Raw genomic sequence first — 288358 nt, 5'->3', positions numbered from 1 at the left:
TGGTATAGTTCTGCTGAGTGAAATATGGATATAAAGCCAATCAGCCCACCAAAAGTGAGCTAAGGACTTTTACACTGAACATTGTTTTAGTCATGCAATCCAGTTTGGAAGATGATGATGTGAGACTAAGTAGGAGACCATATATTCTGTTTCTCCAGGAGGTAAAGTAAAATAGGAGTGCAATGAAATCTCTTCACCTGAGATCCAGAGTCTACTAACTTTGGGTGGGGGCAGCCAAGAAATGGTGTGGCAAATGAGGTGAGAGAGAGAGTCTTCTGAAAACCATGAGGGGTTTCGTCAGAGTCAGTGATGTACTCATGACGATCAGACTCAGGTGATATTAAAGAGCAGTCTTCATTATCTCAGAGATCGATCAGGCAGCTGTTACAGGATCTCCTTAGTAAAGTTGGATAAAATGAATTGGTCTTGATAAAGGGGGATCCACATTCTTATATTATGATGTTCAGAGCAGGATATGAGGATTGCCTGAGTTCACAAGTTGCGGTGACAGGAATAACAAAAGAAAAATCTAGACTTTTGTCTTTCAAATGGCCAACACATTGTTCACAAAGAGGGACAGTCACAAGATCACCAACAAGAGCATGCAACTCATGTACACTTCCGTCTAATAAGAAAAGAAAACTGGTGTCAAATCAGTGACTGAAAATTCATCTTCACTAAAACAGGCAGCTTCCCCTAAAATAAACCCCCTAATGGACATAATCAGCAGCAAGCAGTGGCAAAGAAGGCTTTAAGACCAACAGAGACTATACTGAAATTCTGGAAGTTGACAGGAGCAAAAGCACCAGACTTCAAGGAAATACTCAGAGCTGTAGTGCCCCATGATGAAGAGGAAGCAGGCCAAATTGAAGAATGGCAGTGTCTCAAAAGAGCATGTGTGAAGATGATAGATATGGAACAATGGTGCATAAGGAAAGCTTGTGGTGATAGAATGTAGAACTCCAGAAGGCCAGAAAAAGCAATAAGGAGTGCAGGAAGTAGTAGGAGATGTAAAATGCCAAGAAGAAAAACTAGTTGGCTAACAAAAAGGCTAATGGAGCATTTGCAGTGGGAAAGAAGAATGAGTTACAGAAACTGTACCTGCTTCTAGAATTTCCCCAGCACATGCTACAAAAAAGCTTTATTAGGTTGCAAATCAACAACAAAAAGATGAAGACATTCAGTAGTTGCCATTCTTTATAGATACCACCAGCAATCTGCTAATCAGTCCACAGCATGTCAAAGGTGGCTGGAAAGAGTATTTCAAGAAGGTTCTGAATGAAGAAAACCTTGCAGAAGTTCTACTGTTACTTGCACAACCTACACTGACAGGAAGGAGAGCTCTTCCAAGAAGTAAGAAGTGCACCAAAGAAGAAGTCGGGGGAGAGGTAGGCTCAGATGAGGTCACTGTAGATATGATCAAGATGTTGAGTGCATTAGGGAAGAAACAACTCCTGAGGGCACTTATCATGGTATGGAGGGAGAGAGGTGTATCCCAAATGTCTGGAGAATAAGCGGTGTAGTGCATGTATACAGGAACAAAGGGAATATTCATAACTGTGGGCACTGCAGAGGAATCAAACTTCTGTCACACTGCCTGTGGGCAGTACATCAGTATCAAATTCTTCTCACACTGCCTGTGGAGATTGCAGTGGTATCAAACTCTTCATACTGCCAGTGGATAGTGCAAAGGTATCAAACTTCTCTCACACTGCCAGTGGTTAGTGCAGAGGTATCAAACTTCTCTCATACTGCCTGTGGTCAGAGTAGAAGTATCAAACATCTGTCACACTGAATGTCGGCATTGCAGAGGTATCAAATTTCAGACACACTGCCTGTGGTTAGTGCAAAGGTGTAAAACTTCTCTCACACTCCCTGTGGGTGGCGCAGAGGTAACAGACTCCTCTCATACTGCCTGTGGGCAGTACAGTGGCATCAAACTTCAATCACACTGCATGTGGGCAGTGCAGTTGTATCAAACATCTCTCACACTGCCTGTGGTCATTGCAGGTTCATAGGTGTGTACTAGGCTAATGGCCCTGCAGCCTTTACAAGCCTAGCCCACAGAAGTGTCCTGACATTAGTTCCCAGTGCCTCTATCAAGTAGAGCCACTGGAGTGATTCCCGGGTTGAACTTTCTAGTTCCCATCCACTCATCAAGATTTCTCTTGAGGAGGGCCAATGAGGTGCTCTGCTTGACATGTTTGGGAAGTCTATTACAGAGCATGGGCAGTCTATGGGTTACGAACCTGCCCCTCCAGCATGTTCTTTTGATTGTGGTAATAAGGATGAGGTCTCTGAAGCATGTGGTGTGGAGAGATTGTGATTTCTTTAGATGTAGCATTTCTAACAGAACTGGGTCAGACATGGCTTTGTAAGTCAAACAGAGATCGCCTCTTAGTAGACGATATGAGAAAGAGAATAGCCAGAGATTTTTGAGTCTGTCTGTATAGGACATGTGTTTAAGGCCTAGTATCCTCTTTGTGAGGCACTTTTGTGGCCTTTCCAGCTGTTGCGTGTGTCTAGTAAGGTACATGCCAAATGGGGCATTATACTCGATGACTGGCCTAATGAGGGAAGGGTAGAGAGAGATGATGGCCTCTTTCTTCCTGCATGCAAAACCTTTCATAATGAGATGTGCCACAAAGAAAGATTTTCTGACGACAATGGCAATGTGGTGGTCGAAGAAGAGGTTGCTGTCAACCTGTGTCCCCAGATCTCTTATAACGCCTTCAGTGTTCAGTGGAGAAGTGCAGAAGTTTCAAACATCTCTCACACTGCCAATGGTCAGTGCAGAGGTATCAAATGTCTCTCTCACTGCCTGTGGACAGTACAGTGATAACAAACTCCTCTCATACTGTCTGTGGTCAGTGCAGAGGTATTAAACTCCTCTCAGACTGCCTGTGGTCAGTGCAGAGGTATTATACTCCTCTCAGACTGCCTGTGGTCAGTGCAGAGGTATCAAAATCCTCTCTTACTGCCTGTGGTCAGTGCTGAGGTATCACACTCCTCTCACACCGCCTGTGGTCAGTAAAGCTGTATCAAACATCTTTCATACTGCCTGTGGTCAGAGCAGAGGTATCAAACTCCTCTTATGCTGCCTGTGGGGGCAGTACAGCAATATCAAACTTCTCTCATACTGCCTGTGGGCAGTACAGCTGTATCAAATTCCTCTCACACTATGGTCAGAGCAGGGGTATCAAAGTCCTCTCATACTGCCTGTGAGTAGTGCAATGGTATCAGACTTCAATTACACTGCCTGTGATCAGTGCAGATGTATCAAACATCGCTCACACTGCCTGTGTTCAATGCAGAGGTATCAAACTTTTCTCACACAGCCTGTGGGCTGTACAGTGATTTCAAACTCCTCTCACACTTCCTGTGGTCAGTGCAGAGGTATCAACTCCTCTCACACTGCATGTGGTCAGTGCAGAGGTATCAAACATCTCTCTCACTGCCTGTGGTCAGTGCAGAGATATTAAACTCCTCACACACTGCCTGTGGTCATTGCAGAGATATCAAACTCCTCACACACTGCCTGTTGTCATTGCAGAGATATCAAACTCCTCACACACTGCCTGTTGTCATTGCAGAGATATCAGACTCCTCACACACTGCCTGTGGTCACTGCAGAGATATCAAACTCCTCTCACATTGCCTGTGGTCATTGCAGAGGTATCAATCATCTCTCATACTGCCTGTGGTGAGTGCAGAGGTATTAAACTCCTCTCACACTGCCTGTGGTGAGTGCAGAGGTATCAAACTTCTCTCACACTACCTGTGGTCAGAGCAGAAGTATCAAATTCCTTTCATACTGCCTGCGGGCAGTACCGTGGTATCAAATTTCAGTCACACTGCCTGTGGTCAGTGCAGATGTATCAAACATCTCTCACACTGCCCATGGTAAGTGCAGAGGTATCAAACTTCTCTCAAACTCCCTGTGGTCAGTGCAGGGGTATCACCTCCTCTCTGACTGCCTGTGGTCATTGCAGAGGTATTAAACTCTTCTCACACTATCTGTGGTCAGAGCAGAGGTAGCAGACTCCTGTCATACTGCATGAGGAAGTACAGTGGTATCAAACTTCAGTCACACTGTCTCTGGTCATTGCGGATGTATCAAACATCTCTCACACTGCCCATGGTAAGTGCAGAGGTATCAAACTTCTCTCAAACTCCCTGTGGTCAGTGCAGGGGTATCACCTCCTCTCTGACTGCCTGTGGTCATTGCAGAGGTATTAAACTCTTCTCACACTATCTGTGGTCAGAGCAGAGGTATCAGACTCCTGTCATACTGCATGAGGAAGTACAGTGGTATCAAACTTCAGTCACACTGTCTCTGGTCATTGCGGATGTATCAAACATCTCTCACACTGGCTGTGGTCAGTGCAGAGGTATAAGACGTCTCTAACACTCCCTGTGTGGAGTGCAAATGTATCAAATAGCTCCCACACTCCCTGCAGTCAGTGCAGAGGTATCAGACTTCTCTTACAATACATGAAAATGCAGGTGAGGGTGATTGATAAATGAATACAGAGAGTAGTTGAAGATTAAAATGCGAGAAGAGAAGCTCTGATTCTGATCTCGTTGTAGTTCAACTGAGCTGATATTTCCAGTGAGATAGATAGTAGGGTTTAAGAGCAGAAGCTGGTGATGAGGAAAGAGTCTAAATGGGCATTCCTAGACTTTGGAAAGCATAGGTTCAGGTCCCAAGAAAGCCATTTTGGGCATTTCTGTGATGATGCAAAGTATTAGAAACTTGGTAGAATTTGTGCAGACTATGTACATACATTGAGCCAAACTGACAAATGTGTTCTTTGCAGGAGGGAGTGTTCATTATAGCTCAGCTTTAAGATCTCTCCTGTCCATACTGGTGATATACTACATCAGAAATCAGGTTGGAGGGAAGAGATGCACAAACCTGCTGTATGCAGATGACTCTAAATAGTAACTTCAGCAAATAAGCTAGAACTGGAGCTGCTGCAACCAACTGGCAAAAAGAAATTAGAGATAGTGAGTGACAGAACGGTGCCAAAGAGGCTAAAAAGTAACATGTACAAAAGAGTGGTAGGAACAGTGTTTTGTATAAAACAGAAAACTGGGCAGTTAAGTCAGAGTAGCTGAGAAAGCTTGTGGTGACAGAGATGGAAATGCTTGAGATTTGTAGTAGGTCGCACACTGTATGACAGATGAAGAAATGAGGACATCAGAGCAGATTACAAGGAAAACAGAAGATAATTTGGTAAAGCATATTTTGAGAGAAACAGGAAGAAGGAAAAAGGAGAGAAGGACTTGCAGATGAGATGAATAAATTGCATCTGAGAATACCTGAGACAGGTAGGCATGACTTCTGAATAAAGTAGGAGTGGCATAAGTCAAGAGAAGGTGCGGCAATTGGGGTGACACCTGGCTCATGGAAAAATGGAAAAAAGGGATTGATGGTGGTGATGATGATGATGATGACAGACACCATACTGTCAAAGAGTGACAAAACAAATCTTTGTCTTTTTATATGTACAGTTCCATTACTGACTATCAAGACTGAACTGCTCTAAACACAAATGTTTTGCAACAGCTAAACATGTACTGAAGCATATAGGATTTTTGCTTGAGCCCTACTGTATTGTCTAAGAAAGTTATACAGAGTGATACATTGTTCAAGTGCAGAATAAGAAAGTCATTCTGGGTCTTCACATTGAGAAGCTCATTAGCATGCCATAGCCTGCATCCTTTGCATTTAACTGCTAGATGCATACTCTGCTGTCTTAAATGTTGTTTATACCAGGTGTCTAGATTTATTTTGCACATAAATGTTTTAAAGGAAAAGTTCCAAGTGTTCTAGTTACAGCTTAAACTAAGGTAACTTTGGGCTTGTACAATCTAGGTGTTGTTCCAGAGCTTGATCTCTTATTTGTATTTCACACGTGTACTGTAAAAAAGTGTCATTTATTATACTTCAGGTTATGGCTGAAAGTGGTTGGTACACTTATCCACTTTATACTGCTATATATGAAATGAAGTAAATTGTTTGACTTTCTATTACAGTGTTTTGAATTCTCTGAATTCAGAGAAGAATAACTTTGCTATAATGATCATACACAAAGACCTAGCTGCAACAGGTTTGATATCATGATACTTTTATGCACTAATTTCACAGTAGTACATTGAGCTCTGTGATTAGGTCCCATAATTGGAAAAAAGATAAACAGTTGTTACACACCACCTAAGTGCTGTGATGGTCGGATATAAGGGAAGGGAAGTTCCTTCGGTCCTTGAATATCTTTCCTCCTATGCCCACAGACGTTTATAGATATTAGTCTATAAGTAATCCAAAAACTCTATGCGAGTCCAACAGAGTGTAACCAAGAAACAAACAGTAAAAGTGCACACTGAGCTATGTGAACCCAGCTAGATAAGCTTATTGCATTAGTATCAGTTAAATATTTTTATTCCAAAGAACTTCATCAGAATCTGTCATTCCATTCCATTATAAAAATTAAACCTTAAAATCCAATCATGTGATGAGTTACAACTAATCATGTACAATGAGCGACATCAAATGTCTATCATTGCCCTATAAACCATGACTCAAAAAGCTGAACTTTTTTTATCTAGCTTATCATTATCAATGGACTTGAAAAATGTTTATGACCCAACCTGTCAGTACCTTTATGTTCCACATTGTAGTATTCTTTATCTTTGAATCTTCATCTAGTTCTAATTTTAGACTTGTCTTTATTAACATCTGGATAGCTTCAGCACTTGACGTGTGCTTTGTTGTTTTCCTGCAATGTGCAAATCTTCATAAGTGATAATGGTGATGTAACTCAAAGCTGCACAGCCGCAACAGACAATGCATTTTTTTGATCTTCACTGTCCTGATACAAACATCAAGACTATTGCACTGAAAGATTCATGGCTTTTGGATTCCAAAGAGCATTATGTGTGTTGGCTGGCTTTGCATTTGAAAATGGGTAAAGGGAGTTTATCAGTGATTCCTCATCAGAAAGTGGCCAGTGATGACCCAAAGATGCAAAACCTTAGATTCCCATAGCTTAACAATGCTTTTAAAATATACTATCTGCACCCATTTCTTTTACTTGTAAAATGTGCCTACTGCACTGCCTGTCTTTCACAAGACTGGATTTTATGGCTTAAATATCTTTTAATGGAATGCAATGGCAGATTCTGAAGAAGTTCTTTGGAGCAAAAGTGCTTAATTTATTTTATTTATTTTATTTTATTTTACATTTGTTGAACGGGCTAGTCTAGCTGGATATATGTCCATTTTCAGTAGAGGCCCGGGGAGATAAGCTCCAACATTCAAAATGAGATTACATTAAAAAAAACATGTGAATACATTAAAAAAAACATGTGAAAAAACTTTACAGCAGTACATGAACATAGGCAAATAAAGATAACATTTTAACTGGTGACAAAGTTATAAAGTACAAATTTCAGAAAGTAGAACATTTAGATAAGAATATTATTACAAAATATTGCTTAAAGTGGTATTTATGGTGAATACTAGCATAATGTATAGTAATAGAGGATACAGGATAGTATGAAGAAACCTGGCAGATATGTTAGTATATCATGTGGTATAAGAAGTGGAAAGAATACATATATATAGAAATAACTATATATGTATATATATATATATATATATATATATATATATATATATATATACATATATATATATATATATATATATATATATATATATATATATATACACATATATAATACATATATATATACATATATATATATATATATATATATATATATATACATACACACACACACATATAAATCCCCATATGTAGATAGTGAGAAGGAGAGATAGAATCAGTGGATGTAAATATGAGGTAGATACAGTGGTCTAAAAGATGTAGAATGTAGTCAGGTGTCGGGGGCTAAAGTTAGTCAGGATTACTACAGGGGCACAGCCATTGTGATTTAAGGTAGAGTTTAAGTTTCTTTTTAAAGAGAGATTTTGAGGGAATAGAAGAAAGTTCATAGGGGAGGAGGTTCCAGTGTTTTCCAACAGTGTTAGAAAAGAGGGAGTCTCCAGCTTTGTTGTTTGCTTTGTCAATATTTACAATACATTTGTGTGCTGATCTTAGGGAGTTTAGGTTGTGGTAGGGGTGAATAAGAGTAGATAGTATAGGTGTTTTGTTAGGTTGATATAGAAGTTGATGGGTTATGGTTAGTTGATTAATTTTTAGTTGTTGCTGAAATTCTAGCCAACCTAGTTGTTTTAGATTAGTACAGTGGTGGGTTCTAAAAGGGTTGCATGTGGCAAATCTGGCTATGCTGTGGTAGGAGTTTTCTAGCTTAAACAGATTATTTTTTGATAAGTTAGTATAAGTGGGTGAGGCATAGAGAAGGGGTGAGATAAGATGTGAGTGGGCAATAGTTATTCTAGAATCTGGAGTGAGGAAAGGTTTGATTTTGTAAAGAGAGCCTATTTTTTTATTAATATTTTTCAAAGTGTTGCTTATGTGGGTATTGAAGTTAAGGTTGTTGTCAATGGCAATGCCTAGTAGTTTTGTAGTATAATCTTGTGATATAGGTGTGGCATTTTTAGATGTTATTGTAAAGTCTATGTGGGGAGATTTACTGGAAGGTGTGAAGAGGAGGAGTTTGTTTTTTTTTGGGTTTAGTAGGAGACAGCATTGAGAAAACCATTCTTCTACAGAATTAAAAATGTGTTGAGTAAGGGAGTGAAGTTCAGAGACAGATTTTGCTGAGCAAAACATTACATTAATCAATGTTCATGCAATAAACTTACCTCGTAGATGTTATATATTTCAGCGTGCCTATTTACTCTTGGTCTTTAAGTAACTTATTTTCATTTAGGCAGTACTTAAAAACTATCCCTGACTCTTAACAACTTGCTAAGTTTTTTACTGGCTTTCAAAGCCAGTAAAACACATTGCTTTTTTTGTTTTTGTAACTTATAGTACATGGAGTAGATAATACACCATGCATAACAAAGAGTTATGATTGGTCCCACTGATCATAACCCATTATTAAGTGTTGTTGACATGGATGCCAAGAGTAATCATCATGAGCTTTGCATCCATGTCCCGAAAACATAATAATATGGTTAGATCTGATCATAATCCTGAATGATGTAACTAAGTAAACCTTGTACTACAACACAGCCAGCAAGCACCTCAGAAGTGCACAGGAAACCAGCTAATACTTTTAGATGCTTTCAAAGAAAAAGCAGCCAGAACTGAAGTACACCTCCAGGATTCAATAAACCCTGCACTAAGTGTATACTAAATGTATACTTTCCTGAGTGAACAGACAACACAGGCATAACTCACACCTTCCTCCTCCTAATTTTAGTTTTCCTACTGATATTCTTGCAGCTTTAAATATTGACATGGATATATAAAGGTTAGGTTACCTCAAAGTGTAGACTACATGTACACTTAGTGTAGTCTTTCTGAGTGACTAGAAAGCACAAAAAATGTGATAAGAATTTTCCTGAATACATATCATGTACATTTAGTGTAGGCTTTATTGAATATGGCCCCACCTGTAATTAATCAAAAGCTTTAACAGATGCAAGACATTTTTGCTTCCACACTTTTCCTTATTAATAATACATTAATTCAGCTAATGTTCTCCTAATATTCCTTTTTATTACAAAGAATTATGATTGGGTCTGCAGTCATAACCTTTTGTTATGTGTTCCCAGAAGGAATTCAAGAATTTGATTTCTCAGACATAACAGGTATGTTATACCTCTGTATTCTGTACCAGGATTGTAATAACGTAAATATAATAGGATTATACTTACTAATAGCTTCCCAGATACTGATTTGGAAAATGTGACCTGTGGGAATATAGTTACATTGGCTTCTGTCCTTCTACCTGTCTGTGTAACCCAGGAGTGGTATATATAGGGGGTAATGACTGAAATACAAGGACAGCCCCTTTGTTTGTAGATTTATATTTAATGCAGTTATCTCTGACTCCACAGCCTATGAGAAGGTTCCGAAACATTAGCCGGGCTGGCATTTTACAGACAGTAAAAGTAATTTAGCCTCAAGACAGTCTTCTGATGAATTGCATATCTTCTGTCATCTCACAGACCATGTGTGATCTACACTTGAGTATCAGAGTATTTTGAAAATGCTATTGTTTGTTCCATACTGGTGTTACCACATGCATTTTCTGAAGCATTCTCTTGACAATGCTCATTTTCAGTTTATTATTCGCATATTGGTTCTTCGGTTTTGACCTCAAAGAACATGTTTTGAATGTAAATTCCTTTAAGGAAGCATTAAAGGATTGTTTACACCCCAGTCTGCTCTGAAATCTATCACAGGTCATGTTCATAAGTGGCATGCATTTACATGTGTAATTTGTAGTGCCATGTTCAAAAACGTTTTACAGTAAAATATAGATAAATTTGTTCTAAGTTTCAGGATATTAAAAAGTGTGTGTTACCAACACTGGACGAATCCAGTGATGACTGGTTTTCAGATATTTTGCAGATGATACGAGTCCAAATAAGTCTCAGTCGGACTGTCAGTTTAGATTTATTGTAGGTCACAGATCATCTTTGGCATTGCTGAAATATGTGAACTCTAAATGATCATTTCTTGAAACAAAGCTGTATTATTTTAGCCAGACAAAAGTTTCCATTCTTCACTTTTGTACAGTTTGTAACATTATAATGATTACATACATATCGTTACAAATGTTAACTTCACTGCTGTTAAAATAATTTTCAGTCAACTCAAGTGATTAAAATCCAGTGTTTTGAGACTCTGTAGCTGTCATTAATGATATATATCAGGGGTTCATGTTTTGTCTCCTAATTACTGTAGCCTTACGACATTAAGTAATGTAGTCCATTGTACGTATTTCCTAATGATAAAGGAATTCCTGTATAACATGCCAGAGTTGATTTTTTATGTAAAGTAACAGATTTTCATATTTATAACAGTGTCAAATTATACCATAAGGTAGTTTTATGGGCAGGTATCCAGATATCAAACAAGATGATATTAACATGTTCTGAAGCTTCACAGATGGAGACACCTATCTAAATGCTGTGACATTTCATAAATGCATGAAGCTTTTCAGAGGGTAACACAAATATTACATATTCTAAAACTCTAGTGAGTTCATGAAAGACATTTAACACATTCAGAAATGTCACAGAGTTTATATTAGGTATTTACATGGTTTTACTTGCCCAGAGGGGAACACAAAACTATGTATGTGGTCTGTTATTCCTTGCAGGACAGCAGTGAGAAGCAAACTTACTCGCTGCTTTAACTAGAGATGTGGGTATTATCTCTTGGTAGATATTCATTTCACTGAAAGCTGGTAGTAGTGAAACACAAAAGATTGACCCCAAAAGGTCAAAATACAGAACAAGCAGGATACGTGCTACCTGCTTTTTTAGCAACAATAAAAAGACATAGCATGTTGCATGAGATTGTGGTACAGAGGGGGCTGCTGTTTTCCCCATTCCCCACCGTAGTGTAATCTTGGAGTTAGTATAGGTTATTAGCAGGGGAGTGTAGAGGAGCCCCCCACCAAGATGCTGGTTTGAATGCTTTTGTTGTTCTGTATTTCAACTTTCCAGTCTTTTGTTTTTTACTATTGTCAGCTTTCTATGTAACGAATGCATTTCATTATCTCTTATATCCTTGCTAGGTGTGTTTAGGTCCTAGTAGGATGTCTATTATTGATCCGTTTATGGACCACAGCTCAGTGAATGGAATATAATAATAAAATTGTCTAGAAACAAAAGCAAATAACTGTATTTTCTAGTTTAAATCATTGTGTAAAGTAATCATTGTGAGCATGGGGGTCAAAAAGGATGTGACAGTTTTACGTAAACGGAAGTGCTCATTACGCCATGAAATTGTTTCTTAAATTGCCACGGTGATGTTTTTTTCATAAGAGAAATATTTACCTGCATGTTACTCTTGCCTGTAGAGGTTGTAAGCAATAATCCACATTTGAAGTAGCGTTACTCTTTTTTTAGTATCACTGATGGAAAAGATGCATTTTCAGAGGAGAAATGCAGGGTTTAAGATGATAGAATTTTCAAAAGGTTTCATACATCTGTATATAGTGCTTACATATTTTCCATATAGAGAATAATATAGGAGTAAATAAAACAAGTCTTTCATTGCTAGTGTCACTGGATTCTTCCCTGTAGCAAGTGTCATTTCTGCTTTGGTGAAGCCCCCCTTTGCTGCTTTATATTTCCCATTATTATCCTTACATATTTTCCTGCATCTGCTTAAATATAACACATTACCTAATACGCTCTGTCACTTAATCCTTTCACATTTTCTTATCTGCTGTTCAGTCTGGCATGAACAATGACTAAACATTTTTCAGTTGTTTCTTTGAACTGACTTTACTCATCATTGCAGATCTATTAGAAGATGGAAAGACGGAGTGAACCTCCTTTTTAGCGAGTGGCCTGCCTATTTTCACAGGCATCCCAGGTAATGCTGAAAATGTATTCATGTTCAGCCTTTCATGCCGAATCCTAATACTAGGGTACTTGTGATCCAGAATGGACATAAATAACCTCTACTTGTAACTGCCATTGAACCACACAATGGAAAAGATATTGCTGAGAGCATGTGAAATTTAAGTTTATGTTGTTGATGGTGAGAATCATGGGTATTTTCCATCTTAAGTATTAAAAGTCCAAGTGGTTCCCAACCGTGGATACAGTTAAATAAATGGAAGTATCACACGTTGAGGAGGCAAGTTAAGAAAGAAAAAACTTCCTGGGACATAAAGAGTAAGGAGTGATTTAGCTGGTTAAAGCCTGCCCTGATAAGAGTGTGTGGTTCTGTTAATTGCATCTTCTCATGAAATGATTTGGCATATATGTTCCAAATCATAACTTACATGTTTTCTTTTCTTTGCTATGTCCTGCTTGTAAAGTGCCTTAGCCTCATTCCAGCTGTCATCCAAGTACCTCTTTGAGACACGCCAGTAGAGAGATGTTTAGTCTGTCATGCCAACCTAAGTTTTTGTATTGTGTACAATTGCCCAGAAGTCTGCCTGCCCTTGCTTATGCTAAAATGTGAAAGAAAACCTGTATGCTGCCACTCATTGTTAGTACAATATCTTCAGTGATTTTGCTCACAACAAGGCTTTTAGGATAATTCTAGTGTCACAGTATAGCCCAGCATGGTTCTATGGCTACCAAACAAAATGTTGAAAAATCAAAACATGAATGATAATGTCAGTATATCTGTCAAAACCATGAATACCTAAAATGCTGAAAAACAAGAGCTTGCAAAATTAAAACAGTTTCCATTTGTGATGTGTCTAAAATTAGGTAGGGTTAACATAATTTGTCTGAATAGTGGTAGAGTAATAGAACGAGATTTTTCTAAGGTAAGGTACATTGCCAAGCATTAGCAAGGTAAGTGGGGGGGGGGGTTCTACTCTCCCTAATAAGTACTAGTAATAATACTAATAATACAATCATAATTAATAGCACTGTTTGCATAAATTTGGCTTGTAGCCTGTGGAGATGAGACTAGTTCACCTTATAGTTTTCTGAAAGACTTGCATGACCCATAATAAACTGCAGTTCAGAAAGTAATTTTGAATAATATGATACAAAATGGTATGCTTTTCAGGTGTTTTGCATGGGCTTAACCACTGCTGCTTTTCAGGTGTTTTGCATGGGCTTAACCACTGTACTGCCTGATATGTGCTCTTTACATCCTCTACTTGTGTGCGTGTGTGTGTATGGATATATCTATATACATACAAATATATATATATATATATATATATATATATATATATATATATATGGGTCTACTTCACATAATCGAACATCCAAATGCTCGACTTTCATATGGTCAAGACCATATGATCGAACATTTGAATGTTCGAAAATGTGAAAAAAAATTAAATATACCAATTCCGAGATCGCACTACATTGTGGTAAAGGGAAATCTTCCTGTTGGAGATCCCCTTTCAGACCAGTCGAGCTTTTAAAAGTTCGACCACTTGAAGTGGACCCATATATATATATATATATATATATATATATATATATACACATATACATACACATCCTATGTCAGATGATTGAGTTTTCAGAAACTCGAAATTCATACTGTCGAGACCATATGATCAAGTTTCCGAAAACTCAAACATCAAAAAAAAAAAAAACCCCACAAAAAACATAAAAATCTAACTTTTTTTCTATTTTTGCAGGGGGCAATCCACACCCCGCACCCCCTGCAAATTATATATACCAATTCCAAGATCGCTCTACAGTGAAGAAAAGGGTAATTTAAAATTCGATCAGCTGATAGCGACCTATATATATATATATATATATATATATATATATATATATATAAGATGTGAATGTGGTTGAAACTATGGTCGACATCTGTTTAGTCAACTAAGCAGGTGGTCGAGTGATATGCATGATCACATGATTCTTGGGATTAGGGAATATACCCTTTCTTTTATATTGTGCAGTCTCAAAGTTAGTATATATAATTAGCATGTTGTATGGACGTGCAGGATGGCTTGTACCCCTGCAGAAAAACAATGCATTTTTGCATGTGCCAAAGTATTTCTTCAGCACATGCATTATAGTATGTCAACATTTTGTGGTCGACGTTTGGGTCAGTTAAATTCAGTAGACATATATCCATCCATTCACAAGCCCTTTTCCCATTTTTCACATGGAGTTGGGGTGTCATTTCAACTCTGACAGTCAACTAGAGCCAAGGTTCACACCACCAGGTGTCTTGCCATGCTACAGCTGTTCTTCCATACCACGCACTTGCATGTACGCTCATACCTGTGGCCAATTTAGAGTATCCAGTCCACCAGATCTATATCATTTGGTCAAAGGACCAAATTGTCCGCCATATGGTCCTGACCATATAGGTTTCAACAATTTCATTTGTTGAACCATTCTGAGATTGTGGTACAGTTGTGATCTGAGAATTTGCCCTTTTCCTCACTGTAGTGTGATCTTGGAGTTAGTCTAAATAATTAGCAGGGTGTGGGGGGGGGGGTGCAGGTGGTCTTGTCCCCCTGCAACAATGTTGTTTGTGTTGTTGGCGGTTGTTGTGTAGATTTGTCAGTATTTTTTTATTAACTGCATTGTTGACCGTATGGTGCCAACCATATAGGTTTTGACAGTGTGTTTTTTTTTCAATAAATTGACATAGATCCCTAATCCACCTACTATATATCTATGGTATGCGGGAGACACCAGAGCACCTGGAGGAAACCCATGTGAACACAGGGAGGGACATGCAGATTTGCATCCCAGCTGAGAATTAATCCGGAGAACCTCTTTCTGTGATGCAACAACCATATCCACTGCACCACTGGGCTACCCATAGATAGACAGATAGATTGATAGATAGACAGATAGAAGGTAGATTGATACAGGTATAGGTATAGCTAAATAGATAGACACACGGAGATGTCTGTATATTAAAGAAAAGGGAATACTCAGTTATGGCACAGTTTCAGAATTATAATATCGTCATCATCAACTCCACTTTTTTCCCATTTTCTACATGGTGTTGGAATATTGTTTCAGTTGTCACCATCTCTCTCAATTCAGTGCCACTCTCCTACCATATTCAATAGTCATGCCTGACTGTTGCAGGTCTTCTCTCTCAAAATCTATCCACCTCTTTGCTAGATGCATTCGTTTCCTCTTGCTGTCTTCCTGTCTGTCCCATATTTTCTTCACCAGATTGTCTTCGGCTTTTCTACATATGGGCCCAAGCTACCTTAATCTGTTCTATTTGACCTTCTCTGCAATTTGAATTACTTTGGCTTCTGCTCTGATGTCCTCTTTTCTCTGTCTGTGCCACAGTGTGCATCCCACCACCCATCTCAGGCAATTCATCTCTAGAAACTGCTCTGCCTTTACTGCCCGTGTTTCTGTACCATATAGTAATACAGGTCTGTTTGTACACTTTACTTTTCAGATTCATACACTACCCCTGATGCTATGAGCCAGTTGGCCGTAGCCACTCAGATTCTAGCTTTGAACTCTCTTTCAGACTTTCCTTCTCCTCAAGCACCTCCTCCCACATACTTGAAGCTGTTACATGTTCCACTATTTTTCCTTCTATATCAATTCTCAGTCTCTTCCGATTTCCCCCAATTTGCTGCCAGTACTACTGTCTTAACTATATTCATTGTTATTCTATGTGCCTTTAGTTTTGCATTCCATTCCAGTACACTTTGTTGAAGATCTTGCTCCAGACTCTACCTGTAATGCCACATCTTCTGCATACAGTAACCTTATTTATTTGTTTATTTATTTTATTATATTTTATTTTATCTTTGTTTACCAGGAAAGACTGACAGGGCATTGACCATTGAAAGCAGTGGCCAGGGGAGAAAAGCACTGTATGTTTACAATACCTTATTCTTAGTTTTAGTTAAGCACAGAGTATTTATTTCTACTCACATTTGTACACATACAGTAGTTGTAGTTACATTTCTGTTTACATTTATATGCATACAGTGTTGATCTGACCCCTGTAACCTCACTGTTAATGTAGTCTGCCAGCTAATATGAACAAAAGTGGCTTCAGAACTGTTCCTTGATTCATACCTACTGGAAACCCCTCTGAGTCGGAATACTGTTAGTGCTGAAGTTATTGGGCCCTTGTACATAGTCTGTACTAATTCTACCAATGTGGGCTTTGAACCTTTGCAGGACTGCCAAAATCAGCTTTGTTGGGACCTTGCCATATGTTTTCTCCAAGTCTAGAAATGTCCAGTTAGACTCTTTCCTCATCTCTAGCTTCTCTACTGACCGTCTTCTATGTGATCTTATGGCTGTTTCTCTTGGTGAGCCATGTGTTTGCCAACATGAATCCATTTGCTAGAAAGAAATCTAAAATGACAATGCCCCCCCTCCTTTGTCCCTTTTGCCTAACCCATCTGATCTCAGTCAGTTGTGTCCTTTTTTGTATGTCCAGATATGAGCACTTAGGTCACCCATTATCAGCACCAACTCATTTTGTCTTGCTTTATATAGGATGTTGTGCAGCTGCTACCCAAGTGCCCACTTTTCCACACCATTGCTGACCTGCATTTGGGTATGGGCCAAGGTTATGAAGACTGTCCTGTCCTTGCAACAGAGTCTGATTTAGCAGTCCACCATGTCATTACCTGACAATAACAGACAAAAGACCATACAAATAGTTGTGGAGCAGTAGTAGCTTGGTTCAGGAGCTCTGATGGAACTTGACTTCAGTTCCCTCCTTGGTTTTCAAGTTATTCTCTTCTGCCATTCTGTTGCTAAGCTCTTATTCAAGTAAAGCTGTAATAAACTGGGTCTGCTATCACTTTGGCCAGTGTTCATCTTGTCTTAAGTAAGAACAACAGTTGTATACACTCAAGTTTATGTGATTCAAGCAACTGCATGCAAGTCTCCATGACTTGCACATAAACTTTCCCATCATTATTTTGCATTGTACAGTACCTGTCTGCATAATCTGCGTAATCTTTAAGATCACATAAAGGCAATACATGGTAAAGATGAACACTTGTGAGAATAAAAGTGGATCCATTATTTTACATGGGCGCTTCAGATGATGTCACACTTTCATGAGTGAATATCTTCTCCCATGGAAAAAGGAGCTTTTTTTTTTTTTTTTAAAAATCTGGAACATACTCTTGGATGTTTTATTATGTTTCACTTTATCTCTGCAGGACATTGTTTAGAGGATTGACTGCATGCTGGTTTAGGTTTAAACTGCATTATTTTTGGAAATTACTTTCATGATGAAATACAGTTCTCACCACCATGATCCATTTACCATAACATTTCATCTGTGGTAAAAATCCATATAAATAATCTTTGTCTATCTAAATTCAGTCATATAGTAAAACTGCATTGTAATTTTAGAAGCGTATCTAATTTGAGGAAAAATGTACATGGCTTTTATCTCCCAAATTACTTAATTTTTATGATCTTAATCTGCAGATTTACCAAGTTAATTTTCCCAAATTATGCTTAATTCGGTTGTCAGTGTTTATTATCCTTCAAAATATCTCTCTTATTTTTTTTTTATTAAATGTATTCCTATGATATGCAGTCATCATATATAATAACATAATCTCTATTCATAAAATCTGTTGGATATACTCTACTAGTAAGATTGCATTGATTGCTGTATTTCAGTTTTACTGCAGATATTTTCTGACGAGTTTTGTTGAATTTGGTATCTGTATACATGAACTGATTTTGACTGGCTTATCTATAGTTTAATAATATGTTTTATGTTTGATATCCTTCCTTATATTAGTGTTGCAGTATTCTAAACTGTTGGGTTATCTCGACAAATAACCTGGATGTTTGGCTGGGGTACTAAATCCAGAACCTTCCAAAGAGCCATACATTCAATGCATCACCTAAGCCTAAGAGCATAAGGGTACACAAGTGTTATATGAGGGCAAATCCCAAGACTGTCTTGTCACCAGTCCAAATGCAGGTCTTTCACTTGTTAGTCTATTCTATGCATAGTTGTTAGTACTGTTGACCTTCACTGGTTCAGATAAATGCTCCATTGGGAAACCTTCCTTATTTTGTCTCACTTGTATTGTTGTTTGTTGCTCTATTAGATGTCAGCTAGGAGAAGAAAGTGAAATTACAGTAGGCAGACAAGGATCTCCACTCCAAGTGCCTTTTCTGCTTGGCTACAGAACACTGCAATAAAAATTGTACAATCTCTCAGTCCTTTGTCCCAAAGATAAGCACTAAGGAGCTTCCAGTACCATGAGACCAAGAATCGAAATGAAATGCACCAATGTCCCAAGCCACACAACCCCACTCTCAAGAATTCCATAAGTTAGTGAAATAAGTAAAGAACTTTATTATAAAGTTAAGGATTAATACATAGAGAACTTTATCCCAAAGACTTTAAGAATACAACCTTCGTCTTTCAACTCCTGCTTGGAAACTCAGCACCTTAAGTGCCTCACCCAGGTGAAGGTGGCAGACCCTTTTATCTTTGACATTCCTCCCATTCAAAAGAAAAAGTTTAAGATGCAAAAGCCTGACTTTATGACTGCCCAGTCAGACAGAGACGTACTCAAAGCGGCTTTGAAACCAGTAGTATGTCCAGTGCCTTCTCGGATGCCTAGTATCATGACCCCACTAAAATTCAGTATGAAGTCTGATGTTCAAACATAGAAAATGGTGGGGAGAAGGGGAACCCCGCTTAATAAATTCCAAAGGCCACAAAGGCATACTGAAAGTCCTTGCTAGACTAATAAGGGTGCTTTAGTGGGGCAGATTATGTTAAGAGTATTAAGTTCTACTACCTTTAATGTTTACAGAATTCCAGGGTCACTTGTTAAAGTTCATCAGAGGTTGGAGCCTCTGTGTTTAGTCAAAGTGAATGTTGAACCTAGAAAAAAGAAATAAAAAGCTAAACATGTTTCTTTCTCTCAAACATCCAAGAAAAAGGAGTAGATGGATTTTCACATGGACAGTTTAAGGCCATAATATCAGTCAGGCCACTATCTTTTGCAGGGGCCTGCTCCTCCTGCAGTTTCTCCTACCGCTCCTCAAAAGAAACTGTGTGGGAATGCCTTTAGTGTTTTCCATGACTATAGACCATCCCTCTAAGTTACTTCCTGCTACTAATGCTCTTCCATCAGATAAAGACAGCAGGGCAACAGACATATTTGAGATAAAGGTGTATAGCTTCATTGTGTATACTAGGCTAACAACCACTAGGGTCCTTATAAGCCTACTTGTGCAACCCAGCTCTGACCCACAAATTTGATATATATTGCAGGTGATTTACTCACTGCCTGCATCCGTCAGAGACATAAGAGCCAGATCAGGAGTTAATTTCTGATTGCCCATCCATTGGTTCAAGTTGAGCTTAAACAGGGATATAGATCGGGAGGAACTCTGCTTCTCATGGCTCGAGAGCCTGTTCCAGAGAATGGGAATTCTCTGAGAAGCATATCTGTCTCTCCAACATGTCCTATTTATGTTGCAAGCAAAATGTAAGTCTTTTAATCTAGTAGTAGTTCTGATGCTGTTTGTTTTGAGGATGTACAAAAGGTTCATCCAAACAGGGTTCAGGAATGCTTCATATGCCAGACAAAGATCACCTCTCAGAAGTCTGGAAAATACCGAGTAATGAGATAGGGCATTGAGGGAATCAACATCGGACATTGTCTTTACTCTCTGTATTCTTTTTGTAAGTAACCTTTGTGGATTTTCTAGCTGATGGATGTGTTTGGTCAGGTACATACTGAAGGGAGTATCATATCCTATGATGGGTATGATAAGGGCCAAGTACAGTGGTATGATGCCCCTTGCTTATAAGATCATAGGTTCTTCGGCCCTGGGGCCTTTACAAGCCAAGCCATAGGATTACTCTGGCATTGTGCCACCCGACATTAGTTCCCAGTTCCTCTGTCGAGTAGAGCCACTGGCATGATCCCTGGGGTGAATTTTCTATTTCCCATCCACTCATCAAGATTTCTCTTGAAGAGGGCCAGTGAGGTGCTCTGCTTGATATGTATGGGAAGTCTATTCCATAGCATGGGCAGTCTCTGGGTTATGAACCTGTCCCTCCAGTACGTTCTGTTGATTGCGGTAATGAGGTTGAGGTCTCTGGAGGGTGTGGTGTGGAGGGATTGGGATTTCTTTAGATACAGCATTTCTAACAGAGCTGGGTCAGACATGGCTTTGTAAGTCAAGCAGAGATTGCCTCTAAGTAGGCAATACGAGACAGAATAGTTGGAGTTTTTTTAGTCTGTCCATATAGGACAAGTGTTTAAGATCTAGGATCCTTTTTGTGAGGTACTTTTGCAGCCTGTCCAGTTGCTGCAGGTGTCTAGTGAGGTACATGCCAAATGGGGCAAATGAGGGAAGAGTAGAGGGAGACAATGACCTCTTTCTTCCTGGATGCAAAATCCTTAATAATGAGAAGTGTCACATAGAAGGCTTTCTGACCAGAGTGGCAATGTGGTGATCAAAAGAGAGGTTGCTGTCAACCTGTGTTCCCAGATCTCTTAGAACACCTTCTGTGTTCAGTGGACTACCATCATTGTGGTAATTCATGGGAACTGGGTTTTTCCCAAAGGGGGTGATGACACATTTTTTGTCATTGAGCTTAGGACCATGTTTCTGACACCAGTCGTTGGTCTCAGCGAGGCCATTCTGTAGGATATCAACATCACTGGGGGAGTTAATAGCTCCCAACTTGCAATTGTCTGCGAACGTTGTCAGTCAGAGTCCCTTCATGTTGGCCTGGACTTCAGAGAAGTAGATACCAAACAGGAAAGGACCCAGGACCGAAACCTGTGGGATTCCATGCGTGACTAGTCAGCAGTCTGACTTGGAGTCAGCTACTTTCACACCATGGGTTCTATCTGTGAGCCAGTTTGCAACCTACCTAGTGATATAGGGGTTGATGCCTTGCTTTGTGAGTTTTTCTATGATTCCTGAGTGGGAAATGATATCAATGGCCTTGGCCAGATCAAGGTTGGCTGTATGAACTGAACCAGCTTGCCTTCATCCACAGCTCTGGTTACTGACTCAAAGAATTCGACCAAGTTGAGCAGGCATGATCTACCCTTCACAAAACTAAACTGTGCGAGATCCAGAGTTTGGAGATTCCCTATATCCTTGTTTATTAGGTCCATGATGATGTGTTCCATAGCTTAGCATATCAGACTTGTCAGGCTAATGGGGCGATAGTTCACAGGGTCTGTAGTCACTCCTCCTTTGTGGAGAAGGATGACTGTAGCAATGTGCCATTTGGTAGGGACAAACCATAATGTGGGACTGTGATTGAACAGGACACACAGATGAGGTGCCAGTTTACTCCGTAATTCATGTAGAACACAGCCAGGGATATTGTCAAATCCCATAGAAGCTGTATTCTTGGCCTTGGACAGTGCTGTTCTACCCTGTACAGCAGTAATACTGGGTGCCTGGCATTATACTGTTATTGTGATTGGTCCTTTGGGGGGAGGGGTAATGTTGGCACTGAATCTGTCAGCCCGTATATTGGCAATATCTGTTGGCTTGGTCTAGGAGGTACCATTGTGCAGTAGCTCAGAGCAAATCTAGGTATTGCCATGGAGATTATTTACATAACTATAGAAGGGCTTGTGGTTGTCTTTACTATCTGCTGCAATTCTGTTTTCATAGCTAACTTTGGAGGATTTGATGAGGAATCTCAACTTGTTGTTGAGGCTGATGAGAGAGTTTTTCCTGTCTTGGGACTTCACCTTATTCCGCATCAGTTTCCTCCTTCTGTTGTAGTCTGATTATGGCAGGGGACCACCAAATTGGCTTCCTTTTTTGGAAGAGTGTGTCTTGGTTCTGTTGGGTATGGCGAGATCCTTGCATTTGCGTACGTGTTTGTACAGTGCATTGGTGTATGATTCGGCAGTCATGCAGCAATTCTCCATTTGCATGGATACTGTGAAGTTAGCCACCTCTGTTTTTAGGAGCTCAAAGTTAGTTTTGGAGAAGTTTTTCATGGTGATTACCTTTGTGGGGGGGGGGGGGATTTGACTTTCCAAGGTGATTAGTTTGTGGTCAGATCTAATCAGGGAGAAGTTGAGTACTGATGTAGACCAACAGTCACCTATGTTAGTAATGACCAGGTAAAGGATGTTGCTACCTCTAGTGGGTGTAAGAATGAGCTGGTCCAGGGCATTGGAATTAATGAATTCTAGGAAACATTGGGCAAGTGTATTAGTACATGAGTAGTTTTCCCAGTTAATGGAGGGGTAGTTGAAGTCTCCTAGTATGATAGTGATAGTTTGGAACCTAATATTCTCCTGGGTGCTTAGGAATGTGGAGTGTGAGTCCTGGAACATGGTCAGGGACCTATAGCAGGCTACGACCTGAATCACTGTCTTACCCAAGGTTAGCTACACCTGAAGTATCTCTGATGCATTATGCTGGGCTACTAGTCTGGAGGTGTGTGCATCCTTTATGATTATGGAAACACCAAGTTGAGCAACATAAAAAGATTTTCTTATTACCTTGGACACATATTGGTCAAAGGCTAGGTTACCATGTACATCGGTTCCCAGATCTCTTACTAGTGAATCAACTTTTAAAGGTGTTTTATTAATGACGTAGTTACCTGACGTGGCAGACTTTCCAAAAGGTGCTGTAATCCATTTCTTGGTATTGAGTTTTAAGCCATGGCTTTGACAGCAAGCATTTTTCTGTATTAGACTTTCCTGAAGGGTGTTATTTTCTTAGGGGATTCAATGACTGCTCCCAGTTTGCAATTGTTTGTGAACTTGGTTAGCCAGTGGCCTTTGACATTGGCTTTGACATCTGAGAAATAGATGCCAAAGAGAAGTGGGCCTATCACAGAGCCTTGGGAGACTCCACTAGTGATAGGCCTCTTTGTGGAGGTGGTCTTACTGATTCTAACCTACTGGGTACTGTCAATGAGTCAGCTAGCTATCCATCATGTTATAAAGGGGTTTATACCTAGTTCTGTAAGTTGTTTGCAATACCTGAGTGGAGTATTGTATTAAATGCTTTAGCCAGATCTAGGTGGACAGTATGCACCATTTTCCCCTCATCCATTGCCTTAGTGACCTTTTCAAGGAAGTCCACCAGACCTTGGCATGACCTTGCTTTGACAAAGCCAAACTGAGATGGATCCAGTGTCGTGAGAGGATTCCTTTGTTCTTGTTTATAATTTCCATGATAATTCGTCTCATGGCTTTGCTAATAAGGCAAGTGAGACTAATGGGTATGTCGTTTCCAGGATCTGATGAAGGTTGAAGGTCCTTCATTATGAATGGGGATGATTGCCACAGCCCTCCATTCTTGTGGCACAAATCCTGTTTTAACACTGTAGTTAAATAATGACTCCAGGGGTTCTGATAACTCATATTTTAGACAATTCAGGAGGCATACTGGGAATTTACTGGGGTCCATTGAGGCTGTATTCTTGTCTTTACTAGGTGCCGTAAGTACATACTCCCTAGTTAAAGTTGGAGGGCTTATATTTGAGGGTATTTTGGGGGGATGGTTGGAGGTGAATGGGGGAGTAATGTTGGAAATGAATTTGTTAACAAGTTTGTTATATCACAATATCTCCAGGCTTGGTGAATATGGCACCATCAACCACCAGTTCAGCACATTGCTGTGTACTGACTTTGAGGTTTCTGGCATAGCTGCAGAAGACCTTCTGGTTATCTTTCACCTGGGAAGCTATCTTAACCTTAATGTTGTCTTTGCTTGTCCTAATTAGCAGTCTTAGTTGCCTATTTACTTTGATGAGAGAGTTTATTTTTATGGGAATTACCCTTCCTGATTTTTGCCATATTGTTTCTCCTTTTATTGTATATCCTGTTTAATTTGGGGTGCCACCATGGTAGTTCATTTCCTGGGGCTAGTCCTAGTCTTACTTCTATTAGTTACAGCAGCCTCTATGCAGCCACTGACATGGTTGTACAGAGTTTCTGAGAGCAATTTAACATAGGCTGCTGTGTTCTAAGGGTTTGGAGGGGTTTTGAATTTTGACAAACCATCAGTTAATAAAAGGTTATTTGCCTTGGAATAGTTCCTATCTGTTACTGGTTTTAATGGGATTACAGGTTGATTTTGACCTTACCAGAGAGATCAGGATATTGGGGGGAGGGGTGCAGCATTCCCCCATATTTGTGAGCATGAGGTCCAGTATATTGAAGCCTCTGGTGGGCATATGCACTGTCTGGTCATGGGTGCGTGTATTCACAATGTCCAAAAATCTCTGTGCATGTAGATCTCAGGTCATTTAGGATTCTTGGTCTATAGAGGGCTATTTAAGGTCTCCCATAAGTAGTGTGTTAGATTGGAAGGTAAGTGTCTCTAGTAGGTCCAAGTATGCATTGTGAGCTTCTTGGGACATGGAGGGTGACCTGTAGCTGGTTAGGATATGGTACCTATGGTGATTTGCACGTGGAGAAACTCTAGCATATCATCCTGTCGGACCATCTTAGAGGTATGCTTGTTAGTGATGTATATTGAAACACCTCCACCTTTTAGCCTTTGCCTGTGCAGCTACTGGTCTAAAAGTGTGGTAGACACTGAAACCATGCACGTCCGGGGTACTCTCTGCTGCTTTAAGCCATGTCTCAGTAACTGCACAGATGTCTATATTCTCGAATGTGAGGAAAACTTGGAAGGAGTGTAGTTTTTTATTTAGGCTTCTGGCATTGAGCAGTAACAACTTGAGGTTCAGTAGAATTGATTTTGCTATGTCAATAGGTTTGTCAGTTTGGTATTGCCTGAAAAAAGCATTTTGGGGGTAGATAAAGTTTTAGCCAGTATTTGAAAGTCTAGAGGAGAAAGGTGTAGACCATCCTTGGTGAAGCAGTATGGCCTGTTAACCATGTAAAGGTGTAGACCATCCTTGGTGAAGCAGTATGGTCTGTTAACCATGTAAAGGTGTAGACCATCCTTGGTGAAGCAGTATGGTCTGTTAACCATGTAAAGGTGTAGACCATCCTTGGTGAAGCAGTATGGTCTGTTAACCATGTAAAGGTGTAGACCATCCTTGGTGAAGCAGTGTGGTCTGTTAACCATGTAAAGGTGTAGACCATCCTTGGTGAAGCAGTGTGGTCTGTTAACCATGTAAAGGTGTAGACCATCCTTGGTGAAGCAGTGTGGTCTGTTAACCATGTAAAGGTGTAGACCATCCTTGGTGAAGCAGTGTGGTCTGTTAACCATGTAAAGGTGTAGACCATCCTTGGTGAAGCAGTGTGGTCTGTTAACCATGTAAAGGTGTAGACCATCCTTGGTAAAGCAGTATGGTCTGTTAACCATGTAAAGGTGCAGACCATCCTTGGTGAAGCAGTATGGTCTGTTAACCATGTAAAGGTGTAGACCATCCTTGGTGAAGCAGTGTGGTCTGTTAACCATGTAAAGGTGTAGACCATCCTTGGTGAAGCAGTGTGGTCTGTTAACCATGTAAAGGTGTAGACCATCCTTGGTGAAGCAGTGTGGTCTGTTAACCATGTAAAGGTGTAGACCATCCTTGGTGAAGCAGTATGGTCTGTTAACCATGTAAAGGTGTAGACCATCCTTGGTGAAGCAGTGTGGTCTGTTAACCATGTAAAGGTGTAGACCATCCTTGGTGAAGCAGTGTGGTCTGTTAACCATGTAAAGGTGTAGACCATCCTTGGTGAAGCAGTATGGTCTGTTAACCATGTAAAGGTGTAGACCATCCTTGGTGAAGCAGTATGGTCTGTTAACCATGTAAAGGTGTAGACCATCCTTGGTGAAGCAGTGTGGTCTGTTAACCATGTAAAGGTGTAGACCATCCTTGGTGAAGCAGTATGGTCTGTTAACCATGTAAAGGTGTAGACCATCCTTGGTGAAGCAGTGTGGTCTGTTAACCATGTAAAGGTGTAGACCATCCTTGGTGAAGCAGTATGGTCTGTTAACCATGTAAAGGTGTAGACCATCCTTGGTGAAGCAGTATGGTCTGTTAACCATGTAAAGGTGTAGACCATCCTTGGTGAAGCAGTGTGGTCTATTAACCATGTAAAGGTGTAGACCATCCTTGGTGAAGCAGTGTGGTCTGTTAACCATGTAAAGGTGTAGACCATCCTTGGTGAAGCAGTATGGTCTGTTAACCATGTAAAGGTGTAGACCATCCTTGGTGAAGCAGTATGGTCTGTTAACCATGTAAAGGTGTAGACCATCCTTGGTGAAGCAGTGTGGTCTGTTAACCATGTAAAGGTGTAGACCATCCTTGGTGAAGCAGTGTGGTCTGTTAACCATGTAAAGGTGTAGACCATCCTTGGTGAAGCAGTGTGGTCTGTTAACCATGTAAAGGTGTAGACCATCCTTGGTGAAGCAGTATGGTCTGTTAACCATGTAAAGGTGTAGACCATCCTTGGTGAAGCAGTATGGTCTGTTAACCATGTAAAGGTGTAGACCATCCTTGGTGAAGCAGTATGGTCTGTTAACCATGTAAAGGTGTAGACCATCCTTGGTGAAGCAGTGTGGTCTGTTAACCATGTAAAGGTGTAGACCATCTTTGGTGAAGCAGTATGGTCTGTTAACCATGTAAAGGTGTAGACCATCCTTGGTGAAGCAGTATGGTCTGTTAACCATGTAAAGGTGTAGACCATCCTTGGTGAAGCAGTATGGTCTGTTAACCATGTAAAGGTGTAGACCATCCTTGGTGAAGCAGTATGGTCTGTTAACCATGTAAAGGTGTAGACCATCCTTGGTGAAGCAGTATGGTCTGTTAACCATGTAAAGGTGTAGACCATCCTTGGTGAAGCAGTATGGTCTGTTAACCATGTCCTCCCAAGCTGACAAATATCGGATCTCCTTAGAGTGACACCAGAAAGACAGACAGTTATTCAAATCAATCCTTTTTGGCTCATATTGTGGCATTGGTGATGCTAATATCCTCGTTAATGCTAGGCTCATACCAGCCTGAGAGACAGAGTCTGAAATCTCCATAATATCTGTCTCCATTTAGTACAGGGAGTTACATCTCACATCACTTACACCTACATGGACTATGATGGAATCGTACTGGTACCTGTGGCATAATGACTTGAGTGCATGTGTGATTTGTCAGATCCTGGCTCCAGATAAGCAACTAGCAGTTATTTTCTCCTTGTTCAGCCTGGTTACAGGAGCATCACCATATCTTACAATGGAGTCCCCTATGATGAGAGTCCTGGAAAGTTTGTTTGCTTGCCTTTGGGGCTCCACTGAGAGTGACAGTATGTTTGGTGGGGTCTACTTCAAATGATCAAAGTTGCAGAACATCAAACCACACATCATCGAGGATGAGATGATCGATGTTCTACAAAATCGAACATTAGAGCAGAACAAATTAAAAAAGATAAAAGGTCTTCTTGTAAGTTTTTGCAGGGGGAAAGCCCCCCTGCACCCCCTCACACCCCTTGCTACTTAAATATGCCAACTCTGAAATTGCACTAGAGTGAAGAGAATGGCAAAACTCCTGTTCCATGCTGTACGGTACCGTTCTGTTCACTGTAGTGTGATCTTTGTGTTGGTATATTTAAGTATCGGGAGGTGTGAGGGGTGCACGGGTGCTTGCCCCCCCCCCTGCAAAAAACATAAAATAAGAAGTTTTCACATTTTATTTATTTTATTTATTTTTTTTTAATTCAATATTGCAGAACTTCGATCATCTGGTCCTCGATCAGAGGTTCGATGTTGTGCAGTTTTGATACTCCCGAGGGGACCCATTTGGTGATAGGTGGTGTTTTTTTCTGAGTGGCTTTGGACTTGCTGAATCATAGCTTTGAGAATGGGTGATACAAGTGATATTTGTTGTTTAGGAAGATTGCTGTTAAGTGCCTCAGCATATGTTAGTCTATGTGTGTGTTGTGCTCTTTATGAGCTGGTTGTTCCGTGGTTTCTATAGCTTGATGTGCATGTGTATGTCAGAGTTTATCCTCCAGAGCCATTGTATAAGTACTCCTCTTGCTGTGTCAGCTTCTTTAAGGATTAAGGGGTTGCCAGTAAACATGAGACAATTGATACATTGTTTCAAGATGCCAATATCCACCACAATGGCAACAGAGAAGTTAGGAAATTACTTATCTATACTGTCCAGTCATTTGATTTGTGAGCTACAAGAGGGGTAGTGTTTTGTGGTTAGAATGCTATTAAGGGTGATTTGTTGGTGCAGATTAATAAGGGTACTTTACTGGGGCAGATTATGTTAAAAGTACTAAATTCTACTATATTTAATGTTTACACAATAATTAATTCTGCTAGATCTGTAGATATTGTCATGCAATGCCAGACTATCTGCTCCAAGCTTCTCTGCAGGCAAGGTATTTGCGCTATATTGCTGCTTTACGGAGCAGAGTTTTCTGGAGTGTTCTACAGTGAAAAATTTTCTTTCTAGGTGTTTGCCACTTTACAGGACACTGCTAACCCACACAAATGTGCAACATTTATAACAGCAGAGAAAAAACAGAAAACTAATTAATGAGCCCTCTGGCCAGTAAAATGACTATACTATGAGTTATTTTATGTATTTCCCAACCTAGATAGACCAGGCAAACGCCTCTTTCCACAAGATGAATAAACCCAGCCATTCTAATGTAAAAACACAGTAGAAGAGAGACACAAGTGCAATGCGGCCACTTAAATAACTAGCTGAAAATCCCTTGCTGAAGGCAATTTCAAGACAGTCTTAAAACAGTGAGAGGAAAACATTTTTTACAATGCCTTCTACGTGGCATCATCTTATAACCAACGGTTTTGCATCCAGGAAGAAAGAGGTCATCATCCCTCTCTACTCATTCCTCATTAGACTAATCATCGAATATAATGCCCCATTTGGCATGCACCTGACCAGAAACCTACAACAGCTGGAGAGGCCACAAAAGTACCTCACAAAAAGAATCCTAGGCCTTAAACACATGTCTTACATGGACAGACTCAAGAAACTTCAGCTTTTCTCAGTCTCTTATCACCTACTTAGAGGTGATTTCTGCTTGAATTAGAAAGCCATGTCCGACCCAGCCCTACTTGAAATGATACACCAAAAGAAATCGCAATCCTCCCACGCCACATTCTCCAGAGATCACAACCTCATTACTGCAATTAACAGACCATGCTGGAGGAACAGGTTAATCTCCCAAAGACTGCCCATACTCTGGAATAAGATTCCCATTCATGTCAAGCAGAACACCTCACTGGCCCTCTTCAACAGAAATCTTGACGAGTGGATGAGTAACAGAAAGTTCACTGTAGGGATCATTCCAGTTGCACTACTAGATATGGGCACTGTGAACTAACATCAGGTGGCATGGTGCCTGGGCAATTTATTTTGGGCTAGGCTTGTAAAGGCTCCAGGGTATTAGCCTAGTACACACCTATGAACCTATGAATATTTTAGTTAAATGCACACACACAAAAACAGGAAACAGTAGCAATCATAATAACATATGTGCAATTTACCAATCAATGGTACTTAACTTTGCCTGGATGCACTGGATACAAGTAAAATACTTCTGGAATGAGGACTAGGAGTCCAAGCTCTGCTGAGCTCCAGGAAAATGAGCAGGAAACAATATGAAGTAACGGAGGTTTACTCAAGAACAACACTGGTTTGTTAGGTGGGCACTCAGTATCATGGATCTATGGAGAACAATGAGTGAGAAGAGTTACATAAATAGCTTATACAACAGTCTATAGTAATGAAAGAGGGGAGGGAGGGACTTTGCAGAACAGATTATTATAATAGGTCTTCCAGTCTGGTTTTCTGAGCTCTGGATTATCATACACAAATGACTAAATACATATTGCCTATTCTGAGGAATTTAAATAAAACATTGTCTTTCCCAGATGACCCAGGCAGTAAACAGTAGGCCTTACCTATAGTGGCTTTTGCTTCCCAAATGTTTAGGCACAGTATAAAACATAGCCATGATGTAGTAAAAGCTTCCTCCAGGGCAGCTGCTACAGGTTGTGTGATCAGTAGGTTTGCAAGGTTATATTATCAGCCAGAGGATATTAAGGCAAACCTTTTAGACTATTCTTTAAACAAAGACAAATTTATGAAGAGCTGCAGACAGATCTTCATCATGTCTGTGCCCAGATACCAAAGGAAAACACACTTCCTTCACTCGTAGGGAGTCTAGTTCTTCTCATAAAACCAAATACTGCCTTGGAAAAGAATACAAAACAAATCAGACAGGGAATCTAGATCTGGGAGGCCTCCATACTCAGACCAGTGTGCATGACTACCCTCTGTCACCTTTCCACCATCTTGGACCATCCCTATGCTTATCCCTATCCCTATTCAAAAGGCTAACCTCATCCCTGAAAAACTGGCTCTGCATCTCTTTAGGCAAATGGTTCTTTCCATCATTCAGAAAAGATCCAGAATAACTTGGAAAGAATTTCCTTTATTCAGTGGCATCCCTCCTCCTCCACCGGAAAATCAAATACAGTTGCTGTCTCCCATGATACAAGCCTTACTTGAACAAGGAACAATACATGTGATACCTCCACCATATGTGGAAAAGGGTTCTATTCCAGACTTTTCCTTTTTTCTAGCAGACTGTAGACTGATACTGGACCTCTCCATCCTCAACACTTTTCAGTGTGTTCCAGATTTCAAGATGTTGTCCCTTCCAACTCTGCAACCATTCATTCTCCCTCAAGCCTTTCTGCTGTCTCTGGCCCTAAAGGATGCCTGTCTCCACATTCCTATTTACTCTGCTTACAGCACATTTCTGAGGTTTTTCTACTTACTTATCACACTTTCAGTTTTTTGCTTTGTCTTTTGGACTTTCTACAGCTCCCATAGTCTTCACAAAGTGTCTTACCCCAGTCTGCAAGACTCAGAGAATCACAATATTCCCTTATTTTGATGACCTGTTAATATCGGCATCTTCCCACCAGATACTTCTGAATCATCTCAGCTTCACATTGTACCCTAATATAGGGCCTTGGGTTTACAATCAACCTACAAAACTCTGCATTGAAACCAACCCAAGGGCTAGTTTTCTTGGGGTACAGACTAGACACTAGACTCATGTAGACTTACCTACCACCACACAAAGTGCAAAGCCTTACCAGTTACGTCCTTTCTGTTCTTCCTGTTCAGTCCTGTACTGCAGGGGAAATCCTCAGGGCACTGGGGTTCATAGAAGCAACCATCCCCATGGTCCCCTCTGCCAGACTTCATATGAGGAAGATCCAGGGGCACCTGAATTCAACCTGGTCCCAATATTTTCTTCCCCTAGACCAGATTCCTCTCCTGTCTTGTTTAAAGAAGAAAATATTGTTGTGGATATCACAGATAAAGCTCAACCCAGGTGTACCTTTCAAACTGCAGACACAGCAACAGAATATGCACACAGATGCATCAGACCATGCATGGAGAGCATGGATTGGCAAGCAGAGAGTTCATAACAATGTCCAACAAATCTAAGATCAGATCACATCAACCTAAAGGAGATGAGGGCATTAATACAGGTCATGAAGATCTTTTCACACTCTTGGAAACTAGGTCCCTTAAGATTTTTCATAAACAACACAACAGTCATGTGGTACTCAAGCAGGGGGCACCATATCATACCAACAGTACAGACTGGCTCTTTTGGCATGGCAGTAAGACACAAAAGCAAACTGGCAAATTTTCTAATCAGATCGAAGGAAGACCCCCACAAATGGATACTGAACAAGGAGATCTTCCTATTGTCCACAAATGGGGGGTGCCACATATAGATCTGTTTGCCTCCATCCACAACAAACAACTGCCACTCCTTTGTACCAGGACCTAGTGTCCTCAAGCATGGAAAATAGATGCAATGTCCCTTGGAAGGGAGGCCCTTGTATGCCTTCGCTCCACTTCCTCCTTTCCCTATGGTCTTAAAAAAGATCTAAAGAGAATACTGAAAGATCTTACTGGTGTCTCCCTATTAACCAAGGCAGTATTTTCTCCCTCTTCTCTTCCATCTAGCCAAGGGCCATAACTAGAAGCTGCCCTACACAGTGGACTCACTAACACAACAGCAGAGCTCATTACTTCATCCCCACCTGACATTGTGGATGATAAGATTCTGAACCCTTTTAGACACCAGTTTTACTGGAAACTTACTACCAGGAAATCTTACTTGGCAAATTGGAAAAATTTTACTATTATGACATCTGGCTAAAAAAATCAGGACCCAATACAGGCTTATACACCAATGGTCCTCTTACTGGTATGAGCTGTTGAAATCTGGTGTAGCATATTCGTCTATTAAAACATACATTTCAGCCATATCTGCATGTCTTCTGGCCAAATTAGAGGTAAAATAGTTTTTAAAAGGTGTAATCCACCTAAAAGGAAAACTATAACACCTGCTTGGGACATTAACTGTGTGCTGAAAATACTCACTCTCCCTCCTTTCAAGCCAGCAACATTAGCAGTATCAGCATTCTTCTGATAGCTCTCACATCAGCCAGATAAATCTAAGCTACTGACCCATATGGCAACCCCTTCCTTCTTTGTTTTTCTCAAGGATATAGTGTCTTTGAGGACACTCCCTCTTTATACCTATAGTTCTAAATGAACTCTCTCTTAATCAGGCCATAAGTCTGTTCACCTTCTTCCATAAGCCACCTAACAAGTGACAAATGATTCTGCATTCTTTTGATGTGCATAGACAACTCAGATTCTACCTGGATAAGATTAAAGATATCTGCAAGTCAGACCAACTGTTGTCTTTTATCAGAATTCACAGTTAAGGAATCCAGTTTCTACTCAAACCATTGCGAAATGTATTTCTAAATCCATTACCTTTTGCTGCACTCAGCATAGCAAATCCTTAACATCTCCAGCAAAGGCATATTCTGCTTGAGCAGAACCCTCATCTGGAGTATTCTACAAGGGGAGTGACCTCAGGACAATTGTAAAGCAGGTGCTTGGTCTTCCGTGCATACCTTTGCCAAACAGAATGGAATGGATACTTTTTCTAAATCCAGAGCCTCCTTTGCCAGGTCAGTCCTCTCTGGGGTCCTGGACAGTCCTACTATTTCTCATCACCCACCCCTCACCTAGCAGTTCGGAATGCTGCAAAAGTGATCTAAGGAAGGACATAGTCTTTTGTCTTTTCCCGGTTAGGGGTCACCACAGCGGAACTCCAGTCCGCTAATGATTGGCAGTAGATTTTTACATGCTGAGTTGCCAGCCCTGATGCACAACCTTCAACGAAGGTATGCCCATTCACGCATGTCTCCACACAGAAGACGCTCTAGCTGAGAATCGAACAGGACAATGTCTTACTGTGAGGTGACAACGCTACTGCAGCACCACCACCGCATAAATGCCGACTATAACACATGTCCTACTGATCGCTGTTGCAGTATTCTTTCTCGTGCCATCTTCCCCTTCTTTGTTTCTTTCTTTTCCTCATACACCAGAGGGGGTATACTGTATTTTTGCTTCTTTCCTCTTAGCTGAACATTTTATTTTTTTCTCAGTCTTTTACAGGCTTACTGGCTTGGAGATAATCTGAGGATTTACACTCACATGTTCACCTATTTATGCATACACCCAAGGACTGAGGTCATACATCAGATGTGTGGCCCTATGGAAGGTTTTTGTCCATGTTATTTGGTGAGATAGCCCAGCAGTTTGGAACACTGCAAGTAGTCAGTAGGATATCAACTGTTATGGTTAATTCTTGGACAACTGTACTTTCCTAACCAGGCTGGTATGGAAGTCCATTAGTGCTCTATTCTTTAAAGCAAACTTAAATAAAAAGTGTGCATGTATAAGTAAGTGTGTTTGCATGTATATATATATATATATATATATATATCTGTAAGTATACATGCCTATATCTATATCTATGCCATGTCCATGTCGCATAATCGATCCACATTTTGCCGAAACTCTTTTCATAGAGATGAAAAGAACAAATGGTCAAATTTGGGAAAAATACCATAGGGAAAGGAAACAGTTGAACACCTTATGAAAGAAGCACACACCGCAGTATGTCAAACCCAACCAGGTTGGGGGGGCTGTGCCCCCCACATGCCCCTAACTGTATATACCAACTCAAATATCACACTACAGTGGGGAAAATGGAAGTTTCCTAACATTGGCCAACTGCTTCCTTTCCCTGTGGAATTTTTGCTGATGTGAACATTCACTTTATTGAACATTTGCTCTTTTTGTCTCTATGAAAAGAGTTTTGGCAAAGTGTGATTTGATTATATAAAGTAGATCAATGTATTCCTACTTTGGACAAGTAACTCAGATGTCAACCGTTCAAACGTCTACCACAAAAGGACTGCAGAGAGAGAATGCCGATATGCTACTACACATGAGTTGAGAAAGAACCTTGGTGTATTCAATTTTTTACAGTAAAAAAAGAAAACCTATTTTTTGCAGGAGGATAAGCACCCCTGCCCCCCACACATTCTGTTACTTAGATATATGAAGTCCAAGATTGCACAATATTGGGAAATAAGCGTATTCTTAACTCCCCGAGAACTGTACAATTTCACGCACCTGTCAACCATCTGTTCAGCTGAACAACTCAGACTGACTAAACACATATCAAATAAAGATTGCTTAGACCAAGTGGCCCCACACACACAAACAGACACACAAGTGTACATATATATATATATATATATATATATATATATATATATGGGGTCCAGACACATGCTCGACTAGCATATGTCCGAATCACAAACCATCGAACACACATACTCGAAAGCGCTTAACAGCGACAAGTGCTTCTGAGTATGTGTGCCTGTTTCGTAGATCGGACTACAGTGCAAGTAAGGGAAAATTTCCTTTTCCCCAATGTAGTGCGATCTCGGAGTGAGAATAATAAAGTAGGGGGGGTGTAGATTTTTTTTTTTTGAACTACACATACATGGAAGCGCTTTTTGATGTTAAGCGCTTTTGTGTATGTGTGTTCGATGTGTCCTAGACCCATATATATATATATATATATATATATATATATATATATATATATATATAGATAGATAGATACCATGAAAGGTAGATATCTCAAAAGGAAGAATAACAAATGGTAGAACAAAAAAGACAAAACAACAAATGACTTATAAAAGCAAATCATAAAACATTGATTACTTTTCTTTCACTAAAAAAAAGCCTGTATTAGTAAATGTCAGCAGCAAAATCAAGATCAGGTGTCATCTTGGTAGTGGTATTATTAGTTTTTAGTAATATAATGTGTAGAGGTAGGGTAGAGTTACAGTTAAGGTCAGAGTTAACACACTTGACTAAGGTCGTGCAACCACCTTTCTCATTTGGGCTAACCCTAACCATAATCCTTTCCCAACCCCTGCTTTTCCCCCTGTTATTATGCTACTAATAACCCTTTTCCTAACAGTGCCAGCACGCAGAACATGCACAACACTGAATGTATCTCTTTACTAACCCTAACCTGTAAGCAACTGCACAATGCACATACAAACAAGCTGCTACAACATAATCTTGCACATCTTCACAACCACCAATTTCTCAATCAAACATTAATGTTCTGTGCACTCCTACTTAGCTATACTATATACAACTAAATTCAACCATGTATGATTCACACAAATGATCATTTACTCATTTGTGCATTCTCTTTTTTACACCCACAAAAACTTTTTAACAAAGTATCATATGTATATATATATATATATATATATAAAATATGTGTGTGTGTGTGTGTGTGTGTGTGTGTGTGTGTGTGTGTAGCCAGATAGATATAATTACAACCCCAAACCCACACACACATGATATTTGATTGAATGTGCAGTACATAGAATGTGAAATAATGGATGGACTTTCATTGAATCTATATGTAGAGGTTATCAGTGAGGAGGCGTTGCCCCTCAACGATGACTACATATTAGACTTTTTTTGTGCTGGGTGATGTGAAGCGCATCAGAATTACTTGGCATGACATGTAGCTATATAGATTGTTGCATTTCCAATCTTTTTGATTTAATGACATTTTTGTGTATACGTTTCTGCGGTAGCGTTGTTGCCTCACAGTAAGACGTTGTACTGTTCGATTCTCAGCTAGAGTGTCTTTTGTGTGGAGACATGCATGAATGGGCATACCTTCGTTGAAGGTTGTGCGTCAGGGCTGGCAACTCGGCATGTAAAAATCTACTGCCAATCATTATCGGACTGGAGTTCTGCTGTGGCAATCCCTAACTGGGAAAAGCCGAAAGACACAACAACAACCTTTCATGGAAATGTACTATTAATGAAAAAATTTCAAGTAATAGTAGTTGAATTAATTCTTCACTCAATTAAAATAAACAAATCCACATGTGTATGTGAGTGCATATGGGTCCCTTGCAAAAGGTCGAGTGTGCATTTGGTGAACAGCTCTTTAGTTGGCCGTTTATGATCATCTGAATACCTGGTAGACAGGTATACAAGACTGCACAATTGCTAGGATTGGGGAATATGCCCTTACCCTCTGTTTGTGCGATGTGGGAGTTAGCATATATAATTAGCAAGGTACAGGTAGGTTTGCGCCATCGAAAAACTATGTTTTTATTTGTTTTTTTTTAATTTTAAGTTTTGCATGCGCCAAGGTTGTTTTTGGTGCATGTGTGTGGTGGAGTCTCGGCATTGTTGGTGATTTTACCTCAAAATGTTCCATGTCAACATTGGGCTTATTTGATCTGTAGTACTACACCCATATATATTTTTTCTCATATATATACATACTGAGGTAATGCTAAACACTTATGTGGCCATATGTCATATAAAGAAATAAATATAATTCTATTATCTGCATAGCAAATGTACTACATAAACAGTGTGCCTGTAGGTATCAAGGTTTCCATGATGTATATGACTGTCTATGTACTGTACCCCTTAAGGATATACATATTCTGTTTTGTTTTAACATATGACTGTTTTATAATCTAAATAATGTCATCGCTCAAAATGTTAAGAGCATTAGGATATTTCCTGAATAACTGTAATTACCTCTAAATACAAAACAAGTTGGATAGGACCTTGAGTTTTGGCACGTAAACCATATGTATTTCATTAAGATCCATGTACTCTTTTGTAGCTTACAGCATGTCTTTGTTAGGCCAAGAATTTGCAGACCTCTGATAGATCTAATTTCTTTAATCAAGGATCATGATTACTTCCACATGAATTCCGTATCCCAATTCACTTGTATGTTATCAACAAAAGGTAAAGTATTTTTGATACCTGCATTGTTTTTTCTATGTTTTAATTAGTGAAGTCATTAAGGAGAATAATAAGCATATGTGTGAGAATACATGTGCGTGTGTGTGTGCATAAATATATTTTATAAAAGTGTACTATGGATAAGGTTTGTAACAAGCACCGTACACCAAGGGCAGCAGTCATAGATGTCAGTTGTACAGATTTTCGCAGAATGTCCAGATTTTTGCCTCATATTTTTGGCCCATTTTTCATAGTATTGTAGTTTTCTGGTAAATCATTGGCAACTCATTAAAGGCTGAAGACAGTTGAGTTTCAGACATCAAACCCTTCAGAAATTTCATGCTAAAGCAAAACATGTTATTCTATCAACTTTCTATGTTTGTAAGGTCAATATTTAAAAATTGTCCCTATTTTTGGGCCTTTGTACCCCAATTATTTATGGCTTTGTCCAGATTTCTTGTTCTAAGAGGTTGAGAGGTATGGTAACAGCCAAAAAAAATGCTATAAATTCTCCTCTTTGGTATGCACTGATGAAGTATGCAGAAATAAATGTACTGTGTGATGCATATATGATTATCTGTTTCCTTCTTGAGTCTGGCACTGAATTTGGTCAGAGAAATTTCTAATCTGGTGGTGTTATACATTATTTAACATAAACTATGGACACACAAACACTGTAGGATTGTAAAAGCAGTATGTTGTTAAAGAAAATAATTAAAATACATGCATGTTTGAGAAGCTTATTAAACCTTTTATTTTGTATTTCTCATCCTGCCTGTTATACCAATGCTGTGTTGTCTGATTTGCATGCCCTTAGTTTGCCTGTTGTTTTACTTTTAGGCCTTAGTTTCATTAGCTGTACCACTCTGGTTTAAGATTGTGAGTCTGGGACAAATGTGAAATTACTAAAGGCCAGCGGCATACATTATAGAGAGTCTGGAACATAAATAAAACTCGCACAAAGACAGAGAGTATATGCAGATCCCACACTGAAGTAATCTCAGCTAAACATTCAACCAGCAAACCAAGTGCTTTTAGATGGCAACAGTTCTCAGTGCAGTACTCTGACAGTGATCAGCTGCATTCATACACATCCTGCACAGACTGGCGCAGACAGCCACATACTGAGTACAGTGCTGATATCTGACTGTGATAGAAGTGAAAAGAAAAACATATGGTCAACATGCTACTCTTACATACAAAGGAATTTATTTTCTCAGCTTAATGCTGTCAAAGTACAGTGTGCACCTCCCACCACATACACACATGCATTTCAACCTCTTATCCCAAACCTCAAGTAAAAAGATAAAAATAATGGTGGGAAAAGGAACAAACGCAGGGGCAACTATTACCTTTATATACTTAAAAACTTACTAGAATAACAGGCTTTGCTTAAGCATGTTTTGAAGGCTATTATGTTAGAAACTCATATCACTGCCATCATTATTTACTGCTTGCAGTCCTCATTGATTTACCAAAAAAAAATCCAAACCATAAACTTTATGAGTAACAGACTAAAATATGCCAAAAATCATAGACATTCTGCAAAATTGGGGATAGCTGAGAACATCTGCATCCCCCACACACATACAGCCTTTCACTCTCACTTTCACCCAGAGATGCGCGCACACACACACACACACACACACACACACACACACACACACACACACACACACACACACACACACACACATATCATGCTCTCTTAAAATAAGTACTCACCTTTTTACATGATGCTTGGAATATCAGACAGAGTGCCTGTAAAAAAGAAAATAAATAAAAATAAAATTAAAAAAAACACCTTGGTCCTGTGATTTGCCTTTTTGACTCTGTACTCATACATTAACCCTTTTCTTTACATTCATTTAGGCTATCTCAGTCACCTGAGACAGTCTGACCCAGTAGAAAACAACTTCTCTGGTTCATATAGCAGACTGATGAGATGCTCATTGAGTGACATTTCTGATAGGTTCATAGGTTCATAGGTTCGTACTAGGCTATCTGCCCTAGGGCATTTATAAGCCTAGCCAGAGTCTGTGTGGCTTTCACCACCCCTTAGGATGAGAATACTACGCCCATTTAGGGTTTAGTTTACTGTGCCTCTGTCTAGTAGTGACACAGAGAATGACCCCCGTGGTAAACCTACGATCTCCCATCCACTCATCAAGATTTCTCTTGAATAGAGTTAGTGAGGGGCTCTGCCTAACATGGATTGGGATTCTGTTCCATTGTGTAGGGAGCCTCTGGGTTATGAATCTGTCCCTCCAGCACATCCTATTTATTTCTGTGTTGAGGTTTAAGTCTCTTGCTCTCGTGGCTCTGATGGATTTGGATTTTCTGAGGTGGAGCATGTCCATTAATTCTGGATTGGACATGGCATTGTATGTCAGGCACAGATCACCTCTGTGTAGGCGGTATGCGACTGAATAGAGCTGGAGTTTTTTCAGTCGGGCAGCATATGACATATGTTTAAGACCCTTTATCCTCTTGGTGAGGAACTTTTGGGGTCTTTCCAACTGCTGCAGCTGTCGGGTAAGATACATCCCAAATGGGGCATTGTACTCAATCATTGGCCTGATAAGAGAAGAGTATAGGGGCACAATGACCTCTCTTGATCTAGATGTGAAACCCTTCATGATAAGGTGGGCAATATAGAAGGTCTTCCTAACCACTTTGGCAATGTGAGTGTCAAATGAGAGGTTACTGTCAACCTGGGTTCCTAGGTCCCTGATTACCTCTTCCATACTTAATGGATTACCACCTATGTGGTAATTTGTGGGTACCTTGTTTTTCCCAAAGGGTATGACTATACATTTTTTGGCGTTCAGCTTAAGGCCATGGCTGTGGCACCAATTATCAGTTTCTATGAGACCTCTCTGAAGGATGTTTGTGTCCGCTGGAGTATCAATTATGGCGCCCAGTTTGCAGTCATCTGCGAACTTTGTCAGCCACAATCCTCCTGTGTTTGCCTGTACCTCGGAAAAATAAATGCCGAACAAGGGGGATCCCAGGACTGAGCCCTGTGGGACACCGCTTGTGACCGGCTTAGAGTCTGACATAGCTCCAGCAACTCTGACCCTGTGGGTTCTGTCCTTGAGCCAGTTTGCAACCCATCTTGTGACATATGGGTTTACATTTAGGCTGGTGAGTTTGTCTATGATGCCCGAGTGGGGTATTGTGTCAAAGGCTTTTGCAAGGTCAAGGTAGGCTGTGTGAACTGCCTTACCCTCATCAATGGCCTTAGTGACTGTTTCAAAAAAGTCAACCAAGTTCAAAAGGCAGGATCTGCCCTTGACAAAGCCAAATTGGGTAGGATCCAATGTCTGTAGGTCCCCAATGTCTTTGTTTATGAGTTCCATAATGATCCTCTCCATAGCTTTGCAGACCAGGCTCATCAAGCTTATGGGGCAGTAATTTCCAGGGTCTGTAGAAGCACCGCCTTTGTGAAGTGGGACCACTGTTGCTGTACGCCACTCTTTGGGTATGTATCCTGTAGTAAGGCTAAGATTAAACAGCAGCCTTATGTGTGGGTTTAGTTCCTCTTGGAGTTCATGTAGCACACAGCCCAGGACACTGTCCGGTCCCATTGATGCTGTGTTTTTAGCTTTAGAGAGGGCGGCTCTCACCTGGGCATCTGAGATGTTTGGGAGGCTGCACTCTGCTGGGATAGTTATTTCTCCTTTTGGGGGGGAGGGGGAGGAGAAATTTGCACTGAACCTGTCTGCCAGAATGTTGGCAATGTCAGTGGGTTCAGTGTATTTTGTGTCATTTTGGACTAACTCTGAGCATATCTGGGAGTTTCCACCCAGGTTTCTAACATAGCTAAAGAAGGCCTTGTGATTGTCTTTTGCATCTTTTGCGATTTTTCCTCTCAAAGTTGACCTTGGATGATTTTATGAGTGATCGTAGTTTTTTGCTAGTACTGATCAGAGATGCCTTCCCTTTTAGGGATTTTGCTCTGTCATGTAGTAGCTTCCTCCTCCTGTTGTAAAGTTTGTTTATGGCTGGGGTCCACCAGACCGGGCGCCTGCCTTTGGGGGAATGGGTCTTGGTTTTATTTGGGATTGCATGATCCATGCATTCTTGAAGGTGCCCGTAGAAGGCATTTGTAAAGGATTCAGCAGTGTGGGTTGTGGTTTCACCTGGCCCAGGGGCCTTGAAGGATACCACTTCAGTCTTAAGAAGTGTGAAGTTGGCTTTTGAGAAGTTCTTCACTGTGGTCTTTTGTGCAGGGGGTGGGGGCGGGATGTGGATTTCCAGTGAGATTAATTTATGGTCTGATCTTACCAATGAGGGATATACTTCCAGTGTGGAGCATTTTGTCCCCATGTTTGTGATGATCAGGTCTAGTATATTGTCTCCTCTTGTGGGAATGGTGACTAGTTGTTCCATCGCATTTGAGTTTATGAATTCTAGGAACCTTTGGGCTAGGGTGTTGGGGCTTGAGTAATGTTCCCAATCTCTGTTTGGGTAGTTGAAGTCTCCCAATATGATGGTATTTGGAGAGACATTCATACTCTCCAGTGTCTTCAGGAAGGCTGTGTGGGGTTCCTGAGTTTGAGAGGGTGGTCTGTAGCATGCTACAAACTGTAAGGCAGTTTTGCCTATGGTTAGTTGCACCTGGATGGTCTCCGATGCTTCGTGCGTTGCCACTAACCTGGAGGTGTGGGTATCTTTGATGAATATGGATACTCCCCCTCCTTTTGTGGTTCGGTCCAAGTTTTGGGGCCGGAAAGCATGATATGAGGTAAAACCTGATAGTGTTGGGGTGCTCTCAGGAGCCTTGAACCAGGTTTCAGTCACTGCACAGACATCGATGTTCTCCATACTGAGGAGGGCTTCGAGAGCGTGCATCTTGAGGTTTAGACTTCTGGCATTGAGCAGCATTACCCTTAGTTTTTTTCCACTTGTGCTTTCTAGGGAGGTAGGTTTGTCATTTGAGCCTTGCCTAAAAAAGGCACTATGGGGGTGGCAAGAGCCTTGGCCAATATCCGGAAGCCCAGGGGTAACAGGTGTAAGATGTCCTCAAGAGGTCTGCTAATCAATGAAGTCAGCCTAATGCTGGGTTGTTTTGAAATAGGGTTACCACCTGTCCCTCTTTGTGAGGAACAGTCACACTTTGAGCAGTTGTGTCCTGTGAATAAAACTAAAAAATGGTAAATGTCCTGAGATTTTAAGACAAAATATATTTCTTAAGTATTCTTTAACAGTTGCATAAAAGAGTTATTTTGTATCTGGAACGTATACATGTTTTATGAAATAACATAAGCAACTCAAATGCTACAAAAGTAGACTTTTATTTTGATAAAAAGAGAAGTTTTGTCCTTTGCAGTGGCTGTGGGTATGTTTTGTCCTGCAAAATCTCACATTTCTACAATAAATGTCCCACTTTGGACATTTGAAAAGGTGGCAACTCTAGTTTTGAAATCAGCAGGGTATTGTATCCTTTGTGTCTCATCTCCTTCATGGAGATCCAAGCATATGAAAAAAAAAGCTAGAAAGTTTGACAGCTGACTGCTATTTTTAATTTAAAAATAGCAGACAACTTTCTGAATTTAAAACAGTTTGTTTCATTTTAATGGTGGTTACTGTAGCTTAACAACCAGTAGCATAAGCTATCCTTGCTTTCTGCCATTCTACTGGTAGCCTCTTTAATAATTAAGCATAAAAGGACTACAGAAATAATATGTACGTAACTTTTCCAAACACTGAGTATAACAGGAGTACTTTTATTTTACTGCTGTAGATAATTGAAGCCCAGCTACTGATACAGTGTTTCTTGCAGGAAAGGAAGCAGGTGTAATCAGTGCCAAGCACATGGCATTCAAAAAGATGCTAAATCAAGCGTAAAGCCACATGTTTTTACTGTTTATGGGTACCAGAACCACATGCATCAGCTAAATGTTGCATATGAAATGCATAAACTGTGGTTTTTAATGAGTTACTTGGCTCGTACTATAGCTAGTATTGCCTTTTAAGCAGTAGCCATTTTGATATGCGATTAAGCTGAATGTATTCTCATGAGATGTTTGATGTTTATTTGTATTTTTAGTAATGTAAAGAAAACGAACGCTAGCTGATGAAACTGGATACAAAATTTAATTAGCGCTTTCGTCTGTTGTTACACTTGACTTCTTCAGATTAAAACAGGAATTATTCATACATCACTTACTTGTATAGCCAGGCTAAGTCACATGTCATTAAAGCAAAATGCACCTAAACATCACTGTTGTTTTTGTTGTAGTTATACATAGCTAAATTTCACCTTATAAAATGCATTAAAACCATACTTATTAATTAACATATAGCCCATCGGCCCCCATCTCAAAATTAAAATAAAGTGCAATCCAAAATACATTTCCATGAAAATAAATCATGTACTTAAAATAAGCAATTGTTACTGTGTTGTCACAGGAATATACATGTGTGCCCCCCCCCCCCAAAAAAAAATAAATAAAGTTCTGCTTTTAATTTTAAATAGCTGGAGAGAGAAACTACATCATTCAGTCCGGGCAGGTTAGTGGCATCCACTCCAAGTTGCCACATGAATTCTTTGAATTCTAGAAACAATTCCTTCGGTCCCCCCTACTGTCAGGTACTACTTGATCAATGGCTACAAATTTAAACTTGTGATATGGGTTCAAAATAGCTGAACTTTATTTTTAGGGGAGGGAATTCCTGTGGCAACATAGTTTGATTTTTTTGTTTAGTTGATTTTGTATTGTCAACAAAATGCAGTTTCAGGAAAAAGGGGTCTCCTATATATGTTTCATTGAAATGTAATTTTGTTGGGTTGACATAGACCCACATATATATATATATATATATATATATATATATATATATATATATATATATGGGTCTACTTCATTTGTATGAAGTATCAGTACTTCGAAACCTACTTGGTCGAGACCAGTTGTTCGAAGTACCAAAACTTCAAAAACGAAGTACGGAGATCACAATACAGCGTGGAATGGGAATATCCCCTTTTCCTCACTGTAGTGTGATCTTGGAGTTGGTACATTTAAGTAGGGGGGTGTGGGGGGGGCACATGTTTTCTGTGGATTAGGCTTCAGCAAAAGTGCACTTTTGTTGAAATACGCTTTTGCTGAAGTGGGCATCTACTTTGTTCAATGTAAGGTATTTTCGAGCAAAGTAGATCCATATATATATATATATATATATATATATATATATATATATATATATATATATATATTTTTTTTTTTTTTCTTTGCATTTAATTTTGTATGTGGTTTACATTCAGTATTTAATACTTTTTATTTGGCTTTACACTCGACATTTTTTATTTTTTGTTTCTTTTTGCTTTGGCTTGAATGTCCTCAGGCAGTACTTTCTTATACAGAAGGATCAAACCCTCAAAGAGACCACTATTCAAATAGCATCCAGCATTAGAGGAGGCATGTGTTAATGCTGGTGAAAGATCAGACATAGTGTGCCACCTCTGTGTAAGCTATAAGAAGATGCAAATGTGCACTGACAGATTTAGAAATGTCAGACATCTGGCCACACACAACTTTCATGGGTACATTAGGTTTTGCTTGGTTTTGCAGAAACCACATTTAAGACCTATTTAAGCCAAGTGGTTTCTGTGAAACTCAGGTGCCCAAGCTTAGGCTGCATTTTATGTTATATTCGTAGAACATGGTGGCCACATTTGCCATTGTTATTTCTGGCAGAATTTAAGTTGCTGCACTGGAAACATAAAACAGGGTCTATATGCTTCTGCCTTCTATGAAGAACATTGGCTAATTTACTCAGAACTGAGAATGTATTCACTTTCTGCACTTTCTGTGCTAGTTAGTAGAGAACATTTATAAAGTGCAGTGCAGTTCTGATGCCTGGGCAATGAGCTGCCATTCGCTGTCTTTTACTGGTGCACACAACATGTAGTGAACATATTTTTGTCCCTGCAGGTACATATAAAATGGACATCATTTCTTTGAAGAGTAGTATATCTGTTTTGAACAAAATGTCTTGTCCAGTTTATGCACTGCCATATATTAACAGGCAGATAAGAGTAATGCACTGGAGTAAGAGTGTGTGTGTGTGTGTGTGTGTGTGTGTGTGTGTGTGTGTGTGTGTGTGTGTGTGTGTGTGTGTGTGTGTGTGTGTGTGTGTGTGTGTGTGTGTGTGTGTGTGTGTGTGTGTGTGTGTGTGTGTGTGATTTCAAACCCCACCAAACACAGGAACAGCAGCAACTCACTTAAAAACAAGTTCTCTGTTATACAATTAAACAAGAATCTAAGAGGTCTAATTAAGGCCATCTATCAGGGCAGGATAGCCTCATAGGCTAATTACAATCTCAAGGCCTTCTTCAGTTATGTCCAGAACTTTAAGGGCAACACACAGTACCATGCTTAACTGGTGGAGAATGATGCTACCTTCACCGATCAAGGTGATATTGCAAACCTACTAGCTGATAAAATTAGCTCAGATTTGACCCTCACCACCCCCACCCCAGCTCCAGCAGGTGAAATCCCCTTCAGCATACTTCCCCCCAACTATTAGCAGGGGCCAGGTGGTGGTGGCACTTGTTAAAGTCAAGAACACTGCCTCCACGAGTCCTGATAACATCCTGGTTGTCTCCTGAACAGTTAAAACATGACCCATCAGGACCACTTCAGGTACTCTGCAGCCTTGAAACAGGCTATGTCGCAAGTGAATGGAGGACCAGAACAGTTATTCCTCTTCATTCATCTTCATAAGGGAGGATCCTCAAACAGTCCAAGGAACTACAGATCTTTCCTGGAAATGATAAATAAGGACATTAGCAAGCTGCAGACACCGGACTCCACCCTCTTTGGCTTTGTTAAAGTCATGCTTACTTAACTTCTTTCAGATTGTCTCCAAGGCAATGGATGAGGTTAAAACAGTGGAAATGGCTTATCTTGACATGGCCAAGGCATACAATACCCCACTCAAGCATTGTTGACAAGCTCTCTGATCTAGGCTCAAGTCTTTATATAACTTGCCAGATTGCTGCTGCTTCACAGACAGAACCTAAGAAGTCAGGATCAGTGAGTCCACCTCTACCAAGAGACATGTCACCAATGGATACCTCAAGGCTCCATGCTGGGCCTGCTCCTTTTGGCAGCTACTGCTCAGAAGTTAAGGCTAACATTTAAAGCCTCTGGCTCACCTGACTGCAAACTCTGAGCTGTTATAGATTCCCTCTAATACACTAATATCTTCCAAGAGGGTTTAACACTGACAAGTGACTGGTGCCAAAGCCATGGCCAAAAGGTCAATGCTAAAATGTATTATAATGTCCTTTGGAAAACTGTCAACCCAAGTTAATTACTCCATCGATAATACACCCCTAAGAGTCAACGCAGTAGTAAGGGATCTGGGAACATATGTAGACAGCAATTTGGCCTTTGATCAGCATGTAGCTAAGATAATCAGAAAGTCATTCTATTTCACCCAACCTGTAGATAAGGGTATGGCATCCAGGTCAAAGGACGTTATATTACAGCTCGACTTAGCCCTTATTAGACCAATTGTTGAATAAAGTGCCCCCTTTCACATGTATCTAAACAGACACCTGCAACATTTAGAGCTCCCACAAAGATTTCTCAGCAGGAGAATTCAGGGCATGAATACCCAGTCCTACAATGATCACCTGAAGGCTGTGTCACTGTATTCAGTCTTCTACAACCTGCTGAGATGGGATCTTTGCTTGGATTACAGGGCTTCCTTAGACTGATGGATCTGTTGCAAATGCGCAAAGCAAACAGTACCAGAAACACTAGATCCAGGGATTGAACTTTGCTTGTGACACAATCAAAACATGCTTTAGGGACAGATATGTGTCTCAAAGGATCCTCCAGACTATAGAACAGATTCCCTAGCTGTGTAAAACAGAGTTCATCTTTGACCCTATGTAAATGAAACCTTGACAACTGGATGGGAAATTTTAATTTATTCCTGGTCTATCTCCCATGTCCCTTATGGGCAGAGACCATCAATAAGAAAAGGTTTATCCTAACTATCACCCCCTGAAACTCCTTATTTACCTACCTACTAACATGCTGCCCCTGGATAGATGCCTATGATACTTGGGGAACCAAATGATTTAGGGTGTACAGCTAGGCTTGTAAGGACCCTAGTGGTCGTTAGCCTAGTTAACAATCCATGAACCTATATATGTCTTCAGCTGTTCCTGTATGAGATTGTGTGTGGGCGCACACACTCATGTACATGTCTTTGAATGTATACAACTGTGCATGTGTGTATATGAAAGAATGTGTACAGGTATAAAAGCATGTGTGTGTGTGTTTGTGTTTGTGCAAGCACAAGTACATCTGTGATTGCATGTGTGTGTGTGTGTGTGTGTGTGTGTGTGTGTGTGTGTGTGTGTGTGTGTGTGTGTCAGTGCCAGAGTGTGCGTGCACTGTCATGTACATGTGTGTAAATGTGTATGCATATTTATACGTATGTGTGCAGCTGTCAATGTGCGTGTATGTGTGTGCACACATTCACACTCATGTAAATGTGTGTGTGATTGCAAATGAGTGTGTGCATACATATGTGTGTAATCACAAGTTAGTGCTTGCATGTGTATGTGTGGAAATGTGTATGCATGTCTACATGTATGTGTGCCACTGTGTGTATGTGTTTGTGAGGCGCAGATGAGTGCGTACATGTACGTGTGGTTGCTTGTGTCTGTTACTTAATAATGGAAAACAGAAAGCTCTCCACCTTCCTCAAAAATTGTGCAATTCAACAGCAAATCTTTCATCCTATGGAGGTGACTCATGGTGAGATTAGCACTGCTTACAGCAGAGAATGTCACCCTGATTCTCAGTACTTAACAGTGTTCATGAACCTACACCAGCCCAGGGACCTTTTTGTAATCTATTCCCTCAGATTACAGAGATAGCAGCTGCAGAGCTGTACTTTAATAATATACCATTATTCTTGTTTAGACATTTGGTTCCCTGATATTATGTCTATTAAACACTCAGAAGTCAGGCTTTTTGAGAAGGACCATGCTGTTGCTGCAAACATGATATCCTAGGATAATATTTTCAGCAGAACACAGGCGCTGCAAATCCTGGAGACAGCAAGAAAATGTAGTAAATTAAAGCAGATGGTGTTAATCTGTCCCAAAAGGAACCGTGTTTCTTTCACACAGTCAGTCTAGCATACATGTGAGATAGTAAACAGCTGTATGAACTACAACAGTCATACTGCTGTTAACCAAAAAAAAATGCCTATTCTTGTAATTTTGCTTGCATAGGGTAGTGTAAGAAATCATAGTTATGTTGTCACAAGTTGCTTAAGAATAGTTTATTGTAGTGAGTCGCATATAATAACAAATATGTTGCAGCAGCATAATTAAACAGTATACAGTAGCATAATATATCAACTAACTGAAAGCATGAAAGTAGTATAAGAATTACATCTGAACAAATCTTGTATCTGACTTCCTGAACAAACACATTATATTACTTCAGTCCAGTGATTATAGGTTCATTGGTTCATAGGTGTGTACTAGGCTAATGGCCCTGGAGCCTTTACAAGCCTAGCCAATAGGATTACCCTGGCATCGTGCCACCCGATCTTAGTTCCTAGTACTTCTGTCGCGTAGAGCCACTGGAGTGATCCCTGGGGTGAATTTTCTATTTCCCATCCACTCATCAAGATTTCTGTTGAAGAGGGCTAGTGAGGTGCTCTGTTTAACATGTATGGGAAGTCTATTCTTTAGCATGAGCAGTCTCTGGGTTATGAACCTGTCCTCCAGCATGTTCTGTTCACCGAGGTCTCTGGAGTGTGTGGTGTGGAGGATTTGGGATTTCTTTAGATGTAGCATTTCTAACAGAGCTGGGTCAGACATGGCTTTGTAAGTCAAGCAGAGATCGACTCTAAGTAGGCGATTTGAGACAGAGAATAGTTGGAGTTTTTTGAGTCTGTCCATATAGGACAAGTGTTTATTTATTTGTTTTATTTTACATTTGTTGTTTAAGAACTAGGATCCTCGTGAGGTACTTTTGCGGACTCTCCAGTTGTTGCAGGTGTCTAGTGAGGTACATGCCAAATGGGGCATTGTACTCGATGATTGGCCTAATGAGGGAAGAGTAGAGCGAGACAATGACTTCTTTCTTCCAGGATGCAAAACCCTTAGTAATGAGATGTGCCATATAGAAGAACTTTCTGACCACAGTGGCAATGTGGTGGTCAGAAGAGAGGTTACTCTCAACCTGTGTTCCTAGATCTCTTATAACGCCTTCTGTGTTCAGTGGACTACCATTGATGTGGTAATTCAAGGGAACCATTTTTTCCCAAAGGGGATGACGACACATATTTTGGCATTGAGCTTAAGGCCATGGTTCTGATACCAGTCATTGGTCTCAATGAGGCCTTTCTGTAGGATGTCAACATCACTTGGGGAGTTAATAATAGCTCCCAACTTGCAATCTTCTGCGAACTTTGTCAGCAAGAGTCCCTTCATGTTGGCCTGGACTTCAGAGAAGTTGATACCAAACAGGAGGGGACTGAGGACTGAATCCTGTGGGACTCCACTCATGACTGGTCAAAAGTCTGACTTGGAGTCAGCTACTTTCACACTGTGAGTTCTATCTGTGAGCCAGTTTGCAACCCACCTAGTGATATAGGGGTTTATGGCTAGCTTAGTGAGTTTTTCTATGATTCCTGAGTGGGGAATGGTATCAAAGGCCTTGGCCAGATCAAGGTAGGCAGTATGAACCACCATGCCTTCATCCACAGCTCTGGTGACTGACTCAAAGAAGTCAACTAAGTTGAGCAGTCATGATCTACCCTTCACAAAACCAAACTGTGTAGGATCCAGAGTTTGGAGATTCCCTATATCCTTGTTTATTAGGTCCATGTCGATGCATTCCATAGCTTTGCATATCAGATTCATCAGGCTAATGGGGCAATAGTTCCTGGGGTTTGTAGTCACTCCTCCCTTGTGGAGAGGGATGACTGTAGCAGTGTGCCATTTGGTAGGGACAAAGCCTGAGGTAAGGCTGTGATTGAACAGGCTACACAGGTGAGGTGCCAGTTCACTCTGTAGTTCATGTAGAACACAGCTGGGGATATTGTCAGGTCCCATCGAAGCTGTATTCTTGGCTTTGGACAATACTGTTTTAACCTGTGCAGCAGTAATACTGGGTGCCTGGCAAACTACTGGCATTGTGACTGATCCTTCAGGGGGGGGGGGGGGGGTAAAGTTGGCATTGAATCTGTTGGCCAGAGTATTGGCAATATCTGTTGTCTCGGTTTAGGAGGTACCATTGTGCAGTAGCTCAGAGCAAATCTGGGTATTGCCGTGACGATTGTTTACTTAACTGTAGAAGGCCTTGTGGTTGTCTGTACTGTCTGCTGCAATTCTGTTTTTAACCTTTTGTTGAGGATGTTAAGGGAGTTTTTGCAGTCTTGGGACTTCACCTTATTCTGCATTAGTTTCCTCCTTATGTTGTAGATTTTGTTTATGGCAGGGGGCCACCATATTGGCTTCCTTTTTTTGAGGAGAGCATCTTGGTTCTGTTGGGTATGGAGAGATCCATGCATTTGTGTACGTGTTCATACAGTGCATTGGTGTATGATTCGGCAGTCATGCAACTATTCTGCATGTGCATGGGTGCCATTAAGTTAGCCACCTCTGTTTTTAGGAGCCCAAAGTTAGCTTTGGAGAAGTTTTTCATGGTGGTTACCTTTGTGGGGGTGGGAGGGATGTGGATTTCCAAGGTGATTATTTTGTGGTCGGATCTAACCACAGAGGAGTTGACTATTGGTGTAGAGCAACAGTTGCCAATTTTAGTAATGACCAGGTCAAGGATGTTACTACCTCTAGAGGGGGTAAGAACGAGCTGGTCCAGGGCACTGGAATTAATGAATTCCAGAAAGCATTGGGCAAGTGTACTGGTACATGAGTAGTTATTCCAGTTAATGGAGGGGTAGTTGAAGTCGCCCAGTATGAGAGTGTTAGGTTGGACCCTAATATTCTCCAGGGTGCTTAGGAACATGGAGTGTGAGTCTTGGGACATGCTTGGGGACCTATAGCAGGCTATAACCTGAATCACTGTCTTACCAAATGTTAGCTGCACCTGAAATATCTCTGATGCGTAATGTTGGGATACCAGTCTGGAGGTGTGCACATCCTTTATGAATATGGAAACACCACCGCCTTTGGAGCTTCGGTCCAAGTTCTGGGACCGAAAGGTGTGGAATGAGTTATAGTCTGGTACTGCAGGGATGCTTTCTGCTGCTTTGAACAAGGTCTCTGTTACACCACAAATGTCAATGTTCTCCATTTTAAGGAGTGGTTTGAGCAAGTGCATTTTGAGATTTAGACTTCTAGCGTTGAGCAGCATGACCCTCAGATTGCATTTGTTTGTAGCTGTTATGGTGGTAATTTGATCTTTGGAACACCACCTAAAAAGGCACTATAGGGGTGGCAAGAGCCTTGGCCAGTATCCAGAAGCCCAAGGGGAGACAGATGCAGGCCATCTCTGGCAAAGCATCAAGGTCTGTCAGTCATGTCATCCCAGGCAGACAGATAATGGACTCCCTTAGAATAACACCAGAAACTTAGCCAATTGTTGAAATCAGTCATTTTCTGCTTGTACTGTGGTATAATTCTGGGTGATGGTAGGATGCTGCTCTGGGCTAGGGTCATACCCGCCTGGGCTACATAATCTGAGAGCCTCTTTTCATGTAGATCAGGGCGGTACGTCTTAGGTCATTCACACCCACATATACAATGACAGTGTCATATTTGTACCTGTTATTGAGGGACCTGAGTGTGTGCGTTATGTGGTGGATCCTGGCGCCTGACAGGCAGCTGAATATTACTTTCTCCTTATTCAGCCTAGTGAGTGGGACATCAGTGTGCCTTACTATTGAGTCACCTATAACTAGTGTTTTGGGCATGCTGTTTTGCCTTACGGGCTTCTGTTGAGTGACCACTGTTTAGGAGAGTTATATGTCTCATGATAAGTGTTGTGTTGTGGTGGTCGAGTGCATTTCTGCCTTGGAGGTCTTTGCTGTTTGGGTAGATTTTATTGAGCTCCTCAGTGAAGGTGGGTGTGTGGTTTGTGTTTTTATGTGAAGACAGTGCTGGTGTGTGTTCTGGAGGGCTATTTGTTCCATGGGGTGTGGTGCAAGTGTTGACCTTGTCTGCTTGACCAGCTATTCTGGTCTTGGCTGGAGAGTGCGTGGCTTCCAATTTGGATATATAACTGCATCTCTCGCAAGTCTGAGTGTTGGGAGGTAAGAGGAGAGGATTGTCAGTGTACATGAGGCAGTTGCTACATTGCCTCAGGATGCCCAAGTTCACCAGGTTAATAGGAGAAAGCACAGGGAACTGACCTTTAGACATGTCTGGAGGGGGGGGGCATTAATAATAAGTACTGGAGCTGTTTTCTTGTAGAATGTTTAATGCTGGTAGCACTTTTGTGTGCTACAATAATTGCTACAGGATGTCTGGTAGAGTGCTAAACTAATAATCTAGTAAAAGTGCAGGAGAGGAAAGAACTAGCAGATCTAAGGGAAAAATTGAAGAGCAGACTTTGGCACTTCTCAGAAGCTTACAAACAGTCCTGGATATAGTAAGTTTGTATCAGGACTAGACTAGTTACAGGAAAGATGGAAAAAGTTCAAACGCGGGCTTTTAAACCAGAAAGTTGAAAGAGATGGAAAAACTACCCAAAAGGACAATAAACTACAATTTCTGGGCCAGAAACCACTTCTATTGTGGTAGATTCGCTACCTAATGCTTACCACTGCCACTGACAAGCTAGAAGGCTTCCCTCCAACACAGAAAGGCTTGGGGGGCTCAGAAGCTTACAAATTTCTCTGGAAACTGTATCCACACCCCCTAACCATTAGTTCTCAGGCCTTGTCTTGTTCTGAGTTCTGTCCGGTGTCTAGCATGGTCTAACTGTCTCATTGTCTAGCATTCCATTGCAAGTACACATATCTTTCCCTTGAAACCCCTAATTATACCAAATTACAAACAATTATTCAATCAAACCTTAGAAGGGAAAACAACAAGAATACCTTCTAAAACCAATTAAAATAAAATTAAATTAAATTACAGTGAAAACAATACAAACAAATGTGAAACATAAAATAAACATTTCACATTTTTGCTGCCCTCGTTTTTAACACTGAATTAACTGAAATATGGTCATTAATACCCGTTTTTAGTGTAGCATCTAATCTAAGTTGCCAGGGAGTTCCTTGTATTCTAGTCTGTTTTCCCAGGCACCTCCTTTGGCATCTTGCAGGACTATTTCTAATGTACCAAAAACAAACATTTTAAGGGTTGGCCTTTTTCACATCATACAAATGCTCATAAATCCTATTGGCAAGTTTTGTCTCTGTCTTCCCCACATAAAAAAGAAAAAGACACTGGTTACAGAGGGCCAAGTAAACCAATCCCCCTGAATTACATTCACTTTTCTTGAATGTAATTTTTGTTCGACTAACATAATCTAAAGTTAGCCCCTTCTTGTCAACTATATATTGACAATAATTACACCTACCACATTTAGTAGTGCCTATTCTAAAGACTTGTCTGCCCTTCTCCAACCTTTCCTTGATATTATTATGTACTTTGTAAGTGAAAGTAGGTTTTTCACACAAGTGCTGATAAAGTTCCTCATCAGTTTTTAAACTAGCCCAATTTTGACTAATCTGTTTTACCTTTATATTTAGACTATTATAACTGATGGTCATCCCATGATGAAAAATTTCCAATCTTGGTTGTTTGGTTAAACCTATAACTTGTGTCAGGTTGGGTGTTCCTAAGATACACTGAAATTTCAACTCTCTATTCTGCACCACTTTTGTCATCAATGACCTTAAAAGATCTAAGGGATATCCCCTAAGCAAGAACATGGAAGTCATCTTGTCTAATTCTTTCTCAAAAAGATCCTTGTTGATGGATGTTATTGCACTTTTCAATAAGCTTGGTATTTCTACTTTGATTGCTGTGAATCTGGGACAACATGGACTTTTTTTTGTTTTCAGTTTGCTTCTGGTCGCATGTTTTACGCACTTGACTTTTTGAGTTACTGGTTTTATTTGGTGTGTTTGTCCACATTCTTGGCATGTTACAATTTGCATTTACTTATAAAACTTTCTTTGTATTTGGATCATCGTTATGTAAGAAGACCAAGTTGGTTTCTTCCAGCATTATAAAATTCTGCTCCTTTACATGTCTGGTTTTATTGTATACTGTCCGGGAGCTGTGAATTATTTTATTCAACAGATTGGTGACTTCTTTTATCGATTCATAGGTAGGCTATTGGCCCAAGGGCTTAAAGTAAGCCTAGCCAACAAGGTTCCCTGGCTTACTCCACCCAAGAAAGTCATTTTCCTGTGCCCCTGTCAAGCAGAGCCACTAAAGTGATCCTCATGGTGTATTTCCTATTTTCCATCCACTTATCAAGATTTTTTCTTGAAGAGTGCTAATGAGAAACTTTGCTTGACATAGATGGGTAGCTTGTTTCAGAGTATGGGAAGTCTCTGGGACAGGGATCTATCCCTCCAGCATGTCCTGTTTATTGTGGTGACAAGGTTTAGGTCCCTACAGTGTGTAGCTCAGAGGGATTGGGATTTCTTTAGGTGTAGCATGTCCAGCAGCTCTGGGTTTGACATAGCTTTATATGTTTAGGCAGAGATCACCTCGGAGAAGGCGATATGCTATAGAGTAAAGCTGGAGTTTTTTGAGACGGTCAGTGTAGGGCATCTGTTTGAGGCCAGTAATCCTCTTTGTGAGGTACTTCTGTGGCCTTTCCAGCTGCTGCAGATGTCTTGTGATGTACATTCCAAAAGGGGCATTGTACTCTATAATGGGTCTAATGAGTGTCGAGTAGAGGGGAACAATTACCTCTTTTTTCCCTAGATGAGAACCCTTTTGTGATGAGGTGTGCCACATAGAAGGATTTCCCGACTACTGTGGTGATGTGATTATCAAAGGAGAGACTACTGTCCACCTGGATCCTCAGGTCTCTTATCACACATTCGGTGTTAAGTAAACTGCCGCCTATGTGGTAGTTCATGGGTGCAGAGTTTTTACCAAAGGGGATGACAATGCACTTTTTGGCATTGAGCTTGAGGCCATGGCTCTGACACCAGGTATCTGTCTCAGTGAGGCCCTTCTGTAGGATGTCCACATCATTTGGGACTTGACTCTGGCTCCTAGTTTGCAGTCATCTGTGAACTTCATTAGCCAAAGGCTTTATGTGTTAGCCTGTACTTCAGAGAAGTAGATACCAAACAGGAGAGGTCTTAGGACTGAACCCTGTGGTTCTCCACTTGTCACTGGTTTGAAGTCAGATTTGGAGTCTGCAACTTTTACAGTGTGGGTTCTGTCAGTGAGCCAATTAGCAACCCATCTTGTGACATAGGGATTTATACCTAGTTTATTGAGTTTACCTATAATTCCAGAATGGGGGATGGTGTCGAAAGCCTTGGCAAGGTCAAGATAGGCTGTGTGAACCTCCCTACCCTCGTCTACAGTTTTGGTGACTGCCTCAAAGAAGTCGATCAGGTTCAGGAGGCATGATCAGCCTTTCACAAACCCAAACTGGGTGGGGTCCAGAGTTTGGAGGTTACCAATGACTTTGTTTATGAGTTCCATGATGATACATTCCATGGCCTTACAGACCAGGCTCATCAGGCTAATAGGGCGATAGTTCCTGGGATCAGTGGTGGCCCCCCCTTTGTGGAGTGGGATAACTGTTGCTGTGCGCCATTCAGTGGGCACAAAGCCTGATGTGAGACTATGATTGAACATGGTGCTTAGGTGGGGAGCCAGTTCATTTTTTTCTGCTTTCTACTATTGTGAGTTACCAGATTTTCATTACTAGATACAATTTGCTATTACTTGCTTACAGAAATTCAGGAGGCATTTCTTGGGCCTCACTGTTGTGTTGGTTGGGTCTCCTGTTTGAGTTTTTTGGCTTTCAGCATTTTCTGTTTTGCCTGTGAGCCAGTATTGAATGCACAGTTAGTTATTCAGTTTAGCTTGTTTCTCCTACTATAGCTATTTTTTTGTGCCGATAACTGTTTTTGTTCTTGTCTGGTTGATGGTTTATACCATTCCTAGAAGTTATAGTTATTGTTAATATATAGTTGACAAAAGAGAGGTCACTTCAGTTAATGTTAGTCAAACAAAAAAATACATTAAGAAAGGTGATTATAATTCAGGGAGGTTAGTTTACTTGGCCCTCTGTAACCAGTGTCTTTCTTTTTATGTGGAGAAGACAGAGACAAAATTTGCCAAAAGGATTTATGAGCATTTGTATGATGTGAAAAAGGGCAACCCTAACAATGCTTTATTTAGACACTCAGTAACATGTGTTGGATTTAAAACGTTTGTTTTTGGTATATTAGAAATAGTCCCACAAGATGCCAAAAGAGGTTCCTGGGAAAACAGACTAGAATACAAGGAACTCCCCTGTCAGGTTAATTAGATGCTACACTGAAACCTGGTCTAAATTACCATATTTCAATTAATTCAGTTTAAGAATGAGGACGGCAAAACTGTGAAATGTTTATTTTATGCTTCACATTTGTTTGTATTGTTTTCACTGTATTTTAATTTTATATGATTGTTAATTGGTTTTCAGATGTTGCTCTTGTCATTTTCCCTTTTAAGGTTTGATTGAATATTTTTTGTAATTTGGTTTTAATTGGGAGCTATTTATAAGGAGTGCTTTTTTACACAAACTTTAGTTCTGATGAAGTCCTGATGGAAGGTCGAAAGCGTTTAATGTTTGGATGTTATTGCACTTTTCAATAAACTTGGTATTTCTTCTTTGATCGCTGTGAGCCTGGGACAATGTGGACTTTTTTTGGTTTTCAGTTTGCTTCTGGTTGCACGTTTTACACACCAAATTTTGTGTCAGTAAAAGAACATTCCTAACATTTTATCTTTGTCCATTTTTATAGTCTGCAGCTGCCTTTAATTCCCTCCCCCATGGCACTACCTTTGATAATTTACCAACTAAGTTGTTTACTTGTATTTCTAATAATGTGTTCTGAGCTATCTTTCTGTTTCAGTATGAAAATTATCTTGAGGTATGTCACAAGCTTCCAGATACCAATAATGTTCTTGTGTTTGGTCATAACTATTCCCCAAAATATATACACGCATGAAACTTAACTTCAATTTTAACTTCAGTTTTGTTATGGTACTTTTAACCAAAGCAACAGTAACAAATAAAAAGCACAGACCACATACAGTATGACGCAGTAAAACAATAGGATGAATAAATATAAAATACATAATAATAATAAATAACTAATAAATAAACAACACTAAATAATAGCTCTGCAGAAAGTCAAACTTTAGATCCAGGGCCATTAAAAGAAATTCTGAGGCTGATTACCGAATGCAAACTCAAATCTCAAATAAAAGTTCCTTAATGGATTAATGGATCCAAGGAAGTTTAAACATTTTTGATCAGACATATCACTGTAGCATACCACCAGCTGCTGTTTTGTTTCAGCTTCTACATAAGCCAGTAACGTACTTTGCTAAAATCTAGTTGTTACGCTATTCTTCTTGGTGGTGGGTACACTGCCATGTACATAAAAGAAGTGTTCAAAATGTACTTGAGAGATATGGTAATAATACAAAATTAAAAAAAGAGGGATGGACATCATCATCAATGGAAGTATCACAGTCTGGCAGATTGTGAAAGAAATCTGTGGTGGTTTCATAGAGGCTGAGAGGCGATATGATATGGAAGGGAACAGACCTCTCAATAGTCCTTATTTCGGAAGAACATCTCTATTTTCAGGCCTGATTTTTCCTGTTCATGATGTAGCTATTTTGGGAGGTATGTCCCTATTTTCAGGCTTGAATTACCCCTTTACATAATGTTCTGAACCCACCTCCCACACCACATTTGATTTTTGAAGCTGTCTAGTAAACAGAAAACCTCATTACATGACCAACATACTAGTGGTGCCAATTATGCAAAGAAAGAGGACATACATCTGACAACACTTTCTGTCAGAAGCAAAAATAAAGGACTTTGAATTGTAGAATTTTGCAAGACAGTTCATTAAAACATATAGATTGTACAGTGTCACTTTGATAAAGTGCTTACATTTTTCCATCATTTTTCTGTTTTTAAACATGTTTCTGAATAGTATCCCAAATTCCTACTGCACGCGGGAAGAGCTACGTGCAATTTGGTATTCAGATTTTATGTTAATTAGATGTCCAGACTTTTTTTGCTGGATGTACCTACTTTTCAAGGGCTTTTCTGACTATTTTCAGCATCTACAGGTTGAGAGGTATGACAAAAAAACAGTTGTATAAAAAGTGCAGGGGACAATGGAGAAGTAAAAGGAATCTGACATTTAGGAGCAGAGCTGAAATTGTCTTTCAGCATGGCAGCAGTAGGCATTACAGAGAAACATCTCTGAAAAAAGGAGGAGGGTATCATAAAACAGTTAGTTGTATCTTGTATTCTTTTGAGTCCGATAAGAGTTAGGCAGATTAAATATCTAAGCCTGCAAATAATGATAACATTTAGCCTCAGCATATCTGCTCGCTGTAAGGGCTGCCACGGTGGTGCAGTGGTTAGCATTGCCACCTCACAGCAAGAGGTTCCCTGGTTTGGGCTGCCTTCTGTGCGGAGTCTGCATGTCCACCCTGTGGTCGCATGGGTTTCCTCTGGGTGCTCCGGTTTCTTCCCACATCCCAAAGACATGATGTAGGTGGATTGGACACTCTAAATTGGCCCTAGGTGTGAGTGCATGTGTGTGTGTGTGTGTGTGTGTGTGTGTGTGTGTGTGTGTGTGTGTGTGTGTGTGTGTGTGTGTGTGTGTGTGTGTGTGCCTTCTGTGGAAGGTTGGGTGCCAGGCTGGCAACTCGACACTGTAAAACTCCACTGCCAATCATGAGTGGACAGATGATCCGCTATGGCGACCCCTAACCAGGAAAAGCCGAAAGAAGAAGAAGAGGATATCTGCTCACTGTAGATCTGCAGAGCATAGCCAGAGATGCTACATGGCCTCCCTAAATGATCTGCTGATTAACAAGCATCACCTAATGTGATTTTAGGGTAACCATTTGAAATGTCAGAACCTGCTAGAGCAAGTTCTGAAATATGGAGACTGTATGGCTGAAAGATCAGACTTACATATACTAAATCCGAGATGACATTTCCCAGAATATTTCCTTCTGTCTGAGGTATGGCAGTCTTGGAGTTGGTATATAGAAGTTTGGGAGGTTTTAAGGAGAAAAACGATTTTCGAGATTCACTCTTCTCCTGTGTTGTCAGTCTTTTCAGCATTTCAAGTGCTGACATTTCAGTAGGGAGACAGTTTTAGAGGTAGAGAATGTTAAATTTGTGTCTCAGGCAAGCTACTGAATAGAAATGATGAGATTTTTACATTCATCTCACTAAAACCATTGTCTAATAGAAGATATTTCACAAGAAAAATTATAATATAAGATTCAGTCTCTAGATCACTTTTCACAGTATTTTAGAACAGCATCTCCAATTTATTGAAGTTTTATACATTTAGGCCTTGGGCATCAGGTTTTGTATACTATGACAACACATACTCATAAAGAACCCCAGTGACCAGGGCGATTGTTAGAGGAATATGAGAATATGCTGGAGATTACTGCAATATTCAGGAACTAGAATGTAAAGCTGTGTACAGTTCTAAAGGTGATGTGTAGTCAGAAGTGCAGAGGAATGTCTTTCCACCTCAAAAACATCTGAGGGATGCAAAGGTTTGAATAGAACCATTAAAGATGAATTTATAAGTCCTGAATTATCTCTGATGATCAGCTCAGAAGATCAATTGTTGAAAAGGCTGATTGATATTCAGAGTGAGTTCAGATGTTGTGATATTTAAACTTATCTGTGTGGTTCAAGGTGTAAAAATTATCTATGGGAATAGAAAGAAAGCTCATCATAACAGCATGAGATAAATGGTGTTTAGGTTGAAAAAATTGGGCTCATTACTTTAATATTCTCATTCTGTAGTGATACTTTAAATTATTTTGGAGTTGACTCAACTCTTATCTCACCTTTAATAACCATAGAGAAGCTGCTACTGTTCAAATCTTTGCTCCACTGGAACTTTGCTATAAGCTTCAGACCCTCCTTTTCCCAGAGATTAGATGTTACAGGCATGCAGTCCTGGAGACCATTGAAGAGCCCAGCCAAGTTTCCCAATTGTCCCAAATTACTGTCTGTTGTTGAAAGTCACACGGTAGTCAAATGGAGGCTTAGGGACTCAAACCCAAGACTATAGAAAGCAGCATGTTCTTCCATCTGAGAGGCCAGGTTGAAAAGGATATCATCAAACAATAAAGAAGTCACTTGAAATTATTTGGGCATGAGGATATTTTAACATTTACCTCTAAGGAAAGGAATTCATGAACGAAACAGCCCCCAAGCCCATAGAAAGCATCCTCAGTAGTCCAAGGTCCAAAGCCTCAAAAAAATAGAGGAGAAAACATAAAGATTTCAGTCTTGCAAGTCCATAGTAAATTACAAAAGGGCAAACATAACTTGGCAGTATGCCTGTCATGACAGCCTTCAGATAATCATACATCAAAACTGTCCAGAATTTTGCAGAATATCCACATTTATGCCTCCTATTTCATATTTGTTCCTCATAACATTTGGGGTTTTCTAGCAAACCATTAGGCAGTGAAATTACTAAATAATGAAATACATTGGAGTTTCAGGATGTATATCCTTAACAAAAGGCATGCAAATACATAACCTGTTATTATAGGCAACATTCTAACTTTATAAGGGTAATATTTAATATCTCTCCCTGATTTGGGGCCTTTGCCCCCCCCCCCCCAAAAAAAAAAAAATTTGCATTTGTTCAAAGTTTTGAGCTTAAAGGTTGAAAGATATGCAGTAATACAGAAAAGGAAGGGGAGTACTCAAAAGGTGCTGATGAGTATGTGGATATGACAACAGAGAATGTAATACCTAAGAGCATTTACTACTTAAGTCGTAAAAATGATAATGAAAGTAATTGTTGTATTAATCACACATGGAACAGCACAAACAGAAAGGATCCAGATGTGGGTGCAGGAACTATAAAGAAATATGATAAATTTAAAGGTGAAATAACCATGATTAAAATGGAAAGATCCTGCTTAAATTAATATTTTTACAATGTGGAGTCTGCATGTCCTCCCCGCGGTCAAGTGGCCTCCGAAAGACATGCCTGAATGGGTGTGCCTTTGCTGAAGGTTGGGCGTCGGGCTGGCAAGTCAGCACTATAAAAATGTACTGCAAATCATTAGTGGACCGGAGTTCCGCTGTGGCGACCCCTAACCGGGAAAAGCCAAAAAGACAAACAACACCCAGAGCACTGACCACACTATAACATTTATTTCACTTACAAAGCACTACTTGTGTAGAAATCTGTTACATATAACCAAACCTTCAGTTCCGTACAGTGCTTCAACAGCAGAGAGTATGATCAGCTTGTTTTGACTTATACAATTTGCTGAATTCAAGACAGTAAATATTGCAAACAGTGAACTAAATGTGAAAGAAATTCAATAAAATGAGTAAGTAAAGCATTGTTTTATTTGTTAGTTTTAATGACTACTTTTAACATTTAAAGGTGTTACTTTTTATGGCTCCAGATGATTGCTGTCTAGCCTGCCAGTGCACATGTATTTTATACTTTACTATACGCTGAGGACTTAAAAAAAATGTAGAGAAAATGAACTGGAGGCTCATCCAGGAGTAGTGAAGACAAAATGTATAAGAAGCGAGAAATTTGGAACCCATAGTAGTATGGAACAGTTGAGAATGATGTGAGACAAAATAATATATGCATAAATGTCTGATTCATGTGAAAAAGCTAGGGTTGATATTAACACTGATTTCCCTGCTATGATAATCATTAGAGACTATTTGCTGGTCACCTTACATAATTATAGTAGGTGTCTAATAATAGACACTGTTTAAGTCACTCCATCTAGAACTGATATTCTTTTACTAGTCACATTTTTTTATAGGTTCATAGGAGATTATTAGGTAAGCAGCTTAAGAGCTCTTACAAGCTTAGTCATTATTATATGAAGTTTACCTGACATTCAGTCTCTAAGGGCTCGAGGATGGCTTGCGTTTGTGCATATGACTGTCCCTGTGCATAAGGACATAGGCACCACCCCAGGAGTGAATCTATGATTTCTATCCATTGATCTAAACTGCATTTAAAGAGTGTCAGGAAGGGGCTGTGCTTTATGTGAATTGGAATCCGGTTGCAGAGAAGTGGTAAACTGTGAGACACATATCTGTCTCTCCAGCATGTTTTTTTCATGTCACAGACCAGGTTTAAATCTATAGATTGGATCATCTTCATGCAGTCTATTTTGTAAATGTTTAACATTTTCATCAGGGCTGGATTTGTGAGTGCCTTTTAGGGATAGGTCACCTCTTAATAGTAGGTACGAGAAAAGGGATAGGGCTTTTAGTCTATTCACATAGGACATGTTGTTTACACCCTGTATTTTTTGTAAGGAATGTCTGAGGCCACTCCAGCTGTTGCAAATGTCTGATCAAGTGCACGCCAAAAGGTGCATTGTACTCAATTATTGGTCTGCTGAGGGCCAAGTACAGTGGGACTATAACTTCTTGTATCTGGATGCCATACATTTATTTATAAGCTATGTTGCATTGAAGGACTTCCTCAGCATTCAGGCCACATGGCAATAAAAGTTCAGGCTACTGTCTTGTTGTGTGCCTAGATTTCTCACCTCTGAGTCCACTGTGTGAGGTGTGTTGTTAATGTTGTAATTTGCAGGGGTATTTGACTTCCCAAAGGGTATGATTATGCATTTTTTGAATTTAGTTTTAGGCCATGGCTCTGGCACCAACCATTTGACTGAGATAGACCCTTCTGAAGGATATCTACATCACTGCGGATTCAGTGATTGCCCCCAACTTGTAGTTGTCAGCAAACTTGGTCAGCCAAAGGCCTTCTATATTAGCCTTGACTTCAGAGAAGTATATAAGGAGAGGTTGTACCACTGATCCCTGTGGCACACCACTAGTAACTGTCCTCTTTCTAGATCTGGATTCACCCATTCTAACATCATGTGTCCTGACCATGAGCCATATGGCTATCTATCTGGTGATGTAAGGATTTATGCCCAGTTCTGTGAGTATATCTATAATACCCAAGTGGGGAATTGTGTCAAGTGCCTTAGCTAGGTCAAGGTGGGCAGTATGCACTGTTGTATCCTCATGTGTGGCCCAGTCAACTTTCTGAAAGAAGTCCATCAGATTCAGCAGGCATGATCTGCCCTTGACAAGGCCAAATTGGGTTGGGTCCAGTGTTAGGACGTTTCCTAGGTCATTATTTATCAGGACTGTGATTATTCTCTCCCTGCCCTTGTATATAATACTATTCAAACTTATGGGTCTGTAATTTCCCGGGTGTGTTGATAACATTTTTCATCTTTTAAGCCGCAAGAGTTTATCGGGTTTGATAATGCCCTATCATTCAGTAGTGAGCAACTTAAACAATTCTGTGAGTATCGTGGCACACATCAGAGAAGAATTAAACTCAACAGCAGCATAGGTCAACATTTGTATGAAGAACATAAAATCCATAAGAATGCCCAGAGTGAGGCAGCAAATAAAATGCATGCTTAAAGCACTGCAAAGTTTAGGTCATCTCATAGTATGAGTCACTCCTGATAATTTGTGACTTAGACAGAACCTCAGGAATATAATTCTGGGAATTAATAATTTAATGGAGAATGCTAATGAAAAGAGGAAATGAAGAAGACTCCATGAAAAGTGACAAGGTGAGGGTGCATGCAGATAGAAAAAGACAAAAGAACATTCCTTCTTTCACAATCAACCTGTTTTAGTGAAAAAAAAATTATTGGAGATGGAAACACAGGGCTTTATTTTGTTTAGAACCACATGGATTTAAGAAAATGAGAGGATCTGTAACTACTGCCAGATATGGAAGACACTACATTAATAAATACTTTCAAAGCTTTCGATGAGTATGCTAATGCAGGACATACTTTTGGAATGAGTATTGGATGTGACTTTTTTTATTTAATTGTTTGGTTAGATTTTGTTTCTCCAAGACTAGTGAAAGCATTTGGGATATTCTTTCTTTGTATGAAAATAGACTTAGGAGATCACAGAGACTAGTGAAGAGACATTCCTTCAAGACCAAATTATGTATTATAAACTACCTCAATATTAATACCATTTTGTTTTCCAAATAGTTCAAAAAGAAAAGGATTTTCATTTAAAATGAATGTATAAAATATTTTACATTTTATTCAGCATTCCTTTATCTTCATGACAAATCTGCAACTCTTTGTGATGGTGAGACAGCAGTTGGAAAGCTCATGGTCATAAACGCTCATGTATAAAATGGAAGTAGATATTTCTTATTCAGGAGTGATTCATAATACTTGGCAATATTATTTTAACTCGTATATGTAGCAATTTGCAGTTTGATTTTATATGTCAGCATCTATAAGCTGACCTACATTAGTTCTTGAGTGTAAACGTTGAAAGAGAAAGATTTCAGTAATTTGCTTAGTTCTGAATTTGAACCCTGTTAAAACAGATTGGTGTAGTGCTGTAAAGCACAGCCTCAGATGCCATAAGGCTACCTTGATGAATTCACAAAATAGCCTACTCATCAAAATATTTCTAAGGTTACAAGAAAAGAGAGAATATGAAGCAGTAAACACTGGATGCCCATGCTTAAGTGACTAGCCTCACAGGGTCTTTTTTTTCCTCATACACTAATATCAGAAGTGTCTTACTGACTATAAGCCAGACACAGCTACTGACCAATCAAAAGGAAGTAGAATTAGCGAATAAACTTTACATACAATTCTTGTTTCAAATTATGCTACCATTTCCCTTTGATTAAAACTAATTTCTGAGTACTGAATGGATATTAAATGCTGACACAGTTTAAAACAGATGGCTTTTCACTGTGATAAAACTAATCATATTGATGAATTGCTCCTTCATTGAACTAATCCCTCCTGTTAATGGTACCCTGCAACACAAACAGCGCATCAATCTGCACATGCTCCACAGAGAATCCATCTGCACATGCTCCACATACTTTAATGTCTGTTTATTTATTCTGGACCGCTATGACCATCATACTTCCTGACCACTACTCACTGGGTCCATCCATTTCACCTGAACCGAAAGTCCTGTACTCCATGTATTCCTCTGGAGACAAAGGTCAGGTCAGCTGGTAGGGGTACAGTAATCCATATGGGGATTGGGTTTTTTTCCTTGGTTATTCCCTAACTGCCTGGAAATGCTGGCTAGTTTCCTATGCACTGCATGTGGGTTTGCAATGGGTTGATGAAAAGGGAATGTCACACCTCTGCAATGACACTTCCCCAGTCTAGGTCTTGCCCACATACCAACCCAGTTGCCCATCCCCTGTACTTTCCAGTGTCACCACTGGCAACACATGGTAATGGTTCATCATCATGTCCCCCTCTTCTACCCCCAAACAGAGGTCAACAAGCATCAGCCTCTTCACTGCTCTTCTCTCCCACTCAAGCTCTAGCAGGTGTCCATCAAATTCCATTTACCTGGGTCATAACCATGAGCAGTCAGATTTGAGTGAGAACTTAGAAATAGCCAAGGTATCTAGCTGCTGTATACATAACCAGGGGCTATGCTTGTATTATTTTTGTTGTTAAGATAGTCACAGATGGGACCTTTGTATCTCTTAGCACAACCTAAGTTTTGTGGTACAAGTGGAGAAGATGGGTGGTCTTGATGGCTGCCAGGAATGTGATGATATGAAAACAAAGTGAGGACTAAGGATGGTCTCACTACTGGGCCAGGGTTGGTAATGACATCACAAGTTCCTGTGCTTGTTAATACAGTATAAAACCACAGTGAGATTTGCTAGTGCTTGTTAATATAGCATAAAACCACAGAGAGATTTCTTATGCAGGGCTCTTTTATATAGACTATTTGAGTTACCTGATGTAATTAAACTCCGCTCTTGATGAGGGGTCAAGTTATAGAGGATCAAAAAGAGATTTGACTGTCAAGACTGGAGAGATACGAATAAAAAATAAGGGTTTTCTTTGTATAGGTAGGTGTCTATTCCATAAATTACAATGCAATTCTACTGAACAAAAGGACAGACCGCTAATTCATAGGATTCATCATTCAACCCCCATCACAGCTCATCTGCACCTCTTATGACCCTATTATTAACAAGATATGCTGCATTGACTTCATAATATGACATCATTTGACTGATTAAACAGCATGCTAACACCTTAATACTCCATTGTTACTACACATTTGTGTTGGTTTGCCTTTATTTGATCTGGTCTGTAATTCTGGAATCATCCAGCATTATCTGATGCTGTATAACTTATGTCAATTACTGTTTGATATTGTACCTTATAATTCGATAATGTACTTCTCTTTTTACTTGATACTGTATATTTTGATGCAGTGATGAGCCTGAAAATGGTCCGTATGGATCGGTGTTCTACCCACCATAGTTAACAAATACATGAAGAAAGAAAAAAAAACGGAAAACTAAAAGAGATTGATCTAAAACTGTTCGTAGTGTACACGTCAGAAATTGTAAGGCAAGAGACAAGATTAGGATACAGGATGTGAGAAACACCAAATAAGGAGACAGGAATTAGGCAAGTGAAACATTAAAAGGAGTTTAAATATCAGTGTGGAACAATGTTGGCCCAGTTAGCACTCTTGGTGTACACGGCCGAAAGCTTCTGTTTCTTAGATGGAGTGCCTTCTGCCTAGATACTGCTTGTTCTGCCTTTGTCCTGTGAGTTTTCTTTATGGTTAGCAGTTTCTTTCTACAACTCAAGACATGCTGATAGAAGAGTCTGTGATCTCTTGGACTGGCCTTATGTGTGCACATGTAGTGTGTGAGTATGCGTACTGTGACAAGCTGGTTTCTTGTCTACAATTGGTTCACTACCTAATGGTTTTCCCCACTGGGACAGGCTCCTCATGACCCTGAACAGGATAAAACTGGTATCAGGAATCAGAATATAAATGAATGGGATTAGAATAAACAAAAGCATTGATGCAAATTGTAAAAAAATGAAAAGATGGAAGTATAGTGGAAGCTATAAACAATACTTTCCCCCCCCTTTTTATATTTATTTGTCTCCATACTCTTATGTGGTGCTGTCCATGAGCCCACTGTGATTCATTCCATTCATGATACTGGAATAATACCTAGGAGTATTGCATGTGCCAAAGTAGAAAAGGAATTCATTATTCTTCAATTACTGTAGCCATGTGACAAAGTAGTCACATGATGCAGTGGAATGCATCAGTAGAGGCATTACTTGTAGAAAGGGAGAAAGAAATAATTATCCCATAGTGCAAAATGTTGACTAGACTATGTCTTAAATACTGTATAAAGTTTTATAAAGCCCATCTCCACAATCATGTCTTACAAATAGAACCATCAGGAGCTTCATATGAAAAGGAGTTGACAGAGGTTAGATATCAGTGTTAACTGGAGTAACTTTGCATCAGCATTGCCTAAGAGGATAGCATCTTTCAGAAAAAAGTGGTGTATGAGTCATGGACAAAAACCTGAAAACAGAGCAGAGGTTATGTCATAAATATTGACATAAAGAATGTTGCCATAAATAAAATTATAGCTATATGGCAGAGTCTGGGTGGAAAGAGTACATACATTAGACATAGGAGAGTTTAAGGGTATACAGCACTACTAAGTAATTTTATTGAAGGAAAAGAGACCGCAGGCAGGTATTAATTTGGTCAGACAATCCATAAAACTGACCTCATATTGTACTAATGTTCGTACATTTATTTAATTATTGATTGATTAATTGATTGATTCCTTTATTTATGTATTATTTTACAGAAGTCTTGTATAGCTGTTCTGTGAAACAAAATTTAAGAAGTGTAAATCCTGAGTGCTGTGCAGTGCCATGGATTCAGCTTTAGAAACAGATTTTCGTCTTGAAGCGTCCTACTTCCTTTGTGCACCATTTTAAGCACTTTTTCTTAGCTAACTTCAGCATGAATAGCAATGAGATCAGAACTCTACTTTCTGGTCTTCTACGGCTTGTTAATTTTTTTCTTTCTTTCTTCTGACCTGCTGTAAGCAAGTTAATTCATAGCTTACTAAATTGAATTTCTCTGCTTTGCCAAGTTTTTATTAAAAAAAAAAAATCATTGTAGCTTTCGAGCAGAACTTGTTTAAATTATGACTGCTAGAAGAGTTTAAATCCAAATGGAATTAATGCAGTTGTTAAAACCACACTTGCATAATTTTAAAACCACAAAGACAGCATCAGCGATGTGTAAGTCATTACCTCTGTTTAATTTGTCGATGATATCACCCCAGCATAAATGAGGTAGTCATAAAATTCTTTGGCTCTGACTAAGTGCGCTCTTGTGCTGAAAAAGCACTTTGAATGTTGTGGCTGAAAATCATTGATGAGCCCTGCCCACAACAAGTACTCTGTAGTTTTCTATTTTTAGTGCTTTAACACTCTTGCTAAAAAACATTTGCAAATAGTGTTACTTTGGGTAGAAGTTGTGAATCTATTACTTTTTGACTCTAGCAGTTATGTGTAACAATGCACTTTTGTAATTACAGCTTAAGCTAACTTTAGGCTTGGGTTCAGAGATCACCAATGCACAGGATATTGGTTGCAAATGAACCTGAATATTATTTATAGTTACTCAAAGTGAGAATTTTGTGTGATTTACTTACTTTTTTTGACCAAATTAGTCCCATTATGCATGATTTATTTTCAGGGGATCTAGATGTAGTGTTCACAGTGATTAGGAGTGATTTAGCTAGGACAGTGGGAAGATTTCCTTATTTTTCATCGATTATTGGCATGAAGTGGGCCATAAGTGAAAAAGGCACAATAAAAACTGTTACGTATGTATTATGGAAGCTCTAAAGAGCTACATATACAATAAGGTTTGGATGATCAGCAGATATGCATCAGTGTTTCACTGTATGTATATAGAAACAGGTTTTTTTATAATATGTTTTCTTGACTGTATCTGTTAGTTGTGAATTTCAATAAAACTGCTTCTGTTTTTTTCTTCTGTAAAAGTATTAATATATAAGAGAGGCACCACTATAACAGATGCAATAATGCACCATTCAGTCTTCAACAAATGTAGTAAGGCAGAACACATACTAATAATGGCAACTCTGTACACTCTGATTTGTCTTAGTATTGGATAAATTCCATTCTACAGTAGTGTGAACAAGCCAGATATTGTCTGTATATACTATGTAATAACACAGCATGAATAACATGTTTATAAATAGAATTCACTGCACTGGGGATAAAGATTAAGTCATAAAGGACCAAAATTATTCTCCTTCCAGCTTCATACATCTCAGTATAGGTATGTACACTACACAGCAAGATACAAGAAAAGAAAATGGTGGTAGGATGGCATAATGGTTAAGGTGTTTACCTTATAGACACAAGGTGCAGGGTTTGATTCTCACATGGGATAATTGGCTAGGCTTGAAAAGGCCCACAAGGGTAGTTAGCCTAGTACTAATCTATGAACCTATGTAAGATGAAACTACTTGTGCAAATTCCAGGCATATTGAAGATACCCCAAAACTGTAATATATAGCATTGTTCCCCGCCCACTCCAAAATTGTAATAGGTAGCATTGTTCCCCACCCTCTCCCACCATATCATGAAAGCACCCTCCAGTTAAGTTATACGAACCTGCATATGTTTACATCTATTTTTATAACTTTGCGCCAAACAGGGGTAACACATAACTGAGAACACTAAGGATGTTGTCAGATAATCACCTTTAGGACCATGTGACAGTGAAGTCAGTAACACTACCCAGAACAGAAGCCACATTCAAACCAGCTTTAAGCTCCTGCTAGACTTGTTTAACTCCACTGAATAGTAGTCAGAGCAGTGACAGTTAGTGACATGCAAGTAATGCACTTAAAGCTGATTAAAAGCTATTGTAATAAGAACTATAATGACCTGGAAATAACACCTCAGAACACATTGCAGATGCCTCAGAACTAGTTCCATCAAGAGACAGAAGACCAAATCTGCTACCTGATCCCTTCAGTTTGTGTCCACAGTTCAGACTGGACTCAGACATCTAAAAGTATATATTTGTGAGCCATAGGTATTCTGATTGCATCACCAACATGTAAGAGACCCATCTAGAAGACACAAAAAAGTTTCTTAGGTAAGATCTCCCCACAGAACGTCCTCCAGCACTATGTACAAAATCTGTCTTGATAACAGTCTAAGAGCATTACCTTATCTGGTGCCTTCACTTTTATATTCAATGTCTTCCCCCCACCCCCAAGTATAGCAAAGGACTCAGACTTATGTAGAAACTGAATGAGACCTCATTCAGCTTGGAAAGCAAATGTGAGAAGGTAACTCTCAACTAACTGCCTTAAAACCTATATTTATAGAAGGTTGAATGAAGTCCTGTGACCTGTTGTGGGTGAAAAATAAATAGTGAATTTCACAGTCACAAAATATCTGTATAAAGTATATCTAACACATAATGAAGGTTTGAAAGGATTTATACCCTGAATCTTGATATATCTGGAGCACCTCTGCATTGAAAATTCCACATATATATGGGCAATGCTTGTTTATATAGCCTTCTGAGAACAGTAATACTTCCTGAGCTTTGGAACTTGACACATTTCCTTGACTGATCCTTATATTGCTGATGTAAAAATGGGGTACCCAGTACTCATTCAGATGTAAACACTGGCCAGTCCCACCAACCTGTGCTACAACATCATGTACAGGACTTTGAATCAAGGGTTTACAGGCAGTCTCATAACCCTGCTTTTCCAGCAGCATCTGTGGCTAAATTTTGATTTCTTCAAAGTTATCCCTTGGAATCCCATACCCCACTTCTTAATACAGGCAAAATGCAGGTCTTCATTCAGTAATGGCTTAGAGAGCCACCAATGTCTTAAACCTCTTAGCACTACATATGCTAAATGTTCCTAAAGGGTCTGATCCACGTCAAGCCATGTAGCTTACAGAATAGCTTAATTTTTATTAATAACAGTCACTGTGTCAAAGGGAAGAAAAAGAAGATCCTCCAGTTGTCAAGACATGCCTTGAGGTTGTTTAAAACTATTTTATTTGGCAGAGTTATTATGGTATAAAGAGAAAGCAATTTCAACCGTAGTCGTGGTACTAAACATTAGCAACAACCATGTTAGAAGATATAGAACACTATCAATACAAGCTGCAGGTGCTATAGCAGAAATAATGAAAGGCCAGTGATCTGACCTCTCCTTTTTGTTGTTTACTTAGTTCTCCAAGCAAAGAGTCAAGACCTCTGACTAACAAATTTCCAGACAATAGCAAATTAGGGGTTGTTGTTATGCCACGCAGTGACACCCAAACCTTCTAAAATTAACTCTCTGTACAAACTCTTGGCATGCAGAAAAGTGCAGTGTCATCACTTTTGGTAGTCCACTCCCTTCAGCATATTGTATAGACAAAGCACACCACTACAAAATGAAAATGCATTCAGAGACCTAGGTAGTTGCCTTGATATGTGCCTTTCTTTTCATCACCATGTCAACACTTGTCAGAAAATCCTATTTTAGACCAGCTAATTGGCAAAGGAATATGGTCAAGGTCAACAAGGTAATCACTCCATTTTAATTAGGAGTGAGCAGGCCAGTTATCAGCTACAGTGACCCCTTTGGGATGCATCTTACTAAACATATCAAACAATTAGAAAGAACACAAAGGCTCCTGTCTCTTTACTCAGTGTCTTATAGACTTCGGAGTTGAGATGTCTGTCTCACTTACTGTGTCATTAGTAACCTGATTGTCTCGGACCTCCTGTACCTCCCGAAGTACAATATCTCCACCAGTACTAGAACCAGGGATCTAAATCTTCATAAACGGATATATGAATCTTGGTGGACAGAAAGGTTTATAACCTAACATCTCCAAACCTGTGGAATACATTTCCTATGCTTGTTAAGCAGTATGATGCACCAACTTCCTTTAAGCATAACCTAGGTAACTGGACTTCTATCCACAGATTTAGTCAGGAATTGATTGGTATGGCCCTCATGGATACAGGAGGTTTGACCTGATGGAAGGTACTGGCAAGATGCGAATGGTCAGAAGACTCACTGGACTTGAATCTATGACTGTATGAATCACCACATGGAAAATACAGTGATTATGTACAGGGCAGACATTCATCCTTGGAATATATTTGTAGTATGTGCAAAAAAAAATACATGAAGACAGTAAATAAAATGAAAGAAAAAGTAAGATGTGTTTTAGTATAAATAAAGCAAAGGAAATAGAAGAGGAACACGAAGGAGGGAGGGATGAGGGTACCATAGGGGACTGTATGTGTGTGTGAACTTACTGTACAATGTCCCAAGTTCGGTTATATTGCCTGATGTTATGAAATAGGGAAGAAGATGAATGGGCAGCGGTTGTCAGGTAACACTCAGGGATTTGAAGAATGTCATGATGTTTGTTTGAGCAGGTAAATGTTTAAGGTCTTATTTAGATATATGATAAGGAGAGGTTGATTGAAAACCAGCTGTAGAGATTCCCAAGACTGAAGAGCTGTTATTGAAAACCTGAGGTTAGAAGAGTGGAAGTTGTTTTGAGGAATGGTTAAGGTTTAAGAAGGATCTAGATCTGAGGTTATACGTTTTGGCTCTATTGTTGAGTCAAGTTACAAAGAAGTGGAATGTTTCACTTGGAATCAAGCAGTGTTATGCACCCTTGTTATGCATGTTTCCCTTATAGGTATCCACTTGGTGTGCAAGGCTGTTCTTTTTCAGGACGAGGGTAATAAATCTACAGATCTGGTTTGCTGAGATTTGGAGGGTAAATGCATGTTTTCCTTTCAGACTGCAGCTATTAAAGTAAGTCTGTATTTTAGTTGAGCTAGCAGAAGTCATTTGCTGCTAGCTTCCTGCCTTCAAGTGAAAGGAAGTACAATGTTTTTTTTCAGCCCAGAATAAGACGGAGTTTAGTTTGCACTTTATTGTATAACATTGTGTTTGACCTTAAGAGACTGATCTAGCCAGGTGCCTAAGCATTTAAAATGTGGGTTTGTTTCTGTGTGTTCCTTCATATTATGGATGATTGACCAGTTTAGTATGACTTTGGTGAACTTTTGTCTATATCCAGACACCATAGTTTTACTTTTCTTTAGTACTGAGAATGGACTTACGAGCAACAAAAACAAAAAAAAAAATCTTGCTTTTTTCCCACTTTTCTGAGAGTTAAAAAAGTTCAGTTACAGGCTTGCTGTTCCTGAACTGTTTGAAAGTTTCTGTGAGGCCATTTTTGCTTGGGCTGGGGGAGGGGCTCTGTGTTCATCAGTGGCAGTGACTAACATTGAGCAGCTTCCCTGCCCCCCGTAGAGGTGGTTACTGACTTGAAACTGTAGTTTTATTGGCCACTAGGGTCATTTCCATAACTCCTTCATCTTCCTCTCTTAAAACCTAGTTGCCTCGTGGTTTGAGCGTCTTTTCAGGCTTGTTGGCTGTTGGTGAAGCAGCCTCCAAGAGGAAAAAACGCTGAGAGAAGAAGGGAGCCACTTTTGAGATTTTAAGTATTTTTCTCTGTTTATTTGCTAAGTTTTTCTGCATAGCTGTCTAGCTTGAGCATTTTCTGGCTTGTTAAACTTGATTTCTGTATTAGTAGCTGTATTTAGAGCACAACCAAAAGCTGTTTGCTGAATTTCCTGTTTGCACTTAATTTTAAATCATTTTTTCTTAAAACTTGCATATTTTCTGTCCTTGACCTAGCACTCTTGTGTGGGGTCATTTACTGCACTGTTATAACTTGATATTACTTGTGAACCTCTGCTATCTCTGTAAAAAAGCAAAACAAAAAGAAAAATCTTACTTTTTTCCCACTTTACTGAGAGTTAAAAAAGTGCAATTTCAGGCTTGCTGTTCCTGAACTGTTTGAAAGTTTCTGTGAGGCCATTTTTGCTTGGGCTGAGGGAGGGGCTCTGTGTTCATCAGTGGCAGTGACTAACATTGAGCAGCTTCCCTGCCCCCCGTAGAGGTGGTTACTGACTTGAAACTGTAGTTTTATTGGCCACTAGGGGTCATTTCCATAACTCCTTCATTTGTCCTCAGAGGAGTGGTTTAAGGCAGTAACTTGTAGTTTATTGGCCATTTTGGGTCATTTCCGGTCTTTTCCAGCCCCCTGCTATAAAGCACGCTTTAGCGCGCATTAGCGCGATTTAGCCCGATTTAGAGCGGAGCTGCCACTGTTGCACACTAGGGCAGCGCCGGTTAAGCAGGTTTAAACTATTCGGGCTACCTAAAGTCCACTCTTCAAATTTTCCCTTAAAACTACCTTCCTCGAACTATACTACTGATCTAATCAGCGTATCCTATAATTAAAAAGATCATCTCTACTTGACTCCAAGTAGACTATTCTCTATCTGTTAAACGTAGCACTTGCTCCTACAGTACTTATTACCTTGATACGGCACTCTTGTCATAGATAGTACCCCAAAAAGGCAAACCCCCATTTCTCGGTCACCCACGTCCCCCGGAATCTTTTTTAAAGTTTGTTTGTCTATTCCTTCTAGCATGTCGAGGGATCAGTTGCTAGTGTCCTCTCCTGCTCAGCTGGTGAACCTGGGAATATTGAGGCAATGTTACAATTGCCTCATGTACACAGACAACCCTCTCCTCCTCCCACAAAACACAAATACATGCGAGAGATGCAACTATACGGCCAAACTGGAGGCTGAGCTCTCTCAACATAGGACTGGCATGACCAGTCAGGAGGAGAAGGTTACCACACACACTATAGACCCAGTCTCACAGAGTACCATTACAACCTCAAATCATACACATAAACACACAAAGACATACTCGGAGGCTCTGATCAAAAATCTACCAAAACAGCAGAGGCCACCAAAGCAGACACCCAAACAACCACCACCTCAGAACACAACACCTGCAACACATAGACCTCACAGTCAGAGTGTCAAACAGTCACAGCCCTTAAGGCCAAACACAATGCCAGACACACTAGTCATTGGTGACTCCATAGTCAGACACACTGACGTCCCGCTCACCAGACTGAGTAAGGAGAAGGTCACAGTAAGCTGCCTGTCGGGCGCTAGAATCCGCCACATAACGCAAGCACTCAGGTCTCTCAACAGCAGGTACAAATATGACTCCGTCATTGTCCACGCTGGTGTAAACGACCTGAGACGTACCTCCTTGGACTACATGAAAAGAGACATTGAGGAGCTCTCTGATTATGTAGCTCAGGCAGGTATGACCCTGACCTTGAGCAGTATCCTACCTTCACCAAGAATGATGCCACAATACAGAGATAAGATGATCAGCTTTAACAATTGGCTTAAACACTGGTGTCATTCAAAGGGGATCCAGTGTCTGTCTGCCTGGGATGACATGCTGGACAAGCCACGCTGCTCGCAAGGGACGGCTTGCACCTGTCACCCTGGGATTCCGGATATTGGCAAAGGCTCTTGCCACCCCCATAGTGCCTTTTTAGGCAAGGCTCAAATTCTAAACCTACCACCCTAGAACACAAAAGGAAAAAAACTAAGGGTAATGCTGCTCAATGCCAGAAGTCTCAATCTCAAAATGCACGCACTCGAGGCCCTTCTCAGTATGGAGAACATTGATGTCTGTGCTGTGACAGAAACCTGGTTCAAGGCTCCTGAGAGCACCCCAGCGCTATCAGGTTTTACCTCATATCATGCGTTCCGGCCCAAAATCCGGACAATACCAAGAAAGGAGGGGGGGTATCCATATTCATAAAGGACACCCACACCTCAAGACTGGTGGCAACGCACGATGCATCGGAGACCATCCAGGTGCAATTAACCATAGGCAAGACTGCTCTGCAAATTGTAGCATGTTACAGGCCACCCTCACAAACTCAGGAACCTCACATGGCCTTCCTGAAAACACTAGAGGGGATAAATGTATCACCAAACACCATCATACTAGGTGACTTCAATTACCCTAATATAGACTGGGAACACTACTCAAGCCCAAACACCCTAGCCCAAAAGTTCCTGGAATTCATAAACTCAAATGCCATGGAACAACTAGTCACCATCCCCACAAGAGGAGATAACATACTTGATCTCATCATCACGAACATGGGAGCACAATGTTCAACACCGAGGTGTACCCTCACTGGTGAGATCAGACCACAAACTAATCTCGCTGGAGGTCCTCATCCCACCCCACCTGAAATAAAAAGACCACAGTAAAGAACTTCTCAAAAGCCGACTTCACACTTCTAAAGACTAGTGTGGTCTCCTTTAAGGCCCCGAGCGGCGGAAAACAGTACTCAAGCCGCTGAATCACTTACAAATGCCTTCTACCAGCACCTGCAGGACTGCATGGATAAGGCAATCCCAAGCAAAACAAAGACTTTTTGTACCAAAGGCAAGCGTCCAGTCTGGTGGACCCCAGCCATAAACAAACTCTACAACAAAAGGAGGAAGCTACTACAAGATAGAGCAAAATCCTTAAAAGGTAAGACACCCTTGATCACTATAAGTAAAAACTAAGAGCTCTCATAAAATCATCCAAAGCAAATTTCGAGAGAAAAATAGCTAAAGACTCAAAAGACAATCATAAGGCCTTCTTTAGCTATGTTAGAAACCTGGGAGGAAACTCCCAGATATGCTCAGAGCTAGTTCAAAATGATGTGAAGATTACTGATCCTACAGACATTGCCAACATACTGGCTGACAGGTTCAGTGCAAACTTCTCCCCTCCCCAAAGGAGAGATATCTATACCAAACGATTGCAGCCCCCAAACATCTCCAGCCCAAGTGAGAACTGCTCTCTCCAAAGCAAAAACACAGCATCCATGGGACCTGATGGTGTCCCCGGCTGTGTGCTCCATGAACTCAATGAGGAATTAAACCCACAGCTAGGACAGCTGTTTAATCAAAGTCTTACCTCTGGATACGCACTCCAGGAGTGGCGCACTGCAACTGTGGTACCACTTCACAAAGGCGGTGCCTCCACCGACCCTGGAAATTACCGCCCATTAGCTTGACAAGCCTTATCTGCAAAGCCATGGAGAGGATCATAATGGACCTCATAAATAAAGACATAGGAATTTGCAGACTTTGGATCCAACCCAGTTTGGCTTTGTCAAAGGCAGATCATGCCTTTTAAACTTGGTTGACTTTTTGAAACAGTCACCAAAGCCATTGATGAGGGAAAGGCAGTCCATACAGCCTACCTCGATCTGGCTAAGGCCTTCGATACAATACCCCACTCGGGTATCATTGAAAAACTCATCAGCTTAAATGTCAACCCATACATCACAAGATGGGTTGCAAACTGGCTGAGTGACAGAACCCACAGGGTCAGAGTTGCTGGCGCCATGTCAGACTCAAAGCCTGTCACAAGTGGTGTCCCACAGGGCTCAGTCCTGGGCCCACTCTTGTTTGGCATCTACTTTTCAAGTACAATCAAACACAGGAGGGTTATGGCTGACAAAGTTTGCAGATGACTGCAAACTGGGCCATAGTAGAAAACACATCTGACACAGATATCCTTCAGAAGGGTCTCACAGAAGCGGATAACTGGTGCCAGAGCCACGGCCTAAAGTTAAATGCCAAAAATGCATAGTCATACCCTTCGGGAAAAACAAGGTTACCCCTAGCTACCAAATAGGTGGCAATCCACTGAGCACAGAAGAAGTTATCAGGGACCTGGGGACCCAGGTTGATAGTAGTCTGTCATTCGACACCCATGTAGCTAAAGTAGTTAGGAAGACCTTCTACATTGCCCACCTTATCATGAAGGGATTCTCATCTAGATCAAGGGAGGTCATAGTCTCCCTTTACTCATCACTCATCAGACCAATGATTGAGTACAATGCCCCATTCGAATGTATCTGACCCGACACTTGCAGCAGCTGGAGAGGCCACAAAGTTCCTCACCAAAAGGATAAAGGGTCTCAAAAATCTGTCCTATGCTGCCCGACTGAAAGAACTCCAGCTCTATTCAGTCGCCACGCTTGCTCAGAGGTGACCTTTGCCTAACATACAAGGCCATGTCAAACCCAGATTTGATGAATCTGCTTCACCTCAAAAAATCTAGATCCATCAGAGCCACAAGGGCGGGAGACTTAAATCTTGACACGGCTATTAATAGGACGTGCTGGAGGGATAGATTCATCACCCAAAGACTCCCTATGCTGTGGAACAAAATCCCGGTACATGTGAGGCAGAGCACCTCACTGGCCTTGTTCAAGAGAAATCTTGACCAATGGATGGGAGATCGCAGATATACCCCAGGGATTACCTCAGTGTCACTGCTCGACAGAGGCACAGCAAAATAATGGGTATAGTTCCCCATATTAAAGGGGTGGCATAAGCCACAAAACGATGGGCTAGGCTTGTAAATGCCCTCGGGCAGATAGCCTAGTATGAACCTATGAACCTATGAACCTATGACAGCCACTGAGTGAGCATGGTAATATATTTTTCCAGTTGTTCTTTAATGGTGAAGTGTGACATTTTAGAACAATAGAGGACCATGACGTCTGCATACAGAATTACAGTTCAAACATATCTGTGTCATTGTTGAACATACTGATACAAATCTTTAGTTACATAGAGCCTTCCTTGCACCACTGAAAGTATAACTGAGCTTTAATTGATGGAGAAGGGAAATAACAGATAGTAAATACAATGCTTCAACTTAGTTTAACGTACAACCTGAGAGAATGTCATAATCTCTTAGAATGCTAAACCAGTCGGGGACAGACATTGTCTGCACAGATTCTTACTTTATGTTCCTTATAACTTACATGAAGGCCCAGTAGGTAGGATCACTCATGTTCCACTTAGTAACACTATGACTTCTAGTGTTAATAACAAGGGATGATAAAGGGAAATCTTGTTTGATACCCTTACCAACCTTGGTAGTAGTATATAGCATCATAGGATCATAGGTCTGATGCCCTTACAAGCTTAGCCAAGAATTTAAACCATGTTCCATCAATTCAGCACCCGATGCCCCTGCCCAGTAGGGACACAGGTGGAATCCAAGGGTTGTATTTTCTGTTCCCCATCCAGTTTTCCAGGTTGTGTTTAAAAAGGGTTAATGAGATACTTTGCTTGATGTGGAGAGGGAGTCTATTCAACAGAAGGGGTAGTCTCTGAGACACAAATCTGTCCTGCCAACAAGTCCTACTGATGTCACAGACCAGGTTGATGTCACACATGCAGGAGTGGAGCTTGACTTGCAGATGTGCAGCAGTCCTGTCAAGGCTGGGTCTGAGATTGTATTGTATGCCAGACAGAGGTCACCTCTGAAGAGTCTGTATGAGACTGAGTATAGGGACAGGGCTTTTAGCCTATCTGTGTAGGGTAGATGTTTGAGGCCCTGGATTCTCCTGGTGAGGAACTTCTAGATCTGTCCAGCTGCTGCATGTGCTTTGTGAGGTACATGCCAAAAGGGGGATTGTACTCAATAATGGGTCTTATAAGGGAAGAATACAGGGATGTTATGACGTTCTTGTCCTTGGATGAGATACCATACTAATGAGGTGGGCCATGTAGAAAGCTTTCCATACAATGGAGGCAACATGGTGATCAAAAGTCAGTTTGCTATCAACCTGGGTGCCCAAGTCCCTCACAAATGATTGCCTGCTTAGGACCTTGTTATTAATGTGATAATTTATGGGGACGTCACTTTCCACAACGGGGATGATGATGCATTTTTGGTATTCAGTTTGAGGCTATGTTTCTGGCACCAATCATTTGTTTGGGTGAGACCCTCTTGGAGGATGTCCACATCACTAGGGGAATTGATGACAGCACCCAGCTTGCAGTCATCTGCAAACTTTGTCAGTCATAGCCCACTGGTTTTGGCCTGCACCTCAGAGAAGTATATCCCAAACAACAGAGACCCCAAGACCAGTCCCTGGGGTACACTACTCTTTACAGGTCTGCTGCTTGAGGTGGCTTCCCTTATTTTGAGTAGCAGGGTTGTATCAGTGAGCCAGTTTGCTACCCATCTGGTAACAGCCCCTACTTAAGCTCCCCACAACCCTACTATATACCTTCTCAGTCCCTCCACATACAGCTAAGTACTCCACTATTGTGGACACTTATTAAACTCTACAATCAGTACTGTTGGACTTAACTCTTTTTGTAAATATGTAAATATATTTTTTAGTCTGTAAAAATATTGATATGTATATATCATGTGTTTGCATTTCTGCTTTGTCTCTCTAACGTTCTTGCATAACTGATTTTGACCATATTTTGACTCAAATGTTTGATTCTCTGTAAACTGTTTGTTTTTTTGGCCAGGCCAGAGTAGGCAGTGTGCACCTTCTTTGGTGACTGTCTCAAAGAAGTTGACCAAATTTAACAGGATTAACCCTCAGGAGACTGTAATCAGATTTGGAGAAGTTTTTTTGTTTGACCCTAGCTGGGGGGGTGACCGCTTTGTAGTCTGATCTTACCAGGACAGATGACACTTTAGGGATGCTGCAGTGGTTACTCATGCTGGTTAATACCAAGTCCAAGATATTATCACCTCTTGTGGGGGGTGTCCACCAGCTGGACCAAGGCATTTGCATTGATGAAATCAAGGAATCTCTGGACATTTGTGTTTTGGCTTGAGTAGTTCTTCCATTCTATGATTGAATAGTTAAAGTCACCCAGGGTCAGGGTAAAGATTTGAATTTTGATAGATTCGAAGAGGTCCAGATAGGTGGAATGGACATCTTGAGTCAAAGTTGGGGGCCTGTGGCTAGCTATGATTTGAATAGGAGTGTTGTCAATGGTTAACTGCACCTGGAGTGTCTCCTGTGAGTCATACTGTTTGACTATCCTGGAGGTGTGTATGTCTTTAATATATATTGCAACTCCACCTCCTTTTGCTTTGCTGCCCACAGTTTGGGGTCTGAGTGTATGATAGGATGAGTAACCTGGTATGGCTGGGGTGCTCTCTGCAGCTTTGGACCAGATTTCTGTGACTGCACAAATGTCAGAATCTTCCAGGTTTAGGAATGCTTACAAAGAGTGCATTGTCATGTTTAGAGTCCTAGCATTTAACAGCATGACCTTTAATTTGCATGTTGATGAAATTTTTTTTTTGGTAGTTTTGACTATGAGGGAGGCAGGATCCTTTGTCAGAAGTCTGAAGCCCAAGGGAGATAGATGCAGGCCATCTCTGGCAAAGCATTGTGGTCCGTCGATCATGTCTTCCCAAGCTGTCAGGTACTGGATCCCCTTGGAATGACAGCAGAAACTAAGCCAATTGTTGAAGTCAATTATTTCTTTTTGTATTGAGGCATCATTCTGGGTGACAGTAGAATGATGCTTAAGGCTAGGAAATACCTGCCTTGGACACATATTCAGCAAGCTCGATCATGTGTCTCTTCATATAGTCCAGGGAGGTACATCTCAAGTCATTCACGCCAACATGGACTATGACAGAGTCTTAACAGTACCTGTTGTTGAGAGACTTGAGTGCATTGATGATATGGTGGAATCTGGCACCTGGCAAACAACTAACCAATTTTATATCCATTGTGGAAGCACTTATAGAGTACTTTTAAAAAGTCCATGCAATTAATGAGGGAATTGGTAACCTCCAAGTATAGAAAAAAATGTTCTCAATATAGACTGTCAAAAGTCTTTGTAGCATCCAGACTGAGAAATACCCTTTCTCTACTAAAATCCCTGTTTGACTAATAAAATCGGTAGTGTTACCACCTATAATTAATATGCATCAACTATTACAGATTAATTTATCAAAATAATTTCATAATTGAGCCCTCCATAACAGCTGCCAGGTCATATGATATGCGTTAGATGAGGATATGGGTCTGAAGGCTGAGAAGGAATGATTAGGATTATGAAGTTTTAGTATTAGTAAGTTTATATTTGCTCAGAGGTCCCAGGCAGTAATCACTTTGATCAAATTACCTTCTGCCTGGTTAGATATCTAATTAAAACAACATAGTGATGTTTGCTAACCACAAAAAATGTCTGTAAACTATTTTGTAAAATATGGTCAGTTAGCCATGCATGTAAAATTGATTGATTATGAGTTTATACATAAAAAAAAAAACAGATTTGAAGGTGATTAAATATTGGCAACACATAAATGTTCCAAGGGTTGGACACTTGGACTTACCAAGCACTTCTTGTGAGAATCCCAATGCAAATGAGGATGGGTCTAACATCCTATCACCTGTCTACATTCCGAGCAGAGGAAAGGCCCCAAAATGCAAATGTGGGTGGGCCAAACAACCTGTCAGATGTCTTAATTCTGAGCTGGTGAAAGGCCAGTCAGGTGGAACTGGGTTACCCCACAGTGTACTACTACTAGTGTACTACACAGTGTACAGTGTACTCTGTAACAGTATTTATAGTAGTATCATGACTATAGAAAGTTTAGATGTAAGAACTAGATCTTATGAAGTCTACAAGGACGAAAGCTCTTATCCCAACCAAACTTATAAAAGGAATGATCTGGACTGAGTCTAAACCTTTTGAACAAGGATGATTTGGAACTGGATTTACTTCGTTTTTAGAAATAAACTTTAGATGAAGGGATTGCTGTAAGTCCTGACAAACTTGTATTGGAATTTTGGTTTGTCCTGACACATTCTTCTTGTATATGGCCAGGACTGGAATTACTGGAGTCCCCTCCTGTGGGTGATCTTTGAGTCTCAGTTAGATAACTGTGAAAAACTGGAGTGAAGTTTAAGTAAACTGAAACATTGTCAGTAGCATAATCGGTCAGCCGATAAACTACTGGTCCAAACCCACAAAGCTAATAAGTCTGCTGGTGAATCCCTGTTTGCCAACTTCATTGGCAAAACCAGGAATTCGTTGCCAAACTATATAACCCTACAATCCTCCAAAAGTCTCTTCAAAAAAACCTCAAATAGTATCTCAAAGTGAATTGGCTATGCCCGTGTACAAACCCTAAGTTATAAACTGAAAGCATATTCTGTAATTATTATAACTTGTAACTATGCCACCAATCTCTGCTTCCAGTCTGATGTCTTTTACTTTTAATTGTGTCTGTTCATGAGAATTGTGAGTCCCTACTAGTGAACACTACTAAGCCAATGTATATAATCACTCTGTTTTTATAATTGTTTGCTAACTTCTGTGTAATCTATGCAAGTTTGTCTATGTGGAGCTTTTCTTCCCGAGCCTCCACTGAAAATGGACATGTATCCAGTCAGACTATCCCGGTAAACAAATGTAAAATAAATAAACACTATCTAGACTACCTTTCTTCCCAGCAGTTGTATTGTCACCTCTTTTTCATGTATCTCTAGCCATTATATCCGCCAGCATGGAGATAACACTGATACCCCTCTATGTTTGCTTGAAATGTTGAAAGCAAAGGCTGCTACACTGTACCCATACTTGTCTAGTTTAATATGCTGAAGATCTAAGAGGTGGATTTCCTGAAACAGTATAATATCAAAATGCTGCATAATTGTGCTGGAAAGGAGCCTGCTTCATTTTAATCAGATTCTTAAATTCATGTTTAAACAGCATGTTTTAATCTCAGTATATAGCAATATTCAAGCCACAAACAGACAAGGCTCTGAATAACAGCAGTTCCAAACTTTTTGAGAATGCAGGACATGGTGGGCAAAGAGAGAGGATGTTATCCAGAACACGGAGTCCGTTTGTGCAACATCTTGACAAAAAGTACATTCAGGTCTGTCTTGTGGCTTTTCCCGGTTAGGGGTCACCACAGCGGAACTCCGGTCCACAAATGATTGGCAGTGAATTTTTACGGTGTCGAGTTGCTAGCCCAGCACCCAACCTTCAAAGAAGGCACACCCACACACGCACGCACCTACCTGCATGTCTTTAAAGTCACCTGACCGTCAGAAGCTCATGCAGACTCCACACAGAAGGCACTCCAGCCGAGAATCGAACTGGAGAACCTCTTGCTATGAGGCGACAATGCTAACTGCTGCACCACCACAGCCTGCAAAAAGTACATTCAGGTAAAATAATATTTTCAGTGATGTACCATGAGTAACTGTGAGTGTACTAAGATTAAAAATCAAAATCCACAATGATCAAACTCAAAAAGCTCTTAATAGAGTCCTTCCTGGAATGGTGTTCCCTACTCTCTTTTGTGTGAACACTTGGAGAAAGCATGATCTACTTAAGAAAGAACTTGTCTGTTACAGAAAAGATGTGAGTAACTGATCTCTCACAGAGTTCCTGGATGAAGTTAAGATAGCTTGAAGCTACCTGACTCTTTTGAGACTACCAGATCCCACCAGTGGTCTGTGGGAAAAAATACTGCCCCTGTATCTCACACATTAGAGGACTGTGAGCAGTGAGCACCCTTTAGAACACCGATGTTTTACTTCCAAACTATGGCAGTCGACTACCTTACTTTATAACACAACCTGTATCATAAGGTGTTTAGGCCACAGCAGTAGTAGATGGCTCTTAATAAAGCCAGTTTAGCATGCAGTGTTTAAGAAGAGGGCGGGACATTGTGCAGATTTGTAAAACAGCTTTACATAATGAATATTTCATACTTCCCAGCAGTAGCTAGGTGTACCTTATTAATGGTACTATCAATGAAGAGTTGGAAAACCCACCGATGGATAAATGTTAACAGGTGATAACACACATCTTTAATGCTCTTCAATTATAATGATATTCAGCATTTTAGCCTAACAAATTAATTACTGTTATAGGTACACTATCACCCAATTAATTACCCTTACCTCTTCAGCATTTGCAAGGGTGTACCAGTGTAAAACTAGTACAGAGGGGACTAGGAGGAAAAAAAGAAGACAGGAAATAAGTAAATACATGCATGCAAGGATGAAGAAAAAGAGGTTTAGGTGGAAAAAGAGAGAGGAAGCACAATAATATACTAAATAGATTTAGTTACCAAATGCTTATATTTGATGACACTAATGCATGCCATCTCACACATTAACCTGTTTAAAATGCCATATATAGACCACCAAGTAGCATCTACAGTGCATTACTGAAATATCCTCTTTCATATTAAGTGCAAGGAAAATCCTGACAAGCTCTATTTGAAACATTAAACTGGATTTACTAACAAAAACAACTCCTTCCTCCAGTACACCTGCAATGAATAATATCATAGTAGATATTACAGCACCCCAGCCAGGTAGCACAGAGGGTAAAGCACAGGACTGCCAAATGGCAGACCTGAATTCAAAACCTGGTTGGGGTGGAACAAGGCAGCAGCAATATCTGTGAAGAGGAAAGGCCTGGCAATCTACTTCTGTACTATGCCTGAAGAACTCTGTGGGACCTATCCATAGAGTCACCATGGGCCAATGTTGACTCAAAGGCATAATGTCTGGATACAGGTACAAACTGCACTAAAAGGGAGCACCTGACAAACTGCTATAAACATACAGAATGCAAAGCACTAATTAGTGGAAGTCCTTTTAACCACTATGTACTGCAGTAATCTCACACATTGACCAGCTGAGAAAGAAGAGTAAATGGCCCACTGCTTGAAGAAAAATTAAACTTATTAAGATTATTACTCAGACATCAAAGGCATAGACCATCAACATGACTATGTACACCTAATACCACAATATGGTTGAGGGACGTTTCATCAATGCAGTCATCGTTGGGGCTTCAGGTGACACAATAATATGACGAGATTCCTTGACCAGAGGGGTGAGAAGTACAGGAATGATATGGGAACAAATGGCTCAAACACTGAGATTAAATCTGAAAGCATACTGAGCATATAGCTATGGCCCACATGCTGGCATGATGTAGAACTGCAGAGACCCATAATGCGAACTGATCAGCATTCCAGAATGAAGCAGACTTCAGTAATGCAGTCATGTCTGGATATTAAATGATTGCTGGTAGTCTGTGCATTCCGTACATGCCCATGATATCAAATTTTCCAGGAGCTTATTTAAATATCAGTGTAAATCCAGCATACAATTTATAGCATTATTCTACTACTTTCCACAATCAAATACCTGTGTCTTTGTAAAGAGATGCAATCTTCACAATCCAGAATGGCTGATACAACAGAAATAACTCCTTCCACCCATACTGCACATAGAACGTTTATACACTTTTGTCTTCATAGCAAGGCTCACAGAATTTATTTTATATTTCTTTTTCTGCTGGATGGCCCCAAGCTTGAAGTAGTGAAGCTTCTGTGTGGGGTATAATGTAGTAACTGTCAAAACATGATATGATGCTCCCATCTAAGTTGTGTGTACCAAAGTCATTTTGTAAGAACAACAGCAGATAGCCTTGAAGAAGTAAAACCATATAATGACCCTCTAGTTTCTTGGGAAATATTTAGAACCAAATATTCAAGCAGCACTTCCTGTTTTCCCGATCATGAACTTTTACAATTTAGGTTTGCAGATGCCGCATTTAAAACATCATTCTGTATTAGCAGTTCCTTGAAGTGTAGCCTGTGGTCACATGTGACTGACTGTTGTTCACTGAGCTTGCAGTAATTCACTGAGAGGATGTTCTTGAGCATGACGTGCTGTTGAATTACAAGATTCTTTAAGTCTGGTATCATTGCCAAGAGCTCTGAATTTTCTGTATATAACTCTAGGCAGATTGGGAGGGGGGGGGGGGTATGAGGGGAGTAGGACTGTGCATTACAATTGTAAATTTATTGAACTTTACACTCCACCAGACTTTTGATAGATTCTGATCATCTCACAGGCAGCTTAAAGGGTGAGGAAATCTCAAAAGCATGCACTTAACATTTGAAAACTGGAATGAATTAAATTTGCATGGTACAGAGCTGCCTTTTGTCCCTAGAACTTCCTCATAATCGTTTATGTGGTATATGCTATGGGATGCTGTACATCCACCCAAGAGATCACCAGTTCAGGCTGCTGCATCTTTGCCTTAGTGTTTTGTTCTAGATATGGAACCTCGAGTGTCGGCCCCTCCCCCTCCCACATGCTGCATCACTTCTTCAGTTCTAGAGCACTGCAATGTGAATGCAAGAGACCTGGTGAGAGTAGCAAGGCCTTCTAAGATGTACTTGGTGTCATTTGCTTAAATGAACATTTGAAAGAATGCTGCTAACAGTATGACGTGCATATGCGGAATGTCTACATGCTTCTAGGCTTGTGATGCTGAAGCTAATTAAGGGAAATTATCTTTGTATTTTTGTACCATGGGGCACATGGATGCCATGCTACCTTCAGAGATCAACGCCAACTATTTTTCTTTTTTCATCACTGATGATTAATGAGTTTTCCTTTTTCCACAATGCCAAAAATGTGTCGAAGATTTGTGTTAAATAATTACTCTTCCTCTCTTGTGAATATTTTATTAAAAAGCTTCTGGCTTCAAAACATTAAAGTAATCATTTGGAATCCGTAAAATGTGCTAACTTTCTGTACTGATATAAAAGTGTATTTTGTTACTCATTTTATTGGTCTGACATAAAAAGATAATGGATACATGAACTTTTGAACTACGTACATATTGACTGTTTTATTTAACAAAAATGCTACTGTGTGCCCCCAAGGGTTTTCAAATTATTATCATTTTTATGTTGGCACCAAATAAATTCCTACACCCTGTTGTGACTTTAATTTTATTGAATGGTGGAAATCAGTCTTTCTGCACCATGTTGATTAGTAGAACTAACTGAACGTGCTTACAACAACAGAATCACCACTTAATCAGGGAAGACATGCAATTATGTGATATAAATTCTGGACATTAGGCCTCTTGGTTTTCCAATTTACCTTGTTCTAAGCTATTGCCACTGTGTTTCATTCCACTAACTAGAAATTTTAGTAGAAATTTAAGAGTCATTTTGGTGATACCATTTGAGGAAAGTCTGTGTGTTCCTCTAATTCCTAGACCATTGCACCCACAAATTTAAAAGCATGGTTTCAAGAATAAGTGCAGTGTTTATATAGGAACTTATGTCACACAAATGGCATTTAGTGCATGATATACTTTTCCATCACAATCCAGTAGGATTTCTTGCATATTAAAGGCCTTGTACGTCTCAAGTGTACAGTTGTTTCATATTTCTGCATAGTAAAATACCCTTATGAAATCTTGTAATGGGAATACTGAGAAATTATAAATAAAAACTGATGCAGATTCAAAATAATAGTTTATTGTCTAAAATCAGAAATGGGATGCTTACATATCTGTTAAAACATGTACTTTGATGTTCAGTTGTAGAACACAGTATATCAGATATCTATAGAAGCACTTACTAGAATATTGTTTTACATATAATCTTCACACTATGGGTTTTATCTACAGTAGGGTAAACAGCTGAAATTCTATTAATAAGCTTATAAAGGGTGTTATTGTAGGGTGGCACTGAACCAGAGAGATGGCGACAATTGATACTAAGCCCCGATCCTATGTAGAGACTGGGAAAAGGGGGGATTGATAATGAAAGAATGTTAGGGGATGGTATAGTATAAGAAGCACTGTAAATTAAAACACAAAAACTTAATTTCTTTTTCATTTTCATATGTATACATAGAAATAGTAGAGTACTCATTTGTATTTTAGTTTTAGTAGGTTCATAGGAGGTTACTAGGCTAAAGGCCCTAGGGCATTTACAAGCCTAGCCATGTAAAAACCCATGTACCCTAATTGACCATAGTTAGATGGTCATTGTTAGCAGAGTGATTCTATAGTCAGCACTGACTACCCCTGTCCATGAGGGACATAGGTGCCACCCCCTGGGGTGAATTTATGGTCAACTGTCTAACTGTCATGGTTGCACTTACATAGGGTCAATGAGGAGCCCTGCCTCATGTGAAGTGTGAGCGTATGCTAGAGTGGCAATCTTTGGGAGATATATCTCTCTATCCAACTTGTTCTGTTAATGTCACAGGTAGGTTGAGATCCCTGGACTCTTGTCCCATTTGATTTGCGGATGTGCAACATTTCCATTAAAACAGAGTCAGAGACTGCTCTGTAGGCCAGGCAAATGTTACCTGTCAGCAGCCAGTATGATACAGAGTACAGTGACAGGGCTTCCATTTTTTTTTAAGTAAGTCATGTTTTGGAGTCCCTGGATTCTCTTGGTTCGAAACCTCTGTGGTCTGTCCAGTTGCTGCATGTGTCTGGTAAGATACATACAGGAATGAACATTGTACTCAATTAGTGGTCTGATAAGGGTCAAGTACAGCAGAGTGATAACCTCCTTAGTCTTGGATGTGATGCCCTTATATATGAAATGTGCAATGTAGAAGGCTTTCTTACCACTATGGGCACATGGTGATTGGAGTTTGGATTGTTATTAACCTGTGTTCTCAGTTCTCACAGCACCGGGTTTGAACTTAGAGGAGTGCTGTTTATATCATAATTAGCAGGGGCTACTTCTTTGCCAAAGGGGATAATGGGACATTTTTTTTTATATTTAGTTTTAGTCTGTGACTTTGGCACCTATAATTTGTCTGTGTCAGTCCTTCTGTAATATGTTTACGTTGCTGGGGGACTCAATGATTGCACCCAGTTTGCAGTCATCTGCAAACTTGTTAAGCCACAGGCCATCTACTTTTGCCTGGACATCAGTGTTATTAAGTATAGATTATCCAAAGCAGATTAAATACAAGTTCATTAAGGGAGAACAGGCACTAGATTAGTGTTTCTGAAATTGTGCAGTACCTTCCAGAATGTAGCACCCCTCCCCTTTAAATGAAGTTCATCCAGTTCCAGAAAGTGACTCGCAGAATAGCCAGCCAGCTATTCTGAAAAAAAAAATCCATTAAACAAAATATACAATTACAATACATGAAAATACACCAGGCTAACATTCTAGCATATTTAATAGAACAATTTAAATAAATAATTTGTGAAGCGTCTGTGTCATGGTATACACAAGGTATGCCTAGCTATGTCCTTAGGTGTGAGCAAAAAATTGCCCAGAAGAGAATGTAATAAATATATTTGTATACATATGCACTATATGCACACAACTTTGATGTATTACTGAATTCAGTCAGTTTATGTGAACTTTGCCAGGTAGTGGCCAAGCAAAAAGACAAGACCTCAGAGTAAAGTGGGCTTTTGGTAACCACAGACAGAGTCTTTAGCAGTACAGTTCATACGTGTTTGTTCAGTGAGCTGTTACCTTAAGTCTTTGACAAAGTTACATGCATATCAAAAGATGATGGTTACATGTTAAGCTGCATTGTGAATGTTTCCCTCTGTTTATAGTTTCCATTGCTGTTATAAATGTAGCGTCATAACGATGAAAGTGAATTTGGGTTTTTATATCGTTTTTGTGTACTTTCGTTCATCCATCCTGTATTTCTTGCTACAACAACCAAATCATCTGCATAAGACAGACATATTCGTGTCTCCATTTCCTTTCCCATCTTCCAGTGTACTTCACACATTTCTGACATAAAAGTTTGAATAATTGCATTCATTGCTAGAACAAAATATACATAATTAAGTGACTCCCCTTCTTACCCTGGTCTGTTTTCCTATATAACAACTTGCTGTTACTTTCACCCATGAATTGTCAGAACAAGTTTTTATAAATCCCACTATTTATTTTTATTTATTCCATATACTTCCAAAATTTGCAACGTCATCTCATGATTTTTCAAATGCCTTCTCTACATCATGTGACTAATCTTACATCATTTTTTTTCTTTGAAGATCACACTTATTATTTCATTTCCTTTTACTAATGTTTTTTTTTTCCTGTTACACCAACCACACCATTTCCTAGTACTTCAGTCAACACCTTTTGCATATTTTGTGTATTATTTTTATAAATATTTTATAATCAGTTTTCCCCTAAGGATATATGTCTCCATTTTTAATAACTTTCCTTTCATCTTACTTCCATATACATTTTATCACCCCACTACATTTTCCCGCACTATCCAACCATTCTTTTAATACTTTATACAAAACCACAGTTTTTCCATCTCCATTTGCTTATAAAACTGGTAAGTTAGTTTGTCTAATTCTGGTACTCTCTTCTCCCGTTTATTACTTCCTGCATTTCTTCTGCTGTAATCTCCTTCTCCAGTACTGCCCTAGTACCATCAGATATTTAAACACACTATTCCTGTTTTTCAGTGTATTTCTTTTCATGCATTCTCCCTACAAATCTTTTCACTGCTTTCATTATTTTGTTTTGTTTACATCTTATACCACCCTTTTCATCAAATAATGCATCCACTCTTCCTTTTTTATTCTCATGTTTTCCTAAATAAAGTTATACCTCCTCCTTCATATTGTTTAAGACAAACCTTTGTCTAAGTAATATAGTTTTAACTTTCTCTCTGGTTTTATCATATAACTTTCTTTCTTTGTTTCTTATTTTTTTCCCTTTTCTCAATTTCTACTTGGTTCTACCATTTTTTTTCCTTTTTATTTATTTTTATTCTGTTCTTTACCATTGACAAAACCTACTTATACTTTTCTTTAACTAGTACCCAACATATAGATCAATAGTCATAAAATCCCTTCATTGTCAAATGTCTTTACCATAATTTCCTACCCTCCAGCTTCATTTCTTTTGCTTTACCAACTTCACCAGTTAACATTTTTAGTTATTTTCCTTCTTTTACTGTTGATTTTTCACCTATTCTTTCACACACCTCCTCCTATTTCTTCACTTCCAGTAGAATATATTACATAATCTAGCTCCGTTTTAAATATACCCCTTTGATAAGTCCATTCTAGTTTTCTTCCTACCTGCAGTCCTCCTCATTTTATAAATATTGTCAGTACTTTCACATTTTGTGTTACATTTACCGTCTCCTTCCTTAAATTACAGTTAAATTGTCCTATCATAATAATAAGCATATTAACTAAAACATATGTTTAAGACCTCAAACATATTTTTCTATCATATTTCTATAGCCATAAATTGCAAATAATCTTGCACATCATCCTCCTTTTCTTTTATCACACATCACTGTCCTATCTGGTATTAGCATTGTAACATCTAATATTTGAATTTCTTTAGTTCTTAGTCACATTCATATGCCAAACATTGTTCATTTCCTGCAGACCATATAATCTTGTTTCACAACAAGAACTCAGTTTTATCCCTTTTCTCTTTTTTAACACAACTTTATCTAATAAATGTATAATTTTTGCTTTCACCTTCTAACACCATTTACCATTAGCTTTCGATATCATTTCTAATACTGTTCACATTAAGACGTAGGCTGGCATTCATAGTCCGGGACTTCTCAAATGAGTTACAGTTATGCAGGAATAGTGACACTCATGGATATGCAAATAAGGTTAGTGAAAGGCATTAGTAATTAATATGGAAAAGTGAAGCATTTTTTTTAAATGCCGAATAAGTTATATAAAGTTTGGCATTACGAATTTGTGAATCACTTTGCAAAATCAGAAGTTATTTTTATTTTATTTTCTTAGCATATTGTTGGTAAGTGCAGCTGAGTGCAGTCGCTCTCAAAGCATTTTACGAAAGCTGCAGACTGCATAGCAGATAAGATTACTTTTTTCAAAAAGAAAAGGGGTTTAAAATTTTTTTATATAAGGGTATCATTTTGTGGACACCCTGATGGTTTTCATTAAAAGAGAGAAAAGAGGTGAGAAGAAAGATTGAAAAGGGGGAAACTAGACAAAAAAGGACATCAAGAGGGTTTGTGCTGGAGGAGGTAGGAGGATGGGCACTATGTTTTTGCAGGTAGACTCCCATTTTTTTTTTCTCAATTTTTTATGAGGTTAATGTGGGTTAGAAATGAGAAAGGGGGTGAAGAAGAAAGGTCAAGGGAAAAATGGCTGAGGAAGTACCAACTGGAATCCCAGTCCAGAGAGCCTCAAAGACATCCACTGCCATATGGTGTTGCAGTGGAGGACCCCTAATGTTGAGGGGGTAGGTGCCTGTGTTGGTATGGTAGTTGGGACCAACTAGGAGACTTTGTCTTCTACATGATGAACAGAGGCTTTGACTGACTGAATTCTCTTGTCAACTACCTCTACCAGTATTCCCTCAACCAAACTCCAAAGCCCCCTTTCTGTGAGGCTTGCCAGGCTGCCACTTGCTGAAGTGCCCTGCAGGACTGGTGCCTGTACTCCGAACCTGCGAGGACATCTCTGGACAGGTAGAGGGTGAGCTTGGCCTACTCTGAGAGGTAAATGCATGGTCTGCTCCAGAGAGATTTGAACCTGTAGGGAAAAAAAAGGAAAATAAATGAGAGAGAAACAAAACAAACAAACAAAAAAAAAAAAATAGAAAGGAATGCATAAGCAAAATAAGAGCAAAAAAATAGAAAAAGGTAATGGGGAGGAACAAACCAGAAAAAACAGAATAATTCCACACAGCACTGTTTCCGTGCAATTTAAATGATACTTACGCATGCAGTGGGGGTAGTGATTTGGGAGGTGCTTTTGCACTTGGGAAGAATGATATGTAGTGCTTGTGCACACTCGTGACGAATTCAATGGCAGGGCGTGTGACTTTTTGAAGGGGTGTCTGCTTCTCTTAAATTATGTGCATTCAGTACACCGAATACAGTACCAAAAAACCCTGTGTAATTATTGCAGTTAATCAGGCTAAAAATCAGGTTATAAAACATTTATTTTCTTGATCTGTTAAGTCTTCAGCTGCATTTCTTTCATATGCTAATAACATTTTCCTTAGAAGTAATACACTAATCACTTCTAAAAACATGTTTTTTTCAGTTTCATTGTTACCATTACATTAGTATAATGATTTCTTATGCGTAGTAAAAAACTAGTAAGACAAAAATATTCTCATGGACACTTGTTATATTTACTAGAAGATTCAACCAGTCATTTTAATCTTCTATTTTGCAGCTGGCAGTTATATATAATTTCTTCCCCGGCTAAAGAAGGATAATCATGTTTACCTGTATTTAAAATTCTTCTGCGTATAAATATGTAAAGATGTTTTATTCCTCTCTAAACAATAACCCTTTTTTTCTCTTTTTTCATTTCACTTGCTTATGCATCCCTGTATGAATTAGTACACAGATAGTATCCCTTATGAGAAGACTGGTACATAACTTGGTGCAGGTGATATTCATGATTACGTGTACATATATCCGACTGTCATGAGTATTTTAAAACCCACTGCTGCACATCATGTTAAAATAAGAATCACACTCTCAAAACTTAGCACAAGTACTGAAATCTCCAAACTCAGTCACCCATTTGTAGTTAATGCATATAGGCATGCAATTAGTTAAGCGATATTAGCTTAGCACATGTAGGCTTATGTGGTATCTCATCAGTCTAGGTATAGTAGGGACAGGATACATATAAAAGTATATAGAACCAGTTCATAATGGTAATATTTTATATATACTCCTCAAGCTGTGAAACAGGAAGGGGAGTTTTCAAAGTGTGGGCAGTTTAGTAATACTGCTAGCATCCTCAGTTTCCCTGTATAGGGATGCATTGTCAGCTATAATGCCTAATACATTACAAAGCATTAGCTGGTATGAAGCTTATATATACATAAAAAGCCCTCGGAGTTCAGTGGCGGCCTTGACGTTGACATTGAATAGTCCGACTACCATCCTCATTTAAATGTTTATGGATGATTTTTGATGAGACTGACCTTGGTTGTTATAAAGACAGTTTACCAATAATCTGCTTTAAAACTAAAGGCATGCAAGACTGGTTCTGAGCACTGAAAACTCATTCCATATACTCTGAGACCATTGTGTACTTCACAGCTGTCTGTCTTTCTGTGCTCACTACATTTAACTGGATTAACTATGAAATAACTAGTAGACTGTGCATGAGAAACATAGTGCTGTGAATATTCATCCGCCAGCAGTTGTTGAGAAGCCCCTGCCTACTTAGTGAAATCCATGCAGATCAGTAACATTAGTATTTATAACAAGTCTTCTCCAGACTAACATAAATAATACATGTATTCATATATTTCCCTCAGAAAAATATTTCCAGTGTACTTGTCATGGAGACACATTTTTATTTTTGAGTACCTTATAACAGACCATTAAGAAATGTGGAAGTGTAAAAGCTAATAGCAATGGATAATATGTATAGAATGTTGCTGTTTCTGTAGGAAAATGTACTGTGGTGAACCTAGCAGTTGTTTTGCATTGAACCACTTCACTACTTATTAAAAAATGCCCATCACAGAAGAGACTGAATGTAATTCATCTGTTAGATTGTTACTATATGAGGATCTATGTGGTATGTGTCTGTAAGCTCCCTGTTTACAAAAGGAACATCTAGTCTGTACGGACTACTTCTTCTTCAGCTCAAAACATGTTCAGTATCTCCAGGTACTGAGAGTTTAATCTTGCAGAATATATCTTAGCAGATACCAGATTGCCAATACAGCTGTTTGAAGTAAATTTGCTTTTTTGAAAATAACACCTTCCTTGTGGTTAAGGTATGCAGAAATAAAAGCCAAAATGCAGTGCACTCCACCCAGAAGAAAACAGTATATATGGTTAGAGCCGTACCCAGATTGTAACTTGTGGTGTGAGGTGCATCGATAGTATAAGCGACTTCATAGGTTCATAGGTTCATAGGTTCATACTAGGCTATCTGCCCGAGGGCATTTACAAGCCTAGCCCATCGTTTTGTGGCTTAGGCCACCCCTTTAGTATGGGGAACTATACCCATTATTTTTCTGTGCCTCTGTCGAGCAGTGACACTGAGGTAATCCCTGGGGTATATCTGCGATCTCCCATCCATTGGTCAAGATTTCTCTTGAACAAGGCCAGCGAGGTGCTCTGCCTCACATGTACCGGGATTTTGTTCCACAGCATAGGGAGTCTTTGGGTGATGAATCTATCCCTCCAGCACGTCCTATTAATAGCCGTGTCAAGGTTTAAGTCTCCGCCCTTGTGGCTCTGATGGATCTAGATTTTTGAGGTGAAGCATATTCATCAAATCTGGGTTTGACATGGCCTTGTATGTTAGGCAAAGGTCACCTCTGAGCAGCGGTAAGCGACTGAATAGAGCTGGAGTTCTTTCAGTCGGGCAGCATAGGACAGATTTTTGAGACCCTTTATCCTTTTGGTGAGGAACTTTGTGGCCTCTCCAGCTGCTGCAAGTGTCGGGTCAGATACATTCCGAATGGGGCATTGTACTCAATCATTGGTCTGATGAGTGATGAGTAAAGGGAGACTATGACCTCCCTTGATCTAGATGAGAATCCCTTCATGATAAGGTGGGCAATGTAGAAGGTCTTCCTAACTACTTTAGCTACATGGGTGTCGAATGACAGACTACTATCAACCTGGGTCCCCAGGTCCCTGATAACTTCTTCTGTGCTCAGTGGATTGCCACCTATTTGGTAGCTAGGGGTAACCTTGTTTTTCCCGAAGGGTATGACTATGCATTTTTGGCATTTAACTTTAGGCCGTGGCTCTGGCACCAGTTATCCGTTTCTGTGAGACCCTTCTGAAGGATATCTGTGTCAGATGTGTTTTCTACTATGGCGCCCAGTTTGCAGTCATCTGCAAACTTTGTCAGCCATAACTCTCCTGTGTTTGCTTGTACTTAGGAAAAGTAGATGCCAAACAAGAGTGGGCCCAGGACTGAGCCCTGTGGGACACCACTTGTGACAGGCTTTGAGTCTGACATGGCGCCAGCAGCTCTGACCCTGTGGGTTCTGTCACTCAGCCAGTTTGCAACCCATCTTGTGATGTATGGGTTGACATTTAAGCTGATGAGTTTTTCAATGATACCCGAATGGGGTATTGTATCGAAGGCCTTAGCCAGATCGAGGTAGGCTGTATGGACTGCCTTTCCCTCATCAATGGCTTTGGTGACTGTTTCGAAAAAGTCAACCAAGTTTAAAAGGCATGATCTGCCTTTGACAAAGCCAAACTGGGTTGGATCCAAAGTCTGCAAATTCCCTATGTCTTTATTTATGAGGTCCATTATGATCCTCTCCATGGCTTTGCAGATAAGGCTTGTCAAGCTAATGGGCCGGTAATTTCCAGGGTCGGTGGAGGCACCGCCTTTGTGAAGTGGTACCACAGTTGCAGTGCGCCACTCCTGGGTACGTATCCAGAGGTAAGACTTTGATTAAACAGCTGTCCTAGCTGTGGGTTTAATTCCTCATTGAGTTCATGGAGCACACAGCCGGGGACACCATCAGGTCCCATGGATGCTGTGTTTTTGCTTTGGAGAGAGCAGTTCTCACTTGGGCGCTGGAGATGTTTGGGGGCTGCAATCATTTGGTATAGATATCTCTCCTTTTGGGGAGGGGAGAAGTTTGCACTGAACCTGTCAGCCAGTATGTTGGCAATGTCTGTAGGATCAGTAATCTTCACATCATTTTGAACTAGCTCTGAGCATATCTGGGAGTTTCCTCCCAGGTTTCTAACATAGCTAAAGAAGGCCTTATGATTGTCTTTTGAGTCTTTAGCTATTTTTCTCTCGAAATTTGCTTTGGATGATTTTATGAGAGCTCTTAGTTTTTACTTATAGTGATCAAGGGTGTCTTACCTTTTAAGGATTTTGCTCTATCTTGTAGTAGCTTCCTCCTTTTGTTGTAGAGTTTGTTTATGGCTGGGGTCCACCAGACTGGATGCTTGCCTTTGGTACAAAGAGTCTTTGTTTTGCTTGGGATTGCCTTATCCATGCAGTCCTGCAGGTGCTGGTAGAAGGCATTTGTAAGTGATTCAGCGGCTTGAGTACTGTTTTCCGCCGGCTCGGGGGCCTTAAAGGAGACCACACTAGTCTTTAGAAGTGTGAAGTCGGCTTTTGAGAAGTTCTTTACTGTGGTCTTTTTATTCAAGGTGGGGTGGGATGAGGACCTCCAGCGAGATTAGTTTGTGGTCTGATCTCACCAGTGAGGGGTACACCTCCGGTGTTGAACATTGTGCTCCCATGTTCGTGATGATGAGATCAAGTATGTTATCTCCTCTTGTGGGGATGGTGACTAGTTGTTCCATGGCATTTGAGTTTATGAATTCCAGGAACTTTTGGGCTAGGGTGTTTGGGCTTGAGTAGTGTTCCCAGTCTATATTAGGGTAATTGAAGTCACCTAGTATGATGGTGTTTGGTGATACATTTATCCCCTCTAGTGTTTTCAGGAAGGCCATGTGAGGTTCCTGAGTTTGTGAGGGTGGCCTGTAACATGCTACAATTTGCAGAGCAGTCTTGCCTATGGTTAATTGCACCTGGATGGTCTCCGATGCATCGTGCGTTGCCACCAGTCTTGAGGTGTGGGTGTCCTTGATGAATATGGATACCCCCCCGCCTTTCTTGGTATTGTCCAGATTTTGGGGCCGGAACGCATGATATGAGGTAAAACCTGATAGCGCGCGGGTGCTCTCAGGAGCCTTGAACCAGGTTTCTGTCACAGCACAGACATCGATGTTCTCCATACTGAGAAGGGCCTCGAGTGCGTGCATTTTGAGATTTAGACTTCTGGCATTGAGCAGCATTACCCTTAGTTTTTTCCTTTTTGTGTTCTAGGGTGGTAGGTTTAGAATTTGAGCCTTGCCTAAAAAGGCACTATGGGGTGGCAAGAGCCTTTGCCAATATCCGGAATCCCAGGGTGACAGGTGCAAGCCGTCCCTTGCGAAGCAGCGTGGCTTGTCCAGCATGTCATCCCAGGCAGACAGACACTGGATCCCCTTTGAATGACACCAGTGTTTAAGCCAATTGTTAAAGCTGATCATCTTATCTCTGTATTGTGGCATCATTCTTGGTGAAGGTAGGATACTGCTCAAGGTCAGGGTCATACCTGTCTGGGCTACATAATCAGAGAGCTCCTCAATGTCTCTTTTCATGTAGTCCAAGGAGGTGCGTCTCAGGTCGTTTACACCAGCGTGGACAATGACTGAATCATATTTGTACCTGCTGTTGAGAGACCTGAGTGCTTGCGTTATGTGGCGGATTCTAGCGCCCGACAGGCAGCTTACTGTGACCTTCTCCTTACTCAGTCTGGTGAGCGGGACGTCAGTGTGTCTGACTATGGAGTCACCAATGACTAGTGTGTCTGGCATTGTGTTTGGCCTTAAGGGCTGTGACTGTTTGACACTCTGACTGTGAGGTCTATGTGTTGCAGGTGTTGTGTTCTGAGGTGGTGGTTGTTTGGGTGTCTGCTTTGGTGGCCTCTGCTGTTTTGGTAGATTTTTGATCAGAGCCTCCGAGTATGTCTTTGTGTGTTTATGTGTATGATTTGAGGTTGTAATGGTAATATGTGAGACTGGGTCTATAGTGTGTGTGGTAACCTTCTCCTCCTGACTGGTCTTGGCAGTCCTATGTTGAGAGAGCTCAGCCTCCAGTTTGGCCGTGTAGTTGCATCTCTCGCATGTATTTGTGTTTTGTGGGAGGAGGAGAGGGTTGTCTGTGTACATGAGGCAATTGTAACATTGCCTCAATATTCCCAGGTTCACCAGCTGAGCAGGAGAGGACACTAGCAACTGATCCCTCGACATGCTAGAAGGAATAGACAAAAAACTTTAAAAACCATTCCCGGGGACGTGGCTGACCGAGAAATGGGGGGTTCCCTTTTTGGGGTACTATCTATGACAAGAGTGCCGTATCAAGGTAATAAGTACTGTAGGAGCAAGTGCTACGTTTAACAGATAGAGAATAGTCTACTTGGAGTCAAGTAGAGATGATCTTTTTAATTATAGGATACGCTGATTAGATCAGTAGTATAGTTCGAGGAAGGTAGTTTTAAGGGAAAATTTGAAGAGTGGACTTTAGGTAGCCCGAATAGCTTAAACCTGCTTAACCGGCGCTGCCCTAGTGTGCAACAGTAGCAACTCCGCGCTAAATCGGGCTAAATCGCGCTAAAGCGTGCTTTATAGCAGGGGGCTGGATAAGACAGGAAATGGCCCAAATTGGCCAACAAACCACAAGTCACTGCCCTAAACCACTCCTCCGAGTGTACAGTATATCAGTTAAATGTGTGAGGCAACAAACCACAAGTCACTGCCCTAAACCACTCCTCCTTCTTGTACAGTATATCAGTTAAATGTGTGAGGCAGGTATGAATGATTAGATGCTCAAAACTATGAGTGTGCCTGAGAAATGAAGAAGTGGTAGGAATGATATGTGCTTCAATTGTTATTCAAGCATACATTTAAATTATAGCACTTCAGGCTGATGAAATCTCCAAGATGTGCAAATGCACTTTCAAAGTGAAAATAAATTCCATTATTTTTCCTCTTCTTCAACATCAACTAGTTTACTACTTGGAAGGTCTTTTTTATTAATTTATATCTGCATTAGAGTTGGAACATGCAGAAAATATAAAAAAATAGTGAACCTGGATAAACAGTTAGCAGACATAGTCAATGTGAACACAGATCTTGCCTCTCCTGACATAAATGGATCACTGCGAATAGTCTTTTGTTTATGCTGGCAGAACTGGATCACTATGAATATAGTACATATGCTTACCGTATACTGCCACTGATTATCATCTTGTATGTAGCAATTTTGTCAATAAGCCTGCAGCCAACAGCTAAGGAGTAAAAGCCCAACAAAAGTTTGTTAGGTCTGCTCTTCCATGGCCTCACCTATGGCTTCAAGTGTGTGCCAGCAGTGACTTAAAAATAAAGTTGAGTACACATGAGAGTGCATTCAAAATTATATTCATTGGAGTGCATTATAGTATTGTGTGCTAGGATATGCATGCCTTTAGGTGTGCCACATCTTTTTGTAGAATTATGTGTACATTTACTAAATTATTTACTTTGTGTTACAGAGGGCAAGCATTAAACATGGACAAGTTAATATTTTTATAATCATCTTTATTAATTCACAACTAAAACAGTGACACAGGTACACATTAATATATGAGAAAACAAACCATGATTACTTTTTTGCTGTATATACATTACTGCTTTTTAATAATTATTCACTCTGATATTGCATACTTTCTTCATTTCATTCTGTTAAACCTCACTCCTCCTTTTGAATACTATTCTGGATACTGGTACCCACATTCCATTTACATCTATAAAATGTGCTCTTTCCTTTCTATAAGAAGTATAAATATGTGTGTGTGTGCATACACACACACATACATATATATATATATATATATATATATATATATATATATATATATATATATATATATATATACACACACACACATATGTTATACTATATATAATATTTAAATGTGCACATATATCTATGTGTGTGTATATTATATATATAGATAGATAGATATATATTCACTTGGCCAAATGTTGCTTGTCCAAGTTTTCTGTGTGCTGTTTTTATTGAATACATATAAAGCAGATGGAGACTTCCATTGACCTTAATGTGTGACCGAAATTCCTTTATAATTATTTCTTCTTAAAGATGGATAAGTGGTTCTGTACAGAGTTAGAAACACATCAGATATCCATATATTTGTTCTGAATGGGCATTTCATCAGACCTTGAAAGATAACGTATTTCTAAACAAAAGTAGTATTATCTGTCACTTGAAATATTCTGCCATCAGAAATCCATTCACTGTCAAGTACTAAATGGGCAGTTTATCACACAGCTTCATGTAAGTGCTTACATCTGTAATATCACTCTAAGTACACAGTCTATCTGGATGTCCAAGAAAAAAAATCCCAGATCCCTTTCTTGAGAAATGTCTAAGAATGTTTGAGATTTTTGGTCATATATGTTTGTGTATATATAATTATGACATGGTCACGGAAAGCTGACCAATCATATTCTAGTCACCTGTGCATCAAATATTTGCCAGGCATGGAAGAAACAACTGCAGATCACCTCTACTTCACATTCAATTGCAGATTCCTTTTGCATAACATCTTTCTAAAGCTGAGTAGCAGCCATTTTTTTCCTCCCACCACTCAATCTGACCCTCAGTGGAAGAAGATTACCACTTCCATGTATCATTTAAAAGAGAGTCTATAAATAAAATATTTTACCGTACTGCTGATACCTATAAGAATAATTGAACTCCTTAAAAGCCAGTTAGACATTTTACAAAAGCATGCCTTTTGTATTATTATTTTTAACAAATTACCATAGCTTTGAGAAGTATAACATTTTGATCAGAAGTTGCTAGTATAACCTCTGTGGACCACCACAATAAGAATGAATTTGTGCTACTGAGATCCACTTTATAATTTACAGAAACAATTGCATAATTACATTTTCAAATGGACTTGCACAATAGTTTACAACAGTTTGCCAGAAGAGTTCTTAAAATGAATATCCTGAAAATATCATGCCAAAACTCTACTTAGCTAAAAAAAAAAAAAGATATCCTCACATAACAGTTGGGCAGTTAAAATGGGCAGAATAACTCTGTTACTTTAAAAATACTGTAGAACACATGATTTTCATGCATAAAGTACTAATTGTAAACCACAAGATGCAAAAATAATGCAGATGCTCTTTGCACCATGGCACAGAGATGAGCCATTGTCAACCAGAGTTTGAGTAGCAGCTGGATCACAGGAGGATGCTATAAATGGGGATGGGAGTCAGCAGCTTCTGTCAGGCCACCCATCCAGTGAGGTGGGTGACTTGGGTTACTGCTCATATCCAGGCATGTCCTGGTGGAAGTCATTAGGTGTAAACCAGTCATGAAGTTATGCTACCATTTGTCAAGAAGCTAGGGGGAGTGGGGCAGGTATAGGTGTGTCACCATGCACTTTGATATCAGAGATATCACATATAAGCTCCACATTGGATAGGGTTTTCTGTCTCCTGCATACTTAAAAATCTCTGCCCTTAGGTTATGTATTTGAAGCATACCTCCAAATCCTGGCCTTACATGTAGATGAATGATGTCACAAGGAAGATCCCATAAAGTACTCTTCCCAGAAGAGGCGGAGCCAGCTTTTGTAAGATATGTGATATTTTTTCACTCATTTACAGAGGAAGAATGACTCTAAAAAAGATGGATGGGGTTTCCTGGAGCATTAGTGGGTATGTGATGGAATGGAAGGTAAGAAGCAAAGGAGAATGTAGGGGCCAGAAAAAAGAAAACAATTTCAAGTGCTTATTTTATAAGTGCAGTAAGATACTTTGGTGGTGTACATGGTACAGATGTTAATGCACATCTAGGGACTCTAGTTAAAATGGCGGAACTGTTTCACATTAAATTATATACTACAATTTATACTATAATTATGCTTAAAATACTAAAAGCAAAATTCAAACTACAAAAATAATACAGGTCTCTCTTTTAAAAGCTAAGTAAAGCACTTGAAGATGTGCCTCTCGACATTCATGGACATGTGGTAATATTTGTACCACACATGCACACACACAGCAAATATAATTTTCCAAAGGCTTCACAATATGGTCTTTTGCAAAATTCCATTCCTTCAGTTTCTCTAAAAAGATCGTTATATGACTTCATTTGGTGGATAGAAATGCAACACATGTCCATAGCATGTCTAAGTTGAACTGAAATTACATCAGAGCTTAATGTGTTATGTATCCCACCTCCCCAAATGTCCTTTTCTAACATTCTGAGCTTATGGTGTGGACCCAGTGAATTGCTTTTGTAAGTTAATTCTGAATATATTAACTTCCTACTACCACATATAAACATGTATCAAATTATACACATAACCTTGTTGTTTGTTTGTCTTTTCGGCTTTTCCTGGTTAAGGGTCGCCACAGCAGAACTCCGGTCCGCTAATGATTGGCAGTCGATTTTTATGGTGCCAAGTTGACAGCCTGATGCCCAGCCTTCAATGAAGGCATGCCCATTCACTGTATATTTCTTTAAACCTACTATCACAAACTTATTGCAGTTTATAGCTGAACATCCCAACACAATTTCCCAACAGCTTTTTTAGACATTTTGAAGCTGTTTAAAGAATATAGTCCTGAATTCATAGACATAACCAGTAGCCCTACAGTAGTTCATAGATATCTCTTTTTGTGCCAGTTTGTTCATTGGAATCATCTCCCTTGTAGTGTTTTGTTTAGCAAGCTTGATAAATATCATATATATTCATTGCATTTGTAGTCTATCAGAACTAGAAGTGCTATTCATTTGTCAAATCATTGTTAGACTTACAGGCAAACATTCTCTTTTGAGAAGTGCAAATATATATTCACGCATGTATCACATGCTTTTTTTTTAGTTTATTGCTATTAGTACAGTAACACATAATATGTATCTGAATATCAAAGTGTCTTATCCTGAATATTTTATAAGCAGGTCTGAAACCACAGCCTGATAAGCATTTAAAGTGAGGGCTAAATTTGTACCAAAATAACAATTAAGAAACTGGCACAATTTCTACACTTTTAGTTTAAAAAGAAGTGCAACTCTCAGTTTTGCCCAATCAAACCAAAAGAAAAGCCATGAAAAAGCTAATGTGCTGCTATAAAAATCTGGCATAACATATATTTTTCTATATAAAAATAACGTTTTCACTCTTTCGTAAAACTGTGACATAATTTAAATGATAAAATTCTAGTTACACATTGATTGATGACATGGCTACTCATTTGTACATGATGGGACTTTCTGTGATTCTATTGTTTTATTAGTTATATCTGGTGTATTTTCATTAAAAAATGTTGTTTTGGACATTGTCTCCCTAAACGTGCTGTGAAAATGGACAGCACCTAGCTGCAAAAATGGACTGCAGCTTCCTGAAAAAACAAAATGCAAGTGATTAAAATAATCCTATCATTAAATTTCAAGATGCAGCTATTCTATTGTCCTTGAAGTCAGAATATAAATCTAAAGACATTGTGAACCTAATGTCTGTGCATCACTCTCTGAGAATATTGTTAGGATATGTTAAACCATTTTAGAGCTATAGCCCTTTAGAGCCAGGGAGTAGAAATAGACAAGAATGATTAAAAGGGACAAAGTTCTCAAAACATTGTCTTTGGTAAAGGAGTTAACTCTCTCTTTTATTTGCTTACTATTGGTTTATACCCATGGGCTTAGTAGCACAGAGGGATGATGCCCCAAATGCAGCTCAAATGATTCAGGTTTAATTACCACCCCAGCTGCTAAAGGGACTAGCTGGGAAGAATAGAAGTTACCAGAGCATGCTGGCCTGCAGACTCCAGCAGTAGGATAAAGTCTCAGGCTGATACAAATTCCTGGTCACTTAGTGGAAGGTAGGAGCAGCACAAATGGAGGAATGAATTTGGGTCATTTATTCCTCAAACACATGCCTCCCTACTGGCCGTATTTTCATAAAATGTCTAGATTTTTGCCTCATATTTTTCTTCTTTTCCTCATAAACTCTGTGGCTTTCTGGCAAATCAATGAGGACTGACGTCACTAAATAATGACATACATTTGATTTTCAGACTTCATATCCTTCAGAAAATACATGGTAACATCAGTCATGTTATTCTAGCAACTTTCTTTATAAGACCAGTATTTTCAAATCTTACTCTGTTTTTCATCCTTTGACCCTATCCCCCCACCCCACAATTATTTAGGCTTTATCCAGATTTCTTATGCCAAGAGATTGACAAAGATGATTAAACAGCATTCATGCTTTAGCCCCAAAACTACACTCCTGCACATAAATATGCATAGCATTGGGTCCATTATTGTAGGAGTTGTCCTGCATCCATGCTAACACTGGGGGAAGAGTTATGCAAACAGAAAAAAATCTATACCCCCTCCAGGAATGTTTCAGGCTATTTTCTGTTTATGGACTAACATGTACTTTTGTGGCCTGGGACAGTAGGTACCACCTAGAAATGTGAGTCATCATAGTCAAAAGGTGACTTTAGATCCTCAATCTCTTGGGGCGGGATGATGTGGGCACATGGGACAGAGCTGTAGGCACTGATGGGTAAATGTAACATAGCTTTATGCACTGGTGGGCACATGGCACAGAGTTGTAGACACAGGTGGGCACATGGAACAGTGCTGTAGGCAATGGTGGAGAAGACGAAGATGTAAAGAGCCTCTACCATGAATGCCAGGTGAGATTATTCAATTGTGAAATTCATGACCTGTGAGTAAGGGTTCAATTACCCACAGGCATAAGACAAAAAAATTCCTATGAATGCAAAAACAAAATACTATAGTAAATCAGTATATGAATCTATGTATAAATTGATGGAATTTATACTTCTTTTCATGTGCACCTTAGATGACCCTTTTATAAAAGGTTTCTAGAGAAAATATTTTTGAGAGCTAGGAGTACCCTACTTACAAGAACAGGCAAGTACTATCATTATTTTATGTAAATTCATCCTCAGAAATCATGGTCCTATATATATGCATACTTATATGTATTTATTTAGAGGTTTATACAATAAACAAGTACATATCTTGCCATATGAATCTAAGGCTAGGTGGTGGGTTTGTGTATTCCTGATATGCACACCTGTTATACTACCCATTGTGGAGTGTTTCTAAGGGACAGATTCTTAAGAGGAAAGCATAGCCTACAGGTCGAGCATATATGTATTATCTTTAATCTCGGCTATCTTTTTATTTGAATGCATGTTTTTTATGTGCTTATTTATTTATTCAAAATTTAATTCAGAACCAGGTGCATGTCTTGCAATAAGAATCCAAGCACCATAGACTTTTTTTACTCTTGCTGATTAGCACACTTCATATATTCCATACTGTGGAAGGCTTCTAAGAAACATTTTTTAAGATATCAGAAGAGCTTGCTGCAGGATCAGACAAGCATTATTTTCATTTTTTTTGAACATCGCATTTTCTTATACATGGTTAGGCTATATTTATATGTACTGCAGCTGTGAACATTTTAAAAAGTTGCTTTATTTGTAAAGAATCCAGTACACTCAGTTATAAAAGTCTGATTATTATTGTATGATGTTGTTTTGAATATAAAATTGCATGGCTCACAATTTAAAATATGAAGAAAATCTCAAGAGCCACAATCATTGCTTAGTTCCTGCCTTCCCTTAAACCTCACTCCTATTCCTGAACATTATTCTGCATGTATTTTTCCTACAGTTTCCATTTATTCCCCACCAAGGATTGATATCAGAGTATAGGCAAAGAGAAGGGGATAGAGGGATCATAAGTAAAACACCTGCTCTGGTAGACATTTTAGTTGAATCTCAAATGTCTACCAGAGCAGGTGTTTTACTTATGATATCAGAGTATAGGCACAGAGAAAGGGATAGAGGGATCATAAGTAAAACACCTGCTCTGGTAGACATTTTAGTTGAATCTCAAATGTCTACCAGAGCAGGTGTTTTACTTATGATATCAGAGTATAGGCACAGAGAAAGGGATAGAGGGATCATAAGTAAAACACCTGCTCTGGTAGACATTTTAGTTGAATCTCAAATGTCTACCAGAGCAGGTGTTTTACCTATGATATCAGAGTATAGGCACAGAGAAAGGGATAGAGGGATCATAAGTAAAACACCTGCTCTGGTAGACATTTTAGTTGAATCTCAAATGTCTACCAGAGCAGGTGTTTTACCTATGATATCAGAGTATAGGCACAGAGAAAGGGATAGAGGGGTCATAAGTAAAACACCTGCTCTGGTAGACATTTTAGTTGAACCTAACACAGAAGCTGCTCTTAAAAAAGAAATAATTAGTAGGGCAGTTAAAACATTTCACAATAAGTATAGGAATAAATCAGAGGATATTAAAAAATATTGGGAAGAGAGAGACTAGAAAAGCAATTTACAAAGGAACAATGGAAGGACATATGTATAGTTCCTAAGTATGCCACAAAGTCCAAAAGGTTGACAATTTTTTGTGTGTGGAAGTGCTTGCATGGCTATTTTTATACCCCAAGCAGACTTCAGATAATTTTTCTTCAGGCAGATGACAAATATTGGAGTTGTGATAGGAAATAAAGAGATAACTGGGAAATATGTTTTGGGAGTGTAATAAGTTGGTAGATTTAAAACAAATCTCTACAGAATACTCTGTCAGAAATATTGGTAGATCAAATGGCTGTAACTAAGGAAATGACTGCTGAGACAAAGGATCTGAATTGCCTAGTAAAGCCTTGTTAAGTTTAATTGGCAAAATATAATCACTAGAAAATGGAAATCTGAGTCTAAACCAACTGTATTTGAATTATTGAATATTGTTAAAGAAATAAAAGAAATAAAAAAAACTGGAAGATATTTTATATTGCTATTATTCTGGATTTAACACCAAAATGAGATCTACCCAGGCAGATTTTATTTCATTCAAGAAATTATGATAATTAAATAAAGAAACAAAAAATAAAACTGGCTGCAGAAATGGTATCCTTTTTCAGTTTCTGTACTTCAAGTAAAATAGTGGTGATTCTTCAGCTTTTTACTTAAATTAAAAGTAAGTGAAGAGAAGAGATTTGTTTTAGTGTTACATGGTGCGGCGCAATGGCATTGCATGGCATATGGACTTGTTTTTCTTTGAGCATTAGTAAGTTGCTATACCTGTGAATGTTTGGGTTTTATTTCAAACTACTGAAAAACAAAGTGAACATTACATCATGTACATTTAGAATTAGAGGGTTGTAAATTACATTTAAGAACCTCTAGTAGCAGGAAAATACTGAGACAGAGACGTTTCTTTCTTTGTTTTTAAAACACTGATTGTGTTGTTGTTTCCACTCTTAAAGACTGTGTGTTCTTGGATTTCTTCAACTATTTAACATTGAGTATTTTTCTTTCCAACCCCACCTACCTATCTAACTTACAAAATGACACACGAGTGAAGTACATTGCTTTTAACACAGTTATGACAGCTGGTCTACTATGAAAGAAAAATAATCACTCTGAAACTGTTTAACCTAAATATGTTGACAGAAAAGGCAATGTTTAATGGATGCCTTTCATACTCACAGCCCTAAAAGCATCCATCTGTCATTTCAAAGAGTTTCCAGAAGTTTCCACAAAGACTAATTCGCTCAGTATAAAGCTGTTTTGGTATTTTCTTTGAAGATGCTTTTTCAAGCAATTTGTTTATATTTGTTTTTACACTTCGAATGACTAAAAGTGTCATAAAAACGATATGCATCATCATTGCTAGTCTAGACAAAGACAAGTATTTCTTATTTTATTTGAGTGCTTCATGAATCAGAATGAACAAATGTTAGCACTGGCTCATATATGGATGTTCTGTGCAGTATTTTTACTGCATCTATGACTGGCTTACATTGGTGTACTTTACGGTGTTTCTAGTATACCTACAGAGAGAGAGAGAGAGTTATAAAGTTAGCCATAAGTGCAGATATTTAAGAGGTTTTGTACATTTGTACATAAATCTGGAGGCTTTGTACATATTTAAGTAAATAAAAATGAAATTGTTTAAGAATCTGAACTGCATAATAAATTGTTTATAAAGTTTGTATTGGCAAGCATCCAGTCAATGAACAAATGCTCCATTCTGAATTCAGTAATTAATCAATAACTGGGAATTGTTGTTTATATGCAGAGCCTAAGTGTACACCATTGTTTTCACTGTGCTTCGGCATAACTTATCTGATCCCTTAATATTAGCTCATGTGCATGTGTCTTCAGTGGCTATAAGATGTCTTAAATCATTTTTGCACATATTTGTAATATAACATTTATTGAATGTTAGTTTTGTGAACATCCCCTGGCCTTTGTGCTGCCAGATATTTTAACACATGAAGCTATCAGGCACAGCCATTGCCACAAGCACCTAGATATCCCAGAATTCAAAAGCAGCCACAAACCCAAAATCTACTTACTGTGGTGGGATGCTTGAGCTGCATGGTTCAGAATTAACATGACTCATATATCCTAATGATCCTTCCAGTAATTTAATGCAGTGCCACTTCGTAAATCTGAACTAAGACCTCCTATCCATTTAGATGTATAAATATGTCTTTGGAAAACACTTGTTGCAAGCTGCATTGGTATCCTCATTTTTTTGTTTTTGTTTTAATTTGTACCACTGATTATAAACGTTAGTGATAACAGTTGCAAAATCTCTTTGTCTTCATTGTCAAATCTATCTGGAATCACTCTGGCTGTGTAGATAAAGTATTTTATGTTTAATGTACATTGGATGCACAAACAGAGCTGCCCATTTGCATGACCTGTTGTTTGCAGATTATTTTCTAAATGGTAACAGCCTGCAGACCATTTAAGTTGCTTGATCTTGTGGAATCCAACTCACTGTGAGGAAAATGGAATTACAATTTGTTTATTTATATTTAAAAATAAGTAGCTGTGTTAATCCATTCATGTGGGAAGAACCAATGTCATTGCTACAAAAACTGCTATCTATGTTTAAGAGGAAGGGAAATTGTAGTATTTCACCTAAAGTTTAAAAAGCAAGTGAAATTAACTAAAGTAATTACAGTATACTTTTAAAGAGATAATGTTCATTTTATATGTTGGCATATACTTTGCTGATATCCATACTGTCACTCATCTAGTCAGGATGTAATAGATGAGTTTTTGTGCGGTCTGTTCAAGCAGCTTTATTATGTACAAACACATCATGTTTTAACTTAGGTAACTTATATACAGACTAGCTACATTCATTCATAAATGCTCACTCTCTGGCTGCACTTTCAAATTGGCACTGAGTATAGCACATGCCTGATATTTATATGTGTACATTCAGTCCTTGATATGCTTCTCAAAGACATAGCAGACACTGTTCTACATCCTCCCTCTTTGAGAAATAGATCATGCACTGCTGAGAATATCAGTTGACATGCAAACAATACAAATGGCTTGTTGTCATGCAATTATACAGAACTAGGTACATATATACACTTATATCCAGGTCACTGTGTATTTCACACTAGGTCTGGAAGTATGACTAAATCATGTGACAGAAAACTGGGAATTAAACTTAGCAACTGGAACTGTCTCTGCTGAATGTTCAACCTTAGGAATATTGGGAACATCCTCAGGAATGGAAGTAGAAGATAAGACACGTTCTGGAACGGGAACATTGTCTGGGTTGCTCTGAGATCTAGAGTCTGTATCACAGGAACAATGCTGTGATAATGATTCTCGTACAGGAAGATGTCTGCAATTACTCCTGTACTCCACACCCTCAGATTCTGTGAAGTAGGATCTCAGCTCGGTACGTATACCGGTTACTTGACCAATCCAGTTGAAACCTTTCACCGTTTATATCCTCACTGTCTCTCCTTCTATCAATGGACGAAGAAATCTGCTTGATTTATCATAGCTGAACTTCTGGAAAGAACACTTCTTGAATAATTGGGCTCTGATGGTTCTGTTGTTTTTAGCTTTAGGCCTCAATAAACTGGAACTAATAGGCAGTGTTGTTCCGGTTTGCCTGGATATAAGTGTTTGAGCATGAGAGCCAGGCACATCATGACAGTATGCTCCTGAGATTAAGTAAATTCAAAAAGACATCGGTATTGTCATGCTTTGACCTTTCAACTAATTGTTTTGCCCTCTGCACTGCACGTTCAGCTAGTTCATTTGACTGTGGATATTCAGGACTGCTAGTAACATGTACAGAGTCCCATTCTCTTGTAAATTTCTGAAACAACTGACTGGTAAATTGAGTACCACTGTCAGAAATAACTTTGTGTTGAATACCATGGACTGAGAAATGACGTTTCAACTTAGTAATAGCAGTAGTGGATGTTAGATCAGGTAGTAAATCAATCTCTAAGTGTCTACCAATACAAAGTAATGCTGATTGTTCCACTCGAATATGTCAGTGGCTACTATTGACCAAGGCAGTTCAGGAACTTGATTTAGTTGAAGTGGTTCTATTTGCAAATGCAGTTTAGTACTGTTGGATACTGAACAAAAACAAAGTACTTTATCAATGTCTTTCACTAGTTCTCTCACCCGTCTTTAGAAAGATTTGGAACCTGGATGACCACAATGCATAATCTTGATATATTCATTGCTGTAAGGAAGCAGGAACAAACATTTTAGGACCTTTGAAAATAATGCCATCTTCCGTCAACATCTCATCTCTGTAAGGAAAATAGGTTTACCCTTCAGGTGGTACACTAGATTGCTTTGACGGCCATCCAACATTAATGTAGTGGTTGAGCTTTTGCAAAATTGGATCAGTCTTTGTATGATCTCTCAGCTCATCAAATCTCGTGGTAGAAAAAGCATGCACTGCCATTACGTCAAGGTCAAAGCTCTCTGTGTCAAGTTGTTCAGTTGTATTTCTGGGCAATCTGGATAAGGTATCAGCCAGACAAAGAAGTTTGCCTTTTGTATAGACCATTTTAAAGTTGCACTTTTGTAATTTGAGCATATTTTTTGTAGTCTCACTGGAGATGAATGCATAGGCTTCTTTAGAATAGTAACTAGAGGTTGGTGATCAGTTTCAATCTGAATAGCTCAACCATAGATATAATCATGAAACTTTGAACATGCAAATACTATTGCCAAAAGCTCCTTCTCAGTTTGAGCATACTGCATATCAGTTTCGGTAAGGGTTCTAGATGCATAGGCTACTGGTCTGCCTTCCTGAATAATAACTGCCCCAAGAACAAATTTTGAAACATCACAGGAAAGAGTGACTGGTTTATTGACATCATAGTATCTTAATGTAGGTGGGGTGGCAGTTTTCTGCTTAAGGTCTTCAAATGCCTTCTGGTGCTGTTCTAACCATGACCATGCAACATTTTTGCATGTCAGCTCTCTTAAAAGTGCTGTCAATTTGCTGAAGTCTGGTATGAACTTGCCTAAATAGTTGAACATGCCTAGGAAATGCTGTAGAGCTTGAATTTTATCTGGTGCTGACATCTCAATAATAGCTGCTTGCTTGGATGGGTCTGGTTTTAAGCCAGTGCTGGTAAAGAAATGACCTACATATGTAACTTCTGGTAGTCTGAATTTACACTTCAGAGGATTGAGCTTTAATTTTACTTCATGTGCTCTGTCTAGTACTCTCTTAAGGTTTCTTTCATGCTTTGCTTCACCATTGCCTCCAACCAATAAATCATCTACTATTATGGCACAAGGATAACCTGAAAAAATTTGCTCCATTGCATGCTGAAAGACTTCACTTGCAAATTTTATTCCAAATGGCATCCTCAAGAATCTAGATCTGCCAAACGGGGTACCGAAAGTGGTTAGTAATGAGGATTTACGATCAAGCATCACACGCCAAAATGAACTTTTTGCATCCAAGACAGAAAAAAACAGTGGAATTCTGTATTAGAGCTGGGACCTCTTTGACTGTACGCATTGGATGATGCAGTCTCTTCAATGCTTTGTTCAAATCTCTTGGGCCAATACATTTTCTGATTTCATCTGAGCCTTTTTTGTGAGCTACTACCATGGACGACACCCATTCAGTTGGTTCTGTAACTGAACAAATTACACCTTGCTGCTCCATTTTATCCAATTGAGCTTTGACTTTATCTTGCATGGCTATCGAAACTTTTCTTGTTGGTCTGATTACTGGACTGATCTATAGGTCTTACTTCATGGAATATACAACTGGAAGTTTGCCCAATTTGTCATCAAAAATATCAGCATTCTCTAAGAAAATGGCTTTGGAAGAGGTGGAACTAGGATATGCACTTATATGATGAACTTCTTTAGTAAAAGAAAGCAGATTCATTTTCAAACTGTCTCTGAGACCCAGTAATGACTGCACAGGTCTTCAGACTACATAGCATAACAAGCTGTAAGAACAGTTGTTAGCCAAATAACATGAAAGCACTACTGAGCCTTCAGTTTGAATTTCTTCACCTCCATAAGCAACAAGTTTCGCACTACTAGACACATTGAGTTTTCATTAGTTCTCACCTTAGCAAATGTGTCTGATGATATAACATTACACTTTGAACCAGTATCTGCTTTGAGCTCGGTGGATTTGCCATTGATCTGGACAGTACAAAACACTTTGCCTTTGCCAGCAAATTCACTACAGCCACATTTTTACCAATTGCTGATGCACCATCTCTACATAGAAAGTGGCCTTGCAGCTCTCTATATGATCCGCTTGCTTTTTCGAGTGACCTTTCTTTATAACTGTCTGGGATTTACTTGATTTCCAAATTTTTTGAAAGCGGTTCCATTTTTTACACTTGTGATATTGTTGAACAAATGCAAAACATCTCTCTCTTTCAGACTCATGATTCGCACCAGAACTACGATAATTAACTGTAAATCTGGATTTGGGTTTTGCTGACTCACGCTTGTACTGCATTGAGCATGCTCCTTTCTTAAAACTTACCAGAAAACTATGTGGTTTCCCTTGTGAACCAGCAGGAGCTGTGGCTGCCATGTGCTTAGGCCTGTTTCTGTTTGCCACATGTTGTATGATATCTACTTTTTTCTATTACTCTATTTACTTTATCTCACATCAGCACTATTAATACCAACACAGGCCTGTCCTTTATTAACTCATCTTTTAAGTCACCAAACTGACATATTTTAGTTTTGTTTCTTAGGTCAGTAATATAAGCTGCAAAAGTTTCCCCTGGCTTTTGATGTCTTCTGTAAAACTGATGCCACTCTAATGTCATATATGTCTGGGGGGTCGCACATTTCCATGGATTTGCGCTTCAAATACATGAAGTCTTCCCTTGATTTGGTTTGTACAACAATATGACGATTTTCACCTTCTCCCTCTGAATGAACGCTTGTCTTCAGTGGCCTCTGACCCAGCTAGGTTTAGCAAAATGAATGTCCTGGTGCATGCATCTTTGTCAGAATAAGCTACTTGTATAAAAATATCGTACTCTTGCGCAAATATTCTCAAATTCTCTGCTATATTCTGATCAAATACAAGTTGTGAGGGCTTTCAAAATCCATCTGCCATACTAACACATGCCGGTGAAAGGTTTTCCAAATATGTATGAGCGCACACACATACACATAAGCCAGAAATTTATGCCAGTATTTGTAACTTTGCAATATAGTACAACAAGCCTCTGAATAACTGAACTTTGCGAAATAAGTTTCTCGGGCACTGTAATACTCTCAAAATTGCTGTACTGCAAGAAATCACCTCTTATCAGTGTAAGAAACACTTCAAATAATGGCATTGTTTGAATGAACTAGGCAGAAGAAGCTCGGAGTAAGAAACATTTAGAAGTAACTGCACTTTGCGAAAAAACAGTACACAGCTCACTGAAACTTCCCTAAAATGGCAGTACCTTGCTAGATAATTCTTTACAATGCAAGAAACATTCTCTGTAATGGCGGCATTTTGTGAACGGACATACCCAGCACAAGAATTTTTTTTGAAATAGCTGTACCATGACTGCACTTCATGAAATAGTTGCACTTTGCACACAAATAAACTTTTCAAAATACATGCACAGTAATAAGCACATACTGTAAGCATTTTTACACACTTTGAGATACTTCAAATAACTTTAGTTATGCCCTTGATATAATACAAAGTCATAGTTATGGCAAAACACAGCACTTTGCCACAAAACATGCACTCGCTTGCTTTGTTTATGCTTCATGTGCCCTTTTTGCCCTCATTATATTTGTTTTGCTTTTAGTCTATTTTCATGCCCACTGTACTTTTGTTGTTCTCGTTTCACTCTAAACATGCCCATTTTGCTTTAAACATACTAGTTTTTGCTTTTCTGATAATTTTTTTTATCAAATATCTTAATCTTAAACATTTTGTTTAATAAACCTTTTGTGCCTCTTGCTTGTTTAATAATGTGGTTTGTGCCCTTGTAATGCTCCATTTTATCTTTTTTATAAAAGAAACTGTTCATGCAAGTTTTCATTATCTTTGGTTCGTTTCCGGCCCTTTTTCGTGCTTGTTTCTCTTAGTTTACCTTCACAGTTATCTCTGCACATCGTAGCTCTGAATATGAGTCCTTGGTTCTGACACCATGTCGCTCGTCTAGTCAGGATGTAATAGACAAGTCTTTGTGCATTCTGTTCAAGCAGCTTTATTATGTACAAACACGTCATGACTGGAGCTTAGTAACTGTAACTTGGGCAACTTATATACAGACTAGCTACATTCATTCATAAATGCTCACAATCTGCCTGCACTTTCAAAGTGGCACTGAGTATAGCACATGCCTGCTATTTATATGTGCATGTTCAGTCCTTGATATGCTTCTTAAAGATACAGCACACACTCTGTTCTACACATACCATAAACCCTGATGTATGACTAACCAAATTTGCAGATGACTAAAATCTAACTGTCATTGTCTCCTCCGCCATTCATACAGAAGTACTTTAGCAAGAGATAATCCTTACAAACAAAAGGTTTACAGAGAAAGAGTTTGAACTAAATAAAAAAGTGCATCATTTTCACTTTGGGAAGCACCTCTTATTAATACCTTACACAATAGCCAGTACCCCACTCTGCACAGACATGGTAAGTAAGGGATCTCTCCATCTATGTCAATAACTCCCACACTTTTGACCACTCAACAGTAGTTAAGAAATCCTTTCATCTTGCACAGTAATTTCCAAAGGTATCTCATCTGAGTTGAAGGTTGTTACTATCCCTAAGACCAGTTACTGGGTACAGTGTTCCTTTCGGCATGTACCTTGCCAGACATGTCATGCAGCTAGAAAGGCACCAGAAATTCATAATGGAAAAGATTTGCTGGCCAAAAACCCTTATGCACCTAGACAAACTAGTACCCATACTGCTATGCTCTGTCTCTTATAGACTTGTACATGGATGTCTATGTCTGGCTTTTGTACTTCAAAGATCCCACCCAAATGGAGCTCTTATGCATTTTCAAGACAAATAGTTACACACATATCTGAGCTAAGGATATGAACTTCCACCATCATGATAAGGAAATGCACTGGGGGGATAGATTCATTACCAAATGTTGGCTCATCTCTGAAACAAATTTCTCCTGCATGTTAACCAGAGTGATGCCCTTGCCTTCTTCAGTATGATGGATGGGTATCCACAAGGTCATCCCTGGTCTGCCATGATTTTTCCTATTGGGTCTATGAGTGCATCTTGACACTGGTATTTTGCAAAGGCACACAGAACAGATAAAACAGAATACTAAAAAAATTAGATGCAACAACAATAAACTTATAGAAAGATTAGCATTTCTAGCCTTATTTTAAACCATTTCACTTTTATATTAAGTGTGAAATGCTGCATGCAAGCTTTTCTTTTAAATGAGCTTACATCTTGAAACACTAAAGTATGTTACATCTTTTTTCTCTCAAAAGCAAATTGCAGTTTTTAAACACCTTTATTAAATTAGCACTTAAGAAGTAGGCAAACATACATTAACAGAAAAGAAAATGAACCATATTAATAATTTTCCATTTACATGCATTACACATCACTTATCTTTTCTTTCATTGTAACTAACGTCAGTCTAAGATTAAATAATTTGCTCACATCTTGCCTTCCTTTAAACCTGCTGTTGCTTGTTTGGGTTTTATTTTGTGGCTTTTGCTTCTCAGTCCTACTTAGGTACATAGATTACTAGTAGGCTAAATGCCTCTGTGGGCCATTTTAAGCCTAGCCTATTACCCCCATGTATGAATCAAACCCTGCACATTGTGTCTTTAAGGTAAACACCTTAACCATTACACCAACCTCCCAATGTGGTATTATTTTTAGAAGCAGTGAAATAATGCTTTTGATTGCATTTCATTTAGAAATAACTTATCTAATGTTTCTGATTTGTTTGATTCCAGAAAATATGAAGCAAATTATCATTTATACAGAAGCTGTAATGCTACATGGAATGATATATCACAGTTAGGTATTATAAATGGGAATTAGTATTAGAAGCCTTAGCTGATAGTAAAACGGGGTGAGTAAAGGTCAGAGTACTAGCTAGTTAAAGATTGCAGTACTAGCTAGTTATCTGACAAAGTGCACTTTTTCCTTCATGCATTTATATTCCCTGCTGCACGAATGAACACCATCAGATGCTGCTTAGCATTGCATGAAGTTTCAGAAGAAGGATCATCTCTGATCCTATTTCCACATTACAGGGAGAAGTCCACTTGCTATACATTTACTCCAGACCATTGGATTAATTCTCAAAGAGTGATAGCATATATAAACTTCTGGATCACTACCAGTATCCCAGTACCAGATTTAACTGCAGATCACCTATTTTAAACAAGTGGATGTCCTTCAAGGATGCATCTGCAGTCATAACATATGGGTTGTCCTGCCTCAGGCAGCCCTTCGGTCAGCCGGATTCCAAAGTCTGGGTCTGGCCTCGGCTGATGTTGCACCTTCCCTGACGTCAGAGCGTCTGGGGTATAAAAGCATCAGCCGACGCCATTTTCCTCAGTCTTTCTTGCCGCGCGGTGCCCAAAGCAGAAGCGGTTCGCAAGTGCCGGTCGGTCAGATCCAGTGATTTCAGCTACCGAAAACTTCAAAAAAGCTAAGTACCCCATTGGGGACTCTTTCTTGCCTCAGCCGATGTCAGATAAAGTAAATAATTGTTTAACTTGTGGGAAACAAATACCTCATAAGGATTTCCATTCCTACTGCCTTCCTTGCTTAGGCCCAGACCACGACGTATCGTCCTGTTCAGCCTGTGCTTCCTTCAACCGACGAACTCTTAGACGTCGGTTGGAGTTTGCAGAGGAATTTTTTGGGGCTAGTTTTGCATATAAAATGCCGTCGGAGACTCCGACATGACATTTGGTGAAAAAAACGGAAGGACAAGGACCGACACTCGCGGCCCGCGGTTTTGGCTGAAACCACGGTAAGGCCTACCGCGAGTGTCTCGGTTTCGGCCAAAATCGAGTCCTCGGAGATTCCTTCATCTGAATCCACTCAACCGACCACCGCGGCCCGGGAGGCCCCGGCTGAATCGGCTACCGAGCTACCTACCGAAACCAGTGCCCAGGATATGTCCGACACCATACCTTTTGATCATATCTACTCCTGCACGTGGGGCAGCTAGGCCCCCTGCTTCCATGTCCATTAAGGCCTTTTCTAGGGCTAAAGCTGCTAAACTTTCTAAAGCTTTGCCTCCCAAGACTACATCACAGAGGCCTTCCTCTAGTTCTTAGATCCTCAGCCTTGCAGAGGACCTTATTTCTTTAATTAGAGGTTCACAACCTCACCCGGACAGGGCCTCTCACCCTCCACCAGACAAAAGGCCCAGGACTGAGCCTTCTGACCCACACTCTTCAGATGAGTCCTCGGATGGTTCTGAGTTGTCAGACCACCAGGAGGAGGCTTATTCGCCCTATGAGGATTCTGATGCTGAAGAATCTATCCCTTCGGCCTCCCCTCCTGAAGAGTTTTCCTTTGGTGAGACTCTACACTCCATGAGAGAGCATTTTCACTGGCAAGGTCAGGAATTCACTGATTCTAGAAAAAGATTAAGGACCTTTTTACATTTGCCTCAGCACAGGCCCTTAGCTATACTTCCTGTTTTGAATGTAATTGATGATGTGTACAATGATGTCAGTACAGCCCCTGATACTCTCCCCCCGGCCCCTGCCAAACGTGATAGATACTACAGGGTCCCGGATTCTCATTTTCATCTGTATAAAGCCCATTCTGCAGACCCAGAAACTATTACTCTGGGCCCTAAAGGGGTTGCGGCTGCCACTGCCAAAAATCCTCTACCTTCTGAAAGAGAGTCTAGAGCTTTAGAGAGATGGGGAAAGAAGGTATATACCTCTGCAACTCTTTCCGTCAGGGCGCTAAATTGTCAATTTCATATGATACAGTACCAAGAGTATTTGTTAGATGAACTGAACAAGAAGCTTTCTTCTCCTGAGCCCCTTGACCATAAATATCTTCAGGATTTGGTACACAACTCACAGCAGGTTAGTAATCATTTCTTAAAGTGTGGTTATGATGCATTGGAGGCTTCATTTAGGTCAGCTATGACTGGGGCAGTTATTCGTAGGCATGCCTGGCTGAAGGAACAATCTCTGCCAGACCATGTTAAAGCTAAACTCCTGGATGCTCCAATGGAGAAACAAAATTTATTTGGCTCCTCTGCTCAGGAGGTCTTAAAAAAGTATGAAGAAAAGGCAAAATCTGTGCAAACAGTTAAGGATTTCCTACAAGTACAACCACCGAGATTCAGCAGAAACTGGCCTACTAAGAATTGGTCCTTTCCAGACTCGGACAGAGCCCAGAGAGGCAGGAACAGATGCCCCAGAGGCAGAGGCCAATCTAGGGGCTCTTACAGAGGCTGTCAGTGGCAGCCTGCCAACCAGAGAGGTAGTGCAACAGCAGCAACAACAACTACTACACCAGGACAGGCTCAATGACTTTACTCTGATTCCGCCCACTAGGGCTCAACTGGAAGCACCCTTGGGCGGAAAGCTTGCTTTATTCTCGAAAAATTGGCATTATATTACAAGGGACACATGGACACTGCAAATAATAGACAAAGGATACAGGTTCCACTTCCACACTTTGCCAAAAGAAAGCGGAATGCCAAACCTACCACCAAATCAGAGGGCAGAGGCTTTAAAGCAGATCAACAACTTGCTTCAAATGAAAGCTATAGAAAAGGTACCACTTTCAGAGCAAGGCCAAGGATTTTACTCCAGACTATTCCTTGTACCAAGAAAAGAAAATCAATGGAGGCCTATTCTCGACCTGTCCGCACTGAATACTTACCTCATTGTGCCAAAATTCAAGATGCTGACCCTACAGCAACTTCTTCCCATGTTGGGCAAGGAGTCTTGGCTGGTGACTCTAGATCTCAAGGAGGCATACCTGCACGTCCCTATTCGACCAAACTGCAGAAGACACCTCAGATTTCTTGCAGGATCAGAGCATTATCAATTCTTAGCATTGCCCTTTGGCTTATCTACTGCGCCCAGAGTATTCACGAAATGCCTGGCATCAGTAATTGCACACTGCAGACTTCAGGGGATTCAAATCTACCCTTATCTGGATGACTGCCTTATACAAGCGGACAACAAGGTAAATTTGATAAAAGACTTGGCCTATGCCATCCACCTACTACAGGCATTGGGATACACAGTCAACATCCAAAAATCAAGACTGGTTCCATCCCAAAGGATAACCTTTCTGGGTGCGGATCTAGACACAACCATCCAAATGGCCTTTCTCACAGAAGAAAAACAAACACAACTTCCGGATTACTTCATGAATCTGACAAGACAAGCTCAGCTTACTGCAAGGAAAATCCTGCAGGCCCTGGGTTACATGGCATCCTGTATAATTCTGATACCACAGGCCAGGCTGCATATGAGAAAATTACAATGGTATCTAAGGAGTGTATGGTCTCAACACAGTCACAGTTTGGAAACTTTGATACCAATCATTCCTTGCCTTCAAAAGGAATTCCTGTGGTGGGCTCAGGCCCGCCAGTCCAACAGAGGGTTGCCTTTCAACAAACCAAAAACAAAACAAACCATCACCACGGATGCTTCAGACCGAGGATGGGGAGCACACATGGAGGGCAAATGTATCCAAGGCCTATGGTCTCAAGGACAGCTACACATGCACATAAACCAATGCTGGCAGTGATGCATGCAATCGAGGCTTTCAAACCCTTCCTCCATCAAGGCCACCTGTTAATAAGGACAGACAACACCATGGTCATGTGGTACATAAACAAGCAGGGAGGCACACACTCCTACCCTCTATGCCGGCTGGCTATGAATCTACGGAAGCTATGCCTGAAACTCAATATCCAACTGCAGTCCCAGTTCGTGCCAGGAAAGGAAAATACACTGGCAGACAGCTTAAGCAGAACTACCATGGATGCACACGAATGGATGCTGCACCCAGACATCTTCCAACTCATAACAAAGGCATGGGGAACGCCGGAGATAGATCTGTTCGCCTCCCCCCTCAACCATCAACTGAGGACATTCTGCTCAAGGACATACCACCCACAAGCATGGAGGGTGGACTCTCTCTCTTTCAGCTGGAAAGCTCTAAAAGTATATGCCTTCCCACCTCTCCCTTTAATGTACAAGGTTCTACTGAAGATCAGGGAGGAACAGCCAAGAGTGATTCTGATAGCTCCAGACTGGCCAAGGCAACACTGGTATCCACTATTGAGGAGCATGTCACAGGCAAAACCATGGCCTCTCCCCCTATGGCCTCTTCTTCTGATGCAGAACAATTTCAAGAGCATGCATCCCAACTTAAAAACATTGCAGCTAACTGCCTGGAAAATCACTTAAATCCAAAACAAAATGTTTTATCACAGAGAGTGAAGGACATTATCATGGAAGCTTGCCGGCCTTCCACAAGGAAGACATACTCAGCTAAATGGAAAAGATTTTTCATTTGGAACACATCAAAAGGCTTAGATGTGACAGTGGCAAGCATGACACATATTCTGGAATACTTAGCAGAACTGTTCCACAATGGCCTTTCCTATTCTTCCATTAAGATTCATGCCTCAGCAATTTCAGCAGAATACAATGTGGATCCACCTATCTTCTCACACCCTCTCCTCAAGCAATTTCTGAGAGGGATCAAAAATATCAAACCTCCAAGAAAACCCCCTTTACCTGCTTGGGATCTCAACTTTGTCTTGGAGAAACTAACATTTCCTCCCTTTGAACCAGCAGCAACAGCGGATCTTCAGTTTCTGTCTTGGAAAACTGCATTCCTTCTGGCAATAACTTCAGCAAGAAGAGTATCTGAGTTACAAGCATTAATGGCAGTACAGCCATTTCTTATCTTCCATCAGGACAGAGTTACACTAAGAACTAATCCTACTTTTATGCCAAAGGTGGTATCTAGAGTATCCTTGAACCAAGCTATTCACTTGCCTACGTTCTTCCCAAATCCACAGAATAGAGGGGAAAAACTTCTGCACACCCTGGATATACACAGACAACTATGCTACTACTTGGACAGAACTAAAAGTAGCAGAAAAACTGACCAACTATTTGTAGCATATGCTGCTGGGGTGCAAGGAAAGGCAATTTCCAAACAGACAATTTCAAAATGGATGGGAAATTGCATTCAATTTTGTTACTCCTTTCATGGAAAGTCAGTTCCTGCAAACATCAGGCCTCATTCCACAAGGGCCACGTCCACCACTACAGCCTTCCTACGAGGGGTGGCTACTAAGGACATTTTAGAAGCTGCTACTTGGAGCTCCATGCATACATTTACCAAACATTACAATCTACCTTTATACTCCAGATCCAGAGCAGGCTTTGCTGCTGCAGTCCTGCAGGGGATCTTAACTACATCATCTTTTTCTTAGTACCTCCTCCCCCAGATTGGCTATGGTATTCTACCCATATGTTATGACTGCAGATGCATCCTTGAAGGACATAGTACAGTTTTGTACCTACCATAAATGTAGATGTCCGATAGGTATGCATCTGCAGTCAGGTTTACCCTCCCTCCTACCCCTTTGTGGTATTCCTAGGGTGTTTACCCCTCTTTTAGCTAGCTGGGGGAATCTATTATGGTGTATTTGTTTGTATATACATGTATATATATATATATATATATATATATATATATAATTTTGCAAATGTTTGGAATTCTATTGCATTTATCCAAATTTAGCCTTCCTAGAGGGCACCTGGCATCTGGGGCAAGAAAAACTGAGGAAAATGGCGTCGGCTGATGCTTTTATACCCCAGACGCTCTGACGTCGGGGAAGGTGCGACATCAGCCGAGGCCAGACCCAGACTTTGGAATCCGGCCGACCGAAGGGCTGCCTGAGGCAGGACAACTCATATGTTATGACTGCAGATGCATACCTATCGGACATCTACATTTATGGTAGGTACAAAACTGTACTTTTCTTACCTACAGGGTAGCAGCTTGTAGTGGCATTTGGACTAGTTCCTGTCAGTGGAATTTACTATGATAAACAAAAGTTGGATTTTTTAATTTGTTGAACAAGTTAGAGATTGCAAATGTTCAGCTTCTTGGGAACATCAAATAACAGCCTCGATTGTAATGGTTGAAATTTACTATAGAAAATGCTCATGGTACTCATCAATGTGCATTTTTTTTTAATTTATGAAGGTGATGTAAAGCAGAAAGCAACATTTCCCAGAGCCATTATTCTGTCATGGGTTATTGGTGTTTCACACTAAGACATCACCCAGATTTTTAAACATAATCATTCTGTATTTCCATGTGTACTACATCTCTTGGGATTTCTGTTGTCATATTTCTCCACAGATTTGCAATAGTTGATGCTGCCAAGTGGTTTGTTAAATAACTTTTTATCTGCCATCCTCTTCAATATCTTTCTCCATTAGACTTGAAATCCCTTGTGAACTTCTCTCTTTCTTACACTGAAACCCTCTTATCCATTCTTCTCTCTCAAACCTCAAGAGTTCCTTGATCAGCATCTCTAAATGTAGTTATAATTAGTCTACTACACTAATATTTCTGCATTGTGTACCTTTTGTGTAGATCTAAGCAGGAATTCTAGTTCCAGAGACTGGTCGTCCAGTTGTTAGCTGAATGTGACTGAAGTGAACAGTATTAACGGCTTACACCTTTATAGCAGATCATTTTATGAATCAGATTTTCCTGTAATTATTCTCTCTACCTTACAAATTACGGAGAAAATAAGGAATAAAAAATGAACAATTTGGATTGAGATAATGTTTAATCCTTTGACCTTTATATAACAATGACTTACTAAGATTACTTGAATCAAGTGATTTTGTGTTGCACTGGTACTGGATTTCATTTTTTTAATGAAACAGTTTCATTTAAATCAACATACATAGAACTGTGTACAAATGTAGTACGTCTGTGAAACTATATCCCAAGTATTTCTATTTTAGTGTATAAGTACTAAATAGAGATCCCTTATACACTGGTGTTTTTTTCACATCTCCCAGCCCCTGCATACCCTCTGGCTGCCTACCCACTTTCCACACTCACTTAGCTCTGTGTCTCTGCATTGCTTCTTCCTAACTGGAAGTCTCTATAAGTTGATATTTTTTGTGGGTGGGTCTCCCAATTGCTCAGGAGGTTAAACTTGCAGTAACTTGGTGTTAGCCAAGGGGAATAATGGAACCAATGGAGACTTGTGAATGTGTAGGTGGGAGCCATTATTTATGTGGAAGGTTTGTCAAGGTCCATAGTTATGGCACAGGCTAGTGCAATGATGTCAGAACATCATTTCCAGCCCCTTGTTTTAAGCTGAAATCAGCATGGCTCTTGGTTTCCATCAATGGTCATACAGTCATCTGATTCTCCCAAGCCCTCTGTCTCATAGGATAGAAGAAATGACCATTTGCCTCTCCATTCTGTCCACCTAGTCTGCCATATTGGTTGGTTGGGAGGGTGGCCTAATGGTTATGGTGTTTGCCTTACAAACACAAGGTGCAGGGTTTGAGTCTCACAAGGGATAATTGGCTAGGCTTAAAATGGCTTGCAAGGGCAGTTAGCCTAGTACTAATCTATGAACCTATGAACCTATATCATCAGTCCTGAGTCTATTCACAAACTGGGATCACTGATGACACCCCACTGGGGCACAATATTCATTAGAGATAGTTTGAAAACATAAGGCATTTATTTTTAAAGTAATTTCTCTGCATAATATTAGTAATCACTCTTTGACCACTTGTGTAGCCAAATGTGGCAAAATATACTTACCTAGTCATTCCCCTAATGAGTACCCCATGGCAATCATAGGTAAATCCTGCATCATTCATGTTTAAGCAATAATTATTAGCAGTGTTTATGACCTCTGACCTTGACCTAAAGAATGTTTAAGTTTATACCTTACTGAACAGTTGCAAAGACAAAAGCAGTCAGTGAAGATATTAAGGAGACTTTTCAAGAAATACGGCCATTATAAACTATTCATGGAGGAAAAACAGAGACACTGGCTGTGCAACAGGCAAAAAGATAACACATATATTTTCTTTCTGTTGCTTGCTGTGAAAGCTGCCAGCATTATCATCTGTGTGTGTAATACGTATTGCTGTTTGTCATATTGAGCTCTGCTGCATCCATTGCATGAACACATCTCTCACTTGTCAGAGTGAGCTAATGGTGAGGGACCAGGTAAGTTCTAAAGCATGGTTACAAATCATAATGACAGTCATGGACTAGGGTCCGTAGGATGTGACATGTGAGATACCACATGGTAACATTGTTTCAAACATCACACTGTCAGATGACCAGATTTCAAAAGAAACAAAAGGAAATGAGACGGGGAACACATTTGTAAATCATATTTTCAAACTTCAAAATGTAATGCTCCTTTTAGGCAGTGTAGTGATATAGTCAAGAATACAGTTGTAACAGTGTACATAATGGAATCAAATCAGAGTTGCTTAACTAGAAACGTAACTGTCTCATCCTACAATGCCTAATAAAATTAACAGTCTCTAGTCAGTTCTGTGTTAGCCATTGTCTTTATATATTAACTAGTATAAAAAGGTACAGTACATCATCCTTGCTCTACTGACAGAGATGCAGTTCATCAACTGAAGCTTTCCTTACACTGAACAGCTGAGAACACATAAAAAGATAAACAATTTTGTGAAGTAGGATGCTGTTGAGAAGTGGTGGAAAAGTACAAAGAAAAACTCAAGAGTTACTGAAGAAACATTTCAGTTCTGCATGCAGCATAGACGCAGTGGAAATATTACTGTATAAAGGTCAGAAAACAGAATTGTAATATACATGAGGAACCTGTGAGTGGAAGGATGGTGCCCTGGGGGCTATCATAACAAATAAGTGTGGGAATAGGGCACTGAAGAGACATAATGGCTGCTGACTGGTTGCACCTCCATTATTGGGCTGGGTGACCTGACATTAAGAATTGTGAAAACCATCTCACAAGAAATATTGGTAAAGTTCCTAAGAGAAGCAATCTGAAGAAAAAACACTAAAGTTCCTTAAGGTAAACAGGCTCCAAAGCAGAGGACAAACATGAACTTATTAGGCATTGGTTGTATAGAGAGCTTGAGCATGGGAGAGACTTGTAGTGCAGTGTTGCATGTCTTCATTTGTATTTATAGAGTGACTGAGTTTATTTTTTTACATGTTTTCAATGAAAAGATATGAAAGGGTGTTAATGACGTAATCTGGCTTTTTAAGCTCGACATTTTCTGTTGCCAATGTGATGGGGGAATAGGGATACAATCAAATTGGACAACAGTCACTGTGATAGAAAAAGTGATTATGGAATGACAGAGCTAAAACATTAGAACTTGTAGATGCAGAAAAGATGAGCTTGGCTTTAGGCTGTAAATGTTTCTGCATATTTGATATCAGTGTCTTGGTTTATGTGTAGAAGAAGGTTTCACTGTGTCAGGTATGTGTAGTTAGCTGCTGAAAAAGGCAGACCACATGCTTTGTGTATAAAGGGAAGAATGAATAGCTACAAAATCATTTTAACTATTAAGTATCTCTCTCGCTTGCCTAGAGCTATGATACTGTGTTGTGTGCAGAGCAAAGGCTATGAAAAACATGCACTGAAAATGGAAGCCATAGAATAAATTCATATGATCAAAGTGTAGAAGTCCCAAACATACTTCCTCATAATCAGGTGGAAGAGAAAAGCTTGGCCAGTATATTCCAGGCTTGTTTTGCTACAAATGTCATCTTACATCATAGCAGTAATTAGAATTCAGATTTTACCTTGAGTCAGCAGTGCCTAGTTATAGGAAAAAAATCTATAAAACTGATGCATCTCTTTTCTAATATTTAATACAGGTTCAAGTGTCTTCTAAATACTTGGATGGCTTTAGATCAAAAACTTAAAAACATTAACCCTAGGGAGAGGATAATAAAGAGCTATATTGTTCATTTGAGTTGAAATTCAATTCCTAAAATTCTTAGTTTAGGAAGAGATTGGTTTTACACAGGTGTGGTATGGTTATTGCTAGATAAATGTGCAGCATTCACCACAGGGGTGCCTAACCTTATAGACAACTTCTGATTTCTGGCAAGGAAGTTGTTAGGTTTGGGGTTGCCATAATGCTTAAGGTGTTTACTTTTGAGACAAAAAATACAGGGTTTGATTCTCACCAAGGGAGGGAGATTGACTAGACTTAAAATGGCACACAAGGGCAGTTAGTCTAGTATTTCAAAAAGTAATTTTGTCATTTAGATCTACACAGGTGTAGATTAAACAAGATTCCCTGTAATCAGCTAATCATGGGACAGACAAAAAAGAATTCACATACATAGAAAAACATAATTTAAAACAACATATAATAATACTACCACTATCTTATAAATCAACTCTACAGTTAAGTATATAGCTACATATGTTCTTAGAAACACACACTTGTTAAGATACTAAAAATACACATCTAGCAGTAAAGTTCAAGTAATAGTATTGCATATGAAACATGTACCACACCATGGGTGAACAAGCACATAGCAATAGCAGTTGAAGAAAAAATATTGCACCTGGGTTAGTAGTATACATTATAATGGTTGGCTGGGCTTAATAAATAATAGATAAAATAATATCACACAGTAAATGGTAAGTCCCAAAATCTTGACCTGTCAATTATCAGACCTAATACTGGAGTTAAGAAGTCTGATCACCTTTAGATAAAAACTGTCTTTGAATCTAGTTGTCCAGCATCAAGTACTGCGGTATCTTTTACCTGATGACAGGCTCATAAACAGACTGCTTGCAGGATGAGTTGAGTCATTTGGTATTTTAAGCGCTTTTTGTCTGGATCAATATACAAACTTTTTCAGATAAAACCATAGTCAATCATCTACTCTTTTAAAACTATACACTACCACATGTGACATGGAAGCTCCAATCACTTCAACAAAATAATGAATAATTAATCAATCCCTAAACAATACCCACCCTACAAATAAAACATAAAAAAATATAAATGAAACAATGTGTGTGTATATCTATATATATATATATATATATATATATATATATATATATATATATATATATATATAAAACTATACACACAGAAACTCTATGCATAAAACCAAAACTAAATACATGATAAAACATGTAACAAATAACTAATAAATATTACTATATGTATAAAGGAAAATGTTAATAGTTCAAATCACTACTTAGCAGGACTGAAATGCTACCCCCCTACATTTCCCATACTCCTTCTGCATCTGATATAGTCTGTGCTGGAATAACAGGAGTTGTAGATCTTAGTTTAAAGCAGGGATTAATAACAAAAAAGGCATACACTTTGTTTTAGAGCTCATAAATTCAGTTGGCTGGACTTATGATTACATCCTGAGCCTTTTGCATGGAATGTACAGTTCTGGACTTTGGGTAGTATGGAGCACAGATGTGGTACTGGCAGCAATAGGCAAAGCTGGCCAATAACATCAGCAAATGTATTTAAAAACCATGTCTGTGTCTGAAATATTTGAAAAACATGTTTCTCTCCCAGGAGAAGCTGTGAAGCAATACGTTCATTTACTGTTACCCAATAAAGAATGCATTTAGTTTTGAGAGTTTCCATGGCACTCTTTAAGCCAGATTGAACAGCCTGCGTTTTCTTCAGTAAGTGTATTATTCATTCAGTTTTGGAGTCTTAATAATATAGACATGACAGATAAACACATATGCTGTTACTTTAATCGCTGTGGTATGTTATTTGATCAAGTATTAAAACAGCTCTATATATTTCTTATGGTTTATATCATAAGACCCCACCAAGTATTACAAAATATGCTGATGTGTAATTCTCAAACGTGCTGTCCCCAGAAACAAAGGAATATAATATGCAACAATGTAGAGAGCATATGGTTGACCTAGTAGTATTATTTTTAGGACAGCATGGGTAACCTAGTATATTTATTTTCTATTTCCTCCTCTTCTTTTTCTTTTATTTTCTTCTGTTTTTCATTTTCTGGTGTCCATTGTGAATTGTCTGTTATTGTACAGATCTGTCCTCTCTGCATAATTCCTATTAAGTTCATAGTTCACAGCAAATACAAGGCTAGCTGCCTTTGTGGGCCATTTTAAGCCTAGCCAATTTCCCTTTTGTTTGTTCAGGTTTCAACTGAATATACATGAAAAGTGCTAAGTACTGAAAATTATAAAGACTACATGGATAATGGAGCTAAAATGCTGTTTGAAAATATGTCCAGGAATCTTTATTAAAATAAGAAAAATACATCACATACTGTCTCCAACAGTCAATTAATTAAGTGAAAGTGTATTAATTATGTGAGAGCTTGCGATTTTACTTTGTTATTTTAGTGAAGACTCCTGGTTGTGTTATTGAACCAGATTTTCTTGGTTAGGATTCCCCTTTAGGATTTCCTTATAATATTCCCTATATCTTGAGATTGTTCACCACAAAACTAATAGTATACTCAAGATAAATATTACCCTTTCAGTAAAAGAGTGTTTTTCTTTTTCTACACTGCTGTTGAATTTATTGTCTTAGCTTCATAATTCATACCTTCTTCTAAGACATTCTATACTGTAAGCCTTACTTCCATGCTTTATCTGCCCCAGTAAAATAATAGTTTCAGGGGTTTCTCCTTTCCCATTTTTTTATAAGAACTAAATGTATTGCATTCCATTCTTGTCTTGCCCTAAAAATTGTTGTTTCTATTATGTTTTTGATGTTGTACCTGAGGGTTTTCTCCACAATTAGACCTTTGCCCTTGTCAGAAGAAACTGCTACACTGTTGTGTCGGGATTTTATCAGTGCTGTGATTAGAATCAGTAAGGTATAACCTTCTAGAAAATGGTTCTTTGTCATATATAGCCTAATATCCCTTCAACGGTTTTGTTTACCTTGACAAATTAATTGGTTGTCTTCTGCAGGCCACTTGCTTTGACTTAAAAGTTCCTTCATAAAGTGTTTGAATGTGAGTGCCTTTGGTATAAAGAGAAGATCCCCAAGTACAAACCAGGTGACCAGAGTTTGACTAGTGGCATTGGCAACTATTTGAGCTGGCATCAGTGAGAGGATGAATGAGGCCTAGACAACTCTCCTCTTCTTGGAGGTGAGGTGGGCTGTCCATGCACACTGTCCATGGTTCAAGCCCTAGTTTAGACCAGAGCTCACAGATAAGGTGCTGCTTTCAAGGGAAGGTGGGGCCAAATGATTACACATGGAGGCATGGATGTACCTCTCAAGGACCCATTGCATGCCAACCCCCCAGGCATACTGGGCTTGCAAAGGGGAGGTTAAGGTTTAAATAAAAAAATGGTCTCCAAACATATTAATAGCAATTCTCACTCTCAGTTAGCTAGACTTTCACTCCCAGGAACAAGTAGGTTGTAGGGCTTTTGACCACTGGAAATATTCATACAGCAACCTACAATGAGAGGCAGGAGGGTCATAATGGCACCTAGACCCCCCCCCCAAAAAAAAGTTTTGTTTTTGACGTAATCCAACACCAGTGATTTACAGATTTTGCAAGTAGATTGCAAATTGCAGAATATTGTGGCTTGTTATATATAGATACATGCCACTATATATATATATATATATGTATATATATATATATATATATATATATATATACACACACGCACGCACACACACACACACACACACACACACACACACACACACACACACACACACACACACATATATATATAAACAGAGAGAGAGGTAGAATATGTATTAGAATCATTGTAAAAGATAAACCATTGAATTCCACCAGAAACCCATTTAACAACATATATATTAAGCCACAAAAACAGTCACCAGCCCACACAGGTTCCTGAGTTCTAAATAAGTCCAAAAGCAAACAATGATAAAAACACAGAAGAGCTCAGGTACGACCAAGGTTTCCAGTTGAAGTTGAAGTTTTAATGTTAAAATATAAGTGCTTTCGCAGGAAGACCTGCTTCATCAGATGCGAATAAATACAACTAAAATGTGCTTCCATTTATACAACCTCTAACAAATACAAGTAGTGACATGATACGAATTAAGTGGTAACAGTTAACATCATAGGGTGCAACTTGAACTCACTGACCTACTGAGTGAAGTAAATGCACACAAGCATACACTGCTGTTTGTAAAAAGTACTTATGAAAAATGTATAAAACACACATATATATGTAAAATATATATATATATATATATATATATATAAAACACAGTCTTTTAAATGCAACCTTGAAATATAACACTTGTACATCTGTAAAAGTGTATATATAAAAATGTGTAAAGAATATATTTAAATAAGCACACTTCATTGGTGAGACAGCTAGGAAAGAAAAAATGTTATCTAAACAAGGGTCTGGATTTCAGCTTAGGTTTAAGTGGCACACATTCATTTAAACCATGCCCTCAATCTCCCCTAAGTCTAATAATCCATCTGGCCTCTAACTGCTCGGTCATATTATGTATACCCCCCCCCCGACATTCTCAAAAATTCTACCTATGGGTGGCCTAATGATTAAGGTGTTTGCCTTACAAGCACAAGGTGCAAGGCTTGAATCTCAAAAGGGGCAATTGGCTAGGCGTAAAAAACCTCACAAGAGCAGTTAGCTTAGTACTAATCTATGAACTATGGCCATAAACTTAAAGGTGTGTTCAGAGTTGTCTTGTACCTGAAAATGAAACACTCTATTCTGATCTGGATGTTCAAAGATAGCTGTGTTATCAATATATTTACAACAGTTGCTTTTACCACATGGGTATGTTCCAGCTGCTCTATTTGAATAAAAAGTACTCCTAGAATAGCATAGCTGCCTTTTGAAAGACTTCATATTCCTAAATAAAAACTTAGGCTCAGCATCTATCAGTTCACAAATATCCCTGTCTGTGGTAAAAACACCCCAATGCCTCCTCACTATATCCATATAGGAAGAAATATTGTCTGAATAGTATAAGTGAACCTCAAGTTTCATGCTAGATGGCTTTCTGGAGGCCTGTTCACCTCTGTACTTGCATTTAGAAAAATAAGCCTTGGCTACCGTTCCCCTTAATCCTGTCACCTCATTAACATTAATTAGGATATCTGCCTCATTATATCCTCTCTCTGTCATTTCTTGACTCAATATCTTGACCTGGTTTGTAAAGTCTTCTTCATGTACATTGTCTTGAGGCTCTGAACACCTGATTATGCATCAAATTCCTAAAAATGTATGAAGGATGCATACTATCATAAGAAAGCAGGTGGTTGATATGGCAGGGTTTCCTCTAGAGCTTAGTATATATACTACCAGTGCCATCAACTTTTACACACACATCCAAAAAATGAATACTTGATTTGGAGCATGTAGAGGTGAATCTCAAAAAAGTGGTACTTGTATTGATGTAACGTTCAGAATCTTTAAACTGTTCTTCAGTTGTCTGAAACAGGTCATTATATTTGTGCCATTAGATTCGGCTCCAACCTTGGAATGCAGTGAGGCATTGGCATGCAGCTGCATTAATCAGTATTATCCTACTGCTTGTGCTCTTCAAAGTGCAAGTATTACTTTGTAATGGTGGTAGATGGGCAGCAGGGCAAGTATTACTTTGTAATGGTGGTAGATGGGCAGCAGTGCAAGTATTACTTTGTAATGGTGGTAGATGGGCAGCAGTGCAAGTATTACTTTGTAATGGTGGTAGATGGGCAGCAGGGCAAGTATTACTTTGTAATGGTGGTAGATGGGCAGCAGTGCAAATATTACTTTGTAATGGTGGTAGATGGGCAGCAGTGCAAGTATTACTTTGTAATGGTGGTAGATGGGCAGCAGGGCAAGTATTACTTTGTAATGGTGGTAGATGGGCAGCAGTGCAAGTATTACTTTGTAATGGTGGTAGATGGGCAGCAGTGCAAGTATTACTTTGTAATGGTGGTAGATGGGCAGCAGTGCAAGTATTACTTTGTAATGGTGGTAGATGGGCAGCAGGGCAAGTATTACTTTGTAATGGTGGTAGATGGGCAGCAGTGCAAATATTACTTTGTAATGGTGGTAGATGGGCAGCAGTGCAAGTATTACTTTGTAATGGTGGTAGATGGGCAGCAGGGCAAGTATTACTTTGTAATGGTGGTAGATGGGCAGCAGTGCAAATATTACTTTGTAATGGTGGTAGATGGGCAGCAGTGCAAGTATTACTTTGTAATGGTGGTAGATGGGCAGCAGGGCAAGTATTACTTTGTAATGGTGGTAGATGGGCAGCAGTGCAAGTATTACTTTGTAATGGTGGTAGATGGGCAGCAGGGCAAGTATTACTTTGTAATGGTGGTAGATGGGCAGCAGTGCAAATATTACTTTGTAATGGTGGTAGACGGGCAGCAGTGCAAGTATTACTTTGTAATGGTGGTAGATGGGCAGCAGGGCAAGTATTACTTTGTAATGGTGGTAGATGGGCAGCAGTGCAAATATTACTTTGTAATGGTGGTAGATGGACAGCAGAGGTTTTAAGTTTAGAGTGGTGATACAGAGGAATGTTTTGAATTTCACAGCCACTCTGTTTTTTGCCCACTGCTCCCTGTGTCTTGTTAAATGCTATTTGGAACTTCTGACTGGATTTGAAGGCCCTCTACTTCATATTAGTAAACAATAACAGTAATTCCTGTTACAAGATACATACACCACTAGGAATAGGCATTCCAATAAAGCCAAATGACAAGACCTAGAAAGGACTTGTACATAAACTGAACAGAAAGTATAGTTACAGTATTCATTTTTTTGCATGTTGTTTTAAGATATGTATATCATTCACAGAAGTCCCCTGAGCCTCTCCAGATAACACCTTGCATCTGAGATTTCTATTTAGGCTTTAAAAAAATCTTCCTTGAAGACAATAAAACTCAGTCAAAATAAATGAGAAAATGGAAGCCCTTTTGTAAAAGAAAAAAAGCACATTCACTGAAAATGCATCCTTACTGAAAACTTGGACTAAATTTTAATCCTAAACATTACTTCTGACATAGACCAGAACTAATCAGTAACTTGATCTAAAACCTTGGTCTTGACTTCAAACCAGCACTGTACTCTAATTGTAGAATCAGTGACTTGCAGACTGCTAGATCTGACTAAATTATATTTGTCATTCAAAGCAGAATTCAGCCAAATGGCACTTCACTGAACCCAACATTCACAGAAATAAACATGATTAAAATGGACTCTGACAAACTTCCCTTTGTCATTGTTGCACTTAACTTCCAAAGAAACACAAGAATTACACTTCAAGTGTGTTGTGACCAACTTAATTAAACTAAATATATGTAACTTCACAGCAAAACTTGCACCAATAAAATTCACAACAGTAACCACCTTCTGGGTAGTGTGGTAGCGTTTATATCACATTATCGAAAGATGAAAATAGCGAACACTATTTCATCGGCCCCAAAACATCTAAACATGAAAATATCGAACATTCAGAACAGCAAATTTTTTCCCATGGAAAAAATTTGCTGCTCCAAAACACATACACACAACACAAGCACATCAAACAAACCGCAACCACACACATACACTTAAATTCCTACATCTAACGCTGCACTAAACTAAACATACACTACTATCTACCCACTTACCTTAACCCAAACCCTAACCCTAAGGTCCGTCACTATTGCACACTCACCTAACCCGTGCCCTAACCCTAACTCACTTAAACCGCCCCTAACCCTAAAGGCTGTCAGTATCGCACACATGCCTAACCTGCGCCCTAACCCTAACTCACTTAACCCGCCCCTAACCCTAACGTGCAAGCAGTCGCACATTTACCTGAGCCCAACCCGTAACTTTCCACCACAGCGCTAAGAATAGTGAAGCCATAGAAACGGCCAACTATATCCTTTCCCGAGGAAATAATTCGCTGTTCTGCAGCTTCGCTATTCTTAGCGTTCACTGAATAGTGTTCGATATCAGAACATTTAAAGTTTTAATACTTGGATGTTCTGATATAGACCCAGTGTGATAGAATGCCTGCTTCACTCTTTAATGAGATAAATAACCATAACCTGGAAATATAAACAACATTTACCAAATCAGGCAGAGTGACAGACTGCTCACCTCAATAAATGGCAACATTGTCATCAGCAATCACTAACCATCCACCGTCCTTACTTAAGCTGCGTAACACTGCTCACTTAAACCATATTCCCAAATAAGATAAAAAGCATAGGAAACCCAGAAAGAGGGGTGGGAAGGGAAGAAGGACCTTCCTTCCTTAACTGAAGCAAAGGCTCATTCTTCTGCCCACCATGCCACCATGCAGTCTGTTCCCCTCTTTTTGCCACCTTTTGTCAGTGACTGTAACTTATTTACTGTTCTTCAAAAATTATGACAACTGAACACTAAAAAAATGTAAACCTATTTCATTCAAATGAACCCTGTCATGGCTATATGGCACAGGTCCCTCTCTGGGAAATCCCAACACTCTAATAAAACAGAAAGCTGAACTTACCCTGGCTACCCATTGACTAACAAACTTCCTCCAAGCCTCTACTACACTAAAGTTAACCACTCACTTTTAAACTAACCTGGGCATCATTGCTGACTAAACTAAACCAGTACCAGGGAACCACTACTATACCCATAACAAATCATTTATAAACCACAAAAGTAATCTCCTTTTTGGTGCTATACCTAGAGTGTTTCTTCCCAAGTGAATGACCAAACAAAATGGACTGCTATGCTAAGCTCATACCTGTTCTAACACAGACATCAACTGAAACAAACACAAACATCTTTGACCACTCCGCTGTACTTCCCAAGTCAAAAGATCTAGGCCCAAACTTTTGCCTCCTGGTCTTACCTCAACTCTACAAGCTGCCCAATACACAAAGGAATGGCCTTTGTTAAAATACATGCTTCATACCTGCAAAAGAAGCAGATGTTAATTTTGGCAACAATACCACAAAAGTCTGATATACCCAATATAGGACAAAAGCACCATAGACTATCATCTACCCACCATCTTTATGACATCCAGAGAATGTCCTTCAGCTGCCAAGTCTTATGCCATACATATTCTGAATGAATGCACATAGCAATGTTGTGATCTTTTGTGCCTTGACCTTCCAGGACCCTCCTAATCAAGTTAACAAAAAGGATGCCACCACTGGTGTGCCCAAATGGTCCTGGAAGACCCAAGTGCATGCCTCACTCCACACTCTTCCCCAAGCTACCAGACATAGTAAGTGTACCCCAAACTTGGGCAGCATCATTTACCTGCGTTTACCCCCTTGATGCACCTTGAATTTTTTTATCCAAGTACTCCTGTTCCCAAGATACTCGCATCTAAACATCTTAAACCCCACCACCCCCACCAATTTGTTTATCCACAAAGCTTTAGCATATATAAAGACTTATATTGTAGCCCCTAACAGATAAGCAAAGCAACAACATTCAGTAGAATGAAAAACTTTCAATAACTAAGCAGCAAACTTCTTGCCTAGTGGTAGCCTGTGGTATAACTTCTTAAAGTGAGCACTGTCCCACCTTTTCAACACCCTTAAATAAGCCACTTCTTGCTAATATCTTAAACACCTGACAATTTCACCACAATCCCCAAGGCCGACAAGTGTATTCTTGCTGTGCATTAAATCTACCAGCCAAGTACCTACTCACTAACTGACCAGAACACTGCCTCTCATTCACTGGTAACCCCCTCAAATAACTCCTAAAGGCTATTTTTTAGTTTCACCATATGAACACCAGCTAATCAACTACACATACTACCTCTGCCACTCTCGTTTGACTTATGTGTGTTCTGAGTGCCAGCTTCCAAAACCTGTGGAGCTGGAAATGGGATATAGTGTCAGCAAAAACATTGAAATGACCTGAAATATGCTTAGCTGTAAAGGAAAGGTTAATTTTTAAGCAATACAAAACAACTTTTCTTATCGGTCCTTGTACAAGCCTACATTTTGATGTTTTCTTTGCCAAGATCTGCACCACAGCTAAGTTACTGAAGTGAAAAAAAAACTTTTTTTCTGAAACTCTTTTTGCCATGCTACTATAGATGTTCAAGTTGGCACCGTTTCCAAAAAAGGTGATGTCCATTTGCCACTCCTCAGGATAATTCCATGGCCACATTTTCCCAACCTACCTATCCCTGAAGTAAGCACCCATTCCCAGTCTACCTTCTACATTGGAAAAAGTTCCAACTATCAGTGGTGTCCATTCCCATTGCCAGGACATATCTTCCTTTACTTGCTTGACCTCTCTTATCCCATGGTACTTTCATCTTGCTCTAATCAATAGGTTGTCCAAAGACATTGTAAAAACCCTCTCCCTGGACCAACATGCTAAATTCAACAATTCTAGCACCTCCATCACTTCCTTTACTCTGACTTTGTCCTTAAATACCAATCACTACACCTTACAGCTTGCCCACTTTTTTGGAGGGTAATCTAAACACTTCTGACTTCGACTCTGCTTTGAAGCCCAAAAACATCAGAAGCTTAGACGGACCCTTCTTCTTGTTTGATGACAGAGCAGGAAACAGGGCAGTTCGCTCCCGGATGGTTCGACCCCAGTCTAATTGTATATACTGTCATGTGTAAATGTATATTTATTGTCTACGGGAGTACTAGGTGGACAGTTTGACCATGGACTATTTGACCCCAAATATATTTTAATAAATACATTTTCATTTTATTATTCATTTAATTATACAATAAATGAACTGACAATCTTTGATTTTTAATATATTTTATTTTTATACATTTATTATTTATTTATTTTTCGTTTCATTGGTTAGTTTAAATTAATTGCATAAACTTTTAACGTATAATTAATAAGTAGGTTTTATGTTTTAACATATTCTTTTGGTGAAATTAAACACTTTTTAAAATGTATTCTATGCTGTTTTGTTAATCAGTATATTACCTATTAATATGTGTCATTCTTTGTTTAAGCCTTTGGTTTAATAAATGGTGTACATACTTTTGTCTCTCTAAATTCTCTGCTGTGTATATTTTTCTTAAACTCAATACTTTAATGCTTTATTTTATGTCTTGCTACTTTTATTACATGGGAATTTTTTCTGTAGTCAGAAAAATGAGGTGACTCTAGAATTTTATGCAGTCTTCATCTCTTTTTCTTAATTTTTCCAATGCTCATGCTTGTTCCTCACAAGCAATGAGTGTTTAACTTTCAGCCATTAATCCATAGGAGTACTTTGAACGGAAACTACGAACTTTAACCCTGGCAATCCAGATCTTATGATTATTTTCTTTACAGTTCGTAGTTTCCGTCCATCGTTTATGTATTTTATCTCTATTTACTGTTTTAATTGCGTTTAAACCTCTTTTTATATTTTTTTCTGTGTGTTGTTTGGGTCCAACCATCCGGGGTCGAATAGGTCGGGGGCGAATCGGTGAGGTCAAAACGTCCTGTACCCACAGAGGGACCCCAGTTCAACACAGAGCTACACAAATGTTCTCATACCTGCTTCATCTTCTTTCCTGCTATCTAAGTAATAAACCACACATACGTTCCTTGATCTCTGCAGCCATATTAACTGCAAAGCTGTGCTGAATTTTTCAAGCCACCACACAGCCCATAGGCATAACCTTGTCAAAATAAAACTTACATTGCAGCTTCTTACCTAATATGGTCCAATGTTGCTCTCACACCAGAATCAACCTGAATGCAGACCCTTTGTCTAACTTGGCCTGGCACAAATTGCCTATTGCTTGGATAACCTTCACTGCTTCATCCAAAGTTACATAATACATTTTGGCATTGTCTCTGTCAGGGATTGAATTACCTTCAGCGAATGACAAATGGTGTATAAGCCAAAACTCCTTGGGGAGGGGGGGGGGGTCTTTTTGGAGACTAAACCTAAGGAAGGACTCTAAAAGTTGAAAAGTGCAGGAAAGACGATTGAAAGAACCTAAAATTCTTCCAGCTGTCAACTCTTTAACAATTCCTGATCTATCTGTTCTCTTTCTTTGTCCCATTTCAAATTACCACACACCTTATTTAAACCTTCAACATTTGACTTAATAGGGAAACCCACTAAAAACCCTTGCATCAACTCCTGTGCCACCCTTTTATCCTGGCAGCATTCAAGGAACCACAGCAGCACATCTACCTTTATATGAGAATGCCCCAGCCATCTGGACAGCTCCGACAACAGCAGTTCAGCCTCTTCACCTTAGCTCACTGCCAACCCCAAACCTAAAAGCCCCCTATTCTGAACACATTTGTGGAAACCTGCAAGTGGGCCAACTACATTTACCTGTATTAAATGCCCAATATAACCTACTCATATCACCCCAACTCCTTCCATCATCTCCTTAGATGGATCTCCTACTCTGCTGAACATGGTATCCATCCATGTATTGGGTTGTCTACATTACCATGACAAAGACTTGAACACTACCTTCAGGTTACAGAAACATTGGTCATAACAAAGCCACATGTTTCTTCCCAGAAGCTGCTGGCTAGGAATTAAAGACGGTTTAGCGTCACCTTCTCTAGTATGACCATCATTAAATAAACAAAGCCCATAACCATGTCCTGCCTGGTCCTGAGTTTGTATGTGCCTGCACCATTACCCAGTGTTGCCAAGGCAGCTGTAGGGTCCTTGACTCCAGGAGCCTACCCCTCAGCAACCCTCTGAGCTCCATCCACATCAGTAAGACCAAAAGCCTCTATGAAACCCCCCCCATCATATCTTTTCCCTTCTTTTAGCACCAGTGGAATGTACATTATTATAAACTGACCCTTTCCTTGACCCATCCAACATTAGCCGATGCTGCTTCCTCAAAAACTCCCTAGTAAGAGAGATAATTCTCTGCCCCCCATTGAACTCCCTGTATCTGTAACCTGCATGTTGGCCTCTTGTAACTAATGCTGGTTAACTGGCACTCCCTCCTGCTAATTCCCTAACCCTAGAAGATCTTGTAACTTGGTCCTATCATGCTCACTATGATCCTGTACTCAGTAAGTTATCATCAGACCATAAAATGTCCCCTTGCTCCTCCACAAGCTGTACAATAGATGGATTACCTGGCACCCATTGAGGATCCACTGGCAATGGAGTCTGTCATTTTCCTGCCCCCCCCCCCCTGTTCTTCAATCCCAGTGCCTCTGTCACTGCCTGTTCCACCAGCTTCCAGGTCTTTCTGCTTTTAGATTCTGATGCCTCCACCACTTGGCTGCTCCACCATGCTTCTCCCCTTAGACTGACCATTGAACAAGAAAAGAACAGTTACTGGCCAGTCATGCAGTCCCACAAGCCCCCTTTCTCAAATTCCGTGTCTTCCTTCCTTCAAACAGATATCCCCCATCACCCACCCACCATTAGCCCCTTTCCTCTGCTCTTACTAGGTGCCTGAAATAAACCTCTGTTTCCTTAGACTATCCATATATAGTAGAGACATGCCCATTAACTGGCTACCCTAGCAACCCTGCCCTCAACCACAGCAACAAACACCTTCCCTTTATACCCTCCTATTACTTCATATTTTATTTATATCTAACACAGCATAACCTTCTACAGAAAGTAGGGGAGAGGGGATCACTATCATCCAGTAAAAAATAAAGAACTTAACCAGCATCAGTACTTTGTGGGTCACTAAATGACCACTAGTTCAGCAGAATTATTTGTCTGGTCACTATGTGGCTGTTATCCTCACTGATTAACCAGATGCTCCTTAAATTAAAATGGGAGAAATCAACTACAAACAGCAACTTATGGAGGTTTCCCATGTGATGCATGTCTGCAGCTAATGAGTATTCTCCAGCACAGGCCAGCCGCAGAATCCCATACTTTATATGATAAATACTCATTTGTTAATCATGATGCCCAGTGAACAGGCAGTCCCTTTCAGGGGGTGTCAACCCTATAGTGCCAAAATGCTGGACAAAGCCAGAAATTAGGGTAATTTTTTTCAAATATTGCTCTTATAAATATAGAAAGATGCTGGAATAACAGGTTTAGCATTAGCTTGCTTTTCTGGAGGGTATGAAGTTTGAAACTCAAACATCTGTAATTATTTAGTGACTGCACTCTTTACTGATTTGGCAGGAAAGCACAAGCGTTACAAGAAACAACCAAAATTGTAAGTCGACAATCTGTATCTTCTGTGAAAATCTGTACAAATGAGAGGTATGGAGAAACCATTCCGTACACCCTACTAGCCGAATTACCAGAGGCTCCCCTATTACCGCACCACCAAACCCAGTGATCAACACTGATCGCCAGTTGCCTTGCACCTCACAGTTTTCTTTCTTTTTGTTTTTTTTTCTTTTTTGAAATAGCAGTATACCCACTAACTATAAGTGGGTAATGTAATTTACAAGCACCTTTTGCCTGGTGTGATGGTGTGCATTCTTCTTTTTTTCCTTCTTCATATCATCATCATGCCCTAACATGCCAACGTCATGCACATCTCCGGTGAGCCCTGTAGCAAAGCAAGACACTGAGGGAAGTCTAGGCCTGAATATCTTCTACTCAAATAATGCTATGGTCCCAGTTGACAGCAGCCAGAACTTTACTTTTCAGGCCACCCTACAATCTTACATCTATTTCCTACACCCTTATCGAATCATGCCATAATGAAAAATTACTTATTCATTTTTATTTTATAATTTGATTTATATACTCCCAAACAGCCAAAAAGTGCCCCACTCACTGTAACATCCTGCCTGCCAGTCTCACTCCCTTAAAATGATCAAAAAGCCTGTAAACTGTCCCTTCTTCTGCTCCATCCTACCTCGCCTAACTACTAAAACCTCTACTCTTACACCAAAAATTTCCTTGCTTACCGTGTCAACAACACTAGTTGACAATATTACTATGCCTATTAGCTAAACAACCCCGAATACTAAATTAAGAATATCTACCCATATGCAAACTGGAGACTTCTACCCACATGCAAACTGGAGACTTATCTGCAGTGGTACAGCGGTAGCATTGTTACCTCACAGCAAGAGGTTCTCCTGTTCAATTCTCGGCTGGAGTGCCTTCTGTGTGGAGTCTGCATGTCCTCCCCATGGTCGAGTGGCCTCCAAAAGACATGCGTGAATGGGCGTGCCTTCTCTGAAGGTTGGGCATCGGGCTGGCAACTCAACACCATAAAAATCGACTGTCAATCATTAGCGGACCGGAGTTCTGCTGTGGCAACCCCCTAGCTGGGAAAAGCAAAAAAGGCAAACATGCAAACTGGAGACTTACTACTCCATGATGGCCTAATGTCTGGGTCATTGCGCTTGTTAGCTAAGACCTAATCAAAGTGGCAGTCCCAAAGAGACCAATACTTCCTATTCCTAGCCTTATGTAATAATCCTCTTAGCCACCACTTCCATGCATCATAATTAACCCTTCCCCAATTACAGTAACCTATGAAACCCTCCTTTCTGACTCAGCACCCCCCCAATCCCTCCCGCTCCTAAGTACAGTATAGGGCCCAGCAACAAATGTGTTTGCAAGCCAACACCATTAAACAAGAAAACTGCTTCCCAGCACCACAGATAATGAAACATAACACAGAATGACTTCTGTACATGTACTTGAATTAAAACATGCATCATGCAGCCCAGTTCCACAAAAAATAGCTGTGACATAGACTTCTGGGCCAGCGCAGCAACAGCAAGTAGCCATATGCCTTATTTCAGGATTTGCAGACATAAGTCTCAACTGTCCAGATTTTCACTTCATATTTTTGGTCTGTTCCTTGTAAAATGTGTGGTTTTCTGGCAAATCATCAGGATGATTGAGTTTCAGACTTTAAATTCTTCAGAAAATGTATGTTAGCACAAATCCTATTACTCTAGCAACTTTCTAAGTTTGTAAAAGTAATATTTAAATTACATCCCTATTTTTGTGCCTTTGTCCCCCCATTTTGTCAGGCTTTGTCCAGATTTCTTGCACTAAGAGTTTGAAAGATATGTTTGTAGAACTAATGTGTAAGACACCTGCATTCTGCAGTCTTTACAGTAGTCCTCTAATGGATGTTCCTCTGATGTTTTTCTAGTAATTAGAATATCATTCAGATAAATCACAGCATGTGGCACACCTTGTAATAAACTTTCTGTAGTTTTCTGATATAACAGTGGGGTCAAACAGCACTCCTAAATGTAAACAGCTGTAGGTGAGTATTTATGGTAACCTATTTCTTAGACCAATCTGAGATAAGTGCAGCTTGTATCTAGATTTGAAAACCTCATTCTATCTGTCATCATCTCAAAAAGAAACTACTTAGGTAACAATTAATTTATGATCTCAGTCGAATCTAACAGTTGCTATAAATTTCAGTATAGGTATCATTATTATAATCTTTAATGACTTAAATATTTGTTTTCAATGTTTTTTTTATTTTTTTTTATTTTATCATCTTTCTATCATGGGTTGCATAAGTAATGTACCAGTGTCTGAAGAACCTAAGCTGGAATCTGGTTAAACATCAGTAGTGGATTAGTCGCTTCCCCACATGGTTTTTAAACACAGCTTTATGTTTAATAAACAGTTTTTCGTATGCCTAATTTTCAGAACTTTTGTGTTTTGTTTCTTTTAACTTTAAGTGAATTGTGTTTGAAAAGATTTTTCCAAGAAAATATGAAACAATACATTAAAGTGTTACCAAATGTGGCATTTCCTATTATTTCTCATTAGTAGCTTTCATGTTGGAAGCCCCAGTATTTGATACTGTGTATCAAAATGGTTGCAGCTTATTGGTTAAAACAAACAGTACCTGACCATGTCATTCTTCTGAGATGTTTTCTATAAATACATACCCTTAATCATCCAAAACTTTCTTATCCCCCTCACTTTGCTGCACAATTATTTCAGATACTGTAGACATAATCATGGAGCTCTTCCACTTTCCTTTACAAAACTGTTTCGCTCATCAGTGTATTGGCAGTCATGCTCACAACCCCGTTTGCATTGTAATCATCTAACTAGCTATCTAGGCTTCTAGGACTATTTTATGCATATTAATAAAAAGTGTACCAATAATGGGAATTTACTGTGACTAACTGATTTTTGCTAGTTTCAAATCTAATTTGAAACCAAAAAATCTAATAGTACATGTAGCTGCACTCTCATGTAGGCAATTAAAAATAGGACCATGCACATTTAAATAATTGATTTTGTGAGGTGGGACAAACCCTTTTCAGCCTTGAATGTGGAGGCATAGCCTTTGTAATTGTAGTTGTAATCAGTAGCAATATATTTAGCCTACTTAGTATGCTAATATTTTCCTGAACTAGTAAGTTATTGACACATATCACTTCCTGATTTTTACCTGCTAGGTATGGATAATTTGTTTAGTCATTAACCTGAGCGTATTGTTTGCTTCCTATGTCCTCATTGGGTAGATCTGTTTGTATTTTTTATAGTATAATTTTTCCCCTGGGCTATACCTGAAATTGAGTAGTTCCTATTTACTGTGCTAACCTGTTTAAAATAAAAATAAAAACATAATTCAACTAGTCCATGTCTGTCTTTAAAATATACCATACCATGGACCTCACCAAAAAAACCTCTTGGTGAACTAGAAGCTTGCTCTTTAAATTGCATTTCAAACCACAGTACTATTAAAATAAATCCTTATTAAACCGAATAGTATGAGTAGTTGTATGCTAATGAAAATTCCAAAGATGCACTAAGATCTTCCTTCTGGAACAGAAAGATCTTCAGAGACCTCTTAAAACAGGATAGTTTAATGCAAAATGCAAGATGGAGAGGCTATGATTTCCACAGGACATTGATTTGGAAAGTGAATGAATTCTTACCAAAAAAATCACAAGGTATATCCTGAGAACGTCTAATATATATCTTCACCAAATTAGCACACTAGGTTGTTTAGTTTATGTGACTTTTTAGATATGCAGAACCCAGATCAGTAAGCCAGAACTAATATTGTAAATGTTATTCTTGAAACAATTGGCAGCCAGTGGAGACCACAGAGCAGTGGAAGGATAGTATTCAGATGTTTCATCAATCACTTTGCCATAGTGTTTTGTACACACCGAATGTGATCTATCAAGGTAAAAAAAAGTCCAAGGTAAAAAAAAAAAAGTACAGTAATCTAAGCAGAATAAAATGTTTGTGTATGACTGAAGGGAAGTCCTCTCTTAGATTCTGGTGTATGATCTGAATAGCAGTTAGTAATGGAAACACATATATTTTAATACTATTGTTATTTAGTTTCTTAGTGACAATGTGTTGTTCAAAAGTATGGCCAAACCATGATCCAAACTTTAGTATGTTGCTATAGTATTTTATTACAATAGCAAGACAAGGAGGCAGAGAGGGCATCACATTTGTAAACAGAACTATTATGTCTGTGATGTTAGGATTGTGAGATGAGTGATGTTCTTCCTGGGAGAGATGATTTCAGTCAGTGCTTAAAGGAATCGTTGGGGGGGGGGGGGGGCATATGCTCCAAGGGGAAGAAAAGTTACAGCAGAGCATCATCACAAATGACACTTGATTCTCCACCTAAGGACAATTTCAATGGCAGTACACACATTATACAGGTGACAGAACTATGGGGAATCCTGGCAGAACCTTATACAACAAAGGAGTTCTTCTTTGATTTAAGACATTACTGTCCTGCTCCAAAAGGTAAAAGGGGAAACCAGTGAAGGAATGTAACAGTAATTCTACAGTGGGGTAAGAAACATTCCTTTAGGATTACATAGTCAGTGGTACAAAAATTACTTCCAAGAACTCAGAAAGGAGAAGGATTAAACACTTATGTTTACCTCTTGCCACCAGTTGTCCATTTCCATACTGAATAAATGCAGCCTCAGCTCTGTGTTTGCTGCTGAAATTGGACTGGTAATGAATGACAATGTGAGATGTAATATATGACTGGAGTGAAAGATACACCTTGTTCTCAATGCTGTATGCTTTTGGTTAGATATTAACCTTAACTTGCAAGGTAAAATATTTTTGGCATATTTTTACTATGATAAGCCTTTTATTCTTTTTTTCTTTAATTGACTAATACCGCATATTTTTATTTTATTGTCCTAGTAATACAGAGATGCAACAGAAATATCTGTTATTCTGTTTTCTGAATTGATATTCTCAAGTGCAGAAACCTGCCCCTGAACTTGTTGGCAGCATAAAATCCTGCAATGTTAATATGGTAAAAAAATAAATTTATATGTTCTACCTTATTAGAGAAGAGCAACTCAGGAAAAATATCTCTATAAAGTAAAATAATAAATGCTTTCTGTAAAATGGAACAGCTGTGTATATATATATATATATATATATATATATATATATATATATATATATATATATATATAAAACCATCTCAAAGACAAATCAAATAACAAATGTGTTACCTGACTGCATGCTAAGTTTAAAATCCATATCTTATTCACTGACGTGGATTAGAAGTCAGCCAGCTTAGAAATCAGTCTGATGCATCAATCTAGGAATTTGCTTTTATCAGTTCCATGTGGAGAAGTAAAGCGAATGGCTATGGAAAATCCATTATATCTGAATATCTAAATAAAGTAGTGCTTTCATGCACAGGTCATGGCACATAAAATAAGCTTTTAAAATGCTTCCATGTGATATATCCACAACATACTTTATAAAAAAAGTAATAGCAATATATTTTTTCTGATCTTTGGCAAGAATAAAGTCAAGTACATGCAGCCAGATTTTTAAAGGGTGACACAGGATTGCAGCCAGGCCATACCTTAAACATTAATACATCTGGATTCATAGTGAAGTCAGATGTCACTGATACCGTACAGAGCAATTGTGTATAAAGTGACATAGTCTGCCTGATTATGACTGGAGAGCAGTGACATAGTCTGCCTGCTTATGACTGCCTGTAGTTTATTTTAGTCACAGTCTTTGTTCAACATGACGGATTAAAAACATAAACAGTTATCCAAGGATCTGGCTTGTAGATGATCCCTTGCTCAAACTCTTGTTATGTTATTGGGATGTTTAAAGAGAAGTGAATCAGTAAACATATGTATTTGCAGGTTTGTGAAATTCAAATGGCAGGTAAAGTGAGTCCCTGACAGCAGACGAGATTTGTAAATATTGTACCTTGCACATACTGACCATAGATTATGCTGTAGGAAATGGACTGAAAAAATCCAGTGTGATTAAGTAAGGAAAGCGCACTAGAGCAGAACCAGGTTTGTGAAATTCAAATGGCAGGTAAAGTGAGTCCCTGACAGCAGACGAGATTTGTAAATATTGTACCTTGCACATACTGACCATAGATTATGCTGTAGGAAATGGACTGAAAAAATCCAGTGTGATTAAGAAAGGAAAGCGCACTAGAGCAGAACTGACCTTTGTGTAAATCTAAACTGTGGTTTGTATACCTTATGCACAAATATGCAGTAGCATCTTCATATCTGTATGATGTAATATAGAGTTAACCATAATGTGTGCTGAGGATGATAAATGAAAAGCCAACACAGTGCAGTTTCAGACTGCTACCATAAAGCAGCATGATTCTTTGGCAGGGTAAAACCAACACCATTGTAAAGATACCCAAAGCTAAAAGGATTCTCCCCAAACATACAATCCCACAGAAGATCACACAGAGAGGTGTACACAAATAGGACTATATAGAATATGGCCAGGCATACATGTATAGACACAGACAGACAGCCATGCACGCACATGCATACACATGCACACACACACACACGCACACCTGTATAAATACATTTGTCCACATACCATAGCATTCAATTATTATTTCAGTAAGCTGTTACCACTGCAGCTGTAGAAGTGCTAAATTTTCAATGATACATGCTATTGTGTGCTGCTCTCTCTATAGGAAAGGCAAATAGGGCCACAAAACATATTTGCACAGTAAATGCTAAACACATAGAGAATAATACCTTAATGAGCTCCAAATGTTGCCTATTATGCATAATTGATAATAAAGTTAATTTTATCTCAGCAATTTGTAAACTCCATGGTCAGTTCCTGCATGGTATCGTAGTGTACTGTAGCTATTAAATAAACAAATTCATATGTGCAGCTATGCTCAGACACAATCACACGCATGAACACACACACACACACACACACACACACACACACACACACACACCAGTATGTGAGCTGGTTTGAGTTTCTGTGTCTGCTTGTCAGTGTACAGATGGTCCTGTGGTGTTTATGTTTTCTGGGTATTCACCTCCTTTCCACACGCACACACACACACACACACACACACACACACACACACACACACACACACACACACACACCAGTATGTGAGCTGGTTTGAGTTTCTGTGTCTGCTTGTCAGTGTACAGATGGTCCTGTGGTGTTTATGTTTTCTGGGTATTCTCCTCCTTTCACGCTTGAATATTAAACATTCAGTAACCAGATAGTCTAGAGGTAGTAGTAACCATTACTAGTGGTAATTGTTAACGCATACTTAATGTATGATATTAATTAACTAAAGCTATTGCCTGTTCCATGGTGAACCCCATCCCTCCAAAGAGAAAAGGAAATGCTTTACGGACTGCTGTTTGAAACAACAGAGTTTATATTGTACTGGTTCACTGGCCAGTTGGTACATTGTTAGCAGCTGTAGGCCACCTCATGGCCTTAATCATTATATTTGATAAAAATGCTCACCTTAATTTGCCTTGTTCTTTGGACTTAAATGCTTCCAGCAATACTTTCTTTCTCTTTTACAGGACCTAACATAAAGCTTTGCAAGGAGATTATATTTCCCTTCCTTAGTGTTTTGTCATTAATTGTCCATTTCTGCAATACAGTACTATTTAAAATCTGTGAGTTGCCCAGCAGAGACCATTGGCAATGTGTTGCTTCAGTAACATGTGACAGGAATGAACCTATAGCATAGCAGAGCTAAGACAAAGTAGGCATGTGATGGTGATGTATTCCTTATCCTGTTAAATGAGAAGGTTTAAGGCAAGCTATCTCAAACATACTGTTGTTCTGCATATGCACTTATCAGACAGTATCCCTGATTACCCAGCTGCACATTTTTTGGATGGATCCCAGATTTCTGTACAGTAGTATGACATCCGGAAGACTGCAAAGCACTGTTATTTCTGTAGCTTTTCTTTCTATTTATGAATACCTTGTGTCCACAATTCAAAGGCCTCACTTACTACTTTACTGCATCTATATCAGAAGATTGAATGCTAAAAATAGCTAATACTCTTTTATCAAACTTAAAAACGTGAAACTTTAAAATGTTGAAGGAACAGATCGGCAAATTTTTTCCCAGGGAAAAATTTTGCTGATCCAAAAAAAAAAAAAAAAAACAATGTACTGGCAAAATAGTCTCCCACCCCCCCCCCCCCAACGTAAATATACCAACTCCAAGATTACACCACAGTAGAAAAAACAGCAAAGTCTGGAGTACAGCCTTTTGATTGTTTCCCCTGGGAAAAAAAATCGATGTTCCATGCCTTCGACATTTTCAGCTTTCGCTTTTTAAAGTTCGATATAAGAGCGTTCACTCTTCTGATAGGAGCCCACTTTACTTATAATCCTCTTCCTTGTCTTTGTTTTTTTCCAGTGTCTTTTGTTCTACTAAGGTGGTCCATTTACTTGTATAACAGTTGTCAGCGAAGTCTTGTCAGATTTATGTCTGCAGACGGCTACTGAAGCAAAGTCTATCATTTTCTCTTTTTAATCTAGTCAGAGAAAAAAAAACTCTCTCAGCTTGTTACTTTCTCTGAGTCCTCAGATCCTTTAACTCTCATAATGAACAAAAATTGAGCCCATGTTCCTTTCCTGCTAATTATATATTCATTTTTCTTTGGGGAGGGCGGGGGATTCCCAAAACTTACATTCATCAAAGCCTTCCTGATATAGCCTTACTTGAGCTACAGCTCATAGAATTGCTTTAAAATTAATTAGAAAGTCAGAGTCTAAGACTTTCTTCTTGGCCTAAATTCTCAGACTCATCACTGTGCTTTGTTCTTTGTACTGCATCTATCTTTACCAGCCCATCATAGCCTGCACATGTTTTGGTGTTGTGCCTTATTAGGTCTTGCTCTTTTCCATCAATGTCAATATTATACAGTCAAAACTAGCAAAGCAGTTTCCCAGACAGACTTTTGTGAGGGATTCTAATGCATAACCTTTAGATGCATATTGTTGTACCACAGATCATCAAGATCCATTTAATTAAATCTTGATGTACTGTTTTATTATGATGATGATGATGATTGTTGTTCTTGTATTGAAAAATCAGAAAATCAAATATCTGAACAAGAAGAGACAAGTCTCTGCTGTACCTGTCACATCAGTTGCTTTGCCCCCCCCCCCCATCCAAATAATAAGCATCAGTACTATAGCACTACACATTAAATTACATAGCAAAAATAAGTAAATAGTCAGTAGTGTAAATTAAACATATCTTTGTAATGGTAACAAGACGTGGTTTCATACCTCAAATGGAAGTGGTTCATTCTAGGAAACACATTCCTTTGAAGCCCTTTCATTCAGTTATGATAAGCAGAATGGATGCCTGTAGAACCAGTTTTACTTGAGAGAATTTGAGGAATGTAAGATCCTTGTGAACTGTCTACTGAGGATATAGTCAAGTAAAGTACATCTGCAAGTGTACTCTGTATTATTTAACTTGCGTTTCTTTCTCTAAATATTCAAAGCTAAAAAAAAAAACTACTCACTTTTTCACCTGCCTAGATTAACCATCATAGGAGATGAATGTTAAAACCTTACAATCTCAATAAACTCCTGTTGGTCAGTTGTGAATCCAGCCATTAAACTTCTCCTTTGCACTGTTTGCCCTGAAGTGTGCAGAGATGAAATGTGCAGCAGTGTAAGGGTATATTAAGGACTTCAGGCTTTCTTTGTCAAATAATTTACTGACAGTTTTAAATAAAGATGAAGACATTCCAATTGTTGAATTGTTATGGAATAAACCCGATGCTAATGCATCTTTAATGAAGTCTAAACCTTCTACATCTCAACTCCAGCAGCAATATCATCAGCTCAGGCAGCACAGACCATATGGTTGCAAAAGTATCAGTGCTCAGCAGGCAAACAATACTGCAGTTTAACAGATTTCTTCTTCATTACCTAATGTAATTCCAGAAATGGCATCTTCTCCTACTATTCTTAGCTGGAAAAGACATTGATAAGCTAGAATCTTTAACACCTTTGACCCATCTAAGTTAACAACTAGATAATGATTTGAAAGATTTTATAACTACAATTGTCTTAAACAAAAACAAGCAGAAATGGAGAGAGATATTTTTCTCCTCCTAACAAAACCTTTCACCAGTAAATCAAAACAGTCAACATCTGAAATAACAAGTTTCTTGTACTTACAAAAACTCTTGATCTAGATGTAAGGGCAGAGTGTTATATTATCTGGGTAACAGGAGTTCTGGAAGTAACAAAGTGCCCTGTAAGACAGTATTTCTCTCATCTGGCTGCCAGAAACTAAGTAATTCAGGTAGCATTATCCAAAATGAATATATCATTTAATCATCACCCTGCCATGATTTATCAATACTTTCCTTCAGAAGTTCTCAAAAAATGAAATCCTTTGTTGAGATTTGCAGTCAGTTAACAAGGGGAAAAAATCTAAGTTCCTTTTTCCATCCATAATTACAAAGACCTACCTCTAAAGTTTACAACAAATCAAGAAACTCAGAAAGAACTGTGGCTATCCTCCTCCTGGTGTTGCATTCAGATTTATGTGGGAAATCTTATCTCTGGACTGTTAGACATTCCTCCTGCCCCGCTTTTTTTTATGAGGAAGTGAGTAAAACAAATGGTTTTAATCATCATCTAAAGAAGTTCAGACTAATGAAATCCGTGCAACTGACTGCTTCAGAGATTGTTTTCAATAAGTACACCTTCATAAGAAAAATACATTGTCTTTTAACAATGTATTAGCATTTTTATCAATTCGTACTCTAATAATATAATAAATGTGGCTATGCTACTCCTTCAGCTTATTATTGCTATTTTACATACTTATTGGATTCATCAGGCAGAATTATATTGCTAAAAATTCATTACAAAATACATTTTTTTGGGCTTAGTTTATACTTCATTTACTGCATGCGACATGTTTCTTAATGAATTGATAAATGGTATACAGTTGACAGATTATCCTAATATCTGCCAAGCAAGTTACTTTAATGTTCTATTCTTTACAAAGAAAAAAAGCAGGAAGCGCAGTTAACTAGCTGACTTTCTTCAATCAATGCAGCTTTCTGATGTTTGGCTTTATAAAGTTCCACTATTTCAGGATTATTCTCATTTAGATCTAAGGCTAAAGAATTTTGCTATATTATTATTATTATTATTATCATCTTTTATGTTTTCCTTCTCTATTTTTGCCTCTGATAGTTGAAATTACTATTTTCTATCATCTTTCTGATCATTGACTTTTAGTATTGAATGTAACACTTCATAAATCATCATCTTTATTTAATCAAAATGTTCTTGTAGATTTCAAATTTGAATCACATTAAGCTGTGTATGAATCTTAGTCTACTGTTGACAGTCCACATACCCAAATCACTATTACCTGGTACGCATTTAAAGTGTATAGTTTTGGACTTTTTTGCAGTGTTCATCTCATTAAAAGTTACAAAACACAAGAGCATTAGACAATCATCAACTGTCATCATTGGAAACTCTTATGACAGCTAATTAAGAAAAATACCTTTCCCTAACTTTACAAATTAAGAACATATTTTCACGCATATTAATGAGCAATCCTATAAATGTTTTCTTACTTATAAAAATAATTATTTTTTAAAGATGAATTGACAGGGTAATTTTTTTCCACATTGTTCTATCTTTGGATTTAAAAAACAAAATACTGGGATCCATACTACATACATAATACAACTGACCTGACCCTAGATCCCCAAGTTATACTGAATACCTTTCTTGCATACCATCCTGAAATCTTTAGATGAATTTCTGACCTACTCAAATAATGATTTTTTCTACTTTTATTAGCAACTATACTCAGAAATATATCCAGATTTACTTATTATACATTCGTTATGTAAAAAAAAAGTATCATATTTGCGTCTTATAATAAGGAACCAGGCCCAGATGGACTCATTTCTGAGTTTTAGAAATAGTTTAGGTCCCTTCTGACTCCTGTTTAACTCCGTTATTTATCTGTTTTGCCTAAGACCCTTTATTGGTAAAATTTTACTTTTACTAGAAACATTATGATTAGAAATCCAGCTAAAGATGTCATAACCCCTAAAAGCTGTAGACCATTATCACCAATAATCACTGCTTGCAAACTAATAGCTTAAATAGTTTACTAGTGCAAATAACTGATTATATCCATTTTAACCAGTATGGCAATTTTTTCTGTGCAGATCTATTGCTTTCATCCCTCATTTTCTATAAACAATTTTTTTTTTATTCATGCATCTTAAAGTATTATAGTAATAGAAAAATGCACATTGATGCATCCTTCTGTACAACAAATAAACATAAGCCTTTTGAAAGTTTTAATATATCCTGCCAAGTAAATCAGATACTCTCAGTTTTTCTTCTGCTATAACATTCAATACAAATCTTACTTCATAACAACAAATATTATATTTTACTCAATGACTGAGACTCCCCTATACATGAACAATGCTGTGGTATTCTACAAGGTCGCCCCAGTCTCCTGTCTATGTTAATAACAACCCAATTCTGTTTTTAGTTAAAGAAAATAGCACTATCAAACCTATTTTAATCAACTGTTCCTTTAAGCTTTTTTTATCATATGCTGATACCATTCTCACTATAGCTCAGTTAATTGTACACTGACTCATTTATTTAGGAAAATATAGATTTTTGCAACAAAGTGCAAGCTCCACTGTGTATATTCAGCAGTCTTAGATCCGTATATTATTATAATTTCTTGGAAAGTGATGTTGTTTCTTGCCTACTCTATAAATCTTTTAAAATCTGAAATATTTCACTTCATGGAACACTCTTCCTGTTTGTTATTTTTCAAATCCAAACTTTAAGCTGGACTTTTTCATTAAATTATCACATAGTAGAATCTCAAAGAACAAAAACATATAAACAAATTTCACAGACTAGTCAGATATGGAGTAATCTAAACTGCTTGTATTCTGGCTTAGTAAACCTTAAAGTTGAGTCTTTCTTTTGGGAAAATACCCTTTGCACTCCAGCACTATTAGTGTTCTAAGATAAATTGAATAGATACATTTATTTGGAGAGGTAGATTGCTAGAGTCCCATGTGGGACGGGGCACTGATTCCTTATCTAGGAAAGCAGGTTATAGTACAAGAGAACAAACAACCTGATAAATAGCAAAGCAAAAACAAATACAATATATAAGTTGGGCAAACATGCAATAGGTTTACTAGTACATGCAACAATCTTGTACCTCTTCAATTCATCTTCAGTGGATTTAAAGTTATATTACAGCACATTCCTTATATAGGCATAGCAATCAATAACAGCACATTCCTTATATAGGCATAGCAATCAATCAGTTTTATTTAATTACAATCTTTTAAAAACACATTATATAAACTTTTTAATGTTTCAAAACAATGCTAATACATTCTATAAAAATAACACCTTCTTATTAAACAGAACTTATATTAAATTCTTGATTTAAGTTGTCAGGCATTAAGGTATTAAACCTTAAAAGTAATTTTGTTTCTACTGACAAAAAATATTGCCTGCATATCAACCCCTCTAAGCCAACACACTGAAAAATAAAAAAATAAAAATAAAACATACCCCCTTGGCATTGTAAACAATGTACAGCTATGGATTTTTTTTAATCCCATTCCTAATGTCAGCAATATGTTCCATAATCCTAACCTTCACTTCTCTGTTTATGTGATCAAAGTATCATTTATTTTATCACAACTATATCCAATTATATATACCACTCCACAAGAACTGCAATCAAAATAATCATTGGAATGGTGTAAAACAGCATTTCATTTACTGCCTTTTCACTTTCTAATAATACCACACACCTTATATTTCCCCCACCTGTATGTCATTAAGGCACTGTAGCACAAATACTCTTTCATAGGTTCATAGGTGTGTACTAGGCTAATGACCCTGGGGCCTTTACAAGCCTAACCATAGGATTACCCTGGCATCGTGCCACTCGACCTTAGTTCCCAGTGCCTCTGTCGAGTAGAACCATTGGAGCTATCCCCATGATAAATTTTCTATTTCCCATCCACTCATCAAGATTTTTTATGAAGAGGGTCAGCAAGGTGCTCTGCTTGACATGTATGGCAAGTCTATTCCATCGCATGGGCAGTCTCTGGGTTATGAACCTGTCCCTCCAGTACATTCTGTTGATTGTGGTAATGAGGTTGAGGTATCTAGAGCATGTGGTGTGGAGGTATTGGGATTTCTTTAGATGCAGCATTTCTAGCAGTGCTGGGTCAGACATGGCTTTGTAAGTCAAGCAGAGATTGCCTCTAAGTAGGCGATATGAGACAGAGAATAGTTGGAGTTTTTTGAGTCTGTCCATATAGGACAAGTGTTTAAGTCCTAGGATCCTCTTTGTGAGATACTTTTGCAGCCTCTCCAGTTGTTGCTAGTGTGTAGTGAGGTACATGCCAACTGGGACATTGTACTCGATGATTGGCCTAATGAGGGAAGAGTAGAGGGAGACAATGACCTCTTTCTTCCTGGATGCAAAACCCTTAGTAATGAGATTTGCCACATAGAAGGACTTTCTGACCACAGTGGCAATGTGGTGATCAAAAGAGAGGTTGCTGTCAACCTGTATTCCCAGATCTCTTATAATGCCTTCTGTGTTCAGTGGACTACCATCAGTGTGGTAATTCATGGGAACTGGGTTTTTCCCAAAGGGGATGACAACACATTTTTTGGCATTGAGCTTAAAGCCATGTTTCTGATACCAGTCATTGGTCTCAGTGAGGCCATTCTGCAGGATGTCAACATCACTTGGGGAGTTAATAATAGCTCCCAACGTGCAATTGTATGTGAACTTTGTCAGCCAGAGTCCCTTCGTGTTGGCCTGGACTTCAGAGAAGTAGATACCAAACAGGGGAGGACCCAGGACCGAACCCTGTGAGACTCCACTTGTGACTAGTCAGCAGTTTGACTTGGAGTCAGCTACTTTCACATTGTGGGTTCTATCTGTGAGCCAGTTTGCAACCCACCTAGTGATATAGGGGTTGATGCCTAGCTTAGTGAGTTTTTCTGTGATTCCTGAGTAGGGAATGGTATCAACAGTCTTGGCTAGATCAAGGTAGGCTTTATGAACCACCTTGACTTCATCCACAGCTCTGATGACTGACTCAACGAATTCAACCAAGTTGAGCAGGCATGATCTACCCTTCACAAAACCAAACCGTGTGGGATACAGAATTTGGAGATTCCCATGATGATGCATTCCATAGCTTTGCATATCAGACTCGTCTGGCTAATGGGGCAGTAGTTCCTAGAGTCTGTAGTCACTCCTTCTTTGTGGAGAGTGATGACTGTAGCAGTGCGCCATTTGGTAGGGACAAAGCCTGAGGTGAGGCTATGATTGAATAGGGCACAGAGGTGAGACTATGATTGAATAGGGCACACAGGTGAGGTGCCAGTTCACTCTGTAGTTCATGTAGACCACAGTCAGGGATATTGTCAGGTCCCATAGAAACTGTATTCTTGTCCTTAGACAGTTCTGTATTAACCTGTGTAGTAGTAATACTGGTATTGTTATTGTTCCTTTGGAGGGGGGGAGAAGGGTAAATTTGACACTGAATCTGCCGGCCAGTATATGGGCAATATCTGCTGGCTCGGTATAGGAGGTACCATTGTACAGTAGCTCAGAGAAAATCTGGGTATTGTTGTGGATATTGTTTATATAACTATAGAAGGCCTTGTTGTTGTCTTTACTATCTGCTGCAATTCTGTTTTCATAGCTAGCTTTAGAGGATTTGATGAGGGATCTCAACTTTTTGTTGAGACTGATAAGGGAGTTTTTCCATTCTTGGTACTCCACCTTATTCTGCATCAGTTTCCTCCTTCTGTTGTAGAGTTTGTTTATGGTAGGGTACCACCAGATTGGCTTCCTTTTTTTGGAGGAGAGCGCCTTGGTTCTATTGGGTAGGCGAGATCCATGCATTTGTGTACGTGTGCATACAGTGCATTGGTGTATGATTCGGCAGTCATGCAGCTATTCTCCATTTGCATGGGTGCCGTGAAGTTAGCCACCTCTATTTTTAGGAGCCCAAAATTAGCTGTGGAGAAGTTTTTCATGGTGGTTACCTTTGTGGGGGGGGGGGGGTGGAGGGATGTGGATTTCCAAGGTGATTAGTTTGTGGTCAGATCTAACCAGGGAGGAGCTGGCTATTGGTGTAGAGCAATGATTGCCCATGTTAGTAATGACCAGGTCAAGGATGTTGCTACCTCTAGTGGGTGTAAGAATGAACTTATCTAGGGCATTGGAATTAATGAACTCAAGGAAACATTGGGCAATTGTATTGGTACATGAGTAGTTTTCCCAGTTAATAGAGGGGTAGTTGAAGTCACCTAGTATGAGAGTGTTATGTTGGACCCTAATATACTCCAAGGTGCTTAGGAATGTGGAGTGTGAGTCATGGGAAATGGTTGGGGACCTATAGCAGGCTATGACCTGAACCGTTGTCTTACCCAATGTTAGCTGCACCTGAAGTATCTCTGATGCATGTTGTTGGGCTACCAGTCTGGAGGTGTGGGCATCCTTTATGAATATGGAAACACCACCACCTTTGGAGCTTCAGTCCAAGTTCTGGGGCCAAAAGGTATGGAAAGAGTTATAACCTGGTAGTGTAGGGGTGCTTTCTGCTGCCTTGAACCAGGTCTCTGTTACAGCACAAATGTCGATGTTCTCCATTTTATTGAGTGCTTCAAATGAGTGCATTTTGAGATTTAGACTTCTAGTGTTGAGCAGCACGACCCTCAAATTGCATTTGTTTGTAGCTGTTACCGTGGTAATTTGATCTTTGGAACACTGCCTAAAAAAGGCACTATAGGGGTGGAAAGAGCCTTGGCAAGTATCCGAAGTCCAGGGGTGACAGATGCAGGCCATCTCTGGCAAAGCATTGAGGTCTGTCAGTCACGTCATCCCAGGCATACAGATACTGGATCACCTTAGAATGACACCAGAAATTGTTGAAATTGTTGAAATCAACCATTTTCTGCTTGTACTGTGGTATCATTCTGGGTGATGGTAGTATACTGCTCAGGGCTAGGGTCATACCCACCTGAGCTACATAATCCAAGAGCTACTCCATGTCTCTTTTCATGAGTTTCAAGTTCCTTTGACATCTGTAGTACATGTTGTAGAGCAATATCCTTTAACTCAGCATCTACATTTAAAAATTTACCATTTAGCCCTCATTGTTTTTCCAAAACAGGTAAAAAGCATTATATTTTCACACAAAGAAATAATATATATATTATATAATTTATCTCTATTCTCAATCTCTTTATATATATATATATATATATATATATATATATATATATATATATAATTTCATCCCTTCTCCAATTTTTTTCAGCCAAAGAAAACTGTTTTTTTTCTGTATATCCCTCTCTTGTATTCTACTTTTACACCTTCAATGGCATTCTGCAAGATTTCATCAGTAGAGAAATTTTGAACTGCTATATTAAGTTCACTCTAGGGAAGGGACTCTAAACAGGTACAGTGTTGTTGGCTTGTAGCATACAGAAAACTATAACTACTGTTTCCTTCCTTTCTATATAAGGAATATTGCACCATGCATCCTGGAGCACCAGTTACACTAACATCTAAATATGTTATACTTTTTCTGTCCAGATGGTATGTAATTTCTAAACCATGCTGATTGCTTAATAATTCAACCATAAACTTGCCAAGTTCTGCTGCATGATGCTTACAAATAAAAAAAATCATTATAGTAACATTTATAAACAACCACACAGTCTTAGAAAATACCTCATTATAAATAAAACAGTTATCAAAATATGCTGTATCCACTTCTCCCAAGTAACCAATAAAAAAACAAAAATTCAACAAGTCATTAAAGAGGAGCCAGCCTCCAAAAACGTAGCACTTTTGTTTGTTTTAATGTCAAAACACAATGAAGTTTGTGTTTTATCATTAAAATGAACTAAAGCTAAGTTTTTGGAGTCCGGCTCTTCTTTCACGACTTGCTGAATTTTTGTTTTTTATTAATTATCACAATATTGATTGTTCAAAAAAGCATAAGAAGGGGTAAATGGTGTTCCCATTGCTGTTCATTTCACCTATAAACCTCTGTATGAAGCATAAAATGGACAGCTTAAAAGTCTCTTAACTCTCAGCATTCACGTTTTTTTGAAATGCAGAAATTGATGAAAATTAAGTACCGTGTGCTCTGTCTTCTTCCATTCGCAGGGCACCACTTCCCTTTAACTGCTTGACTTCCTACTTCTATAATAAATACATGTCTAAAACTCACCATCTTTCTAGCCTTCTTCCATCCCGCTTCTTTAGAGATTAATATCTTACAATTATAAGAAGATAATATCATCTCATGTCATTATCTCCAATGCTATGTAAGTATGTAAATACAATTTCCAGTGATGTTTACTGGCCAGTTTCATACTTCTGTGAACATTTTTGAAAACAACCAGGCACTAGCAAATCTTATCCTACTGAATGTCCAAAATAGATATTAGCATATTATAAGGTTGGGGAAACAAGAAAAAAGGAAACTTGAACATTTATACTAGATAAAAGTTCCAATCCCTTTGAGGGTAATGTAAAAGTTGTGTAGTAAGTAAATAGTAAGAAACTGAGGTTTCCACAGCATCTCTTGAAGTCATAGAAGAAGAGGTGCAGAAAACGGTTAAACCTGAACTCATAGAAGAATTCCAAAATGAATAGAACAGCTGCATTGTGTAGGTTCCTAAAGCTAATAGGTCTATAAAGCTTTGCAACAACTTCACAAACTTAATATCATATGTAAATTTGATTCATAACTCATGCCCCAAATAGATGACCTAACTAACATAACGGGCAAGGCCAAGTTTCTATCCACTTTATACTTCACCAAAGGCATTGGGCTAATTGCACTAGCCCCAGAAGGTATGACATTTTCCGTACTAAGTAAGGCTTTTTCTTTATAGATTTCTAGATTTTGGTGTCCATGTAGGACTTGAAACTTGGACACTATTCTTTGACTCCCATGACATGAAGCAGCCTAACTGCAAGAAATGATGATATATTTCTATGGATTGTGAAAGACAGCTCCCTAAAGTTCATACTGTCTTGGATTCCCTCTGTTAAGCTGGGCTTAATTCTTAACCCAGCTAAGCACAGCTTAGACATGGCAGAAGCCCACTATATGATCCATGTAATTGGCTGAGGGATAGGGATATGGCTGAAAATTTTAAAACAGTACAAAACTGTCCAAGGCTACCCACTAAGACACTAAGAAACAGATTAATGTTTTTTTTCAGTCTGGTTAGCTATTGCCATAAAGGTGTTCTTTATTGTGTTCCCATTGCTTGACTTTTGACTGACCATACAAAAGGTAAGGCTACCTTGAAAATTAAGTAGACCATTAAAGCAGAACAAGCTTTTAAGCAATTGAAAGATATGCTGTGTTCAAAAAATAGATGTTGCTTCTGACATTTCCAATGAATTCTTAGTGCATACAAATGCCTCTAAGGTAGGCATAGGTGCAGTTTTGTCTTAGGTTATAGATGAGGATGAGCATGCCATCTGCTATATAAGTAGGCAACTCAAAAATACTGAGAAACATTGCTCAGTTATTGAAATGGCAAGCCTTGCCATATGATGGACTCTTACATCTCTAAAATTATATAAATCACTGATCTGCCCATCTTCAATTTCTCTATGAGCAAAAAGATTGTAACCAAAAACTGTCTTGATGGGCTTTGACATTCCAGACATTTAACTTAAAGATCCACCATTACCCTGACTGAAGTTACTTAAATGTTGATTGATTGTTTTGGTAGAATCCTTGTGTGATGATGTGAGGTAGTGCCAGCTGTGCAAGGGAAAGTAGAGTAGTGCATGTGTAACATATGCTAGCATACCTAGGTGGAGTTATGTAAAGAATTGTATGTCATTTGAATATCAAACTGATTTGTACAGTTGCTTGTGTTAAAAATGTGCCAACAGTGGGTCCTGCTGGACAGAAAAGAAATATACATGTATGCCAGACTGTATTGTTGTAAATGATGAAATATAAATATTGTAACAGAGGATGCCTGAAGGGAAGGGGATAAGCTCAGCCCATCTAATCTTATGAAAAATTACCTGAAATTAAATGACTTGGTTTAGGCCATAAAGATTTTATCTTACAGGCCTGAATGCAGCCAGAGACTAGCTTGTTTGTTTCTGCAGGAAGGGTGGAAGTGCTGGAATTGCTTTACATTTTCCAGATGCTGTAATAAACCTTAGCTAAAGTTCTGTGTGTGTATTATGACACACCAGTGCTAGATCCTGGCTCAGTTTCTAATGACGGGGTAGTGTGGGAAACTCAGAGTCAGATGACCAGATATGATGTCATTCTGTAACCAGCACTGAAATTGTATGTAAATACTAGTGGTAGATGTGATATGTGCACTCTGTTTTTGGGACCTGACAAAGATACTCACCCACCTTCATCTTGTCTTGCTTATTAAGTAACTAGGGAACAGTAATTCTTCATTCAGTTAGGAAAATATAGTGAGATTAGCTAAATTTAGTTTATTTATATATCTGTCTGAGTCTTTCCATTTGTGTTATTTTTAATATTTCCTGTGATTGAAACTCTGGTGTTTATTGTAAATAGATATTCAGTATGTTCATGTTTTCTTTTTATTATTAAATATATCTAAACCTTTCATTGTGGCTGGTCACTTAGAAAATATTTAACATTTGATAGTACTTGCATTTATTTAGTGGCATTGTGGCTCCACCTTTCTGAAAGACTTGCTGCTTGGATAACACTACCATTTCAATAAATATTAATTTACTAAGTGTAATTGGGTACCCTTGTAAGCATCTTAAAGTAGCTGGCTTCAGGTGTTCTGGCAGCAGTGAATCTACCTTATAGTCTGGGTGGCAGAGCAGGCTAGCTGTTCCAGCCTTTCCCAGGTGTGTGTGTGTGTGTGTGTGTGTGTGTGTGTGTGTGTGTGTGTGTGTGTGTGTGTGTGTTAAAATCCAAATCTCAAGAGAGTGTGTATGATAGCTACTTTGAACAGGAACACTGAGTGCACTGATTTCACAAAGAGGATGGTGGAGGATTTTGTTTGGAACACCCGGCAAAGGACTTAACTCTGTAGTGGTCAGTGGGGAGTCTTATTTGGGACATGGAGAGAAAGCCCAGCCCCAGGACAGGAGTGTGCATTCTTTGTGTGCTCTTAAGTGAAATTATACTTGTTGCGGAGAGCTATATCTAAAAATATTGTGTGCGCCTATTTTTCTTACAGTGAACATTCCCCACCAATGTCACTGGTGAGGATTGAGGCTTCTTGATCACTGGCCCAGATGAGGGACATCACACCTTGTATCAGAAATACTGTACCGTTGTTTACTGAATAAAAGCCACTCAGTTTGGAGAAAAACTTCTGTGAAAAAATGCATTTATATAGGTACTTGCTGAAATAGAATTTGTGGCTGCAATTCTCTTTTCTGTTGTTCCTTGTTCTGATGAGGCATTTTTTGTTTGCCTGTGTACATAAAACTTAAACTGAAAGCTGTTTAACAGAGACTGCTTGACTATTTCTTTGACTAAGAATACAAAACAATACTACAATATATATATATATATATATATGTGTGTGTGTGTGTGTGTGTGTGTGTGTGTGTATGTATGTGTGTGTGTACAGGGAGAAGGAGATAAAAAGAGAGTATACATTGTACAATCAACCAAACAATGATTGCAGCACACATAGCTGAAAAATATATTGCACATAAAACCCATTGAAAACTACCATACATGCGCCAAAGCACTTGGAAATTTTGTCAAAATCAAGTGAAAACAAATGTACTCTATTCACTCACCAAAGAACCCACTCTATTGCACTCCCACATTATAAATATGCAAACAATAAAACACCACACATCACAAACCAACATGCACAGTAATGCCTACCGCATTATTTGTTGAAGGGGTGCAAGCTCCACTCCCCCAACCACCTTCCATCACTTCCTCGACTTTATATATACCAAGTCCAAGATCACACACCAGCAGTGGAAGGGCATATTTCCATCCCTGCTAATCAATGATCTTACAGAGCCAAATAACAGATACCTTTCAATTGGCTGTCATGTTTTCATCACCTTGTCCCTTTGATTTATCATAACTAGATCTGACAAGCTAATTATAAACCCAAACGTTTAGGGTAAACTGAAGAACTGTAATTAAAGTGATGCTATAAAGGCAAAACTGGGAGTGGTTTGAGTCTACATATGCTATTGGATAATGAAAAGCATAATCTGTAAGGCTATGTACAGTGGTAGCATGTTATATGACTTGAAAATAACATTAATAGAGAAATGTGCAGCCATATTTTCTTGTATAACATTACCTGCATAGAGAAGGTGAATGGACAGCCATGCTTAATTGGGCTTAGTAAGTATTTTATTATATAAAGATGCTGGTGCTATTCTGTGAAGATTATTTTATTAAGTCAACTGATGTTACATAAATTATGAATGCTGACATTTCTTGCCATTTCTGCAGTGAGTGAGTCCCTCTATGGCATAATTGAGTATCTCCCCTATTTCTGATTAGTTTCCCAGAAGTGTGCAGTACAGAATACATCTCTGACTAACAGTCATTGTGACACTGTCCCTTTGAATTCCACTGGTCTCATTAAAGGGGATGTACAAAAGTATACAATATCCGTGCCAGGCAGATGGAGGCAGAAAGATCATAAACATATGTTATGACCTGACTTGGTTGCCAGCCATGTGTTACAAATTTAAAAGTCCCTGCTTACCAAATTTCTACTGGAACTAAGCTAAGTAGAGACATAAAATACCAACTAAATGGTGCACAGCACATCACTGCCTAAGAATTAAAATAAAAATAGTGGTATGCATTGGTTTTGATTCATTCTACATGCTACTTAGCTCCTTATGGTATGAATGTAATACACCACTAGACAGAGTGCTTGAGCCTCGAAGTGATGACAACACTAACTGTGATGAAAGCGTAATGCTCATTGAAGTTGAGTTGTACCATGGCAGTTAGAAAATCTGTGGCAGACTGTGCTTGATTACATCTTCTTTATTCTGTACTTGTTCATTTTAGTTAAAGGAAGCTGATGCACAGCAATAGCTTGTTTCCAGAACATAGTGTATATTGTGGGAGGCAGTTTTTTTTTTAGTGAAATCAAAAGACTTGGCCATTAAACTACTATGCTTTTTATTACCAAAGTAATGGCTACTTACATATCACAAGTGTCACGTGGTAAATGAAATTCTATTAGACTACCATAATGGATGTTGTCATTTTTTTTCAAATGAGTGAAGCAGTTATGCAGACAAAGGAAAGCCAAAAAATATACAGCTTGATGCTATTTGGGGCATTTGCTGTGATGGAAAATATTACTTTGCATTCAATGTTTGAAGCTAACAACATATGTTATGATGAAAAGTGCTACCTTGTTTTCAGTGTTTGATGCTCATGTAAATATTTCATTGATTTACCCTTCTCCCTCCTACTTACACTGTCACATGATCCAGTGGGAGAGCACATTATAAAACTGTAGTCCTTGTAATGAAACATGATCATGTCTTTAATATACTACTTTGTCTACAACATACCTTACCTCTCAGCCTCTGAGCACAATAAATCTGGACAAGCCAAAAATAATGCAGGGATAAAGGCTCATAAATAAGGACAACATTTAAACATTGCTATTAAACTTAGAAAGTGTTAGCATGCATTTTCTGAAGTCTGTTTATTTATTTGACATTTATTGACCATGTTAGTCTAAATGAGCTGTCACCCTTTTTCTGACCTGAAAAGAAAGACTCGTGCAAAGTATAGTACAAATATTTCAGAAAGTTGATTTGTAGTTAATTTATAAAGTCAAGGCACAAGGGTAATATATGAAAATATCCAGTCATTATTAAAAACACAGAAACAAAAATGTAATAACAACATAGCAAAATCGAAAGGAAAATGACCAAAAGCATTAGCCTCTTGATAGTTAGTTAAAAAAGTGTAGAAAATAAACATTTTTGAGTAGAAAGTTAGAATAAGTATTCTAAGCTAGTTACAGATGAATAAGGGTAACAGAGAAAAAAGAGGGAGAACAGGGAAAGAGGGAGGTGGGGAGGTAAAGGTAGACAGTTAAGGAGGGTCAGTGTGTTGGGCAATCCAGCTGCTTCATAGAAAGGGTTTAGTTGCAGGTTTGAATTGTTTCAGTTGCTTAATATTTCTAATACTCAGGGGGAGTTTATTCCAAGCAAGGACTGGGGAGAAGCTTTAGAGGTTTCGTCCAAATTTATTTTTTGGTTTTTATATTTGCAGTAAATTTTGGTCAGAGCTACAGACAGTCCTAGAAGAGGAGTAAAGGGAGACAAGAGAGGAGATGTTGGGACAAAAGGAGGGCAGATACAGGATGGAATGAATGATTTGAAGCTGGGAAAGAAGTAGTTGGTGGAGGAATTCTAACCAGTTCAAGCATTTAAGAGAAAGACAGTGATGAGATTTATAAGACTGAGTAGTAGCAAATCTCACAATTTTATTGTAGGTAATTTCTAATTTTGTTAATAGGGAGTTCTGAAGGTTGGTGAGGATTTGTGAGCTGTAAAATAGGCTAGGGAGAAGATAGGTATGGGAGAGGGAGATTTTTGCTTCATTTGACATGAATTTTTTATTTCTATAAAGAAGACCCAGTCTTTGATACATTTTTTTTATGCAATTATGTATGTGAAGGTCAAATTTAAGTTGGTCATCTATCATGACCCTGAGAAGGTTAATGTTAGATTCATCTGTGATAGGAGTGTTGCTGAGAGATAAGATAGTGAAAATAGATTTGAGATGATTTTGACGTTTAGGTAGAAAAAGCAAGAGTTTAGTCTTTTTTAGGATTAAGAATTAACTATTATTGAGCCAGGTTTCCATGGATATAAAGGATTTTTGGTTAATATAATTTAGTTCAGAGAAGATATCAGCAATGGTGATAACTGTAGAGTCATCTCCATATTGTGCAAGTAAAGACTGTGGACAGGAAGTATAGAGTAAATTAGTAAAAATGTTGAAGAGTAAGGGGCCAAGTATAGATCCCTGGGGAGCTCCCATCTTAACAGGAAGTACAGGAGAGAGAGCAGAGTGACATTTTACAGATTGTTGATGATCATAAAGGTAACTAGAAAACCAGGAAATAGTTGAAGTGGGAAAATTAAGGTCAGAGAGTTTGGCCAGCAACAGAGGGTGGGAGACTGTGTCGGATGCTTTAGAGAGATCAAGGAATAGACAAGACACTAATTTGTTATTATTCCTAGCCAGAAAGATGATGTTTATAAAGGATATAAGGGCAATTATGTTTTGGGGAAAAACAAGTTGAGTGAGGGTGAGTATGTTTTCTTGTAGTAGGTTGTCAAGTATTTGCTTGTGCACACATTTCTCTTAATATTTTAGAGAGAGGTGATAAAATTTCTATCGGCCTGAAGTTGGTAAGTTCCACAGAATTGCCATCTATGTGGATGGGCAAGATAAAGGACTTTGGGTACAGTGATAGAGCAGTTGATATCTATAGAGATGCGATAAGCTAGGGAGTCAGCTGCTGTCTGAAGGAAGTGTGGAGGTAGATTATCTACAGAGGGGAACCAGGGTTTCATTTTATGAAGTAAGGCTTTTATGTAGCTGGTAGATACTGATTTAAGAGAGAAATAATTAGTGGATTTAGAGGTTCTAGGGGAGTCCAAATGGTTGGCAGCTTTGGAGTCAGAGTTGGTGACATTTATCATTTTACTAAGTGATTGTATAAAATAGTTGTTAAAGATGGATGCAGTTTTTTGAAGAGTATTATTGGGACAAAGATTAGAAGATGTGTGGTTTCCTGGAAGCAGTATTGGGTTAATGGAGTGCCAGAATTTCTTTGTGTTAGATTTGTGTGAGGTCAGTGGGTTATTGTCAAAAAAAATTTATCACTGATGATGTGATATTTAATAAGGTTATGTAGCTCTTTGTAGTTTTGTAAATGGGTAGGGAGCTTGGTTTTAGACCAGGTTTTCTATGCCTTATCTCTAGTTACCATAAGGGAGCGAGTAGTATGAGTAAGCCAGGGGGAAATAACAGTGTGTAAGGGGGCAAGTGAGTTCAGAGTGCTAAGCAATATTGAGTTGAATTTGAGTACTGCCTCATCTAGTGGTAAGTGGGTTAAGAAGGACCAATTTATTGCTGAGAGAAGGTAGTTAAAAGTAACAGGATGGAAGTTAGAAAGTTTACGGCATTCAGTATACTTATGTGGCCTGGTGTAGTGAGGTGAGAACCTTAGTACTTTAATTGGAGAGTGGTCACTTAAAGGTTTTGGTAGTTTTTCTGGGTGGTGATAGTTGCATGGGTCTGAGACTAGCATCCATGGAAATAGCAGCAACAATTATAGAGTTTTGGTCATTAATTCTACAGTTGGCAATCAGGAGTTCAGCGGGCAAGAAAATGGGGGTAAGGATGGTTAGAGGGGTAACAGTGAGATGATTAGAATATAGTATGGCAAATCCTCCACCTTTTTTTCTTTGGAAGATCAAGTCATAAAATGTAGCCTGAAGGGAGAAAGTGTTTTGTCAGAGATCTGAGAATTATCTAAAGTGTCTGTCAATATTGACTTCAATCTTTAATGATTTGCCAGAAAACCACAAATTTTGTGAGAAACCGACAAAAAATATTAGGCAAAACTCTGGACAGTTGTCCACATCTACAAGTTACTAAACCTGATTCATAACATGTACTAAGTACCTAATTTGGCCAGCAGACATTAGGGCATTATAACTGTTATTGCTCCAAACAGTTGTCACAGATTCATTCTGTAGGCTTTTGTTTCATTTTGTCTCTGAATGTGAACATAATTGCTGCTAGAGTTTGTCTTCAAGCTTCAACATATAAGACATTTAGAGCAGTTGCAGTTAGAAAACTTGCATGCTTTTCTCTGTGGAGCATTTGAAGCATGATGGATTGTTAGTGTTAAAAACACAATTGTTTCATTTTCTTGTATTACTTGCTCAAATCTAGAGCTGGAGATGTGCATTATCATTTTTTGGAAGAATGTGAAGTGCATATACAGACTAAGCAACAGATTAAAAAAGATAATGACAACTTATCTTAACATATAGCATAACATTCTTATCTTGTGTTTGGGGTTTTATTGCCTTTTACCGGCCATGCTGGTTATTGTTTCTATCTCAACATTAAATATTATTGTGTCACGAGGGAGATAAAGCATGTGACTTTTCCACCAGTGTCATAAAACATGAGTGCAGAAGCATAATATGTAGAGGAGGAAGGAGGGAAGAAACCGTACGAACAAGTGGGACAGATTGCTGTATTTTTCCTTTTGTGTAGAACATTAATGCGATACAAAATGAAGTCATGAATAGATCATTGCCCTTGTGGATAATGGGCTATGAAAATCATTGCTAATTAATGACTTCTTCACATATTCATGAACCCTTTTGCCTAATTAGGCTCATTATCTCTTTCTTTCATTTAATCTGTTTATATATATATATATATATATATATATATATATATATATATATATATATATATATATACCTATTTATTTATTTGCTTTGCCAGAGAGGTATGTGGAGTGCTCTAAGGGCACTTTTCAGGCATGACTTGCTGTCTTATTTTTTTATTGTATGACATGATGCATTCCAGTTCAATATATTGTATTGATACACTGTAATTATGTCCCTGTGGTCTAAGTAATGACTAAAAAGACATTTCTTATCTGAATCCTTGCTCACCTGTGGTTAACAGATAGAAGTCATATTTTAATTTCTTATTGTTACACATGTTAAATAAAACTGAAGTTATATCACATGCATTAATTTGCAGTGCATAACAAACATCAGCTGAAGTGCTGGTTCAGGATCAGAAATTACAAAGTCATCTTTACTTTACTAGGCACAAGCTGTTTTAGATGGTGCTTCTCTTATATATACGTGCCGTTGTGGTTTCACGTCAGAGGCTTTGCCATTGCAGCTTAATCTACATTGATGACTGGGTTACCACTAAGTTGTCAAAAGGAAGTCCTGTAGGTGTAGTCTACCTGACTATCATCAAGGCTTTTGTTACTGTGTCTTAAAAGAGGTCAGTAGAAATGAAAGGGTATATGTTAAGTCCTATAATAATGAGTTAGGTCCAAACCTGTCTTACTCGCCTGAAGGAAATGATGGTAGTAGAACAGGCCATGGGAGATGTCTGGGAAAAAAAAAACGTGTATAACCCCAGGATATTAGGACTGGCCTGTATTTACCATAAGACATGGCTGACTGCAGCATCCTCATTACAGATGTAAAACTTAATGTCATTACTCTGGTCACTGATAACATCCTGGTTAACCTTTTGGTCAGTTATGGAGCTTTCGGTCTGCTTTGAGTCTTGATGTTGTGTTGTGTAGCATGTGACATTTGCTGGAATGGGTGGTTTTAAAAATGCAGAAAATAAAAGGATATGCTGGGGGTTTAATAATGCTAAGGCTTGGTCATGCTTTGTACTGCAAATAGGTACAAGAAAAGGCAACAGGATTTTGGAGTATGTGGCAAGAGATCTGCAGAAGGGGGTTCAGTCCAGAGTGTTAAGCACCATTAAGCAATGTTAACTCCTTTATCAGTTCCTGATTCATCACATGTGGTACAATGAGCATTTTGCCCTGTTCCCATCCTCTGCAGGACCCATGTTAGCATCCACTTTGAAATTTCACCAGTAATGATCTGATGTTTTGACATCATTGAGCTGTGTTGTGATGACATGTACCTTAACAAAATTGTACACTGTTTACAAAAGCACTGTGATATATGCATCTTAGGTAACTGTCCATTTCTAATGTCCATGTTGAGGAACGGAGACAAAGTTGAATGCACACTATAAGAATAAAAGGTAAATGGGGTATGACATTATACCGCAGTACCAGGCAGCAGGAGCGAGTGAGGTAGGCATGCAAAAGCAGAGAAGGTGGTGCATGGAGTTGCTGCTGGAAGGAGAGCAGTGTAAGGTGAACTAAAGGAAATAGGGGATGGGAGGTTGGCATAATGGTTTAGGTGTTTACCTTACAGATGTATGATGCAGAGTTTGATTCTCACATGGGGTAATTGGCTAGGCGTAAAATGACTCACAAAGGCAGTTAGCCTAATACTAATCTATCTACTGCTTCATAAACAAGATGGCAGTACCTATAATATTGTAACAGAGGCAGTGGCAGGGATTATGTTAGTGAAGGGTCGTTCAACGAAGCTTTGGACAGTTTCAAGACTTTGGGCTAGGTCCATAGGCATTATCTACAACATATAGGCAGAACTGAAAGACCTTTCTTTTGTCAGATTATCTTATGTTCACTTTTGAACTACTGAAACAGACAACAGTGTTTAAATGTATTTTGCATTCATCCTAGTGGTACAAAAAGTAATTTATTATTTTCTTTCTAAAATCAAAATAAAAGAGCACACAACAAACTCTGTCTCCTGGTTATGTAGGATTCTAGGGGTGCAATGCGACATAATGTGATGTAAAAACTAATATTAGTGTTATGAGCATGGAAAACACTAGAAGATGATGCTCTGTACTGAAATTTTAGAAAAGTGCATCCTGATTTATTAGCTTGCATGAAAATGAAGTAGGCAGGAGTGAAGGTAAATACATCATGGAACTGTTTCAAGTGATTGACTGCTGTATGCATTCGTCACAGATGCTAATGCTGTTAGCAGCATGCAAAAATGGAATATATTTGTCATATGGCATCCATTCATTAGACATTACTGTAGAAACTGTGGGCATAAATATACAGTGTACTTTGACAAAGAATGCTTAATGCATTAAGGAACAGTCACGGTATAACACTTATGACCACCAAAACATCTGGAAATTCAGAACAACATCAATAACTGACCAAAATAGATAGACTGTGCACACAAAACCGCATATAGAAACAACTCACATTATTCTGGCACACCCTTTTCCATAAATCAAGCCTGTTTTAATATTTTCTTGTGTATTTGTGAATGACTTCTACTTTAAGCATGTTAGAGACCTAAAAAGAGAAAGTGGAAAAGTGTTGGCTTTTAAAAATCCGCATTGGCTACCATTTAATTGTGAATGATTTCTACTTATTGATTTTTTACTTGATGTAAATAGTAATAATTTTCCAGAAGGCCAACATATCTAGTCAATTTTCTTTTGTACCTTATTTTTGTCGCAAACTTGACTGCTATCGCATGTTATGTGACTATTATTTTTGGCACGATTAACATATTTTTTTCTTAGTTGTAAGGCCATCGAATGGCTAAGAATCAAAGGAATGGTCTACATTTTACAGGGATTTGTAGTGGTGGACATGGTTTCTGACTGGAGCCAAACAGAAAATCCTCTCTCATTGCTACAATTTATTCAGTGTCCCTGTCATGAGGAGAGCCAGTGATTTGTAACAAACCAGACAGCTTCTCTGTTAGTCTAAGTGGTACCACTCAGCCATGAAGCCATCTTTTGGGAGTTTTCCCAGGGCAAACATACTTCAGCTTGCGGAAGACCTACACAAAATTACCAGTAGTCACCAAATTTACCTCTGAATTTTTCCACTACCTAAACACCTGCTTAGAAAAATTAGTACCCATCTGTCCCAAATATAATGTTAAATTCAGACATGAACCTCTCTGTTGGACCTCGTATATTGATAAACTGCATAACAGGAGTGGGAATACAATGAAAAGAAGAAGAAAGAAGTCTTCATCATCTCCCCCGCCTCAGGAATACACTCAAACATGCAGGCAGGGAACTTAAGAACACTATTGGAAAACAAAAAGCAAATTACAGGCTTAAGGTTGCTACAGACATCAAAGGAAATTACAAATCTTTATTAATTTATGTTAGAAAATTGAGGAATAATGTCCAACAATGCACTGAGCTCATAATATCACATTCTATCCAATATATTAGCTGTCAAATTTAATGCTAACTTTACCCCACCTACTTACTCTGTTGCCACCACTATCCCTGAATGTTTTCCCTAAGGTTACCGTGCAACAAGTCTTAGAATCCGTATCGGTGGTAAAAAATAATACTTATGGGACAAGACAATGGCTTATTATTTTTAACTTGATTTACCTTTTGTTTTAAGAAAATGCCCTGGAATGTAAGGATGTGTGTAACCTGATGTAATATTCTGTAATTCAGAGATGCTAATGAGGTAACAGATGGAATTTTTCTTTTTGGAATTCTAGGCTGTTCCTGTTGATCCACTGATGCCATGTTTGTCTTCACTAAGAACATTCCTTGGAAGTGCTATATTCAAATGTTTGCACACTAGAAGGATTTGCCGGCACCTGTTGCTCTGCATGGGACATAATCATTTTGAATTAGTGTCTTCAGTTTCTTCTCAGTTTCTTTGCATCTGTAGTTCACACAGTAAATGACCTAGAATGATCACTTTTCATCACCACAGCTGCTTCAGTGGTTTCTGTTCTGAACTTCATGAGTTATTGTTTTTATCTCCCTACTTTAAAGAGATAGATGCCTTATATGCATGTTATAGAATAGTTTAGGTTTTGACTGATTATAGACCAGTCTCTTTGACAATTGGTGCAGAAGATTAAGTCAATGAGCTATTAATATGATGCTTCTTCTGGTACAGAGTTTGATTCTATCAGCCTCCGTTTGCCCATAGTGTGACCTTAAGCAATTTATTTAAACAGACGATGCTTTGAGGTAGTTGGGATATTGTGGGCAGCTTCACAACGGTCTCCTGGACCACATGTCTAGTTTCTGTCATTAGAACTATGAACCTACACCTGGCTGCATTCTCATCAGTATTAAGTATCCAATATCCTAGCTCGTACTTACACTGTGTAACCTCAGCCTATTCACAAGGATTGTTCCTGATGCCCTTTCTGGAGCATATTAGCATATGTGTATGTGCCATACAAGGGTGGCCAATCTCCAGACCCAGGCTATTCTATGCAAATCAGCCTCACCAACCTTATATGCAAAGACATGTAAGGTATTTCTGAAGGACTTATTTATGCTACCATAGAAAACTTACCTGATCTAGACTCCAGTCAGTTTAGTTTAGTGCATGTCCTGTCTCATGGACCTAATAAACTTCTTTGCAAAGGTTACAGAGGCTGAAAATGTAGTCAGTCAGTGCACAGCGCATATTTTGACCATGCTCAAGACTTTAGATGAACTTAATGTAAACCACTATATTGTCCAGTACATTGTAAATCTGATGTCTGAATAATCCTACGTTTTGAAAGTTGCTAGTACCATCTATGAATATAAAATTTTAACTAGTGGGTGTACTACAAGGATCAGTGCTGATCCTTTTCCTGTTTGACATTTATTTCACAGATATACAAGCTGATATCCCTTTAGTGTGGTTAAGTAAGTTTGCTGGTGACTGCAAAATAGGCACTGTTGTCCATACATACACATATGCTAATATGTTCCAGCAAGATCTGGAACATGCATGTATAGCTGGTGTACTGAAAACAGTGTCAAGCTAAATGCTGACTGCAATTACAAGTATTCACTTCTCTTACACAACGAAATCTAAGCTAATTTGCATTTTCTCATTCTGACAACCATTTATATTTAATAGTACTAATATTTTAAACAGTGTCACTGGCGATTTCTATATTTGTTCCTGACTCTGGAGGTAAGAGGTTGAAAGCTCTTATTTCAAAATCTAATGACTACAGGGGTTAGCTAGTTATAAATTCCTGAATCTGAAGATGTGTGTAGAATTATCTTAAAAAAATACTAGGAGTGTTTAGTTCAAGAAGCAGCAACAAGTAAGAATTAGTAGTGTAATGTTTTTGTTCAAATTCTTCATCAGGCATTCAAAGAGAAGGTTTAAGAAGTAGGAACTTTGTTTATTTGCAAGTACCTCCCACATAGTGCATCTGATAGTAGAACTTCTGTTTCTGTACTCTCTATTTCCTAGTTTTGTACAAAATTACATTTACGCACACTGTCCTTGGATGTTCCTAACAAGATTTTGAGCATTTTTAATAGATTGGTATTAGTCACAACCAGAAGCATCACTCCTTCATGAAGAAGCATATGAAAATACATAAGTTATCAATATATCTGTGAACACAGGGAGAAAAGGAGTCAGAGGGGAGATGTTGAATATACCATGAAAGTCAGGAGACAAGTCATGAACTTGTCTTGTTTCTCTCTCAAAGGAGCTTACCTAAGGCCGTATGGTAACAGAAGTATGTAAATCTATGTTGGATATCATGGAATATGCCATTTTATTTCTAACATCATTCACATCAGAGGATGAATATTTAACCTTTTCATGTCAGTTTATTTCAGAATTCACTCCTTTGATAAAACTGATATTCATGTGTAGATGTAGTAAGCTTAAGTTGCCTTAGAAACAAAAAGACTGATTTCCTACTGAAATGTAAATAGCATGTAAAACAACTTCTCGTCCTTTCACTGTTACTGCTGTAAGACTGTCTTGAAACCTAGCTTCAGCAAGGGATTTCCAGCAAGTTAAGTATTTACTTCATTTGCACGTTAGGAGGAGTGGGTTTATTCATTTTGTGGGTGGAGATGTTTGCCTGGTCTAGCTGAGTTGGGAAGTACACAAAAGAACTCACAGTATAGCTATTTCATTTGCCAGAAGGCTCATTACTTGATTTTATGGGGGGTTTTTTTTGTGCAGCTAAATATTTTGCATGTTTGTGTGGGTTAGTAGCCCCAGTATAGTGGCAAACACATATAGACCGGTTCATAAAACTGTAGCCTGTAAAGCAGCGATATAGTGCAAATACCTTTTGCACCTACAAGCTTAGAGCAGCTAGTTGGGGATCAAGTGGGGATACCTACTGATTTAGTTGAATTCACTACTGTGTAGACATTATTAGTACTGTTTAGCATAATCTGCCCTGAAAATGCACCCTTAATAGCTTCTAACCCCATATACTACCCCCTTGTAGCTCACAAATCAAAGGACTGGATAGTATGAATATGCAATTTAATAACTTCTGTAGCCAACTTGGTGGACATGGACATCTTGAGACAAAGTAGCAATTGTATCATGTTTACCGACAACCACTTAATCCTTAAAGAAGCAGACACAGTATGTGAGAGGTGTACTTATACAATGACACTGGATGCTGAACTCTCACATACAAGTGGTTGTCGAAACCATCCACACAACACCCACCTTACATAGTACACAACATATGCATAGACTAACATATACTGAAGCACTTAAAAGCAATGTTCCTAAACAAAATCTGCTTACATCACCCATTGTCAAAGCTATGCCTGAGCAAGCACAAAGAAACTCAGAAAAAAATATCTAACATCATACATACTGGCAATGTCAGTGGAGTCGCAAACACTAAGCCCCTAAGGTAAGCAAACACACTTCCCAGAAATATCGTCTTAGGGGACTCCATTGTAAAATATACTGATGCCCCTCTAAACAGGATGAACTAGGAGAAGATAACTGTTAGTTACTTATCTGAAGCCAAATCCTACCAAATCACGCATGCACTCAAGTCATTACTCTACAGGTACAAGGATGATTCTATCATAGTCCATGTAAGTGTGAATAACCCAAGGTGTACCTCCCTGGACTACATAATGAGAGTCATTATGATGCTTTCAGACTATGTGTCACAGGTTGCTTTGAGCCTAGCACTGAGCAGCATATTACCATCACTGAGGGTGATGTCACAATATGACCAAAAATGTTAAATTTCAATAACTGGCTGATTTTCTGGTGTCATACTATGGGGATCCAATATCTGTCAGATTAGAAGGACATGGTTAACAGACCACGTTTCTATGCCAAGGATGGTCTACAGCTTTCCCCTCTAGACCTTTCAATACTGGCTGAAACTTTATCCACCCCCATACATAGTGCCTTTTTAAGCAATGCCAAATTGGCAAACCTAGCAACATAGCAAAGGTACTACCGCTCAATGCCAAGAGCCTAAAGAAAAACTACACTCCTTCAAGGCCCTCCTCACACTCAAGAATATAGACATCTGTGCAATTACCGAGACATGGTTCAAAGCAGTAGAGAGTACCCCAGCAGTGCAAGGTTTGAGTGCATTGCACACTTTTAGATCAGTAGCTGCAAAGAAGGGGATTTCGCAATATACATCAGAAATAAGCACACCTCTAGGGTGGTCAAATAGCTTGATGCACTGCAGTGCCTCCATGTACAGATCACTATTGACAATATCCTGTACCATATCCAAGCCAGCTATAAATCACCCTCCATGTCCCAAGAAGCTCACAATGCATACCTGGGCATACTGAAGACAATTACCATCCAACCTAACAGCCTACACTTTAATTACACGTCTTTGGACTAGGAATTGTACATGGCCTCGAATGAACAGGCACAGAGATTCCTGGACTTCATAAATACAAACCATGTTGACCAAATATTGAATACAACCTCTAGCGCTACAAGGCACTGGACCTCATGCTTACAAATATAAGAGAATGCTGCACCTCACATAATGGCTTATCCTGCCCAGTAAGGTCCAGCCATAAAGCTGTCTCCTTCAAAATCAAAATCAACTCCATATTCCCATTAAAATCATTAGCAGTTAGAAACTATACCAAGACAAATTCAATGCCCCACCAAACCCAGAGAACACAGCAGCCTATGCCGAAATGCTCTCAGAAACTCTGTACAACCATGTCAAGGGCTGCATAGAGGCTGCTGTACCTACCAGAAGTAAACACAGGACTAGCCCTAGGAAAAAAAAACACCCTGGTGGCATTCCAAATTAAACAGCATATACAGCAAAACAAAAAAAAATATGGCAAAAATCAGAAAGGGTAGTTATTATAAAGATAGAAACTCTCTCATCAAAGTAAATAGGCAACTAAGAAGGCTAATTAGGTTGAGCAAAGCCGTCTTTGAAGTTAAGATAGCCTACCAGGTGAAAACCAACCATAAGGCATTCTACATTTATGTCAGAAACTTCAAGGGCAGTACACAGCAATGTACTGAACTGGTGGTTAATGGTGTTACATTCACTGAGCCTGGCGATATAGCAATCCTGTTAGTGGACAAATTCATTTCCAGCTTTATCCCCATCCCATTCCCAACCTTCCACTAAAAAATATCAAACATAATCCCTCCAACTACAACTAGAGAGCATGTACTGGCTGCACTCACTAAAGTCACGAATGTGGCCTCAGTTGGCCCCAGTAACATCTGAGGATGCCTCCTGAGTAGTCTAAATATGACTTATCAAGACCCCTGGACTCATTATTTAACTGAAGTCTTAAACACAGTTTGTGCCATGTGAATGGAGGACTGCAATGGTCAGCCCCCTTCAACAGATCCTGGAAACTAGAGACCTGTTAGCCTGACTAGGTTATTTGCAAAGCCATGGAAAGAATTGTCATGGAAATTATCAGCAAGGACATAGGAGACCTCCAGACACTGGAGCCATCGCAGTTTGCCTTTGTCAAAGGAAGGTTATGCTTAGTGAATCTGGTAGACTTCTTGAAAAAGTTACTAAGGCAATGGATGAGGGGAAATGATAAATACTGCCTACCTTAATCTGCCAGAAGCATTTGATACAATACCCCATTCTGGCATTGTCAACTAACTTACAGAACTAGCTATAAACATGTTTATAACACTCTGGATAACTAACTGGCTCACTGATAGGACCCAAGAGGTCAGAAACAGTGAGGCCACTTCCACAAAGAGGCCTGTAAGCAGTGGAATCCCCAAAGGCTCTCTGCTAGCCCCACACTTCTTTGGCATTTACTTCTCAAATGTCAAAGCCAATGTCAAAAGCCTTTGGCTGACTAAGTTTGCAGATAATTGCAGACAGGGAGCAGTCATCAAATCCCCCCGAAGATTAGAACATCTTTCAGGAAGATCTAATACAGACAAGCGCTTGGTGCCAAAGCCATGGCTTAAAACTCAATACCAAAAAATCCATCATAGTACCTTTGGGTCTAATACCCTGGGTAACTTTGTCATCAATAAAATTTGATTCACTAGTCAGGGATCTGTGAACTCATGTAGATAGTAACCTAGTCTTTGACCAACACATCTTCAAGGGAATAAGAAAATCCTTCTGTGTTGCTCAACTTATAAACAAGGGCATGGCATCTAGGTCCAGAGAGGTCATCATATCATTGTGCTTAGCAATCATCAGATCCATCATACAGTATAATGCCCCCTTCATACAGTATAATGCCCCCTTCAGTATGTACCTGAACTGACACATGCAGCAACTGGAATGTCCATAAAGGTTCCTTACAGAAAGAATACAGGCAGTAAATACAATGTCCTGTGCTGATCACCTCAAAGCCCTTTCACTTTACTTGGTATCATACAGACTTCTGAAAGAGGATCTTTGCTTGGCATACAGGGTATCCCTAGACCCTGTTTTGATGAACCTTTTGCACATCAGCAAAACAAATGGGATCAGAACTACTAGATTCTTCTTCTTCTTCTTTTGGCTTTTCCCAGTTAGGGGTCGCCACAGCAGATCACCTGTCTGCTCATGATTGGCAGTGGAGTTTTACTGTGTCGAGTTGCCAGTCTGGCGCCCAACCTTCCACATAAGGCACACGCACTCACACCTAGGGCCAATTTAGAGTGCCCAATCCACCTACTGCATGTCTTTGGGATGTGGGAGGAAACCGGAGCACCCGGAGGAAACCCACAAAACCACAGGGAGGACATGCAGACTCCGCACAGAAGGCACCCCAGCCAAGGATCGAACCGGAGATCCTCTTGCTGTGAGGTGACAATGCTAACCACTGCACTACCATGGCCGCCCTATCAGAACTAATAGTTTAAAAGACTTAATTTTGCTTGTGACATAAGTTGGGCATGCTGGAGAGACAGATGTGCTTCTCAGAGAATTTTCATTCTGTGAAACAGGCATATTCATGTAAAGCAGAGTTACCCCTATCCCTATTTAAGTGCAACTTGGACTAATAGATGGGCAATCAGAAATTCACTCCTGGTCTGCCCCTGTGTCTCTGATGGACAGTACATTGTGACCTATATATATACATCAAATATGTTGGTCACATTTGGGTTGCACAGCTAGGCTTATAAGGGCCCCAGTCATCATTAGCGTAGTGTACACCTCTGAATCTGTGAACCTATTATAGTTGAACTACAAAAATATTTGTCAAACTAAATTATTCACAGTGCATAAGTATTCGTTTTTCCTAATTTGCTAGTTGTGTCCACCTTTAGCATATAGTCAAGTCTGAATGATGTATACACAGCGTAGAGTTCTCAACAAGAATTTAGTATGCAAAATTACTGCAAAGTAAATCATTTTACATAGTCTAAGCCAAGCTACATTGCCCAGTGCTATGTTTTGTACCCCACGTCCTGTATTGCCTTGCTTGGCTGTTCTGTGTCCATTGTCCTGTGTTGTCTGATTATCCTATACTTGCAATGTGTCCCTTTTCTAACCACCAGATACAATTAGTGCTGCTATGATTACAACAGGATATGGGGTCTAAATTTGTTGGCAAACAGATTAGTGTGTGTGTTGTGGCTTTCAGCAGGAAAAGCATTTGCATTAAACAGTATACCATTCTGCTGCTGACACCAAAACTTGCATGTAGCCCTGGGTGTAATGGACTTCAGAGCTGGTGCCTTAAATTCTGTGACCCATGGACAACATTGGTAGGCATGTCCATTTCTGTGGCCATACTTCATTATCAGACAAGAAATGCATAGCTTTCAAGGCTTACAAAATAGTATTTATACATAGCAGCCAGCATTCTTTTTTTTTTGCTTCTTTCCATTATCTTATTTTGAATGGTAATGTGAACTTTTAGTTTAAAATATTCCATTGTACTTTCTGTTTGTAATGTTGAATTCCTTTTATTATTGGGCTACTCCCATCAGTTTGCACATTTAAGGCTTTTCTGTCCCCCCTGTACTAAAGTTTTGTCACTCTCACTCTTCATCTGTCCAAAACCAATAGTCTCTGTAACAGTCCAAGCGACTCCTCTCACTCTGTTAATGTAATGACACATTCATCATTGCTCTACTGCTAACAATTGTACTATAATACACTATCACCCACCTCCCCCTTTCTAATATTTCATAGCTAGGCTGCCTCTTCTTCTCATTCTTTTAATTACTAGTAACAGTGGGTAATATTGCAGTATCTTTTTTAATTACTAGTAACAGTGGGTAATATTGCAATATCTTTTGCGATGTTATATTCTCTCTACTATATACATGTCTGTGTCTATGTCTAAAGAATGATCAGTCCTGTATATACCCATGCTCTGTTTCTAAATGATGTTTATGTAAGCTACTGCAAAGCCTTTTCTCTCATGTATGTATACTTACACATATTTTGTGTTCCATCTGATATCATGTAACTGTGTTTTATGTGTATGTCAAAACTGGTGTTAAATGTGGAGCTTTTCTCCCAGGGCCTCTGCTGAAAAAGACTTTTCTTTCAGTTAAACATTCCCGGAAAACAAACAGCTTTGTTGCGTCACAGCAAAAGGTTCTGGTTTTATTCTTGGCTAGGGTGCTTTCTTTGTGGAGTCAGCATGTCTGCCCTGTGTTTGTGTGGGTTTTCTCTGGGCATGCCAGTTTCCTCCCATATTCCATACACATGTAGTAGGTGGATTGGGCACTCTAAATTAGCCATAGGTGTGTGTGTGAGTGTGTGCTATGGAACTGTAGGCTTGGTAAGGCTAGTCACCCGGTGGTGTAATCCTTGGCTCTAGATGATTGTCACTGTTGAAGTGACACCCTGACCCCATGTGCAAAAGATGGGAAAAAAGGGTTGTGTATGTATGGAAATAGATATGGCCACAATTAGCAAAGTAATAGCAAATGTGTGTATCTATTTTGGAAGGCTGTAAAATAAGTAACATTGCATGCTGTCACCTTCAATGCTTTATCAGCAAACATTTAAGTCACTGCTTTATAATATTTTATTGTAATAACACTGATGACTGTTTCCTCATTTTATATGAGTGCATATAATAAAGGAACATCATCAATAAACTACTTCATGTCTGTAATATTTTGACATTAGAAAGAGATCACATTTATTGCTGTTTTACACATTTCCTAATGAGAACCATTTTAAACACATCATTTTACATCATGAGGTAACTTGACATCCTTTCCTGCATTTTATCAACATTATTTTCTGTAGTTATTTAGTACTGTGTGTTTTTTAATTCCATTTCTATATTTCGTTTCACTGACAGACTTCTACAATATGTCTAGATTAGTGAAACACACGCTAAGGCAAGTAAACTGCAGTTCTCTCAGTGCATTGCCTCAAGCATGGTTTAAAAGATAATTTGCAACATGCGAGTAGAAGAAAATCTTTGCAGAGATGGTAAGCAGGCTGTGCTATGCTTGAAAGGTACTGGCTTGCAGAAGGAGAGTCATAATGTTAATCTCATTACTACTGCATAGTGACTGAAAACTTTTGAAAGTTATCAAGCATGTACATTCTCAGTCGAATTTATGGTGAAGATAAATATGGGAATGTTTCCAGAATGCTAAGTAAATGACATGTAGGAACCAAGAATCCTGAAAATACTAGATTATTGGTGCTGCCATTATTAATAACTGGGTGTGGATGCTATAAAACTTTCATAGGAGCTTGTAATTGGCTATAATATTTAAATGCACGATTTCAGATTATCTCCCAAATGGGACTTGCTACAGGTTGGTTGGTTTCTAAGACTTGTAAAAAATGATTGCATTGTGTGCGTTTTATGTTGCAGTACTCTTGTATAGTGATTTTAGATTTGTCAGATTCTGAATATAAAAACTGGGTACCACTTTGTGGAATGGTATGATACTCCTGTTCTCATTTGGAGTGTGGCATTCAGGTTAATCACAGCAATGAAGTCGTATACCTCTCAACTGTCCAAGTTTTTACAGCATGTCGATTTTTGCCTCTTATTTTTGGTCTGTTCCTCATAAAATTTGCATTGAAATCACTAAAAATGACAGACAGTTGAGTTTATAACTTCATATCTTCCAGGAAATGCATGCCAAGCAACTTTCTTAGTTTATAAGAGCAATATCTAAAGTTTGTTCCAATTTTTGGGCCATTGTCCCCCATTAGTTTTTTGCAGTTTTCTAGGTTTCTTGCTATAAGAGGTTGAGAGGTATGTGTGTGAACAAGTTACACTATGTTGAGTAGAGCTTAATTCCCATTTTCTGTGTGTGTGTGTGTGTGTGTGTGTGTGTGTGTGTGTGTGTGTGTGTCTGTGTACTCGTACGTGCGTGCGTGTGTGTTTCTGTGATGTGTAGCTGTGAGCAACTCATTAAACCAAATCCATGCTCCTGGGTCAGCACTGATAAGACGCAGATGTCTGTAATGTACATTAATAAGACAACATTCTGTAAATTACAATATATTATTCTAGTTTGGCACCACTAACAATGTGATGTCTACAGACTTGTTTACTGAAACAGAACTCTTTGTACCCTGTAGTGCAACCTGGCCAGAACAGGGAATTACTAATTATTTCAGTAGAATGTATAACAACTTCAATCTTCAAAAGAAAAATAAAAGTGACCACAGCCTTGTCCAGGTAGTAAAAATGACATTGCAATAAGAAATCTTTTTCAGTTTAAGTCTAGTGTCATTGTTTTAACCTTAAACTATGATGCAGCATTTTTACACATACTGCAGTAACATTTATTTATGTCTGTCGCTACTATCTTGGAAGTCAGAATTTCCACTTATATTCCTGTTTATCACTTTGCCCAAAGGTGTGCATTTACGGAGTTTTGTAATAATTATAGTTCCAGAGCTGGATTAACATAGTATTGCAGCAAAATCATGTCAAATCATGTTCAGTACCTCTGTATTCCTTACTACAGAACTAATGCCTGCAGCTGTGCTTTGTTAGCATAACAGTAATGATGACACTAGCATAGCAACATGCAATATTTCCCTTTACTGCTTTTATTCTTCAGTGGTATGTAACATAATGGCATCTTTTGTGGTTCCTACTAGTGGTATGTTTAATTCACATTTGCAGTTAATTCCTGCAATTCTTGCTAGGTATGTTTGTCACAATTCACATTTTCTGTTAATTCCTGCCAGGAGCGGCCTTAGATTAACTGATGCCCTAGGCAAAAGGGCTCCACGGCGCCGTCCCACACCACCCAGTGCCCCCATCCTGGTCAACTTACACCAAATAAATACTGGAAAAGCACCCCTGCTAGACCGGCGCCCTAGGTGGGTGCCTAGTTGGCCTATGCCTAAGGCCGGCAATGCAATTCCCACTAGGTATCTTTGTCACGATTCACACGTTGAGCTAATTCCTGAGATTCCCACTAGGAATCTTTGTCACAATGCACATTTTCAGTTAATTACTGCAATTCTCGCTAGGTATCTTTGTCACAGTTCACATTTTCTGCTAATTCCTGTGATTCCCACTAGGTATCTTTGTCACAGTTCACACTTTGAGCTAATTCCTGAGATTCCCACTAGGTATCTTTGTCATAATTTACATTTTCTGTTAATTCCTGCGATTCCCACTAGGTAACTTTGTCACAGTTCACATTTTTAATTGTTCCCTTTTCCAATCCATTCATTCAATGCTATTGTGCAAGACATGCAGAGAAGAGAAAGTGGAATACAGAAAGAAGTATTTATAGAACTGTATATGCAGTGATTGTTTCAGGACTAGATATTTGCCACTGTAAATGCATAAACTAACAACTTTCTTTTACAGTATTCACCGTATTTAACAACTGTAGTTGTCATTTTAAGTGTGGCTGCATTGATGGCACAAATCAATCAAAAGTAACTGTGGGTTAAAACAGCTACTTGTTTATAAATATTACTTTCATCGGTGCCATTTACTTCATCTCTTGTGTCTTCCTTGATATTAACGGATAGCAGATGTACTTCTTATTACTTTTGATCAGCTGTCCTGCACTTGTTTAATAACAGCCTGCCACCCTACTCCCTTCAGCACCCATGATTCACGCTTTTCCTTATAAGTAATTTTAACTCTTTTTTTTTTCCCACAATGCAACTCATTCCACTCTATCTGTACTGTACCATGCACAGTGAGATTTATTTTTTAATATGCACTTGCTTGGGATTTTGAACCACTGGCACCCCATTCAGGATTAATTAGTTTCTCCGGGTCCCTATTAAATAAGCAAAAAGTCAAAATGTTGAATGGCCAAATATCCGAAAAGGCCGTTCCTCGATATCGCTATTGTAAGATTGTGGTACAATGAAGACTGGAAAATGTGCCCTTTCTTCACTGTAGTGTGAGCTTGCAGTTGATATATATAATTAGTGGGGGTGTGGGGGGCTGTACCCATTTTGATGAACGACCTTTTCGGATATTTGGCCGTTCGACATTTTGACTTTTCATTTATTTAATAGGGACCCAGTTTCTCCACCTTGTGTCCAGTAAATGTGGCATAAGTTCTATTTCCTGCATGATCCTTAACTGGATTAAATGGATAACTGGAGAATGAATGAATGAATATGAATGAATGATGTTACAGACTTTCACCATTTGATTAAACAGATGGGATACAGTTATACTATCACTCTGTCTCCTCTGCAGTAGTTATTGGAGAAAATTCCTTGCATGAACCAGTGCAGTCTAAACATGAGAGACATGCTAATAGTTATAACTCGCTTCTTGTGATTTTCTAAAGAATTTTGGAAAACATACATATGCTCACATTCTTAAGCAGTCATCTGTTGTAGGAGGTGTGAGTTATGGTAGGATTGGTCCTAAGGGTGAACCCCTTGAGTCTAAATTCTAATACCAGCCAAGAGTAAATCCCACCATGGCCCACAAAACCTGCTCAAATGGATTACTGCAATATCGTGACTTTAAATCATGTTACATTATTTTGGGAAGACGTCATTGTTTTATTGCTACTCCTATTTTTGTAAAGCTTTCAAAAAGCAGCAGTTGAGAATAAAGAGAAGCAAAGTGCGATGAATAAATTACATCACAGAGGATCTTGCAGAGGTCGTTTACATAAGTAAAATACAGTACAATATGTGTGCCAGATGACTTAATTTGCAGTTGGTTTGTCAGTTGCACATTTACAGGTATAATGAACTGGCAGACATAAAATAACTTTATTTACTTGTTCAATCGATAGCAAGGGAGGTGTACTGGCCTGAAGACCCTTTTCAGCCAGGAGAAAGGCACAAGACAGTTACATAAGATTTTCATTTATTTTCATTACATTCAATTAACAGTGCTGCATTATTAATGTTTGACAAACGCACTGCAACAAAATTAGTTTGCGATGTGTGGTTTGCAGTAGCATCATACAATGACACTTAATGAAGCACTTAGCACAGTTTTAGAGTAAGCTAATTTTACAGAAGTATTGACATATTTAAAAGCAGTGTATGAGCTATGCATGTACCCCAGTAATAAAATACTGTATCCCAGTGAGCAGCTGACTAAAATGTAATGACTTGCCGTTTGTGCCCTTAAGGCATACACATACATACATTTAAAGTTAAAGTACAGTATGTCTGTAAAATTTAAAACAAAAAAGGTCTATTCCATGATGATAGCAATACGACAATGGTAGCCAATCCATGTCCTGTTACTCTGCAATCTATGTGTGTGCCATCAGTTGCCCTTTAGTTTTCCTGGCAATATCTTGTTAAATAGTCACATAAGTAGTGATTACCAGGAATGGTGATGTGCAAATCTTTAGGGATCATTTTCTGTTGTAGGTATATATTTTATTTTATTTAAAATTCTGTTGGGAAATCAGACAAACCTATAGTCATACTATTACTATCCAATGGGTAATAAAGCATTACAGGCATATGCAGAATTTTTATCATATTTACAAATATTTTTCCCTTTCCAGATAAGTACTTATGGCACAAATCTACATCTATAGTTTGCAATTTGTTGACTAACCCAACTCATAACGGTAAACAGTTTGTATTATGTACCGTGCTGGAGGCAATAACGACATTTTAGGAGGTAAAATTAGGCTGTTCCTACAAATGCGAAGCTATTGGGAGGTTCAGTACCTCAGTGTTGCAAAGCATTGAATTGGAAAGATCTCACCCCCTGAGATGATGTCATCTTGGGGATGGGTTTATTGTTACCATTCAGAGAAGTAAGGGCAGGATGGTGGAAACTGTGTTGCCTTAATAATCTATAATGTTTCAGAACATGGCCGCTTGACTTTCTATGAAAACATAGTATGCTGCTGCTGCAACTATCATGAAAATGTAAGATATTTACACTAATTTAGATAGTAGAGCACACAAAAACTACTGCTAAAATACGCCATTATTTTAAAATAAAAAAATTAAACAACAAAGTCATGTAATTGAATGCACTATTTCAACAAATCCAGACTTTGCCTTCTAATCACCTTACTTTACTTAATGTATATTGATCATGTTCTAAAGTAAATGTAAGTAACAAACCCTTAAAGTTGGATATAACTTATTTACCTTATACTATACCAAATCATACGGATTTTGATGGGTCTTTTTACATTTTATTTTTGTTGATAAGGACAGCCCTCTGAATTTGTTTTAATGGAAATGAAAACCCCTACCATGGCATCATGAAAGATTGCTTTCACTTTTCCACAATGCTTCATTACTTAAACTCATGTATAGCTTACCATATTAAATGCTAAAAGCATCAGTAGGAGTCTCTTACTTTCTATAAAGACAAGTTATCAACTAAGTCTAGCAGGTGAAAGACCTTATACTCAAACTAACACGTTATAGTGTAATAGTGAAACCACAACATAAATAAGTAGCTGCTCTTCTAAAGAGTTAATTTAGTTGTGGTTACCCAGAATGCTTTGCAGTTATATGCACATCACTGCACAGTACCAGGATTATAGAGAAAAACAAAATAAATAGTGAAGCTAATAATGAAACAACATACTATGATCTTCATTTTTTTTTTCAAGAGCACGTTCAGTTTTAACATTGAAGAATATAAGTGGGAATTAAATTAATTGTAAAACAATGACCAATACAATTTAAATTAAAAAAAGAAAACAAAAAACTTTCATTTGAAAAGTGGCAATGCAAGACAATAGAATTTAACATAAAAATAAAGTCGCTACTTGAAATGTTAGTAACAGTGCTACTTGTTAATATTGCGTCTACAAAATATGAGACCATTCATTTTGAAGAAGTTTGTGCATGTTGTCTTGCTCATAACATTCTCATTTCTTGCCAGCATATGAATATTCTAAGAATTAAATGAAGTGTTGAAGCACTGCATTATGGCTATGTAGATGATTTATGAGATCGCATTCAGGGCCAATACTTGTGTGTAGATGAGCCAAAACCTCCATTGGTTACTTCTTTAGGCTGCATCTGACTCACATGTTCCAATAGCATAGCCCTAGACAACAAAGCAAAACGCTATTCTCTCCCCTAAAATTTACCTGCTCATTAAGTTCTGTTCTGTTACTCCACATGCTGCACAAAAAAAATCATTTCCATTTTCTTCTTGTGAATTCATAAAGCTGCAAAAAAAAAAAAAAGAAAAAAGGAAAATCTCTTTAGTAATTAATCAGAGCACCTGCTCTGTTCTGCTGCAAGACTAAATCTCATGCCAGTTCTTAGAAAGTCTGTCATTGGCTGTGTGTGTGTGTGTGTGTGTGTGTGTGTGTGTGTGTGTGTGTGTGTGTGTGTGTGTGTGTGTGTGTGTGTGTGTGTGTGCGCTACCTGTATGATTGGCATAACATCAGCCATTGAAAAAGAGCTGCACACCAGGAAGTTGATAAGTGTTCAGAGACCAACAAGAAAGCAGTAGTGTTTTATTTTTAAAATGTTGAAAAAAATTTATTTTATTGAAAAAAATGCTTATAGCCATTGCCACCAGCCAGCACCAGGTCATAGGAAGTTGCCTAGGTCACACAATGCAGGATCAAGCCCCATATACTGTTGGTGTCTACTTCTATACTGCTATATCTCACTGTGGTCCTACAAAAAACTCAAACTCCTTGTTGTAAGTCTCTATAGGTTATTCCCACAAAGAAGACTGTACTAGTTACATTAACTACTAAGCCCCACTTAAAAACATACTTTCACAAGCCTCCAAGTTTACTATCTAACTAGTCCAGAAGAAGCCTTTATCTCCTACAATATGCTTCCCCATTTTAAGTTCCAGTTGTTTTAAAGAAAAAGTAATTTCTAATGTTATGATTTTTTTCTTGACTATCAAAGATGTTATAAAGCAAATAATTGCGTGACACACTATAACATATATAAAAATCCTCAGATGACCATCCATCGCATTCCCAGTATGTATTGCCTCTGTATAGCAATGTCCAACTGCTGCAAATCATGTCAGCTGGTTCATATGGAAACTCTAAATGAAGCTAGTCTGAAATTAAAAAAAAAATCCTAACCACCCAAAACTATCACTTATCATACTTGTCATGATTTAATGGTGACCACAGAAATCAGGCTCAAGAAGGAGACAAAAGATGAATAAATCTCACCCCTTGAATAGAGTATTCTAGGGCTAGATAGGATAAACTAAACAAAGCATAAGGCAATAAAAGCAAACATGTTATACCAAGTTACAAGACATGCAACATTCCAGTCCTAAACTTACTGTTGCGCCCCTTTCTACTTTTACAATCAAAAAGTACTTACATACATTCAGACCTACTACCCTGGCCCCAGGTAATTGCCTGTAGTATATATCAAACTTACTGCTTATACCATATCCCATATCTATATTGCTAAATTGCTAGGTTAATGAAAAGTATGTTCCATCACACTGAAACAAAATGTTTCATCATACCCCTGCAGCAAACGGAGCTCTTCTACAGACTTCACAAATTACAGACCTTTAGCAATACTCTGTCCTCTGTCAAAAATCTTCGAAAGATGCTTCCATTTACAACTCATTATTTATATTAGAGCAGACAGCCTTCTGTTCCCAGCACATCACAGTTTCACGCCTCACTGCAGTATAACCACTGCCCTGCTGAGCTTCACTGGTAGTTAATCACAATAGAAATGCAGGTAACCTGATCTCTACCCTTTTTCCTTGATTTATCTAAAGCTTTTCCTACAGTCTGTCACCACACCATCTTACATAAACTCTCATCTTTTGATCTTTATGCATCTTCACTCTGTTCTTTCTTTTCTTTTTCTTTTGTTTAGTCTGTTCACATACAGCATGTCCTCTGCCTTATATTATGCTGCTATAGTACAATGTACAGATGACTGAAGTCTTACCTGCACAGCCTAGACCCACCCAATACTACAAGAAATCAACCAGCAGTCATTTTCCTCCAAAGCATCTTGACTGGATAACTGTCAACATGTTCTATAGACTCCCAGAAAGCTGTGTGATCAATCAATCAAAAAAAAAAAATCACTCTATAAGTGTAGCCAACAACACACAAAAAAGAGGTAAAATAGGCTAAAACATTCCTCCCTGACTTTGTTTTTTAACAAAACCAGCCATCCCTACTATAAGCTTCATCAGTTTACTGTCCATACTGTACTGGCTAATGCACAATGTGGAGCATTTCCTCAGCCAGGAGACAGTGTTTCACAACCAAATTGCTTTGTACCATTTTTTTAAACCGAAAAAGTGAGAGTTGGTTTTATTGGAGTAAAAATCACAAGTCAGTCTGACTAGGAGAGTGTGTAGTCCCGCCATACCAATTCACTAGTGTTAAGTAAAGTTTGCAGGTGATGCAGTGACTTAGGACATAGGATGTAGGCTTGATTCCTCCAAACTAGTGATGGTAGCCCTCACTGTGCATGTGTGTGTGTGTGTGTGTGTGTGTGTGTGTGTGTATGTATGTATGTACGCGCATGCAAGTGTGTGTGTGTGTGTGTGTGTGTGTGTGTGGTTGTAAACATCTGTTTGCACAGTGAAGCCCTTAATGTGTTATGAGCATGATATCAGCCACCTAGGATAGGGCTAGGACCATCAGAAATTTTGATAGCCTGCAATGGTACCTGCAGATGAGGCCACAACTGTCTGTAGATGGCCTCTCTGGTCAATATTTGCCATCTTGCTGATGATGGCCACTATTGGCAAACTCAGCATGACCCTTTCTTTGCCTTTTTTGTAGTTGTTTAAAACACCATAAAGAAAATATGTGACATACATCAACCTTGCTATAATATTTGCAAGCTACGATTAAGGGAATGCAGGAAGCATTGGCAAAGAAGCACATCGGTAAATCTGGAATATTCTCTGCCAGTCATTGTTGACATTTCCTCACACAACCTCCAAATTGTTTATAAATCATTCAGAGTGGTGTTTGTCACTTCATAACTGGTAGAGCCTTGTAATAATCAGCATTACCTAGCTGTCAGGAAGACTAGAAAACTATGGGGCTTCTGATCAGATTTCATGTCACCTTCCTCGTTAGTACCTTACTGAGTGAAATTCTCACCTTAGACCACTGCACGTCTTCACATTCCTTATTACTTTAACAAACCATATTTCTTGGATATTTTGTATCAGCTGTCACTGCTCATCATGTTTATACTTAGTCCTCCCTCACTTGTACTGGCATACATTCTCCTACCTTGACCCCAAAATCTGGAACTCATTCCACAGTTGTATGTATCAGTTACGATCCATTCCTGCCTCCACTGTGTAACTTAAACGCCTTCAACACAGACAAATTGCAGTTGGACATCCTCATTGGAAACTCATCCTGTAACCTATATGACAAGCCTCATACTATCCTGGCTAAATGCAATAAGCTAGTGTGGGGTTTAGGAGGCCAGCAAAGCAAATCAAAGTGCATGTAGGGTGTTCCTGTACCATGATTCGATTAACGATTCTTCACAGTGTGACTTGCTAAGTACTCTTATTAATTTTTAACTGACTACCTGCAAAAACCATCTCAGGGTCATGGGGGGAATCAGTGACCCATCCTGGCAGTCTATTGGTGCAAGACAGAATAAATGATCATGGATGAAGTGACAGGATGCACACACTTGCAGGGATACCTTTGGGCAATTTAGAGGATTGCTAGTTCAGCTGTGGCACATCTCACCATTGTAGCAGCCCTCTGACACCACCTAGTGGCGAATACAGAGTAGAGACAGTTTCCCATGTCCTGGCTAAATTTCCTCTAATCAGTATGAATACCACCTCAGGTTTCACTGAAAAAAAGAGTACTCAGGCATAATGTGATTAACCTGTTCAACAAAGAATAAATGAATGAATGAATACATAAGTAAATAAATATTTTTACATTTCATCTACTTCTGCTGATACTCTGTAGATTATTTCTAGCCACTTCCACACAGTGGTGGCAGTGTCACTCTCTAGGAAAAGAAACATAGGTGCATATGCTTTTGGCTTACTCAGTTAATTAATTTGTTAGAATAAAATCATGTAGATAAGCGTATTTAACTTGTCCACTACATGTTGTATTTTTTCATCAAAACACTAAATATTACAGTCAGTCTTATTGGCAGATAATAAATGTATCTTAACACAGTGGAAGCATTCAGAAATATTTTAATGTGGCCGAACAGATAAACAAGATCGAGTAACTTTACAATATGATGCTACCTGTGATACCTCTCATCCTCTTAGTGCAAGAAATCTGTACAAAGCTGTAAATATTGTTACACCACCTTCTCCAAAATAGACTATTAGCTAGCTCTCAGCATGGCTTTAGACCCTTCCATAGCACCACTACTGCCCTCCTATCATTTTCTGACCACATTAACAAAAACCGTAACAACATCATGTCTTCTGCAATCTTTATTGATCTTTCAAAAGCATTCAACATTGTTAACCATGAGCTACTGTTGAATATTCTTAAGTCCCTCTCACTTGATACTCAAGCACTTCAATGGCTCAAATCCTACTTAGATAACAGGCAACAAGCAGTGCTTTGGGACAACAGTCTATCCACCCATCTTCCTGTCAACCTTGGTGTACCCCAAGGTTCTATTTTGGGCCCTCTTCTATTCTCCATCTTTATAAATGATCTAACTATAAGTATCCCCCAAGCTTCATGCATACAATACGCAGATGACTCCGCATTAATATGCTCAGCTACAGGTCCATCTGAACTGCAGTCCCTCACCCAAAATGTCTTGGAACTAGTAGAAGAATGTTTGTTACAGCATTGTCTTCTCCTTAACCCCAAAAAAGACTAAACTATTGCTCTTTACTCCTACACAAAAGTCCATCCCAATTGACCTCATTATTAAATCTAATAATGGCACAGTCATATCTTATGACACTACCACCAAACTCTTAGGAGTAACTATTGACCACAGCCTTAACTATGATACTCATAGCAATACCACAATAAAATCAGTTAACCAAAAACTAGGCTCCCTCTATAAAATTAAACCCTTCCATACTCCAATAGCTAGAACTACTATTGCCCACACCCACCTTATCTCAACTCTCTTCTATGCCTCTCCTATATACACAAATCTATCTAAAAGCAACCTCAACAAACTAGCAATCTCCTACAGTAACATTGCAGATTTGCTACCAGCTCCCTTTTCAGAACCCACCACTGCTAAAATATGAAGCAACTGGGTTGGCTGGAACTGCGTAATCAAATTCTACTCCACCAACTGATTATTGCCCATAAAACCCTTCTTCACGCATGTCATACACCAATTCTCATGAGTCTAATCAGCCCATTTAAAAATCTCACAAACGTATGCTCAGCAAATAAACTACTGGTATCTAGACAAAAACCCAACAATAAAGCAGGAGATTGCCTTTTTTCTAACACTGTGGGAAAAAGTTGGAACCTTCTTCCTGTTGAACTCACATCTCTTTCTTTAACTGCACTATTCAAAAAGAAACTGAAATTATACCTTACAACCCACTGGCTATGCCCTTGTACAAACTCTAAGATCTCTCTTCCTATTATCCTTGGTTATAGCACCAATTTTCTACTCACTTTATAGCGACTTTAAGACCACTACCTTCCAAGTTAGACTTGTACCCTTGAAAGACTGTATAGTTATTTCACTGCCTTATAGCTAAGTCACTGCCCCTAACTAATTCTCCCAGTCTTGTTTATATCTATTCTATTTTCCGGTGCCATATTTATAACTTTCTTTTGTGAATCTCCCACATCCTTCTGAATACTCTTTTCTTCTACTATTGTTTGGTCAATACACACACACACAAAAAAAACAGGGGGGGGTCTATTTTTTTTTTTGCTATTATCTATCATGAATGCTAAGTTACCATGTAACACCTGTTGTGTCTGACAAGTAAACTGCAACTGAAGTTGTAATGTTTGTTTGTTCTTGTTTTTTATGTGGAACTTTTCTCCCCTGGCTTCTACTGAAAATGGACATATATCCAGTTAGATTAGCCCAATCAACAAATGTAAAATAAAATACAATAAAAAAATAAAATAATGTGGGGACAAAGGTCCAAAAATAGGGACATTTTTTAAATATTGCTCTTACAATTGTAGAAAATTGATAGAATAACAAGTTTTGCACTGTCATTAATTTTCTGAAGGATATGAAGTCTGAAATTCAAATGTGTCTCAATATTTTCTGACTTTAATCCTCACCAATTTGTAAAAGATTGTCCAGGAAAACAAATTTTATGAGAAACAGACTGAAAATGTGAGGCAGAAATCTGGACATTCTGCAAAAATCTGGACAGCTGAGAGCTATGAAATTGCGAATGGGATTTTTTGTCTCCTAACTTACCATGTTGCACATATTCAAGGTATTAGTGGACAGCCATATAACATATGATGAGAAATCAGTGTGTACTGATCAAGGTGGCTGTTAATGAAATCTGATGTTGTTCAAATTTACCAAGTAAACCAGATTAGAAGGCAAACACTGTAGTTAGTGTCTATTTGTATTCTGTCTCATTAGACTAACAGGCATATTCTCAATTGTATCGTTTCACCTACCCATTCTCAGAATTGTATTGTTTCACCTACCCATTCTCAGAATTGTATCGTTTCACCTACCCATTCTCAGAATTGTATCGTTTCACCTACCCATTCTCAGAATTGTATCGTTTCACCTACCCATTCTCAGAATTGTATCGTTTCACCTACCCATTCTCAGAATTGTATCGTTTCACCTACCCATTCTCAGAATTGTATTGTTTCACCTACCCATTCTCAGAATTGTATCGTTTCACCTACCCATTCTCAGAATTGTATCGTTTCACCTACCCATTCTCAGAATTGTATCGTTTCACCTACCCATTCTCAGAATTGTATCGTTTCACCTACCCATTCTCAGAATTGTATTGTTTCACCTACCCATTCTCAGAATTGTATCGTTTCACCTACCCATTCTCAGAATTGTATCGTTTCACCTACCCATTCTCAGAATTGTATCGTTTCACCTACCCATTCTCAGAATTGTATCGTTTCACCTACCCATTCTCAGAATTGTATCGTTTCACCTACCTAGTTCATTTCCATAATTTTCCTTCCTCTCCCTACCTGCTTCTCCCTCTGTTACCACCTACTGTTTTTGTATCCTGTTATATCCTGAGTGGTTATTTAATAAAATAAACATACAATATGTATGTGTGTTGTGTTTGAGCCATGCCTATATCTGTGTGTCTGATTGTGTAAAATAAATACATAACTAATACTTTCTTCTAGTTATCCCATACCCACAAAGTAGTACAATGCAAACTGAATATGCAATCACATTTTGAAGAATTAAGGCAGAAATTATTGTCTTCCTGGCTATTTCATAACATTCAGAACTGCACTTATTTATCCTTACACCAAACATCTATACCAAAACTCAGTCTAACTGTTCCCACTGAGTTATGTCATAGCTGGTAGCTAGAAGTAAGTATTACTTCTTCTCATGGTTCACTGTATACGGTAAGCAAGGTTTGCACTGAATTCAAATGTATTTATGTCCATTATTGCTGTACTGTTTTATATCAGTTTCTGCTGCACTGCTGCTGAATCACATTTTATACCCATAATCCTGTAGGTGAACTTTAGATTCTAAAACTGCTTTTTGTAGAGTTGAGCACACACATTATGTGGCTCACAGATGTAGCATTTGCCCAGTCAATCTAAGCCTTTAGTGATCTTGTTCTTTGCAGTAGGAAGTAAATGATATGTGTATCAATATGTGACTTGAGCTTAACATTTACCAGCGCCTCTCTGATTGCATTTTAACGATCTTATGAAATCGGAAAGATTTTATCTGTACTGTATCATCAATCATGTGGGCTGTATTTTCCTTAAGAGGGACTAAATTAAAATGTGATGATTGCTTTTGTAATTGTTCTGAGAATAATGGAGCGGAGGTATTGTACTTGAGGGACTTAAACATAACCTGCATTTTATCATGATTGACAAGTGAGACAAAAAAGGCAGCATTATTGGTGCTGAAAATACATTACAAATATTTCTGCATTTTATTCATGTACTGGGATGAAAGATACGGTATGACAGATTTCCATTTTATGCTGGAAATAAAATTATATGTCAGCATTTGAGTACATGAGTTCTGGGCAGTAACCAGATAGTTTATTCTGTGATAGAGCAGAGCCAAAACCTTAATATGAATGGACTGTGGTTGCATTCTGTGACTGGGATGAAATGTACAATATCTTACTGGCAACAGCAGTACCTGAACAGCAGGCAATGTAACACGTTTTCTTAACTTTTTGTCACAAACTGAGAAATTGGTATAGCATTCCACAGTTTGAGAATTAATCTGGCTGAAAATGGGTTTTAGAAATTCAATGTCCATAAATTTCACAGATATGAAATATTGCTTGCAAAAAAGAAATTGAGTAAATAATGAAGCTCTTAAATCTATTTTCATTTACTCTGATACATATAAAGTTACATTTTATGCTTTGTATGTACCATATACTTTATCACTTTCCTTTCTCTGTCATCTGTTTTTAGTTACACATTTTAACTTGTTTCATCAGTCATGCAACTACACTTCTCAAACCATAAATATATTGTTATTATGATTATTATTAGCAATTGGAGATTTACTTATTTATTTGCTTATTGTTCTGTAGTCATGCACATATATGGTTGTATGAATAAGTGACAGGTCATTTGGTAAATTGGCTGAATTCATCTAAGCTCCATTCCTAGGAATTGGCCAGCTAAACAGCATTTAATTATGTATTTATTTTATAACTTTCTCTGAAATTAAACTGTTTCATAGTCATACTAGAGAGTGAATTTTTTTACTGGAGAAAAAAAATCATGATTTGTGTCCTACAGTGTAGGCTCAGACATCAGTATTATTTTATGTTAAATTATTTTATGTTAAAAAAACAGTTCACTTTCAACAATTTGGTGATTTTTTTAACTATGCTTATCAAAGCTGTGTACGTTTAATTACACTGGTCATGTTAGTAATTATTTCTTTCGTCGTCTTGTAAATTACACGTTTCCTACCACCAAAGTTCTCAGCTCCTTAGAAGCCTTTCGTGAGTATCTTTACACTTTGTTTACTTTTCTCCTAGATAAATGTCATGCAGTGCAAGATGTTTTTTTTTTTTCTATTTTTTGCTGTGTTTCCTGGTGACCATCAGAGCTTCTGTCATTCACCTTGCTCATCTGAGAGCTGACCAAAAGGGGTCATCATCGAGGCAACAACCATCAGGTGTGGTGCAGGTTTCACTTGCTTAGCCCTAATATCTTTGCATGCCTATTCATATCCATAGGGTTATCATGCAGTGAGCCATTCTAATGTATGACTCCATGTGAGAGATTAGTTGGCTCTGCCTCATTTTCGACATGTACCTTTGCACTAACCTTGGTTTCCACCGGGAATTTAAAAATAAGAGTTTTCTGGTGAGCTTGTGCACCTCCCGTCTCCCTTGAACTCCAGTGAGTAGGCCATACCCTCATCTCATTGACACCAGCTCCAACTGGGGCCTGAAGCACTTATCTAGATTGGGTTGCCTGGTCAGTATCAGGATTTTATCCCTCTGCATCATCCTAGCTTGCCCAGTACAGGATGTTATGAATTTGTGCATGTGTTTCTTCATAGTGATTAGTACATTACTCATTCCCACAGTTTTTTTTATTATTTAGAATATTTTGTAGACAGTGCTTGGTAAATAACTTATCTAAATGGGAGAGTGCATGATGTAGTTGTGAAAACTGAGAGGGTTCCTTACCAATGACTGCAGATCTGTTCTTCCCATATGACAGGGTGGCTTGTACTTTCTTAAATCATGGTAACTTTTTATTCTGATAGTCAGGTTGGTCCCACTGTTTGAAGCATACAGTTATGTTTATACATACACAGCTGAAGTACAAGTTTTAGTCTTATAAAAGAAGGAAAGAAATTAACTCACACCTGTCCCTGATTTCTCAGAATGTCCCAAACTTTGCCTCATATTATTTTTCTGCTCCTTGTAAAATTTGTGGTTTAGTGGGAAATTGTTGAAGATTGCAGTCACAAAATAATGACATAGATAACACAAGGGTCACTTGCCTACAGAGCAAGACTAAACTGTACAAGCTCACATGAAGGCATAGAATTATAAAACAGAGTCATCCAATGACTTCAGTGGAAAATAATCACAAAAGCTGATAATTGGATTATATCCTTCACAGGTACCCTTCAGGAATTTTTTCATGGTAATAGTCAGAAGATTCTGTTTCTACTCCAACTGAATTTGGCATGGGTCAGTATTACATTTAAAAATATATATTTTTCACACTTGCATGTCATCTGTTAGTACATTGTAGACAAGTGCTTCTACATTTTGTAGTCAATTAGATTTCGTCTTGAAGTCTTTGTCAAAACCCCACATCTGGAGTGCAGTACTTTGTTACTGTTATGTAACTTACATAATAACCAGTATATGATGCCTGATTGTTAAGGGCAGCCTGTATGCTAAGTTTGGTACATACTGGATGCAAAGCTTCATAGATAGGTAAACTAATAATACTGTGTTAAAACAGGTCCTCTATTAACATTCATGGAAAAATTACTGCTCATGAATAGAGCTAAAATGACAGGTTTGAGCAGGCATTATCTTTTTATTGCATTTTTTTTGTAACTGCTGCCACAACACCACCCTTTATAGGACCCAAGCACATTTATTCCCTAGCAATGGGGAGTCCAGAGATCCACAAAGGACCAGATCAGGAGAACATGTGTTCTCAGCAGCTTCCAGGCAGTGAGACTATTAGTGTACATCCCTAACCCATTTCAGGGTGAGGGCAATGGATACACATCTCATCACAGAGACTCGCAGTGCTTTCCTGGGTAAGCATATGCTCCTGTGCATGCACTAGTGAGGGTTTCCACCAGGCAGTGGCATAGTGAATCATTAGCCCTGTGGAGTTATTAGATACTGTTATCTGTGCTAGCATGACTGCCTGAAGTTTTGTAGATTCTTGAAATAATTGTTAATTACCCTGTGTTATATATGCCAGCATGACTAGTTATAATTTTGTAAATACATTTTTTTTTTTATTTTTTTTTATTACTTTGATTTATGTAATGTGTTTGAATCAAACTTGCATGTTTTTTAAAAAAATAATTCTGAATATAGGCTATGCTAGTCAGCTGACCTTGATGTGATGTCATCGTGTGCCAGAGTTGAAAGGAATATAATCTCCACAGCAGCTGTTTTGTTTACTTTTTAAAGTCTGATATGAGAAAGTACAATTCTCATAACAGCTTTATGTGACTTTTAAAAAATTCTGCTATAAAACCAGGTGCTGAGTCAATTAAATTTCAAGTAGTTGTTGTAATTGCTCAGTTGTTTTCCAGACCAGTAGTTATCACTCAGTTTGTTTTCCAGAGCTGTTCAGCAATGATAGTAGAAGTTGTTATTCCCGTCACTGAGGACCAGACAGCAACCTGAAAAGTGGCAATGAATTTTTATCTTGCCTGGCAGAAGTAAAAGTATCGGCTTGCCATGCTGAGTTAATTAAATTAGACAGGGACAGTTCATCTTTAGCTAGTTAGAGAACTATAGTTAGAAAGGTGGAGTTTTTGTGCAAGCAGTGTGAAGTCTGTCCTACAGTGCTGTTTTAATAATTCCTGTGTGTGAAGCTCTGTGGCTTATTGAAATCAGTTATTCAGTGTATATATGTTTTAAATCATTTTATTTATTAAATATTTTACCTTTTATTGTGGCTTGTTATTTAGAAAGTACTTTTAGTAACCTGAGAGTGTTTATGCTTATTGTGATAACACCAGTTCCACTTCGAGAAGCCTTATTGCTTGGATTACATGCTACCATTTATATCAATATTTATTTTACCGAATATAATTGACCATCCCTTTTGAAGGGTATTGTTGTGTTTGACTGGTGGCAGCCATTACCTTGTAATTTGGAAATGAGGACATAGCAGGTAAATCTGTGCCAGTCTTTCCCAAGAGGGTTTGTATGTGTGAATATCAAATATTTAAGAGTGAGTGTGTCAAATACCTAGACCTGGGACACAGTGCAGTAGTTAGTGTGAAGACTCATCTGGGGACCCTGAGCGAAGCATATGGTCCACTCCCAGGTTTAGAGCCTGTTCCCAGTGTACATCTAGGGAAAATTGTATATTTCTATCCCTGCTTTTAGTGATGCTCCCTTACCGGAGACAGTGGTGAGGACTGAGGCTCCTTCGTTACTGCCCCAGGTTTAAGTAAGGCGTCAACACGTCACATTATTTGGTGCCAGTGGTGTAAGATTTTAGTTGAGCTTTAGTAGGCTGTGGGTAGTTGTGACTGAGGTGTGCACTCTTGACACCCACAAGATAAACATACAGAGTTTCATTTTAAAATAGCTTTAATTATTTTTTAGTCAGTTTAGTCAGGGACAGCAGGCAAAGATGTCAGCAGAGGATTATAGCAAGCTGACAAGGAACCAGTTGGCCAAGGTGTGTGATGCCAAAGGACTGGTGCATGCCAACCTAAGGAAGCAATGATATCAGCCTTAATTGTAGTTGCAGAGCAGACCATCAGCTCAGAAGATATCCAGTTTGGCGCTGGGAATAAATAGCCTTCCAAAACATGACAGTGCATCATTTCCTCAGGGGAGTTAAAATTCTGTTTCAAATTAGAGTCTGAAAGTGGAGACTGAGGAGAAGCAACATCAGTATGAACTGTGCCATTTGGAGACCGAAGAGAGACTGCAACTGAAAGCTAAATGTTTGGAGACTGATGGGAGACTGCAGCATTTGGAGATGGAAGAAAATGAGAAGCAGAGAACACAAAAAGGAACTTCTAACCCTTTGACAGGACCATGGAGGTAATGAAGAAGGAAATGACCAAATCCCAGAAGCTATAAAGGTTAGTAAACTATTTCTTCAGTACAGGGAAGGAGATGACTTTGATAGTTTTATTTATATATTTGAGAGGGTATGTAAACAATATAATGTAGAACAAGGCTGTGGGTATGGTTCCTGACCCCCTTACTCTGGGTCTATATTAGAACACCGAACTTTCAAAATTTCGAGTGTTCTAATATCGACCCGTTGAAAACATTGAAGAAACAGAAAACCGGATTTTTTTTCCTAGGGAAAGAATTTGGTTGTCCATTTCTGTTACTTCAGTATTTTCAGTGCTGTGGTGGAAAGTTATGGGTCGGGTTCAGGTAAGTGTGCGATTGTATGGACGTGAGGGTTATGGGTGGGGTAGGTGAGTTAGGGTTAGGGCGCGGCTCAGCTAAGTTGTGCGATTGTGTGGACATAAGGGTTAGGGTGGGGTAGGTGAGTTAGGGTTAGAGCGCATGTGAGGTGACTGTGCGATAGTGACGGACCTTAGGATTAGGGTTTGGGTTAAGGTAAGTGGATAGTTAGTGGTGTATGTATAGTTTAGTGTAGGGTTAGGTGTAAGAGTTTAGGTGTATGTGTGTGGATTGCTGTTTGTCTGGTGTGCTTGTGTTGCGTGTATGTGTTTTGGAACAGGAAATTTTTTCCTAGGAATAAATTTGCTGTTCTCTCTGTTCGATTATTTGATTAATAGGGTTCGATATTAGAACACTCAAAATTTTGAAAGTTCGGTGTTCTAATATAGACCCCTTACTCCATGGTAGATCTGTTAATGCAATGGCTAAGCTGTTTGATATTGATTGAATTATGATCATGTAAAACAATGTTTAATTGATTGCTTTAAATTAACTCCTGAAATATACAGAAAAAAGTTTCATGAACATAAATGCAAGGCAGATGAAAGTGCATGATTTAAGTACTTACTTACACAGATGGGTGAGTGGGTGTCAGGTCACCAATTTTGACGGACTGGCAGACCTTTTGTTCAGGGAATAATCTCTCAGCACTTGACCTGAGGACATGAGGAGCTGATTGGCAGACCGAGAGTGTAATTCTGCAAACAAGTTGGGGAGAAAAGGGGATCTCTGTATGGCAAGCAGGGCAGCACTGCATAAAAAGGGATACCCAGTGCTGCACATGGAGATAAGGGATCCCCTGGGGGTTACCTAAACCACTCCAACAGAGTTCACCAGCAACAGTAGAAGCCACTAGTTCAAGCACACCATCAGGATTGGGGATTAGATATTTCAAATGTAATCAGAGGGGTCATGTAGTATACAAATGTCCATTGAAGCAAGGTGAGAAACAAAAGGTGAGGGAGCCAGCAAGTGGGAATGACAGAATGCCAGTGATAAGTTGTCTGGAAACAGCAGAAGTGCCAAATTATCACCAAAATCGTATCCTGTCTTAGTGGATAGAACAGAGACCACTGCTAAGAGAGAGACAGCTTCTGATATAGCCATTGTGAGGCCTGCAGTGGTTAAGGAGGAGCAGTACTTGCTTGGGCAGTCCACACCAGTTAGAGCTTTGGGTAGACCCCATTCCAAATACTTTTGGCCAGGGTTCATCTTGACTGGGAGGGTGAAAAGGGGAACAAGCAGGTAGGTGTGTTTGAGGATATCCCTGCAGATGTCTTAATAGGGAATGATTTTCATAGTGTAGTACCTTGTGTGCATGCAGTGACATGCAGTCAAGCTTGGAGGGAGGCACATAGGTCTGGTAGCCTGGAGAGACCTAGCCAGATCCTATGTCTGAAGCTGGGGCTGATAATGTGGTTACTTCAGGGAGGGAGCTACCTTGTAGCAGTGAGCCTGAAGGTGAACCACAGCTGCAAGTATGTACTGGTGTTCCTGTGGACATGGTGAATGCAAGGACAGAGGTGAGTCTTGGTTTACAGGCTGACATTGAAGAACCGCCGTCAAAGGATACTGGGCTGCCTGTGGGAGAGAAGTTGGGCGGGGTCACAAACGTAGAGTTGAGACAGGCTCAACTTTTGGTCCCTACATTATTAGGCTAGAGAGAGGTAGCTAAGGATGCACCTGATGCTAAAGAAAGAGGAGAGTCTGTACTGGAACAAAGAGTTACTGTACAGAGAGTGGACCCTTAATGGAGGGCCTAAAGGTGAGGTAATACAGCAGTTGGTAGTGCCCAGAGCCTGCAGTCTGGTGCTTCTAGCCATTGACCATGACATTCCTTTTGCAGGCCATATGGGCATAAAGCATACTAAAAGATGCAGTATGCAAATCTTTTATTGGCCCAGGATTGCAAAGAATGTAAAGGAGTACTGCAGGACCTGTGAGCAGTGCCAAAAGGCAGGCAAGGTGGGAGACAAGGTCCAGGCACCATTGATGCCTTTGCCTGAGATTGAAGAGCCATTTCAGAGGGTAGCCATGGATATTGTAGGGCCTTTGAGTACTCCAAGTTCTACAAGAAAGAAGTATAACTTGGTGCTGGTGAATTATGCTATGAGATACCCTGAGACAGTGCTCAATCCTCCATTGAGACAGAAAAAGTGGCAGATGCCTTTTTAGAAATTTTCAGCAAGGTAGGTATTCTGAGGAGATACTGACTGACCAAGGTGCCAACTTTGTCAGACCTGCTGGCTTTTCTGTGGAAGTGTTGTGAGGTGAAGCATCTTAAAACTACCTCCTACCATACCCAGACTAATGATCTTGTGCAGAGGTTAAATTCTACATTAAAGACTATGTTGCAGGCATTTGTGGATCACTTTAAAAGGAAGTAGGACAAATATTTGTCCCATTTATTATTTGCCTACAGAAAGGTATGTCAGGAACCTGTAGGCTTTTCATCATTTGAGTTGCTGTATGGGCATAGGGTGAGGGGGGCCTTAGATTTTATTCATGATGAGTGGGAGGGTGAGCATGAATCCCACAAGGAGTCTGTTGTGGCATATGCCCTAAACTTCAGGACAAGGCTAAGGGAGTTCATGGGTTTGACCCAGGAGAACCTAGCAGTAGCCCAACAGCAGAAAAAAGTTTGTTATGACAGGAATGCTCAAGCCTGAGAGTATACTGTGAGGCAACAGGTTATAGTGTTCATTCCTGTCAGACGCAATAAGCTGCAGGCATGTTGAGAGGGACCCTTTGAAGTTGTAAGGAAATTTGGAGATGTTAACTGCATGGTAAACTTAGTAGACAGGAAGCAGGGACATTAAGTTGTACCATGTTAGCATAATGAATTCTTATCATGTTAGGGAGGCCCTGGTGCTGAGTATTTACAATGGATGGCAGGAGGAGTCTGAGGGGGATCTGGTGACTGACAGTGAGGCTCAGACTGACACTTCTGTTGGAAAGGTAATAATATCTCATCCGCTGTCCTCTATTCAAGTTAAATAAATAAGAGCAGTGTTATTGGAACTTGGGGGCATGTTCACCAGGAAACCTGGGTGTACTCACCTAGTGCAGCACCGTGTGGATACGGGACCCCAAAGGCCTATCAAGCAAGGTCCTTATAGGGTGCCTGAGCAAGTCAAACAGATGGTGAAGGAAGAGATAAAGGAGATTTGGCACCTGAGGGTAATCCAGGAGTGCATTAGTCCTTGGGCTTCCCCAGTACTATTGATACCGAAGAAAGATGGTAGTGTAAAATTCTGTGTAGACTACAGAAAGTTAAATAGTTATGCAGAGTCAGATGCATATCCCATGCCTAGAACAGATGAAGCTTTAGAACAGCTAGGTGGGGCTAAGTATTTGACCACTATTGATCTGACCAAGGGATACTGACAGGTGCCCTTGACTCCCATTGCTAGAGAGAGGTCAGCTTTTGCAACACCTTTTGGATTATATGAGTTTACAAGGATGCTCTTTGGGATGAAGAATGCCCCAGCAACCTTCCATAGGTTAGTACATCATATCTTAATAGGAGCAGGAGATTATGTTCTCACTTATTTGGATGATATTGCCATTTGCAGTCATTCCTGGCAAGATAACCTACAACATGTCAGGGATGTCTTAGGTAGATTGAAAAGGGCAGGGTTGACCATTAAGTCTAGTAAGTGCCAGGTGGGTATGGCAGAGGTCTTCTACCTAGGACATAGAGGTAGGGAGTGGAAAGATTAGGCCAGAACCTGCCAAAGCAGAAGCTATTTCGGTGTGGCCTGCACCTGTTACCAAAAAACAGGTGTGAGCTTTCCTACGGTCAGTGGGGTACTATAGGAAATTTGTGTCCAACTATAGTACAATAGCCACACTCCTTACTGACCTAACAAAGAAAAACAAGCCAGACAAAGTAGTGTGGGCCACAGACTGTGAGCAGGCATTCCAGAAGCTTAAAAGGCTTTGGGAGAAACCCTTGTGTTAGCTAGTCCAGATTACAGAAAGGAATTTGTTGTACAGGTAGATGCTTCAAATTATGGGGTAGGGGCTGTACTCAGCCAAGTTTTCTCAGAGGGAGAAGAGCATTCCATTGGATACCTTATCCAGGGCTGCAATCTAGGGATGAATGTTATGCAACTCTGGAGAAACAATGCCTAGCCATAGTATGAGCATTGCAAAAGCTTCAGCGTTACCTACATGGAAGAAAATTCACCATGGTTACAGACCATAACCCTTTAACATGGTCAGTAAGCAAAATGTCAAGTTACTGAGATGGAGCATAGGGATATAGGCATATGACATGACAGTGCAACAATCAATAATAATGCTAATGCAGATGGACTGTCAAGAAGGGGTATGGGTTGATACATATTTAGTCAGCCCCATTTTTCTAAAGAGATGATTTTCTAAGGTCACTTGAAAATTTAGCTTGAGTCTTCAAAGAAGGGAGAAATGTGAGGATATTAGATATTGTTATCTGTGCTACCATGAGTAAGTTAAGTTTTATAAATACTTATCAATAATTCTAAATTATCCTGTGTTATATATATATACCGGCATGACTATATATAATTTTGTAAATAAATTTGGGTTTTTTTTTTTTGTTACTTTGACTTATGTAAGATGTTTGAATCAAACAGTGCTCTTCTGGCTGACCAAATATACATGTTGTTTTTAAAAAAAGGATTCTGAATGGGGTCCCAATGAAAAATCAAAATCTCAAAAGGCTTAGAAGTCGAAAATGCCGTTCTTCGTAATTGCTGTTGTGAGATCGGGGTACAGTGAAGATCGGAAAATTTGCCCATTCCTCACTGTAGTACGATCTTGGAGTTGGAATATATATTTAGCAGGGGGTGAGGTTGCAGCCCCCGCCCCCCCACAATAGCAATTTCGATTTCCTGGATTTCTGTGTTCGAGATTTTGAAGTTTTGTCTAAATAATATAGACCCTTCTGAATGTAGGTTATGTCAGTCAACTGACTTAGATGTGATGCCATAGTGTGTCAGAGCTGAAAGGAATAGAATCTCCACAGCAGCTATTTTGTTTACTTTTTAAAGTCTGATATGAGAGAGTAGAATTCTCATAACAGCTTTCTGTGACTTTTAAAAAATTCTGCTATACAAGCAGGAACTGAGTCAGTAAAAGTTCCGTAGTAGTTGTAGTTGCTCAGTTGTTGTTCAGTAGTTGTTTTCCAGATCAGTAAATATCACTCAATTTGTTTTCCAGAGCTGTTCGGCAATAATAGTAGGAGTTGTTATTCCAGTCACTGACAACCAGACAACAGCCTGAAGAGTGGGCATACATTTTTATCTTGCCTAGCAGAATTAAGAGTATCATCTTGCCTTGCTGAGTTAATTAGATTAGACAGGGACAGTTCATCTTTAGATAGAGTTTTTCTACAATCAGTGTGAAATCTATCCTACAGTGTTGTTTTCATAATTCCTGTGTGTGAAACTCTGTGGTTTATTGGAATAAGTTATTTAGTGTATATATGCTTTAAATAATTTTATTAAATATGTTATTACTTTTTATTGTGGCTGGTTATTTAAAAAAGTACTTTTAGTAATCTGGGAGTGCTTATGCTTATGGTGATAACACCAGAGCGACTCCAAAAAGCCTTACTGCTTGAATTACATGCTACCATTTATATTAGTTTTATTTTAACCAATGTAATTGTACACCCCCTTTTGAAGGGTATTGTGGTGTTTGACTGGTGGCAGCCATTACCTTGTAATTTGGGAAAGAGGAAATAACAGGTAAATCTGTGCCAGTCTTTCCCAAGAGGGTCTGTATGATAGAATATGAAATATTTAAGTGTGTGTGTGTGTCAGATCCCTAAAACTGGGACACAGTGCTCTGCAGTGGTTAGTGTGAAGACTCATATGGGAACCTGGAGTGAAGCACATAGCCCAGGCTGAGGTTTGGAGCCTATTCCTTGTGTACTCTTAGTGGAAACTGTGTGTTTCTATCCCTGGTTTCAGTGACACCCCCTTACTGGATAGAGATAGTGGTGAGGATTGAGGCTCCTTAGTTACTGCCCCAGGTTTAAGTGGGGTCATCGCAAGCCCATCTACAGGATGCCAGCTGATTGCAGCCCCTCTTTTGAGGAAATATGGCTAAGCACATTCTGCTACACCCCACCTTCTCACCCAATATGGGCATACCAATCCTCCCCTGTCGATGTTGTCAAATTGGGGTCATCTAGGTTGTAGTTAGGGCTTTAACCTCTACTACATGGTACTGGCTGGAAGTTTGATTAACTTTTGATTTATTTTTTTGAGTAGGGCATTCTCTGGCTTTTTTGAGGGGCCCTTTGATAACAGGCAGTCCGATCCCCAACCACTCTTTTGATTGAGTCATTCCTCATTGCGACTGGCTGTAGTCACTACTGGTAATGACAAGAATCAAGTGGGGATGAACGATTATCCTTGGTTCATAGGTGGTTACTAGGCTAGCAGCCTGAGAGCCCTTACAAGCCTAGCTATGTTATTCCCAAGTTGCCCCACTTGTCCTTATTAAATGGACGTACTTTGTAGAGTTAGTCTATTGTCAACACCAACTCCCCTTGTCCATGAGGGACATGGATGCCACCTCCATGCCCCTCATGGGTGACTTAGCTTTTCTGGATACCCTATACTGCTTTCTCTGGTGGCTATACTAGGAACTGTCAAAGCATGGCCTACTACATTGGGGATATCTTACAGATAGCAAACACATCTACATTCTGTTTATGCTGCTTGATAGGTCAAAACTCAGCCATTGCAATCTGCACACAGCTAAGCAACCGTCTTTCCAGTTGGTAGAAGTCAGGTACTGATATATTGTTACTCCATTTTTTAGCATGGGAGATACAGTGATAGCTGTTCACTGTTGTCTGTTCCTAGGTGCCTGAGGTGCTCAGATAGTCAAACCTGGCCTCCTGGTATTGCAGTTAGGAGTCTATCCCTTTGCACTGTAGAGCCAGTGGTGGTGGTCTAGCTTTGTTTGCTGACGTGCTTCTCAAAAAACAGTTGAAAAAATTACTGAGAATTCAAATTTTAATGTGGTGTTATTGATAAAACAATACCCATTCATTTTCAAGGAAGGTGATTGATAAGTCACTGTATAAAATAACAGAAATTGTTCTGACATCACTCAGCTTGATAGTTTTGGTTCAGATTGTATTTTCTTTGTGTTATAAATTTAAAATTGTGGGCCTTAGCACAAAGTTTGCTTGAAAATATTGTCTCGAACTTGAAAAACAGAAAACCTTATTTCTTTATTGTGCTAGCTGTCCTACAGATTATTTTAATCCTTAATGATAATAATTGTGAAGCAGGACTTACCACCTTAGTTTTGAACATTTTTAAGATATGGCTGAGACCGCCTGCATACTTTAGTAAAGCAGTTTTATGTTGGAAGGGTGAAATTTGAGATGTTTCTTGTATGCTTGGAATTTTCTCAGGAATTTTCAGAAAGCAGAATCTCTGCTCCATATCACAGGGTGTAAAAATGCAGTTTAAGAGATTGCCACTGTGACATCATATTAGTCATGATTGGAATTATGAGAAGTAGTTTGGAACTTTGTGATATTTTAGTAGTACAGGCAGAGCCTGCTTTGGGTATAATGTTTCAGCCAGGGCTGTTTATAGACTTCAGAAACTCAATACAGCCATTTCATGTTTCCACATAACCTTCAACTGTATCACAAAATAATGTTACATTTTTATGTTTGACGTTTGTCTGAGTTTGCAAAATAATTTTAGAGAATACAGAAAATTCACAAAACAAGTATTGACATTCCATTAAATAAAATGTATCCAGAATATTGTATAGAATGTTTTAAAATGTGTTGATACATACTACTTTACCATTGCAATGGAAAGTGTCTTGCACATTACATCTAAAAATGAAAGATATGTGAATTATCTGTTTAAATTAAGATTTTATTAGGTGGATTAAGAAAGGTCAGCATATATGTTCACAACATAGTTAGGCATGCACTTGGCAAGCTGAGGAGCTTTTCCCTTAAAAAATGTTATAGAAGTCTTCTAGCATCAATATTTAAAATTGTTTTGTAAGAGACAATACATGTTGAGCATGGATATAGCCAGTGTTTTGGGAACTCTACAGTTTTAAAACAGACCATCCCTTCAATGACCATAGGAGTGGCCACAAATATTTAATTCATGCAAAAAACTCCTGTGTGTACCTCACCATGACAAAAGTGCTGATTCTGTGATGTATAGCCTAAATATGGAATTTAAAATGAACACATAGTAGAATTAGTAAATACGACTATATAGTTAGGAATATTTCAGTTTAAATGCATTTATCTTGTTTGCTGGTCCACTTACATGCTTTTCCTTTCATTGATGTATTTGAAGCTGAGATAGTATGTGCACTTAAGCTGAGCAAAATATTGCCCCTTTAGATGTTAATTTATATGTCTTGCCTTTCGTATTATACCTGGCTTGGTATACTGAAAAGGTATGTTCTTTGGAGATCTAATGATCTAAGGGTGAACTGAGGAGAGATAGAAAATTCACAGCATTGACAGACATCTTGAATTAATTTACAAAAAAGGTTACTTATGCTCTCTACAGATGTTCTGGAGTCTGTTAGAGTCAGAGTTAATAACATTCTGATGGAAGGATGATCTAGTCTATCAGTGCCATGGTATTCTAAGTAATGACCTTCGGGGAAGTGCTGTTCTCCATCTCTGTGATCCATTCATTCTTGTTAGAACGAGAACTTTAGGTGGTGTAACAATATCTAACCGTTGCTGAATGTGGCTTAATCTTTCAGTCTCAATGGCTCAAAAGGTAGTACATGCAGCTTTGGTACAAGAAGACCAGAAAACTGTGAGTTGTATTCCCAGTCCAGGTGACTGGAATGCTGAGACTTTAATGCAGCGTTTGTGTGTGTGTGTGTGTGGGGGGGCACTACACTCCTGATTGTGTCATCCCTCGGATGAGATGTTAAACTGAGGTTCCATCTGCATGAGTTGATGGTAATGCAGGTGAATGTAAAAGATCCCACTGTACCTTTCAAAAATAGTAGGGGACTTCCCCTGATGCCCTGGCCAAATTTCACCCCAATCATATAAATTCCACCTCAGGTCTCCCCTAAAAAGAATCCACTAGCTTAGTGGGACTAAATAAACAGGTTTACTTGTAGCAGTAGCATAGCTAGGGTGGGGTGAGAGGGAAACTGCCCCAGATGCAAAGTGTTGGAGTAATGATCAACCAATTCCAATCTCCCTTTAATGCGATGCCAGCTTTTAAATGCTGGTATTGCATTCCCAGTCAAACCTGAGTGCTGTAGCACTTTGTGTGTGGTCTAACTGGAGCAACTGTTTGCTACACTTTAAAAGTGAATAAAAAACAGTTTGATACACTTTAAAATAAGACTTTTTTTTTTTTTTTACTAAATTATATTGAAGGAAGGTTGGGGGCAGGACACTGAAACAGTATCTGAATGGCTGGGGCAGGGGGAGGGGACTTCATGCAAGTGTGTAACTGGCCACCTGTAGCAATCAGTTTATTACAGTGAAGAGCCTTTTTTTTTTCTCTTCACTTGAAGATCTCATGGGGGTGGGGCACTGGTTCATAGTACTGGCCTAGTAGCTAGCTCCTGTAGTCTCCATTGTAAATAGAAGTGCAACCGCAGTTTTGAAATTCCTCACCTACCAGCTTCCCTTGGACAGGTGAGACTCCACTCCTACTTGTAGTACCTCTGTTTCCTTAGATGTTACTCAAACCTGAATCTACAAAAGCAGATCCAGATCATATTCTCCTACATGACTAGGTGGCTGGCCAATAAGTTAGTGACCCGAATGCATTTGCATTTCCAAAATTCTTTCCTCATACCTTTATTTGCTTTCCTAGCTTCCACTTATCTTGTGTATAGAACATATCTTCCACAGTACTTGAACTTATTTCTGTATGAGTTTCATGTGCAATTTGCTTAAATAGCAGCATTTGTCACAGTCACGTGGCACAGAGGGATAAATAATTGGTATCGAAAGCATTAAAATCAACCTTTAAATTGAAGTAGAAAAAGGATGTGTGTGGCCAGGATGAGACTAGGATAGCAGCACTTTTCTTTTACTCTGCTACTACACATATTTCTGGCAGGAATTTTTATTTCTAAATAATCTTAAACAACTCAAGTGAATTACAATTAAACGTTGTTGTCCTAGAGAGTTATATCAAAACATTTTCTTAAAATTCAACTATTTTCCTGTCAAAATCTGTGAAAGAAAATGTCTTCACTGTATCCTGCAGAACCATGAGTTATACAAAGGCAGCATCCCAAGAGTCTGTATTCACAAAAAGAGCTTCAGTCATTACTGACTAATATTCAAGAATTGTCTTTGAAAATAAATAGATTGGACACCAAAATAAATGACTTTAAGAAAAACTGTTCCAAACAAATGGAACAAATTAATGAAACTTTGCAGTTACAGAGAAACCAGATTTCTGACATTGAAGACTCCTTGAATAATATGGACGGAAGACTAAGTGAAAGGGAGAACAATATTGAATTCCTGTTAAAACAGAAAAACTCTTTACTATCCAAAATAGATGACCTTAAGAACAGGCCCCATAGGAACAACATTCATATTTCTGGTTTACCAGAAGGAACAGAAGGTAACATTATAGCTAATTTCTTGTCTACCTGGCTCCCTAAAACTTTAGATTTGCCTAAGCTCTCTCTTTTGGTATATAAAGAACACACAGATCTCTGGTTAATCCTGTATCAAAGTCCAGTACTTCCCCAAGGTCCATCGTGGTTAAATTTATTTCATCTCAGGATAAAGAACTGGTACTCAAAACTGCCTGAGCTAAGTCACCACTTAAAACAGAAGGAACTATTGTTTGTTTTGATAATGACTATTCGGCAATAATGATATTTAAAAGGAAACAATGCCTTCCCCGTGCAAGGGAACTTAAGAAAAAGCAGATAAAAGTACATTTGCTGTTCCCGGATAGGCTGAAGATTTTCCTTTCTAATGGGGTTAAATTCTTCGAAGATCTTGACCTTGCATTGTCATATCTACAAACTAACAAAATTTTTGAACAAACAGAGGATATGGTCTGGTCCATTAAATCCTTAAAAAGACAAAATGGAGACAAATGGCACTAAGACAAATGAGAAAAAGAAGAAATTAAAATAAAGAGATTTCCTTTTCCCTTTTCTTTATTCGTAAAGGAAATAAGATGTCATGGATTGTTTTATTTTTATGTAAACAAACTTAGATTTGCTTCTTTACACATCTTTACCAGCAAAACATGAAATGACAAAATGCTCAACTATAACATAGATAGGCATCAGAAAATCAACAAGCAGTCTAGTAATGTAAGGTAATTGAATTCTTTTGTTTTTCTGTCTTATGCTTGTCTGATTTACAGATCATTAAAGTTATTCTTACTAAGTCATGACAAAATGTTATTAGTTTCCCTTAAATGAAGCACACAGCCTTTATACTAGTATATGGTCTGAGGGGTTGCATACAGAATTGCTTACTCAGGAACTAATGCATTATTTATATTTCAAGTAGAAAATAACTGCAGTATAGCACATAGCTGAATTTAACGTTGTTTAATTCATATAAACTGCAATAACCTGTTAAAGGGAAACACACTATGAGTGACATCTCATATTTTATTGTTATAAAAAGGAAAAGACATTAACAGATTTAAATTAAAACTGCTACTTAAATGGTGTACTAAAAGAAATGACAGATAAACATCTTCATCTAAGTGTGGAAGCAACTCAATATAATCATTAACTACGCTAGCATTAGAAAAATCTGTTTCACTAAAACTAGTAGTAAAACCTAAAAGCTGCCTGTCTTCATGGTGAATAGATATAGATAATATGTTACTGTTATATTTAATAGAATGATTTATGATCTGCTGGATTGAGGAAGGGGGTGTTTGCAGTTGCTATGGATGTGTGTGTTTGATGTTGTTTAATAGTGGAGAGAGATTGTGAAGTTTTACAATGGCTTTGAAATAGTTTCTATACGTAAATGAAATGTTCAGGTTCAGTATATAAGATACGGACATTGTTGTGACTGATGTGTTGTCCCTATGTGAGGTGCTTCTGTGGTAGATAGATATGAAGCCCCTCTCTCCATAGAGCCTTTTTTTTTTTTACTTCATTTAGAACAAATGAAGCTTTCTCTGGTAAACAGCTAGAGATCAGTTGGAATTCCTGCCTAAACAAGGGAACCGAACTGTTCATGTGCAGAGACTCTGACTGACAGAGAGCTTTAGAAGGTTAATTTGAATAAAAGGCAGAGCCTTTTAAATATGCATTAGTTCAAATTTCATTGCAACTATAGTTAGACATATGAACTGGCACTGAAGAAGGGAAACAATTATAATGTTTCACATAATGTGAAATGTCTTTGAATACATTTATAAGTAAATATATTTGAAAGCAAGCATTTGAAGTTTGATAGTAGTTGTCAATACATGGTAAAATGAATATATATATATATATATATATATATATATATATATACATATATATATATATATACATACATATATATATATATATATATATATATATATATATATATATATATATATATAATGTTTAGACCTTCATTATTAGAGGCTTGACACATATGATATGAATATGTTGTCAGTACTCTTGGAAGCCTCCTACATAAAGCAAAAGAAGCAGTAAACTGTATACTTGGTAGAAATAACACAGGAGACTTTAATTTATAGTAATAAAGCACTGAATTTGTTTGTTTGTTTCTTTTGGCTTTTCCCTGTTAGGGGTCGCCACATCGGAACTCCGGTTCGCTAATGATTGGCAGTAGATTTTGACGTGCTGGCTTGCCGGGCCTAACGCACAACCTTCAACGAAGGAACACCCATTCACACATGTCGCCACACAGAAGACGCTCTAACTGAGAATGGAACGGGCAATGTCTAACTGTGAGGCGACAATGCTACCGCAGCACAAACCACTGAATATAAACAAATAATGAAATATTGTTTAAACATTGGAGAACAACTATTCATTTACTTTAATATAATCTTACAAAGAGGGAATAGAGGGGTCTGAAAGTACATCGGTCATATGGTGGGACACACCTCAAAACATTTTCTATTGTTGTGCAGCAGCCTTTCATATTTATGCTATTAACTGATTCATTTCAAAACTGTGTATAGATCAGGACAATAATAAGAGATTTAAGCATATCTTACTTTAACACCTTAATGAGTACATACACCTGGAGAATGTATATGTTAAATAACAAGTTAAGATGTGAAATAATTGATCTACTATTATATATTAGCAATGCTTTCAAGGATATAGGTTCATCTTTATTTTACTGTTAATGACATCATATTTCATTGTAGTAGAGTAGACTTTTTTTTTGTCAGTGTATTGAATGGGTGTGTTTGCTTGGATTGCTAGACTATTCAAGCAAGGAGTCTTAGACTCCATAGGGGGGTGAGAGGGATGTTAAAAGCAAATGTTTAATGATAATTATATGTTTTAGCTTTTTTCAAGTGTCCACAATAGTAACTGTTTTATGTCTAATCAAACCTTCAAATGTTAATTTTCACATGATGATTACTAAGCAGCTGTTTACTAACAGAGTGTCATTTTCTGTGAGAAGTGCATGTATACTTTTGATCAGTAAGACAAATGGCATTTATTAACTGTATTTTCCATAAATGTCAATAGATTAAATAATGGATGCAACTAGAGGGGTAGCTTAATCAGATAGCTGAAGCTGTTTAATTCTCAAGTTATTTATTTATTTTTTTACAGGAAACACACTTATTAACATAAGACATAGGATAAATAATAAAAACTACACTATATTATCCAGTTCACAATATAATCAGAAAAGGGGGGGGGGGGGTTGCTATAGTATAGAAAAATTCACTGCGTATGCCTACAGTTATAGAAACATATCAAGATGATAAAAATATGCTTTGTACTGTAACTATAAAGTATAACAAGAGGATATTAACTCTTATTAACTTGTACTGGATTCCTGGCATAGGAATTAAAACAGTTGACAAACTTCTAGAACAAGTAATTAAAAACTTGAAAGGCAACATCATTCTAGCAGGAGACTTTAATTGTATATTGTCACCAAGTGATACTAACAAAATAGGTAAAAGGAAAATACAGGCATCTGCAAAGGCATTGTTAAAAATGACTGAAATGTATCATCTTAGATACATAAATGAATTTTCAGATCCAAATGTATTATTTTTGACTCATTATTCCCATAGACATGGAATGCAATCCAAAATTGATAGAGTTTATGTCTCTAGTGACCTGACTGATGCACTAGGCAAAGTCAAACTAGCAACCTGTCCACTTTCAGATCAGAATACAATTACCTTTGAGTTGTTTTTGAAATCTAATAATAATGTTAAAATCAGAAGATTACCAGCATATATAACTTGTTTAAAAGAATATAAGGACTTCTTTATTAAAGAAATGATTTCCTTTATAGAAATTAATAATATAGAAGATATTTCAGAAATTTATGGATATACTAAAAGGATATCTTTTTGGTAGAGTCACTAATTGGTTGTCAAATAAAAAATGGAACAAAGATTTACATGACATACAAGAAAAACCTGATAAGTTAAAATTAGAAAATCAGACAAATAAAATAATAATATAGAAGAGATTAATAAGCTAATCAACAAATACATGGAAATCTTAAACCATAAAACTAAAATGAACCTTGAGAAGTTTAAGATGATTAACTAAAAATCTATGTGCAATTTAGCCAAAAAAAAAAAAAAAAAAAGCAAGTCCAATCACATAAAAGAAGTCTACACACACGAAGAAAAGAACAGAAGCAGAAATAGAATAAATTATAAAGTAATTCAGAGATTATTATAATAAGATTTGTCAAAATATATTAATAGATTCAGAAGAAATAATCAAAATATTTATAAAAAATATATAAAAACTAAACTATCTGATGGCGAAATGAAATTAATCGACAAACAAATCTTTATGTCTGAACTCCCGACTCAAATTTCTAAACTAAATCGTAATAAAGTACCAGGTAATGATGGGATTATATCTGAACTATTACCCAAAGAAGCCCTAGACATACTACACACATTTTTTCTATAGTCAAGGACCTAGCTAAAGTTCCTACTTCTTGAAAATATACCTTATCTCTTCAATTTAAAAAATTGGCAAATATCCTACTGAATTCTCTTCATACAGGCCAATTTCACTTTTAAATGTAGATTAGAAATTGTTTGTGGCAATTCATGTTAATACATTTATCTCCCCAAACCCACCTTATTTCCTCCCTGCACTCTACCCTATAGTATACTCTTACCCTACACCATATATAGTGCTTCTCTCTTCTTTCTCTGATTGTTTTACTGCATTGGTCCCCTCACTGCTTCTTCCTGCTCCGTTCACCCTGTGGGCTCACTCCGCTCCCCTCCTCTCCCTACCCCCAAATCCCACCCACCCCCAGGGGTCCTACCTTTATACTTCCAGTGCCACACCCCCAATTTACTCTGCTCCTATCTCATTTCCTGCCCCACCTACATTCGTTAACTTTATACTCCTGCCTTACTACCACACCCCACTCTCCATACTCCTAACTGCCACAACACACTCTCCACTATCCTAGTCCTCCTATTTCCAACCTTGCTAACCCCACCTCACTAAAAACATACCTTTAAGCCTTAAACTACTTTATTTTCTGCTACTCCTTAACATCCTTCTTTTACACTATACTCTTACTTCCTACGAACATCTTACCCTTAGCAGGTCTCCTAATTTAGCTACACACACCACCTCTATTCTTCCTCTAGCTGAGCAAGCACATACTAACATCCTATCATTCTGTCCCTATCTTACCCCTCTATTCCACAAATTACTCCACAACAGGTTTCAAACCACTAGACGGTTTTATCTAATACCCTCCAAAAACTCAAAGATACTTTCAATCCCACAAACACTTTTACTGTTACACGGGGACATCCACCCCAACCCTGGCCCCAATAATCCTCTCAGCCATGCCCTTTCTAACCAAACTGCTAACAACTCTAGTTCACCTTTCTCTAATAACTCCCTTTCTATAGCACACCTAAATATTCATAGCATCAACAACAAAATCACACAACTCCATTCTATAATTGACTTCTATGCCTTTGATATCCTCTGTCTCACTGAAACTTGGCTTAAACCAAGTACCAGAGACAATGAAATCACTCCTCTTGGCTATAGCACCTTAAGGCAAGATCGTCTTAACAAAAAGGGTGGAGGAGTGGATTTACTATACAAATCCCAACTACAGGTGGCCTTAATTGACTCCCTACCTCCCTCTCCAGAAAATGCTGAAATACTCTGTAGCAAACTCCAAGTAAACAAGAACAAAGCCATCTATATAATGTGTTCCTACATCCCCACAGGCAATAACTTAAACACACTTGAAAATATTCTTAGCTGGGTCTCCTGTAGCTTCCCTCAAGAAACCATAATCTTAGGAGACTTTAATATTGATTGGAACTCCTGCATCTCTCCCAATCCTACCATTCACCTCAATCTCTTTAACTTTCAACAAACCATAAACTCCCCTACTAGAATTCACAAATCAACCAATAAACAAGCCATCCTGGACTGGATATTGATCAACAACAATCCCCATTCTTATAAAACTGGAATACTCCCAGACAATATCAGTGACCATCTCCTCACCTAAATCACTAAACAAAAAGATAACATTCTCAAAGAGGCCACTTATCGTACGGTACGTAACAAAAAAAACTTTAACCTGTCCTCTTTCCTTAATGAACTCAAGGAATGTAACTGGTCAACTCTAAAACACCTCCCACTTGATGAAGCAGTTACCCATTTCAATAACACTTTCCTACAAATACTCCAGCATCATGCCCCTTCTCGATTAATTAGAATAGGCTCCAAAGCTGCCCCCTGGCTCTCCAAAAAAAACAAACAAACAATGCTAGCTAGAAATAAACTATGGACTAAATGGAGAACCACTAAAAACCCTGCTGACCATCTAAACTTCAAACACCTTAGAAATACTACAAAAAAACTCACCTATCTTGATAAAAAAAAATTTTTACCTTCAATATCAACAAAACCAAAATTACAACCCCAAAAAATTCTGGTCAGGAATCAATAAACTGCTCCATCCAGGGAATACCAAAACGCCCACACCAGCTATCTTAGCTCAAACCCCACCCAATATAATAGCCGATACATTCAACAATTTCTTCTCCGAAACAGTCACCTCTCTAGCAAACACCATGACTCCCCCCTTAACTTCAAAACACCTCTCCTCAAAATAACACCCCCACTTTAAAATTTAGTACAGTCTCCACAACCCACATACGTAAGTTACTCTCTAAACTTAAGCCTTGCACCCCTTCAGCTGACAAACTACCAGCTGAATATCTGCAACTAGCAGCAGCAGAGCTAGCGTACCCAGTCTCTATCTTAATTAACAGAACAATAACCAAATCTACTATCCCATCCTGCTGGAAAGTCTCCCATATCATTCCCCTCCACAAAGGAGGTAACTCTAATGAACTTTCTAACTTCCGGCCTATAGCCCTACTATCTCCACTATCTAAAATCATGGAACGTTGTATTCACCATCAACTCTTATATCATCTCATGCAAAATGGCCTACTCGTAGACTCTCAACATGGTTTTAGGCCCTATCATAGTACTTCCACTGCCCTTCTCTCCTTCACAGACATGATCAACAAAAATTGCAATAACAACCTTTTTTCCTCTGCCTTATTCCTGGACCTCTCAAAAGCCTTTGATATGGTCAGCCATCAACTACTCCTAGATACTTTGACATCCCTCTCTCTTGACTCTTCGGCATTACAGTGGTTTGACTCTTATTTGAAAGATAGAAAACAAGCTGTCCTCTGGGACAGCCATATATCCTCTCAGCTCCCAGTCACTATCAGTGTTCCTCAAGGATCCATCTTAGGTCCCCTCCTCTTCTCTGTATTTATAAATAACCTGTCTACTTCACTCCCTACATCCACTTGTATTCAGTATGCTGATGATTCAACTCTCATCTGTTTTGCTTTATCTTCAGAAGAACTCCACTCTTCCACCCAAAAAGTTTTTACAGCAGCAGAAAAATGGTTCCAACATATCTGTCTCCTCCTTAATCCCAAAAAAAAAACAAATTACTACTCTTCACCCCAACCCTTAAATCTGCCCCAATCTCATTTTCCATTGTGTCCGGCAATGGCACTATCATTAATCCTGACTGTTCCACTAAACTACTAGGCGTTACTATAGACAATCAACTAAGCTTTGACTGCCACATTGATCTAACCATCAAGGCTGTTAATAAAAAGATAGGTGCCCTCTATAGACTAAAGCCCTTTCTTACTGCAACTACCCGAGTGTCTCTTGCCCAAACTCATCTCATCTCTACACTATTGTATGCCTCTCCATCATTTATCAACATTTCAAAAGCTAACCTTCAGAAACTTGCCACAGCCTACCATAGTATTGACAGGTTTGCCACAGGCTCCCCATTCCGTACTCACCATTGTCTTAATCTCAAAAACCTTAACTGGCTGGAACTTCAGAATCTAATTCTCCTACATCAATTAGTCATCACTTATAAAATTCTCCATTACCCCTCTAATACACCCATACTTAATAACCTCATTGCCCCTTACAAAAATCTTACTTCTCTTCGCTCAGCCAGCAAACTTTTAGTAGCTACTCAAATCCCATAATAAAGCAGGTGACTCCTTATTTGCCAATACTGTTGGATCATATTGGAATAAATTTCCCATAGAACTGACCACCTTAGGCTCATCTCACCTTTTCAAAAAACAAATAAGGAACTATTTGCAATCCCACTGGCTATGCCCATGCTCTAATCCTGACTGAGCTCAGGAAACAATCCCTCTCTCCAATACCCTCCTTTGCACTTCCACCTGCCCTCTATCGCTACTTCTATCCCTCTAGTGTAGTAGACCTAGCAACTCACCGGCTTGTTAATTTCTCCTATACTAGCTCTTCTTCCTTTACTTGCCCCATAGCACTGCAACCTTTCATTTCTCCTTTTAGCTAACCTAGATGCTGATCTCTTCTGTGCAAATCTCTATCCTAAAAGTAGTATCCGGCACAACATGTCTGCTACTAATTTGTTAATGATGTAAATATTTATAGACTCTCCATGTGTCACTATTTTCTCCCTTCTTCAATTTTTAGCAGTCTTACTCTAGCAAATATTAAGTCATAATGATTCCTCACTTTTGTTTATTTCTTGTTAAATTGCCTCTGCATTGTACTACTTTACATGATAATTGTTCCTTTATTTGCTTGCATGCTTTGTATACTCTTGTTATTTGTATACTTTTGTTATTTGTTAGCTACTAGTATATTAGTGGAGCTTTTCTCCTCGGGCATCTGCTGAAAATGGACATGTATCCAGTCAGACAAGCCCGGTCAACAAATGTAAAATAAAAATAAAATAAATAAATAAAAGCATTAAAATGTATTCTACCCTCCATGATTGATGAAAATCAAACTGGCTTTATCTTAAAAAGAAATACTTATGAAAATATTAAAAGAATAATCACAATAATTTACTATGCAAATAAAACAAAAGTGAAGTTAACATTAATGAGTCTTGATATTAATAATGCTTTTGACTCAGTAAACGGGAAATATCTATTGCTGGTTTCAGAAGAATATAATTTCTCAAGTAACTTCTCATATCTTATTAATCTTCTTTATAATGATTATTTTCCATATGTTAAACCAGGTAGTTTTACTTCTGACCCTATACAAACTTTAAAAGGAATCAAACAAAGATGTCCTCTTTCACCTCTGCTTTTTACCCTAGTCATGGAACCATTTGCTAATTTTCTCAGATCAAATATAGATATAAAAGATTTAATATAAATGAGAATTTAAACTCTAAAATTCAGCTGTTTGCTGATGACATCCTACTGACATTAAATGACAGTGATATTTCTCTATCTGCAGTTTTCTGAGCAATGGATATATTTCAATGAAAATCTGGTTTAACACTTAATGATGACAAAACTAAAATCCTACCAATAAAAAGAAATAAGAATAGAATTAAAACTAAATTCATTAACTATATTGTCAAAGAGAAATAAATGAATTATTTAGGAATAATTATAACAGAGAACATTAAAGATATACTAAATCATAATTATACTAACAGTATAAACAATATAAAGAATGTAAGAGAGATTATCTATGAGCAAACTGATTGTCTTACCAAGATTCTTATATATTATACAATCACTATCATTACCCCCCACAGAAAGTTGTAGTAAATCATTTAATACTTTAATTTTGAGATTTCTCTGGTATCCCAATAAATGAAGAATTATTTCAACCATCATATGAGAGCCTGGGCAGCAGAAGGGATAGGGTACCAGATCTAGAATTATATTCATTATCATCAGTTATAAAAGCAATATATCTTTGGATTAATAACACTTACATAGCTAGGTGGAAAGAGTTTTTAGGAAATATTTTATAAACTCTAAACATAATAGATATTCTAATCATTATCTTATACTAAATAACAGTCTACATTGGTTATTATGTGTTACCTTATAGAGAAAAAAACACCCAACAAGTAACACCTATTTCATTTCTACTATATTAAACACTTAAAAATATATATAGTATATATATATATATATATATATATGTATATAAAATCCTGGCATATAAAGCATGGATCTCCTTATATTTCCTATGGCATATACCCAAAATAACACCTCCACCTGAAAGTTAGAAACAGTGATCACATTTAAATAGAAAAATCTGCTATATTGGTTTCAGTTAATGAAAGATGAAAAGCTACATTCTCTTAATTATATTAAGAACAAATGTAATTTAGATAAAGACATGTGGCTAGATGTACAATCCTCCTGACAACATGTAAAAGGAGAAATTAAGTTAATGCAACCAAGGTTAAGAGATCATATCTCAAAATGAATTGAATATCTAATATTCTTAATGCAACAAAACACATTGGAACAGGGTCTCTTACCTACATTATGTAGAGTTGTGAGGAGAAAATCAAAAAGTTGCAATGACAATTGTTGGAACTATTTTACCCAAATTAGTAATAGACCTTTGAGTAAAGAAGATAAAAAATGAATTCTAATATCTACTAAACATTCAACTACACCTCTTAGATGGCATCTCTTTACTTGGAAAATTTTGCATAGCTCTTTCTTCACACCACATAAAACTGAATTAATGTTCAAGCAAAAACACGTTTGTTGGAGATGTAAAGAAGAACTTAAAGCAGATTAGCAAGACATGTTTTTTGACTGTACTGTCTCACCTTATTGGAATAACACTAATCTCTTTGTACAGGCTTTTTTGGAGATAATTTGTTTTATCTAAATCATTAATCCTTTTTAACACTTGTATTCCTATATGTGTTAAAAATGAAATGTTGCATTTTGCAGTCTATACTATCTATAACAATAAAGGTTATAACTCATAAATGTATGAACACACCTATACCCTCCTTTAAGGAATTTATAAATATCACAACTGAAGTCTGTCACCTAGAAATCATTACAATTAAGTCAAGAACAACCAGGATTACCTCTTGCTACAATGCATGGACACACTTAGAAATCTGTTTGACAAGCAAAAATAATTGCATTTTAGATTTAATGTATAATAACTTGATTGACTTGATGGTTAATGGACACTCCTGTAAGTAGTTTTTTTCTTTTGTGTATGAAGTTTAGCTGAATTTTTTACATTTAATATGTTCACAAATCTCTGACTGTAAATATTGTTGTGATTATTTTACAAGTTGAAAATCCAATAAAAACTGAAGTAGAAAAAAGTGAAGAACAGAGAAGCATTGTTGTCTCAGAATACAGTGGAAATATAGAGGCACTGAAGATCTGAGTTAGGAAAAACATGAATGAAAATATGGGAAGTGTAGTGAGAAGTGCCATAGAACTGGTTTTCAGATCAGAACAATTGTGTGCGTTGTGCTCAAAGATGTTGTTAAAGGCACAAGAGAAACATTAAATTGTAGGGATCTAAGAATGAGAATGTGTAAAGTAAAACAGGCTGAGCAAGTGGAGTGGGAGTGGCAAGCTCAGCATGTGGGTAGGGATTTGGTTCAGGAAACCTGTGGGTACCAAAGGATGCATGGTCTGCTTCAGCAGAGAATATGGCTGGTATAGATGGAAGTGGACAGGCTAGGAAGGAAAGAGTGCATAGAATGGGACTTGAGAAGAGACAGCAGAAGGCCAGGACATGGAATGTGGGCAACAAGAGGTAGCGGGAAAACAGGGAGAAGACAAGAGGATATGAGCTCAGGTTCCAAGTGGATAATAGGCAAGTGGTTTGGAATAGGTGAAGGAATTAGTTGGGAGATGAAAACATGAAAGAGTTGTCAGGAATTAGGAAATTAAGATTGAGGGAAAGGTGCAAGAAGCAGTGACAAATGATGAAGAGGAAGGGGGGAAAGCATGGGAGAAGGCCATTCAGGAGGGGAGAAGGGATGGAAGGGCAGTCAGACATATGGAAGGGGCAGAGGATAAAAGGAACAGAACAATGGAAAAGACTGATAACAAGAGGGATGAGAAAGGTTGTATTAGATGGGTTAAAGCAAACAACAGACCTTGAGTGGAGGGATTGAGTATTGGAACTAAAGGTGGAACGTTGAACATAGGGAGAGTAAGGAAATAGAACAAGAAATGAAACAGGTGACAACTAGTGTGGGAACAGAGGACAGGAATTTCGCATTTGGAGACTTGGTCATTAAGATGACTAAGAGTCTTGCAAAGAGATATAGGGGAGATGTGATTACTGTGAAACAAGTCTCTGGCCTCTGAATCAGTAAGACATAGAGATGTGATTACTGTGAAACAAGTCTGTGCACTCTAAATTAATAAGACATGGGAGGAGACGACAGAGGTGGCTACAAAGGGGGAAGGAGGGACACACGCTGTGATGTACAAAAGCAGCAGTGATAAGTCAGAGTAGAATGCCAGAGTGGTAGTAAACAAGAATAGGGAGTTGAAGGAAAGAAGTCTGGTTGGGGATAGAAAGTAGCATTCAGAGATATTACCTATACCAACTGTCAGCACACTGATGTAGGGGAGAAAAAAAGAGGTATAATAACTGTCTGCAACAGCGTACAAAGAAGAATAGGTGGAATTAATAGGAGGATGTTGGAAGGCCTGGCATACAGCTAGGATCTAGAAGAGGGACAGGTTGACACATATCCCACAAGAGGCAGCAGTGCTCAAAGGTGTGTTGGAAAGGTTCAGTTTAATGATTGCAGTTGCAAACTCAGATGGAAGGGTAGAGGTGCTCACAGATGCAGAAAACTAGGTTAAGTATTCAATGAATACAAACAAGCAATAAAAGGCACATAAAATGTACTGAAGAAGCCAGGTGCACTCATACCAGCACAGTTATGTAATTCAAATTGGTACTTAAACTCATGTGTTTACGATTATCAAATTCTCCGAGTTACATGTACTTGGTAGCTTGTCTACCATTATGTTGTATCTGCCACTAATTCTGTCTGTTCTTATTGTATTAGAATATTGCATTCTGTAATATATTCTAATTTATATCATGTCATTGTTTTATTTACTTACTATTTCCTTGCTTTATATAACAAGGTCTTGATTGGAAAGCAGACCGTGTGGTTACATTTCCTCTGCCTGAAACAATGAATGAATGAAACAATCAGACAATTAATGTACCATCCAAAGAATAAATGAGGGTGCCTCACAACATGGCTAATAAGTATTGCTGTACAGTCCAAGAAAGATAGAAGAGGTGCAGGCATTGATGCCATTGAGGCAAGGCAAGAGGTTGAGCAGTGGTGGTATCACAGAAACAAAGGTCAGTGGTAATAGTGGCATGAATGTGATTGGGTTTAGGTTGCTCAGGGATAAAAGAGAGATGAAGCAGTGACCTATAGAAATAATTTTATTAAATGTAAAGGTAAAAAGACAGAGAGAGACAACATCCGATAAAAGCAACCAGGGGTGTAGCAAGCAATTTCCATTGTGTACTCATAATCTCTTACTGTTACCCCCACTGGAAACCTATCACTCTCCAATTGACACATCTCTCAAAATGCTGCCCCCCCATGCAAGTACTTTGTAAATTTAAGTAACAGTTTCAGCTGTTCCTCTTAAAACTATTAAATTATTGTTTTAGATTAGCAATATTGCACCTGTTGTTAGAGGCATTTATTTTTACAGATGTAGACATAATGTGACCTGAATAAAAGCCATACTGAAGTGATGCTCAGAAAACAATGTACTCAGTAGAGTACAGAGAGTATGCCTGGCTACACCCCAGAAAGCAACAAGGGAGAGTGTAGCATTAGAACCTATGATACGTACCTTGGTGGTTAAGGTGGAGGAAAGGGGGCTATTGTTGGAGGCATACAGTGCATTTATACCCAGACTCATCAGGGAAGGTGGATGAGATACTGCAGAAGAAAATAAAGAAGCTGAGTGGGAGGAAGAGGGATATAGTTATGGAGGACCTGATGTATTAATGTATTATTAGTGTATTAATTCTGATTTAAGCACTTGGGCTTTCAGGCCAGTTATTTTACATTAAGAGGGTTCGTGGTCTGCACTCTTGTGGAAGGAGAGGCTGGACTCTGCCCTTCTGAGCTGGGAATTTCTGGTTGAAGGCTTATAGTGCATGCATATCTGAACTGCTTCTTACTGAAGTTGGTGCGCCTTGTTTGCTGTGGCATAGACTGGATTCGGGCCTGCTGGATCTAGCTTTGTTTGTGTAACTTGAGCACTAATCCAGGCATTCTCTAAAGTATTCAATTGTATTTATTACTGTTTGGTAGTAACTTGGTTAAAGTGTAGCTATCATTCTAAGTCTTTTGGATTAAGCACTTGGGCTTCAGACCAGTTGTTTTACATTAGGAAGGTTTGTGGCATGCACTGTGGTGGCAGGACAGGTAGCTTTCATCCTTCTAAGATGGGAGCTGCTGATTGAGAGCCCAGTGTCTGTTATTCTTAAAGTGTATTAGTTCTGGTTTAAGCACTTGGGCTTCAGGCCAGTTATTTTACATTAGGAAGGTTTCTGGTCTGCACTCTTGTGGGAGAAGAGGCTAGACTCTGCCCTTCTGAGCTGGGAATTTCTGGTTAAAGGTTTATAGTGCCTGAATATTTGAACTGTATCTTACTGAAATTGGTACACCTTGTTTGCTGTAGCATAGACCAGATCCAGGCCTGCTGAATCTAGCTTTGTTTATATGCTTGTTGTTTGTTTGCTTGTTATTTCCCTGGAATGCTAATTCCACCTAATACGCGGCTTCTCAGTGCTTCTGTGGATCACCAGTGATATCTGCATTGCTAACTGTACTTATTTCCTTGTTTCACTTGAAAGAAAGTTACTGTTTGTCATTTTTGCATTTAAGTTACCTGTAACACATTGCACTTAAGTTACCTGGCACTTGCTCACTAAAGCAATTATATAAGTCAGCACTAAAACTTAAAAGCACTACACCCTCACTCCCCACTGGCCCTGGTTTTCCATTATTAAGGAATTCCCAATATTATTCTAGCATGTCCAAAGGTCAGTTGTCAATCTCCTCTCCGGTCCAGCTGGTGAATCTGGGAATCTTGAGGCAATGTTACAACTGCCTCATGTACACAGACAACCCTCTCCTCCTCCCAACAAATTCCAACACATGTGAGAGATGCAACCATATAGCCAAACTGTAGGCTAAGCTCTCTCAACTCAGTACTGGCATAACCAGTCAGGAGGAGAAGGAAACCACACTCACTACAATTCCAGTCTCACATAGACCTACCACGACAGCAAACCAAACACATAATCACACAAAAACATACTCGGAGGCTCTAAATAAAGATCTGCCAAAGCAGCAGAGACCTCCAAAGCGGACACCCAAGCAGCCGCTACCCCAAAACAAAACACCTGCAACACATATCTCACAAAGCCAGTGTGCCAAACAGTCACAGCCCTTAAGACTAAACAACACACCTGATACACTTGTAATAGGTGACTCTATCTTCAGGCACACTGACGTCCCGCTCACCAGGCTGAACAAGGAGAGGGTCATGGTGAGCAGCCTGTCGGGCGCTAGGATCCGCCACATAACACAAGCACTCAGGTCACTCCAAGGCAAGTACAAATATGACTCGGTCATTGTCCATGCTGGTGTGAATGACCTGAGACATACCTCCCTGGACTACATGAAAAGAGACATAAAGGAGCTCTCTGAGCATGTAGCCCAAGCCGGTATGACCCTGACCGTGAGTAGCATCTTACCCTCACCAAGAATGATGCCACAATATGAAAGCAAGATGATCAATTTCAACAATTGGCTTAAGTACTGGTGTCATTCAAAGGGGATCCAATGCCTGTCAGCTTGGGATGATATGCTCGACAAGCCACGATGCTTCGCTAGGGACGGCTTGCACCTGTCACCCCTGGTCTTTCGGATATTGGCAAAGGCTCTTGCTACCCCCATAGTGCCTTTTTTAGGCAAGGCTCAAAAGACAAACCCACCTCCATTGGTATCACAAAGGATAAGAAACTAAGAGTAATGCTACTCAACGCCAGAAGTCTAAACCTCAAGATGCATGCACTCGAAACTCTCCTTAGCATGGAGAACATCGATATCTGTGCAGTAACAGAAACCTGGTTCAGGGCTCCCGAGAGCACCCCAGCACTACCAGGTTATACCTCATACCATGCTTTTCGGCCCCAAAACTTGGAACAAACCACAAAAGGAGGGGGAGTATCGATATTCATCAAAGATACCCACACCTCCAGGTTGGTGGCAAAGCACGAAGCATCAGAGACTATCCATGTGCAACTAACAGTGGGTAAAACTGCCTTCCAGTTTATAGCCTGCTACAGACCACCCTCCCAAACCCAGGAACCCCACTCGGCCTTCCTGAGAACACTGGAAAATATGAAGGTCTCTCCAAACACCATTATATTGGGCGACTTCAACTACCCAAACATAGACTGGGAGCATTACTCTAGCTCCAACACCCTAGCCCAAAGGTTCCTAGAATTTATAAACTCAAATGCTATGGAACAACTTATTACCACTCCCACAAGAGGGGAAAACATACTGGACATGATCATCACCAACATGGGGGCTCTATGCTCCAGACCAGAAGTGTATCCCTCACTGGTAAGATCAGACCATAAACTAATCTCACTGGATATTCACATCCCGACCCCACCTCCTGCCCAGAAAACCACAGTGAAAAACTTCTCTAAAGCAAATTTCACACTCCTCAAAACTGAGGTGAAATCCTTCAAAGCCCCCGGGCCTGTGGAAAATACGGCCCGGACTGCAGAATCCTTTATAAACGCATTCTATGAACACCTTCAGGAATGCATGGATCATGCGATCCCAAATAAAACCAAGACCCAATCCTCCAAAGGCAGATGTCCTGTCTGGTGGACCCAGGCCATAAACAAACTATACAATAGAAGGAGGGAGCTACTAAATGATAGAGCAAAATCCCAAAAAGGGAAGGCATCACTGATCAGTATTAGCAAAAAACTATGGGCACACATAAAATTGTCTAAGGCCAGCTTCGAGAGAAAAATTGCACAGGACACTAAGGATAATCACAAGGCTTTCTTTAGTTATGTTAGGAACCTGGGTGGTAATTCCCAGATATGCTCAGAATTAGTCCAAAATGGCAAAAAATACACCGAACCCACAGACATTGCCAACATCCTAGCTGACAGGTTCAGCGCAAACCCCCCCCCCTCCTCACCAAAAGGGCAAATATCTATCCCAGCAGAGTGCTGCCCCCCTGACATCTCAGATGCTCAGGTAAGAGCCGCCCTCTCCAAAGAAAAAAACACAGCATCAATGGGACCAGATGTTGTCCCGGGCTGCGTCCTACATGAACTCCAAGAAGAGCTAAACCCAAACATAAAACTACTGTTCAATCTCAGCCTTACTACAGGATATGTGCCCAAAGAGTGGCGTACAGCAACAGTGGTCCCTCTCCATAAAGGTGGTGCCTCAACGGATCCTGGAAACTATCGCCCCATAAGCCTGACTAGTTTGGTCTGCAAAGCTATGGAAAGGATCATCATGGACCTCATAAATAAAGATATTGGGGACCTACAAACACTGGATCCTACCCAGTTCGGCTTTGTTAAGGGCAGATCCTGTCTCTTAAACCTGGTTGATTTCTTTGAAACAGTCACCAAGGCCATTGATGAGGGGAAGGTGGTCCACACAGCCTACCTGGACCTCGCAAAAGCCTTCGATACAATACCCCACTCAGGCATTATAGATCAGCTCACCAGCTTAAATATAAACCCCTATGTCACTAGATGGATTGCAAACTGGCTCAAGGACAGAACCCACATGGTTAGAATTGCTGGAGCCATGTCAGACTCCAAACCAGTTACAAGTGGTGTCCCACAAGGCTCAGTCCTGGGACCTCTCTTGTTTGGTATATATTTCTCGGAGGTACAGGCCAACACGGAAGGACTGTGGCTGACCAAGTTCGCAGATGACTGCAAACTGGGTGCCATAATCGACTCTCCAGCTGACACAAGCATCCTCCAAAAGGGCCTCATAGAAACAGACAACTGGTGCCAGAGCCATGGCCTCAAGCTAAATGCCAAAAAGTGTATAGTCATCCCCTTTGGCAAAAACAAAGTGCCCACAAATTACCACATAGGTGGTAATCCATTAAGTACAGAAGAAGTAATTAGGGACCTGGGGACCGAAGTTGATAACAATCTCTCATTTCACAACCACGTGGTCAAAGTGGTTAGAAAAACATTTTATATAGCCCACCTAATCATGAAGGGATTCACATCTAGATCAGGGGAGGTCATCGTGCCTCTTTACTCATCCCTCATCAGGCCCATAATTGAGTACAATGCCCCTTTTGGGATGTACCTTACCAGACACCTGCAGCAACTGGAAAGACCCCAAAAGTACCTCACCAAGAGGATCAAAGGGCTCAAACAGATGCCATATGCTGCCCGGTTAAAGAAACTCCAGCTCTACTCAGTGGCATACCGCCTGTTCAGAGGCGATCTGTGCCTGACATATAAAGCCATGTCCAACCCGGAATTAATGGACATGCTGCACCTCAGAAAATCCAAATCCCATCGAGCTATGCGCTCGAGGGACTTAAACCTCAGCATTGAAATAAATAGGACATGCTGGAGGGACAGATTCATAACCCAGAGGCTCCCTTCACTCTGGAATAAAATCCCAGTCCAGGTTAGGCAGAGTCTCTCATTGACTCTCTTCAAGAGGAATCTTGATGAGTGGATGGGAGATCATAGGTTTACCCCGGGTATCACTTCTGTGTCACTGTTAGACAGAGGCACAGTATACTAACCTCGAAAAAGGGCATAGCAAAATAAATTTAAAATGAGTGGCGAAAGCCAAACACATTCTGGCTAGGCTTATAAATGCCCTAGGGAAGATAGCCTAGTATGAACCTATGAACCTGCCTTGAGCTTGAGTGGCTGATTCTGAGATTGAGTCTAGAGTTGTAGACTAAGCTGAATGATATCTTGTATCTTGAGGGGTTCAGCCAACTGATGTAGAACTGTGCTATAAAGGAAAGATTCCAGGTGTGATCTTTTCTAAGTTAAGGGGATGGTTCAGATGATCTTGCATGATTTTATGTGAAAGGAAGGCTGAAAGAGAAGGACATGGATTATGGGGTGAGATTTTAGGGCAAAGTATTATGATGAAGTGGTTATGAAGGTCAAAGATATGTCAAGTGACTGGCGACAAAAAAGTCAAGATATTGAAATGTGTCAGTGCAAAGAAGTAAGCAAGAGGGAGGCAAAACTGGTTTGGGGCATTAAAGGCACAGACTGAGTGAGAGGTGGCTGAAGTAGTCAGGGAGGGTAACAATTACTTATTTAAGTGAATAGCAGAAAGAAGGAAATGTGGGACAGACCTGGTCAAGCTGAACAGAGATGGGAGATCATCAGAAAAGACCGTGGAAAGCGAAGGGAATAAGTCACCGTGTTACTTTAGTCTTTACAAAAAAAAAGCAAGGGCGATAAAAAACAACAGTAATGATGAACAAAGGCTCAGAATTAGGGGCAATTTTTCAATATTACTGAAATCCAGTTAGACAGTTAATTTAAAAAATGATTTTGCAAAAACATACATTTTCTGAAGAGTAAGATAACGGAACTAACGACTGTCAGTGATGACTGATTGTACTCCTCAGGGATTTGCCAGAAAATCAAAAGTGTTATGAGTAACAGGACAAAAAATGGTGCTAAATCCGGGACATTTGACAGCTATGAGCAAGGGTGGGGTTCCAGACTAAAGGGGAGGTAGAGGCAGAGTAGTAGAGATGTGTCAGTGTTGAGAGGGAGGAGTCTGAAAGGAGCTGGCTTACCTAAAGAAGGTAAAATGCAGAAGGAGCAATATCAAAGGTAGGGCAATGGGGGGGGGGGGGGTCAGCTACCCTGGACACAAACTGTAAGACAACATTATTAGCACTGCAGAAAAGGTACTAATCAGCCCCTACAATCAGTGTTTATGTCCGTTCAAGCAACACTGATTATGATTATGGATGTTTAAATGATAGTTAATATTTGGTTTGTTGTAAGGGGTGCAGTCATCTGTGTGCAAGGCTTGGTGATCAGTCCTTGACTTGCAAAGCTGTATGCAATATTAGAAATTTTCCAACGTTGCTTTCAGGCTTGCAAATCAAAGACTAATTGCCAGCTCTTACACACTGCTGACAGTGTTTTATTTTGTTTGTACTTTGTTACTGGGGTAGTGTGATAATCAAAACCATTATCTCTGTGTGTGACTGTAATTGCTGCAGATAATGAAAGGTGTAGCAAAGAACTATTATGTAGTGTGTAAAGTGACAGTGCAAAGAGATGAAGCTTTTTTGTTTTGTTCCTCGATGCCTTCTTTTTCTGAGATTCTCAACATAGTCCAGGAGGGAGGCACCAGACGGAGTTTTTGCCAAGGTACCAAATAACCTAGCTACAACTTTTGTGAACGACTACCAGATTGGCCTCCGTGTGTGGTCCTGAAAAATCTTACTAGCATATTGGCACATCTCCTAATGGAGATTTTCAATAGTTTACTGGCCACTGTGGAAATGTCTGAAGACTGGACAACATCGAGTGGCATCATGTGCAAGCTGTGGGAGGGGAAATAAAATCTATGGAACTATAGTCCCATTAGCCTCCTAATAGGAGTAACAGGAAAAGTCATGGAGAAAACTCTTAGAGAAAGAAATGTTGCTCTCTTAGAGGTCCAAACAGCAAGCAACTTGGTTTCAAGCCAAAAGTAGCTGTCAGTCAAACCTTATCCAGTTTTATGACAGGGTTACATGTGAACTTGGCAGGAGAGGACAATTAGATGTGTTGTATTTGAACGTCAAGAGGAGAATTAACTCAGGTCCTTACAGGTAGTAGCTTCTAGCAAAACAGACATTTTTATGGGCAGGATCAAGACTAAGGAATAGGATTGCTTGTGGTTGAATGGCAGGAAATAAATTGTGGAGAGGAACATTGTTAGGAGTAAAGAAAAGTGACAGGTTGTCACAGGGTCAGTTCTAGGTCTTGTACTCTTCATATGTTTGTTTCAGAAATGTTTGAGAGAAGAGAGAACAACATCAACTTCTGTGATGACATAGGATAGAGAAAAATTTTAAGGAAGAATTTGGGAAAGCTGAACATTTGGGCTGAAAGGTAGCACTTATGGTTTACAAATGACAAGTACTGCATCTGAGTCAGCAGATCTGGTGTTAGAAGAGTGATAGGGCAGTGGTAAAAGCAAATAGAATACCGGGCTGTCTCCTCATAGGCATAATATGTCCAGCAGCAATCAGGTAATGCTTCCACACTGCAGGGTCACTATGTCTCTGAGCAGTCCTTTTAGATATGGTGATCTCAAAGACATATAAGTTGTGGGGTCAGGGGTGCAGGGGGCTTGCTGCCTGTCAAAAATGAATAAATAAATAAATAAATAAAGGAGAAGAGCAATTTATTTTGCAAATTTCCGTCTCCTATAGTTTTCTTTTGGGGGGGGGGATTAACAGTTATGGCTGTGTGAATTGCAATGGAGTGCTAGTGTGGAAAAGGGCATAAGGCTGCTGAATGGAGTCCAGATAAAAGCTACCAGAAGGAAGCACGTAATGGGTGGGAAGTGATATGACCAGTGACAAAAGTACCTAGATCTTATCTCACTTGGGTTCAGAAAGTTAATGGAAGTCATGATATCAGAGCACAAACTCATTTAGGTCAATGTTAAGGGGTCATACTCAGAATGAGGGCCAGAAGAAGAAGGCAGAAGCAGTTGCTTGTAAGAATTGTCTGTTCCCTGGAACTCAGAAAATATTTCTGTATAGAAAGATTTGTAGACCTATGGTAACAGACTATTAGAATGTGTGATGGAAAGGGAATTCAAAGGTCGCAGACCAGATGGAAAAGATGTGTTGGGGAAGGCAGACATGGAGGGGAAGTAGACTGCTAATTGCACATATAGACAGAGTAGGCAAATATATTTTCTTCTCCGGTTCAGGCAAGTGTAATATAATGCACTGCACTGTCATATAAAGAAGGTCATAATGAAATCAGGAGACAGCACAGGAAAAAAAGAGTTCAAGAACCTAGACAAAACAGAACTGCATCTCCCATGCCCCGCTTATACTTACCAGGGGTACCAGAACTTGTCAGAAATTTGGGGTGTCTGGCTAGGCCTAAAAAGGCCCTAGTGATCGTTAGCATAGCACACAGCTATGAACCTTTGTAAAATACTAGAGGGAATAAAAATATGAAATGAAGTCACCTGGCGGCCCGTAGAGATCTCAGTGAAAAACATTTGTAAGGGACTGTCAGACATTAGTTGTAAGGAAGGCTAAAACGGTAATATTTCCCGATATAGGGAGAATGTAGATAAACTTTGCTTGAAGTAGGTTTACTGAGGAGAGTGGCACAGAAACAAACACTGATGGAAAAAAGGGCTGTTTGTCTGACCATGTCTGCTGTCTGTGCTGCAGTTCTTCCCTAATCACCAGTTAAGTTTCTCCCACCCATTATAGCAGTTGCGGTAATACTATCCTGTCAATTCTTGTATTCCTTCAGCATTTTTGAACCACTGTTTCTTTAAAAAGACTGTTATGCTTCCACTTTCTGAAAGAAAAAACTCTCTCTCTGTATGTATGTGTGTATGTACACATATATAAATATATATATATATATATATATATATATATATATATATATATATATATATATATATATATATAGATATATGTATATATGGATGCAGACATACACACAAACACTCACACACAGTGTTGTGAGTTTCCCTTTGTTCTCACACACATTTTTAATGATGGCTCACTCTTTCTTGATGCAATTGACATATATACTATGCTTCCATCTCTGATTCTTCAACAGTATGCAAAGTTTATTTCAGTCATCACTCCATCTCTGTAGGAATTCTAGTGCAGACCCTTCAGAAATCTTGCCTTGCGTTTAGGTGGTTATATCCTGTTGAAGATGACACCTGAAGGACTGCACAAAGTGGTGTAGGTTAGATCACTGCAGCTGTTTACATATAGGAATATCTCTTCTCAGTGTTTTTTGCTATTAATTCATGTTTAATCACAACAGAATTATGAAGAGGAAGGATCATTTGTAATACTCACTAACTGCATCCAGTGCTCTGAATCTAAACATAAGTGGTTATTGCTCTGCAATTCTAATAGTGAATACCTAAAACTTTTCCTTACGTAGGGAGGGTGGCCTAATGGTTAAGGTGTTTTTGCCTTACAAACACAAAGTGCAGGGTTTGAGTCTCGCAAGGGATAATTGGCTAGGCTTAAAATGACTTGCAAGGGCAGTTAGCTTAGTACTAACCTATGAACAAAGGTAGCATGTAACACTAGTGAACTTTTTTGGTTCCCAGTACCCTATGGGATGGCACAAGCACTGAACACTGGTAAGAAGTACTGGGGGAAACATGTAGATGCAGTCTGTCTGGGCTTTAACAAAACACTGTATGTCATGTATACCGGTAGAGATGTAAATGATATGAGAAGAGAACCAATTCAGCACTTCACTATAGCTCAGCATTTACTTTTCCTAAATTTTAACAGGCTCATCCATTCTGTCCTGAACAGAAACAGGATTCATGCCCTCCTTTAGATAGAGTGGTCAACTTCTCTCTAGCCCTCTGGTAACCCTTTCACACACAAAAGGATCACTGCTGTAGCATGGAGAGAATTAGGCTATGCGTGGCATCCTCAGATGGCAATGTGGCTGTAGGACCCAAAAACAATGGAAGTCCAGATATTTTCTGTAGTATCAGATGAAACTTTCAGTGCTACATCTGATTTGAAATGAATAATTCAAGCTGAGCCATAAATGCAAGGAGAAGTAGCAGTCTATGTGTGACTGCATGTGTATGTGTGTGGGTTTATATATATATATATATGTGTGTGTGTGTATGTAAATATCTATATGTATATATGGGTTCCCTTTAAATCATTGAATGTTCAGAACATCGAAGTTCTGATAATCAAGATCAGAACATCGATGTTCAAAACATCGAATGTTTAAAGTGGAAGTGCCAGGTAAGTGAGATTGTGGAATGTTGGGTGTGTATGCACAGCAGCAAGGTGCCCTGCATGTTGTGTGTGTGCGTGTGTGTGTGTGTGTGCCATCTGAGTGTTGGCATTGCAGGTAGGGTACGGGAAATCTCCTGTTTAGCACTACCGCATATAGCGGTAAATGGGAGATTTCCCTTACCCCACTGTAGTGCGATCTCGGAGTTGGAATATTAAAGTAGGGGGGGTGTGGTGGGCTGGGGGTGCAGGGGGGCAAATCCCCCCTGCATAATGTAGTGTTTGTGACTTTTTTTTTTTTTACAGCTCATTTTGAATTTTCAGTGTTCTGAACATCGATGTTCTGGTCTCGATGATCAGAACGTCGATGTTCTGAACATTCGATGATTCAAAGTGAATCTGTATATATATATATATATATATATATATATATATATATATATATATATATATATATATATATATATATATAGCCATCCAACTGCTACCTTTCTTTCCACCCCACTAACTACCTTGATTATAGCAAGCTCGGATGCACGTAAGCCTACTACTTATTATACAGCAGGAACTTCTTATTGTAACAATTGTTAATGTCTATTATGTACTTCGCATATAAAGATTCTAGTTGTCTACTGATGTACTATGTTTTTCATCTGTAACTATGTTTGTAATTAACTGCTATGTTAATGAAATTGTTAATCGCTGTGTAAATCCAATGTAACTACTGTTTGCATATTTTAACTGTGGAGCTTTTCTCCCCGAGCCTCCTCTGAAAATGGACCTACGTACAGTCAGACACTCCCGGTCAACAAATGTAAATAAATAAATAATTATGGGACTAGGGCACATGCTCGACTAGCATATGTCTGAATCACAAAACATCGAGCACACATACACAAAAGCGCTTAACATTGAAAAGCACTTCCGTGTATGTGTAGTTCAAAAAAAAAAAAATCTACGTTTCTGTAGATCACCCCTCACACCCCCCTAATTTATTATTCTCACTCCGAGATTGCACTACAGTGGGGAAAAGGGAATTTTCCCTTACCCGCACTGTAGTCCGATCTATGAAACAGGCACACACACACAGAAGTGCAAACAAATACGCACACACATATATATATATATATATATATATATATATATATATATATACATATATATATATATATATATATACATATATTTTATATATAGACACACACACACACACGCACACTGATAATATTGAAAACACTCAAACATGAGCTGCCACAATTTGCTGTGTTTGAGCATCAACACACTACTATAGATGCAGCAAATAACCTTGGCACATGCAAAACATTAAAAAAAAAGCTTCATACATCTTTTTTTTTTGTTTTTTTTTTTACAGGAGGATGCACCGTTTTGCATGTTCTAAGGGTTAACGTTAGAGCGTGCACAATAGTGTGTCAGCATTTGTGTTAATCAACTAATAATAGTAGATCCATATAGATATATCTGAATTATTTATATATACATGCATACATATATATATATATATATATATATATATATATATATATATATATATGGGATTCATACACTAGATCGAATTTTCACTAATTCGAAATAGTGTATGGAATGCTCACTGCAGCGAAAGTGCACTTATGCGGAGTTCAGTACAATTAACGGGTGTTGTATTGAACTTCCATGCAGTACTCACGGACCTTAGGGTTAGGGCACGGGTCATAGTAAGGGGATAGCCCATAGGGCTATTCCCTTACCATGACCCGTGCTTTAACCCTAAGTTCCGTGACGACTGCAGCTCAGTGAAGGACATAGCAATGTCCTCCACTATGGTGTGATAGTCACAAACCTTAGGGTTAGGGTAAGGGGATAGCTTTACTAACTATCCCCTTGCCCTAACCCTAAGGTCCATGACTATTACACCATAGTGGTGGACATAGTTTGTTTTTATGTCCTCCACTGTGCTGCGGTGTTTTCAATGAGGTGCACTTACGCAAAAGTTCACTTTGCAGAAGTGAGGCTTCCTATTACAAGTTCGAAGTAGTGAACTTTCATTCTTGTAATAGGAATCCATATATATATATATATATATATATATATATATATATATATATATATATATATACCACCTAACCCGGAATCTCGAGTCCTACACAATGTCGACTCAAATGATCGACACATTTGAGTCGACATGTCACCAAAAACATCACATGTTATCCGTATAGGAGCTGATGTAAATCAAACTCCTGTACGACTTATCACATTTTTGTAATGGGGCAAGACCCCCTAACCCCCCCCCCTTTTGAGGGTCTGCGCTCCCCACACCCCCTGCTAATAATATATTCCAACTACGAGATTGCACTACAGTGGGGATATGGATGAATTTCCAATCCGCACTTTACCACAATCTCCGTACAGTTTGTTGAACACACTTATGCAAATGCACTACTGCATTCACATAATTGTGTTCGACAAATCCATACACTTGACATTGTGCAAACGACAATCTGATTTTTGGCAGCATATGTGCCGATAGCTTGTCGTTCACATAATTGATAGTAAACCATGTATATATACATATATCTCGAATTTCAGTAATTCGAGTCCAAGAATCCGAATCCACATAATAGCAAAAGTTTAGAAACGCAAAATTTAAAACCATGAATACAGGAGGTTTTGAATTTTGTGCTTCTAAAGTTCCGCTATGATCATATATTCAGGTAAGTGTGTGTGTGTGTGTGTGTGTGTGTGTGTGTGTGTGTGTGTGTGTGTGTGTGTGTGTGTGTGTGTGTTAAGGGGTTTGAGTAGGGACTGTGGTGTGTCTTAGTGTGTATGTTGTTGCTGAGATGTGTGTGTGCGAGGAGAATATAGCTTGTGTGGTGGTGTTTTGTGTATGTTTGTATGTAGTGCAACCTCGGAGTGGGAATATTTAAGTGGGGGGTGCAGGGGGGGTTGCCCCCCTCCTTTCATGTAGTTAAATGATTGTGTATGTTTGTGTGGTGGATGGTGTTTGTGTTTGTGTGCGTGTGTGTGTGTAGTAAAACCACAAAATTCAAAACTTCTGGTATTCGAGGTTTTGAATTTCGCAGTTTTTAGTTATTGTTGTTTTGTGGATTCCACTTCTTGGGCTTGAGATACTGAAATTCAAGATTTACGTATTTCGAACTTCTGAAGCTATATCCATATATATATATATATATATATATATATATATATATATACAAGCATACATACATACATACATACACATAGACGTGCACACACACACACACACACACACACACACACACACACAACATATATATTATTTGACCTTTCCAAGCTTCTTTAAGGTTTATGAGCCCAATACCCTCAGTGAACCATTTGCAGTTATTATTTAGTAAGAATTGTGGAGCAGAACTTGTGTTTTTATGCATTTTATATGCAGATCAGGGTAAAAAATACGTTTAGTGGTCCTCTGGGCTCTCTAGATACTATTCTAACAAGAAAATGTACACAGGACTAAAACATGCAATACTTTTCCTGGCGCCTTGTGCTATACAAATTAATGCTTTCAGGTCCTGCTTCGACTGAATGAAGATGCATTTTTAATTCAGTTATTTGAAAGCTAAAGATATTAAATTGGTCTAACTAAACTTATCTTTGCAAGATTGTTTTTTTTTTGTGCATTTGTGTGTGTGTGTGTGTGTGTGTGTGTGTGTGTGTGTGTGTGTGTGTGTGTGTGTGTATGTGTGTGCGTTTGTAATTTAACTAAAAAAAAAGTTGAATAAGATGATGTAATGTATTGAGACCTTAAACTTATGCAGACTGACTTTTTTTTTCTCATAGATGGAAGAATGTTTCCAGATAAGCGGGGGAGAACATGACATTTTTATTCTGACATTTGATAATTTCCCCAAAGATGAGAGTTGGGCTTGTTGCCAGTTTAGCTAAAATGTTTTAACAATGAGCCAAGCCAGATCCATGCCAGAAAGTAACCTTACTCAAGGCAATGGGCCAGAACATGACCAAAGTTCTGGCTACTGCAGTGCGCTCTTCACAAGTAGTTGTGGATTTCATTCACAATACTGGCTGCTAACGCTGACAAACTAATGCTTATTTTTATCATAAATTACTTTGCTTGACCTTGGCTTTAAACTTTAGTTTCTGGCTAAACTAAGCTAAAACAGGCATTATTTTTCAAGCCAAGATTAAATGTGGCTCTGGATTGCTTGCTTTTGTGTATGTTACTTAGGTGCGTGTTTGAAGTTTTGTTTACTTCATTTCATTTTTAGTTCTTAAGAAGGTTTTCTCAGGGAAGATCAGTTTCAGCTTAAGGCGTACTTTCAGTATATGTCTTACCCCAGAGATTGCTGTGGAGAAGTTAAAAGAATACTTGGTTCTTCTTGCATCACATTCTAAAGATATTATAAATTTACAGCTACAAATCAGATTTTTGTCTTGTACTTTGCTGCAAGAAGTGAAGTAACTCACGGTTGATTTAATTCTGAGTTTCAGAAGACGGTATGTTCTGTGTTTAAATTCAGAACAGAACACTGTGAGGTAATCATTTTAGGATTTTTTTTTCCTGGGATCAAAGTATGTAATTGTCAACTTAGTCTATACGTCAATTAATTTGGTGGTTGGGGGTGTTTTGCTGTCCTGAGCCTTTGAATTTCTTCTGTGTGATATTAAAATAAACATCAGTTAATTAAGGCTGCAATTTTATTGTTTTATTTTTTATGAAATATTTTTATCCCCTCAGCCTGACCATCTAAGCCTGTTGTATTGCTGAAGGACGCTGTCTTTCACCCATTTTGCCTATCAGAATAGGTAGTGCAGTTGAGTATCTTGGGCCTTATTGCTGTCCATCGTTATTTAGGTAGACTTGTGCCCAGACTGTTCTGCTTGGCAGTCAGTAACCCCATGCTGAGGCATTGCCAGCAAAGTTTGACACTCAGTGCATATTTCCCGTTAAAAATAAAGGAACTGCTTAGCAGAACTTTGCTGGAAAAAATTACTGTTAAGAAAAGTTACTGCTTTTGATAACTTGTTCAAGATCATTAAGGTAAATACTCTGATCGCTGTTGTCATTAAAATGTACCAAAAAACTAGTCTTTTGCACGAGTACAGCATATGAAGTTGGTTAGTACCCTGAACAGCAACAGAAAGTATGTAGGTAAACTAAATTTGAAATCTCTGTATCCTAATTCTGCAGTGGCAAATAAAGACTATGAATTGCTTTCACAATCTAGCTCTTATAACTCTATGTTGTTGCCAACGTTAGAAGAATTGCTATCTGTGACTGAGCAGGATGTTAGGGAGATTCTATTGAAAAAACCTGTCAGTACGTTTTACAAGGAGGAATTGAAGTTTTAAGAAGTATGCTAAGCAATACTAATTTAATAATTATCAAAGCAGATAAGTGAGAGGCTGTGGCAATTTTAGATAGCGAGAAAAAGAAAGTGCACATTTTTAGTTATTAAATAGTGTGCGTGATTATCTCCTTGTAACATTTCCAGAAAGAGCTTTTAGAGTTTCTGCATTACTCATTAAATAATGGCTGAATTAGGGTTTAAAAGATTACTAACTAACTCATTAGTTTATGATTACCAGACTTAAAATTAACTAATTAGTTTTAAACTACCCAAGATCCACAAACATTTGGAGTACACACTTTGAGGTCAATAGATGGTAGTATTGGGCCAAAGACACTGGCTATAAACATTTTTGGGACAAAATATTAATCAGTGTAATAGTTAAAGGTAAGTCCTATATTAAAGACTCTTTCAATTTCCTTGAGAAAACAAGAAATATTGCTGTTTTAGAAAACAATTTATTGGTCACTGTTGACGTCAAGTCATTATATTATGTGATATATAGTGGTCTAGAGTAAGAAATGGCAAAGAGAGAATTAATTTGAGATCTTCTCTGCTGGACAAGCAATATTAATTATAGAATTGTTGGATATAATTCTTTTCTACAATTTTATGCATTTTGAATATTTTTGCATAAAACAAAAGGCTGAGTAATCAGTAACTCCAGCAATGGCTCCTAGCTTTAGTGATGTTTTCATTACATCCTGGAAAAAATATTAAGATTCTCAGCATATTATTATTTTTAAATGTTTTATTGACAGTATTTTTATTCTATAAAGAAATGACTTATAAAATAAATGCTCATGACCCAGCTATATAGTGTGTATGATTTTTAGACTTCATTTCTAACTGCTGTACTAAATGACCATTTTTTTTTAATTTAGAATTGTACAAAGAAAATGAGCAACTAAAATTAAGATCTGTAAGAAGACAGTGAAAAGCAACACATTATTAAAATATGATAACATGCATTTCCCCATACAAAGGCTAATATTTAGTTTGTCAGAGTTAATCAACTTACAGAAATTATCTCAAAGTCAGAGACTCAGGCATCTTGGGACGCATATAGGCTTTTGCTAATGTTCATACTCAAATATGAGTGCAGACAAGAAGCTGCCGCTTCAGCTGTATGCAGGGAGTAAGATGGGGATTTTAAGGTTAGGGAGTGGGAAGGCTTTTTAAGGTAGGGAGCAGGAAGGGGATTTGGGGTTAGTGAGCAGGAGTGGAGGTGAGTTTTAGTTTTAGGGTAGAGGAAGGGAGTTTAGAGTTAGGGGGAGGTTGAGGTTTTGGGTTAGGGAATGAAGAATCTGTTTAGGAATTGATGGAAATGTTAGGGTTACAGATAGGGTTCTGGTAGGACTATACATTTTAACAGGGTTGGGTGTTGGAAAGGTTAAATAATTAATATGATCAAGCTAGTGGGAGTTACAACACTTGCCTTTCTGAGAATGTTGATAGCAGACCCCTAAAAATTATGCCTTTTTTGTTACTAAAGAAAGTGAAGTTTTAGCTAACAAATTTTGCTCTACAGGTATCACAGAGATTTTAGAAGCAAAAGAGGTGAAAGCAGGAAGAATGGCTATTTATGAGCCGTACAGAACTTCTTCTGTAACTATAAATGGAAAAAAAGTAATCAAGATTTTTCTGCATCTATGGTTCCTTCTGTTTCTTTATTTGACTTGCCGGTTAAAGCTACTATTAGAAAAAAATGGATGGTCTTAAGATGTTTTCCCAACACACTGAACAAAAATGGGGGTACACCTCTATTTGCAAAACTAAGAATTAGAAATTATAAAAATATTTTTCAGAGCAGGTTGACTGTTTTAATATGCTTTGACATGCATCCCTAACTGCCAGAAAGTTCTAACTATCTTGTTTAAATGTGGGCCATGTAATCAGTGTAAATCTAATAATGATGAGGCTGGTAATGCTGAACTAAAGGGCAGATGCTTTGATGTTCCTGGCTTCTATAATTACAGTTCCACGTATGTGGTTTATGTTGTCAAGTGTGAAACATGCGTGGCGTTTTCTACAGGAAGATATTCTAAGGAATTGTACTGTAGAATGCATCAGTGTACACATGCATTTGTCTCTTGTAATTGTAACTATGCCTTATGTAGGAATTCGCTCAGTTGTGCTGCCTGTTGTAGGTTATGAATTGATTATAACAGATTGTGAAAAGAGTAGGTAAGACTAGATACAGATGAGGAACTAGACTGGAAGGACTATTGCTGGTAGTAGAGACTAGAAGTCTACATTATTCCAAGGTTTGCTGATAAAATGTTTACATTTGTTTAAGAAGGAAAATAAAGCACTATTTTTTCTTAAGTCATGTGATATGGTCATGTAATATATATTGCTTTTAAATAGCTTTTCAGTTTGAAGTATGGCAATCTGATGGAATCTTTTGCAAGATAAAAAGCTTTCTGTGATAAATAAACTTTTGTTTTCTATAGTATTCTTGCATATTTGCTAATGTACATGAAGAATTACTTTTTTAAATACCTTTCTCCTTAGCCCATCTTCTGTGCTTGTATGCTGAATGGCATTTGTTACCTTATCTGCTCACGATTCTTCTTCACTTTTTTCTAAAATCTATGCTGCTTTGAGCCTTGCTATTTTCCTGTAGAGCATTCTCACTTGTCTGTGTTTCTTTATTCCTAACATATTTGCTTCTCCTTTTTGGCCCTTTTCAGATGCGAATCCACAGCTTGCTAGTTTTACATGTACCCATACCATATGTTTCCTTTTGTGGTTTGTCCTAACAGACTAATTTCTGCTTTCCTATATTACCAAATTGCTGCCTTTATTGCCACTCCATGCCTAGTCTAGGGGAATGTGAATGATATAATTCATGATGATTATTGCCTAGCACATTATGCACTTTAGTTTTGTATGACTTAGTTAGCAGGACTTGCACCATTTTGTTGCGCTCCATCAAAGTAGAACACCAGATTGGGGAAATGGAGAATGGACGTTTTCATTTTTTTCTCCTCAACTTAGAGAAGTTGGGAGGTGACAAATCAGACACATTGGGTGGTACAAGAGCAAACTTCAGTGCTGCTTAGAAGTAGTTACTCCCTCATCAAACATTTTCGACAACTGCCTGTTCGTTTGTACTGTAGAAACACAGAGCAAGTTCTTAGTAGCATGTGGTAGCATCTAACCCATTATGCTTTATTCTTAGCTATTTGCTGACACCAAATCATTCTGTTTCTCTTCTTGTCCCAACACCAGATACTGGAACATGCCTCAAACTGAGAACCTGTGAGCTGTCAGAAGGTGGAGCAGCTGGGGCTTATGCCCCCAACACTGGCCTGGAGGGAGTCCAGTCAGAGTATTACTTGAGATACACATGTGGGTCCCGAGCACTAGAGTGAATGGCAAGTGCTTTGACACAAATTAGAGCAATATCATTTGGTTGACACAGACAGGTGGTCAACAGGTGTGCAAGATTGACAATACTCTAGTAGGGGAATATTTCCTTTCATCGGGGATTGTGTGATCTCAGAGTTTGCAATATACAATTATTTATTTATTTATTTAGCATTTCTTTACCCAGAAGGCCGACTTGTAATGAAGATCAAAAAACAAAAAGGCAGCTGGATGTAGAAAACGCTGGTTTATTTAGAAAATTATCCTTAAAACAAGTAGTACAGGAGTTTGTCCCTCCAACAATACTGGAACTTCATGAAATACATTCAAAGAACCAATACGTACTCTTCCTTAGAACCTCCAGCAAATAAAAAAGTCTTTCACTTTTTATCAGGCCATATAGTCTCCATTACTTATAGGGGTGATGTGAACCATCTGATCTACTGCATCCCTTATGAAGTCATTGCTGTGTGTTATTGTAATACAGTCTTTTCTACAAGATCTGATTGTAAAGCACTTCTGCATTTAGTTGAAACCTGCTAGTCTGGCAGTTAGCAGAGAGTACTAAACCTCCAACTTATTGTTGAACTGAGTTGAATTGAGTTGAGCTGAATTGAGTTCTGCAATAAGTTGGAGGTTTAGTACTCTCTGCTAACTGTGTGGTGGTTCTATTTGTTGTTGTCAAAATAAGCATAGCGATTCATTGGAGTGAAGTAATTCAATTTAAACTAATTACAAAAGATTAATTGGTTACTCAGCATGGTTAGTCAAGTATATAAGGCAGATTAATTTATTGCTTAAATGACTGAAAAAGCCTGTATGTATTTTTAAGACAAAATTGCTAAGTTATTTAAGCTTTTTTATGAAGTTGGATTAAACGGCAATTGCTTTTACCACTGGTTGCGGTCTTTTTGTTTTTTATTTTGAAGTTCCAGTATTGTTGGAGGGACAAAATCCTGTACTACTGATTTTAAGGATAATTTTCTAAATAAACCTATGTTTTCTACAACCAGCTGCCTATTTGTTTTTGATCGAGTTTGCTGTCTCTTGCTGTTGCTGACTTATAATGAAGCCACTTTTCATTAGACCCCAGGGAGAAACTCTCCAGATGCATGTCTTTGTAATGTTGGAGAAAACCAGAGTACCTGGAGAAAACCCACATGAACACAAGGAAGACATGTAGACTCTGCACAGAAGGCACTCCAGCCTAGAATTGAACCAGATAACCTTTTGCTGTGAGGCGACAATGCTACCACTGTACCATTGTGCCATCCTACATTAGCAGAGGGTCTGGGGGGGGGGGGCACAGCTGTTAGTGTAGTCTTCTCTGGGGTAATCCCTGGGGCATGCACAGAACATGTCGATATTGGTAACTTCTACATTATGAAGCGATCTTCTTGGTGCTGGGGCACTTGCCATTTGCTGCAGTGCCCTAAACCCATACACATATATAAATCTCTGACTCTCTCTCTCTCTATATATATATATATATATATATATATACATATATTTATATATGTATAGATATAGATATATATTAACTAGTTTGTTTAAGATATGTATTACTATACATATCTTAAACAAAACAGCTGCTATGTTTTTTAAAAAAGTTGTTAGCTACCTTACTTTTTCCTGTATTCTCCTTTTATATTTCACTAAAAATCTATAAGTAATATCACTTTGTAACTTAACTCTCTACCTTCTGATTGGATGATCTTTGTCATTTTAACAAAAGCTACTCGGCATCATATCTTTTTGTCATTTTTTTTTAAGTTAAGTTGCATGGCCTAATAAGTGTAAATGGATGCCTTAGACATGCTGTCACAGGCCATTGTATATGTGGATTTTTGAAATTAAGTCTGTGAAAATATGTTTTATGTTGTGGAAAAATTAAGAATATTTTTCAAAAATATGTAATGCATTTTAAAATATTTTGTGGATGGAGATCATGGTGGTTGACAACACTTGGAATTTTATAAAGTGATATGAACTACACCACGTCATGTGATTTTTTTTTAAACTTTTCTGCAATTTTCTATAGTAACCACATTTGTGTTGTTGTGTTCATCACACAGCCATGCTTAGGCATACACTGCAGAGACGTAAGTATTTAGTTCCTTAGCTTACTCTGCTAAACCTACTCCATAAATTACTAGTGCACATAATAGTAGGTAATTACACAAAGAGCCACTGGTTTGCACTGCGAGGTTTGTTGCTCTTCATGTGTGGATACGATTGTTTGTTTTAGACAGCACTCTAGTAAATCAGCAATTCTAATTCCAATTGGTGTCACTCCACCTGCAACCTACATTAGAAAGCATCTGTAACCAAAGAATTGCACTTTCCAACTGGCTCTGTAGCCAATTTAGTTAAGGTGGCATCCTGAGACAGTGTAGCAATTGTCTCATGTTTACCAACAGTGACCTACTTCTTAAAAAAACATGACACAGTGTGTGAGAGATGGGGTTATTTAATGTAATTGGAAGTAAAACTTTCACCTGAAGGCATAACAAATAACAAGCAAATTGTTAGTAATACACAGCACCATATTAAGACTATCATACATAGATCAGACCAAACACACAGAGCTACAGATGCTGAGACCATTAAAAGAAGCATGCACAAACCATAAACCTCTCTTAAATGTAACCTAAGAAAAGAGCACCCTCGACAACCTAACAAGTACACAGCACAGATAGCACATACCTCCACACAATCCAGCATCCTAATCATGGATGATTGCATTTGTGAAACACATTGATACACAATCCACCAGACTCTGCCAGGAGAAGGTCAGGGTAAGTTTCCTATCAGGTGCCAGGATGCTCCACATCATGCAGGTCCCCAAGTCTTTGCACCACAAAAACTCATTTGACGCAGTCATAGTAAACATAAATGTAAATATCTTGAGACATACCTCCCTGGATTTTATGAAGTGTGTGTGATGGGGCTCTTAGAATATGTGTTCAATGCAGGTATGAATGTAGCCTTGAGCAGCATTTTACCATCCCCAAGAAAAATGCCACAATGTGAACAAAAAATTATATGAGCATGGAAGAAAATGGTAGACCATCGTAACTGCTTTGCCAAGGATGACCTGCACCTATCCCCCCAGTGCTTTAGTATAGTAGGTAAACCTTATTCGCCCCCATAGTGCTTGTCTTGGTGGTAACACTATTAATGCCACCTTCTTGGTGTGTCTCTTTCATTGCTGGAATGATTGTTACAAATTTCAGTAAACATAACAGTGTAGGCCAGTAGAGTAATATAGTGATTAGCATTTCTACCTAGAGTACTTGGTTTTCCTGGTTTGCTTCCTGGCTGGTGTGCCTTTGTTACAGTGTCATCTTGTCCTTCCTGTGTTCACATGGGTTTTGGTTGTGAGTGCACATTACAAGGATATGCCAGTAAGTGAATTAGAGCTTAGAAAAAATAGCAGAAGGGTAGCAACCCCCCCTCAAAAAAATAAAATAAAACATACAAAGGTCAGACACCAGACCTGGTCACCTTTCCCCATCCTTCTGTCCCCTATTCCTCTTCAAGGTTCAAATCATTTGTCCCTCAGTGCTCCAGCTTGGTGTATGATAATTTTAGACATATTGGTTTTAATGGTGATTCAGGTGTGTTATAGATGGTGATGGATAGAATCTCCTCCGCCTTTCAGGGGATTCCCCCTAACCCTCCAAACCAAACAGACTTGTTTCCTTGGGTGACAACACGTTACAAGCAAGAGTCATAGAACATGTTCCTATAGAACACTTAGGAAGGTGATTTTAGTCTAGAATGTTTCTGGTCCCACAAATCAGTACACGTGGAGACCAGGTTTTGGTCTCTCCTTTCTCAGTTGCAGTGTGAAAGTTCCAAAGGTGAAGATGTTGACCCTCCAGTCACTTTTATGGTAACTCTAGACCTCAAGAATGCCTACTATCACATCCCAATAGTATACAAATTCAGGAGGTCCCTAAGATTTTGTGTGTCTGGGTCATATTAGAAGTTCTCTGCATTGCCCTTTTGGCTGTCACCTGCACTGAGTGATTACAAAGCACCTAGCTGTTGTGGTGAATTATTGCAGGCTGCAAGGTTTCCACATTTTCCTTATTTAGGTGACTTGCTCCTTTGTGCAGAATTTTTCCCAGATGCTAGGTGTCCTTAACAAAGGTTTCATGCCCTCCTAACCCATCTGGGGTTTCACATAAATATACAGAAATTCTGCTTGACTACATCACACATGATTCTGTTTTAGTGTGCCTTATAGACACTCTCATGCAAAAAGCCTTCTTACCTTAACACAAAGAGGAAATGCATTGGGAAGTAATCCTAAACTTTTCTCATCTGAATTAGGTGTCAGCCAGAGAGCTCCTCAGAATTCTAGCCCTTATGGCTTCTATGATCCCAATGATACCACTTTGCAGGCTGTATGTGAGATTCAGTGGTTCCTAAAACATGGAGACCCAGCAGCTTCACCACTTTGATTTTAAAATCCTAGTGCTGGGATTTATAAAGCTAGAACTGCAGTGGTGGAGAGATCAGATGGCTGTGAGTCCAGGATTCCTTTCTCTCTTCCTACCCCAAAGTGACAGGTCTTGACAGACTCCTCAGATCTCTCTTGGGGTGCAGTTTCTATGGGAGTAAAAGTACAAGTTCTGTGGGACATTTCTGATAGACAAAAGCACATAAATGTCAAAGAAATGCTGGTTGTAATTCAGGCTGTAAAAGTCTTACATCATCTTTGGCAACAAGGACCTCTTCTGGTGATTACAGACAACATAACTGTGATATGGTACTTAAACAACGGGGTACCAAGTCATACCAGCTATGGTACTTGGCAGTGATGGTTTGGAAGTTAGCTTTTTAATGCTCCCTAACTATGCAGGCCTTGTAGATACCATCAGAGCAAAACATAGTGGAATACAAACTTAGCAGATCCTGGACAGACCCTCAACAAGTGGAAACTCAATCCAGAGTTATCCCAGGAATTGATCTAGATGTGGGGAGCACCTCAAGTAGATTTCACTTCCTTTCAAAAGAGACAATTAGACAAATTTTGTTACAGAAATCCTTGCAAACAATCTTGGCCAACAGATGCTCTCTCTCATCCCCCCTTGTTGTAGAAGTTCCTATATGTTTTACCCCCTTTCCACTGATTCTCAGTGTACTTGTGAAAATTCAGAAAGATTAACACAAATCATTGAGGTGGCTGCCTTTTGCTCCAGGCAGAATTGCATCTCCCTGCTTATAGAATTGGTTAAGTGCAATTACCACAAACTTTCTCACAGATTGGATGTACTCACGCAGCAGGAATAAGGGAGTTTAATATATCCCAGTTTCAAGCAACTCCATCTGGCTGCCTGAATGATTCAATTTTGGTACCTTTTCCATGAGGAAGTGCATCAAGGAGGCAAGAAGGCCTACTATTAAAATGTCACATGTTGGCAAATGGAAAATATTTTGTAATTGGTATCTAGCCAATAACCAGAGTCCCATCCAGGAGTTTGCACCCCTGGTAGAAGGCATACTATTAAAATGTCATATGTTGTCAAATGGAAAAGATTTTCTAATTGGTATCTAGCCAATAACCAGAGTCCCATCCAGGAGTTTGCACCCCTGGTGCTTAAATTTGTGCAAGTTACTATCATTTGGCCTTTTGTATGCTTCTATCAAAGAGCATCTGTGGACCATTTCAGCTTGTCTGCCCATGGATCCACTTCCTTTTTCTCTGTTTGTGATCAAACGGTTTATGAAAAGAGTGTTACATATCTGACACCCATACAAACAAATAGCTGTGTACTGGGATCTCAGTTTTGTACTGGTAAAACTGAATTTGTCTCCATTTGAACATGACTCACTGGCTGAGTTGAGGTTCATTACTCCAGAAACTTTTTGCTTTGACATCTGCAATGTGAGGATCTTTAGTTGCAAGCTCTCATTGTGGGGTAAACCTATCTATTTTTTGCATAGAGATAGGGTCACTGTGTAGACTTACCCCATATTCTTAGAGTTCACTTTGAATCAAGCCATCAATTTCCCAACTTTTTATCCAGAGTCATAAAACAAGGGATAACAAATTCTTCATATCTTGGTGGAGCAAAGGCAACTCAGGTATTATTTGGACAGAACCAAGTCATTCTTACGTTCATAGGTATATACTAGGCCAAGGACCACCAGGGCATTTATAAGCCTAGCCACGCAACCTAACCCAGCTGCATCCCTGTGTATCACTGGTGTTTATGAGGTGGGGCCATGCTATTTATGAAGTTTGTAAATATTATGTGGGGGTGGGGGGTATGTTAGTTTGGGCATAGTTATGGTCAGAGACATGGGGGCCAAACCCAGGGTGAATTTCTGGTTTTCCATCTACTGGTTGAGGCTATGATTAAATAGAGTTAAGGGAGGGACTCTGCTTCACATGGATGAGGAGCCTGTTCTAGAGCATAGGGATTCCCCTGGGACAGATATATGTCTCACCAACATGCCCTGTTTATGTTGCAAGCAAAATTTAAATCCTTGGATCTAGTGGTTGTGATGCTGTTCTTTTTATGATATGTAAAAGGTCCATCAGAGCAAAAATGTCAACCAGTTATTTTATTTCTATACAGTGACTAAGAAAGTTCAACCAGTATCTAAACTGACAATGTCTAGATGATTGTACTATGTTATTGTGTTCTGTTACTCCTACCATGGCAAAACTATTCCAGGCAAGTGTTAGAAGCCATTCCACCAGGGCCTTACCTATTTCAGTGGCATACTAAAAAGGGGTGGACTCTAGAAGCATTCCAGAGCCAGCTACTTGAGTCTTTATCCATACATTTACAAAGCACTATAAAATGGATTTTTTTCATTTGGTCCAGAACAGGCTATGTAAATACCATTCACTGGGGACTCCTGGACCCTTTTTCCTTCTTCACAGGCTGAGTAAGCTCTGGTAATCTACAATAGGCTACAGCGGCAGTAAGAAGGATGAATATAGTACAGTTGTGTAACCTGCATTTAGGAATAACAGCAGATGTTAGAATTCTTCACTGCTGCAGTAGCTGCACCCACCCATTGCACCCATGTTGTACATAGTTGCTGTGAATCACAGCTTCTAGTGCTGAGATCATTGTTGTTGTCATGGTTATTATTTCATTGGTTACAGTAAATGCTGTTGTTTCAGGATGTGCTTCCTTTTTTCTCTTTTTGGACAAGAAAGTCCTGAAGATTTTTAGATAGTATGGCTGGCTTTATACTTCCTGTGACATTCCCACTGTGAGCCAGTAATCAAGGAGCCTGAATCCTCACCACTGACACTGGAGAGGGGCCTTCACATGGAATACAAACAAATGCACTCAGTATTTCTAAGTGCAGACTTCTCTGCATCAAGCACAGTTTCCCTTAAGAGCACACAGGGAACACAGTCAGCCCGGGGTCTGTATTTCTGTAAATCTGCCTCTCCCCAGGTCCTCAGTAAGGTTCTCCACTAACACAACTGTTTTCAGCACCCTCTCTGTGAAACCAGTACTCCATGTCCCTGCTCCAAGTAGCTGACACTCCAGAAACATAAAGGGCAACAGGATGACAGGAATACCAATCCACATTTATTTTAAATATTCAAACATGCCATAAAGTGCTTTTGTCATCCAGTCATGACTTCATCAGCAGTTTTTGGAGCTTTAGTTTTGGTTTGTTTTCTGTCCAAGTACCTGACACAAACAGTCTCTCTGAAATTTCATACACACACACGCACACACACACACACACACACACACACACACACACACACACACACACACACACACACACCTGGCACAAGATTACCAACTTTGTACAGACTATAAGGTAGATTCACTGCCACCGGTCATTAACTACAAGGCTCTTAAAAGGGTATCCAAGTATACTGAGTGGAATTAATATTAAAACAAATGGTAATGTTGACCAAACAGCAGGGCTTTGAGGAGTGGCCTGAGTTATCACCAAAAATATATATGCAAATACTCTCAAAACTTAAGTATTTTTTCAAAAAGGACCAGCCACAATGAGAAGTTTAGATATATGTAATATTATATAATAAAATAACATGAAAATTCTAAATATCTATTTACAGTAATCAACAGAGTTTCAGTCACAGGAAGTATTAAGATAACACAACTGGAAAGATTCACAGTTACAGAAAAACAATACTTAACTATTTTAACCAATTTAGAGAATTACTATCCCTGGTCACTTACTAGAGCAAGGTAAGATGAAGTAGGTGAGGGGATCCTTCTGTGTCAAAACACACAACTGCTAGAAATAATAAAGAAGTATTCCTAATACTTGGTTTCCCCAGACGTTTTGTCTCTGGCTACAACCAGAAATGTAAGATAAAATCTTTATGGCCTCATTTATTTTCAACTATTTTTCAAAGTTTGCAGTAGCTGGATTGTAATTAACCTCTTCTCTTCCAGCATCCTCTGTTAAAACACATGCATTTAATTTAGTTACAGTAATATATGTACTTTTCTTTTCCTTCCATTAGGGGACACTGTTGATACATTTTAACACAAGTAAACCTCACAAATACATTTTCAGCAGAAGCATCTGTACAAATCAGTTTCATATTCAAATAACATATAGTTCTTTACTAAATTTCAGCTAGCTGTGCTAGCATATGTTATACATCCACTGCCCCACTTCTCCTGGCATAGCTGGTAGTACCTCCTATCATCAAACTTCCTTTCAAAAGGGATTAGCCTATTGGCCACCGGAGTGACTGCATAAGAGGGTTTAGACCTTTGGGAAGCTGGCTGGGTGTTCTTTCCTTTATAGGGCAAAACCCACAGGCTACTGCAGCAGTGATGAATTAAAACATCTACTGTTTCTACTGTTATAGGTGCAACTTACACAACTGTACTTTTTCTAAAACCACTGTTCAAAATCTTGACTGCAAAATTCAATGCAGATATATCCTTTTTTCTTTACCCCATTAATTCCCCCCTCCATGCGGTGAATATGTATGATACTGATGTTGCCACCTTTTGTAACCCCCCACACTGCTGAGCCTCCCATCACCAGCAGCCATGTGCATTTTGCACCTAATGCATCTCACACTGCCTCCTACTGAACATTAGCAGCTTTGCATGACTGTCTTCTCAGAATGACATTGAAATAATCCTTCTTTCATTCCTTTCTTTCCTCCTGCTTGTTTTCCCTCATGCTCTAAAAACATACAATTTGTATCTAAATGTGACAGAGTGAGAGAAAGAGAGACTCACAAAGGCCACTTGTGGCTAAGCTCTAGCATTAGTGGCTGAACACAGATAAAAAAAACCACTGGCCAATGAGCATAAGTATCTTTCAGCTCAGCATGTACTGTTTACACTAAGCTAACCACATAAGCTGAATATGCATTCCATTAAGGGAATAAAGAAACATCAAGGTGAAGGTCGGTGTTCTCTGTAGCATAAAGCAGCACAGCGCAAACATACAAGAAAAGAGCCTGAATTATTATTTATAAGTGTTTTGTTTGGGGCATTCCTTTGGGATCTAGTTTTGTGATTGAGCATTCTGCAGTCAGTTCTATACAAACTAATGCTGAACTGTTTTCTAAATACTGTCTCCTGTTCCCTCTGCAGCAGCTACACATGAGCAAGAAGGCATTTGAGTGGAATTATAGCATAGCTGTTATTAGAGGAAGTTCATTTGCTTGGGACTGCAGCTTCACTTCCTTTGACTTCAAGCTTTTAGTGACTGTTGTTCAAAGCAGAACTATTTGGAGACTTTTTGATCTTAAACAAAAGCCTTTTTGTAAGTGCACAGGCAGAGGCATTGTATGGCAGTAGAGGAAAAAGACTAAAACTCAGAAATTTGTTTGGGGAGCCCAGTATGTAAAGTTGTCCTGTAAGCAGCTGCATTACAATATGTGATGCAATACAATAGAATTTATGTACTGCAGAAGGAGTGATGCTTTCTCTAAAGACCACAAATTTTCTAATAAACAGGGGAAGTAAACAAACGCTAATGTGTTTGTTTTAGTTGTAGTACATGATTGACAATATAGAGTATGACAGATTTTGAAAGATTTTAATTTCCTTTGTTTAGGGTACTATGTCGGTCTTTTACTGCAAGCTCTATACCACTTTTGACTTAGGTGTTCATGTTCTATTTGCTTAACAGCCTGTTTCAGGTGGGAAGCATTGTAAGGCTTGGTCTAGTGAAGGGAGAATAATTTTTGATGTATTTCCTGGTCACTTATGTTTTGAAGGGTTAGTTAGCGACCATATTTTTGGCACAATGACACATAAAGTGGTATTGTCACCTGTTGCTCGCATACAGTACAGGCAGCTATTGTTTCCTTCTCTAGGTAAAGCTGCATCCAGTGTTCCTGCATTTCTTGGAGACCAGGTGGCCCAGCTAGCCCCTTCAGAATTACTGAGCTTCAGGCTGCTGTCCCTTCAGTGCTGAAATCCATGCCCATTAATTACCCTCTAGTTACATGAATTCCATTGGTTTTGTTCCTTGTAAAGTACAGTTATCACCAGTATTTGTTTATATTCTTCACAGATGGCCAGATGAGCTGCAGCTGCTCAATGTCTTTATCTTTAGCACATTGTACAGTTTGCATGTTGCTGTACTTCCTCACTGACATGGAAATGCATTGACCATCACTGCTGCATTGATCTGTGATATGCCTCTTACTAAATGTGAAGGGTGGTGTGTAAAATCAAAAGAAACAAGTAGGTTTGTTTTTTTGCTGTCTATTGTGAAAAAAGAAGCTGATGCTTTGAGTTTTACAGACACACACACACACAAACACGTTTGAGTAGGCTTTCTGCTATACCTGTATGATTTGTGGTATTTTCATATCTGAATGCATTAAATTAAACTCACTGCATATCAAGGTACTTACCACACATAAGACGACTAAAAAGTTATGAAAGCTACAGTATTTACCTGATACTATAACGTCTTAAGTGCTTTTGACTCCTATGGGAATAAGAAGCCACATTCATGACAAAGTTACTTCACATCCACCTCCCAGACAGAAAAAAGCATAAAATAACAGACTGTGTGGCATAAGCTATTTGACCTTGAATGACCTTTTTCAGGATTAGATTACTTATTGTCACAGGGTGTTATGGACAGTGACCTAATGTTCTCTGAAGACTGTTTCTGCCTTGATGTCCAGTTTTCCATGAATTGACTTCTGTTGCTATGTCGGAAATAATTTCAGTGTTGTGCAAGAGCCTGACTAAGCTAAAACATATGAATTCACTTAAGGGTAGTCCTATGTTCTTATGGTTTGCAACCCAGATATAGTTTTATTCTGCAGTAGTCAAATATATTATTGATTATCAGTAATAAGTAGCAGTGGATGCATCATTTAGAACTGTTAGTTTTCTTAGCTGGTTTTATTTCAACATAGGCTAGTAGATTACATCATGTTGGTAGTTCCCTTCCAAGGTGCCATTAAATGCCATAAATGGCAACTGTTAAATGACATGTTAGAATGACTTCTTTTCTTTTATTTCTGGAAGTAGTCAGGACTGTGTTCTGCCATTTTTAAGTGCATAAAAGATTTTAGAAGGAAAGAACATAAAATAAAATTGATATTTATATGAAAGCTAGCATGATAGGTAATTCAAGATGAAATGTTGCTAAACTACTTTGGGTTGAGTAGATGCTTTGTACTCACAATTTTGATTGTGCTCAGAATTCAGAAATGTCCACTCGAATCCATGTTTTTCTTCCAAGCTTTCCAAACATCCATATCCTTCCTTAGGCGTTTTCTTTTTGCAAAGCATTAAGGAAAACAAAATCCTGTTTTAATAATGATGTTAATGTATATAGTGGAATTTTTCAGAAACACCAGACAGCAACGATTTTAAGATTTTTCCAGATTTATCGCTTCCTAGCTTGATTTTCTTTTAAACATCATAGGTAGGTGCTAGGCCATCTGTCCTTCAAATGTACTGAAATGCCTGCATTCCATATGTACATTTATATATATATTTATATATATATATATATATATATATATATATATATATATTTATATGTATACATATATATATATATATATATATATATATATATATATATATATATATATATGTAAAACTAAACATTCTGTAGTGTTTCCCTCCGAAACTAGGGTAGCTAGTATCTGTAGCATAGTTCAAATACGGGGTTGCTGCATCTGGATCTGTTTTTATTGGCTGTTTGTTCTGAGCACATTCTCCAGGCCATCTTTGATTGGAAAGGGCCCTTCTGTATGCTAGTGAGAGAAGTGTGCTGATTGGAACCTGTCTGATGAAGGGTGATTGGTCTAGGGCTTGGAGTAAGCATCCGCATTGGTGCTTTTGAACCTTTTTGAAGTTTTTTCAAATTTTTAGCTTCTGGTACCTAAGCCCTGCATTTGAGCAGGTTTCTGCTTTTTTGTACCAAACTGAACTTAGGTGGGCTACCAGCCACAATTCACAGTTGAGATACCAGATGACGAGAGACCTCTGAGCTTCCCAAAAAACATATGTTGCCTGTTTTTTTTTGTTTTCTTTTTTGCTTAATTATACTGTTTTACTGAAATTTTTATTGTCTGCTGCCTACTTTAATACTGTATTTAAATGCTGTATTCTAAACCGCACTGTTGTACTGCAAATGTCTGCCTTACTGTGCCTGTTAAATTGTATTTTATTGCTGTTTTCACTGTTTGCAAAGTTATTTTTTGCTATTTTCACTATTTAAGTATTTGCTGGTGTCTTTCACTGTTGCAAAGCAGTCTGTTCTGCTTGTTTTGGTTTTCCCACCAAGCAATGTTAAAATAACTGATTTGTTTGCTGTTTAAAACATTCTTTAGAGTCTCCTTGGCATTTTTTTTTTTTTTGCTGTTTAAAATGTGTTTTAGTGTCTCACTGCTATTGTTCTGCTTTGTTAAACATTCTCTAGTGTTAACCAACGAATCTAGGGTAGTTAGTAGTCCAGATACAGGTTTGCTGCATCTGGATCTGTTTGTAGTGACTGTTTGTTCTGAGCACATTTTCCAGGCCATCTTTGACTGGAAAGGGCCCTTCTGCACTTTAGTGAGTTTTTTCAAGTTTTTAACTTCTCATGTTTAAGCCCTGCATTTGAGCAGATTTATGTTTGTTTGCATGTCATGCAGCACTGCATACTGCCACATAACTGTGGGCCATAGCCAGACAGATAAATGTAACAATTTTCCCTTAGATACAGATGTAGTACATTAGTGTAGTCCTCATCCTTAGTACATGTCCGGTCTAAGAAGTACTGCTAGTGAACTGTGACCTATTAAACCACCAGCAAAAAAAAAAAAACGCAGAAATATCCATCCATTGAGAACATCCTTGATCAGTTCTGAACCCCCCCCCCCGATAACAGTTCTTTAACCTAGCATTATGGACATCTGGGTTACCCTTGTTTCTCTTACCAACCTTGTTGACTTGGGTATGCTGAGGCAGTGTAACAGTTGCCTCATGTACACTGACAACCCTCTACGAATAACACCCTCTAGTACAGAGTGCAAGAGATGTATCTACACCAAGAATCTTGAAACCCTGTTCTCTCGCACTTGAACCAGTAACACTTAAGAAGTTGCCAACCAACTCACCAGTACTCATGCATATAGTACCACTACTCATACACATAGTGTGCATTAAACACAAAAATCAACATATATGGAGGTTCTCTCAAAACACTTACTGAAACACCAGAGACCTCCAAAAACAAGACTGCTACAACTAACACAGTTCCCACAGCACCTATGACATACAGTAACACCAGTGTCTCACCTAACAAGACAGCAAGGCGTAACACTCAAAAAACAAATTTTCTTGTCATTGGAGACTCCATATTGAGACACACAGATGTCCCACTCACCAGGTTGGACAAAGAGAAAGTAGCAGTCAGCTACCTCTCTGGTGCCATGATTCATCACATCATGCATGCACTCAGGTCTCTCAGCAAGAAGTATTATTATGATTCTGTCATAGTTCATGTTGGAGTGAATGACCTGAGATGTACCTCACTGGTCTATATGAAGAGAGACATGACTGAGCTCTCTCAGTACATGTCCCAAGCAGGTATTTCCCTAGCCTTGAACAACATACAACCCTCACCTAGAATGATGCCACAGTATAAACAAAAAATTATTTATTTCAATAATTGACTTAGGTTTTGGTGTCACTCAATGAGGATCCAGTTTCTGTCGGCCTGGGAAGTCATGGTCGACAAACCTCGCTGCTTTGCCAGATACCATTTGCACATGGCACCACTAGGCCTTCAGCTGCTAGCAAAGGCTCTTGCCTTCCCCATAGTGCCTTTTTTAGCCAAGGTCTTGAAAACAAACTTACCCACATGAAATTTGCTGATCATAACAAAATAAGGGTTATGCTGCTAAATGCTAGGAGCTTAAATCAAAAACTGCACACCCTGGAAGCACTTCTGTCACTGGAAGATGTAGATGTCTGTGCAGTCAAAGAAACCTGGTTCAAGGCCTCATAGAGTACTCCGGCATTGCAAGGCAACAATGCCTTCCACACCTTCAGACAGAAAAATGAATGTGTGAGAACTAAAGGAGGCTGTGTTTTAACCTTTATTAGACATAAATTAACCTCCTGCCTAGTTAGACTGGACAACTCCATGGAGTTACTCTGCATTTAGGTTGCTGTGGGTAAGACCCCCATTCAAGTCATAGCCAGTTATAGATTCCCCCTTCATGCGTCATGATGTGCACAAAGCCTCCTTCACCAAACTGGAGTCAATACAAATATTCCCGAACACTCTGGTTATGGGGGATTTAAGTTATCCCACCATCAATTGGGAAATCTACTCAAGCCCTAAATCACTAGCACAAAAGTTCCTTAACTTTGTTAACTCAAATGCACTGGAGTAAAGTATTCATACTCCGACAAGAAGAACAAACATACTAGATCTGGTCCTTACTAACATAACAAACAGTTGCACCAGCGCAACTGTTGGACCCTCATTAGTTAAATCTGACCACAAATCAGTCACCTTTGAGCTGGCACTAACACCAGAACTCAAAAAGGGCAAAGTCAGACTAAAAAACTTCACCAAGGCAAACTATAACCTCCGTGGGGAAGTTATAAATGCATCCCAAGCCCCAACCCAGCTGAATGTGGTAACTACACCGAAGGTTACACTAAATCCCTGTACAATTATTTGCAAAAGTGTATAGACTCAGCTGTACCAGAAAAAATCAAAACTAGAGTCCAAAGTAAAAACAAGCTACCATGATGGACATCCAGCATCAACAAACTTTACAACAAATGCAAAAAGTTGCTGTCCAAGAAAACAAAGGTGAGGTCCCAACTATGGAAAGCACCCTCCTCAGCCTCAACAGGAAAATAAGAGAACATGTCAAATCCTCTAAGGGCATCTTTGAGAAAAACTTAGCAAGCACAGTCAAGGTTAACCATAACACCTTTTACAGCTACGTGCATAAACTAAAATGTAGGACCCAAGCATGTCCTAAATTAGTTACTAACGGTATCACACACTGACCCCCCCCCCCCTCACCCTACATATCTGAAGAGCAGGTCATTAAAGCCTTGTCTAAAGCAAAAAAAACATGGCCTCTATGGGACCAGCCAGAATCCAAGGCTGTCTACTAAACAGACTTAAGCACAAACTAGTATCACCATTAAGTACCCCTTTCAATCACAGCCTAACCACAGGCTTTGTTCCTGCAGAATGGAGAACAGCAACAGTTATATCCCTCCACAAATGTGATCTAGAAACAGACCTGGGTAATTTTAGACCCATAAGTCTGACTAACCTCATCTTTAAGGCAATGGAGCGTATTATTATGGACCTCATAAATGAAGACATAGGTGACCTCCAAACCCTGGATCCAACCCAATTCATCTTTGTCAAGGACAGATCCTGTCTGTTAAATCTGGTGAATTTCTTCAAAAATGTGACTAGGGACATTGATGAGGGCAATCTGCATGCACAGCATACCTCGACTTGGCAAAGACTTTTGACAAAATCCTACACTCAGGCATTACCAATAAACTTAGCAAACTGAATGTAAATCCATTTGTTGTAAGATGAGTTACCAACTGACTCACAAACCGGACACACACACACTATCAAAGTTCAGGCCAAAACTAAGCAGTTGTGGCTGACAAAGTTTCCAGAAGACTGCAAATGATGTTCTATTATTAAATCCCCAAATGTAATCAGTATTCTCCAGGAGGGTCTTACTCAAACCAATGACTGGTGTCTTAGTCATAGTCTCACACTGAATGCAATGAAATACATCGTCATTCCCTTCAGCAAAAATAATGTCCCTTCATATTCTGAAATCAACAATACCCTGTATCTCTGAAGTAGTACGGGATCTGAGATCACAAGCTGACTGTGATCTTAACTTTGACCACCATGTGTCTACTGTAGTAAGAAAGGCTTTCTACGTAGCACACTTGATTAGTAAAGGCATCGCCTTGAGAGCAAAAGAGGTTATAACCCTCTATACTAAGCACTAATCACGCCAATAATTGAGTATAACTCCCCGTTCGGCATGTTCCGTACAAAGCACCTGCAGCAGTTGGAGAGATCTCAAAGGTTTCTAACAAAGAAGATCAAGGGAATCAGCATGTGCTTTACAAAGACTGAAGTCCCCGTCACTATACTATGTATCAGGGTCTATATTAGAACATCAAAGTTTCAAAACCTATTCAGCGAATGCTGACAACATCGAACATACATAACAGCAAATTTTTTCATAGGGAAAAAATTTGCTGTTCCAAAACACATACACACAACAATCCACACACACACACACACACCTAAAATTTTAAATCTACCCTGCACTAAACTGTACATACACCACTAACTATCCACTTACCTTAACCCAAACCCTAAGGTCCGTCACTATCGCACACTCACGTCACCCGCACCCTAACCCTCACATCCACACAATAGCACACTTACCTAACCCCCGCCCTAACCTTCACGTCCACACAATCACACACATACCTAACCCGCGCCCTAACCCTAACTCACCTGACCCACGCCCAATAGCACCCTTACCTGAACCCGACCCGTAACTTTCCATCACAGCTCTGAAAATAGCAAAGTGACAGAAACGGACAACCGCATTCTTTCACTAGGAAAAAAAATTGATTTTCTGTAGCTTCGCTATTTTCAGCATTTGCTGAATATGGGTCGATATTAGAACATTCGAAGTTTTGAAACTTCGATGTTCTAACGTAGACCCTATGTATCATATACACTTTTCAGGGGAGACTTACAGAGCAATCTCAAACCCAAACCTAATGAACTTACTGCACATCTGTAAATCAAACGGCACTAGAGCTACCCATTCCAGGGACCTAAATGTGGCCTAAGACTTAAATAGGACATGTAGGAGGGACAGATTTGTCTACCAGTGACTGCCACATCTTTAGAATAGGCTACCAGTTCATGTGAAACTGAGCACCTCTATCACACTGTTCAAAAAGGAACCTGAATGAGTGGAAGGGGTACTGTATATTCTTACCTGGGATAGCACCCACAGCCATCCTGCACATGGGCAGTTATTGCTGAATGCAACCCTGGGTATTGACTAGCATATCTATGGTATTATATTGGGAAGATACGGCTAGGCTTGAAATGACCTTCGGGTCTATAGCCTAGTAAACTCCTATGATAAATATATATATATATATATATATATATATATATATATATATATATATATATATAGATATAGATATATATATATACACAAATACACACACACGCATACATATATATATATATATATATATATATATATAAAATATATAGCTGTCTGTATATATATATATATATATATGTATATGTATACAAAGAATATCTGATCTAGATCTGATGAAGGGTAATTTTTAATAGCTGAGATTAACCTTTCTTACCTATTGTATATTTTTCATTATATGAGATTCCACTAAACTGTTGCAGTTCTATATAATTGATTATATGTGATTCCAGCGTGTGTGTGTGTGTGTGTGTGTTACTACTATGCATTCAGGAATACAGATGTTAATTATTTCACAGAGTTTACTAATAATATCTACAGCAGATTTTGGGTAATTAACCATAGTATCTCAGTCTATTTTATAAGCATGTTATGTATTGCATCATAGTTTCCACTGGTAAAATGTAGGAAGGGAATGGTTTATTTATAACTCACTGACTTCACTCTCTTATTAAAAGCTCATAGTATCAATATCATTCTTAATGACAACGTGTAAAACCAAGAGTGTGGAATGGAAAGATTCTGAATCCCACACTGTTACATTCACATTATTTTGTTTAATCTAGTCAGTTAATATTTGGTCATGTTTATTGCATGTTGAGTAGTTTACTGTAACAGTGTCTGTGCAGATAAAGTTTCTATAATGATTGATTCTAACATTATGATATTTAATCAGGAAAATCTCATTCTCTGTAGAGGATGTAGAACAGCATATGGCAGGTTCTTATAACACTATTTAGTAATACTGATTTTAATTATTAAATGAACTTCTATTCCTGAAAAGTTTCTTGGTTTCTAGTCTTTTTTCCCTAGTAAAACCTGTATTAAAGATATAATGTAACAGACATACAGAATATAACAAGCAATATTCTTTAGCATACATGTGAATTCTATCAAGAGAAAAATAAACTGGATTTATGCCTCCAAGTGGAGTAAATATTTTCTATATACAGCTTCTACTAGCATCATACATCTCAACTGTGAAGATTTTCACAGAATGTCTAGATTTTTGCCTCATATTGCAAAACCTGTTATTTTATCAACTTTTTAAGTTTGTAAGAGGAATATTTAAAAATTGTACCTATTTTTGGGCCTTTATCCTACTTTTATTTATGGCTTTGTCCAGATTTCTTGCACTAAGAGGTTGAGAGGTATGACTAGCATTATATTCTAACTTGTATATTACTTCCTAATATCCTCTAAAAACATGCTAAAATAAAATTAAGTATTCCAGCCATTTTGAAAATCTTCTGCATGTTTAGTATCTTGTAACAATACTAAACTTTATGCTCATAAATATGCAATGTTTTGGGTACACAAATGGGTTTCTGTTTACACTGTGTGATAGTAATTGCTAAAAATAATAGAATAATAATTTGTAAGCATATTTCTTGTGTAGCAGTAAAATTGATAGATTAGTCTTTTATATCTAACAGACAAAAAGTTATTTTGTCCAGTGAGGGTATGCCACTCCTTAGAGCATATGATGTTGCTTCTGGAATTCTTACCCATGCTTCAGCACCCACCTCACTGTTCCTAACATATCTAAAAATCCCACCTCTGATTTTCTACATCTCCAATGGTCATTACTGGAAATTAAGTTCTTATGCTTTAGAGAACATAGTGTATTCTTCCAAAAATGCAGCAGTTTAAATCTAGTTTCTTGGCTTCTAGTCTTAAGATGTTTCTTTTGAAACATTGTGAAGTCACCACTTCTTCCATTAGTTCATAACAGTAAAAGAAGTGGCTCTAGATAGTCAGTGAGCCATTTTCTGACAAATGGGGATCATCAAATTGCATCAATTACCATGATTTCTTCAAAAATAAATTACCATGATTTCTCCAAAAATAAAAAGTATGATTTTTATATTTTATTTTACTCAGTGTTTGTAATGCCATTTTTTCCTGATGGAAGCATTTTCCCACAAATGTTGTATTGCTGTTTAGTCATGTATTCAAAAGGGGTATACCCTGAAATATGTAATACCATTTTGAGTCTTTCAGAACTGGTTTCAGTAATGGTGCAGATAGTACTGATATGCTTCAGGTACAGCATAGTTTCTGAATCATGCATATTGTTGAGTGTCTTAGCATATAACCAAGGTAATTATGGAATGGACAGTAAGAAAGGCACAAATGAGATGGACAATTTCCTGTTTGGTACTTGTACCCATGGGGAGAGAGGTGAAGCCTATCAGATGCAAAGCACTCCAGAGGTGTACATATTTCACTGCAGGATGGCAGGCTATGAATTCGCGGCCTGTAACTTCTTAATTACTAATTAAAATCACATATTTTGTCTCGATATCTGGGTGTTTTATAAAGTAACAAGAGGACTTCTCTAAGCAGATGTGCTTCAACATGTTTACTAGAATATTTGATAATTTCAGCATATGCTCTTGCATATTTAAGTGAGATGACATTAAGTCCAGTCTGAAAAATAACCATTTCATAATTGTCCTTAATCATTTTTAATATAGTTGAGATATCTCTAATCCTAATTTTTGATGCAGACATACATGTCACTATCAAATAGTCCATGCAACATTTTGTGAGTTATTTATTTGTTTTACACCTACAATGGAGACCTCAGTTACAAGGATGTTTTGAGGTTTCCAAGTTGCAATGTCTGCCTTATTGACTTTTAAGTCTGGATTGGCTTAATGTTAACTCCAGATATATATTTTGATTTTAAACTCTTGTTGTGGCCATGATACAGTGATTATGTATGTTTGATTTGATATGGTCAGTGAGAAGTCTTTGAATTGCATTAGTTACATAGTGTTCTGGCTTTTCGCGTTTATGACTTCTTGATATTCAGAGAATAATTTTATGAGTATATTTTTCAGAACCTTTGAGTAGTGGTACATGTGAGTGCATATTCTCACCCAGTGATCTTAACTTCAGTTTTCTGGATACATTTACGTTTTTTTTTGTTTTGTTGTTTACTAATTTACATTACAATTAGGTAAAATCATACTCAATTTTTTGCCTTTTTAAAGATTTGTTTGTAAAAAAAAAAGGAACATTTAAATATGCTATACAAATCAGTCAGAGCGTCATAAAACATCTCATGGCCTTTTGCAGCTGTGACATCTTCACATATTTCCTTTACTAATATTTTTAATTTCCTGGTTAATTGCATCAGGCATTGATTATATCTATTTTTAAAAGCAGCTTAGAATGTGCCAGTCTTGCAGTAGAAAACAATACACAGGAGCATAGAACAGAAACAGAAGCTTGACAGCAGGCCTACATAATCCATTAGAAAACATTTGTTCAAGCCTGATAGGTATTCAAAAATGAGGCAACTTATCAGTATTACAGAGAACTGAGAAAATGTGAGAACAAAGGAATGCAAACAGAAGAAGTTAAAGAATACTGTGGGCTACTTCATAGTAGTGGGCAAAGAATAAGATTTTTTTTTTCTTTTGGCTTCAGTTCTCCTCTGACCATCAAGCTTTTTCTGTAGCCACTCTCTTGACCATTCAGTCTACTTAGGTAGGAGTTTTTTACTTGCGGTTGAGGGATGAGAGTACTTAGAGTCACACTGTCATAAATGAGGTGGATTATGGTTTTCCCTGGTTTGACAAGCATGCTTATTAGCATCAAAGATACTGGTGTCCAATGGGCTTTAGACATAATCTTTTCCTCCTGTTTCCCTTGTAGACTGCCACACTAATTCTTCCATAGATCCTGTACCCATGAACATATACCCCTCTGCTTCCCCCCAAAGAGAGGGAAGCTAGTTTAAGGCATATCATTCCACCATTGTTCCATGACACCTATAGCAAGCATCCAGGTTGGCAGTCAAGCTGAAGTAATGTGGGGTATAGGCTGGGTTTTGTCCCTGTATGACTACAGAGCTTTCAGTAGAAAGAAGAACATCCACCATAAAGAAGAGGTGAAGAATATGAACCAGTAATATGTCAAAGAGGATTAAGCAGGGTAGAAAAGCATATTGTATCTGAATTTCAAAATCGGGTACTTTCAAAGTACTACTGCATTTTATCAGTTCTACATTTGAATTCTTAGGTTGCTAATTTATTTGAGGCATCATTTTCCTTTCTTGTTTTATTTGCTTTTAGATTATGATGATTGCAAGGCAGACGTTTATTATAAAATATATTGCTGAGGTTCTATAAACAACTGCAGCTTTATTGAAACATTCCTCATGGAAACTGTATTTCAGTTGAATTTTATGTGACTGAACTACCACTTACACCATATTTGTTTGTTTATTAGATCAGTATGTAATAATTGGGTACAGTAGGGAAGCAGATGACTGGAAAGAAATTTAGTATCATTAAGTGTAAAACTGTTTTGATTTAAAAATGTAATAAAATGTTGGTATAATTTACAGCTTGCTAAAGCTGAAACACAGAAACCCCATGCAGCGACAAAAAAGAACAAGGGTTGTCTTTGTGAAGCAGTATATCTGAATATTTAACATAAAATAAACACATCTGTGACACATACATAGTGAAAGGGTAATCTGCATTGAAAGAAAAATAAATTAAACTTTAATTAAATTGTAACTCTAAAAAGTAATAAATGTCTTAATGTTTGCAAATCTGGTCAGTTCCTCAATGGAAAACATTTGTTAAATATTATATTATGATAGCTATAAAATAAAAGAAACAGCCTCTGACCCCATGATTAGTTCCTTCTCTTGTTTTTCCCCCTCACATTGTACTACTACAGCTAGTTACTCACCTACTGTGTGTTATCAATTTATTTTACAATGAAGATATTGAAAAAGTTAAATCCCAGGCATATACTGTCAGTTGTAGCAGTCATTTTTTATTCAGTACTTAAATGTATTTCTTTTTAGATCTGTATGAAGGATTCATTTTGTCTTGTGGATCCTCTTATTCTATTTATGTTGTTTAATAACAAGTAAATATCTACTAAGCTCCAGTGCCTGCCTTTGTGAACAGTCCAGGAGCCCTGTACTTCTTAATGGTTTACTCAAAGTGTCTTAGTAAAACCAATCAGTAAAAACTAGATGAAAACTTCAGCCAAGCTGGAGCTTCCAGTGAGTGACCTCTCAAACCTCTTGAATAAGAGGTACATGGGATATATGCAAATGACCCTTATGAACACCAAGTGCTTCAGCTAACTGGCAATTCTGAATGTCCATGACTTGTTTTGTCATATTAATTGACAATTTCAGGCCAATAAAGTCAAACCCAACTGTCTGTTTTTTCTGTGTGACCTTCTCACTCATTATCTTAGTTTGTTATTTGGGATATTTTGCGGTCACCCTAGTGATAATGGACATCACCTGGGTATAACAGCCCTGTGTTTCTTATGCTTAGTCAAACACTCTGCTTGTACTGTGCTGATGAGGTCATAACAAAGCCAAAATATGCATATCCACAGCTAGTGGGGTTTGGCTTTAATGCCCTGAAATTGTCCATTAAAATGACGAAACAAGTCATGGACATTCAGAATCGCCAATTAGCTGAAACACCTGGTGTTCATAAGGGTCATTTGCATATATCCCATGTACCTCTTATTCAAGAGGTTTGAGAGGTCACTCATTGGAAGTTTCAACTTGGCTGTAGTTTTCATTTAGTTTTTACTGATTGTTTTTCTTTTTCTGTGTGACCTTCTCATTCATTGCTTTAAAGTGTCATAGTAAGGGAAAGTTGTATAACCTGTATCCTGACTTCCAGTTCTATTAAGGGAATTTGGAGATTACCCTACTGCACACTATTACAGCAAGGTTCTATGGGAACATCCCAATGTACCTCAAATGTATAACAGCTTTAGAGTGCTATAGATTGAATTTTCAGCCATTGCTGCACAGTGAACTTTAAATCTGTATGTTTAAGTAACTTATATTGCTTGCTTTTAAATATACAAGGAATAACTTTAAATCTGTATGTTTAAGTAACTTATATTGCTTGCTTTTAAATATACAAGTAATATGCAAAAAATAGAAGTTCTCTCCCCTTCTCATTCCACCTATGGAATTCCTCCTGCTTCACCTCTGCAGACACCCTGGAACTTACCTGTTTGACTGCATCACAGAATTCCTGAAGACTGCCCATAAAGTTAAACTTGGAATGTAGGTAGTCTTATCCATCGTGTCTGTACTGCCTACCTAGTAATACTTTTTCTTTGTCTAATATCTATTGTAAGTGACATAGTAATATACCGTGGACCACACAAACTTACTCTCTCCCCCTAAGTTACCTTAGCTACAGATACTCTCACAGTAAAAGCTGTTAGTGTCCTTGCTCCTTTGCTGCCTGCTTTTCTTCCATGTCACCACTAGGTGGCAGCACCGAATAACCTACTGCCAGTTTATCTATAACCTTACCTGACTTCCATCCTATTTAAACTGACTACCTATTTTAGAGTCGGTATTTCTCTCTCTCTGACTACCTTCTGGTTGACCCCCTGTACAACACTACTTTCAACTAAATACCTCTCACACATCCCTACAGAACACTCATCCCTATCTGGTTTCTCCACCTAACATACCTCCTTACGTGTCCACACCACCAGAAGTTGCAGCTGATACTTATTTACTACTCTCTTCTTTTGTTGATCCCCGCTCCGTTCACCCTGCAGGCTCACTCTGCTCCCCTATCCTACCCCCAATTACCACCCACCCCCACTGCATCTAACTTTATACCCTTTAAGCCACTCCTACTTCCTCTCCAAACACTAACACCACTCCCACTCCCCATACCCTCCCCCACACACACCAACCTTCTTCACACAGTCCCTCTCCCCTTATTAAACATCTACCTTGCCTACCAAATCCTAACATGCTTGTAAAATACTCTTTTCTCACATTTCAAATACTACTCCTTCTAAACCTCTGCTACATATACTATCTAACCAAGCCTAATCCCATTATCCACACCCCACTCCTGCACACAACCTACCACCACCACAATTCACAAACCAACCATTACAATTCCATCTCTCCAGAACTATATCCCATCAAACATAATCTATATTTTCAATATAAAATCATCCCTCCGCATAAAACCTCAACAAATACTCTCCCCTCCATTACCTCCACTAAGTTCTTTACTCACACCACACATACAAAACTACCCAAACACCTCAACTATTTAACCCAACTTCTAACTCCCACACTTCTATCTGGTGACATACACCCCAACCCAGGCCCAAACCCCTCTTCATCAATTACTAAATCTATTCTATTTACATCTTTAAATGCACAAAGCTTAACTAACAAAATTCCTAATCTTCATGCATGGCTGCTACATAACAAACCAGACATCTTAGCCATTTCTGAAACCTGGCTAAAACCTCATATACAAAATGCAGAAATAGTCCCAACCAATTACTCTATCATCAGAGCTGACAGAACACATAAAAAAGGTGGTGGTGTAGCACTACTCTATTCATCCTCCCTGTGTATAACACCTTATAATAAAATGATTCCCCAGTTCACTAATGCAGAACTTTTACTTGCTCAACTTCAACTAAACACATATAAATCCATATACATAGCCTCCATTTACATTCCACCTGGAAACAACATCTCAATAGTCGAAGAGATCCTCTCTTGGCTTTCTACTAATATCTCAAATGAAACTATAATTATGGGAGACACCAATATCAATTGGTCCTCCATTCAATCCCCTACTCACCCCCTCAATATTAACCTATATAACTACACCCAACTTATCAACACCATGACTAGACCATGCAAAGACTTCACTAGTGGTAACATCTTAGACTGGATTCTAGTCTCCCATCCTCACTACTACCCCAACAGTGGCACCCTTCCTGACTCCCTCAGCGATCACCTTCCCATCTTCACTAGGCATCTGCCTTCTCCATTGCAAGTCACACATAATTATATCACCACCCGCTGCCATAAAAACTTTAACCCAGAAGCTTTCTCTGACTCCCTAAAATCAATCAACTGGAACCGGTTAAAAACTTTACCCCTTGAAAATTCTATCTCTGACTTTAACACAACCTTCCTAAAAGTTCTTGATACTTATGCTCCCCCAATAACCAAAAGAATAAAAAAGGAAAACCTCCCCCTGGTTAACTAAAGAAACACTAACCACCATGAAAGTTCGAAACAAAGCCTGGACACGATACCATAGAAACAAAACTACATCTAACCTTAATAAATACAAAACCCTCCGTAACACAGTTAAAAAACTCATCTCAGCAGACCGTCAAAACTATTTCACCTACCTACAAAACAACCACAAAACTAATCCCCAAAAGTTCTGGAGAGGCATATCTACCCTCTTAAAACCAGGTACTACTGAAAACCCAAACCCCTCCCCAGATACACTAGACATTGACCTAGCCACCCAATTTAACTCTTTCTTCATAGACTCTATCTCCAAACGTACCTCTTCTTTTTCAAATAACAAACCTCCTCCTATCTCCACCTCTCTATAACCACCTTGCCCACAAACTCCATTCTCTCATTCCCCACCCTCTCTACCACCTCCATTCCTCTTTAAACCTATTCCTACTTCCATCATAAAAAAACTCCTACAGAAACTAAAACCATGCACCAATGCCCCCGATAACATTCCCTCATACTTCCTCAGCATAGCCTCCGAAGCTATTGCTCTCCCAATAAGTATCCTTATCAACCGCTCTATCCTAGAAAGTACCGTTCCTCAAATCTGGAAAAAAGCCTATATCATTCCTCTGCATAAAGGTGGTACCGATAATAACATTAGCAATTTCTGTCCCATTGCCATCCTCTCTCCCATTTCAAAAATCCTAGAGAAATGCATCCATCTTCAACTACTTCCTCATCTCTTAGACAACAAACTATTAACTCCTACCCAGCATGGATTCAGGCCCCATCATAGCACTATGACAGCCCTCCTATCCTTCCTAGAAACTGTGAATAAAGCTAGAGACTCTGGCCTCACTGTTTCTACCATTCTACTAGATCTCTCTAAGGCCTTTGATACTATCTCTCATAACCTACTTCTTAATAAGCTATCCAACCTAAACCTTTCACCATCATCCCTTATTTGGTTTACCAGCTATCTTTCCAAACGACAACAAGCTGTCAAGTGGAAAAAAGCAACCTCCTCCTTTCTCAATACCCCAACAGGTGTCCCACAAGGCTCTATATTAGGCCCCCTCCTCTTTAATATTTTCATAAATGACTTCTTCCTCTCTATCCCTCATGCAAACATCATACAATATGCTGATGATTCCACAATCATCTGTGCTGCCTCATCCATTCCAGCTCTTCTAAAACTTACTCGAGAGTCCTTCTCCACAACAGAACAATGGATGAAACACAACCATCTAGCACTCAATGCCACTAAAACTAAACTTATGATATTTACACCCTCTAAAGCCAATAACTTTGATAAAAATTCATTCCCCATCACCAGACAAAATAATACGCCTCTACAGCTAGTATCCGAATCCAAACTATTAGGAGTCCAAATCGACAACAAACTGAAATTCAACTCCCACCTACTACTAAATATAAAAAAAACCCACCAAAAACTTGGCATGCTCTATCGACACAATCGGTTCCTCACCAAATCTACTAAGCTTTCTCTCTCGTCTACATTTCTCCTTCCTTCCCATCTCTACAGTGCCCCTCTTCTAACAAACATACAAACATCACTCAAAACCAAACTATCCTCTTGTTATAATAAAATAGCCAAATTTGCCACCAGTACCAAATCATCTATACATCACTGTGAACCTCTCCACAAACTCAACTGGTTAGAACTACCCAACTACCTCTCATATACCCAGCTCACATATGCCCATAAACTCATATTTCAACCACACCTCTGTCCCTCCCTCTCTACTACCTTTAAAATGCACCACACACAAAGACTCTTAAGATCCAGCAATCAAAACCTTATTGAAGTCCATAGACCCCTCCATCCCCCAGGACAAAACCTCCTATCCTTCTCACTTGCACGCCTATGGAACTCCCTTCCCCCCACCATTCGCACAATCACTAGCATCCCAGTTTTTAAAAAATCACTACACTCTCACCTAACATCCACTTGGGAATGCTCCTGCTCCCATCCCTCATAACCTACTCTTTTTCACAAAACCTTTTCTCTACTCCTTCTTTTAAATACCTTATAGCAAAGGCATACTTGCATGCCTGCCCGCAGCATATATCTTCCTAACTACACCAGTAATTTCTTAGCTCTCTATCTATCCTAAAAAAAAAAAAAAAAAAAAAAAACTTCTAACTTTCATTTTGTCTTTTTTTGGTCTGTGTCTATACTACTCTCAATGTAAACTTGCTAGATTAAGTGTTATAAAACCAATTTGCACAAATGATAGTCTTTGTAATCATCATGTAATCAAGTGTGCTATTAAATCCTTGTATAATCTAAATGTGGAGCTTTTCTCCCCAGGACTCCATTGAAAACGGGTTCTCAAGGCCCAATGGACTATCCTGGTAAAACAACTGCAAATAAATAAATAAATAAATAAATAAATAATGTTTATGCTTTAATACATGGTCCATGAGCAAAATGTTACATCTAGCCCCTGAAACAGTTTGTGTAACTTAAGTTTGCAGAGTACATTAGCAGTTATATCAGATTAGTTGTGCCCACTTTAACATAATTATTAATATATAGAATTTTAATCTTTTTTTTTAAGTTTCTGTTATTGTAAAGCAAAGTGATGAGTGTTACTTTACTAACAGTACCTACCTAAAAAGATAACATAACTTACATTCATGTTACTAGTCACAACATCTATATCAGCAAATTGTATTTTCTGTTAATTCCACTTGTAGTGGTGTGTCACTCTTCCAGTAAGTCCTAATTGGGAAGGAGGTGGGAGACATCAAACACCATTATGGGCAGAACTAATGGAAAATATGTTTTACTATAACTAATTCAGGTAAAGGTTCTGAAGCAGAAGCACTTCCTACTAAACGTCATCGAGTTGGTATGATAATTCTATTTTCAAAACATTTTGATTGGAAGGGCAGGTATTGTAATGTAATGCCAGCCTAGGGAGGTACTGCTATCTAAGCCACTGACAGCCAATAAGAGTGCAAGAAGCACGTAAACCAGTAAAGAATCTAACTTTGCTCAGATCCTTTTTAACATCTAAGAGATGAAGGCCAACATAACTGTTTAGTTGATAACCAAGTAAACCCACAAGAACAACAAGCCTACTTTCAAGCTTTAATCTCTGATGTGCTGTTTGTTTATGTGAATTTGTCAGAAGTCACACTGTAGACAAATGAAGATTTAAGGGATCAAACCCAAGACTACATGATGAAATATGTACACAACTAATAACCTTAATACTCAGCACGACATTGTTAGGGCTGTGGGTCACTCTTCTGGTTAGTTGAGATAGATGTCCTTTTTAACATCATACTTATTAGGAAATGTGGGTGACAGAGTATACTTTAGGCAGGGCATGGTTAAAGTAAGAGGCCACATTTTGGACAGCATACCACCTCTACTCAAAGTGATGACTTGGGAAATTTAGGAGCTCTGCAACTCCATCAGTGCAGGAACAGCATACAGCAGCTGTACTGTCCACAAACAAGGAATTTATTTCAGTGGCTGTGGACTTGAAATGAAAGATTCCTTGTAGGGAATAGAATGTTAGTCTACTACTTTATAAAGTAACAGAAGTACAGGATCAGTAATTTAGTTTTCCCGTGGAGTCTTCATTTCTTTGTGCAGTTTTCCTGTGGAATCTTAACACTGAGTTGCATCCTCCCTCGTCCGTGATTGTCAGTAACACCCTTACTCCTGCTGTCTCTTTTCCACATTTTAGAGTTAATGACTTGGATATGCTGCTGTTTTGACAATACAGAACTGTTCATTCCATCTGCTATATTCACTGTTCTTTTTCCCTAACATTCCTTCTGTGATTTCTGTTTGCGCTGCCGAACTCAGAAATGAAGCTGCTGCTCTATGTATCATTTAGTACTGAAATCATCTAGTCATTTTCTATTTCACTAAGCTAAACACATTAAACCATAGATTATAAGGTTTTTGTTTCATCTTATTTACCTGCCTGGTGCTCGTCTTTAGTGTAGTCTAGACAATCATACCTTATACTGATTTCATTTCTAAATCACATTGCTTTGGTGTAAGCATTTTGTCCACATTTTGCAGTTTAGATATGTCAGACATCTTTAACTTGTTTAAATCTGTTCATGCTTGTAGTTTTGTGCATTATCAGTTTTGTTCCTTAGATCACTATACTCTACAAACTGTGAGTATTAAATTAATTGCAAAAAAGGAGACAGGAAGACATAACATCACAAAAAAAAGTAATGGAGAAGAATTCATAACATTTCATCTCTGAACTACAGTTTGTTTTATAAAATGCACTCTGTTAAATAATATGGAATAGGCTGGTAAATAAAAATGTAGAAGAAATGTAATTACGCATCATTTTGTAGTCAAACAGAAAGCTGCAAAATAAAATGCAAAATGCAGTGTCTTTTTTTTTCATGAGATGAATTTCCATCTAAGGCATGTAGAATATTTTAACAAAAACATTGAGAGTCTGTTGATGGGCAAGGTAGCATAAATGCAACATATTCAAAAGTGGAAGCACATCAACAGTTACATTGTAAACAGAGATGAGGAGCTTCAGCAGTAACAGTAAAATGAGAACCAAAGTAGTATAAGTGGATATGCAAACAGCATTATAATTTGAAAAAGGGCGAATGTTTCTACACATGTGCAAGGCAATGAGGGACAACAGTAATACACAACTGTTTCAGTTTACATTTGTGTGACTGGATACACCCAGGAGTACAGTAACCATTATCTTTAAAGCAGTTGCAAGCTGCCTCATTTCTGACCAAATGGTCTTCATACCTCTGTGGAACAATAAAAGGATTCACTGAAATGTAACATTCTATAAAAGACAAAAATAATAACAAAGCTTTCAAAATATCATACTAGAAAGAAATAGCAACATTTCAAAGTTCAGAAAATGGTTGTAGTAAAGGAGTGATATCCTGATAATTTAGAATTAACAGATTGTTGTACCATTTTCCAGACTGAGTGAATAGAATTGTCATCACATGGAATCTGTATGACACACAGTATCTACCTAGCATTTACTGTAATGTAATACAGGTAAGGAGCACACTTTTAAAAAGTACTGTAACATTTAAATTGGCAGTATTAATAGTATAACATATCAACATACACAAATCTGGGAGATGACCTTCATATGTGATTAATATCATGCTGATTACTTGGAAGGATATTCCATTTCCTTAAGTAAAATAGGACTTTGCTTTATATGCTTAACATCAGAGATTACAAGGACATCAGTAAGGAACATTGGCAGGAAATGAGAGAAAACAGCTTGCATATCCTCTTCTCTCATGCATATCCATGTTGCATAATGGAAGACAAACCCTGCATCCATACACACCCCCTTTTTGAGCAAATTACTTAACCTGATCAGCTCTCCCAGATCACCCTTGAAAGAAAAGCATTAATATTTTCTGGGTCGACTTATCTCACCCATTCAACGAAAGACTAAACCAGGATCGTCTGTACATACAGAATGTTTCTGACAGGAAACAGTAGCCATAAACTTTAAACACAATAAGTGAAATGATATATAGTTGTTGTTATTTGTCTTTTGGCTTTTCCCGGTAAGGAGTCGCCACAGCAGAACTCCGGTCCACTAATGATTGGCAGTAGATTTTTACGAAATGCTGAGGTGCCAGCTTGACGCCTAACCTTCAACGAAGGCACGCCCATTTACACACACATGTCTTTCAAACGCTACCCAACCACGGAGAGGACATGCAGACTCCACACAGAAGGCACTCGCAAGCCCAGCCGAGAATCGAACTGGAGAACCTCTTGCTGTGAGGCAACAATGCTACCTCCGAATTTAAGACTCTAAGAAATAAAGACTTTAAGAGGAGGTAATGTAGCAAAACAGATTAGTGCCCACAAGGTAACTATATGAGAAAATAGCAATTTCCTACTTCTAATAAGCACAATTTTGTTTCCTAATGCTTTTCAAAGCATTTTGTTGCTGTTGAAAGTAGGAGACATCATTTATTAACACTATGCAAAAAAAAAAAAACAAAATTAGAAGTGCAGCAACCCTAATACTGTAATGCAGTGTTAGCAATCATATCACCTGAAGTGGAAGTAAAAGACTGCTAGGTATAGGGTGACATGTGTAACACCATTAGTATCAAAGAGTTAGCACCACTGATTTACCACCATGCACATGTATGCCAAAAATGGATAACAAAGACTTTGTGGACTGAACAAGACCATCTGACCCACCAAGTCATTATTTTCTTTAACGTGCTGATTTTAAGTAACCAATGATATGTTTTTATACCTGCATGTCAGAAATGTCTTGTCTGCAAAACTGTAAGCACTACTAGTTCTAGACATAATGTAGTCTTTTAAAGGCTTTCAGATGGTCCTCACTCATTTTATATATATATATATATATATATATATATATATATATATATATATATATATAAATCTTCCTTAAGATAGAACTTTGCTATTCTTCAATTACTAGTTGGCTTTTCACAGGATGATAGGAAGTTACCAGCCTAATGGCTCTAGGGCCTTTACAACCCTAGCCAAGTTTTACCCTTATTTCTACAATCAGCACCTATTGCCCAAGTCCAAGAGGCAGACACGTGGAACCCCTGGGATGAATTTATGGTTACCCATCCAGTCGTCCAGATTGCGTTTGAAGAGGGCCAATGAGGTGCTCTGTTTGACATGAAGTGGCAGTCTGTTCCAAAGGTGTGGTAAACTTCGGGAGACAAATCTGTCCCTCCAGCAGGTTCTGTTAATGTCACATACCACGTTAAGGTCTTTAGAGTTAGTAACCCATGTACCATTTGACTTACGGATATGCAGCATTCCAAATAAAGCAGGGTCAGAGATTGCCTTATATGCAAGCCAGAGATCACCTCTGAATAGTCTGTATGAAACAGAATAAAGTGACAGTGATTTCAGACAATCCACATAGAACAGATGCTGAAGACCTTGAATTTTCCTTGTGAGGAGCCTTTGTGGCCTCTCCAATTGCTGCAGGTGCTTAGAAAGGTACATACCAGAAGTGACATTGTACTCAATTATTTGCCTGATGAGGGAAAACTACAAGGAGGTTATGACTTCTTTTTTTTGGAGGCAATGCCCTAACTTATGAGATGAGCAGTATAGAATACCCTTCTTACCACTGTGGAGACATGGTGGTCAAAGGTGAGGTTGCTGTCAACCTGTGTTCCCAGGTCTCTCACAACTGAGTGTGTACTTATAGTGTTGCTGTTGATGTGGTAGTTAGCAGGAACATAGCTTTTACCAAAAAGGATGATGATATATGTTTTTGCATTGAATTTAAGGCCATGACTTTGGCACCAATCATTTGTTTGTGTAAGACTCTCTTGTAGGATGTTGACATAATTTGGAGATTCTATGACTGCTCCCAGTTTGCAGTCATCTGCAAACTTTGTCAGCCACAGACTTTAGTTTTTGCTTGTACTTTGGAGAAATAGATTCCAAACAGCAGAGGTCCCAGGACTAATCCTTGCAAACATCACTGGTTGCAGGTCTGCTGTTGGAGGTGGATTCCCCAATTCTGACTATATGTCTTCTATCAATGAGCCAGTTAGCGGCTCATCTAATGATATAAGGGTTTAGATACTTTTCTGTTTTCTGAACATGATGAAGACTCAGTACTGGGTGTAGATATGCCCTGACTGCAAATCTCATTACCTAAGTTTGAGTAATAGCTCTGGCACTGGAGGAATCAGGTGGGGGTGGATGGGTGATAACACCTTTCTTGGGGGAGGGACTGTAGGGAATGGTGAACAGCCTACAATCAGGGCTTACCTTGGTTTAGGCTAGGGTGTGTCTTGCAGGTTGCAGATAAGATACGAAGTCATGGGTAGTAATATTTATGTCATCACACTCATTCTTCTCAACTAGAGATTCCCTTCCCCATGTCCTAAATCCCTGCCCCTAGCTGCAGATATGATGCCTGTCTACCACAGCTATTGCCTGTATTAAGGGGGAAGTGCAGGATCATTGTCTTCATGGAGATATAGTGCCCACCTACAAGATTGTAGTGGGATTCTGACAGGACTGTGTGTCTTTCCTGAATACAGAGGTGGGTTAGGGGGAAAGAAGCGCAAAGGTCTAATTGTTGCATAGGCAGAGAGCACAGGCTGAAGGTAACATAGCTATAAACAGATGCAACAAACAAACAAACAAAAAAATGGCAGAATCTCAGACTTTGTATTGTTGATTGTGTAATGTCTGCTCCTTCTCTTCTCGATGGCTCACTAGCACTCCTTCATCTTCCTAACTTCATTCTCCATTGTTTCCTTACTTTGTTAGTTTTAAAAAGATATTCCATAACTGTAAAACAGTATCTACCCCAGTACAGTTACAATACAAACTCCATAAAAGCATGAGAATTTAGAGAAGAAGCCCATGCCTGTAACCCACCCCTCCCCACATAACTGGGTATGCCACCCATAACCTTGTGCAGTTTCAGGGTAAAGAAAATATTAGGCTTTTATGAGCAGTTATTTTGTCTCTACTGAAGGTGATTAACCAGAGTTAGAATATCTGAATACTGAGTGTGCAGGAACAATATTGTTTCACATGCAAGAGCAATGAAGTTTTATCTCCTGAAAATGTTCAGATGTTTCGTACAGTTCATCGAATGAACATGCTCCGTTCCATTTTGAGGATCACATAATATGACTTACAAGTTTAGGTGGTCATATTTCAGGTAGAAGTCATTCAACAGTTTAGCATTCCCTTTTAAAGTGACAGCCTTCAAGTTCTTTCTTGGTATTTGTTATCATCTCCCTAGATACCATTTAATTTTATTTCAGCTGTTTGCTTCCAGATACATTGCTTAGCCCATTTTATGTATAGAATCTAAGATGTTAAACTTTTCAAGGCTTTACACCATCTATTCTTCTGTTTCTGCTTTCATATTAACCCTATTACAGATTATTGGGTGACCTATAAACAGTTATACTTTCTCTTCCAACAGTTATCTAATGTCACTTTTACAGCCATTGAGGAAAATCTGATGTTCTTTGTGTTTCACTGTTGCAGTCATTACATTTGGGTAATCTCCTGGCAGGTTGCCCTCAGTCGGCCTGAATTCCAAAGTCTTGGGTCCTGCGTCAGTTGCTGTCTTTTCTTCCATGATGTGAGGTCATCAGGCATATAAAACATACAGCAGACGCCATTTTCTTTAGTCTTTCTTGCCGCGCGGTGCCCGAAGCAGAAGCATTTCACAAGTGCCGGTCGGACGATTACTGAAATATTCGAGTTTGAGTTTCAGAACCAAAGTCTTCACTGAAGCTAAGTACCCCATTGGGGATACTTTTTTCTTGATTTTTACCAATGTCAGAAAAAGTTAACAATTGTATTACTTGGGGGAAGCAAATACCTCATAAGGATTTCCATTTATACTGTATTCCTTGCCTAGGCCCTGATCACAATGTGCCTGGCTGTCGGTTTTGTGCTAGATTTAATCAACACACTATTAAGCGTCAGTATATTTTTGCATCAAAGTATTTTGGAAACAAATTTAAGTACCCAGAAATGTTGTCGGATAGCAATCTGACTACTGGAGTACATAAAAAATGCAAAGAAAAAGACAGAGAAAGGCAGTCGAGATCCAAAACCAATGATGAAGCTTCTCCTAAGCCAGTCGTTGGTTCGCCGGTACTCAGTGAGGCGCCTTCGCAGCCCTTGATACCCACTACCTTTGAGTTGCAGGCCTCTACCCACACCCATGTGGAGTTTGGCATGATGCAAGATACTCAGGGTATTGGACCGATGGATATATCTCCCTTGGATGGGTCCGGAGCAGCTGAGCAGGCACCGGCTTCTGAGGGTGTATTCAGACCTAAACATTTGTACATCAAACCAACGACAGCTGCAAAACCAAAGACAAAAGCAACTTCTAAACCTAAAGAACTGACGCATGAGCCACGTGCACAGGCCTCTATGCCTAAAAAGCAGATGATCAAAATGGCTGAAGACCTTATTACCTTGATCAGGGGTACCCATCCCCCCTCCAGATAAGAGGCCTAGGCAAGACACTGATTATGAATCTTCAGATCAGGTTTCTATTTCTTCTGATTCCTCTTCTGATCAGGAATTATCCATACCACCCTATGAGGATTCTGATGCTGAGGAGTCTATTCCATCTGCATCTCCTCCAGAGGATTATTCATTTGGAGAAACCTTGCATACTTTGAGGGAGCATTTTCACTGGGAGAGTCAAGACTTCTCAGAATCTAAAAAGAGGCTCGGATTTTCTTCTTCTCCCTCAGCACAAGCCTTTAGCCATTCCCCCAGTTTTAGACATTGTGGATGATGTGTTTTTGGAGTCAAGCTTGACCCCTGACTCCTTACCTCCAGCTCCCAGTAAGCCTGACAGATATTACAGAGTCCCCGACTCACACAAATTTTTATTTAGAAACCCTGCTGCTGATCCTGAAACTATTTCAGAGTCCAAAAGGGAGTTAAGGCCTCAACAGCAAAAAACCCTACCCCCTCTGACAGAGATTCTAGAGCACTGGACAGATGGGGAAAAAAGTTTTATACATCTGCAACCTTGGCAATCAGGGCCTTAAATTGTCAATTTCATATGCTTAAGTACCAACAACATGTTATGGGATTGCTGAAACAGAAATGATGTTGATTTCAGAATGTGCAAAAAATAAAGAATTGCAGGAATTATTGCATGCAGCTGAACAAGTTGGAAAGCATACTTTGCAAGTGGTTTTGATTCTTTAGAGGCCTCCTGCAGGGCCGCACTTACTGGATCTGTGATTAGGAGGCATGCCTGGTTGAAGGAACAAAATTTGCCTGATCATGTTAAAGCTAAATTGTTAGATGCACCTTTACAGCATGATTCTCTGTGGTATTAAGGCAGAAGAGGTTTTAAAGAAAATGGAAGACAAAGCTAAATCTATACAAACTGTTAAAGATTTCTTACAAGTGCAGCCACCAAGATTCAATAGACACTGGCCTACAAAAAATTGGTCCTTTCCTGTGTCAGACAGAGCTCAAAGGGGCAAATGAAGATGCCCTAGGGGTTCCAGGTACCAGGCTCAAGACTCATACAGGTCAAAACAATGGGGCACATCCACCTCCAAATCTGGAGGAGATAAAGCACAAACCTACAGAAAGCAATCCCAATGACTTCCCTCTGCCTACAACAAGCACTTATCTTTTGGCAGAACCCATAGGGGAAAAATTAGCACTTTTTGCTCTAAATTGGCAGTTAATAACCCAGGACAAGTTGGTACTAAACATCGTATCACAGGGATACAGATTCCACTTCCGCACTTTGCTAATGACAAATGGTTGGCCATATCTGCCAAAAAATCAATGGGCAGAGGCACAGAAACAGGTTACATCCCTCATGAATATGGGGGCCATTCAGACAGTACCAGAGCAGGAAAAAGGACAGGGTTTTTACCCAAGACTGTTCTTGGTACCCAGAAAGGGCAAGGCCTGGTGGCCAATACTGGATTTATCGATTTTGAACACATACCTGGACATTCCAAAATTCAAAATACTTGCTTTGCAGCAGCTTCTGCCCATGTGGGCAAGAATGCTTCGCTGGTGACTTTAGACCTAAAAGAGGCATACCTGCATGTCCCAATAAGACATTTGTGCAGAAGATAACTCAGATTCAAGGCTGGCTTAATGCATTACCAATTCTCTGCACTGCCCTTTGGCTTATCTCCTGCACCCTGGGTCTTTACAAAGAGCCTGGCACCAGTAATTGCTTTTTGCAGACAAAGAAGTATTCAAATATATCCTTACTTGGACGACTGTCTCATTCAAGCAGAGAACAAGGACACTCTTCTACAACACCTGGCATTTGTGAAAAGGCTTCTAACATGCCTAGGGTACACAATAAACGAAAATAAATCACAACTGGTACCCTCTCAAAAGATAACATTCCTGGGTGCAAGCGTGAATACAACTGCCCAGATGGCTTACCTCATGCCAGACAAACAAAAGCAACTGACTACTTACTTCAAACTAATGGCAACAAAAACCCAGTCTTCTGCAAGACAAATTCTGCAGGCTCTGGGCTTCATGGCATCCTACTAATTCCATATGCAAGACTGCATATGAGGAAACTTCAATGGTACCTAAAAAGTTTATGGAGTCAACATTCACACAGTCTGGAAACAATGATTCCTCTCATTCCCTGCCTGCAACAGGTGTTTCTATGGTGGGCAAAGGCCTGTTTCCAAAACATGGGACGGCCCTTCACTCTACCCCCTGCCAGCCAAACCTTAACAACAGAAGCATCAGATTATGCCTGGGGGGCCCACATGGCAGGAAGATGCATTCAAGGCATATGGGCACCAAATCAAATGCTTCTACATATCAACCAGAAAGAGATGCTAGCTATTCAAAATGCCCTAACAGCCTTCAAGGACTTACTTCATCCAGGACAACTACTGATAAAGATGGACAACACCACAGTCATGTGGTATATAAACAAGCAAGGGGGCACACACTCATACCCCCTTTGCAGATTAGCCATGGCACTGTGGAACACAGCTTTGACCTTCCAAATACATCTTCAAGCTCAATTCATTCCTGCCAAGAAAACAAAACACTCTGGCAGACGATTTAAGCAGAAACCTTATGGATCCTCATGAGTGGAAACTAAATCCACAAGTCTTCAGCATGATAACAAAGAAATGGGGGAGCCCAGACATAGATCTAGTTGCCTTTCCTCAAAATGATCAACTGAAAAGATTCTGCACAATGACTTATCACAGACAAGCATGGAAAGTGGCTGTCCTATCCTTCAGTTGGAAAAACCTATCAGTTTACGCCTTTTCTCCACTGCCTCTTCTACCTAAGGTCCTCCTAAAAGTCAGACAAGAGAAGCCAAAAATGATATTAATTGCCCCAGACTGGCCACACCAATTCTGGTACCCAATCCTAAGGAACTTGTCTCAATACCCAGCTTGGACCTTGCCTCAAAAAAACACAGCTACTTTCCCAGCAAATCAATCAGATCCTGCACAATCAACTACAGACTTTGAACCTGGCAGCATGGCTAATCCTGTAATCATACAAATGACATCTCTCAGTAAAGCTGTGATGGATGTCATTTTGGAAGCAAGAAGGCCTAGTACTAGAAAATCTTATGCTGACAAATGGAAGAGATTTTGTGCTTGGAATCAAGCACAAGGAACTGATAAAGCAGAACCACATATTCCTCAGATATTACAGTACTTAACTGAGATGCTTGACAAAGGCATATCTTTCTCATTAATCAAAATCCATGCCTCTGCCATTTCAGCTCATTAAAATACAGAACCACCAATCTTTTCTCATTCTTTGATAAAGCAGTATCTTAGAGGAGCCAAAAATTTAAGGCCTCCTAGAAGATCACCATTACCTGCATGGGACCTCAGTTATATGTTGGAAAAGCTCACTCTGTCTCCATTTGAACCAGCTGCTACTGCTGATATAAAGTTCTAATCATGGAAGACAGCTCTGCTACTAGCAATTACTTCAGCAGGAAGAGTTTCAGAGCTACAGACCCTCATGGCTGTAGAGCCTTTTATCATATTTTACCCAGACAGGGTGTCTCTGAGGACAAATCCTACCTTTATGCCTAAGGTCGTTTCCAGTGTGGCTCTTAACCAAACAATTCATCTGCCAACTTTTTATCCAAATCCACAGAACAAAGGGGAGAGAATTCTGCATTCCTTGGATGTACATAGACAGCTAAGATTCTACTTGAACAGGACTAAAGCTCTAAGAAAAACTCAGCAATTACTAGTGTCATATGCTGCAGGATCAGAAGGAAAGGCTATTTCAAGCGAGACAATTTCAAAGTGGATAAGCCATTGCATCTGTTTCTGCTACTTACACCATGGTAAACCTGTGCCCAAGGGCATTAGGTCTCACTCCACCAGAGCTGCAGCTACTTCAGCAGCCTTTCTCAGAGGAGTACCAACCAAGGACATTCTAGAGGCTGCTACTTGGAGTTCTGTTCACACCTTTACAAAGCATTACCATTTGCCTCTCTACTCTAAGTCCACGGCAGGCTTTGCCACTGCAGTGTTGCAGGGCCTTATAGCCTCACCTAATGCTGTTTAGCTCCAGCTGCCCAACCATAGCTTTGGGATTGTACCCAAATGTAATGACTGCAACAGTGAAACACGAAGACCATAGTACAGTTGTGTACACTTACCATAAATGTAGATATTCGAGTGTATTCAATGTTGCAGTCCAGGTTATCCTCCCACCATCATTCTACAGTTTATCTTTCCTTCTCTATCTTCTACAATGTATGTGGTGTATTTGCTTGTAGATGAAGTTAAAGTTTATATTGATGCATATATATATATATATATATATATATATATATATATATATATATATATTTATAATATTGCTACCTTTTTGGGGGCACCTGACATCGGGGGCAAGAAAAACTAAAGAAAATGGCATCGGCTGCATGTTTCATACCCCTGACAACTTGACGTCATGGAAGAGAAGACAGCAACCGACGCAGGACCCAAGACTTTGGAATTCAGGCCAACTGAGGGCAACCTGCCAGCAGATTACCCAAATGTAATGACTGCAACAGTGAATACACTCGAACATCTACATTTATGTTAAGTACACAACTGTACTTTCCATTACTGACTATCATAGCCTTACAATGTATTGTATTTCACATGCTACTGCATTTCAAATAGTCCATCACATGTTATCCTGGCTCCAAGATGGAGATTCACATTTAGGCATGGAGTGATTTGTAATTTTGTGCCACATTCTGTCAAATGCCTTGCTAAGGTCACATTCAAAGCTTGTCTCTGATTTGCCTCTTCATTCCCAAAATTACTCATCTGTGTTATATTTATCTAACAGCACCAGATAACCCAATTCAATTCTGCTTTTATTACATGCACCCCCACTTCCCACCAGGCAATCCATAGTTCTTCCTGTAAATGATGCTTCCATTCAGACCATTTTGCTTTATGCAGACTGGTAGGGACTTAATTATGTTCACCTTTGGTTTATGCCATCATTTAAGATGGGGCCCCCGCATGCTCCCTTATAGGTTTGGGGTACCACCCCATGCTCTTGTGAGTCTTCAGTAAGCAGCAGCATTATCCCTGTATTGACTCTTGTCATTATTAAATGATAGCATAGGTCATTTTAATGCTCCCCCTAACCTTGAAAACAGGCAGATGTATACTCGAATGTCCTGTACAACCACTTAAACAACTGCATAGAAACAGCAGTACCTGTCCGAACTAAACCCAGGTCCAGCCACAAAAACAAGTCACCCTGCTAAGAACCCTGGTATAAATAGACTATACAACAGAAGGAAGAAATTCCTGTCTAGAAGTAAAAAGTAGGGTGCACAACAGAGAAAAAGAAATCTCTCATTAGTCTCAACAGGCAAATGAGGGAACTATTCAACTCTTCAAAAGCAAAGTATGAGGCTAAAATAACCTCCCAAGCAAAGGATAACCACAAAGCATTTTTAGTTAAAGCTGACTTTTTAAGGGAGTCAGTCAACTTTGTTATGTGTTAAGTTAGCTGTAGATGGTACTACCTATACTCAGCCAGAAGAAATAGCAAATCTGCTGGCCAACAAATTCAGCTCAGATTTCACCCCCTCATCATCTCTGATCACTACCCATGAAGTACACCCTACCATTTCTTTGCCTGTTATCACAAAAGAAAAGGTCATCACTGTACTCTCTAATGCCAGAAACACAACATCATTGAGCCCTAACAGAATCTCAGGGTGCCTATTAAACATGACCTAACAGACCCACTTGGATCTCTATTTAACTACAGTCTCCAAACAGGCTTTGTCCCAGTTGAGTGGAGGAGATCAGCAGTCATCCCTTTGTACAAGGGGGGAGCCATCAACGGATCCAGGAAACTACTGTCACATAAGTCTGACTAGCCTCATGTACAAGGCTATGGAAAGGATAATCATGGACCTGATTAACAATGACATAGGAAATCTCTAGACCCAACCCAGTCTGGCTTCATTAAGGGCAGACCCTGCCTGCTCAGTTTGATGGACTTCTTTAAGAAGGTCACCAAAGCCATGGACAAGGGTACAACAGTGCATACCACCAACCTTTACCTGGCCAAGGAATTTTACACAATACCCAAGTTGAGTATTATAGAAAACTCACAGAATTGGGCACACACCTCTATGTTATCAGACAGATAGCCAAATGGCTCACAACTAGGACACATGTTATTAGAGTGGAGGAATCCACATCTGGCAAAAGGCCAGTCGACAGTGGAGTACTACAGAACTCAGTACTGGGCTCCCTCCTGTTTGGGATGTACTTCTCATGTGTCAAGGCAAATGTAGACCACCTTTGGCTGACCTGGTTTGCTGATGACTGCATTTAGGGGCAATCATTGACTCACCAAACAATGTTACTATCATACAGAAAGGACATGCAGACTAATGATTGGTGTCAGAGCTATGGCCTCAAACTTAACGTAAAGAAGTGCATAATAATACCCTGTGGGAAATCAAATATCCCTACAAATTACAACATTGATAGCACCTCTCTTAGAGTGGACCCAGTGGTGAGAGAACTGGGTACTTGGATAGATAGCAGTATCAACTTTGAAGACTATGTGTCCACAATGGTGAGGAAATCCTTCAATGTGGTTCATCTTATAAGTAAAAGCATGGCATGCAGATCTAAGGATATCATAGTTCCACTGTACTTGGCCCTCATTAGACCAGTAATTGAGTGTAATGCACCCTTTGGCTTGTACCTTGCCAGGTACCTACAACAGATGGAGAGTCCTCAGAGCTTTCTCACCAAAAAAAATACAGGGTATAACCAATATGTCATATGTGGACCCATTAAAAACCCTATAACTGTATTCAGTTTCCTATTGATTACTGAGTTGTGATCTATGCCTGACCTACAAGGCAGTCTCTGACCAAGCTGTGATGGAAATGTTGCATATTCGCAAAATTAACTGCACAATGGTTACCCACTCCAAGGATCTAAACTTCTTTTCTGGCATGAATAAATCATGCTGGAGAGACAGATTTGTGTCCCAGAGATTGCCC

The sequence above is a fragment of the Protopterus annectens genome, chromosome 16.part0 (genome assembly GCF_019279795.1).
Source record: "Protopterus annectens isolate FY-2018-M chromosome 16.part0, PAN1.0, whole genome shotgun sequence".
Lineage (NCBI taxonomy): Eukaryota > Metazoa > Chordata > Ceratodontiformes > Protopteridae > Protopterus > Protopterus annectens.
Note: the sequence above shows the minus strand (reverse complement) of the source record.